The sequence below is a fragment of the Ochotona princeps genome, chromosome 29 (assembly GCF_030435755.1).
Source record: "Ochotona princeps isolate mOchPri1 chromosome 29, mOchPri1.hap1, whole genome shotgun sequence".
Taxonomy (NCBI): Eukaryota; Metazoa; Chordata; class Mammalia; order Lagomorpha; family Ochotonidae; genus Ochotona; species Ochotona princeps.
This window is the reverse complement of record NC_080860.1, coordinates 19,175,234-19,379,630: the sequence shown is the minus strand read 5'-3', so window position 1 is coordinate 19,379,630 and position 204,397 is coordinate 19,175,234. Positions and strand designations below refer to the sequence as shown.

Below are 204,397 nucleotides of genomic sequence, written 5' to 3'. Positions count from 1 at the left end.
GCTCGACCAGAAAGAGAGAGAGAGTGGGACTCGTGGAACTGAGGTGGTCCACCAGGGAGCTGAGTGGATGGCGCAGGCCCTGGCTATCCCGAAAGGCTGAGGAACTCTAGGTGGCCAAGTGACCGAATTGCTGGGAAGGCCGGATTGACCCAGAGGTCTAGGAAATCTGTAGTCTGGGCTTGCTAACCTGACTGACCCCGGGATCTGGGTTGCTCCAAGGAAAATGCCTTCCAGGGGTGGTCTGAAAGCTCCTCCGCTCCGGCCAGCTCCTCCAAATTCATCTCCCTCCCAATTCTCTTTAAAAAAAAAAAAAGTATTTATTTTAAAGATTTACTTTTGTTGGGAAGTCAGATTTACCGAAAATAGGAACGACGGAGGTCTCCCATCTACGGCCAAAGCTGACCCTATCCAAAACTGAGCCTGGAGCTTCTTGCCCTCTCCCACGGGGACTTGGGTCATCCTCTCCACTACTTTCCTAAGCTGGGAGCTGGACCCCAAGTGGAGTAGCTGGCACCCATATGGGAGACTGGCACTAGCAGGTGAAGGATTAACTTGTACCTCACCGTGCTGGCTTACCTAGCTCCGGCTGTGTCCTCCCAGCCTATCCCCAGTCCTACCACCCTCCACGAACTACAGTATGCATTTATAAAAAAAGATTTATTTATTTTTATTGCAAAGTCAGATATACAGAGAGGAGGAGAGACAGAAAGATCCTCCGTCTGATGGTTCACTCCCAAAGTGGCCACAAAGGCCAGAGCTGAGCTGATCCGAAGCCAGGAGCCAGGAGCCTCTTCTCGGTCTCCCACATGGGTGCAGGGTCCCAAGGCTTTGGGCCATCCTCCACCACTTTCCCAGGCCACAAGCAGGGAGCTGGATGGGAAGTGGAGCTGCTGGGATTAGAATCAACGCCCATATGGGATCCAGGCACGTGCAAGGTGAGGACTTTAGCCACTAGGCTACTGTGCCAGGCCTGAGAGCATACCTTGTCTGACTTGCCCAACATCTGGCCTTGAGGTGGCATGCAAATATTTGTTGAATGAATGACTGTAGAAAAAAAATCATCAGGCTACAGGTGCCTTTGGAATTGGACAGACGGAAAATGTCCGCTCAGAAAGGATGGTTCAAACTTTCTTCTGCTGATGAAATTTCAAGTCAATCACATTTAGATCCCTTTGTTGATGGGATTTTATTTGGGAGGTTACACACCTGCCATTCCCTCAAATGAACAATTTCTAGGTCGTGAAATTCACCCTAGGGCAAAATGAATGTCAGTGTCTGGTATTTTTCTGTGACTCAGCCTAAATAGGTTTTTATCTTCCCCAGGGATCATTTTGTGCTGTATGTGTGGCAGGTGCAGTTTGAGTAGGTGACAGCCTGGGTTTGAATCCCAGCTAAGTCAGTTGACTTACAGAGAGCGACCTTGGGTCAGTTACTTAATTCTGTGCCTGATCTGTAAAATGGGGGTGACAGGGGTAAGTGCTATGGCCCAGTGGGTTAGGCTGTTCCTGTCTTCCCAGCTACTAGGCACTTCCACTCCATCTTCCTGCTGATGTGTCTGTGAAAGTAGCAGTGAATGGGCCAGCATACCTGGGCTTATGCCACCCAGGTTGGGAGACCTGGATGAAGTTCTAGGATCCTGGCTTCGGTTGGTCCAGCCTGGGCTGGTGCAGACATTAGGCAGTGAGCAGAAGTCAATGAATTAAACTAGCTGACACGTGTACAGAGGTTAGTGTCTGGTGAGATGTTTAAAACTCTCATTAACCTTGATCTACCTGATCATGCATGTTTATATTGAAAAATTCTCTTGGAAACCTTTTTTTTAAATTCATGTGACACTAGTATTCTTTTCCTTCACATCTTCAAATATAGAACTTTAGTCTCTGTATAACCATCTTGTCTGCAGCCTCCAAGAATAAACTCAAGCTTTTGCCTCTGTAGCTTCCTCTCTGAAAGCAGTAATTATCATGAAGGCATTAGGGGTCACTTCACTGGTGACTGCAGGCATGGATATTCTAAGAAGCAGAACAGGAGGGCTGGCATTGTGGCATAGTGGCTCAGGTCACCACCTTTTGTGAGACTGGCATCCCATATGGGCATCGATTTGAGTCCTGGCTGCTCCACTTCCCATCTAGTTCCTTGCTAATGCACTTGGGGAAGCAGCAGAGGATGACTCAGGTGCTTGGGGGGGAGACCTAGAAGAAGTACAGGCTCCTGGTTTTAAGTTAACCCGGTCCCAATTATTGCGGTCGTTTGGGGGTGGACCAAACTGTACCCTTGGGTCTCTCTCACTTTCTCTGTTTCTCCCTTTCTGTATTTCTGCCTTTTAAGTAAACAAATAAATCTTTTTTTAAAAAGGTAAATAATATAATGAGTAGAACAAAAACTGATAACACTCTATGATTGCTATGTAAACATTGTGGTTACGGCCCAAGTTAATCCTTAACATGTTCTATTACAATAGGATAGAATATTCAGTTGGAATATGCTCTATTGCAATGGTCTTTCCCTTCTTAATCTGAATATTTTGGGGCTAACTATAGTATTTTTTTAAGTGCCTAGCATAATGTCTAGCACACAATACTTCATGAATCCATGGTTCCTGTTTTGCTGGTTCGCTTGCCAAATACCTGTAGTGGCTGGGACTGGTCAGGGTTGAAACCTGCACCTGGCAACTCCATTCAGATCTCCCAGAGGGATGGCAGGACCCCAGTTACCTGAACCATGACAATTGCCTCCGAGGGTCTATTTTAGCTAGAAGCTGCGGGCAGGTGAGACCCCAGAAATGGAACTCTGTTGGGATGTAGTATCTTAATTAACTACCTAAATGTTTGACCCAATGTGTGTTTTTGAATGTAGGCTTAAGGGGAAAAGAAGCTAGAAAAAAAGCCTGAACATTTATTTTAGCTTGTGTAATTGTTTTCAGTTATTAGCTAATAAATGATATTTAAAATATATTTTGGGGCCCAGTGCAATAGCCTAGCGGCTAAAGTCCTCACCTTGCATGCACTGGGATCTCTTATGGGCATTGGTTCTAATCCTGGCGGCCCCGCTTCTCATCCAGCTCCCTGCTTGTGGCCTGGGAAAGCAGCAGAGGACGGTCCAGGGCCTTGGAACCCTGCACCTGTGTGGGAGACCTGGAAGAAGCTTCTGGCTCCTGGCTTTGGATTGGCTCAGCTCTGGCCGTTGTGGGGAGTGAATCATTGGATGCAAGATCTTCCTCTCTGTCTCTCCTTCTCTCTGTATCTCTGCCTTTCCAATAAAAATAAATAAATACTTAAAAAAATATATAGAGATATAGATATATATTGGCGCTGAGATTTTTTAATATTTCATAAATTGGGAGGGAGGAATGTTCCATTATTTTGATTTTTTAAGCTATCTATTTACACTTTATTTGAAAAGCAAAGAGACCACTGGAACTTTCATCTGCTGGTTCACTCCCCAGATGCTCGCAACAGCCAGAGCTGGGCCAGACCAAAGCCAGGAGCCCTGAACTCAACCTGGCTCTCCCATATGGGTGGGAGGACTCTCAGTGCCTGAGCTGTGGTGTGAGTGGGAGGACTCTCAGTACTTGACAGTGGTGTGGGTGGGAGGACTCTCAGTACCTGATAAAGGTGTGGACGGGAGGACTCTCAGTACCTTACAGTGGTATAGGTGGGAGGACTCTCAGTATTGGCGCTGTGGTGTGGGTGGGAGGACTCTCAGTGTTGGAGCTGTGGTGTGGGTGGGAGGACTCTCAGTAACTGAGCTGTGGGCTGTGTTCCCCAGGGTGCTGCTTAGTAGGAAGTGAGCCAGGACTTAAACACAGGCAGTCTCATGTGGGACACAGCACTGCTTCACCAAGCATCTACCTCAAGCTCGATTGTTCCTTTGAAATCAGTCTCAGATTTCCCTATGACAAGGCTGTAGGATTTATTTTCTTTGACTTGCAGGAAGGGAACTAGCACCTTCTAAAATACATTCTAGTGTCAGAAAGGATCTAAACTGTGGAGTATGGTGGTTGTGTTTATCTCCCAATGTTGATTTCAGATGCTGGTGCCATTCAACTGCTAAAGAATCATGGTCCCCTCTTTCTTCCCTGTGTGTGTAAGATTTATGTATTCATTTGCAACAGAGTTGCAGAGAGAGAAGAGACAGAGGAAGATCCTCTGTGCATTGATTTCCCAGATGATCACAGTAGCCATGGCTGGGACTGAACCTGAATGACTGAAGCCAAGAACCTGGAACGCCATTCAGGTTTCCCGTGTGGGTGAGTAGGAACCCAAGTATTTGGATCATTTTATATTGCCTTTCCATGCACATTATCAGGAAGTTAGATTGAAAGTAGAGTAGCTGGACTTGGGACTTGAACCAGCTCTCATGTGGGATACTGACATTGTAGGTTGCAGCTTCACCTGTTGTCCACTATGTCAAAATGCCAGTTCTGAGATGGAAGGAGAGAGAGAGCGAGAGAGCGAGAGAGAGAGCGAGAGAGAGAGAGAGAGAGAGAGAGAGATCTTCTATTAGTTTGCTCCCAGAAAATGGCCAGAGCAGTTGAAGCTGAGCCAAGATGAAGCCAGGAGGCATGAATCCCATCCAGATCTCCCACCTTAGCGGCAGGCATTCAGGTCCTTGAGCCTCTAGACTCAATGAACAACCAAAAAAAGTTTTGAAGCAACTTGTCTAGAATCCTTATATCTTGTACCAATGTTGCAGCTTTGTGAGTTGCCATTGACTTTATTCTGTTCCACTTGGACAGGCCCAACCCGCTGGGAGATGGGTCAGGTTAGGCCGACTTTGTAGGCTGTTGCAGAAAAGAACTGGCAGTGATGTTTAGGGTCAACGAGGACTGTTTTTGGAGATGGGATTACCTAATGTTATGCTCAGTGGCTTGGTAAGATTTAGCAGCCTTTAGATGGTTGGTTAGGTCTCCTCTGTATTTACTAACTCCTCCTGTGTGGAAAGTTTTCTCAATCATACTGTTCCCCATGTGATTGACATGTATTTTGGAGCTCAACTTCCTAAAACAACAACAACAACAACAAAAAAGAGGCTCGTGCATGATTTTGGCTTTTTACACTTCTGTTATTTGGCTTCTAAGATTTTTAGAATATTCATATCTCCATTATATATTTCTGTGTCAAATTATTCAAAGTATCAACTTAATAATCATTGCTCTCATACAATGAAATCTCTTCTCTGACCTAGGTGTAACTGCTTCACGTAGAAGCACTATTGATAACTATGAAGTACTGGCCTCTTCTTGGTCATGTCTTTCAAGCGTGGTCATGTTCCCCTTAGCATTTCCTCCCTCCTTCCCTCCCTCCCTTCCTTCCTTCCATTTTATTTTTTTAAGGTTGATTTATTTTTATTGGAAAGTCAGATATACAAGAGGAGAAGTGACAGAGAGAAAGATCTTCATCCACTGATTCACGCGCTCTGAAGCCAGGAGCCAGGAGCTTCTTTTGGGTCTCCCATGTGCAGGTGCAGGGTCCCAAGGATTTGGGCTGTCCTTTACTGCTTTTCCAGGCCACAGGCAGGGAGCCGGATGGGAAGCAGGGTGACCGGGATAACAACTGGTGCCCTTATACGATCCTGGTGTGTGCCAGGCAAGGACTTTAGCCATTAGGCTGCTGCGCTGGGGCCCATTCCTTCCATTTTTTTCCAAAAGATCTATTTATTTTATTACAAAGTCAGATATACAGAGAGGAGGAGAGACAGAGAGGAAGATCTTCCGTCCGATGATTCACTCCCCAAGTGAGCCGCAACGGGCCAGTGCGTGCCAATCTGAGCAATCCGAAGCTGGGAACCAGGAACCTCTTCCAGGTCTCCCACGTGGGTGCAGGGTGCCAAATCTTTGGGCCGTCCTCGACTGCTTTCCCAGGGAGCTGGATGGGAAGTGGAGCTGCTGGGATTAGAACCGGCGCCCATATGGGATCCCGGGGCATTCAAGGCGAGGACTTTAGCTGCTAGGCCATGCTGCCGGGCCCCCCTTCCTTCCATTTTAAAAGGATACTTACAGAGAGCAAGAGAGAAAGATTCCATCTACTGGTTCACTTACCAGATTACCTCAATGATCAGAGTTGGTTCAGCCAGAAACTCCATCCAGGACTCACATTTAGGTGACAGGGACTCAAGCACTTGGACTTCCTGCTGTTGCCTTGCCAAGCATATCAGCAGAGCGTCCGAGACTCATACTGGAGCTCTGCTGTGCGATGCTGCTGGCATTTTAGGCGATGGGTTAGTCTATTGCACCACAACACACTGGTAGGACCGTTTGCTAGTCCCTTCACTGCAGCTGGTTGGAGAGGCACATTCTTTGGTCTCCCATGTATTGTGACACGTCATTAGTAGCTGTCTGTGGTGGATCCTTCCACTAGGGGACACTGATTTCTTTTTACACACTTATCACAACCAAGGAATGGGTCAGCTAACTTTTATGGTTAAGGACCAGGTAATAGATATTGTAAGCTTCCTGTTCCAAGAGGCAAATCCAGATTATTGTACAACAAGAGAAACGTTTTTGGGGGGATTGCTACCTGTGACCCCATGTAGGTACTGAACCTGGCTGCTTCAACTTCCAGCCTGGGAAAGGAAGTGGAAGATAGCCCACCCACCTGGGAAATCTGGATGAAATTCTTGGCTCCTGGCACAAGCCTGGTGGTTGTGGCCTTCTGGGGAGTGAACCAATGAACACAAGATTCTCTCTCACTCTCCTCCACTCCCACTCCTTGCTCTATGTAACTTTGACTTTCAAAATAAATAAATAGGCCCTTTTCTACTATTTTTTTAAAAATTTAACTCAAGATTTAATAGCAACTGAGTAAAATTCTTCATAATCCAGATATACTATCAAGAATGGAATTATTTTGTTTGGTTTTGAATGGAATCATTTTGTTTGAGATAATCTGCTTAGGTTCAAAGTTAGCATTCTCTATCAAGTACTGAATTATTAATGATGATCTGTAATGAGTTTTATAAATATTTCATCATTGAAAATGTCCTTGGGCCCGGCGGCATGGCCTAGCGGCTAAAGTCCTCGCCTTGAAAGCCCCGGGATCCCATATGGGCGCCGGTTCTGATCCCGGCAGCTCCACTTCCCATCCAGCTCCCTGCTTGTGGCCTGGGAAAGCAGTCGAGGACGACCCAAAGCATTGGGACCCTGCACCCGCGTGGGAGACCCGGAAGAGGTTCCAGGTTCCCGGCTTCGGATCGGCGCGCATCGGCCCATTGCGGCTCACTTGGGGAGTGAATCATCGGACGGAAGATCTTCCTCTCTGTCTCTTCTCCTCTGTGTATATCTGGCTGTAATAAAATGAATAAATCTTAAAAAAAAAAAGAAAATGTCCTTTTAAAAATATGTATATTTTTAAAGATTTATTTATTTATTTTTGCAAAGTCAGATATACAGAGAAGAGGAAGAGAGACAGAGAGGAAGATCTTCTGTCTGTTGATTCACGCCCCAAGTGACTGCAACGGACAGAACTGTGCCCCTGATGCCGGGACCAGGAGCCAGGAACTTCCTCCAGGTCTCCCACGCAGGTGGAGGGTCCCAAGGCTTTGGGCCGTCCTCGACTGCTTTCCCAGGCCACAAGCAGGGAGCTGGATGGGAAGCAGGGCAGCCAGGATATGAACCAGCGCTGATATAGGATCCTGGCATGTGCAAAGTGAGGACTTCAACTGCTAAGCCATCACGCCAGGCCCTCAAATAAATATTTTATAAAATGGTATTAGCAGGCCCGGTGCGGTAGCCTAGCGGTTAAAGTTCTCTCCTTGAATGTGCTGGTATCCCATGTGGGCACCGGTTCTAATCCTACCAGCTCCCTGCTTGTGGCCTGGGAAAGCAGTCAAGGACGGCCCAAAGTCTTGGGATCCTGTAGCCACGTGGGAGACCCACAAGAGGCTCATGGTTCCTGGCTTCTGATCGACTCAGCTCCAGCCGTTGCGGCTGCTTGGGGAGTGAACCAGTGAACCAAAGTTCTTCCTTTCTGTCTCTCCTCCTTTCTGTATATTCAACTTTCCAATGAAATAAAAAATAAATCTTAAAAAAACATGGTATTAGTCCATGAGTATATAATTTTAATGAAACATGTTGATTTGTGGACAGTATTTGTAAAACTTCATTGGATTCTTCCCCTGAAATTTACCTTTTGGTATATTATTACAGATAAATAATCTTTAATACAAGTTTAGGTGGAAGCTGCTCAATTGTACAATTAAAAGGGATTTTGAAATGGGAAATTTCCATTGCCCTTGGCATCAGGCTAAAAGGTACCTCTGCCACTGAAGTTTGAGGCAAGAAAATATCCGCTGCAAATGTGTGTGCAGATGGAGACCTTGACTGGTTTTTCTGTCAGCATAAAAATGCAAAACAATGTTGCCTGTCATTGAAGTGACTTTGCTGCAGTATACGTTTTTTTTTTTTATATAAATCTTGTTTTTGCTCTGTATCTTAGACTTGATTAAGAAACATGACCAAGTCTGTAGCAAAAGCTAATTTACAAAGTCATCCATTATTCAGCAATAATGGCCAGAACAGTTCTTCCCTGTCTTGAAAAATTCCAGTCTTGGCCCTGAGGTTAAAAAAATATGTATATATATCCTCACTAAAATATTTCCAATGCTAAGTCAGTCAAGAGTTGTCTGAGAGGGCAAGGCAGGATATTGAGTTTGTGCCTCTGATACCAATTGGGCCTGATAGGCAGGTGCCAGAGCAAATGTTGACACTAGCACTTTAGGCTAACACGTGATACATCAACATATTCTCTGCAGATGACTCTAAGGTGGAGAGTATAATGACTAACCTTGTACTCTGAAAGCCTTCTCTCTCTCTCTCTCTTTTTAGATTTATTTACTTATTTGTATTGAAAAATCAAATTTACAGAGAGAAGGAGACAGAGAGATCTTCCATCTGCTGGTTCACTCCCCAAGTGGCCACAATAATGGCCGGAGCTGAGCTGATCCGAAGCTAGGAGACGGCAGCCCGGAACTTCTTCCAGGTCTTCCATGTGGATGTAGGGTCCAAGGCTTTGGGCTATCCTTGACTGCTTTCCCAGGCCACAAGCGGGGAGCTGGATGGGAAGTGGAGCAACTGGGACACAAACCAGTGCCCGTAAGGGATCCCAGTTCATGCAAGGCAAGGATTTTAGCCACTAGGTTATCATGCTAGGCCCAGCCTTCTCTTTTCTAGAGCTTTCTAAATTTGTTCAGCTAAAAAGAATTTTTTTTTTTTTTGGTTATCTTTTCACACCTTTTTACTTCTGTCAGTGGTACCACCAAATCGGCCAAGGCAGATCCCATTTTAGGCTCTCCGTGTCTTTGATCATATTATTGCTTCCTACTCATTCCATACATACTTTTTCTATAGGCTTATTTCTTTTTATTCTTTTTAAATTTTATTTGAGAGCTGGAGAGACAGAGGGACAGACAGACAGCTGTCGTTTGCTGGCTCATTTCCCACATGCCCACAATGCCCAGGTTGAAGCCAAGTACTGAAACTCAATCTTGGTCTCCCACATGGCTGTAAAGCTTCACCGCTGCCTCCAAGCCACCAAGGTATTAACAGGAAGCTGGAATCTGGAGTGGGGACAGGCCTCTCTCTCTCTTAAGATTTATTTTTGGTGCTCATTGCAGTAGCGTAGTGGTTAAAGTCCTCACCTTGCATGTGCCAGGTTGCCAGTTCTAATCCCGGCGGCCCTGATTCCCATCCAGCTCCCTGCTTGTGGCCTGGGAAAGTAGTCGAGGACAGCCCAAGTCCTTGGGACCCTGCACTTGTGTGGGAGGTCCGGAAGAGCTCCTGGCTCCTGGCTTTGGATTGGCACAGCTCCAGCCGTTGTGGTCACTTGGGGAGTGAACCATGGGATGGAAGATCTTCCTCTGTGTCTCTGCTCCTCTCTGTATATCCGCCTTTCCAATAAAAATAAATACCTTTTAAAAAAACAGATTTATTTTTGTCTGAAAGGCAGAGTTAAAGAGAGAGAAGGAGACAGAGTAATCCTTCATTCACTGGTTAACCCCCCTGATGGCCGCGGTGGCTGGAACCAGAAGTGAGCTGATCAGAAGCCAGAAGCCAGGAGCTTCCTATAGGTCTTCTACACGGTGCAGCGACCCAAGGACTTAGACCGGCCTCTGCTGCTTTAACAGGCACATTATCAGGGAGATGGAGTGGAGCAGCTGGAACTCCAACTGGTGCCCATGTTCTGACTCAGAAAGATTGATAGTTTAAAACAAGTTTATGTCCTCCAGGCACTTTTACTCTTTTTTTTTTTTTTTTTTTTTTTGTCTTCTACAATTCAATGAACTTACCAGCAGTAAGCAAGTTTTTAAAAAAAAAAAAATTTTTTTATTTACTAAGCATGTTTCTTTGTTTCTAACAAATAGGCTGCTTGTAAAACAGCTTTGTTTTCATATAGAAATTTTGTTGCACTAATTCCATAAGGGTTTAATGTAAGTTGATAGATATATATATATTCATGTTTCTTAAGAAGCACGTTTTAAGAGAGATTTATCTATTTTTTATTGCAAAGTCAGATATACAGAGAAGAGGAGAGACAGGGAGGAAGATCTTCTGTCCAATGATTCACTCCCCAAGTGACCGCAAAGGGCGGTGCAGCACTGATCCACCAGGAGCCAGGCACTTCCTCCAGGTCTCCCACTTGGGTACAGGATCCCAAGGATTTGGGCCGTCCTTGACTGCTTTCCCAGGCCACAAGCAGGGAGCAGCTGGATGGGAAGTGGAGCTGCCAGGATTAGAAACGGTGCCCATATGGGATCCAGGTGTGTTCAAGGCGAGGACTTTAACAGCTAGGCCACTGCGCCGGGCCCTAAAATGAATCTTAAAAATAAAAAACACTTTGCCTGTTGTTCTATATCTTTCTCCACCTCTGTGTCTGGGCCAGGTCTCCCAGAATAGCCAGGTGCATGCTCCACTGTCAGGTCCCCAAGGAAGGTTAAACATCTGTCTCAGCTGGAGTGCCCCTCCAGCAGTATTCCAGCCATCTAAACCGACTGGAACCATCAGTCAGGCTTTGTGTTAGAGCACACGCCAGATACTACGTCTGCCCACAAACATCACGTCCAATTCTCCAATCCTTTGTTTCACTAGTTACTGATGGTCATTCTGGCTAGACATTTGATCAGTGGACATTTGATCATTTGGGGAGCTGAGAGAAAAAAAAAAAAAAAGCTTGAGTTTGGCCCTGTGGTGCAGTTGGGTTAGGCTTCCCTCCAAGATGTCTGACATTCCCATGTCAGAATTTGCTCCCTGCTAATGTGCGTGGGGAAGAAGCAGGTGATGACGCCCAAATGCTTGAGCTGCCACCCATGTGGACCGTGGGATGTGGGATGGAGCGCTAGGTCCCAGACTTTGGTCTGAAGCACCCGGGCCATTGTAGCCATTTGGGGAGTGAACCAGTGGATGGAGGATCTCTCTCTTTCTCTCTCTCTGTAAGTATATATGTAAAATTCTGCCTTTCCAATAAAATAAATGAATTTTAAAAATTCTCATTCTACTATTTCCATATCAGTATTGATTTGTATTTTTAAATATTTTCTCTGCTTTAAAGTTTTTTCAATTTTATTTGAAAGTCAGAGAGAGATAGAGAGATCTTCTATGTACTGTAACAGCTCAAGTACTTGTAACAGCCAGAGCTTTGCCAGGCCCAAGCCAAGCACCCACAGCTGCCATCTGGGTGGCATGGACCCGAGGACTTGGACCGTTATCTGCTGCTTCCCAGGCACGTTGGCAGGATATGGGATGTGGGTACCCCAAGCAGCAACTTGGCCACTGTGCCCGCCTTTCCATAACAGCATTTAGACAATTTCCTTGGTACGTGTTTGCGTGTTTTATGTTAGTCCATTGTGAAGATACATCAGAGTTTGTTTAACCAGCTTGATAGGCACACAGTTAAAAGATTCTAAAACACTTGTTATAAATGATGCCACAACATATGTCCATACGTATATATGCATATATGTATTTATATAACTGAAAATTATTTTTATTTGAAAGGAAGATTTTACAGGGAGAGAAGGAGAGATAGAGAGATCTACCATTCACTGGCTCACTCTCCAAATGACTACAAGGGCCAGAGCTGAGCTAAACTGATCTGAAGGCAAGAACCATGAGCTTTTTTCCCAATCAGATGCAGGGTCCCAAGGCCTTCTGCCATCTTATGCTACTTTCCCAGGTAATAAGTAAAGAGCTGGATCAGAAATGGAGCAGCCGGGATATGAACCAGCACCCGTGTGGGATGCTGACATTAGTAGGAGATTAGCCTGCTACACTAATGCACTAACATCTCTCTCTCTCTCTCTCTCTCTCTCTCTCTCTCTCTCTCTCTATATATATATATATATATATATATATATATATATATGAGTTATTTTCTTTTTGAGGATTTCAAACATTTTTTTAAGAAAGATTTTATTTATTGAAAAATCAGATTTACAGAGAAGAGAGAGAGAGGAAAGGTCTTGCATCTACTGATTCACTCCCCAAGTGGCCATAGTGGCTGGAGCTGAACTGATCTGAAGCCAGGAACCAGGAACTTCTTCCAGGTCTCCCACGTAAGTGCAGTCTCCTGAAGTGTTTGGCTGCCCTTGATTGCTTCCCCAGGCCACAAGCAGGGAGCTGGATGGGAAGCAGGGTGCCAGGATTAGAACCGGCACCCATATGGAATCCCTCATGTACAAGGTGAGGACTTGAGCCTCTAGGCTACCACACCAGGCCTGAATATTTTAAAGATTTATTTGCTTATTTGAAAGGGAGAGTTATGGATTGAAAGAGAAGTCTTTCATTCACTGGTTCACTTCCCAAACGGCCAAAATGTTCAGAGCCAGGCCAGGTCAAAGCCAGAAGCCAGAAGCTTCTTTCTGATCTCCCATATGGGTGTAGGGGCCCAAGCAGTCAGGCTGTGGTCTGTTGTTTTCCGAGGTACCTTAGCAGGAAGTTGAATTAGAAGAGGAGCAGCCAGGACCTGAGCCAGTCCCCATATGGGATGCTGGCACTGCAAGTGGTGGCTTAAGACACTGTGCCACAGCACTGGCCCTACGTGTATTTTTTTTTTTTTAACACACGTATCATTTCAGTTGTACATCAGTATCTCTGTATAGTGAATTTGTGGAAGTGAAACTGCAGAGTGTAAATTTGCATCTGTGTTTTGTTTGTTTTTGTTTTTGTTTTAATTTTTAATTTTTTTCTTTATTTTTCTGGTAAATGTGCATCTGTGAGCCAGCCACATTTCCCTCCATAAGGGATATACCGTGTTGTGTTGTCGCAGCCATAGAGGACAGTTATCTGGTTCCCTGTGCCTTATCAGAAGTGTACGTCAGTACAGACAGGGCTTATGCAACTGGAGCTTGAACACGACACTTCATTGCTGACGCACACGGGGCAGTGTGGCCCAGTGACCCGGGGCCAGGGATGCTTCAGCTTGTTGAGGTGACACCACGTACAGTATTTGCCCTTCTCCCTCCAGCAGCTCAGCGTGGGAACACAACTGTCTCATTGACTTCATAGCATCAGCTGTGAAATCCCCCCATCACAGGAAGCAGGTTCATGCTGCTCATACTCTATGGACATGAGTCGTTCACCGAGTCTAAACTGGGGGCGGGAAATGCAGGAAATTGTGTTCTGCGTATCCTCACAAGTAAAGGAAAGCCCGATAATTGGTAAAATTGTATGTCCTATGTTAGCATTAAAAAAAAATTTATTTATTTATTATTGGAAATTCAGATTTACAGAGAAACTAGAGGTAGACAGGAAGATCTTCCATCTACTGATGCACTCCCAAAGTGGACGCAATGGCCAGAGCTGAGTTGATCTGAAGCCAGGAGCCAGGAGCTTCTTCCAGGTCTTCCACACGGGTGCAGAGTCCCAAAGTGGCCCTGGGCCATCCTCGACTGCTTTCTCAGGCCACAAGCAGGGAGCTGGATGGGAAGTGGAGCAGCCAAGATATGAAGAGGCACCCAAATGGGATTCTGGCACGTTCAAGGGGAAGATTTTAGCCACTAGGCTACTGCACCAAGCCAATTGTTAGCATTTTTGCCAATTTGATAGTTGAAAACAGTCTTTTTTTTTAAGATACAGTTTTATATTTGACTCTGAGTTACACAAAGAGACGGGGAGACCTTTCATTCATCGAGAGAGAAACATCTTCCATCCATTGGTTTACTTCTCAAATGGCTGCAATGACCGGGGTTGTGCCATACTGAAGCCAAGAGCCTGGAACTCTGTCCAGGTCTCCCATGTGAGTAGCAGGGACCCAAGCACTCAGGCCATTGCCTGGTGCTTTCCCAGGCACATTAAGCAGGGAGCTGGATCAGAAGAGGAGCAACTGGGACTTGAACTGGTGCTCTAGTATGGAATGCCAATGTCACAGGCATAGTTGAGCCTGCTGTGCCATAAGGCCAGTGCCACTGCAAACAATAGAATAATTTGTTTCTTATTTCTTCTTTTAAACATATATTTATTTTTAATGGAAAGGAAGAGTTACAGAGAGGAGAGACAGAAAGATCTTTCATCCACTGATTCACTCCCCAAATCAGCTGGAGCTGAGCCAATCGGAAGCCAGGAGCCTCTTCCATGTCTCCCACACGGGTGATGGGTCCCAAGGCTTTGGGCCGTCCTTGACTGCTTTCCCAGGCCACATGCAGGGAGCTGGATGGGAAGTGGCACAACTGGGACACAAACTGGTGCCCATATCGGATCCCGGTGCTTGCAAAACAGAGACTTTAGCCACTAGGTTACTACACCAGGCCCTATTTTTTGATTACTTATTTAAAAGGCAGAGTTAGAGAGAGGAGAAACAAAATAAGGAGAGATCTTCCATCCATTGGTTCAATCTTCAAATAGCCACAGTGGCCAGAGATGGGTTAGTGCAAAGCCAGGAACCAGGAGCTTCCTTTGGGTTTTCCATGTAGGTGCCAGGGCCCAAGGACATGGGTTATCCACCGCTGCTTTCCCAGGTGCATTAGCACAGAGCTGGATCAGAAGTGGAGCAGCCAGGACTCAAGTTAGAACCCATGTAGGATGCTGCTGCCACAGGTGGCAGCTTTGCCCACTCCTTCACAATGCAGGCTCTGGGATAATGTTTTAATGATGAAGATGGCTGTTAGAAAACTGTTTCCCTAAACTCTTTTCCCAACATAAGACTAAAACCTCAAAAGTTAGTATGCAAGCTTAAATGTAGTTCTTCTTGCTCGGAGGTTCCTGTCTCCTCTCCTGTTCAACACAGCCGTTCCTCAGGATGCCTTCTGCAACCAGAATCTGTTCCTGCTTAATCCCCTACCCTTCCGGGATCCTTTCCTTCAATTCCTAGTGTCAAACCTATTCAAAAAGCACTCAGGCCTGAGGGCAAGGTCCAAGTGTCCAGAGTGAGGCAATCAGGTGAGCCTGGACCGCAGTATAAGAATGACTCAGGGTCTAACAGGGGTTCACTCACCATGGACTCATGACGCAGTCTGGATCAGTACTGTACTGATGAGCGCAGTACTCTACAGCCATGTACAGGGGCAGTGCCATATAGTGCTATGTGGCCATGTATAGGGGCAATGCTCTACAGCCATGTATGGGGGTAGTGCTGTGTGGCCGTATACCAGGTCAGTGCCATGCAGTTCTGTGTGGCTGAGGAGTACCTCAATTCAGTGGGGTTGGCATGGTGGCACAGTGGGTTTAATGATCACCTGTGATGCCAGCATTCCACAGGAGCCCTGGGTTGCACCCTGGCTGCTCCATTCCTGATCCTAGCTCCATGCTACTGTGGTTGGGAAGGCAGTGGAGGATTGGTTCCCTGCTGTCCATGTGGGAGATGTGGATGGAGTTCCTGGCTCCTGACCTTGGATTTGTCCAGCGCTGGCCACCATGGAGTGAATCAGCAGATGGAAGATCTCTCTCCCTCTCTCTGTAACTGCCTTCCTAGTCAATAAGAGAAACAGGGAGAGAGAGAGAGAAAGCCTAATTCAATAGTTTTCAGCAGTAAGGGGATTTATGTCCCATAGTCTGAAGTGTGTGAAGGGCTGTCCAAGATGCAGGGTGCCCAGGAAGTTCATGAAGGGCTGTCCAAGATGCAGGGTGCCCAGGAAGTTTGTGAAAGCCTGCCTAGGGATGTGGAGGGCCCAGGCTGTGAACTGCTTCTGCCTAGTTTTCTCAGTTCCAAATTTCTCCTAATTTTGGCCTCCTGCCAGGATGGATGCAATCATCCTGTGCTCACACCTGGTCGTGTGTATGAGAACACTGTGACCAGTGGGAGAAGGATGGCATTTTCCTGCGTTTCCTTTATAAGGCAGAGAGTAATTCCTGTAGAAACCTTCAGAGAGGTCTCCTTTGAGCTCTTGTCCCACGGGGACCCAAGGCCTTTGCTAAGTCAAGGGCCTGCAAGGGATGGGGCTGCCCGTGCTTGATTTTGAGTAAACACACGTGCCTGTGGCTTCACCACCACCACCAAGCGAGAAGTTACTTCTGAGCTAGGCATGCAGATGTGGACTAAGACTGTTCCTTGTTGGATTTCAGGAAGAGAAGCCGTTTCTAAGATCCTGAGGTGATAAACACTTGTGTGCTAGGTGGAGTGCTGTCTTCTTTATTTAAAAAAAATATTTTATTTGAAAGGCAGATTATTTAGTTAGTTATTTATATAGAGAGGAGAGCCAGATCTTCCATCTACTAGTTCATTCCTCCAAGGGCTACAATGGCTGAAATTTGAGTCATTCGGTTGCCAGGAGTCAGAAGCTTCTTCTGGGTCTCCCATGTGTGTGCAGGGTCCCAAGACTTTGGGCCGTCCTTGACTGCTTTCCCAGGCCACAAGCAGGGAGCTGGATGGGAAGTGGAGCTGCCGGGATTAGAACCGGTGCCCATATGGGGTGCTGGTGTCGCAGGGTGCAGCTTTACCCCAGTTCTGTAATCAAGAGCACCTGTGTGCTATGCCACGGTGCCAGCCTGAAGAATTTCACTTTCTGAAATGCTCCTCGCTTCCTTCCACAACCACATCCACCCACTCCTCTTCCATTTCTTACCATCATTCCACAAAAACAACACTGTCGGTCCCCTAATAGAGGTTTGAGAGTAGTGCAATGACATGATCAGCATTAGCCTGCCTCAAAGAGCAAATTTTAAGCAAAACAACTCTAAAAATAAAAGGGGGAAAGGCTGGTGTTGTGGGGACAGCAGATTAGGGCACCACATCCTGTATCAGAACCCTGCTTGGAGTCCTGTCTGCTCCCCTTCCCATCCAGCGTCTTGCTGATCCATCCTGGAAGGAAGCAGATGATGGCTTCAAAGCTTCGGCTCCTGCGGCCCACATGAAATACTAAAACTCTGGGCTCCCGGCTGTGGCCTAGTTCAGCTGTGTTCGTATTTTCCAGCATTTAGGGAGTTAACCAGCAGGTGCAGTATACCGTCCACACACTTGATTAATTCATTAAGAGGCCAAAAGAACTCATGATAGCACTTGGATTTAATTTTTTAAAAAGATTGAATTCTTTTGTTTTTAATTGCAAAGTCAGATATATAGAGAGGAGGAGAGACAGAGAAGATCTTCCGTCCGATGACTCACTCCCTAAGGGACCACAATGGCTGGTGCTATGCTGATCCAAAGCCAGGAGCCAGGAGCCTCTTCTAGGTCTCCCACACAGGTGCAGGGTCCCAAAGCCTTGAGCCGTCCTCGACTGCTTTCCCAGGCCACAGGCAGGGAGCTGGATGGGAAGTGGGGCTGCCGGGATTAGAACCAATGCCCATATGGGATCTCGGCACATGCAAGGTGAGGATTTTAGCTGCTGAGCTACCACACTGGGCCCTTGGCTTTAATTTTTTTATATAGACTTATTTATTTTTTTATTGGAAAGTCAGATATACAGAGAGAAGGAGAAAGAACGGCCTTCCATTCATTGGTTCACTCCCCAAGTGGCTGCAGTGGCCAAAGCTGAGCTAATCCAAAGGCAGGAGCCTGGAGCTTTCTCTGTGCCTTTCTTTCTTTTTTAAAGATTTACTAATTTTATTACAAGGTCAGATATACAGAGAGGAGGAGAGACAGAGAGGAAGATCTTCCGTCCGATGATTCACTCCCCAAGTGAGCTGCAACGGCCAGTGTGCGCCGATCCGAAGCTGGGAACCAGGAACCTCTTCCGGGTCTCCCACACGGGTGCAGGGTCCCAATGCATTGGGCCGTCCTCAACTGCTTTCCCAGGCCACAAGCAGGGAGCTGGATGGGAAGTGGAGCTGCCGGGATTAGAACCGGCGCCCATATGGGATCCCGGGGCTTTCAAGGCGAGGACTTTAGCCGCTAGGCCACGCCACTGGGCCCTCTCTATGCCTTTCACACAGGTGCAGGGTTCCAAGGCTTTGGGCCATCCTTGACTGCCTTCCCAGGCCACAAGCAGGGAGCTGGATGGGAAGCAGGGCTGTCGGTATCAGAACCAGCATCGTATGGGATCCCAGTGTGTGCAACGTGAAGTCTTTAGCCATTAGGCTACTGTGCTGTGGCCAGTTTCTATTACTTATAAATAATACCTCAATGTGTATTTATTTATTTATTTTTTAAAGATTTATTCATTTTATTACAGCCAAATATACACAGAGGAGGAGAGACAGAGAGGAAGATCTTCCATCCGATGATTCACTTCCCAAGTGAGCTGCAACGGCCAGTGCGCGCCGATCCGAAGCTGGGAACCTGGAAGCTCTTCCGGGTCTCCCACGAGGGTGCAGTGTCCCAAAGCATTGGGCCGTCCTCAACTGCTTTCCCAGGCCACAAGCAGGGAGCTGGATGGGAAGTGGAGCTGCCGGGATTAGAACCGGCGCCCATATGGGATCCCGGGGCTTTCAAGGCGAGGACTTTAGCCACTAGGCCATGCCGCTGGGCCCAACACTGGGATTTTTTAAACAAAGATTTACTTCACTTAATTGTAAGGCAGAGAGAAAGTTGTAAGGATCTTCCATTTGCTTGTATATTCCCCCAAATGGCCGCAACGAACAGGGTTGGGCTAAGCTATAGAAAAAAGCCTAGAATTCCATCAGGTCTCCTACTTGGGTGGCAGGGGCACATGGGCCATCTTCTGCCTTCCCAGGTGCATTAGCAGGGAGGTGGACCATAAGTAGAGCAGCTGGGACTCAAACTATTGCTAATATTGGATGTCAGTATTGCAGGCAATGGTTTAACCTTCTATAAGACAATGCCAGGCTCAATAGGGATATATATGATTTACTTATTGAAAGGTAGTGTTTGAGAGAGAAAGACCCCCCCCCCCCCCAAAAAAAAACCATCTTCCATTTCCACAATGGCCAGAGCTGAGCCAGGCTGAAGCCAGGAACCTGGGCCTGCTTCCAGGTCTCTCATCTGGCTGACAAGCATTTAGACACTTGGACTATCCTCTGTTGCTTTCCCAGGCCCATTAGCGAGGAGCTGGATTGGAACCAGCACTTACATGGGATGCTGGTATCTCAGGTGGCAGAGTAACCGGCTGCACAACTCCAGCCCCTCAGTAGATGACTGGTTGTACACACAACATAGTGGGCTTACACTAAGTTGGGTACAATTTCACCAGGCAATACAACCTAGTAGGATCACGTTTGTAAATGTGGCTTGCTATTGACTGAAATGTCACATAGAACCCATGACTGTGGACTCAGTAGAGACTGGCCTGTGATACTAACACAGGCACTGCTGGCTGCTACAGCAGTTGGTCAAGCCCTAGTACAGAAAATTGTTGGGGGGCGGGGGCAGGAGCATGAAGAAAGAATGGAAAGGTACTTTATGTTGATTAAGAGGCTTCTTGGGCCCGGCGCCATGGCCTAGTGGCTAAAGTCCTCGCCTTGAACGTGCCAGGATCCCATATGGACACCGGGCCGGGTGGTGGGGCCTAGTAGCTAAAGTCCTATATGGAGAGGTTTCTTTTCTTTCTCACACTTGGATGATCATCTGAGAGGTCCTGTTCTCTTGTTCACTGTGCAGATGCAAGCAGCAGTGAGGCCTGGGTAAGGCTGATACCAGAGCCCTGGACCCAATCCACATCTCCCACTGGCCAGGATCCATGTACCTGAGTCATCCCTGCTACCTTGCAGGGAGCCAGAAACGGGAGTACAACGGGGACTCGAACCTCAGCACCCCGACATGGAAGGTGGGTGTTGTAAGCAACTGAGGCCAACCAAATTCTTTGCCTCAAGAGAGTATCTTTTTTAAAAAAAAAACACATTTATTTATTTTTATTGGTAAGGTAGATTTACAGACAGGAGAGACATAAAGATCTTTCATCTGAGGGTACACTCCGCATGGGGCTGTAATTGAGCTGATCCAAAGCCAAGAGATTGTTCCGGTCTCCCATGTGGGGTGCAGGATCCCAAGGCTTTGGGTTTTTCCTGGCCACATGCAGGGAGCTGGATGGGAAGTGGACCTGCTGGGACAGGAACCTGTGCCCATATGGGATCCTGGTGTGTGCAAGGCAAGGATTTAGCCATTAAACCATCGCGCTGAGCCCCTGCTGCCTCTGAAGAGGGTATCTTAGTGTGATATCAACAAAGTAGACTCTCTCAGTAAGTAATCATGGAAGAAACTGAATTTGATTAAACAAAAACCGACCCAAACCGACTTCACATTTTATTTTATGGATTATGGTCACTGCTGAATGAAGAAGGCATGGCAGATACAGATCTAGGTTCTGAACCAAGAGTCCCTGCCCCACTCTGTCCCCACATCAGGAGTGCTTTGAGTGCCTGGCTGATCACTGTGTACAGAAGATGTCTTAGCAGGACTGATGAGGGTGCAGGATTAAAGTCAACCGGTGCAGTGTACACTTAAAACTCAATAATATTCACAAGAGGCAGTTAGATCAAAATGCATGTATTTTTTTTCCCCCTTTCAACCTGAGCTAAATTCAGGTCTCCCTGCCTGCAGAATGCACAAACAAAACAAAACAAACAAATAAACAAAAAACCCCACTGATGTTAGGTCACAGATTTCACATTAGAAAGCTTCCTTCCCAGGAGAATGCACTTGTAAATGTTAAAGTTAGTAATAGCACATTTTAACAGCTGCCAACTTCAAAGCTGGAGAAGCTGTTTTCTTTCTGCTGCTGGTGAAGGCACAATTTGTTTCCAGTGTGTCGGTGCAGATGGGGATTTGTCCCATGGATTCCATCTGCCAAGAAGGAGGAGTCCTCTGTGGTGCTAAGGCCCGTGGTGCCCTGGTGCCCAGGCTGGTGGCACCTGTGCGTGTCCATGCCATGTCTCAAGGGTGGAATTTATTCTTTCCCCCGAGTCATCAGGTCTTCCTTCATTCTTGGTGGAAGGGTGAGCTGCTTCACTCTCTGGAGTGAGCAACCAGTTCGCGGTGAGCATGGGTGCAGGGGAGGACCCCGCAGGCAGCGGCAGTGGGGCAGTTTAGGGAAGGACCCTCAGCACAGGACACTGAACCAGAGGGTCTGAGCAAGAATGGGATGAGATGCTGGAGGTCCTCTCGAACAGGACCCAGAGAGAGGTGCTTCTGGAGAAGTTGAGACCACGCTACAAAAGGAAACACAATAGGGCAGTGGGGGAGGATGACTGGCTTCACCAACCCAACAGGAGACAGGCAAGTTACATCAAAATAAGACATTTCACTTGGCTTCGAGTCCACGGACTCACCGGTTCCATCTGCAGATGGGAGGCCGACCGTCTGGTGTTAATGACAGTGGCTGCTAGATGCAATTATCTTAACAAAGAAGTTTTGGTTTTGAGGTTCAGTGACTAATTCTCACAGATCTAGGCCTGATGATGACAAAGTTATGATGATGTACATGGAAGAGGGTGTGAAGAGGAAAAAAAAAAAACAAACCGGAAAGTGGGGCAGGCGGAAATGCTTGCGTGGGCTGCTCTGCACTTCTGATTGAAAGGACCCGTGGATTGGTGCTGCCTGGACTGCGAGTTGTGTGGAACATTTCCCTTTCAGGCGTTGTCAAGGGGATAAGTGATGCTGAGCTTGTGTGATAAATACCAGCTGGATTTTGATCACCTTTAACTAACTCCTCCTCACACTCGGGTAATCGAGATGATGTGGGGGCCGAGTCCCCGAGGTTGGTGGGACATGAGTGCTGTGCACAGGAAGCTGCGTCTGCCACGGAGGCTCTCAGTGGTTTTGGGAAGGCTGGGTATCACAGGCTGTGGACTTCTGCCCGACTGGCACCCAGGGGTGGCCTTAGCTCTGTGGATGACTGTTTATAGGCCACAGACTCTGAAGGAAAGCAGCCCCAGATGGTACAGGTTTAAGGTGAAAGGCACTGCAGTTGAAAGTTTGCGACCTTCCAGGTTATTAAGATCAGTCCTTCTCACTATCTTTGAAATGCTCTATTTTTTTTTTTAAACAAAAAAGGTCTGTGGCGTCAATGATATCACTGAAGAGCTGGGCCACTTAACGTTAACAGCTGGGCTTTTCTTCCCTTAGCCAAATCCTTCTGTGTGAAGTCAGCATTATTTGTGGAGTCACTGTTTTAAAGCCGGGTGGCACAGAACCAGGTGCTGTTACGAGAAGTTATCTTGCAGGAAGTGCAGAAGGTCAGGAGGCTCCAGGTCCAGAATACATATTCCATCGCTTGAGCTTTGACCAGTGGAGTAGAAGGCTCGGAGGAGGAACACCAGTGTGCTTGGCCCTGTCTGTGGGACACTCCGTTCCTACAACCTATACTGTGCCCCTGCCCCCCTAGTGTCAGCCCCGTGGTTTTGAGCCAATGGAGAATCTGTTTCTGACTGAAGAGGAGAGAGGAGGGGAAGAAGGATTTGCCCAATTTTCTGCAAATTTTCAGGTGATCACAGTGAGCAGTGCTGATCTGAAGCCATAGGCACGCTGCTGTGTCAGCAATGACAGAGATAACAGTGACCCTTTCCCAGGGGGCTAAGAGAACCACAAATGACATGCTGTGTGTGTTTGTGTGTGTGTGAGAGAGAGTGGGCATGCAAATGGCATGATAACTCCTGCACAGCGCTGTGGGAAGGACCCTCCCCACACAAACCGACTCACAGGGTCCCAGAACATTCTGACTCATGTATGGCCTAGGAATGAGTAATACATCAAACAGGGAAAAAGCAGTTGGCGGGTACAACACTGAAGTTCTGCCCACACCTTTCCACATACTCGTGAAAGTGAGAAATACAACTTTTCTTCTCATTCCAACATGGTCATCAAAGGCCCTAGGTATTCATTTCACACTGGCTGAGAGAACTTAAGAGGAGTCGGCCCTAAGAAAACATGCGACACACAGTTCCTCAGGGCAACAAAAATCTCTTCAGACCCACTCTTTTAGAACATTTGTGCAAACACATATGAAATGACATACTAAAATAAGAAATGAGATTTCTTGGGAGTTTTTAAAGATCTGTTGAAGTCTCTTCCTCACCAAGGGGTGGAGGTCCTTTTCGGTTTTTTAGAGCTGTCGAACTTTCTTTTCTGTGCTTTTTATATTAAGGTCTAACTTGTCCACTTTGGTGGTCAGCCGGTCAAGAATGTCGTCTTGCTCCTCAATTTCTGTCTGCATCCCCAGGGCTATGTTCTTCAGCCGGCCCAGTCCCACGGACAGCTCGTCTGTGGAGGAAGCAAAAGGGACAGGGGGTCTGAGCGAAGACCGTCACTGCACCTGCAGACGCCTGTTCTTTCCCCCGGTCTCCTTCCAGCCTGGGTGCTCAGCAGTGGCTGCGTCACTGACTCACCTCCCTTCCTGAAAAGGTTCTGCTTAGGTTGTTCCCAGCTATGTGCATGTGACAAGAAAATCTGTTTGCTCAACAAACAGGAATATGTACCTAAGGGAGAGGCCTTCTCTCAAACCCCTGAGATGCTACTGTTTAGAGAATTTTTTTTAAATTTATAGTTTTATAGTTTGAGACAGAGATTGATCCTATCTGCTGGTTTACTCCTCAAACGCCCATGGTGGCTGAGTTTTGGCTTGGGCTGAGGCTGGGAGCCTGGAACTCAATCCAGGTCTCTCACATGGTTGGCAGGGACCCAATGACTGGGGTATGTTCACTGCTGCCTCTCTAAAACTGGATCCACACAGGATCTGGAAAGGCAAGTGGGATGGGGGTGGGGATTCCTTGTTTGGAGACCTGGGAGCCCTGTCCAACAGGAATCCCTGTACCAGGCAGCTCCAATCCCAAGCTCTCCTCAGGAAAGGCTGCACTCCCCAGTCACTCTGTAGGTGGCAGGGGAAGGGAGGGACTCTGTCCCTGCTCTATTATCTGAGGTGCTCTTCTAGAAAACACAGGAAGTACAGATGTTATCATGGGACCTGGATGCCTGGAAAGCTCTTATTCAATACTGTTCCATCAAGTGTCCCTACGTTTGTTCGTTCATTGACACCCCCTCCCGATCTAAGAACATGATGATGTGGCAGATAGGCTGGGTGTAACAGTCAGCTGTGTTCCTTGAACTGGACTGGTGTTACTGCCTTCACTTACAGGGAAAAGATGGCATCACAAGCCCAGCGTCTCTAGGGCATACAACCAAGTGCTAGGGATGGTGTGGTGGTTCAGTGTGTTAAGCCGCGGGCTGAAACATGGGCATCCCAGACTGGCTATTCTGCCTCCGACCCAGCGCTCTGGGACACGTGCCTGGAAAATGCAGCAGATAATGGTCCAAGCACTGGGGTCCCTGCCACCCACGTGAGAGATCCAGATAGAGTTTCAGGCTTCTGGTTTCAGTGTGGCCTAACCTGAGGGCCATCTGGGGTGTGACCCAGTGGACGGAAGATCTTTTTTCTGTATCTCCCTCGCTGCCACTGTCTTCCAAATAAAATAGATTAGGAAGAAAGAGAGAGAGAGAGAGAGAGAGAGAGAGAGAGAGAGAGAGGATCAAGTGCTGTGTTGGGCTCCTGGTGATGCTGCTGGGCTAAAACATGTATAAAATTGGAGCACCATTACTAGTGAAAATTCAGTGCACACGCTAACGAGTAAGAGTCTCACTTACACAGGGGAATGAACAGGATGCGGTGGGGAGGGGAGAGGCTGGGTCAACTCCATGGCTCTTGAGTTCAAGGCCCTAGCTTGCTCCTGAGGTATGTGCTGGTTCCCCAGGACAGTCAATGTTCATTTTTAAGAGGGATCATGTCTTCAGGGATGTGGCCACCTCAGGAGTGAAGTGAGGGGCGAGGTATGCCAAGAGACTGGTCCCCTGTGGGTTGGGGCTGCAGGGATAATCACCCGTCATTCTGCCCCGGGGGGAAGTCATGCTGCTTTTCTAGCTTTGTGATCGTTCGTGTCTGTGTGTGTGCGTGTGTGCACACGTGCCTGCTGGCATGCCCAGAGCTGCTTTCTGACCCTTTACTAAGAATGGTGTGCCAGGTAAGAGCCGGCAGAAGAGAGAAGGGGGTGGTGCCCTGCAAGCTTTCTTCCTTGTGCAATTAGAGATTAAACATGAAGTGAAGAATGGTCAGTCAGTGCACTGGCACAAGCCGAACTGCTTGTGAACAAACGTAGCCCTCAGCTCTGTGCTGCTTGAGGTTCCTGGAACCTGTGGCTCGTGTGTCCTGGACGGTAAAGCCTGTGAGGTTGTCCCAGGCGTCAGGAAGCTTTCAGCTTCTGGGCCAGCATGGGATGTATATGCAGCTGGGGGGGGGTCGGGAGTGTGACAAAGTAAGACCATCAGGGAAGGGAGGAGGAGTCACTTGGCCTGAGTCTCTGAGCTGTGGGGGAAGCTGTGGTGAGGGAAGAGTGTGAGCAGAGTACCCTCTGAGGGCAGCTAGCACAGCCTGGGTCGGCAGGGTAAGACTCTGCTGTGCGCTAGTCTACATGGGCACCTGCAGGAACAGGCTCAGATTGCAGATCCTCCGCAACACCTGGACACCCTCGCCTCTGGGGATGGCCGGCCACTCAGCCCTTTCTGCCCGCTCCTTGCATTCAGGATCCTTCCTTAATCTCCCTTCTTTCTGCCCCTGGCGGCAGGAACAGATGCTGAACTCCCCGGCGACTCTGGTGGCTGACAGGTATGGGGCCTCCAGGCTCCCTCAGGTTCCCGTTGCAGTGGTTGGATCTGGGCAGACACACCCTTGGCCTTGGAGAAGTTTCTGGCTCCAGAGGGCAGAGTCCAGAGGCCAGATGCAAGTAGCTTCTTTGGGCTGGGCTTTCCTGGGCGCTGAGGGTGGAGGGCACATATGGTCCGCAGTGGAGGCTGCTATGTGTGCAGTGTGGGGCTGGGCCCACTGCCTGCTCCTGACTGCCTCCCTGTGGAGGGCTAGTGGTAACATCAGTGGGGTAATGGTGAGAGCAATGGGTGGTGGTAGAAAAACATGGTTCTTTCCCTTATTTGTTCTTATTTATGTCTATTTTCTTCTATTACTTAAAAGCATTGCAAGTGGGGCCTGACATGGTAGCCTAGTGGCTAAAGTCCTTGTCTTGCAAGCGATGGGATCCCATATGGGTGTCCATTCATGTCCTGTCTGCTCCACTTCCCTTTCAGCTCCCTGCTTGTGGGCTGGGAAAGCAGTCGAGGACGGCCCAAAGCTTAGGGACCCTGCATCCGTATGGGAGACCAGGAAGAAGCTCCTGGATTTGGGTCCGTTCAGCTCTGGCTGTTGTGGCCTTTTGGGGAGTGAACCAGTGGCTGGAAGATCTTTTTCTCTTCAAATCTGCCTTTCTGATAAAGATAAATGTAAAAAAAAAAAAAAAAAAATTACACGTACATTCTCCAATTCTGGTTTTCATAATCAAGCTCCAAAGCACAAAGATTTCTGCATAGCAATGTCTGAAGGATTATTTATAGTAGGGAACAACAGAAATAACCCAGTGTTCAAAAATGGGATCGAATAGTTAAGAACTTTTCTTCTTAGAGAAATACGGCAGTTTAGAAACTGAAGATATAGTGAAAAAGCAAAGACCAAAGTTTATAAAAAAGGATATGCCAAAAAGTTCAGAGGGGCTGGTGTTGTGGTACAGCACGTTAAGCCATCTTCTGCAACCCTGACATCCCACATGGGTTCTGGTTTGAGTCCCAGCAGTTCCACTTCTGATCCACGTCCCTGCTTTCTTCCAGGGGAAGCAGTGAAAGATGGCCCATGTGCTTAGCTCCTGCACCCAATGTGGGAGATCCAGATGAAGCGCATGGTTTGTTTGTTTTGTTTTGAAGATTTATTTATTTTCATTGGAAAGCTGGATTTACAGAGAGAAGGAGAGACAGAGAGAAAGATATTCCATCTACTGATTCACTCCCCAAGTGGCCCCAATGGCCAGAGCTGAGCCGATCCGAAGCCAGGAGCCAGGAGCTTCTTCCGGGTCTCCCACATATGTGCCGTGTCCCAAGGCTTTGGGACACCCTCAACTGTTTTCTCAGGCCACAAGCAAGGAGCTGGATGGGAAGCAGAGCAGCTGGGACACGAACCAGGGCACATACGAGATCCCAGCAAGGCAAGGACTTTAGCCAGTAGGCTACCACGCCAGGTCCAAAGCGCTTGACTTTGATCAGACTGCCCTAGGTGTTGCAGTGATTTGGGGAGTGAACCAAGAGGTAGAATATGTCTATTTTTTAAAGATTTACTTATTTTTATTGCAAAGTCAGATATATATATAGAGAGAGAGGAGGAGGAGAGACAGAGAAATATCTTCCGTCCGATGAGTCACTCCCCAAGTGACCACAATAGCCGGTGCTGCGCCGATCCAAAGCCAGGAGCCAGGAACTTCCTCCAGGTCTCCCACATGGGTGCAGGGTCCAAGGCTTTGGGCCGTCCTCGACTGCTTTCTCAGGCCACAAGCAGGGAGCTGGATGGGAAGCAGGGCTGATGGGCCAGCCCTGGTTGTAGCACCTGCAGGCACACCCAAGAATTGGATCTGGGCCATAACACCCATTAGCACATTGCAGAGTCTGGGACTGGGAAGGGGAGGGGCTTTGCACTTACCGGCACACATAAGACCAAGGTCTGGGAGTGGGCCTGGTTGGGCAACTTGGAAATTCCCTTACTAGGTCACAGCTTCCACTGGTGAGCACAAGAGCTGTGGCTGGGGCTTGGCCGGGCAGGGATGCTCCATTTGTTGGCATGTGTATAAGTAGGCTCAGGGGGAAGGCTGGGCTGGGCTGGGCTGGGCTGGGCTGGGCCTTAGCAACACTGGCGTGTGTGGGAGCTAAGATGGGATGTGGGCAGTGCTGGCCTAGGTCAATTTACTCACTGGTTCACGAGAGCCAAGGATACGGGTAGGCTGGGTAGGGCTAGACTGCAGCACCCACCAACGAGAATTGGGACTGGGGGCAGGTCAGGCCAGGCCAGGCCAGGCTGCAGCATTTGTTGGCAAGTGCTGAGACAGGGGGTTGACCATGCTAGGCTGGGTTGGAAAACCACTAGTACATCCAAGAACTGGGTTGGGAGCAAGTTTGGTAGGGGAATTAAGAGGATTCCCTTGACAGGCTGCAGTTCCCACTGGTGAGAATGAGACTTGGGACTGGGGGCTGACTGATCTGAACATGGCTACAGGACCCTCAGCATGCATGCGGGCTGGGTCCAGGGGTGGGAGGGACTGGGTTAGGCCCCAGCATTTGTTGGTACTTGCAAGAACCAGAGTGGGTGTGGGACAAGCAGGGTTAGGTCGTGGCTGTAGCATCTGGTGGTGAGAGCTGGAATGGGTGTTGGCCGGTCAGGCAAGGTCTCAATATCTGCTGGTCAATGCCAGGACTGGAGGTGGGCCTTATCGGGCTGGGCTGAGCACCCACTGGAATGTATGAAATCTGGGCCTGGGAGCTAGTCTGATAAGGGAACTTGGAGAACTCCGCTAGTAGGCTGTTGAGAGCTGAGGCTGGGGTTAGTCAAGGCCAGGCCCCAGGTTACAGTACCCATCAGCATGCATGTAGACCAGGTCTGGGTGTGGGCTGGGCTGGGCAAGATGAGAGTACCCTCTGGCAAGTGTGAGAGCCAGGAAAGGGTGCAAGCTGGGCCAGGTTGGGCTGCAATACCTGTCAGTTCACTTGAGGGCTGGGAGTGGAGGTAGGCTGTGCTGTGCTAGGCTGTAGCACCCATCAGCATAAGCTAGGACTGGGAGAAGGCTGGGCAGAGCTAGGCTCTAATACTCACAGACAAATTTGGGGCAAAGTGGGTCATGCCAGATGGCTGCAGCACCAGTCAGCATACACATGATCTGGGGCTGGGATGAGCCTAGTAGGGAACTTCAGGGATTCCATTATTAGGCCACTGCTTTCACTGGCGAGCATGAGAGCTGGGACCAGGGGCACACCAGGCGGGGCAGGGCCGCAATACTAACCAGCTCACATGTGAGCTGAGTTTGGGGGAAGTACAGGCTGAGCTAGGCCACCATATCCACTAGCACATGCAGGAGTCAGAATAAGTGCAGGCCAACTGGGCTTTGCCGCAGCATCTGCTGGCAAGTGCTGTGATGGGAAGCAAATCCTGTTGGGCTGGATTGCAGTATCCCCTGGCAAGCACAAGGTCCAGGGTTGGGAGTGGGCATAGCAGGGGAACTGGGCACTTCTCTGCTGGGCTGCATGAGAATCAGGGCTATGGGCGGGTTAGGCTAGACAAGGTGACAGTACCAGTCAGCATATATGTGTGCTGAGTCTGGAGGTGGGTCAGCCTGAGCTAAGCCATAGTACCCCTGGGCATGTAGGAACCAGATGGGATGTGGGATGGGATGGACCAAACTGCTGCATATGCTGGCACGCGCTGGAACCAGGACTGGGGGTGGGCCTGTTGAAGGTTATTAGGGATTACCCCGACTAGGCTGCAGTTTCTGCTGGTGTGGTGGATGGAGTCAGGACTGGAACTGAGCAGATAACTGCATTCATGGGTATGTGTATAGACTGATGTGGGTGATGGACTGAACTGGACCTTGCACTAGCTGGCATACAAGATTCAGGTTTGGGGTCACTACAGGAGAGACTCAAACTCTGGCCATAAGGAAGACCACAGGATATGTGTCCTTGGAGTGCGAGTGTCAGGACTGGGCCGTCTTAGTTGCTGATGCCTGTTTAGTGGGCAGCATGCCCAGATGCACAAGGGAACAGGATGGCCAGCTCACCTAGGCCAGCAGAGACACTGAGTGCCTCAGGAGGATGGAACGAAGAGTCTGCACAACTCTCCTGGCCATAACTTTTGCAGCAAGTGTCTGGGTGTGAGGGCACTAAGGTAGACTTTGTCAGCCAACAGACCTTGGAAAGATTTTCTCCACCTTGGATCAATGAAACCAAGAACTTCTCAGGACTAAACCCACATTGGGGTGTCTAAGATGATAGCAAATGACCATCTTCCATCCTTGGTGCTAATGTAGTTTGGCAGTAAGGAGTGGTCCCCTCCCCCACACAGGAGAAAAAAAAAGTTGGAAACATTTGTACTACCCTCCTTCCTCCATATCTCAACCTTCCTCCATATCTCGACCTTCCTCATCTTAATCAGTGGCTGACATGCGCATACATCCTTGCCAACTATGTAAATAACATTTAATAAACAAATAAATGCAAAAATACATATAAAAGTTTGCTGGTATGCGTCTGTGACATGGAAGATTAAGCCACCGCTTTGGATGCCGAGTGCCTGGAAGACAGAAGATGACGGCTCCTGTCACCCACCTCCAAGGGACACCCAGATTGAGTTACTGACTTCATCCTGGTCCAACCCTGGCAGTTCTGGACATCTGGAGAATGAACTAATGGATGGAAGATCTCTCCATCTGCCCTTCAAGTAAATAAATAAGTAAATCTTAAAAGGAGCATGCACTTGAGCACCGTGTCACTCCTGCTCCTAGCTCAGGGCTGAGCGAACCACCCAGAGGTGACACCTCCTGGGAAGCCACAGCAAGCAGAAGGCCATGCAGGGACATCCACTGCGCCCACATGGGTTTCTTTCCTTTTTGTAAAGTTTTTTTTTTTTTTTCTTAATAGGAAAGGTATATTTACAAAGAGAAGGAGAGACACAGAGAAAGCTCTTCCATCTGCTGTTTCACTTCCCAAATGACCGTAAAGGCCAGAGCTGAGCAAATCCGAAGCCAGGAGCCAGGAGCTTCTTCCAGGTCTCCCATGCGGGTGCAGGGTCCCAAGGCTTTGAGCTGTCCTCGACTGCTTTCCCAGGCTACAAGCAGGTTGCTGGATGAGAAGTGGGACAGCCAGGACACAAACTGGTGCCCATATAGGAAACTGGTGTGTGCAAGACAAAGATTTAGCCGCTGAGGCATCAGGCCAGGCCCACCATAATGGGTTTCAACTTTGCACCAACATGGGGGGGGGGGGCAGCGCAATTTTGTTACTTTTCTCACTCACTTTGCTAGCTCCTTATAGGGGCTGTGAGACCTGACCATGTAGGAGAGGTGAGAGGAGGCAACAGGTCTGAGACACTGCCTAGGGTCAACTGAAACGCACATTCCTGGGCAACTCCCGTCCACATCCACTAACACAATCCCACTTGACCTTCAAATGACTAACTCTCCTCTTCATGTGACAAGTCATCACTGTGGGCAAGTGTCTGGCCTAGTGGCTAAGGGGCAGGTTAGGATGCCTGAGCTTCATAGTGCAGTTCCTGGGTTCGGTGTTCGTCACTGCTAACCACAGATGCTGGGAGTCAGCAGTGATGGGTTCCAGCCACAGATGAGAGAGACCTGCACTCCAGTGCCAGCTCTCGGCTTCAGTTCAGCACTATACACTCACACTTGGCCCGGGAAGGCATATGCAAAGTAAAACAGCACACGAGAACATTTCCTTCCAGATCAGTCAGACAGAACCCATTGAAGCAGTGCTTGCATACTGGGCTGGTCTGAAGCCATGACGGAGACATTCCCTCACTCTCCTGGAATTTACAGTCTGATCAGAAAGATGTGGTTACGGCTGGTTATGCAGAGAGCACCACGGAAACAACAGGGCTCTGGGGCTATAAGAGGAGGCCATATGGCAGCAAACTGTCAGTATTGGAGGCAGCCCAACACGCAGGGTTGGGAGGAAGGTTTCTTCTGGTAGCAGAGGTCCCAGGTGGGAAAGAACCTGAATCAGAAAGGTTGTAGGAATCCACTACGTGTGGGGCGGGGGCTGGGAGCCACAGGCTGTGGTGAGGAACCTGGACTGTGTGCTCCAAGCATGCAGGGCACTGAGTGTCTGGAAGCATTTGCCACCTGACTGAGGTTCTAAAGGCTCACGTGGTGAGGGAATTGTCACTGTGCCAGCAGCAGCACGAGCAGACTCTTCCCAGGCCAGCAGATACTACGACCATCTCCCAGTGTGGTCTTCTACACCCTGCCCACTGGTACTCAGAGACCCCTTCCATCAGGCCCTGAGTGGCTGCGTCCAGACTGTACACTGAGCCTCTTGGGGGGCCATGGGGTTCCCTGCTACTGCCTTGATTCCAGTGAGAGGTGGGGATGGTCTGTCTGAACCAGAAGCACCAACTGACAAGCTCCCAGAGACAGAGCAACTGGTCAAGAACTGGGGTGTTGTGTGGCATGTGGGGAGGGAGTGGCTGGGGGTGCTGGACGCGGGCTATGCTCAGTGAGGACCAAGGGAGAGGCGGCCGGGCCCCCAGGGCTTACCTAGGTTGCTGTCGATCTTCTGGTGATAAGCGCGCAGGTGTGCGTTCTTGGGGTAAGCGTCAGCGCTGCTCACAGAGCCGGCCCCTCCAGGGCTGGAGTCTGAGTTTTGAAAGAAACACCAAGAAGATGATGAACTAACGTCGCTTCAAACACTGCTTCCCCAAACCCGTCTTAATCTGGAGAGTGGGTAGAAGGAAGGAGGGGGCTGGTTTTTGAGGTCACCCAGGGATGAGGCTGGAAGGAACTACAGGCTGAGGGGGCACAGAGTAGGCCTGAGGGCCAGAGCGGGGAGGCAGTTTCTAAACGCAAAGGAAAGCCCTGTTATCTCAGTTCACCTCTTTGTTTTGAGGCAGGCGTAGAGGGATGTGTGTGTGTGCATACTCTTTTTCTAGATTTTGTACACTGCCTCCAGTGTGGACCTGCTAAAGCCATCCTATGGATGCAGAGCTGATTTCTTTTCCAGTCTTGCCAGTTCACGTGCATCACACGAGTGGGCACTGGATGCGGAGGTCAAGGCAGAGGACTGACCAGAGGACCGGTGACAGCAGCCTGTCATGGAAACAACCCGAATGTCTGAAGATAGGATGGAACCGCCAAGTGGTGCTCTTCAAGGAAATGTTGCAGTTTAGGAAAGTGTTCAAGATGTCAGAGGAACAAACGAAAGCAGGGGATGAAAACATATGAGGGCACCTCAAAAAGTTCATGGAAAATGGAACAAGAAGTTTATTGGAGTGTTGTGGTACAGTGGACTAAGCTGTTGCCCAGGACACCACATTCCCTATCAGAAGGCCTGAGACCGAGTTCTGCCTGTTTCTGACCCAGCTTTCTGCCAATGGGCCTAGGAGGCAGTAGATGAAGACCCAAGTCAAGGGGCTGCTGCCACCCATGTGGAAGATGTGAATTCGAAATAGGGGGTTCCTGGCTCCTGACTGTGGCCTGTCCCATCCCTGCCTGCTAGGAGCCATTCGGGGAGTCAACTAGTAGATGGGTTCTGTCTCTTCCAAATAAAACCAAATTTTAAGGGGATAAATGAAAATAACCTCAGAGGAAGACTTTAATAAAAACAACATATACCCCCAAATGAGAACTCGCTTTCATGCATTAAAATCAGTCATGTCTTTCAGCCACATTTCCTGGGACCTGCGTTTTCTCCCCCTCCTGTGGCTTTCATCTTTCCAAACTGAACCATGTGGGGCTCCTCTGCCCTGACCTCAGCACACCAGCTGTAACTGGGATTTTCTGGGGAGCATCCTGCCATCCTCCAAGGCAGCCTTGGGAGTACTTGGCTTCCAACATTGTTTCTTACTTTAAAAAAAAAAAAAAAGGATTTATTCAATATTATTTGAGAGACACATCTACATAGAGTCCTTTCATCCACTGGTTCACTCCCCAAATGGCTGCAAGGGTCAGGACGGAGCTGATCCGAAGCTGGGAGCCAGAAGCTTCTTCCGAGTGTCCCATGTGGGTGCAGAGTCTCAAGGACTTGAGCCATCCTTTACTGCTTTTCTAGGCCATAAGCAGGGAGTTAGATGAGAAGTGGAGCAGCTGGGACATGAACTGGTGCCCATATGGCATCCTGGCACTGCAGGTGAACTGTTAGCTGCTTAGCCACTGTGCTGATCTCTTATTTTTAATTTAGGAAGCCAGAGTTACAGAAGAGGGAGGGATAGAGAGAGAGATCTTTCATTCACTGGTTCACTTCCTAAGTGGCTAAAATAGCCAGTGCTGGGGCCGGGTTGAAGCCAGGAGTTAGGAGCTTCTCCTATACAGCAGGCAGGAACTCAAACTTGGGACATCTGCTGCTGCTTTTCCCAGGCCATTAGCAGAGAGCGGGATCAGAAATGGAGCAGCTGGGACTTGAACCAGCACCCACCGGGGATGCTGGCATCAGAGGCAGGGGCTCTACCTGCTACACCACAAAGTCCGCCTCAGCATGATATCTACATGCCTAGGTTTCTGGGGGCTTATGGAAGGTCCAAGAGGCCTGCATACCTTTGCTGACCAGGGCTGCTTCTGGGTCTGTCATTTGACATTACTGGGTTGATTTGAGCACATTTCTATCTTGTATATCTTGTTCAAACCACTGCTTCTCCTCCTGTTTGGGTCAGGGGCTACATGAGGGTCCTTCACAAGGCTCAGGGAAGCACGTGTAATGAATAGACTATACATGGATTTAGAATCATTTTGGACTAAAGTAAGCCTCCTTTACTTCCGCTTATGCGCGCGCGCGCACACACACACACACACACACACACACTTTTCAAAACAGCTATTTGAGAGGCACAGAGCGAGTGAGCGAGAGCGAGAGAGCAACTGAGGACTCACCCATCTACTGGCTCACTCCCACATCCCACAACAGTCCAAGGCTAGGCAGGAGCAGAAGCCAGGAATCAGAAACGCAATCTGGGCTTCTTCAGTGGGCGGCAAGAACCCCAAAACACCAGAGTCATCCCCAACTGCCTCCCAGGGCTTGCACAGCAGGAAGCTGCGGTCAGGAGCTGCAGGTGGGTGTCCCACGCAAGCTTTGCAAAATACTTACTTACTAGGTTGTTACGTCCTTTTCTTTGTTTAAAAAAAACTTTTTTTTTTTTATCATTTTACTTAAAAGAGTGACAGAGAAAGAGAGAGAGAGAGAATCAGAGAGATATCTTCCATTTGCTGGCTCACTCCCCAAGTGGCCACAATGGCCAGAGCTGAGCTGGTCTGAAGTTGGGAGCCAGCTGCTTCTTCCGGGCCTCACACGCGGGTCCAGGGGCCCAAGGACTTGAACTGTCCCACTGCTCCTCTCCCAGACCATAAGCAAGGAGCTGGATTGGAAGTGGAGCAGCTGGGACTTGAACCAGCACCCATATGATAAGCCAGTGCTGCAGGCTGAGAATTAGCTTGCTATGCCACCACACTGCCCTTTCATAGACCTTCACTCCCTTAACAGTAGAGGAAGAGCAGGGAGGAACCCCGCCGTAACACGCCTCCAGCTACCTAAAAGCACGCTGGGTCCCTAAAGCCTTCCACCCAGGATGAGTGATGCCAGAAGTTGGAGGCCCTGCCCATTGCCAATGACAGCGCGCTGGCACCTCCATGTTCCCCTGGGGACCGAAGTCAAACCTTCAATTTTCGCCCCCAATCCACTCACCGAGATCGTCCAGCTTCCTGAGGTTTGGGTGGCTGTCCTGGTACTTCGCCTCCTGTTCTTTACTCGTACTGATAGCTTCTTTCAATCTGCGGATGCAAGTTTGGGGGAATGGGAAGCTTTGAAAAAATGAACCAACAACTCTGCTGTGTTGACACTGCTGTCAGTCACTTCCACTGCCTCCAGGGTGACGAGCCCCTTGTCACCACAGCATGGCCTTCAACAGTCCCAGCCCGAGACCACTCAGGGCAGCCAGCTGAGGATGCCCTTGGAAGCATCCCAGGAAAAGAGGGGTCCTTAGGATCAGGAGGAAAGAAAGCAGATGAGGGCCCAGCATGTTGGCTCAATTGACTAATCCTCCTCTTGTAAGTGTCTATATGGTAATAGGTTCATCCTGGCTGGCTGTCCCACTTCCCATCCAGCTCCCTGAGGATGGCCTGGGAAAGCAGTGGAAGACAGCCCAAAGCCTTGGGACCCTGTACCCGCGTGGGAGACCCAGAAGAAGCTCCTGGCTCCTGGGTTCAGATTGGCTCAGCTTCAGCAGCTGTGGCCATTTAGGGGTGTGAACCAGAGAACGGAAGATCTTTCTCTGTGTGTGTGTAAATCTACCAATCTTTAAAAAAAAAAATCCTCCTTTGAACCCTCCTTCCCCACCTCCTCCCCACTGCCTGTCTCTAGTGATAACGAGCAGAGCAGGAATTTACTGGAAATCCAACTCGGGCACAATCTGCAGAACAGGTGCCAATCAAATACATGTAATCAAGGCGGGGGAGGTTTATAAGTTTTAAAACACTTAGACATGATTCCCGCTTGTACCAACAATGTTTAGGATCCCTCCAAGGCTCTGGTGAGGCCTCAGATTCTCCCATCCATATCCAGCTCCACTCCTGCTAAGCTCACCTGCTGCTGGGCTGGGGTGTGACGGTGCCGTTCTGTTCTGGGGGTGTCTCTGCTGGCTTGGATTTGAAGTAATTGACGAGGCCCCCAAACACACTCTTGATGCTGTTGATGTGCCGCTGGCTGGTCTTCAGATCTTGATCCATTTTGTCCACCATCTTCTCTGTGCGTTCTAAGACTCCTCGCTGACGTACAAGTTCCTGGAGAAGACAAGTGATAACCGCATGCGGCTTCTGGCAATTCTCTGACCGAGGAGACGTCCACACGTGGTGGCCACTTCAAAAACGGGAAGTGAGCACACCTGTGGGCAGACATCCTCATCTGTGAAGGGCATACTATCCTTCCTCCCCCCTCCCCTTTTTAAAAGATTTATGTATTTTTGTTGCAAAATCAGATATACAGAGAGGAGGAGGAGAGAGAGGAAGATCTTCCATCTGTTGATTTACTCCCTAGAGGCTGCAAACGGCTGGAGCTGAGCCAATCCAAAGCCAGGAGCCAGGAGCTCTTCCAGGTCTCCCACACGGGTGCAGGGTCCCAAGGCTCTAGGCCATCCTCGACTGCTTTCCCAGGCCACAAGCAGGGAGCTGGATGGGAAGTGGTGCTGCTGGGATTAGAACCGGCGCCCATATGGATCCTGGTGCATGCAAGTTGAGGACTTCAGCCACTAGGCTATCACATCTGGTCCCTTCCTCCCTTCCTTAATATTTTATTTCTTAATAAATATTTATTAATATTATTTCTTAATATTTATTTTATTTTTTATTTAAAGGCAGTTTGAGAGAGAGAGAGAGAGAGAGAGAGAGAGAGAGAGAGAGAGAGAGAGAGATTGCCCATCAGCTGGTTCACTCTCCAAATGGCCTCGACAGGTGAGTCTGGGCCAGAAGTCAGAAGTAACATCAGAGTCTTCCATGAGACGGGAAGGAGCCCAAAGTCCTTGGGACAATCTTTTGTTGCTTTCCCAGACACATCAGCAGGGAGCTGGACAGGAAGTGGGGCAGACAGACTTGAACCAGAACCTAAGCACCACTGTAGCACAACGCCAGCCCCATCGTTTCTGTAACACATTCCTTCGACTCTCGCATCCTACCCTGCGTCTCTACATTCACTATCAGGTCCCTTTTCCTGAGATGCTGGCTTCTGTCATCCTGCCGAGATAGACAGAAGGATGCCCGGGGGGGACTCTAGCCCCCAATCCCTGGGAACCCTGATATGCTTGAACCAAGAACTTGAACCTTGGACTCTGGTTCTTGCAGTCTCCTGGTTTACACAGGGGAATTCCTGTGGGGTCACTGGTGCCCCCCAATTCTGTTCAACTCTGCCAAGACTATGTCACAGTCTGATGACCTTTCTGATTCCCGGTAAGTGTCTGATTCTAGTTCACAAAGCTTCAGCTCTAACTGATCTCTGCTACAACGGGGATAACCTGTCACAGATGGAGGGCTCCCCACTGGGATACCTGTACGGCTGTGTGTGTCACTGATTGCTCCCCTCAAAAGGCCACTTCCTCAGAGAAGTCTTCTCTGAAGAACGCCTCTTGCTAAGAGCGCCACCTGCCGTCTCACTGTCTTTATGGCATGTCAACTCCACCGGGCTAGGACTTGCTTTACTGGCCGCTGAATCTCCAGTCTCACTCCCTGCACTTGGCCAGATGCCCTACAGCCGGGGCCTGGCCCTCAGAGCCCATGGTTCTGGACCAGTTTCCTGTATTTGGGAGGCACTTAACGCTCTCTGCTTCGGCCATGCTCCTTGCCTGTGGGCTGCCTTCCCAGCTAGCCGACTTCCAAGCTTTGCTGTTTTCTGCTTCACAGGATGCCCCTGCCCTTGATTATGTTGATTACTGTGTCTCCCGCTCCCTGTGCCTCAGCAGTTACACTAACTACACAAATAACGTGGTTTTTTTTTTTTTTTGTGCAGACAGAAAAGTTTATTTGCGAAGGGACCAGGTGATCAGGGAAGGGGAAAGCACCTCCTGAAAAGCCAGGAGGTGGGGTGTCTCTCAAAGGACGGAAGGAGGGAAAGACAGAGACAACACAACTCTTTTTTTTTTTTTTTTGTAAAGATTTATTTTTATGACAAAGTCAGATATACAGAGAGAAGGAGAGACAGAGAGGAAGATCTTCCGTCTGATGATTCACTCCCCAAGTGAGCCGCAACGGGCTGATGCGCGCCGATCTGATGCCAGGAACCAGGAACCTCTTCCAGGTCTCCCACGCGGGTGCAGGGTCCCAAGGATTTGGGCCGTCCTCAACTGCTTTCCCAGGCCACAAGCAGGGAGCTGGATGGGAAGTGGAGCTGCTGGGATTAGAACCAGTGCCCATATGGGATCCCGGGGCGTTCAAGGTGAGGACTTTAGCCGCTAGGCCACGCCGCCGGGCCCAACACAACTATTCTTTAAAAAGGTTCTCTTGGCGCTGTGTGGTGGCTCAACTGGTTAATCCTCCACCCCATAGCACTAGCATTCCCTTGGGTGTCGGTTCATGTCCCAACTGTTTTACCTCCTATCCAGCTCCCTGCTTGTGGCCTGGGAAAGCAGCAGAGGACAGCCCAAAGCCTTGGGACTCTACACCTGCGTGGCAGACCCGAAGAAGCTCCTGGCTTCGGGTCGGCTCAGCTCTGGCCATTGCGGCCATTCGGGGAGTGAAGAGTGGATGGAATACCCTTCTCTCTCTGTCCCTCCTTTTTTTCTGTAAAATCTGCCTTTCCAATGAAAATCTTATATAAAAATGAGATTCTCTCTTGATACCTAACAAAGTCATGAACAAGTTTCGAACATCCATCTTGCAAATCTGAAGGATTAAAGATGAAACTGTAAGGGTTTGTTGGAGCCCACTGAAGCTATAAAAGCCCTATGGAGCTGATATGTCACTTGAGATCTTAATGTTTAGTGAAACATAAAAATATGAGTACTTCAGAAAGTGCGTGCAGCACAGAGTTAAAAGATATGTTTAGAAGCTGGCAACGTGGCATAGTGAGCTAAGCCATTGCTTGCTTTGCCCATATCTCATATGAGCAACAGTCTGAGCCCAGGATGTTCTACTTTCAATTCAGCTTTTTGCTAAGGAACCTGGGGAAGCAATGGAAGACAGCTCAAATGCTTCAGCTCTTACCACCCACGGGATAAGTGTCCAAGGATCTGGACCATTTTTCGCTGCTTTTCCAGGCACGTTAGCAGGGATTTGGATTGGAAGTGGAACTGCTTCCACTTGTACCAGTGCCCATATGGAAAGCTGGCATCGCAGGCAGAGGTTAACCTACTTAGTACTTTTAAAAATAATCATTTATTTTTATTGGAAAGTCAGATATTCAGAGAGGAGGAAAGACAGAGAGAAAGATCTTCCATCTGTTGATTCACTTCCCAAGTGATGGCAACGGCCAGTGTTGCACTGATCCGAAGCCAGGATCCAGGAAATTCTTCTAGGTCTCTCACACAGATGCAGGGTCCCAAGGCTTTGGGCTGTCCTCGACTGTATTCCCAGGCCACAAGCAGGGATATGGATGGGAAGTGGAGTTGCCGGGATTAGAACCAGTGCCTACATGGGATCCTGATGCATGTAAAGCGAGGACTTTAGCCACTAGGCTATCGTGCCAGACCCATGCCTCTTTTTTAAAGCTGTGCTGTGCAGGGCCAGTGCTGTGTAGCAGCTGAACTATCACCTGTGATGCTGGCATCCTATTTGAGCGCTGCTGGAGTACTGACTGCTCCAAGTCTGCTGTCTCCCTACTGGCGCACCTTGGAAAAAGCAGCAGATGGTCTATGTCGGTGGGCTCCTGGCACATACGGGAGATCCAGAAGGAGTTCCAGGTTCCTGGCTTCTGCCCAGATCAGCTCCAGCTGAAGCCATCTGGGGAGTGACTCCACGGATGGAAGATTTTTCTGTCTTTCTCCCTCTCTAACTCTTGCCTTAACAACAACACAAAACAACAACAAAACGTGAGCCTGGTGCAATGGCTTGATTGGTTAATCCTCCCCCTTAAAGCACTGGCATCCCATATGGGCGTCGCTTCGTGTTTCAGCTGCTCCACTTCCCATCCAGCTCCCTGCCTGTGGCCTGGGAAAGCAGCAGAGGACGGCCCACATCTTAAAACCCACATCTTAAAACCCACATCTGTTCTGTGTTTCTCTCTGTAAATCTTACAAAAAAAAAAAAAAAAAAAAAAAAGTCACCCAAGAGAAAAAATTTTTAAAATAAAAAGTCACCCAAAGTGAGACTATCTGATTACCAAATTATTGTGTGAGTACATCCTATGTAATATATCTAAATTAAAGAATGGTACCAGGGGTCCGGCATGGTGGCCCAATGGCTAACTCCTCCCCTTGTAAGTGCTGGGGTCTCCTATGGACACTGGTTTGTGTCCAGCAGCTCAGCGTCCCTTCCAACTCCCTGCCTATGGCCTGGGACAGCTGTCGAGGACAGCCCAAAGCCTTGGGACCCTGCACCAGCATGGGAGACCCAGAAGTAACTCCTGGCTTCGGATCGGCTCGGTTCTGGCCGTTGATGCTACTTGAAGAGTGAACCAGTGGACAAAAAGATTTCTCTGCGTCTCTCCTTCTCTCTAAAAATATGCCTTTCCAATAAAGATAAATTTTAAAAAATGGTACCAGACAAAATTAAAGATGAAAATGAAGCTGTGCACCATCCGCTATCAGATGTAACAAATTCTTAAATTTTTTGTATCAAAATAAACTTACTGTAATTCCATCTTTCCATAAGTTAAAAAAACATTATTTATATACATTATTTATATACATATGTATATATTATTTTTATTGGAAAGTGGGCCCACCAGGATAGGAACTGGTGCCCATGTAGGATCCAGGTGCATGCAAAGTTGAGGACTTTAGCTGCTAGGCTAAGGCACCGGGCTCTCCATGAATTTTTTGCAGTATGCCTACACAATATATAGACAAAAGTTTAAATCTAACTGACAAATTCTGCTTAAGTCTTCTTGAAAACAAACTTCTCTGAACATGTGTGTTCTTCACCAGCTGGTAAGACAATTCTGAATTAAGAAAAAAAATCAGGCTTTTTAGGTTAAAAACTCTGAAGGCTGGCTTGTAACATCTGCACCCCAAACTGGAATACAGGTTCAAGTCCTGGCTACTCAGCTACCTGAACGCACACTGGGCAGGATGGTTTCAGGTACTTGGGCAGCTGATATTGATATGGGAGACCTGGGATGGAGTTCCTGGCTCCAGCCTGGTCATGGTGATAATCTGGGGAATGAAAACCAGAAAATGGAAGCTAATATCTCTTTCTCTCTGTTGCTCTTTGACGCAAATACACACATTCTAAAAATTTATTTATTTTTATTGGAAAGTCAGATTTACAGAGAGAAGGGGAGACAAAAATCTTCCATCCACTGGCTTACTCTCCAAGTGGCTGCAGTGGCTAGGGCTGAGCAGATGTGAAGCCAGGAGCCTGGAGCTTCTTCCAGGTCTCCCACGCAGGTGCAGAATCCCAAGGCGGCTTTGGGCCGTCCTCGACTGCTTTCCCAGGCCACAAGCAGGGAGCTGGATGGGAAGTGGAGCAGCTGGGATTAGAACCGGAGCTCCATATGGAATCCCAGTGTGTTCAGGGAAAGGACTTTAGCCGCTAGGCCATGCCGCCGGGCCCCCTCAACTGCTTTTCCAGGCAGGGTAATGGAGGATAGAGAGTGCCTCCTGGCAGTTTTCTTTCTTCTTAAAGTATTTATTTATTTATTTTTATTGAGAAGGCAGGTTTACAGAGAGGAGAAACAGAAAGATCTTCCATCTGCTAGTTCACTCCCTGAATGGCTGGAGCTGAGTAAATCTGAAGCCAGGAGCCAGGGACTTCTTTGAGGTCTCCAATGTGGTTGCAGGGGCCCAAGCACATGGGCCATCTTCTGCGGCTTTCCCGGGCCACAAGCAGGAATGGGAAGTGGAGCAGCTGGGACACCAATCACTGCCCAAATGGGATGATAACAATGCAGGTGGAAGCTTAGCCTACTATGGCACTTAGCAGAGTTTTCTTATCCTCCTGTCTGCCTCCCCTTCTTGATTTGCAGAGTTGCACAGGTACCAAGTGGCTTAGTAAACCTTCCTCACTTTGTAGTGAGATATCTTGTTTTCTTGTGGTTCACCAAGGGACACAGCCTCTGCGTCTCTCAGAGCATGTACATCACTGGTGCTGACAGGGTAAGGAAACTGCCCTCGGAATCAGATGTTAGGGTGAGAGTGCAGAGCATGGTGGCTTGCCCTGTGTGAGTATGCTACCCTCATTTCTGAAAGTTTCTATGTCCTGAAAGCTGGTGTTTGCTAGAAGTCATGAGGCCAGCAAAGGAAGAGGCACTGCTTGTTCTAAAATCCTCCCTCGGAGGCAGAGGAAATGCCAGGAGTCAGCATTCTGGTAACTGAGTTCCAGTTTATGAAGGGGAGGAGTTTGCCTGAGCCCATGCTACGAAAGCCAGTTAAGGGCATGGGTGGTCTACGAACAGCTGGGCAGGCCCCCGCACCCAGCCAATATAAAGGTTTTAAACACCCCGGGTCCCAAGGTGTGTTCCCTTGCCACAGAAGTGGAGGCAAGTCTCATCGCTTTCATTTGTCTCTATGATAACGAGATCCCTAGAGACCAGTGTGGCTGTTGGAAAAGGGTACTACCCAAAGTGCCCCTACTGTACAGGGCACCTGCCTGCTCCGAGGGCGTGGCTTGCTCAGGTGAACTCTCTCCCCATCCTCTGGATGCCCCAAAGGAGTTTTCTAAAGATAAAATGGATGGAGACAGTGAGGGCAAGGATCTGGTTGGCTGGTGGAACAACATCATGAGGGTATACCCACGGAAGGGTGAATGGGGGTGGGGTGTTTCTCAGTTCCTTTCTGGCTTGTGGCTTTTTGTCAAGCAGAGGGGCCCTTAAAGAGTAAAGAGAAGCACAAGAGAGTCCTAGAGCCTGTGGAGGCACACCCTGCCTCAAGGGAGGTGACACCGTGTAGGCACATGCTGTGTGAGAGCACAGGCAGGACCCGAAGGGATCAGCAGACTCTGCTACTGGCAGACACTGCTGAGCGCCCGCTCACTCTGCCCAGGAGGAAACCCCACAACCCCCAATCCCTGTCCTGATCCAGGTCACAGCTGAGGCGGGAACAGATGTGGGAAATCGAGTCAGACGCTTTTCCTTTCTTGACAACACTGCAGTGGTAGAGACCTGAGGAAGGCACACAGGTCCTTGCCTCACTGAGCTCGTGGTCTCATAGGGGAAGCAAAAAAAAAAAAAACAAACAAAAAAAAAACCCAAACAAGGAAGGCGTGACACACACACACACACACACAGAGGCATGGCTGCTGGGCAGCCAGGGCAAGCCTCTTGAAGGGACCCCTGGGTTAGTTCACGAGAAGAGGGGGAGAGGGTAGGGTCAGGGTGGCTTTCTGGCCGAGACAGGAGGAGAGAGTGAAAGCTGACAGGGAAGTCAAAGAGTGGGAGTGCTGAGCAGAGGAAGCAGCCTGTGTAGGGGCGTGGGGCAGCTGGAAGAACTGAGAGGGGAAGTGGAACAGGCAGTGAGCACAGGGCGTGCAGGGGCATGGCGCTGGGCAGGATGAAGAGCAAAGCCCGGACGATGCCAAGGCCATCCAAGGACAGCAGTGACCAACACATTCCAAACGCAATTCCCCGCCAAGACACCTCTCAACATCTGCTTGTTCCCCAGTCTGATCAAGCATCCTTCAGGTCTTGAGGGAACAGGCTCGGGACTTAAGTTTCTAGCACTAAGCTTGTAAGTTCAGATATGGGGGCCAGTGCTGTAGGGCACTGGGTTAAACTATCACCTGGAGTGCTACTGACATGGGCGTTTATTCAAGTCCTACCCGTTCCACTTCCAATCGAGCTCCCTGCTGATGTGCTTGGGATAAGCTGAGGAGGATGGTTCAAGCCCTTGGGCCCTTCCACCCAGGTGGGAGACCTGGAAGAAGCTCCCGGCTCCTGGCTTAGGCCTGGTCCAGCCAAGGTTGCAGAAGCCATCTGGGGAGTGAACCAGCTGATAAAAGACCTTTGTCTTTCTTCTAATCCTGCTTTTGAAATAAATAAATAAATAAATAAATAAAATCTTCGAAAAATAAACTTCAGGTTTGAGTCACAAATGGGGGGGAGGGAGAGGGAGGGGTCAATCAATGAGCTGGATCTAACAATTTGAAATTTCTGTCTTGGGTCACGCCTGTGTCTTCCCCTGGATGCGTACAGGTGCCCAGGCTGTCAGGGACACTGGCGTGCATAGAACACACTTGAACCTGGAGCTCTGTCTCACTGCAGCCATCAGGGCATGGAGTGGACACGGAAATGCAAAGTGGGTATTTGGCTGCATGGAGGAAAGCCACAGAGGGCAAAGGTGGGTGCTGCTCATTATGCGGGATGACCTGGAGATAAGAAAGGACTGACTCAATTGTTCAGTGCGTTCCAGAGAAAGCTCTGGCCTGGTTCCTTGCCCTTGTCAAATCATGTCTGATAAAGAGTGCCTTTGTTTCCTTGAGCTCTTGGGGCAGGCTGGAGTTTTTATGCAAAGGCTATGATGTAGCATGGGGCCCTGGGCTACATACACGTTCAGCTTAACCTCTGGAAGGGTTACACACATACACACACACACACACAAACACACACACGATGCAGTGCTAGGAAGTGCAGGGATGGATACGGATGATAGACCGCCTTTCTGCCATGGCTGTCATTTAGAAACGTACTAAAGAGCTACTTCTTCCGCTCTTCATCTTCTCCCCCCTCCCAACCAGGTTTTGCCCAGGATCATCACAGGGTGTCTGTTAGGGGTTTGGGTGGTGGAGCACCTCACCTGGAGTGGCTGTTCCAACACGAGCCTCCCCCAGAGGATGAGGGTACCACTCCGGGGCGACAAACCTGCCCAATGTTATGGAAACACCCTGCAAGGGCCATTTGCACAAGCCTCTGCTGCTGGACGCGGAGGAGTGCTCTTGGTCTCACCTCTCTGGTCTGAATGCCAAGTGTGGCTTCAAGTGCTAACGGTCAAGGGTTAGTAAGACATGGAGAAGAGCAGTGACCCTGGCCCCCCCTGAACAAGATGACTCGGAGATGCATATGCCGGTAGGGTTGAGCACTTTATATTTGAACTCCACCAGACCTCAAGGACAACACTGACGTTAGTTACTATGTCAGGCTCCGATGTGATAACTATACCTGGATCCCCACTGAATGAGTATCCTGGATAGGTCAGTGAAGGGTTTGCAAAAACCACATCCAACTAGGATGCAGAAAGGTTCCCACAATCCCAATGGCCACTCTTTGGGGACTGGCTACATCCAGACGTCATCAGGCCGTGAACGAAAGAGAAAGAAAGCAGTTCATTACTCACTACTAGGGAAAAACCTCCACCCCAGGATGTGAAAATGCTTCATTCAAGCTTAGAACAAAACCACCACCACCACCACAAAACCAAAAAACAAACACAAAACCACAATGCCTGTGTTGTGGTGCAACAGGTTAAGCCACCATCTGTGATGTTAGTACTCCATATGGGTGCCAGTTGGAGTCCTGGCTGCTCCATGTTGGATCAATTCCCTTCTAATGCACCAGGGAAGGCAGTGGATGGTCCAGGCGCTTGGGCCCCTGCATCCACAACGGAGGCATGGATGGAATTCCAGGCTTTTGGCTTTGGTATAGCTCAGCCCTGGATGTTGTGGCCATTTGGGGAGTGGACCAGCAGACAGACAATCTCTCTCTCTGTGTCTGTACCTCTGCCTTTCAAACAAACATAAATTTTAAAATAACACAAACACACACAAACACAAACATAAAATCCATTTTAAAATTCAGAATGTCTCCCTGAGGAGTATGAAGGAGTCGACTTGGAGGCAGAAAAGGCTAAGGTGGGGTGTGGGAGGGAGATCTCACACTCTTTCTAAGGATGAGCATTTTCACAAAAATGAAACTTAGGAAAAGCAATGAGGAAATTATATGCACCAAAGAGAGCAAGAGATAAATGGCCTACAAAACTCTCCCCAGTTTACCTGCCTTAACTACGACTTCTCCGCCCTTTGCTGGCCTTGGCCTGTGGCTAAAACCTTTGGCACAAACCAATCTTGCCAGGCTTCACCATGGGCATGCAGCTCTCCTTCACTGGGGGTCATTCGCATAAGGAATTATCCTACTTTGGCCAAGCTGGGACTGAAGAGGACCTTCCCATGCTCATTTTATCAAACCCTGTCCTGGTCTGTTTCACAGTGCTAGGTTCCCAGCAGTCACCTGTCAGAGATGGGAAAGCAACAAGGGAGACCCGGCCTGCCAGTCATCCATGCATCGAGTGGCACAAAGTGCTGTCCTTGTCCATCCCCATCCCAGCACTGAAGGAAAGAGGATCAGAGTGACTCAAAGCTGGCCTTGCAGCTTGCACGGGTGGGTGTGGGCAAGCTGGACAACCCTGACTCGCAGGGTCACTCATACTTGAGAACAGATTCAATCCTGGAAAAATTCAGTATGCCATTACACTATTGTGAGTCTAGCACTTGCTCAGTCATGGTCACAACTGTATCTCTCACAGCGACACCCAGGCCGAGACTCCCGTGCCAGAGGTGCCACTCTGCCTCAGCTCTGGCTGGCTCCACTGAGTAGACAGAAGGACCTTGAGGGCTATGGGGTACATGGCATCATAGTCTGGATAAGCAATTTACTTCTATTATATATACTTGTTAAAGATGTACTTATTTTACTTGGAAAGTCAGTTACAGAGAGAAAGAGGAGAGGTCTTTCATCTGCTGGTTCACTCCCCAAACGGCTGTAACAGCCAGAACTGGATAAAAAACGAAACAAAACACACACACACACACACACACAAACTGGAAGCCAGGAGCCTCCTCCAGGTCTTCCATATGGGTGTACGATCCCAAGGCCTTGGGTGACTCTGCTGGTTTCCCAGATCATCAGCAGGCAGCTGGATGGGAAATGGAACAACCAGGACTTGAACCAGCACCCATACAGGATGCTGGCACCAGCAGGCAGATTAGCCTGCTACATCACCACGCTGGCCCCTAACCTATCTTATTTTGCGTTCATGCATTCTCTACTCCCTGGGGACATTCTCACGGATTCGTTTATGCTCTGCCAACCGATACCCACCTCTGTATCATTCGCATTTCTTACTTTCTTTGTTCCGGCAGTTTCCAAAGATGTCTTTTCAAACAGTCCTTTCAGGGGCCAGTGCGATGGTTTAATTGGCTAATCATCTGCCTACAAGCACTGGGATCCCATGTGGACGCTGGTTTGTGTCCTTGCTGCTCCATTTCCCTTGCCTGTGGCCTGGGAAAGCAGTAGAGGACAGCACAAAACCTTGGGATCCTGCCCCTGTGTGGAAGACCCAGAAGAAGCTCCTGGCTCCAGGCTTCGGATCAGCTCAGCTCCAGCTGTTGCGGTCATTTGGGGAGTGAATCATCTGATGGAAGATCTTTCTTTCTTTCTGGTTTTCCTTCTCTCTATAAATCTATCTCCCAATAAAAATAAATAAATAAATCTTAAAAAAAGAACACTCCTTAGATGACTTCTTTGGGTTTGGGACCCTCTATCAAGAGTTTCCAAGATCTTAGGCAATCTTCCCAAACGTAGGTTTCCGATGCCTAGTTAGACCAGAACATAATAGCTATGCGGCGTAAGGGTGCCAAGCGCAGCTTCCTCACACAGGAGGTGGGTCAGTGGAGGATAACCTGAACAGTGGTGAAGGGGGAAGAAAAAAAAAAGGCAGCAGCGGGAACACGAGGGAGAAGGTTAAGCAGTGTACACTCAATCTGTCCAAGATGCTAAGCCAACAGCTCAGGAGCAACTTGACCAGAGGAAGGCGTTACCAAGAGACCCGGGGAAGAAGGCAATACTGCAGCTTCAAAATTTTGCATTCCAAAGCTACCAGATGCGGGCCATGATTCTGGGAATGACCCATCAGCGCTGTTCCATGTGGACAAACTTCTTCCTCAGCCCACACAGAACCGCGAGATGAGCGCGCTGCTCTCCTACAGCAGGTTCTGGGTTACTGTGAGCCAGAGGGACAGACGTCACAAGCCACACACGGTCTATTCATGGAGGATTTGGGAAGTCCAGAGAAGAGCAAGACTCTAACCTCAGGCTCGGGCTTCCCTGGCAACTGTCCAGGCGGAAGGAGGCACAGGCACCCCGGCTGGCCAGGAAGTGGTCAGTGACGCGGGAGGGACACGAGTGGGTCATTCCCCGACACCTGTAGGAACACAGTCACTCCTCACTTTGTTTTGTTTTGTTTTTTTTCTAGGTCATTCTGAGAGGGACGGGCAGGAAACACTCATGTCCCTCCCTCACCGACCCTGCTGCTGAGAATATTTTTACTCACTGCCAGACTGAAAAAAACAAAAACAAAAACAAAAACAAACCTGTAGCTTATTTTTGAACGAGAAGGGGAAACAAACAAAAAAACAAGAGCCAAAGCTGAGATTCACGAGGTAAAAAAAAAAAAAAAAAAAAAGCCTCTCTCAAGTACTCCCCACTTCTTTCCGCAGCTCTTCAATACAAGAATTCTGAGAAGATCCTGAGGTAAGTAAGTCTCCGTGCAGGGTGCAGCCCCGGCCCAGGCTTACCTCAGAGGAGGCGACCCCGACCTTTTCGGACTCGTACATGAGCGACAGCGACCTATTGGTGCTGGCGGCCATGGCCTCGGCCCTGTGAAGCACCTCCTGCCTCAGGTACTGCTGCCGATCCATGGGCCCGTCGGCGAGGTCACGGCTCTCCCGCCATGGGACCGGCCGGGCACCCTCGTCTTCCGCGTCATCGTCGTCGTCGAACGGGTTGCAGCTTTTCGGGTACGCCGACATGGTGCGGGCGTCGCTGGCACCGTGGGAACCAGAAGGAGGTGCGACGCCGCACCTCGCGCCGTCCCCACGACCCCACAGCCGCTTCCGAAGCTTCTTCCGCCCGACTTCCGCTGGTGGCCCCGCCCACGGAGCAGACCATCGAGAAGAGCGGCTGCCGGCGTGTGGGGGAGAAACCGCGCTGGGCGCGCGCAATCACAGTCAACTGCAAGCCTTTGCTCCCCCCGCTTGGCGTGATGGAATCGCCCCGTGGCCACGCCCCAGCCGCTGTAAGGCAACACAGAGGTCACGTGGCGGGGAAGCCGGATGCGGCTGCGCCTGCGCCGTCGGGCCCGGCCGCTCGCGGGCTGGCTGAGGGGAGGTGGCGGGCAGCGCCGCGGCGCGCGCGATGATGGCGGCGGCCGCGGCCCGGGGAGGCGGAGGTGGCGGCGGCCCCAGCTCCGGCTCCGGTGCCGGCTCCGGCTGCAGCTCGTCGCGGGGTTTCTATTTCAACACAGTGCTGTCACTGGCCCGCTCCCTGGCCGTGCAGAGACCGGCATCCTTGGAGAAGGTAACGTCGGCGGGCTCGGCCGCGGGCTGACAGGAGGAGGGGCCCGGGACGGCGAAGCCGGGAGGCGGGGCGCGGGGTCTTGGGCCGTCTGTGACAGGAGACAGGGAGCCGGGGAGGTGGAGGCGTCGTTAGGACTGCTGGAAGGGAAGGGACGAGCTAGAGGGGATGGCAGGGCGGGCGGGGACGCCACGGGAGGAACGTGAGCTCCGGGCAGACCGGGCATCTGGTGACATTGCAGAGGCGTCTGTGAGGAGCAGGAGGATGCCGAGGACCATGGGGGCCGAGCGGACCTGAGGTCCCTGGGCCTGATGCCCGCTGGCTTTTCACTCGGGGGAGGGGGAGATGCTTTCGTCTTAAAATGGGGGTTGCGTTGAGCTGCTTTGGCCGCCTCACCGGCTTGTGGGCGGTGGTGGGCAGATGGAAGGCTGCCGCTGCAGCTGCTTTCTGACCTGCATAGCGGCTGCGCAGCGTCTTTGCAGAGTGTGTGTGTGTGTGAGAGAGAGAGAGAGAAAGCTTCAGGCTTGGAAAAAAGATGACGTGTGGAGAGGGGACAGTGGCTGGATAAGCGGGGTGGGCAAAGAACTGAAGTGAGGATATGGTTCTGACGAGAAAGGAAAGCTCGTGCCCCGGGCACTGCTTATTTTGGGAGACAGGTAAATGTGCAGCTCAGAGGTGGAGGTGCCCCCTGGGTAGGTGGGTGAACGCGGGTTTGCGAGTCAGGCACCTGTCACTTTGCAGAATGTAGTCTGGGGTAAGTTACTTCAGCTCTCAGGGCCGCCTGCTTTCTTGCCTGTGACAATGAGGTAGTTCTTGAGGGTGGAATGTGTTCCCGCTAAGTGCCTGGCAGAGTGGGGGAGCAGTGGTAAGCCGCTGTTGGCATTCCTCACCCACCCCCGGGGGGTGTTGAGACCGGGGAGAATGAAATTGGACGTTTTTCTGAGTGGTTCCAGAAAGCAGTAGTGGTGTGCAGACCTGCCTTCCTGCAGCAGGGGGTGCTTTGGGGGCTGGGATCTATTTTAGGCACTGTGGCAGAATGACCTACTCCTTAGGGTTGTCTCTCCCGAACTTGACTTCATCTGCAGGCCAGCAGGGCCTGCGAGAGACAAATGCCAACCGAAGTACAATAGAGTGGAGAAACTAAGTTTGGAAGATGGCACATCTGGATTTAACTTGTCACCACCTGCTTTTATTAATGTGCGTCTAGGCTAGTCAGTTTTCTGCTTCTGTATCTTAAAAAAAAGGCAGGACTGTACTTGACATCAGTGTTGTGGAGATAATTTTTTGAGGGACCCTCGATTTTGCAAGGGTGGTCATCAGGAGCTTATGTTTCTGTAAGTGACTGATCTCACCAAATACATTACTTTCTTTGTTTCCATCTGAGATCTTGAGACTTGATTTTGCTAGGGATCTTTCATTTTTTTTTTAACCGTTTAGTTGTACTTCCCATGTGTCTGTTTGCTGCAGTCTCCTACTTTAGAATAAATTGCCAAGGACCTGTTAGCATTCCTAAGGGGAAATTTCTAGAAGTTCTTGAGAGAAATTTCTGAGAAGCAGCCAGGTTATAGAGATGGAGACTTAAAGTGGGAGGGTAAGTGTTGAAAAATCAGCCCCACCACCTGCAACTCGTTCCTGTTTTTCTTCCTTCTAGAGAGAGAGGTGGGGTTTGATCCAAACGAGATTGACCCAGAAAGGGCTCAGTTTGTAGAATGACCCGACATCTCAGCTCGTCACCATGCATGTAGTGGCACTCGGGGCACCCTAGTGACGTAGTGTTCCCTCCTTGTGTCTGTACCACAGTTGTGTTTACCTGCTCCAGTCACCCACTCCAATCGTATGCTTTGGTGTGTGCTCGGCCAGGTAAACAGAGCAGTTCTACTTGGGTTGCTCAGGTGACCAGCAACAAGTCGGACTGGCTTGCGAGTTTCTCCTTCACTCTGTGTCCCAGGCCTGGTGGCCAGACTGCTGCTGTGTTGACAGTCTTGGGTCTCTGTCCGATTTCTGTCTGGGCTTTGACCTTTTCCTATTAGGCTGTTCCCAAGACTGGGTTTCCCATTCCTGAGCTTCACCTGGGATCAGCACCCTCCCCAGAGGGTGCAGTCTGTGGCCCTCTGGACCATACGTCCTATTCAAGTCCCTAGCCCTCTCCCTCTCAGAGATGGAGAGAAGAAAAGTAGACAAAAAGAAAGAATTAGAGGCTTTTCCATGTTGATCTCCATGGGCAAGTCCCAGGCTCCAGGCTGTTTGATTTCGATCTGCATGCTCTGCTTGCTCTATGTTCTGGTTCTCTGCAGTGGTTAGGACGTTGCTGAGCTGTGCTTCCCAGCTTCTCTGCTGGCTCTGCCTGGTTGTCTAGCTCCCCAGTCTCCAGGGAATCCAGTGACCTGTTCCTTTCCCTGCAGCGTGTTGACGGAGGCCATGATCTAGAGCATCAGGGGTCTGGGGCCGAGCTGCAAGCAGGCAGTACTCCTTGTCCTTCCGTTCTCCTCACCCTCAGGCCATGCTGATCAGGGTCCTTTCCCCGTGTCCTAACTTGTCTTCCTTCTTCAGTTAGCATGCCGGCATCCCTAAGCATCCTATCTAACTGTTGGTCTGGTTTTTAAGTAGCCATGCTGCAGTAGGGATGGAATGAAAGCCCCGGGGCCTCTAGTGGGCACAGATGCTGCAGAGGGGTGAGCTTGTTGGCTTGACTGTAATTGGAAAGATCCGTGGCAGGTGCTTAGGACATTTGGCTCCCTGGAGTTGGTGGTTACTCCAGTGTGTCCTTCAGTGTGGTCTGCCCCAGAGTCAAGATCATAAAAGAGGTCAGCAGAAGGGTCTTTGATAGTAATATAGAGCCATTATTATTAAATCAAGCCTCATGTATTTTAAGAGAAATTGAAAGAAAAAATCTTTACCTATAATCTTGTCGTGTTAATTGTACCGGCATAAAGGAGATGGATTTTTCTTTTTTCTTTAAGATTTATTTATTTTTATTGGAAAGTCAGATTTACAGAGAGGAGGAGAGACAGAGAGAAAGATCTTCTGTCCAGTGATTCACTCCCCAAGTGGCCACAATGGCCAGATCTGCGCTGATCTGAAGGCAGGAACCTGGAGCCTCTTGTGGGTCTCCCATGCAGGTGCAGGTCCCAAGGCTTTGGGCCATCCTCCACAGCTGTCCCAGGCCACAAGCAGGGAGCTGGATGGGAAGCAGAGCCTCCGTGATTAGAACTGGTGCTCATATGGGATCCTGACGTGTTCAAGGCGAGAACTTTAACCGCTACGCTCTCACGCCGGGCCCCTCCTTATGGGTTTTGAGATCTACTTATTACTTTCTGCAAATTAGCAGTTTCTGCTGTATCTGTCAGTTTGGTGTATTGCTGTGTGAACAGTAGTAAATCTTCTGATTCATGTACATTTTAATTTTTCTATTTATATATTAATTTTATTTAGGATGTTTCATAGGTTTTAGGGTACAGGTGATGTATGCTTATTCTGAGAATTCAAAGTAAGGCATGCTTAACTGAGAAAGTCTATGCAAATAGTCCAAAATACAAAAGAACTCTAAACTCTGAAATACTCTAACATTTCAGGTAAGAGATGCCATATAAACTTTGCTTTTTTGGGGACCACTGTTGTGGTACAGTGGGTTAAGCCGCCACCTCCAATGCTGGCATCTCTTATGAGTGCCAATTCAAGTCCTGTCTGTCCAGCCTCCAATCCAGTTCCCTGCAGATGCAGCTGGGAAGGTGGCAAAAAGTGGTGGGCACCTGCCCCTCTGTGGGAGACCTGGATGGAGCTGTAGGCTCCTGGCTTTGGCATGACCCAGGCCCAGTCTGTTGTAGCCCTGTGGGGCGGGGATTAGTAAGTGGAAGAGCCATCTCTTCCTTTCTGTAACTCTGCCTTTCAAATAAGTAAGTGCTTAAAACAAAACAAAGGTTTCTTTTTTCTTTTAAGATTTATTTATTTTTATTGCAAAGTCAGATATACAGAGAGGAGAAGAGACAGAAAGTAAGATCCGTCCACCGGTTCAGTCCCCAAGTGGCCTCAACTACCAGAGCTGAGCCGGTCCAAAGCCAGGAGCCAGGATGGGAAGTGGAGCAGCCAGAATTAGAACCGGTGCCCATATGGGATCCTGGCAGCGCATGCAAGGCAAGGACTTTAGCCACTAGGCTACCACGCCAGGCCCAGTAAGGCAAAGCTTTACACTACTGTTTTGAGTTTATTTCTAAGTACTTTAAAAAAATGCTGTTGTAAATGTAATTGTTCTTGTTTTATATTGAGATGATATCTGCTTAAAATAGTTTAATTTTTTGTTTGCTCATCACTAATGTAGAGAAATAGATTTGATTTTTGTGTGTTGAGCTAGTAAGCTCTCCCCATGCTGTCCTTTTTTTGCTAGTTCTAATTTTTTAAAAATTATTTATTATTGGAGAGGAGAGGCAGATTTACAGAGAAAAGGAGAGGCATAGAGATCTTCCATTCATTGATTCACTCCCAAATGCTTATAACAGTCAGAGCTGAGTCGATCTGCAGCCAGGAACCTGGAGCTTCTTTGCAGCTCTCCCACGCGGGTGCAGGGGCCCAAGGATGTGGACCATCTGGTGCTGCTTTCCCAGGCCATAAGCAGGGAGCTGGATGGGAAGTGCCAGAGGCGGAGCTGTAGCTTGCTACACCACTGTGCTGGCCCATGTAAAGATCATTCTCTTTTCCAGCATAGGTGTCTTTGGTTTCATTTTGTTCCAAGTTGCCCTGGCCAGCACCCCCAGTGCAGTGCTGAGAAGTGGGGAGAGTGGACGTTCTAAGCGTGCTACTGGCTGTGGCTGCTTGATGGATGACCTTTATCTTGTTGAGAAAGTTTCCTGTGTTGAGAGCTTTTTTTTTTTTTAAATCATGATGAGGATGAGGCCTTATATTTCTTTTTTTAAAAATGTTTTTTTTTTCTCTCTCTATGTTGTGAAGCTTAATTTTGAACTTTGTCAGGGCAGTACGAAGGCGCGGCCTTTCAGGATGTTTTGAGACCTTTCTTCTGGCGGCACCACACCCCGCCTCCGCCTTGAGTTCTCTGATGGAGCTGTCACCTTTCACTGATGTGTCTTAGTCCTGGAGTGATGGGTCTTTGTGACGAAGATTCAGGGGAACTCTGTTGTTTATTTCTGGAACTTTTCCTGTGTGTTACTCTTTGCTGTTTGGTTTCCAGCTGCTTGAGACTTCCCATACCCCGATGTCTGTTTGTTCAGCTTGATGAGGCCGCCTTGATGTGCCTAGAATGTCCTTCCCCTTTTTGTGGCCCAGGATGTGTTCTCAGGCAGAAGGCTAGGGTGGTGAGAGGGCTCACTTTGTCCTTTGTCCAGGTTGTGCAGTCCTGTGCCGCTTGACCACAGGCCGTGAAACCATTGATTCCATACGTTTTGTTCATTTACTTCTGCCTTTGCACATACTCGATGGTTTGTTTGCATTTTACAGAAGAATGAAACATAAAGGCAGAGATGTTCGGATAGGATTTGTCACTCACCATGGTCACTTGGGAATAGAAGAGGTAAACCTGGGTGGAGCGCCAGCAGTTTCCCTAACTCCTGGAGTGTTGCCCTTGCAAATGGGGCATTAGGGATCAGATATGCATATCTGGGTGTGCTGCCTCCTGCCAGGCAGGCCAGCGGGGACCAAGAAGTGGGGGCCTCTGTTAAGGTTCTCCAGACTCTCTGTGTAGAACAGGAGTGATGCTGCGTGCAAGGAATGCCTTGATTGTCCAGGTTGTGCACTCACAGATGACAATGCAGCATCCTGTATCACCCAGGGCAGCCTGTAGGAGCAGGTGCTATGCCACCTGACTGCTGTAGCTCTGTGGGCGGCACATCGCAGTCACTGCATCGTGACAGCTATGAATCACTTGGGACATGATAACTCAGGTTCTGTGTTCCAAAGAGTCGGTCTTTTTCAGAAAGACAATTTTTAATGGTTTTAACAGAAAGCTTACTGCTGATCTCACACTTAAAGTTTAGTCTGTAGTTCTCAGGGAGTTTTGTTTTTCTGGCAGAGGTCTCAAATAACAGAAGTTGCCTTCTGTTCCAAATCCTGTCACTCGCCAGCTTGCATAGGACAGTTAAGCCTGCATGTGGACCTGGCAGCCTGACCTTCATTCTGCGCTGTGGCTGCTTTTCACCTGCAGTTCTCTGCCCATGCAACCAGATTCGTCACCCATCTTCCCTCCCCCTGCCCCGACAATCAAAATACATGTGGTGGTTGGTAGCTTTCAGGATCTTTATAAGTACAGTCAGGAGCTCTTACAGAAACCCGAGTTGCATCAGTCGCTTCCCTGCAAGCCAGTGGCTCATTGGCCTCCTCAAAGCAGGGAAAGAGCCTGCGTGGCTCCCTTGTGTAAATGGAATCAAGCTGGCTTTCTCGGTGGGATTTTGAGCTTGATAATTTTAGTAATCCATTTCCGCCATAAAGCCTGAAAAATAAGTAGCTTGCTAGTTAGCTATACTTCTGAATAATCACTTGATGTTATTTTTTTTTTGTTTTCATTTTTTAAAAGATTATAGTGCTAAAGCTTTGTTTTTGCATTAGAACCTTGTTCCACCCATCTGTAGGAGGAGCATGACTGACGGCTGCCTCACGAGCTGCTCTGATGTTTGCTGTGATACTACAGCCCAGCTTCTGGCACATGATAAATGATGAGTGTTAACTGTTGCCACTTGGAGAGTGATTGCTTCTGCCCCAGCTGATGTGTGATGACTGCTCGGGGACCCAGGTGCATATCTTCAGATGTTTTCCTTCTCAAAGGCTCAGTTTCTGGAGATATTTTGCATAAAAGTCATGTTGCACTTTTCTGTGGTTTTTTAAAAATCAGGTTACTTTGATAAATTTGATTTTTAAAAGAATTTATTTATTTTTATTGGAAAGGCAGATTTACAGAGAGAAGATACATAGAAAAAGATTTTCCATCCGTTGATTTACTCCCCAGATGACTACAATAGCCAGAGCTGAACCAATCCGAAGCCAGGAGCCAGGAGCTTCTTCCAGATCTCCCATGTGGGTGCAAGTTCCCAAGGCTTTGGATTTTCCTCTGCTGGTTTCCCAGGCCACAAACAGGGAGCTGGATGGGAAAGTGGAGCAGCTGGAACACAAACTGGCACCCATATAGGATGCCATACTTGGAAATGGAAGAGTAACCAGTTGAACCATTGTGCTGGCCTCCCAATAAGTTTTATTTTTATTAACACAGAACTGTAAAATACAAGGTTGTCAGGCCTGGCGCAATAGCGTATTGGCTAAAGTCCTCGCCTTGCACGTGCCGGGATCCCACATGGTCGCTGGTTCTAATCCCGGCAGCCCTGCTTCCCATCCAGCTCCCTGCTTGTGGCCTGGGAAAGCAGTCGAGGACAGCCCAAAGCCTTGGGATCCTGTACCCGCATGGGAGACCCAGAAGAGCTCCTGACTCCTAGCTTAGAATTGGCTCAACTCCAGCCATTGTGGTTACTTGGGGAGTGAACCATGGGATGGAAGATCTTCCTCTGTGTCTCTCCTCCTCTCTGTATATTCGCCTTTCCAATAAAAATAAATAAATCTTTTAAAAAAAAATACAAGGTTGTCTTCAAAAAGTTTGAGGGATATGGAGTTAAAAGGTGTTCATTTTGGCACTAAGGAAAGTTGAGATTGGGTTAAAGGTTTACACATTCATTTGAAAGGCAAAGTTATAGAGTGAGACAGAGAGGTCTTTCATCTGCTGATTCACTCCCCCAAAAGCTGAAATAACCAGGGTTGAGCCAGGCCACAGTTAGAAGCCAGTAGCTTCATCCCAATCTCCCATGTGACTGCAGAGGCCCAATCGCTTGAGTCATCTGCTGCTGCTTTTTCAGACTCATGAACAGGGAACTGAGTTGGAGATGCAACAACGTGACTCAACCAGTGCCCCTCTGGGATGCTGGTGTCGTTGTACCACAGGCACTGGTCCCAATGCGTAATTCCTTGTGATGTAAACTTTGAAGCCCCGTATGTTTTCAGGATGTTTTTGGGAGATTTAAGCCTTATGTAAGCTCAGGTCTCTGAAGTGCACCAGTCTCTGCTGTGTGTGTTGGTGCTGCCACTCTTGCCCCGTTGGAAAGTGAAACTTTTCCATGTATTCTGAGACCCCTGAGAAAAGTTACGTAAGTAAGAATTGTTTTATTGGTGATAACATGTAGGAAAAAGACCAGGTCAGCCACGAGGTTTTACAAAAATGTGTTTTATTTATTTGACTCACATATTCTTTTGGTTTTATGTTTACCTCTTTGTTCTTGGATTATCCGGATTCTGTTTTAATATATTATGTGCATTTCTCTGGTTTCCTGAGCTCTAACACTATACATGGTGTTTGTCTTTTTAAAAATAAGCTTTATGGACAAGTTTTGATGTAGCAGTTAAGATGCCATGTGCGCACCTGCTAATGCACACCCTGATGGTCCTAATGGTTGAGTCACTGCTGCTTACGTGGAATGTGTGGGTTGGCGTCCTGGCTCCTGGCTTCTGGCTGGCACAATCCTGGTAGTCTCAGGCATGTGGGGGAGTGAACTGGCTGATGCGAAACCCTTCTTTGTCTCTCAAAAAAAAAAGTTGGAAAAATATTTTGAAAACATAAAAGCAATAAGATTTACATTAATTCTTTAAAGATTTATTTAAAGATTTACAGAGACAAGGAGACAATGGTTCACTTTCCAAGTGGCCACAATGACCAGAGCTGAGCCAATCGGGAGCCAGGAACAAGGAGCCAGGAGCTTCTTCCGGGTCTCCCATATGAGTGCAGGGTCCCAAGGCTTTGGCCTATCCTCGATTGCTTACCCAGGTCACAAGCAGGGAGCTGAATGGGAAGTGGAGCAGCTGGGACACGAACTGGTGCCCAGATGGGATCCCAGTGCTTGTAAGTGGAAGGTTAGCCATCATGCTAGGCACTGAAGATTCTTTTTAAGAAGATTTTACTTATTTGTTTGAAAGGCAGAGTTACAGAGAGAGGGGGAGGAAAAAGAGAGCAAGATATCATTTATCTTCTGGTTCTTTCTCCAAACAGGCCGGGCAGAAGCCAGGAGCCAGGAGTTTTGTTGTTCTCTCCCATGTGGGTGCAGGGCCCACACTTGGCCCATCTGCTGCTGCCTTTCCCACCGCAGGATCTGCAGCTCATCTTTGTGATTGCACTGTTTCTCCACACCCATTCTCTCTGTGGCAGCAAGAGGGATTCCTCTGAGCCTCAGTTCTAAATCCAAGTCACACGGAGCTCTGTGTGCCGTGGAGGCTCTGGCTTCCCCTGGCTGCTAGAAGACTACCAGGCTCCCAGCCCTACTGGCAGGACCTGGATTTCTAGCCATCCCTGTGCCTTCTTCTGTGGTTTCCTGGCTGCTTCCCTCTTCCTTCTTAATCAAATCCTAATTTAATGCACACCTTAGAGAGGTCCTCTTACCCCTAAGAAGAAGCATTTCAGACACTATTGTTGGAGTAATAGGATTTAAAAACAAAAGCTCCCAACCCAAGTATACTATCGTCAAATCCCAAGGAGAAAGCAACACATTCCTTTCTGAGCAAGCGTTGCCATGGTGTGCATTTACAGGGCTCCACCAGCAGACAGCAGAGACAGACAGAAATCTCACTACTTTACGTAATGTTTAAGTCCTGTGAGAGGACTTGAGGGCTCATCCCAACTTGAGCTGATGATCTGGGTTAGCTGCTTCTGTCCAGAGAAACCACCAACTTCTCACACCTTTAAGACAGGAGGCGGGTTTGGACCTTGGGATGAGGCACCTCTGAGGCCTCTGGGTGCTTGCATTCCAAAGGGATGGCTCCCAGGTTCCTCAGAAAGAACGTGCCTTGGCTGAAGACCCTCTAGCCTTCAACAAACATACAGAAAACCACGCACAGGGGCTTAGATAAAACCCTTGTATGAAAGAATTTCATTCTTCCTTTTTTTTTGACACCAATAAATATAAGTCTGATTTCTACCAAGTTTAGAAAGATATATTTTTACAAGATTTATTTGACTTTTTATTTGAAAGTTAGATATACCGAGAGGATGAGAGAAAGATCTTTCATCTCTAGATTCACTCCCCAGCAGCCGCAATGGCTGGAGCTGAACCAATCTGAAGCCAGGAGCTTCTTCAGATTCTTCCAGAGGGTCCAGCGTCCCAGGGCTTTGGGCCATCCTCGACTGCTTTCCCAGGCCACAAGCAGGGAGCTGGATGGGGGGTAGAGTAGCCGGGATTAGAGCCAGTGTCCATATGGGATCCAGGTGCATGCAAGGCGAACACTAGGCTGCAGTGCTGGGCCCTAAACCTCTTCTTTCAGTTCATGTTTTTCCTCTAAACTGTCAGATCTCTGATATTTGACTTATCTTTAGAATCAGAACAGGGACACCCTTTTTTGTTTTAATTTAAATTTATCTATCTGTTTATTTTGGGAAGACAGATTTACAGAGAGAAGGAGAGACAGAAAGATCTTCCGTTCACAGGTTCACTCCCTAAATGGTTACAACAGCCTTACAACAGCCGGAGATGAGCTGATTCAAACCCTGGAGCTTCTTCCGGGTCTCCCAAGTGGGTTCAAGGCAACAAGGACTTAAGCCACCCCCCACTGCTTTCCCAGGCCACAAGTTAAGGAGCTGGATGGGAAGCGGGCTGCCGGGATTAGAAGATTAGAACATCCTGGTGTGTTCAAGGCGAGGACTTTAACCACTGCGCTATCGCACCAGGCCCAGGGAGCTGGATGTTAAGTGGAGCAGCCAGGACACAAACTGACACCCATATTGGAATCCCAGCACTTGAAGGGGGAGGATTAGACATTTGTGCCAGGCCCAAATTTATTTATTTTTAAATGTCTGTTCCCTCAGTATGGGTAACATGCAGGTCTCTGGGTGCGATATAAAGAGATAAAGGAGAGGTGAAAGAGAGAAAAGACCCTGCCCTGCCTCCCGTGGTCCTGGGGGAGGGTCAGGGAGAGGGAGTGTTGTACTGCTTCTTACTACCAGATCACATGAGTATCAGGGCACAGAGATGGTCCCCTGGTCTCATCCCAGGGCCCTGATGAGGGGAGGATGTCCTGAGGGTGTTCCTGCAGGAATCTCAGTTGTTCTGGGATAGTGTTGACTTCGCGTGCCTGGTGTGAGCTACCACTTCCCATACTAGCCAGCTGTCTAAGTCTGTTTTAGTATGCCCATAGCCTTAGATGCTTAGTGGAAAATATGACCTCTGATGTTCAGTGTGCTCTTCCTTCCGTCTTTTGGCAAGGTACTCCGTGTCCTCTGTTGAATCAGAGGCCGGCTGTCTTCTTGTGTACATCTCAGTCTATTGTCCTTCCTTAGATGGAGTCAGCAGTGGGGATGGCCCAGGCCCACAACACGTGCTGCAAGGCCAGAGCAGACATCCAAGCAGTGTTCCTTGATGTTGGGGATCAAGTGGAGAGGACCTGAGTTGGTGCTCAGACTGAGCTCTCGAGTGTGCCAGTGGGCACACACAAAATAGGGGTCCTCTTAGAAGTCCTTTTTCACTCTGTATTTCAGTACCTGGCATGGAATAGGTAAATAGTGGCCTGGTAAATAGTGAATGAAAGAAAGCCTTACTGACTCGATCAATTGTTGTGTAACTCATTTGACGGGCACTCCTGCTCCTGAAGAGCAGTAACTCAGAAACTGCTTGCTGCGTACTATTGAGTACTGACTAGTGGGAATGGGTGCGCCTTGTGACAGGCACTGTGTCTCCCTCAGCCCCACGTGGAGCTGGAGAGGCTGAGGGAGACACAGGTACTCCCTCTGGGCTGAGCCTGTGCAGGCGTGTGGCTCAGGGTCTAGCTGCAGAGTCAGCTGAAAGCTGCCACTATTTGGTCTGGTCGTACTTGCTATACAGCAGGAAAGCAAACCGTGGTCGTTACCCTGCCTTCCTAGGAACCTTAGGGACAGAGAAAAGCGCTGAGAGGGAAACATTGAAGTGTATGTGTGGCACGTGGGGCTCTCCGTAGATGATCTGTTCTATACAGTCTCACCCTTTCCGTGTGTAATGATGACGAGTTTCGGTCTCCATTCGGTTGTGTGCTGTGTGCATTCTCACCAATCAGGTGTGTGGCACAGCGTGTCTCCCGTGCCCTAGAGCACAAGCTAGGGCAAAGTTCACACCCCTCCCAGGGCCACGGACTCTTCCCTCTGGCTGGATGTTGAGTCATCCTTCACCAGCATTCTTTGAGTCTCACTAACTCACCCTTGTGATCCCACCTCCTTTCAGGTTCCTATTGACTAGGTTTGTTTGGAGAGGTTTTATTCTTTCCTGTCCAGATGTGAGTGTGCTTTACTGGTGAACACCTTCAAAGTTGCTGGGGTTCCTGATGTCACCTCTGTTGTGGTTGGTGTGCGGTTCATCCTGTCTGCTCTTCAGGGCTGCCCTTTGTTTCCCTCTCACTGTGAGGTTTCTTCCCCCGTTGGAGGAACGTGAGGAAAAGTAGAAATCTAGCACTTCTGTCCTTCCTCCTGTTGCTCTATTAGCTAAGTATCTGATTGGAAAAGTACAATGTTTCCATTCATGCATATTTTACATTTTAATTTGTTTGGATGTTTTTCCTGTTTGCCTAAGTAATATTTCCCATGAGGCATTTTGGAAACGATACAAAACTTTTTTAAAAAACTTTTATTTTTGGTGATGTTTACATAGTTGAGAAGGATGCATGTCCTTGTGGACCACTGATTAGGGTGGGAAGGGTCGAGGATAGGAGAAAGTGGATGAGACAGTATGTTTCCAATTTTCTTTTTCTTCTTCCTGTATCGGAAGGAAGTGGGGAGAGAAAGGGAGAAGCTGCGCCTTGCATCCTAACTGCATCAGTACCCAGGGATAGGGAACAGCCACCGAAGCCATCCCAGGGTTCCCAGTATGGAACATGCTCTGAGGGTTCTGCTCAAGTGGTTTTGATAGTTCTAAAATGCTTTTGATTTCATTGATCCAAAGATGAGAAAATCCTTCCAAGGTCCTTTGACTGACATAGTCCACTTTAGAATCTCCACTCGCCCAAATACTTGCTGTCAACGCTTAACTAAGAGAGTTGTCTGCTTTGTTCTGTCCTCCATCCTCTGCTACGGTGCTAGTGGTCCTCTGCAGGACCCAGTGGACTGCCATATCCCCATGTGCATCTGGGCATCCCACATTTTCATGTGCTGTCAGGTGCTGTAGCCTGGCCTAGCCTGGCCCAGCCTGGCCTTCTCCCAGCCCTGGCTCCTGGAAGTGTCAGCAAGTCTCACAGTCCAGGCTGGCACAATCCATCACCACCGCCAGCTCTCACACAAACTGACAGGTGCTACAGTTCTACACAGGTGAACCATAAGTCCCCAACAGAATCTGCCCCCCAGATTTTGTTCTCTTGTGTTCTGGTGGGTGCTGTGGCTCAGCCTGATGGAGCTCAGCCTGATGGAGCCCAGCCCCTGCACTCTGACACTTGTGAGTGGGTACTGTGGCCTAGCCCAGACAGGCATGCTCCCCTGCCCCAGCTTTTTTGGATGCCAGGGGGTAGTGAGAAATGCTACTTAGCCCATCCCAGGTCTCCCACGTGGGCAGGTGTCTTGGCCTGAGCCAGACATGCCTTACGATTTCCTCCCTGTAAACCACTGTTTTCATCTCCCTTGCCTACCTGCCCATGTAGTGGCCTAGTCCATGGAAGACCCCACAAAACATTCCTTCCAAACATGCCCTCAGCTGCCACCACTCCAACATACCCTCGACCCCTTCCTTGGGAAATTTGCAGCCCCCTTCCCACCTGGGGACCAGGGTGACATGTCTTGATCTATCATTCCACGCCCTCCCCACATATCTGTAAAAAAATAATAATAATAAAATAGGCTACTGTGCTGACGCACTGGTATAGTTAACACAGAATGCCTGCCAGCTATTGTCTGCTTTTCTCCTAGCAGCGTAACACTTACCTAGGTGCAAGGCAACCTAGGCAATTGCCTTCAGCTGGGGCTTTTTATTATCTTTTAATAAAAAAAATAACTTACCGATGATATACAGTCAGTGAACTTTTATGGTAGAGGTTTATTCTGAATATATCTTTATATATTTTGTAATCTGTGTTTTTGTTTGTTTTTGACTCATTTTCTAGGTCCAGAAGCTGCTTTGCATGTGCCCAGTGGACTTCCACGGGATCTTCCAGCTGGATGAGAGACGGAGGGATGCAGTGATAGCACTGGGCATTTTCCTCATTGAGTCTGACCTTCAGGTAGACCTTCTAATAAAGAGTTTCTCAAAAGTGAAAAGGTGGGAGTGTTCATTGGAATCTATATTTGTGTCTGATTCGGATCTTACTGAAGCAGTACTAAAAAGAATGCATTTGGCCCTAATCGAAGTGGTGGAGAGTGAGTGAAACAGGTGGAAATGGAAGCCTTCACCTTCACTAGCACCCTCCGTGGGTGCTGGTTTCTGTCCCGGCTGCTGTGCTTCTGATCTAGCTCCCTGCAGGGGCTGGTCCATATACTCAGGCCTCTTTACCCACATAGGAAACCCTAATAAAGCTCCTGCTCCTGGCTTTGGCTCGGCCTTGCTCCCCAGCCGCTGTGGTCATCTGGGGAGTGAGCCAGCAGGTGGAAGATTCATCTGTGCCTCTCCTCTCTCTGTAACTCTGCCTTTCCAATCAATCAATAAATATCATTAAAAATCCCCATGTATCTTACACTCATCAGTGTTTTGTGGCTCTCTGAACCTGTCTGAAGGCAGCTTTTTTGCATGTATACACAAGTGTTTTCTGGGGAGGCCCCCACAGTAGCCTGAGCAGCCAGGTAGCCGGACATGCACCTCCGAAGGGCAGGTGTGAGCCCCCCTCGTAGGTGCCTGTGTTGTTGCAGACTGACCTGGCAGCCTCTGAGCTGTACTCTGTGCAAGCAGGAAGGAGTGATACCATCTGAGCCTGCATGTGCCCAACGTTATCCTTGGAGAGTCTGTGAGGCGGTTTGTGTGTGAATGTGATTTGCATTTGAATTAATATATATTTTTTAAAAAAAAACCCACCACTACCAGTCACATGTTTTATTAAGTATAATCTTTTTTCTTTCCTTTTTTTATTAGCACAAAGATTGCGTGGTTCCTTACCTGCTTCGACTTCTCAAAGGTCTTCCAAAAGTGCACTGGGTAGAAGAAAGCACGGCTCGGAAAGGCAGAGGTAATTGGCATGTGATGTTTTCCCTCAATGCGAGATAAGTCTTGTCTGCTCAGCACCTGCAGGGCTCAGTTCCTTGATGCTGAGGCATCAGTTGAAATGCTGCTATGCCTTCCCACCGCTGGCCGTGGAACAAGCACCTGCCCGCCATGGCTTGGGCTGAGCTTCCTTGCTGTGGAGTGGAGCCCGAGGACCAGGGCAGCTGGGCAGGCTGGTTCCCACTGCACCCTTGTGGAGCAAATGAGAACTCTGGGTGAGACCCAAAGACATCTTTTACCTGTCTTCCTTTTTCAGACTCAGGCCACTTGCCCTTCCTCAAACCAGTCTTAGTTAGCCCTGGCTCATTCCTGGGGTACAGTCAGTCCTTCAGAGCAGTGATGCTGCTTAGAAACGCTGAGACCTCCTGCTGTGGGCCCAACCAGGATGTGCCTGGAAATCGAGGCATCGCCTGGTTCCCATTGCTGAGTCCCAGTTAAATGTTACACTTCTCATCCATGTGTTTTTCTTTATAATTTGGAAAATTACTCGGTTCTGCCCCTCCTCCCCTCCACTACCTGCCTTTTTCTACTTCTTTACCATCTTGCTTACCCCACTTCTGGAAAAGTGTGCTCCCTACAGACATGATGTTTTTTAAAAAATGTTCTTAAACCTCAGCTCAGGGATACAGAACCCACTCATGTGGAGGGCCAGCTGCATCCTGCAGCCTCGAGGCCTATGAATTAAATGGAGCACTGCTCACTGAACATCCGGTGTCTGTGTCTACCACTGTGTGACCTCACGGGGGCAGAAGAAGTGTATGTAGATGTTGCTTTTTTTTTTTCTTTTTTACAAATTTCAAAACAAAGAGCATTCCATCCTTCAAAGCTCAATGGATTCATATTACAATGAAAATTTCAATTTTACTTAAAGTATTATTAGGCGAGCCAGTGTCGCGTCCTAGTGAGTTAAGCCACTGATTGCAGTGCCAACATGCCTAGTCACAGGGTCTTATAGTACATCTGGGAAGCAGCAAGTCCTGGAGCCCCCACCACTGTACGGGAGACCAGGACACATGAGTTCCTTGCTTCCAGACTGAGAGTCTCACTGTTATTCTGGTGGGAATAAAGAGAGAATCTGTGACATTGAGATACTCAACAATCTCCAACTGTGCATTGGCTCAGAAAACATTTAAGTTTCTGGAACCAAAACACACTTAAGCAAAAAGGTACAAGTATTTCTTGGCAAGTCCTTGGGGCCCACATAGGTTCTTTGGGCTTGGTCTTTGTGAGGGAAGTCACTGGAAAGGCGTAAGAGGGCGCCTGTGACTTGGTGGCCTGGCATCTCCGTTCCTGACAGCCTGGCTCCTGTCGTCCCGTCTCCAGGTGCCCTCCCGGTCGCGGAGAGCTTCAGCTTCTGCCTCGTGACTCTGCTGTCTGATGTGGCCTACAGAGACCCTGCTCTGAGGGACGAGGTAAGTGTGGCTTTCACATTTCTGTTAGGGAGCAAAGCATCCCAAGATGATGAAAGCATTTTTTTTTTTTTTTTCCCAAACAAGAAAGCTGAGATGTGATTGGATTATTTACGTTAATTTGAAATAAAATCTTTTTAGAAGCAATGGATCTAAGAAGTGTTTATTTTTTTCTTGCAGTACTTTTTGGAATATCATGGATCTTTTCTCCTTCCACTTTGGAAGGCAGGGGAATTGAAGATATCAGAATTTCTTCTTTTTCTCTGTTGAGAAAAACTATATATATATATATATATAAAATTAACACATAGTACGTGCTCATTTTTATGAGTACAGTATAGTATTTCAACACAGATATATCATGCAAATTGATCAGATCAGGCAATTAGCATTTCCATTTCCTTTCCTAGAAGAGAATTTTGAGGTAGCTGAAGCTTTAACTTTCAGTAGCCAGACTGTTTTCATTTTAATTATTTTAAAATTTTTTATTTTCTTTTTGATGTTCTCCATACAGTTGAGAGGGATAGTATGCATGGGAGCCTCTCAGTCGGGTGGAGAGAGTCAGGGTTTAGAAGAAGGTGGGTGGCACACATTTGTTTTCTTTTTCCTCCTGTGTCCATAAGGAGGAAGGAGAAGGGACCACTCCTTGCTGTCAAACTACATTAGTACGTGGGGATGGGGATACTCATTTGGGCTAGGTGCAGCAACCTAGCCCAGCCTGGCTCACTCCCAGCATCAGCTCACATATGGATTGGTGAGTGTTGTGGTACAGCTGCACCTGGTTTGTACCTCAGCCTTGCTCTCATTCGTGCCAGTGTGCCAGTGTGCCAGCCTAACTTGCCCCTGGACTCAGCCCACTCATATACCAATGGGTGCTGCAGCCTGGTCTAGCATGCTCTCATCCTGAATATCACATTCACCAGTGGGACCTGCGGTCTAGCAGGGGTGTTTCCCAAAGTTCTCCTACCAGACCCATTCTCAGCAGTGAATCGTGCATGTGCCGGCAGGTACTGCTGCCCAGACTGATGTGACTGGCCCCACCAGTCCTGTCACTCGCTGGCAGATACCGAAGCCTAGCCCCACTGGCCTGCACCCATTCTGGTTCTCATTTGTAGGTGCTACAGCATAGCCCGGCCTGGCCCTTCCCCAGACTCAGCTCTCATATGACCCCACACATGCCATATCTGTGTGCCTAGTTTGGTCTGTTCCACACCTATTCTGGCTCTCGTGAACACCAGAAGGTACTAGAGCCTAGCCCAGTATGGCTTACCCTCAGACCCAACCCACTCATGTGTGCCATTGGGTGATACAGCCTTGCCCAGCCTGGTCCACCTACAGCCCTGGCTCTTCGCACACCTGTGGGAGCTGTAACTCAGCAGGGGAGTCCCTAGAGTTCTTTCACTGGACATGTTCCCAGCCCCAGGTCTTACACATGCTGGCAGATGCTTCCACCTAGCCTCACATGGCCCACCCACAGTCTCCCTGAAAACCCACAGCAGTCAGAACTAGGCCAGGCTTAAGCCAGGAGCCTGTAACTCCATCTAGGTATCCTGTATTGGTGGCAGGTACCCAAGTGACTTGAGCAATCTCCTGCTGCCTTCAAAGAGGTACATTAGTGGGAAGCTGGAATTTTAAGTGGAGCCAGGATTAGAACCCAGGTCCTCCAGTATTGGATGTGGACATCCCAAGTGAAGCCTTGCCCATTGTGCCATTCCCATGCCATTTTAGTTTAGATATGTTGTTGGAAATGTTACATATAGTTCACAATTTCTTCCTTTTTATTTTATCCTTAAATAAGATTTATTTACTGTTTTGAAAAGCAGGGTTACAGTAAGATAAAGAAACACACAGAAAGAGAGTTTTGGGAACTGCCTGAACTGCCAAAGGGTGATGGGTGAGGGGGCCTGTCTCCTGTTGGAACGAAGCAAGTTAGTGCTGCAAATGGAGAGCTAGAAGGCAGGGTGGCCTCATCTGTGGTAGACACAGAGATGGACATCGAAGACTCGTCCAGCGAGCTAAACTTCATGCCACAAGCTTTTGTGAGGGTAGAGTGAAAGTGAAAATACCAGCAACGTAAGTACAGGTGGCATAGCTTAGGAACAGCATGTGTGATGAGAACTTCAGGATTTTATGTATCTGTAAGCTGGTTGAAGCAACAGTGTGATGTGTTTACCAAAACAAACAAACAAAACAAACAAACACCTCCAGGTGGCAGCTGTGCAGCACTTTCTCTGGGTGAGGGTCAGCATTGCCGAGATTGTTTTTGTATCTTGGACACCACATTTCCAGGCAGATGCAGATGATCTGGTTTCTGTAGTAGAATCAGGAGCAAGCAGTCTGCATTGCAAAGGGGCTTAGGGTTAGTAAGTCTGAAAAGACCTAGGAGTGTTTAACCATGAAGAGAGTTGGGAACTTACTGCCAGGGGCTGATGGGACTAAGTCCCTGCAGGTCAGCTGGCCAGTATTAGGAGGACCCTGTGCCAGCCCCGAGAGGGAGGATTTCTGTCCCAGTGATTGAGTGGGTGACCACTTGGCACAGCTGTTGTGAAGCTGTGGACCCGCTATGAGATTGGTCAGAATAACTCCTGGTGTTCTTCTTGATTCTAAACTAGTTCTGTGATATTCATTAATTTTTGTGATATTGATCTTTTTTTTTTTTTCTGTGTTCTTGTTTGTTATAGATTTTGGAGGCACTTTTGCAGGTCTTACATGTTCTTTTGGGAATGTGCCAGGCATTGGAGATCCAAGAAAAAGGTATGATTCTAGATCCTTAAGGTTTAAAGATTTTGAAAATTGGATGTTTGAGAGGCAGAGAAAGATCCCATCCACTCTTCACTCCCCAAGTGTCTGCGTCAGTTGGGGCCAGCTTGAATATAGTCCACGTCTGTCATGGGATAGCAGGAACCCAGGTACTGAGCCGTCCACTGCTGTTTCCCAGAGCCTGCATTAGCAGGAAGCTGGAATCAGGCGTCTGAATTGAAGTTTTGCAGGGACTGATATGGGAGATGGCTGTCTTATTTTTTTTTTATTTTTTTAATTGTATTTTTGACAATCTTTACATAGTTAATTAGGGTAAAAAAGGTTCAAGGGCTATAGGAAAGTGGGTAAGACTATTATTTCCGTATTGTTTCCTTCATGTTTAAAGGGGGGTATTAAGGGAGAAGGACCACCCAATTTCCCACCCTCCCCAGGTCCCGGATGTAGGGCATGCTCCAAGGTTCTTGCTCAAGTGATTTTGATAGTTCACCAGTTATGAATCGCTGCCAATCTTGCCACTCCAAGCACGATGAGGTCTTTGAAGAATCCACTGATTGACATAGTCCATCATAGAGTCTCCGTTTGCCCATATTTTGCTGCCAACATATAGCTGAGATGGTTGATTGACCTGTTCTGTCTTCTGTCTTTTCTTGGTTAGGGTTCTGAGTCTGGCATTTCGATTGGGGAGATCTCCAAAGAAACTTTGTGTGAGGTGTTCTCAGACCAGATTCTTGTATGTACTAGCAAGTACAGGGCCCAGCACAGTCCATACCCTGATCAGCTGGTGGTTGCGATCGCTGGGTTGGTTGGTTTCAGCCCCGACTTCCACTGGAACCAATGGGTGTTGCAGTCTAGCCCAGCACATACTCGGCCCTCGCATAAACCAGTGGGAGCTGCAGCCTAGTCGGAGCGACCCACAATAACCCCCACCAGGCCCGCCCCCTACCCTGGTTTGCCAGTATGTGTAGCAGTAGTCCAGTCTGTCCCACACCCCATTCGGCTCTCATACATGTCAATGGGTATTAAAGCTTTGTTCCATCTAACCAGCTCCACTATGCAGCCCACACAGATGCTGTTGGCTGTCTGTCTAGCCACCCCAGGCCCCGTCATAGTTTTCGTGCCCTCCCGTGGAAGTGGTAACCCAAGAGGGAGGAGCCCACTCTTTCCCTCCCAGGCCTCTCCCACTCCCGGGTTATGCATTCTCCAGGTAGTTCTGTGGTTTGACTTGACAGAATTAGCCCCCAGTGCCAGCTTCTGCCAGCTGATGCTGTGGCTAAGCCCAAACAACCCTTACCCACTCTAATTTTGTTTGCACCAGTAGGAATAATCAGCCCAGCCTGGCTTTTCCCTGTTCTGGTCCACATGAGGCGCACAGGTGTTGTAGCCCTGCTTAGTCTGGTCTGCCCCCATCCCAGCTCATGCTCTCCAGTGGGAGTAGCTGTCCAGCAAGGGAACCGCCCCTTATTCCCCTGCTGGCTCTGCCAGATGGCTTTCTTAAACCGGGTCAAATGTATGTTACCTGTAGCTTTAAAAAATGACTTGTAGTTGCTCTTTCCCTTGGTCTCTCAAGTCTTTTCCTTTAAAAAAAAAAAGTGTGTGAAAGATCTTTCATCTGCTGATTGACTCCTCAAGTGCCTATAAAATTGCCAGGACTGGACCACGCTGAAGCCAGGATCCTAGAATTCAACGAAATGACTGCCTGGGACCCAGCTTCTTAAGTATCACCTGCCGCCTCCAGGGTGTGCAATAAGCAGGAAGTTGGAATTGGAAACCAACCCAAGACTAAAACCCAGTCACTCTGTCATGGGTTACTACACTATAACCACTGTGTGAGATGCCTTTCTACCCGTCTCCTGGTCCACTTGTCTGTTCTTCAGTACCCAATGTGTATCTGACGTTAGGGAACCTTTCTCAGGCCTGGTGTGATAGCCTGGTGTTTAATCCTTGCCTTGCAAACACAAGGATCCCATATGGGCACCAGTTCGTATCCCAGCTGCTCCACTTCCCATCCAGCTCCCTGCTTGTGGCCTGGGAAAGCAGTCAAGGATGGCCCAAAGCCTTGAGACCCTGTACCCGGATTGGCTTGCCTTTGGGCATGAGGCCTCTTATGGAGTGAGCTAGCAGATGGAAGATCTTTCTCTCTCTCTCCTCTCTGTACATCTGCCTTTCCAGTAAAAAATAATAAATAAACAAAAAAATAAATATTTCATAAATAATTAAGTCTTTAAAAAAAAGAAAAAGAAAACCTTTCTCTATTAGGTTGTCCTTGCTTTGTGTTTGTATAGTCAGAGCTCACACAGGGACATGAGTGAAGCTGTCTAGAAGCTGGGTGGGTCACTTCACCATTCTAGGCCCCAGTTTCTTCACTGACAGTGTGTGTGGGTCCCTCGTTGACTTCTGGAAGTCAGTTTTCCCGTCACATAGGCTGCTGACAGTGAGCCTAACTAGGTAACTGACCTGCCGCATGGCTTCGCTCTTATGCTTGGTTTGGACAGACCATGATCAAGACATTCCAAGGAGAATAGCCACGTGTGGTGGCGTGTCTGATGCTGCTATTAAGGACGGTTGGCGTTAAACCCCCCACTGTGGCTTCCTCAGAACCTTTGTGTTTTCAGTGAGTAAAACGTTAGCCCAGGAGGACTCTCTCCTGAGTGGCTCTCTCATGTTGTGTCCTTCTCACTTGGTCTTCTAGAGTACCTCTGCAAGTACGCGATCCCCTGCCTGATAGGAATCTCGCGGGCGTTTGGACGTTACAGCACCACGGATGAGTCTCTCCTCTCAAAGCTCTTTCCCAAAGTCCTTCCTCATTCCCTCCGCATCCCAGAAGAGCTTGAAGGTGTCCGGAGGCGTTCCTTCAATGACTTTCGCTCCATCCTCCCCAGCAATCTGCTGACTGTCTGTCAGGAGGGGACCCTGAAGAGGAAAACCAGCAGTGTGTCTAGCATTTCCCAGGTGGGGCTGCACTCCTGGAGGAAGTGAGCTTAGCCCACTCACTGTGTGCTGGGACCCAGGCATCCCATTTCTGCATAGACAGGAAAGCTAAGACACCTGAGAGGTTCTCATTAGAATTGACTTTAATGCAAAGGCTCGCTTTGAACTTCTTAAGATCTATATGAGATTTTGTAGCTATCGAGTATTAGTGACACAGCGTTTGGGGTGCTCAGGCATTCTATTCTGAGTGGGAAATCATTGGTGCCCTTGAGAAGTACATACTGGATTCATGGAGAAGAGAGAACAGTACAAAACCCTCAGAACAATTCAGCTCAGTAGTGAAGTATAAGATACGTGGTCAAGTGTTACTGATGGGTGCTGCAGCGATGGGCTTCATGGAAGAGGCGGGGTTTGCATGGAAGGTGGGCCTGACAGAGGCTCACTGGCCTCTTGTGATCCGGGACTGTGCTTGTGTTTCAGGTCAGCCCTGAACGAGGCATGCCCGCTCCCAGCTCCCCTGGAGGATCTGCCTTTCACTACTTTGAAGGTGAGTCTCGCCTCTCTGCCGAGAGTCTGCTCCCGGTCCTCACATAGCTGGTACACAGTGACCGCTTGTAGAGCTAGAAGACTTTGATCCCAGCTCTCTGCTCTCATGGATCCAGAGTGGTGAGCGTTTAGAAAGCACTTTCCTTCTGTTTTCATGTCAGCTTCTTAAAGCATATTTTTCGGGCCTGGTATGGTAGCCTAGCAGCAAGTCCTCACCTTGCACATGCCGGGATCCCATATGGCCGCTGGTTCATGTCCCGGCATGAACCTCTGTGTATTTGACTTTCCAAATAAAAATAAATCTTTAAAAAAAAAGAATTTTTGTCTATTTGGCTTCCAAGTTGATTGACTAATGCTGTGTACATTTTTAAAAATTATATTTTGTTTTTATTGAAAAGTCATATATACAGAAAAGAGGAGAGAACAGAGAGGAAGATCTTCTGTCCGATGATTCACTCCCTAAGTGGCCTAACGGCCGGAGCTGAGCCCATCTGAAATCAGGAGCCAAGAGTCTCTTCCAGGTCTCCCATGCAGGTGCAGGATCCCAAGGCTTTGGGCTGTCCTTGACTGCCTTCCCAGGCCACAAGGAGGAAGCCAGATGGGAAGCGGGGCCACTGGAATTAGGACCAGTGCCCATATGGGATCCCGGTTACTTTCTAGGTGAGGACCTTAACCATTAAGCTATCCCGCTGGTCCCAAAACTAAATCAATCTTTTTTTAAAAAAAATTTATTTATTATTTTTAATTCATTAATTACATTGTATTATGTGACACAGTTTCATAGGTACTTGGATTCTCCCCACCCCTCCCCAAACCCTCCCACCATGGTGGATTCCTCCACCTTGTTGCATAACCACAGCTCAAGTTCAGTTGAGATTCCCCCATTGCAAGCGTATACCAAACATAGAGTCCAGCATCTTATTGTCCAGTCAAGTTCAACGGCTTCTTAGGTGTACCCTCTCTGGTCTGAAGACAGAGCCAGCAGAGTATCATCCTGATCAATTAAAAGTTCCAGCATACCATCAGCAAAAATTTACATCATTATGGAATTAATTGACATAGTAATGAGTAACCAATATGTTAAAAGTAAATGTGAGTTCTTAACCACCTTCTGTGACCACCTCATTGACATTTCAATTTTAAAAACTAAATCAATCTTAAAAAAAAAAATTAGTATTTGGTTCTTTGTAGATTGATAGATCTCTCATGAAGCAATAGGAATATAGTAAAAACTTACTTTCTAATCATAGTTGACTTTTTATTTAAAGCCAAGCAGTGAATTGTATGCTAATCAACCACAGAATCTGCACATTCGTTGGTGTATTGAGGGATTCAGCCCGAGTTAGTGTCGTAGTAGCATGTGTCTCTGACAGACTTCATGATTTTCCTTCCCACTAGCCTCTTGCCTGCCCGATGGAACTGCCCTGGAGCCCGAGTACTACTTCTCCACCATCAGCTCCAGTTTCTCAGTCCCTCCCCTGTTCAACGGAATCACCTATAAAGAGTTCAATATCCCATTAGAAATGCTACGGGAGCTCTTGAACTTGGTAAGCAGAACAGTCCTGCATGAATTGACCATGGGGATGTATCCATCAGTGAAGAGCCCAGTGGGGAAAACATATAATCCTCCCCCTCCCCGCCACAAACATAGTTTATTTATTTGAAGGAGTGGCAAAGAGATAGAAAAATCTCTTGCAGCCCTTGAACCTGGGCTAGGCCCAGCTGAAGCAGGGAGCCTAGAATTCTATCCAGGTCTCCCACATGGGTGGCGTGGACTGAAGTACTTAGGTGATTGTCTACTGCCTCCCAGCCTGTGTATGAGCAGAAAGCTGCATGGGAAGTCCCCAGGATTCAGACCAGTCACTCGGATATGGAATGTGGGTATCCCAAATGGTGGCTTAACTTGCTGCTCCCCAATGTTTGCTCCAAGTATGTATTTTTTTTTCTTTTTTTAAAGATTTATTTATTTTGGTAGCCTAATGGCTAAAGGCCTTGCCTTGCATGTGTCAGAATCCCATATGGATGCTGGTTTATATCCTGGCTGCTCCACTTCCCATCCAGCTCCCTGCTTGTGGCCTGGGAAAGCAGTTGAGGACACAAAGCCTTGAGACTCTGCAACCCTGTGGGAAACCGAAAGACGCTTCTGGTTCCTGGCTTCAGATCAGCTCAAATCTGGCCATTGTGGCTTTTTTTTTTTTAAGATTTATTGGAAAGCCAGATTTACAGAGAGCAGAGACAAAGAGAAAGATCTTCCAAGTGACTCCCTAAGTGATTGCAACAGCAGGAGCTGAGCCGATATGAAGCCAGGAGCTCTTCTGGGTCTCCCATGCAGGTGCAGGGTCCCAAGGCTTTGGGCTGTCCTTAACTGCTTTCCCAGGCCACAAGCAGGGAGCTGGATGGGAAGTGGGGCCGCCGGGATTAGAACCAGTGCCCGTATGGGATCCTGGAGTGTGCAAGGTAAGGACTTTCATTGCTAGGCTATTGTGCTGGGCCCCATTGTAGCCTCTTAGGAAGTGAACCAGCGGATGGAAGATCTTTCAGTCTCTCCTTCTCTCTGTAAATTTGAGTTTCCATTAAAAATAAATAAATCTTTAAAAAAAAAAAAAAGGGCCCAGCGCTGTGGCCTAGTGGCTGGAGTCTGAACACTTTGAGTTCTCAGAAATAAAATTGTAACCTAGCACGTTTAAGGACTCCTTTCCTGTTTTTAGATCACATCTGTCCACGGTAAGGAAAGACATCCCATGTGATGGTGTGGTGGATGGTCATGACTTGTGTGGATTGGGTATTGCTGGCTTGTTGACTTTCGTCACATTCTTGTGCTGTGGTTTTTTTTTTTTTTTTTTTTCCTTCTCCCTGTTTCCCCAATCAACCTTATTTGTCCTTGGTAAACTAGCAGTTGCGTCATGAGGTTGTGTCTCCCTGACAGGTGAAGAAGATCGTCGAGGAACCTGTTCTCAAATCCCTGGATGCAGTTGTGACCAGTGTGATCGAGGTACGTGCCTTCTGAGGGCATTGTCCCAAGGCCATTTCTGGTGTGGACCGTGCAGCAGGGGTTCATGCGAGGAGCCAGGGTGAAAAGGGTTTTGCAGTGAGTTTTTTTTTTTTTTGTCAAGTTTATTTAAAATATTAGGAAATCACAAAAACACATCCAGAAAGGGGAAAGGCAGGAGAGAGAGAGAGGAGAGAGATGTTTCTCTTTTAATCTTGTGTTCGTGGGAAGAGGGAAGGTTTTGTCTCTGTTGCCAGACTTTTTATAGTCCTAGGGCGGAGAGAATTGCGTGATACCAATCCCCTAAGTCTCAGGTGAGGGAGAACACAGACTGGAGAAGGGCTCATTTGATTGACAAGTAGACAGACTGTCTTATATAGGGCGGAGGAGGTGTGGCTTCTAATTCATGAATCTAAGCCTTCTACTTGCCTGTCCCATTTCATTCCCTCTTGAGATTTCCAACCCCAGTTTTGAAGGGTTGCTGAAGGATGTAGTTTCATCTCATCTTCTGTAACTGCTTTCTGCTGATTAGGGGTGTAGGCCCTGCCTACCCCAGATTTGGATATCTCTTCCTGTCTCATCTAATGGATCCATCTCATGAGCTTTAGAAAGTGTAGCTGGTGTGAGAGCTGGAACTGGAGGCAGACCAGGCTGAGCAGGGCTGCAACACCTGTTGGCCTGCATGTTGGTTCTGTCTGGGGATGGGATGGGCTAGGACACTGCACCCACTGGCACAGCATGCACAAAAGCCAAAAGAGTATGGGCTGGCTAGGCTAGGCCATAGCACCCGCTGGCAAATATTAGGATTGGATATGAGTCATGTCAGGCTGGACTGCAGTATCTCCTGGCAAGTGCAAGCTAAAGGCTGGCCAGGTTGGATAAGTGGCATCACCTGGCAGCCTATATATTGACCGGATCTGGGGGCGGCATGGGCTGAGCTAAGACATAGTACTCATGACTATGCATGAGAGCAGGATGGAGTGCAGGCCAAGCTGGGTTAAACCACAGCATATGCAGGCATGTGCAAAAGCTGGGACTGGGAGTGGACCTGGTGGGGGTAATTGGGGGTTGCCCTGACTCGGTTGCAGCTCGCACCATGTGAAGGGCCAGACCTGTGTGTGGCAGGTTGGGCAGAGCTAGGCCACAGCATCTGTGGCGGGTACAAGTGGCAGACTAATTATGACCCTGCAGTAGCTAGCACATAGAATCAAGTCTGAGGTCACCCCAGGCGAGGAGGGGACTTCCCAACCAGACCACTAGACTCAAGTGCCAGCCACAGGGAAAATCACAAAATATGTTGCCTGACCTTGGAGTGCCTGTATCAGGACTGGGCCTCCTCGGCTGCTGATCCCTGTGCAGTGGACAGCATGCTCAGATGCATACAGGAGACACGATAACCAGCTGTTGAAGGCTGGAGTCTGCTGGGTACCTCATGAGAGGATGGAAAATAGAACAGGTTGGATAACTTTTGGGCAAGCTTCGTAGCAAGTGTGTGGGTTTGTGGATGCCCTAAGGTGGACTTGGTTTTAGCCAATAGAGCTTTGAAAGATTTTCTCAATCCTGGTGCAGCAATGCCAACAACGTCTTAGGGTTATCAAAACCACCCAAGTAATACCATCAGGTACCATTCTTCCCTACATCAGATCAGGGTCTCTAAGACATTATCAAATGACCATCCCTCTGTCCCTCACTGCTGATGTAGTTTCACAAGGAGCAACCCCCTCCAGTGCCAACCCCACAATGGACATGGAAAAAGAAAACAAAAAAAGAACTGAAACATTTACCCCACTCACCTCCATGCTTGACCCTCCACACCCTAAGCAGAGGTCCATATGGGCATACATCTCTCAACTATGTAAACAATAGTAAAAATAAAATTAAAAAGAGAAATTGTGACTGATGCCAAGCTATATCACTTTGTCATCAGTACTCTGAGAAGCTGCTAGTCTTTTCTGTCTTTGGAAGTGGCACCCTCGGACCTCAGCTGGTTCACAGGAGCAGGCCGACTTCATCCTTCAACCTGGGCATGATCCTCTCTCCTGCACAGGAATCAGCATAGGAGGTTGCCCGCAGGACTGAGTGTTCTGATGCCAGGACACACACCCTAGTCTTTGAGACTGAAGATCCTATTGCGTCTGGCCCATGGGACATAAGAGCTTGGATTTTTTGGTGACACCAAGATCTGCAGCAAAACTCCAGCCTCGGGCCCTGGCCTAGCTTGGTTACCACTGACTGGAACCTGTCTCGTTCCTGCCCTGCTTTGCCCAGACCAGGGCAGGGTCCTGCAGCAGGTGCAGCCTGCCCAAATCCCGTCAGATACCTGGCCAGCCAAAGGCTGTCACTGTCTCCTGCTCACAGGGCCCTGACTAGCCTATTTTTTTTTAAAGATTTATTTATTTTTATTGGAAAGCCAGATTTACAGAGAGAAGGAGAGACAGAAAGGAAGATCTTCCATCTTCTGATTCACTCCCCAAGTGGCCGCAATGGCCGGAACTGTGCTGATCCGAAGCCAGGATCCAGGAGCTTCTTCTGGGTCTCCCGCACTGGTGCAGGGTCCCAAAATTTGGGCCATCCTCGACTGCTTTTGCAGGGAGCTGTATGGAAAGCGGGGCCACTGGGATTAGAACTGGCGCCCATATGAAATTGCAATGTGTACAAGGTGAGGACCTTAGCTGCTGGGCTACTACTCTGGGCCCTGTGGTCAACCTTAATGGTGTACTGTGGGTGTGGTCTGCCTAGGGCTGCAGTGTCTGGCCTCCAGCCTGTCCATTCCCATATCATATCTTTAATGTGTTTGAAGCCAGGGCCCACAGCATTGTTTAAGAAATCATTGCATGCTTGGTGCTGGGAGATCTCAGGCTCAGGAAACATTTGGGGCAGTGCTCAAAGTGGAGGGCCCAAGGACACTGTTGTTTGCCAGGCTGATTCTTGCCACGGGTGTAACTTGATCCAGATTCCTTGGTGTTAATCATTGTACTTTCTCCTCCTGATCTTAAGACACCCAGAGCCTGGTACCACTGGACAAGGGCAGTTTCTGGTATATTTTTGTTTTTGTAGTTTGGACTTTATGTAAATGGATATGTTTTTAAAATGGGTATACAAATATCCGTTTGAAGAGATGGTGTTGGGGCTTAAAAAAACTTGGGAGTTACTACAATTTGCTGTCATATGCTTGTCGTGCGCAAGACATTTGGTAGTACTTTACTCATTCGCTCCTTGAATCCGACAATAACAAACCCAGTTAACAGCTAGGAAAACCAAGAGCAGGGACATTGAATGAAATGGCTGGTGACTGAGGGAGCTGGGCTGTTAGGCTGTTGGGATCCAGAAGCTGACCTCGTGCTGCTTTCACCTCTCCTGATCATGCTTCTTCACCCCTGCACCATAGGGATGTTGTGAGGACTGTGCCACAAAGCCCTGTCTGTGAAGCAGTTCCCGCGGTACCCACTCGCTGCTCTTCCTGTCAGTGCCCCCAGGGAACCAGTCCAGTGTGGCCCTCATTCACATCCCCCACACCACAGCCTGGCTCGCCTTCCAGCCAACTGCTGCACCTGTGTGCCTGTCAGAACTCGCAGTAAGCCATGCCTCTCTGTCCTGCTAAACTGGACATGGACAGAAGCAAAGGGCTGCATCTTACTTCACTCATTAGCCTGTATGAGATCTTTCCGCCAGGGGAAGAACACTGCTGCATTTCAGAGTTGATCACCAAAGGACAATCTAAAATAAGCATTAATGACAAAATGCGGGCTGCATTTGAAGGTGCCCTGCGTGTAGCATCTCTGTCTGGGGCGGTGAACGGAATGGGTAGATCCCTGGGTCTGGTGGCTCTTTGGTGGTCTTTCTCCTCTTCTTTTCGTGTCCCTGTGTGGGCTAGAGAAGGCCAGCGATGGCTCTCCATGACAGGCAGGCAGATGTCCGCTCCCCTGCGGGCCTCCCTGGACCAAGGGAGCCTCCTGTTTCCTTGGCCTGGTGCTTTCCTGCTGAGGAGAAAAATCGAAAGTGTCCACAGCCATGAGGAGTTGCCATGCGTGCTTTTTCCCTTCAGGACGCTAGGTCATGGATGTCACTGTTTGGCAGCAGTACACCTGGCCACGCAGGGACGAGGGTGTTTAGCAATGAGTCTCTGCTCTGTGTGATCACAGCCCCTGCCTCCCCCACAGGCCAACCCCAGTGCCGATCTCTACTACACCAGCTTCAGCGACCCCCTCTACCTGACCATGTTCAAGATGCTGCGTGACACTCTGTACTACATGAAGGGTGAGAACTGTTGGCACATGTCTGTGTGAGTGTGAGGAGACTGGCTCCCAGGCCACTTGCTGCCGAGGCTGCTTAAGGAACATAGAAGTGGGCTAAACTACTGCCAGCAGTGCTGCCACCCCACATTGACTCCAGTTCAAGTCCTAGTTGCTTCACTTTCCAAAATCCAGCTCCCTGCTTATGGCGTGGGAAAACAGCAGAAGACAGCCAAAAGCCTTGGACCCCTGCACCCATGTGAGAGACCCGGAACAAGCTCCTGGCTCCTGGCTTCAGATCAGCTCAGCTCAGCCCTGGCCACTGGGGAGTGAGCCAGCATATGAAAGACCTCTCTGTCTCTCCTTCACTCTCTGCAAAATGTTCCTTTTAATAAAAATTTAAAAATCTTAAAAAAAAAAAAAAAAGGAAAGAAAAGAGAATAGCAGAAAAGCTCTCCTCATGGTCCTCTGACTCTCATACCATCAGTAATGGCTTCTTTGATAGATTTATTGAAGGTGTTTTCCCAATGTGTACATGATATATTGTCACATATACTTGTAACATCCAGTTACATGTTCTATTAAATATTTTAGAAAATAGGGAAGTGAGATACTCAGTCTTATAAAAAACTAATTTGCTGAAGACTTAATTACTTTTTAAAAATTTATTTGAAAGGCAGAGTTACAGAGAGGGAAAGATACCTAATCTACTGGTTCACTCCCAAAATGGCTACAATGGCTGGATCAACGCCAGGCTTAACCTAAGAGACCATGTGGTCTCCCATGTGAGTGGCAGGTATCCAGCCACTTGGACCACTTCTTCTTTCCCAAGTGTGTTAGCAAGGGTCTGGAAAGGAAGTGGCAATCATATAGGGTGCTAGCATTGCAGGTGGAGATGTAGCTTGCTGTGCCATAAGACCAACCTCTGCTCTTGTATTAACCTCAGCAATAGGGGCTGTCTCTGTGGCACAGTGCGTTAAGCCGCCACTCACAACACTAGCATTCCATAACCAAGTGCCAGCTTAAGTCCTGGCTAATCCTGTATATTCAGCTCCCTGCTCATTCACCTAGGAAAGCAGCAGAAGATGGCCCGAGTGTGGACACTTGCCCCCCACTTGGGAGACCCGGATGGAGTTCCAGACTCCTAGCATCGTATCAGTCTGGCATAGTCCTAGCTGCTGGGGCCTTTTAGGAAGTGAACCAGAGAATGGATGCTCTCTCTTTATATACCTCTGCCTTTTCCTACCACTCTGCTTTTCAAATAAATAAAATAAGCCTTTTTAAGAAAATAAGAAATATTATCTTAATGGTTTAGCATTTCCTTCCATTCTCTTTCCTGTATACTTACTATTATTATTCAGAAGACAGAAAGGTTGTAAGAAATACAGAAACAGACAGAGCTCCCGTCTGCTGGTCCACTATCCAGCAACCAGGACTGGTCTATGCCTGAGCCAAGAGCCAGGAGCCTGATCCAGGTCCCCCATGGCTGGGAGAGACACAGTTGCCATCGTGCGTGCATCCGAGATCTGCCTTAGTAGGAATCTGGAATCAGGTCTGGAGCTGACAATGAAACCTAGACCCTCTGAGACTGAACACAGGTGATATAACCTTGGGGTCAAATCTCCACCCCTGTTCTGTGCATCTTTGTAACATTGCTCTCATGTGTTTACTTTACACTTGAATGTTCTTAGTGAATTTTTGATGACCTCATAGTGTTCTGGCATGTCTGTATTATACAGTTTTATATCCTAACCTGAGTATCAGGGCCATAGCACAGGTGCAGGTGCCCTCCTGACCCCCAGGAGGCTCTGTGTCCTCCCCCACCTGCCTGTGTTCTGTGTTACGGCTTCCCAGACTGGTCAGAGTAGCTCCCTGAATCTGCTGTGCCGCAAGGAGGAGAGTTATAGAATTCTTTGAACTCCCGAAATCAGAGAAGTCTCTCCTTGGGGTTGTAGCCAGTTTTTTTTTCCTCTGATAATGGACTGGCAACCTCTTTCATCACACTGTTTCCTGGTGCGAGGTGAACCAGTTCCAGAGTGACCTACCCCAGTTTATGTTTGTTTGTGTATTCAGGTCTTAGTGTTCTGGTTGCTTTTAGAAGCATGGCTCTGACTTCCTTGGCCAGGATCATTTACTTTGTCAGGAGGACCACTGTGCATGGCTGGCCCAAACTCCTCCTCGGGATGTCCTTCACCCACAGTAGCTGACAGATATCACTCTTCTGGGGCTTTTACTTTTGAAGGAAAGACAGTGGTGGTCGGCAAGTGCTGCCTGGCTGTAGTGCAGTTTTGCTGCCAGCTGGGACAACCATCCTCTCTTCCACAGACCTCCCGACTTCCTTTGTGAAAGAGATCCATGACTTCGTGCTGGAGCAGTTTAACACAAGCCAGGGAGAGCTCCAGAAGATCCTCCACGATGCAGACCGGATCCACAATGAACTGAGTCCCCTCAAGCTGCGCTGCCAGGCCAACGCCGCCTGCGTGGACCTCATGGTGTGGGCTGTCAAGGATGAGCAGGGTGAGCCCTGTGCTGCTCTTGCAGGCCTGTGAACATCCAGACCTGCCTTGCCTTGCCTTCCCTGGAAGCTTCACGCTAAGCCCTGGGTCTTTCTCCCACAGTTCTCCTCAAGCTCTTGGCTGTCTTAGCAGCATGGACTGTCACACTGGGAGAGCTTGCTTCCTGGGCATAGGCAGAGCTGACCCTGAATGCCTGCTGTCCTGTTTGACAGCAGAGGTCTCTGGCCCTGGGATAAGGGGAAAGGACAAGACCACAGGGCTTATGTGTTCTCTCTCCTGCTTCTGGGTAGTTCTTTAGGCCTTTCCTGAAGATGCAGGGGCTGGGTAGTAGCGTGGGATTGGTCTGTCTGGGGGGGGATGGAACGGGAAGCATGTGATCTTGCAGACTGGAGCACAGTGGGATCAGCAGAGAAGGGTGAGCAGCCACATGGCGTGGGGTGATGTCTTAGAGCAGCCGGAGGACGTCGGGGTGGGATGGGAGTACAAGGTGCATGCTTCCAGACAGTGTCTGGTGTGGCCTCCCCACAATTCTAAGCCTGCAAAAGGTGTGTCTCAGGGGCTTCATAGATTACAGGATGGAATGAGGGCTGAGTACTTTATGATTATCAGGACCTACTCATCCTTGATCGCCCGCTCTGATTTTGAATCAAGGTGCAGAAAACCTGTGCATCAAGCTGTCCGAAAAGCTGCAGTCCAAGACGTCCAGCAAAGTCATCATTGCACATCTGCCCTTGCTCATCTGCTGTCTGCAGGTCGGTCTCACTGGTCCTTACGAGGTTTGGATCCCATCCACAGGGCATGCCCCTGAGATGGGGTCTGGTGTAGCAGCAGGGACAGTGTTTTCTGAGCTACTGTCTTCAGTGGCGTTCAGGAGAGCCCGCCATGGGCACAGCGTATCGCTGAGAGAGGGCTACCCCTTGATGGGGATGGCAGGGATTCAGGCATGACTCATCCTTAGTGCTCCTGGTTGTAAGACTTCCTGCCCCACATATGCTGGGCTGTGGGCAGAGCCAGCAAGTGAAGGGCCATGCAGCTGAGCTGTAAGGATCAATGACATCTCCTGACAATTCTAGTAGTTAGCTGTTCTCTACTGAAAGGCCTGCCTTAATGCAGACCCTCAGGAACACATCTGCCAGTATTTAACAAGTGTGTTTTGTATGCTTTTCCCCTTAATTTGCTTCCAAAACAATTAATACAATTTTTAAAAAATTTTATTTAGGACTGACATTTGGGGGCAATGGATTATGTGCAACTCTGGCATCCCGTTTGAGTGCCAGCTTGAATCCCAGCTACTCCGTTTCTGATTCATGTCTCTGCTAATGCAACTGGGGAAACAGCAGAAGGTGACCCAAATGCTTGGCCCCTGTTGCCCACGTGGAAGAAGACATGGGAGGAATTCCAGACTTGGCTTAAGGCTTCAGTTTGGCCCTGCTTCATCTGCTGCGGCCATCTGGGGAATGAAACATCAGGTGGAAAATTCTCATTCTACCCTTCTGTCTAACTCAGCTTTTCAAATGAATTGGGGGAAAATGTTTATTTAAGAAATAGAAGAAAAGAGACATCTCCCATCTGCTGATTCAGTCCCCAGTTGCCTGCAACAACCTGGGAAGGGCCTGCCCAAGGTCAGGACCCATTAACTCCATTTGGGGCTCCCACTTGGGTGGCCAAGACCCAAGTACTTGGATCATCACCTGGTGCCTGCTGGTTGTGGTAGCAGGAAGCTTGACCAGAAGCAGACGTGGGACTGAATCTCAGGCCCTGCTGTATGGGATACAGGTCTCCGAAACGGCTACTCAGGCCTGCTGTGGCACAAGTCCTGCCCTACTCACTTTTTTTCTCACCAATAAATCCAGTTTATTTACATAACATATACTTTGTCATTCAAGTTTTTGAACTGCACTCAATCAAGATAAGCCAGCTTGATGTTCAAAAGTGGCTTTGACATGGACACATTTTCAACAATGTATGTGCCCCTGGGGGAGAGGAAAGTTCACACCTCCCGGCTTTGATTCATGGGCAGGTCACCTCTAGGAGCGTAGATCTTGGAAGTTTCCAGTAAAATTTGAGTATCTGAAGGCTGGAGCTCTCACTATCCAGACCTGCTCACACAGACCCTCTCCAGGCTGAGTGACAGGTCACGGTGTATTGCAGGGCTTGGGCCGTCTGTGTGAGAGATTCCCAGTGGTGGTACACTCGGTGACACCGTCCTTGCGAGACTTCCTGGTCATCCCATCCCCAGTGCTGGTGAAGCTGTATAAGTACCACAGTCAGTACCACACAGGTAATAGATGACCCTATGTCCGCCTCATATGGCCTTGTGAATGGGGCCACATGACTGTGTAAGTCCCATTAAGGGTTCTGTGAATGTCCTTGGGTCCATTCCCGCTGTACACCTTTGCTTTGCTTCTGTTTTTCCCTGTGTGCCTCCCTCCTGGCTGTAGGCCTTGCCTTTCGCTTCCTTTCCCATCCTGTACTCCTGCCACTGAAGGCCCCTTTGCTCTTTGGAATGTTCCCTCCCCGTGGTGTCTTAAAGTGTGAGTCTTCTGTCCCCCGAACGTTGGGCCAGGAGCTTCACAAGGACACCCACCCTTCAGCTGGTCCCCACTGTTCTCATGAGAGTATCACAGAACGACTGTGGGCTTGGAGGGTCTGGGCACATGGAATACCTGCTGTGTGCTGAAGGCTCTCGAGTAGCAGCACCTGCTTATCTGACCCACAGGTCAATGTGGGTGAGCATTTTCACCTCCCCATGGCCAATAAGGGGAGGGTCTCGCAGGTTCAAACACTCCTGCCCTCATGCTGGCCGCCTGCCCTGCCCTGCTCTGGGCCCACTGCTAGATCACCCTGTGGGCTAGACTGTGCCTCTCAGCATGAGAGCTTCATTCGTGTGAGTGCTCATCCATCCCCATGAACCATTTCTTAGAAATTGGCTAGCTGTTCAGTTCTGTCTCTTGGTGATCTAAATATGGTTTCTTTGGATTTAAATGTGTTCACTTCATCCTTCCTGTTGGTCTCAGAATCTTCTGTTTCCAAAGGGTCTGGTCAGATGTTTTCAGAATGATGGCTTTTGTAAACTAAAACGTGTTGAGCAGATGATCTTGGGCATCAAATGACAAATGTGGATGGGAAACAAAACTGAAGCAGATAAAGATGCAGATGTTTTACATTTAGTTGCTGGCAATGATATAAAAATCAGTGTCACCAACGAGCATTCCGAGCCGACCCTGAACGTCATGTCAGGCAAGAAGAACCAGCCCTCCATGTACGAGCAACTCCGGGACATCGCCATCGACAACATCTGCAGGTGGGAGGCCCGGGCTGCGTGGGGTGCAGCACAGGCTTGTCTCAGAATAAGAGGGGCTTGTAGTTGTTTCAAGTTCAGTTTTGATTATTCTAAATCTGTGCTTGATTTAGAAAGAGGAATTATCATCAGTTTTTTTAATAAAATAATAAAAATGCTTATTAGAAAAAAAGCCTGTAATATATAGAAAAGCAGAAAGAGAAGAATTATCCATTAACCCAGCAGCCCAAGTTAACAGTGTGTTACGTGTTCTATATAAAAGAGATTTTTTTGCTTTGTTTTTTTGGGTATGTCCAGACTTACTAGGTGAATCTTGCTGTCCTGGCTTGGTCACCAAACACTTTCTCTTCACCGCATTCTGGCTCTTTGCTCTCAGAAGCCAGATCGAGATCAAGACGCTAACTTGTCCGCTTATCAGACTATTGTCTGACGCTCTGAAAACCAAACAGGTGGAGAAAGCGCCCTTGTAGGATGTTATAATCTTAGGAGCTTTTAAAACTCACCCTTGTCTCCACTCACATCCCTTTTCTTACTGTCAAAACTTACATGGAACTGTAATATCCCCTGAGCGTTCCTAGGACCCTCTCCTTTTGACTCAGTCATGTAACTCACTAATGAATAGCACAAGAAAGGTAAATGGGAATTAAGGTGAGTTACCTTCCCACAGGAAACTATTCCAGGCAAAATAATTAAGGTCTTGTTTCTGGCTGAGATACTTATCACAGGGACACAGTCTGCAATAATTCTTCGAACTCATTCTGTGCAATGGCTTTCATCCAGAAATTTCAGTTCTTAAAGCTCTCGTGACCTGAGCAAGGAAAAATCAGAAATGAGCTGTCTTCGCATTGTTTTGCTGCCTAATGCTGCCTAATGCCGCCTTGGGTTTCTTTGCTGCTCAGGTGCCTAAAGTCGGGTCTGACTGTGGACCCTGTCATCGTGGAGGCCTTTCTGGCCAGCCTCTCCAACCGGCTCTACATCTCCCAAGAGAGTGACAAGTAAGTCCCCAGCCCTCAGGGGGGCCTTGTGTTTTCAGTAGGCTCATGAGGTAACTGGTGTTGTGAATGTCTGTACCTCTATCTGGGTCATAGAGTAAGGACATGTGTTGGATGTGTCACAAGATTTAAGGTGAACCCTATTTGGGAATGTCCATCTTATACTGATACGTGGGGGTAAAGGTCTTTGTTCTTGGCCTGGCACCTGGGATTTTGTGTTTTCATGTGGTAGGCAAAGCTCCCAGGCCATGGTCCTCAGGTTTCCTCTTCATCTAGACTGGTGAAGCCAATGCCTATATCATGGTCTCTGGGCTTTAGCTTGCTCCCATGTTCTGGAGTTCCTTGGATTCTCCTGTTCTCCCCGCTGCAGGGATGCTCACTTGATCCCCGACCACACCATCCGAGCCCTGGGACATATCGCTGTGGCCCTGCGGGACACCCCAAAGGTCATGGAGCCGATTCTGCAAATCTTGCAGCAGAAATTCTGCCAGCCGCCTTCACCCCTTGACGTACTCATCATCGACCAGCTGGGCTGCCTGGTCATCACCGGAAATGTAAGGAAGTCTCTGTCTTGCACCTGAGCCCTAAACCCCACTGAACCCTACAGAAGCCTCTTTAACCTCCTTTGACAAAAAGGGATGTTAGAAACATGGCAGATTAAATGCCCAAGGGCTCAGTGTTCACAACTGTTGGAGCACGGAATAGTGAGAGTAATACAGTGGTTCCCTGAGTGCTGGGGAAGAGAAATTTGCTTTCTTGTCCATGTGGGGGGTCAGAGTTGCAGCACAGTGGGGTCAAGCCACTGCCCCAAGTGCTTGGTCCTTCCACCTGCATGGGAGCCCTGAAGTTCCTGACTCCTGCCTTCCATTTGGCTCAGACTGGGCCCTTGGCTTCCATGTGAGGGGTAAACCAGTGAGTGAAAGTTTGATTCTCTCTCTCTCCAACTACATTTCAAATAATTAAGTAAATCTTTTTTTCTAATTCTTGTCCATATACATAGTATAAAACAGTATACATTACTTTAGTTTTGAGTTGTGCTTAAAGCTTCAGAAAATTATGTCCCTGAATTCTCTTTTTTTTTTTTTTTTTTTGCCATTGTGATCCAGATCCAAGATCCCAGAGCCTTCTGTTTGGATGTTAACCAGAAGGGGGTCGGGAGGGCTTGGTGAAGGAGGCGCAGCCTGGTGACCCCACCCCTTCCTATCTTCCAGCAATACATTTACCAGGAAGTGTGGAATCTCTTCCAGCAAATCAGTGTGAAGGCCAGCTCTGTAGTGTACTCAGCCACCAAAGACTACAAGGACCACGGCTACAGGTAACTACTTCAGGACCTCTGCCCTGCTTGCACCCTGAAAGTGCTGAATGTCCTGAGAGAATGAGAGGGAGCGTGTGGGCCTTTGTCTTTTTTTTTTTTAAAGATTTATTCATTTTATTACAAAGTCAGATATACAGAGAGGAGGAGAAACAGAGAGGAAGATCTTCCATCCGATGATTCACTCCCCAAGTGAGCCGCACGGCCGGTACGTGCTGATCCGAAGCCGGGAACCAGGAACCTCTTCCAGGTCTCCCACGCGGGTTCTGGGTCCCAAAGCATTGGGCCGTCCTCGACTGCTTTCCCAGGCCACAAGCAGGGAGCTGGATGGGAAGCGGAGCTGCCAGGATTAGAACAGGCGCCCATATGGGATCCCGGGGCTTTCAAGGTGAGGACTTTTAGCCGCTAGGCCACGCTGCCGGGCCCTGTCTTTTGATTGTTGCTCGTTTGAAAGGCAGAGTGACAAAGAGGGTGACCGTCCACTGGTTCACTCCCTCAAATCCCTGTGAAAGCTGGGGTTGGACCAGGCCAAAGCCAACCGGCAGGAGATCAATCCAGGTCTCCCACACAGTAACAGGAACCCGGGTAGCTGAGCCATCACTGCCAGCTCCCTCTCGGGGGCACTTGAGCAGAAAGCTGGAAGTGGAAGTGGAGCTGGGACTTGGAATTTGGGTACTTCCTGTGGGGCTGTTGTCCCTGGATTATCTTAACCTAGCTGCCTTAACCTGCTATATCAGATGCTTGTCTAGGGGCATTTGTTTGTTTATTTGAAGAGCAAAGTGACAGGGGTTTTTTATGTGCTGGTTCCTTCCCCACATGCCCACAATAGCTGGTACTGGGCAAAGCTGAAGCCAGGGAATCCATCCAGGTCTCCCATGTGGGTGACAGAGACTCACTCACGTTCAGCAAACATCATCTGCTGCCTCCCAGCATATTAGCAGGAAGCTGTATCGGAAGTGGAGTAACTTGGGAGTTGACACTGTGCTACAGCAAATTAAGCTGCTGACATCAGAGAGATGGCACTTAGTTTTATTTCAGGCCCTTGCCTTTTATTTAAAGTGAAGACATATATGGTGCACAAAGTGATAAAGTTTATTTAAAAGGTGAGGAAACACACAGATATAGTGGAAAACCAGAGTGGACCAGAGGGAAAGAAGATACAGAAAGGGAAGCAGAGAGAGATGGAGTGGCTTTTGGTCTCTGGCAGGTAGAAGATAGTACAAGAACAAGTATTCCTCCAGTACTGCCTATTATTACATGGAGCTTAACATACATGATTAAGTGGCTCCTTTTCCCCCCGGGTTCCTATGAAAGGGGGCGCTGTGACAGACAAGTAGGGTAGATGTGTAGAAGGGGTCTTATGGTCTGCGACTTCCGCCTGTACTAGCTACCTTACCCCATATCATTGCCACCCACAATGCCAGCTTCCTATATCGGAGTCTCAACTGCTCTGCTTCCCGTCCAGCTCCCTGCTAGTGCAACTGGGCAAGCAGCAGAAAATGGCCCGAGTCTCTGGACTCCTGCCACTCATGTATAAGACTGTGATGGAGTGCTAGGTTCCTCGCTTCTGCCTGGCCAGATCCTGGCCACCCGGAAGTGAAACAGCAGATGGAAGATCTCTGTGTTTCCCTTACTTTCACTCCAGCTTTCACACAGATGAAAACTTTTTTAAAAAGAAGAATGGGCCAGTGTTGTGATATATGCGATGAAGCCTCCGTCTGTGATGCTGGAACCCCACGTGGACCCCAGTTCATGTCCTGGCTCCCTGCCAGCAGAAGGTGGCCCAAGTGTGTGGGCCGCTACAACCCGTGCATGTGGGAGACCTGGAACAAGCTCCTGGATTTGGCCTGGCCACTGGGGCCATGTGGGGAGTGAACTGGTAGATGATTCTCTCTCCCTTTTCTCTCCATCTCTCCTCTCTCTCTTTCTTTTTCTCTCTCTCTCTCTTTCCTCTCTCCCTCTCTCTTTTTTCCCCTCTCTCTCTTTCTTTTGCTTCTGGCTCAAATGACCTGTCCACCCATCAAACTTTCATTTTTGCCACCACGAATGAGTTCTCTCTCCTTCACCACGGGCAGTGTCGGCTGCCCTTCAGTTGTCCACAATACCCATTTGCTCTGAGATTTCTGGGGGCCCAGACCCGCATTTAGTGCTTCCCAGGGTGTTTATATTCTGAAATTCTGTCAAGAAGGAATTATTACCATCTTTTTTTTTTTTTTTTAAGGGAGCAGTCTAAAGCTCAAAATTGGTCAGTGACCCCCCCTTAGGCTGGTCATCGTCAGATTCCACGGTCACTGGCAGAGGGGACATGTCGGTGTGCTAGGCCCTTGACTTGGAAAGAAAAGTGTCCTAAGACTTTCCCCTCAGCCCTCATGGAGTCTCAGAGGCCAGGCTACAGGTCATTTCCACAGCCGTTGACTTCCTTCTAGGGCTCCTTTATGTGAAGGTGACATGTTCCTTACCTGGCAAGCTCTTTTGTCTGCAGGCACTGAGACGAGAATGGGGGCACAGGCCAGGACCCCTGTGGTCCACTTGCCTCTACTCTGCATCAGGGAAAGCCTTGCAATGGCTCTCCTTTCACTTCTTCTCCTTCAGGCACTGCTCCCTGGCGGTGATTAACGCCCTGGCCAACATCGCTGCCAACATCCAGGAGGAGCACCTTGTGGACGAGCTGCTCATGAACCTGCTGGAATTGTTTGTGCAGCTGGGGCTGGAAGGGAAGCGAGCCAGCGAACGGGCGAGTGAGAAGGGGCCAGCTCTGAAGGTAGGCAGGAGGGGACTGCAGCCACATTCCTGTTGATGATATCTTTCCTCATTGGCCAGGGCTGACTCAGTCTCAGGGCACTGTCCTGGTGTGCCTTCTTGGTTATATGAATTAAAAACATTTGGTGGAACCCAAGGACAGGGAGCTGCCTGTTTCTTAAGGGTTCTGGTAGGGGCTGGAGAGAGGGTCGCTGTCTCCCCAGAGTGCATCTGACGTAGGGCAACAACCTGACAGCAGCCTAGCCTGGGTGACCTCCAGCTCCCGCCTTCTCCTTCACCATGAGCCCACAACCCTGGGGGACTTTAAGGACCCATCATAGAAACAGTGACAACATGGGAAGGGTAGATTAGATCTGACCTCAGACCATCCAAGAAGGTAGGTCTGCAGGGCCAGAGGAGACATCTTTTTTCGAGTGTTCACGCAGATGTGGGCAGGGGTTGAGCAGGGGAGGTCTCCTGCCTTCTTCCCTTTGGTGGGTTTGGAGCACAGGTACCTCCTCCAGCTCTCCACCTGTGTAATTTTCTCTGTCTCCTTCCCATTCCCCTGTGCCATCATCCTAAGTCAGGGCTCAGCTCACTTTTTCCAGAAAGGCCTAGAGGAAATACTTGAGGCTCTGTGGACCCTGCAGTTTCCTGGGGCTGCTGAGTTCTGTGGTGGTCTGATGACAGGCATTGCTGATGTTCCGCACCTGTAAAACCTCATTTGCAATAGTACATGGGGTTTGGTCCACAGTTTCCCAGCCCATGTTCTAAGGCAGGAGGTTGTGGAAATAAGTGACAGAGCCCAGGCCTTTATGTCTTAGCACCCAGTGGGAGAACAGGACAGCATGATGAGAGCCATGTTAGATTGGGTGCTTGGAAAGGCCTGTATGAGGCGGTCATGCAAGCAGGAGTCCTCTGTGGGAAGCCTTGGCATGATGGAGAAGCACTACACAAAGGGACCCTGCCACTTTTGCCGATAATTCAATACCCTCGCTTCCTGCTGGGCCCTCCAGCAGTGGTCTGGATGACTGCTTTCTCAAGTGTCTGGGGACAGTACGCAGCTGAGACCCTCCCAGCAGAGCAGGGCATCTCATGTCCATCAGGAGAGGGGGGAGGCGCTGCAGACACAGGGCAGCACAAATCCTACAGGAAGGCAGTGGTTGTCCCCTGTCCAAGGGGTCTCTCAGGAGTCTTCTCTGTCCCTGACAGATGGACTTCAGAGCCCTTCTCTGTCCCTGACAGTTGGACCTCAGAGCCCTACAGATGTTCTCCTGACCTGTTCTGACTTCCCCTTTGCAAAGTTTCAAGACGCTCAGAATCTACCACTACGTTTCCAGGCTGGGGATTGTGCCTTGGGTGACAATGTGGAAATCTCCTTTCTTCCGCCTGAATATGAACCTATAACTTCTGTGGTTTATGTGTATACACACACTCATGGCAGGAAATAAGCATATGCTTCCCCCAGTGAGTTAGACAAAGCCTTCCCAAATGGGGGAAGCCCTGAGGAGCAGTATAAGAATAGGCAGGCTGGCTCTTGCTTCCTCATCAAGTTTAAGAAGCTGTCATTATATATTCAGCTAAGACGGGGTTAGTGTGAATGGCCAGGGCTGTTGGTTTCTGCGAGTGGATTGGGCAGTGGGTCCCCGCCCAGGAGAATCAGCATGGCACTGTGTCCTTGCACTGAACAGTGCGTTGCCTTGGCAACCTACATACACTCCCTGGCGATCTTCCCCCAGAGGTGCACACAGTTGAAGCCTGGAGAAGGGCGCACTGGAGGTCACTGGTCCTGTAAATGTAGAACAGAAGGCAGGCGTACCCAAGTGCACCATGTACGTCTGTGCTTCCAGAACTCAGCCGACCACAGTGTACCTAGTCCAGTCACATCAGGTGTCTGTGTAGGGAACCTTCTTGTTATTTAGTCATTGCTCAGTAATCTCAGATTTTTCCCTGAGTTGGAATGGATATGCATGTACTGTAGGGGGAAAAAATACCTGTGAATAAAAAGTAAAAAGCACCCATAAGCCTTCTGCTGAGGTGTGCTTGTTAACAGTGGGGACAGGTTCCCTCCCGGATGCTTCCTGTGTGTATATGTGCTTACAGGATGGACACTGAGTCACAGCTTACTGTTAAGCCCTAATTGTTTGCTTTTTTGTTTTCATTTCTCATGTGCCATAGGCACTTTCTGAGGTAGCTCAATGTTCTTCACAAAGTAATCTTTTTAATAACTGTGTGGTTGTATTTAGTTCTGCAGGAGCCCCATGATTTATGTAATCATTGTTTATATCTGACACTTTCGGTTGTTTCTAATTTTTCTGTTGTCACAATCCCAGTGGATAAGACTCAGTATCCCTCTGTGTGTGTATGTCTTTGAGAGTAAAGAATTTCAGGTTGACCTAGCTCCGTGTTGCGTCTTCTGTCTTTCCTTTTAATGAAAGCCACACAGGCTTCTCGGTGACACTGTTCTGTTCTCTTGCAGGCTTCTAGCAGCGCAGGAAACTTGGGAGTGCTCATCCCTGTGATAGCCGTGGTGAGTGTTCGTTAACTAGTATTTAAACAGAGACTGTGTTCGTGTTTCCAGTGGATTCTATGTGTGGCTGTTTTCAGCTCCTCTGTGTTGACCCCACTGGTGTGTGTCAGCTGTTGCCACGCACAGCCCCTATCTACCTATGTGCCTAGCCAGACCTCAGCAGCTAGCTGACTGGGGAGTTCACCGTGATTCCCTTCCTGCGGGCTTCCCAGGTCCCGGGTGCGACTCCACATTCATCCTCTGTGTCTTAAATGCTATGTTGGGCTCTCTGACCTGTCTGGGGCCAGGCTTTGTTCCCATCCCTGCCTAGCTCCTTCTGAGATGACACCTGGAGGCCTCTTGTTAAGACCTTGGAGCTATGTCCCTTGACCTCCTCTAGGGGTTGTTGTTGGCATGGAACACATAGCCTCTGCCATAGAGATCACATTTCCATTACGTTCCTTCTCAGCCTGTGTCCACTTCTTCCCAGATAACCTTTGGAAAAGTTACTTCAACTGTTCTTAATCATCCACCACAGTTCTGAGGCCAAGGCTGCTGTGTTCTCATGTTCTCTTATTTCCTGCCTTCCAGTGAACCACTTTCTAATTCGTTGTTGTGTCTGCCTTCCAGTTCCTTCTCAGCTTGCCAGCCCGTAGGAGGTGCATCCTGAAAGGGATTCACCTGGTCCTAAGAGTCAGTGGGATAGCTGGGGGCCGGGAGGTAGAGTTTGCAGGTAGAATTGAGGATGCTCAGAAGCCTCGTTCTGCATCTCATCCCCTCCCCTCCTCCCATCGTGGTGTGAGTGCTCACTGCATAGTTCATGTGGAGTGATCAGCAGTGGTGTTTTAAATGGACTTTGTTTGGCCTGGAGGGAAAGATGAATGAGAGACATGAAGTTGGAGGCACTTAACCTGTTGGAAAGGAACTGGGGACTCCACGGAAGAAGCGGTTTCAGGCAGATGGGGAGGGACTTGGTGTGGTGCTTGATGAGTCCTGGTGTCTTGGAACACGAGACATCTAGAACATGTATTCCCGTGAGCTTTCAGGTGTGTTTTGTGGTGGTCACTGAGAAGAACTCTGTCGGGGGTACTTTGGGAGTGTGAGGTTGGTTTGTGAGTCACAGAGGCCCACGCTGGATCCTGTGCAAGGCCCCACGTGTTATCTGCACCTCTCCTCATTGGGGGACCAATGTTGGCATTACTGTTATCACTGAATGCTCAAAACTCAGTCGTGTAAATGCTCCCGGCTGATCTGTACATGGACAGAGTAACTATTGTATTTTTAACAAAAGTTAATGGTTAGATCATGAGGGAGAAGACAAATATTTGCCTTCCTTGCTCAATGGAGAGAGCCGAGGTCAAGGGTTCTGGCATTTGCCAGCAGGTTGCCCTTTGGACCTTCAGAGAGGCTGATTTCCAAAGGTATTTCATCTCTGTGGGTCTCATACTTTTTTTTTTCATTGTTTTGGACCTTTGATGACCTGGTATATGGATTTGCTTTGTTGAGTGGGTCAGGAAGCCTGGGTTCTGCTCACTTCTCAGTCACCTTGGGCAGCGGGGGAGAGTTGCCAGGGGAGCAGTCATGTGGTCTGGGAGACTCCTTCCAGCTGGGGTTTGGTGACCTTCGTCTTATGCCTTAATTAATAATCCTTCTTCAGAAATGTTATGGATTCAGTTGCTTCTCTTGTTGCCCAGAGCAGTTTGAGAGTTATCTAACACCTCAGAGATCCAATGACTCTCCTCTGTGGAAGTAATGATTTGATAAGACATGCCTCCTACCTAAAAAACATCCCAGACTCCCCTGATAGTTCGTGTGTTTGGGTAACCAGGTCAGTGGCAGCCCTAGTGGGCTTGTACAAGTTATTCCTTTGCTCCATGCCTGTAACATGTGGATTAACACCTTCCAGATCATAGACCCTTTTGACAGCTATGCGCTCCGTTTCCTTATCACCAGTGTACAGACAGGACCCCCAAAGTGGGAACTTGCAGCCAGAGTCTCAGAGCTGCTTGCTGACACAGCCAGGGTGCAGACACGGGCAGCCTGGCCTAGAGTCTGCCCTACTGCCTGAGAAGTGGGTGGGCTGCTGTCTGTAGGAGGGCACCCTCAGGGATTCTGAGTGGCTGTGTGTCAACAAAAGAATTGGGGAAGGAGGGTAGCAGGGGATGGTACTTTCGACCTGTGCAAAGTTGCAAGAACACAGTGAGGCCTGACTGACTATGGCAGAGGTCAGGCAGGTACCTGGAAATGAGATGATGCCTTTCTGAAGAGAGCACAGACTTGGTAAGGGGCTTAAAAATAACAGAGGGCTTTCGGAGACAACCATGTCTAGAGATGGGAGGAGCAAAAGAAAGCAGCAGCAAGAGGAAGTATACAAGACAAGGGCCCTTAAAGAATAGTTAGACGAATTGGAGGGAAAACAATGGAGGGAATGGATCATCAGTATGTCAGGTGTCACTGAGAGGCCAGGAGATGTGACAGGGAAACCTGGCCTCAACCCTGTGCCATCCTCTTCCAGGCCCAGGCTCTGGAAGTAAGAGCAGGAACAGGTGGAAAGGGCTAAGCAGGGTTCCAGGGCTCTCCTGGCTGATTTTGGATCCAAGCCTAGATCAAGTTTTATCCTGTCTGGGAGCTTTAGTTGCTTGCTCATATGGAAAAGGAGTTGCTGACTGCGTGAGGCGGCTCAAAGGCACACCCGTGCAGCAGCAGTGCCCCACGTGGGTTGGTCCCTGAGTGCTCTGTGCTTCCCTTTTTCTCTCTCCTGTTACTAGTGTGAGTCTCTGCTTAGAAACCTTCTGTGACAAAACTCTAGGCATGGCTCTGGAGTCAGGCCAACCCGCCTTTGAGCCCTGAACCTGCCAGCTTTCAGATCCATTCCTGCAAGGTGTGGAAGATGAGGCCTTTCTTGCAGGGCTCTGGGGGTTATAACAGGGCAATCTGCACTTCCTGGGGCTGTTACCTGTCACCCTGAAGGACAACAAACTGCCACACTTGCATCCTGAGCAGCTTCAGGGGATTCTGTTCCAATGATCTGACCCAGTTGTGAAGGACCCAGAAACCCGTTCCTCACATGCCACCTGTTTGACCAAGCTTGATCCTTAGGATTGCATCCCAGGGGTAAAAGCCCAAGGCATATGCCCCGTCACAAAGACCATGGAGGACCCGGGTTTGTGTGAGGCTGGTGCTGGTCCTGAGAAGGTACCCTGTGGTAACTAGTGCGCTAGTCACAGAGGATTACTCAGCTGACTTCCTATCTGTCTGAATCACTCCCAGGCCATCAGCTCTTTGGAATGCGGCTGTCATTCTTTGAGTTTCAAACTACAGGACTTGTGAGACACATGTGAAAAGTGCCTGCATTTATTCATTTTTAGAGCAGAAGACATGGCCATGCATGCTCTCTGTCATCTGGGTCCCAGCGAGGCAACAGCAGGAGAGACAGATGGCTTTACATAATTCTGGAAAGTCAGGCCTTGAGAGAATTTAACCCAAATGTTGGCCCAGCCCAGGGCACTCCCATCTGTCTCCAGGTTGCTTCTTCTCTGGGCCTCGGGAACTTTGTCACACACCTCACTTGTGTGTTCTGTGTTCAGAAAGCGCCCCTGTTGAGAAAGGCTCTGAGTGATAGAACCCATTGGGCCCAGCAGGCCACTGGGAAAGGAAGTGTCCAGGATGCACTGAGGTGTGCTCTGAGGAAAGTGGGCAGGAGGTTGTCTGTCTGTCGTTGAGACCCTCTGGGGGGCAGTGCTTGCTGTGGTTACAGAACTTCTGTAGGTTCTTAGCATGGTCTACTCTGCAACCTGCTTCTCTCATGTGACCTCAGGGTTAGATTGGAGGTATAAGACCATGCAAGCCAGGATGCCAGAGCATCTCAAAATGCCCTCATTTTGTTGATATGGACAACGAATCACAGCGTATCCCCAAAACCTATCAGCTGCCCAGACCTCCCCCATTAAGACCTGACAGGGTTGGCCACTCTCCCCATGAAGAGCAGGCAGCTGGTGCGGTGCTCGTAGACCAGGAACAGAAAAGGACGGTCGACAGTGAAGCGGACCTGGGTGGACAGTGGCATGAAGCCCACCGTGGTCACAGCTGCCGCCTGGGTTCCTTCTTCGTTCACTGTGATGGTGCCTTGGTGCTTGAACTGTTCAAATTAGAAAAACAAGTGTCAGATTCTATGTTTGGCACACAGGGATAGAGAATCTATTGTCCCACTTCGTTCTAGAAGGGTCCAAAGACCACATCAGTGGTGCAAAGTCACGGTTGGTCACAGTTATAGTTACAGTGCCTGCCATCACCTATCACAGGCAATGCTTAGAGGCTAACAAGTCCCTTTAAACTCTAGGACCACATTCCCTCCCACCCCTGCCCACATTCTGAGAGGCCTGAAGAGCAACAGAGATATCCTTGCTGGCTTTGGTCTCCCCGCTCCTTCTACCTGCAGTACCCTGGGGCACACCCAAGAAGGGTGCAGGGTACTGGATCTGCTGCAGTATTGAGACTGATATGCTTGCTGGGTCTTTTTTAGCTGAGCACCATTGTTGGTCTGTTGAAACTGAATGTCTTGTGGCACAATCTCAGGTTTTTCACAAGTCTTGCGATTGGTGGGAGTAGCTATGTCATAGACTGAAGCACACACCTCCCCCTCTTTGGTGTCAGCAGGAACGGGACTCCCTGTGGCAGCACCACCTGCTAATTGTCTGGCAAATGCAGTGCCCTGCCCCTCCTCCCTTGGCTGGCAGTTGTAGATCTGAGTGCTGTACATGCCACAGTCTAGCCAGGAGAGCTACCCCAGGATCCCTGGCCCTGCCAACTAAGACAGTTTTTGCGGGTGGAGGTGGGGGCTGTGCTGAGGGTGGATCCAGGGATAATTGGGAGAGGGGGATGGTTACCAGATCAATGGTGATACTTTGGTCTGAGATTCCTGACATGTTGCCATTTTTGTCGAACAGCTCTGTGATCCCCATTGACTTCAGGGCCTCCACCAAGTTGTAGTTCTTCTCCAGCTTGAATTTAGGCAGGAGCACCATTCGGGTTCTAGTTGGAAGAGAGGAAGAGGCTCGTTCCATTGGATTGCAAGTTACTATTACCTGTTCATGTGTCCACAACCTGCCCTCCTTGGTTGTTTGTTCCACAGAGCTGACACAACATTTGTTCAGATTTATATCCCAGGAGCACATGTTGGGCTACAGCCGATTAAGATGCCACATCCCATTATCAGAAGGCTCAGGATCAAATCCTAACTCCACTTCTAATCCGTGTTCCTGTTAATATGCCTGGGAGGCATTAGGTGATGGCTCAGTTGCTTGGATCATTGCCTTCCATAAGGGAGAGCTGGATTGAGTTTCTGGCTCTTGGCTTTGGCCTTGGTCCAGCTGTTGTGAGCATTTGAGGGGTGAGCCAGCAGATGGGAGATCTGTTTCCTGTATTTCTTCCTCTTTCCCACTGTGTTGCTAGCCCTTTCAAATAAACTTTTGAAAGAATGTTCTGTAAAATAAGGGTTTTGGAAAGACTAACCCTTCAGACCCAAAGATACACATCTTCATGTTCAACAAAAACACAGAAATGTTCAGAAAAAAAATTATATCTACTTGTCATTATCTCCTCCCTCCGCCCCCAAACGCAGTATAAGAACTGTTTACATAACAGTTATATTAGGTACTGTAAGTCAGCTGGAGATAACATAAAGTGTTGTATTTGCAAATACTGTATGATTTAGTAGAAGGGACTTGAGCATCCGTGGACTTTGGTATCCACAGCGGGTCCTGGAAGTGGCACCCCCCCGCCCATGGGTACCAAGGGACAGGGCTTGTTGACTGCTCTGTGGTCATTTCCCTGATGCTGCATGGTTTATTTACCGTCTCAAAGGTCAGCAGCAGGACTTTTGCTGGTATCCGGTTTGAGAAGGTAGATGAAACGTTTCACTTGTTTGGTTCCCTAACTTGAGACACTTAAAGAGAGTTGAGTATCCTGGCCAGGCATGTAGCAGCAAGGGCTAACATTCTCAGTGCTTGCTAAAGCCGCAGCCTAGTCTGGGGTTCTCTGTTAACAGGAGCCCGAGCAGGCTGATTGATAGGTGAGATCTTCACAAATTTCATGGATATGCATGCTATAAAAAGCAAACAAACTACCTGGATTTCAATTTTCTTTTTTTTTTTTTCACCAAAGTGAGCTTATCTTTGAATTCCATTTTCCCTGAGCTTTCTGAAGTATTTCAGACCTGCAGTTTTAACTGTTGAACGGTAAATGATAATAGGAAGAAATGGTGGGTGTTAGGGCCTCAGATTCCCGAGGGGCCCCAGGGGTTTCCTGGTGAGGGAAGGAGGCAGAAAATCATTGTTGGATATTACCTGGGTTCCAGCCGAGCTTGTTTCTCTTGGTGACCCTGGAAGTGAACGTAATTATTCCAATTGCATGGCTGAGCAACAAGTCAGGAACAGACAGCCTGTGTGGCAGGTTAGGGGTACTTAATACTGCATCTCCCCATCCTTGAGATGACTGGAGTCCTAGGAGTCCTGAACATTCTCAGCCTCTGGGAGAGCCAAAGAACAAACCCAAGGCCTGACGTACCTGTTTGTCATGCTTTTTTGCCATCTTTCCACCACCTGGGGTGTCAGCTGTGCTTCAAGGTTCTTCATGCCGGACAGCTTGTGTGGGACCACAATTAGCATGCTGATGCCCCCCACATACTCTAGCTGGAGGACTTCACAGTCCAGCTCCTGGTCACTTGCTGCAAGGAAGTTACCCTTAGTCTGCATCATGGAAACCTTGACCACTTCCCGCTCATTCAGCCGGAAGTTATGGTTGAATGTCATTTCCACTGGGAACTTATTCACCCAGGTTCCTGTAAGGGTAATAGGAAATGGGGCTGTTACTGGAATGTTGTTCTGGGAGCAGTGGTTCTCACCCTGCAGCACGAAATCAAGTCCTCACAAGGCTCTGTAGGACCCACCCCAGGGTCTTTGATTCCCTGGGTCTGGTTTGATCCAGGCATTTGCACTTGTAAGAAAAGAGGTGAAACAGTGGCTCTGAGCCACGTGAGGCCTCCAGCTTGCCTGGGCCTCTGCTTCCTCTGGAGGCTGAAAGGCTTGGCACTCCTCTCGGCTCCCACCCACTGGTTCTGCACTCACTGGCAGGACATGTGGATGAGGTAGTATTGCCTTCAGGACTTTCTTGTGGAGTTGGGTGCAGCCCTGTGTCTCCACGATCAAGTCAGGAGATGCTCTGAAATGCTTAAAACAGACCCAGATGGGGAACCAGCAGTTCAGAGCTGGTGCTGTCCCAGGCACCTCTTCTCCAAGTACCTCTCCTACACCTGATTCCTCAGTTCATGGGAAATGCAGATTGTAGGAAGCGTGCATGGAAACGAAAATGTTACTTTTCCCATGAACTTTGTGAATTACCCTTGTATCCTATCTTTCTTGCCTCCAGCAGTTCTTATGGAGTGGGGGGGGGGGGTGCCTCCTACTGTTACTGCATTTTACAGGTGAGGAGGTAGACACAAAGAACTGAAGTAACACGTCCAAAGTTTCCAGCTGGTGTAGAAAACTGGGGGTGCCTTAGGAAGAGTTCAACACCTGAGAGCTCTTGCCTGCCCGTGGCTGTGGCTCAGAACTGTGCAGCAGCACTGTTACTGATGCCTGGGCCAGGTGGTTCCCTGTGCTAGGCGACCGTCCTAGGCATCACAGGGTGCTCTGCAGTACCCCATTGGGAATCCTCGTGCTTCCTAGTTCTCATGGAGCTGCCACACACAGGTCTTCTGGAAGTCTTTACTCTTTTCGCTCCCTCCAGAGGCTCAACTCCTATTCTGTTTGTGCTTTTTAAAGCGGTAATAGCATTCAAAATGAGAATCAAATTAGTAACAGATTTGGGAACTAGAAATTAAAATTACCTTCTCCTCCCCTCTGAGAGGCATCCATACCTAGATGGGTTTCTACAGGCATTGGTCCTGTCTGAGTCCCAGAGTTCAGTTAACTGAACATTTCTTGATATGATGAGGAATGGAAGCCTGAAGAGCTGTGAGTGACAGCTCGATTGGCTAATCTTCCCCTTGCAAGCACTGGAATCCCATATGGGCGCCCGTTTGTGTCCCGACTGCTCCACTTCCCGGCCAGCTCCCTAAGCAGTCAAAAACGGCCCAAAGCCTTGGGACCTGCACCCATGTGGGAGACCCGGAAGAAGCTCCTAGCTTCAGATCAGCTCAGCTCTGCCTGTTGCAGCCACTTAGGGAGTGAACCAATGGATGGAAGATCTTTCTGTTTGTCTCTCCTTCTCGCTATAAATCTGTCCTTCCAATAAAAATAGATCTTAAGAAAAATGGAAGCCTGTCCATGAGAGATCCTCAGGAAGCACATTGGATGGGTGCTTGGCACAGTAGTTCACACGTGGGATGCCTGTATCACATATCCAGGTACCTGGACTGACTCCAGCTCCCTGCTGATGTAGACCCTGGGAGGTAGAGAGAATGGCTCAAGTAACTGAGATCCTGCGGCTTACATGGCAGAGCTGAGTACAACTCCTGTCTGCCACCTCCAGCCCAGCTCATCCCAGCCAAGCAGGACTGTAGACATCTGGGGAGTGAGCCGGCAGATGAAAGCTATGTTTTGTTTTTTTTTTTGCCCTTTAATTATTTATTATTTAACTTCATTAATTACATTGTATTATGTGACACAGTTACATAGATACTTGGGTTCTCCCCACCCCTCCCCAAACCCTCCCACCATGGTGGATTCCTCCACCTTGTTGCATAACCACAGCTCAAGTTCAGTTGAGATTCCCCCATTGCAAGCGTATACCAAACATAGAGTCCAGCGAAAGCTATGTCTTTAAAAACAAAAACAAATTTAAAGCACTGTCTATGAGTTTTAAAAATGTTTTCCAGGAAAACAAAGTGACTTTTTTTTCCCCTCAGATTCTTCGACAGCCCCTCACATTTGACATTTCTGTAGTCTTGGTGCACAGTTGGCTGTGTTTGACAGCTTATTTGTTTCCCCACCCCCAGGCCAGCAAAGGTACTTGCTGTCCGAGTGTCCCCCTGTGCCTAATGCTGGCCAAGCCTGAAGCAGAGGCTCGCAGCTGTGGGCCCCACGATGCCCCAGACTGCTGGGACCAAGGGCATTGCCAGAATGCTTCCCACTGGCCTGCCCTGAAGTCGTCTCTGAGCACAGGTTAATTGCTCATGGAAATGGATGTCACTGCACGCTTGGTGTCGTGTTGACACAAGCAGCGTCTTCTGCAGCTTCGCCAGAGCTCTCAGCATCTGCCAGGGACTGCAGCGAGGCGTGTGTCCCTATCCCCACCCACCTGTCAGAGTGGAAGTTCCCACATCTGTGGTGAAGGTGAGAAAACTGAGTCACAGAGACCCTGAATGACTCACCCCGGGTCTCACCAGTGAGGAGTAGTGAAGCTGGGAGGAGTCCTGTTTGGCCAGTTCCACAATGCACACTTACTGTTGGTAATGGAGTGCTTACTGCTTGTGTGTGTGTGTGTGTGTGTGTGTGTGTGTGTGTGTGTATGCATGCACGTGTGCATCTGTGTTTCCCACAAGGCTGTTACTCTCAGCCTTTGATTTTACCCACAGCTGGGTTTGCCTTTGGGGCAGAAGCCCAGGGATCAGATCTCAGTACTCCTTACCATCTGCAATTCTGTCCTCTTCATCCCTGCTGGCCCCACCTAGCCAGGATGCCTGCCTTTCAGAGCTGGGGGGCACAGAGTGGGCGCAGATCAGGAGGGACTATGGCCCACCTTCCCCAGATGGAAGCCAGGAGACAGCCTCCATCCTTCACATCCCAGGGCTACCCTACCATACATCTGTTGAGAGGCTTAACTAGAACTAGTACACTAGTCCCCAGACCTCGGGGACTGTCCCTTGCTGGTGTCTAGTAGTAACTGGTAGTTCTGATAAACTGTGATCATGTGTCATGGTGATGAGTTCTGACACCACACCAACGCATCCTTTGAGCACTCTGGATTTAGAGTGAAGTAGAGGTTTCTTCTCATCACATCCCAGTGAGGAATTCTGAAAGGTGAAGTCTGGATTTTCTAAATCCATGCCCATTTTTTTGCCCGCTAGGATACCAGCAGAGAATGTAGAGGAAAGATCTATGGTTGGAGTAGGGAAGTGAGAGGGGGGCAAAGCACTCTTGAAAAGCACTCTCGTGCTTGGTCCAAAGCAATCCCTTGAAAAGCACTTTCTTTTCCCACCCTCACCTGCCTGTCAGTGAGAGAGTATCCTGAAGAGGGATTAGAGCAGGGATTCAGCAGTTCTTCAAGCTGAACCCTTCACACACAGATACATTGCTTCAGCTTTTATGTCTATTTCTGTTTATTGATAATTGGTAAAGAAAACTAGAAAAAAAAAAACTCAGCTGCAGGCTGACCAAACACTAAAGGAGTTATTGTATTATTCTGATTGAATCACCAGAGGTGACTTGACTGGGCCCCTTACTACCAAGAGCACCCTTAGGAGCCCCCCTTTGTCTCACTGTACCTCGTTGGCTCTGTGTGTTAAATAGGGACACTGGTACCAATGATGACCTCACAAGGCTATTCTACAGATCCAGTGACCATGAAGCGAAAAGTTGGGGCTCAATATGCCCCCTTACAATTGTCCCCATCCCTGAATCTCAGCTGACCTTGGCCTTCCGTCTCCCTACACACCTAGAAAGGATGTGGCGAAATGCTTGGAAAATCACGAAGTCGTTCTTACCTTTGAAGTAGATGCAGTTCAGGATCATCATCTGAGTAGCAGGGTGTATGTTGTCCAGCGCTCCTTTGATGAGGCCCTTGGTGACCTTCTGGATGTGGTTGTTGGCTTTCGCTATGAAGGCGGGGTCGGAGAAGTCAGCCGCCTGGGCCTCAGCAAAATAGTACTCTCTTACTTTAGCCTGAAAGTCCTCCCGGATGGGAAACTGCCTCTGGACATAGAGGTCATTGACTGACCGCAGCGTGTACCCAAAGTTCCTTCTGAAGAGGCGATGGGTCAGCTTATGAAAGAGATTATGAATGGTCAGGACCTCATACTTGCTGCTGGCATTCACGAAGTCTCGAAAGTGCAAAGCTGAATGCACCTGTTCATGGGTCTCCCCTCTGAGACCTAAGGAAATCATCCCCATGGCTGTAGAGATGCCCACAGGTGCTAGGAGGATGTTTTCAGAGGCATGGGCCTGCTCATTGAGCGTTCGGTACAGCTGGAAGGCAAACTTGGCGTTGAGGATGTTGAGACGCTGGATTCTACTCTTGCCTTGGAACAGCTGCAGGATGTTGCCTTCGCTGGCTTCCACATCTGTCGGGGAAACCACGTCGATGATGTCTATGTAGCTATCATCCTCCCCGAGTATCTTCTCCAGGTCCAGGTAGTCGTCGTCCTCCTCCCCCTCTGGAATCCAGTCATTGGTGACTGTGTTTTCCTTGTGGAAGTCAGCTGGCAGCAGGGGCACGCTCTGGTTTTGACTGTTCTGATCCACGGGGCCTCTGCTCCCGCCACACACAGATGTTATCGTGAGAGAAACAAGAAGCAGGAGGGGCTGGTGTTTCATTTTTGCTGAGCTGAAGCTAATCAAAAAAAAAAAAAAAAAAAAAACCCAGAGGATAGGGTGAGCCACGGCCAGGTTGGCCCCTCTTCCCCAGCCTCCCCAGCCTCCTCGCTGCAGTGCTCTGAGATGAGCCTTGCTGCAGAGCTGGCCGAGGAAGAGGTCCTGGGCACAGCGCCAACTCGAGGCCATTTTCAGATTAGAGACTTTAAAAGGATCTGATGGAGATGAACATACACATAACATTTTCTGTGGGCTTCATAAACCTGCCCCATGATCCATGAATCACCTCTTCAAAGATCTGCAGAACAGCCCCCTAGAATCCCCGGGGACTCCAAGCTTCCAGAAGTTTTCTTTCTCATTCATTCACCTGCCATTTATCTTCCATCTCCAAATAGCTTATTTGACATAAGAGACATACAGAAACACCCCTCACTACCACCACACACACACACACAGGCACACTGTGAAGAGCAGATGAGCCAGTTTGGACATGGTTGTATGATAAAGCAAGGGATCCCAGAGTCACAGCATCACAGCCTGTGGGTGCTCTCTGCCTAGTCTAGTAGACAGTGGGAGCCCAGGCAGGGAAGTATTTGAGATTTGTGCAGTTACTTTGGGTTGTCTAATTTGCAAAGATTTGTACCTTGTCCGTAGTGGTGAGTGCCCACCCCACTCCTACCCTACTTCAGGGCCTGGTGCGATGTGGCTGGTGGCCTGTCGGTTCCCTGGCAGCTCCAGAGGCTGTTGGTACCAAAATGTATTTTTCCACTCTTGTTGACCCTTCTGAAGTACCTTCCTGACTTGGTACTGGTGCGCCTTTTTTTTTTTTCTTGTGTCTTTAGACATTTGGTTCCCAAAGATATCAGGAGATAAATCTGTGGTACTTTTCTGCTTCTCCTGTAAACAACCTTTGAAGGGGGTGGAGTGAGGGGATATCAATAAAACTAAAGGGCTGCAGGGATGCTTTATTTAGATAAACAAGATATGTGTGTCTCATATAAACTTTGTGGCTAGTCTGTCTTAAAAAAAAAAGATTTGTTTATTTTTATTAGAAAGGCAGGTCAGATTTTATGGGGAAGGAGAGACAGAAAGATCTTTCATCCATTGGTTCACTCCCCAAATGTCCACAGTGGCCAGAGCTGAGTCAGTCTGAAGCCAGATAGAGTTACTAATAGCTTTGGCCTGGCCCAGCCTTGACTGGACATCTGGGAAGTGTCCTGGAAGCTGAAAGATCTGCTTCTCTCTGCCTTTCAAATAAAATGAAAATAAACAAACTAAAAAAGCCTAACAAATCCAAATCAGAATACTGTGGTTTGAGTCCAGTCTCCAGCTTCCTGATGCTGTAGACCATGGCGGGCGGCAGTGACGGCTGAGGTAGTTCAATTCCTACCAGCTGTGTGGGAATCCTAGCTTCAGCCTGGCCCCATCCTAGCTGGTGCAGGCATTTGGGGAGCACTGACAGGTGGAGCATCTCTCTCAGCCTCTTGCTCTCACTCTCCCTGCCCCTCAAATATATACATAATTTTAAAATACAGATAAAGCTGAAAAGTAGTACAAGTTCTGGTCATCCTAGAAAGCACCGTGTTTTGTTAAATTTCCTGTGTGTCTGTGACCACCATATCTTAGTAGGTAAATATTTGAGAACCAGCTAGTTGCCGCCATCTTAAGCCTGTGAAGAATTACTGCCTCCCGTTAAGCATGCGTTTGGGCCTGTAAAGCCCAAAGAGAGGGCTGACTCTACAAGATACCCCCACTTGGTTTTTTTGACTGTTGATCGTGACAATAGCTGCTGCTGGTGGCTCTGTTAGACGCCAGGCATCGCACCAGCCTCTTTGTGGAACTTGATGCCCTCCTCCCTGCATGTCACATCAGGAGACCGAGCTGTTGTCACCATCACCAATAAGTGGCAATGACTCGGTTTCCTCCTGCTGGTTCATTCCCCTTCCAGGCCAGCTGTGTCAAGAGCTTCGGGATGTTCCCGGGGAATGCTGTCCCACCTGGTTTTCTCCTCTGCCAGCCTAACCCAATGGTATCGTCCAAATCATCAGCTTGGACACTGTTTTCATCACAGCTGGAAGACTTTGGAATTGCACCTTTTGGAAGGGAAAAGTCATGTAGTTTCTGACTTTTCTGTCTTCATTGGCCTCACTCAACACCCTGCTGATGCTGCAGCTCATGCACGCACTCTGTATGTGTGAGACAGTGTCTGATGTGTTTGGCTGTGACTAGAACCTGGCCATTTCCCAACCAAATCAGACACGGCTGTCGGTGGCAGCGCATTTTTTTTTTAACAAAAAAAAGAGAGAAGAAATAACGACAGTAGAATTCTCCTTCTTTGACTACACTTAATGATGTCTACTCAGATTAAAAAATAATAATAAAGTTAAAAGAAAAATTACAAAAACAAAAGGCTAGACAACCAGCTTGAACAAATAAAGGTTTAGTTCCAGAGGCCAGATATTCAGGGGAGGCAAAGTAGAGACATTCACGTTTTAGTCATGGATTCGAGAGCTTATACATGCAAACTTCTTACATGCCATCCTACACCGTATGATCAAAAGCCAGAAACCCTCATAGCAGAGGAAGAAAAAAATATCACTAAAAGGTACATCTTCCTCTTTACTGATCAATTTAAATCCAAATTACTGTATTTGACAAGAACCAATGTTATTTTGGAAGTAAATTATTCCAAATCTTTGTTTTTGTGTGCAGTTCACCTGGCGCTTTCCCACTCACTGCAGAGAGTGAGGCTAGGTTGTTTCTGTCATCATCACTGTGAGTCAGAGCAGAATACTCACACACACACACACACACACACACACACACACCCCTCACCACCTCCCACCTCCTTGCCTTGAAGCAGGCTTAACAGAAAGAAACAGTTTCCTGGCATTTGTAGAATTCTTTTGAGAGAACCTCAGACTTAGGAAAAGTTGAAAGAATAATTGCGTGACAAGACATCCCCTGGATCCCCTTGCCTTGGATGCAACAGGTTTTTATGCTTATTGGACACTCTTGCTCCTGCCGGGTGTGTGTGTGTGTGTGTGTGAGTGCACGCATAGGCATGCTGCCACACGTTTGTTAATTCTTGGAACCATCTAAGAGTAGATTGCCTACACCACATCTCACGAACACTTCAAGGATAACCTCTGAGAACAAAGACAGTCCCACCCAGACTCCAGTACAGCTACCCAGTTCATGAGCGCAGCCTCGGTGCAGCGCTTTCCCTCGGCCCACGGCTCTTGCTCCCATGTTGCCGGTGTCCTGACAGTATAGCTAGCAGCAGTTGATAGGTTATAACATAAAAACGGGTTTCTTTCTACTTGTAAGATGGTATAGAAAGCTTTAGAATCCATGTCCTGTAGAGAAGCAAACCGGTTGCCTATGTCTGAGTGCCCCAAATAAAAATGTAGGAATATTATTGATAAAACCATTAAAAACCAGACTTACCTCTGTGCTTCTGAGAAGTAGCGTTTCCCCAGACAATGTTCTGCTAGGATGGGCAGGCAGGGTTTCAGGGTGAACTTTGATTGCTGGGCTGCTGTTGTGTGTATTTCCCAAAGTAAATATGTGCTAATTCAAACACCACTCAAGTAGCTTTGTCAGCACAAACCCCCCTCTCCCACGTCTTTGATGGCTCCTGAGTGGAGATTCCCAGGCTCCGGGTCCTTATGAGGCTGATGTTGTGATGCGTGCCTGGGCACAGACGGCATCCGTGCAGGGAGCAGCCCTTGCTGCATCACCATGCTGAGCTAACCCAGCAGCAGCCATAACCTGCCCTCCAGTCATGGAAGGTCACACACATCATCTGACCTCACCCTTCTCCCCACTGCCCCGGGCTCCTGTAACCCGTTTCACCATCCTTCTGTGAGATGGTGCCTCAGTGAGAAGCAGAGCACAGAGAATGAGGTGAATGACTTAACGAGCAAGGAGGCCATGACACAAACCTTCCTCCAGTCAGGGATCACTGTGTCATTGCCAGTCTGCAGCCCCACTATGCTGGCATCCTAGACAACAGGCAGGCACCTTCCCTTGTGTGTGTGCATGTGCGCAGATATGCTGGTATGGCAGAGCCGTGTGTCCCCCAAAAGCATTCTCGAGGATCTGGGGTGTGTGTGTGTGTGTTCACAGGCATGCTGGTGTAGGGGAACCGTGTGTCCCCAAAAGCATTCTTGAGGATCTGGGGTATGTGTGTGTGTGTGTGAATTCAGATGCTCTAAAATGTCGTAAGCGTACTCTGGGAGACCAGTTTGTCCCAGAGCACTGTTCCCTGGATTTAGGTGGTCCCACAAGTGTGTGTGTGAGAGCATTGCAGTAACCATCCCCCACCCCCTCTAGGGCCCCTCATAAAGGAAAAGCAGGATCTCATGTTGTGCCACAGGCCTGGGGGGGTTCAGCATGGGAAACGCTGGTGCGCACTGGGCCACTGTGTTCAGGATGTAGGACGCATGGTTGGGTTGGACTGCATGAATTCAGCAGAACCGTGTTCTCAGAGCCTCCCTCGCACCTTCTCAGGACTGCTTTTCCAGTGTGGCCACCATCGTGCCGGTTTATCGAGGCTCTCCCCTATGCCCAGCCTCCCATCGCCGGCTCCCCTGTTCTATTGTTCTCACACTTCCTAGCCCAGCCTTAGCCTAGCTTTGCATGCGGCTGCTGCTCTCTCCCAATGCGCCCACTCAGTTCGGGGAACTGCAACAGCCACTCTGATGGGAGTCAGAACTCCTACCACCCGCCGTCAACACCCTCCCCTGGAAAAAGGAGGCCAGGGTAGGTGTTTGGCCTAACAGTTAAAACGTTGCTGCAAATGTCTGCAGACAACTTGAGTTCAGCTCCTGGCTCTGGATCCTAGTCCCAGCTTTCTGCTGATATATACCCTGAAAGGCAGTGGAGGTGGCTTAATTACCTGGGCCCCTGCCACCCATGTAGGAGGCCCAGACAGTTCCCGAATCCTGGCCAAACCCTAGTCATTGCACGCATTTTGGGAGTGAATCAGTCCATTAAAACTCTCCCTATCTCTGTTTCTGTCTTTCTCTCTCTCTCTGCTTCTCAAGTAACTAGATAATTTTTAAAAATGACAGGTGAAACTGTCTCTTGCAGCCCTGGCAATCCATGGGAGAGCACTGGTTTCAGTCCTGACTGCTCTGCTTCCTATGCCGTGTGCTCCCCTGCCAACGTGACTGGGAAAACCAGAGGTTGGTCCGTGTGCCTGGGGCCCTGCCGCAGCCACATGGGAGACCCAGATGGAGTTCCAGCCCCTAGCCTCACCCCGACCCAAACCTGGCTGTTACGGGCATTTGGGGATAAACAGACAGTTGAAAGATTCTCTCTCTCTCTGTGTCTCTCTCTCTCTCTCTCTCTCTGTGTCTCTCTCTCTCTCTCACTGTGTATGTGTGTGTGTGTGTGTCCCTTTTGTTCACCCTGCCTTCCAACGAGATGCTTTGGAAAAAAAATTAAAACTAGATGAGTACTATCCTTGCTACATTTTAGCTGGGATAATGGATGTGTGGAAAGCAGAGTAGTGCCCGATGCCCCGACTGCTTGGTTTGCTGCACACCTCTCAACAGCGTGTGATGTGTCACAGGGTGCGCCTTTTTTGCTCTGAGTACTCTTGATGGGAACTTCTTGCCTGTCATCACGTAGTAATGTAATCTTTTGTTGTTCTTCAGACCAGTTGCCACTGGTGTTTCCTATAAATCCAGCATTACCGCTTAAAAAAAAAAAAGGTACCTCTTTTCTTGGGATCCTGATTCCCACACATCAGGAAGTCAGCGAAGCAGCAAGTGAACGAGGGCTGGATTGGCAGCGTTATGGATCAGCCCCTGTCACTGCTAAGTGTGCCTTTTCCAGCCCAGCCTGGCAGAACATGCCCCTGGCAATGCTCTCGGGGCATGAGTCTAGCTGCATCTACACCTAGAGCTGTCGAGGGGCATGAGCTACTAACCACCTTTCTCCCTCTCTCCTCCGGGACTCAGCTCACCCGACGGCTGCCACCCATCAAAGAAGCCAAGCCTCGGCTACAGAAGCTCTTCCGCGACTTCTGGCTCTACTCTGTGCTGATGGGGTTCGCCGTGGAAGGGTCAGGTAAGAGTGGACAGTCTCTCCCAGGGCCGAAGGAAGGAGAGGAGAGACAAGGTAGGGCTTTTCAGTCCTACACATGAGCAGTGAGGTGAGACCAAATGCAGCTGCCTCTGCTTCCCAAAAGATTTTGCGAACATTGTATCTCCCAGATAGAACTTAGGGTACTGAGAATACCACACACCTAAGGGAAAACCTATCTGGGTTAAGTAAACTTAAAAGGTTTTTTTGAAGATTTGTTTTATTTTTATTAGAAAGTCAGATATACAGAGAGGAGAGACAGAGAGAAAGATCTTCCATCTGATGATTCACTCCCCAAGTGGACGCAATGGCCAAAGCCAATCCAATCCGAAACCAGAAGCCAGGAGCCTCTTCTGGGTCTCCCATGCTGGTGTAGGGTCCCAAGGCTTTGGGCTGTGTTGTACTGGTTTCCCAGGTCACAAACAGGGAGCTGGATGGAAAGCAGAGCCGACAGGATACGAACTGACACCCATATGGGATTCCAGTGCTTGCAGGGCAAGGACTTTAGCTGCTAGGCTACCACACTGGGCGGGTTAAGCTTACCGCTTGCAACAGTAGCACCCCTATCTCAGCACTAGTTCAAGTTTGGCTGCCCTGCTTCCAGGCCAGCTGCTGCCACTGTGCCTGGGAAGACAAGAAAAGATGGCCCCAGTGATTGGATCCCCGCTACCCTCCACCTGGAGAAGACCAGGATGGAGTTGCTAGCTCAGACCACGCTGTTGCAGCCATTGGAGGAGTGAGCCAGCAGATGAAAGATACCCCCTTCCTTGTTCTTTTCTCGCTCACTCTCTCTTGCTCTGCTTTTCTAGTAAGTAAATGCATCTTCAATTAAAAAATAAATTTTTTAAAAAAAGTGTATTTGAGGGCCTAGCATGGTAACCTAGTGCCTACATCCTCGGCTTGCATGCACCGGGATCCCATCTGGGCATCAGTTCTAATCCCAGCAGCCCCACTTCCCATCCTGCTCCCTGCTTGTGGCCTGGGAAAGCAGTTGAAGAAGCCAAAAGCTCCTGGCTCCTGGCTTTGGATCAGTGCAGCTCCAGCCATTGCGGCCACTTGGGGAGTGAATCATTGGATGGAAAATCTTCCTTTCTGTACCTCCTTTTCTCTGTATATCTGACTTAGTGATAAAAATAAAAGAAATAATTTTTTTTTAAAAAAAGTGTATTTGAAAAGCAAAGTAAGAGAAACAGCAAGAATTCTTTTCTTCTGGTGTACTTCCCAAGTGCCCACAGTGGCCAGGACCAAGCCTGGAGCCAGGAGCTCCAACTGGGCTACCCCATGTGGGGGAAGAGAGCTTGAATACCTGAACCTCCATTGGCCCTTTCCCTGAGTCCCTGTTGGCAGAAAGCTGAAGCTGGGAATTAACCCAGGTCTTCCAGCATGGGATAGGTGTACCCAGCTGCTGGGTGGAAGTGCCTGCTCCCAACTCATTTCCTGACCCTGCTTGGGGATGACCATCACAGAGGAGCCACACCCTTCAGAGACGGTCAGGGTCCACACCACTGCAGTGCTTCCCAGCTCCATCGCTCACAGAACTCTGGTTTGCTCTCTCACAGGACTCTGGCCAGAAGAGTGGTACGAGGGGGTCTGCGAAATAGCCACCAAGTCCCCGCTGCTCACCTTCCCCAGCAAGGAGCCACTGCGGTCCGTGCTGCAGTACAACTCGGCCATGAAGAACGACACAGTCACTCCTGTACGGATTCTCCTCTTGTCTGTGCAGAGCGCCCAGGTTCTGGGGTACGACTCGGGCAGATCTGGTGACAGTCCTGTCTCTTCCCCCAACCCGCCCTGCAGGCTGAGCTGAGTGAACTGCGCAGCACCATCATCAACCTGCTGGACCCCGCTCCTGAAGTGTCTGCCCTTATCAGCAAGCTGGACTTTGCCATGTCCACCTATCTCCTGTCCGTGTACCGGCTGGAGTACATGAGGTACAAGAGCCTGCAGCTCCCTGCCCATCCACAGCAAAGCAGCTCTTCTGTTTTCCATGACTTTCTAGCCATGGAACGTTTTTCTTCTTCTTCAAACTTCTCCAAGCCCTGCAAACTTTCCATACCAGCCAGACACCCCTCCTTCATGAGTGTCTAAACTTTATCATCCCCTCTTCTGTAGACAGTAGGCTGCTGGGCAGTCACAGTTAATGTGCAGACTTGATCTGTTGATGGGACAAGGATCCCTAGAGCCAGCCCAGGACTATGGCTGAGTACACACAGAAGTCCAGTACGGGAGGGCACTGGCTCCCTAACTGTCCTGCAGGTGGCCTGATGCTCAGGGTGTACCCGTAAACACAGTAGTCTTAGCAACTCTAATTATCATCACGGTATCAGTAGCAGGCATGGATCCAGTGCTCAGGCTATGCCCAGCGCTGTGCCAAGCTGCCATGTTGAGGCACTGCCTTTCTGGCAAGCCTGTAGGGTGTGGGCACTGTCACATGCTCATGTTACAGATGAAGGAATGGAGTTGTTAAGCAGCTCATTGCTCAAGGTATCATTCCTGATGTGGTTTGAACCCAGACAGTTCCCTAAGCTCTGTGCCCTGCACCCTCTCATAAATGAAGAAGCAGCAATATGCACAGAGCCAGCTGCCTGGAGCTGCCCAAAGTGAAGCCCACAGACCCACCATGGGAAGGTCTGAGGTACCAAGGGCTGCAGGCAAATGCAGTAGCTTACCAAAGCGCTGCTTTTTCCGTCATCCCAGGAAGATCACATTACACTTAACTTGTTTGTCACAAATTGAAGGATAATGTCTTCTCCAAGTGAGAAAAAAAAATATGTCTTGAAAGGAGATATTTTTGGATAACATTATTTTAGCCTTCTGTGGTGCCATGAAACACTCTGGTAAGAGAAAGCTTGCTTAAATGTGAAATAGATGAAACATACTTTGGTTAAGTAGGAGTGTACCCTCCCTCTGCCTAGACGCCTCTGCTCATCTTGGCAGCCTGATGACAGAGTGGAGTTTGAAAACTAACCACTCTTACTTCCCCCTGGAGTCCCACAGAACCTACAGAGTTTTGACTGTATTTTCTTTTCATCATAAATGTCTTTTTAAAATTCTGTTATAAAGGTAATTTTGGGAATATGGGATAAAATTTCCAACATTATCAGAGGGGAAAAGAAGCCACTGAGGACACCACATACTAGTGTAGTGCCGTCTTATTTTGTTTGCTTGCAAATAACACATTTCTGAAGAAGAATGATCCAGAACAAAGCAGCCTGGCCATGGTCTTAAACCTAGTGTGGGTGGCGGAAGAGATGTCTGTGGATGCTCTCAGCCCCGTGGGTTCCGAGCTGGCCTCGCTCCAGCCCCTCCGCTGAGCCAGCCTCCTGTGCTGCTCTCATGTCCTCCACACAGGTTCTGAGTTAACTGGCGGAGGGGAGTGCCAAGAGGCTAACACCCAGGCAGCTGCATGAGCACTCCCCACCCCAAGCCTGGGATGCCCACCAAATTCCTGAGAGCCCTCTCCCAGGGCTGGAAGACATCACCAAAGCCTCTTGTGACAACCCGGCTTAGGTCCCTAGCTACCCCTCCCACTTGCCCACACCACCCACCCCCCAGTCACTGGAAGAGCTTTAACACCACCAGTTGCAAAATGTGAGAAGTCAGGTTATAGCTGGGTGTGTTCGGGCTGCATACCGCCCGCTTCCCTGAGGCTTACCTTGGGGAAAGCTGCTCAGACAGCTGTGGTCATGGAGTCCTGTAATCCTTCACACTTGTTTATTTAAGTGCACTTGTTTCTCTATTTTTTATTTTTCTTTTAGTTTCCTCCCTGAGGTCAAAGATTTTTTTTTTTCCTTTAATGGTAAAAACATCAGATGCCAGTATTGTGGTGCAGTGGCCGTAAGGTGTGGCTTGTGACTCCAGCATCCCACGGCAGAGTGTCTGTTTGATTCCCAGCTGATCTACTTCTCACCCAGTTTTTCTTCCTAATGCACTTGGGAAGCCAACACATGATGGCCCAAGTGGTTGTGCCCCTGCCACCTTCACGAAAGATGAGGATGGAGTTCCTGGCTCCTGGCCCAGACTTGACTTTTACAGCCATTTTAGGAGTAAATCAGTGGACAGAAAATGTCTCCCCAGCCCTGTCTGTCTCTCTGTCTCCCTCTTACTCTTTCAAATAAATATTTTTTTTTAACTTTTTTTTTTGTAAAGTAAAGAGTTGGCATTGTGGCATAGCAAGTTGAGCTGTCAGTAATGATGCTGGCACGCCATTTTGGAGCACTAGGTGGATTCCAGCTCTTGTGTTTCTGATTTAACTCCCTGCTGACGCACCTGGGAAGACAGTGAATGATGCCTCCAGTGCTTGAGACCCTAGTGGGGCTCCTGGCTGGTCTTTTGCCCTGATTTTGCTCTGGCTGTTAACAGCCATTTGAGAAGGAAACCAGCAGATGGAAGCTCTCTCTCTTTTTCTCCTCCTTTCCCCCTCTCTCCTCTGCTGCGCTGCCTCTCAAATAAACAAATCTTTAAAATTGAGCAAAATAAAAATGTCTATGGTACATGAAAGAAAGAGAATCCAAAAATGAGAATAGTATAGAAGATATCAAATGTGAACAAATAACAAATCTTATTTCTCTACTCCAGACCCCTCATCCTACCACCCCTAGTCCTGTCCCCTCATCTTTACCATCCCCAAGAGGTCAGTAGTCTCTAATTCTGCCCCGTGGGAGTTTTCTCTACCCAGGCAAGTACACACTTCCCACACATGGATACTCAGGCATACAGGGGACTTGGCAGTGTCACACTGGACGCACTTCCCCAATAATTCTCTTTCTCCAGTTAGAGCCATATCCAGTGTTCTGTAACAGCACATAGAGAGCTGCCTGTCATTTTGGTGGCTCCACGATGGGCTTCCTCTGTCTGATCCGACCAGCTTCCCAGTGAAAGGCTACCAGATTGGTTACAGTTGGACCAGTGCAGTCAGCACTGGAAGGAGGATCCTTGTGCATACAACCCTTAGGGTGTGTGTGTGTGTGTACACATATATCCTTAAGGTTGCGTTACCGGTTGAAAATAAGGAAGTCTGATCAGTGTTGGATATCACCCTGACTCTCACGAGCATCCACAAGTGTGAACCCCAGTAAAGGGCAGATACCCGTGACACTGTCCTGCAGCCCCACCAGCTCCGGGCAGTATCAAGTCTGCCACAGGAAGGGCCTGGAGTTTTCAAAATGTTTTAAAACTGTTTTCTTTGTTAGGGTACTGCGTTCAACAGATCCTGACCGCTTCCAGGTAATGTTCTGCTACTTTGAAGATAAAGCTATTCAGAAAGACAAATCGGGTAAGCTTACTAAGATGGTACTCGCATGATCAATTTGAGCTTTTGTGGGGGTAAAAAGGAGTAATACTTCTTGTTTTTTTTTCCTGCTCAGAGAAAATAGTCTTACGAGTTACCTACATTTAGGCAGTTGTATGTATTGAAAAGATCAGTAGAGAAGGACTCCCAATGAGACTATTGGATATATCTTGACAATAGGATGCTGGACTGTCTGCCATTGTCTACCAACAGTGTCAGGACACACTTAAATAGCATAATGATGGACTTATGGCTGCTTATGAAGGACTATGTTATTGTAATAATATGGGGGAAATAAGTAGGGGAAGGGAATTTGGGAAGGGGGCATAGGAAATCCCAAGGCCTATGCAATTGTACCATAAAATTTAAAATAAAGTCGAAGGGAAAAGAAAAAAAAGAGCTAAACTCTTTAACTTGGCCTGGCACATATTTGAGCTTTATAAGCGTTAGTTCAGTATGTGATCATAATAAAAATTATATACATATGTATGTGTGTAGATTTATATATACATATATATGTCTTTTGTTAGTTAATCATCCTGTTAAATCCTGAAAACCTGTTCTCTCTTTTTTTAAGATTTATTTATTATTTTTATTAGATAGGCAGATATACAGAGAGAAGGAGATACACAGAAAGATTTTCCGTCCACTGGTTCACTCCCCAAGCGGCCTCAATGGCTGGAGATAAGCTGATCGAAAGCAAGCTGGATGGGAAGTAGAGCAGCTGGGACACAAACCAGCACCCATATAGGATCCTGGTGTGAGCAAAGCGAGGACTTTAGCCAAAAGGGTACGACGCTGGGCCCAATGTGTTATCTCTGTTTCTCTTTTTTAAAAAGATTTATTTTTTTTTCTTACAAAGTCATATATACAGAGAGGAGAAGAGACAGAAAGGAAGATCTTCTATATCTTCTATATGGGCACCAGTTCTAATCCTGGTAGTCCCTCTTCCCATCCAGCTCCCTGCTTGTGGCCTGGGAAAGCAGTTGAGGATGCCCCAAAGCCTTGGGACCCTGCACCCCCATGGGAGACTCAGAAGAGGCTCCAGGCTCCTGGCTTTGGATCAGCTCAGCTTTGGCCATTGCAGGCACGTGGGGAGTGATTCCTGTCCCTCCTTCTCTGTGTATATCTGACTTCCCAATGAGAACAAAATAAATCTTTAAAAAAATGGATAATGACCAAAACAAGTCTCTGTCTGTTCAGTAGGCATATTTTTCTTCCCCAGATGTTTCTGGCCTGCCGTTGGTTGCTCCCAAGCATGCAGAGAGCTCACTATAAATGTGTGATGCTTGTTTCTAAGTTGACACTTGAAGAAATGTGGGTTTTTTTGGTTTTTGTTTTTGTTTTTTTGGTTTTTGGTTTGTTTGTTTGTTTAATCTCTCTGGGGACTCTGAGGCGCTGCTGCACATCAGACTTTGATCCACGCCTTATGCCTCACGTAAGACTCTGATCCACCAGCTGGGAGACCAGGTGCTTGGATTATTTTTGCAGCTGCTCACCAGAGGGGTTGGCCAGGACAAAGGACATGAGGGTTCTGGAATGCTGCCTTTACTGGCAGGGTTGGCATGAGCAGGAGTAGGAGTAGGAGCTGCCATTTCTATAGGAGGGACGTGAGGGTTCTGGAACGTTCCCTCTACTGGCAGGGTTGGAGTGAGCAGGAGTAGGAGCTTTGAGCAGGCCATTCCTTTAGGAGGAAGCCTGTGCAGGGAGGACACAGGAGACCCCACAAGAAGTATGGCATTCCCAGGCTCCCTCCTAGACCCACCCCAGGACCACCTGGGGCTAGAGGGGAGGGGAGGTGCTGTCAGTCACTGGCTGAGCTATCCAGTGATTCATTGCCCTCATCCATCCATCCCTACCTTCTACCTCCCCCGCCCCCTTTGTAAACAGCTACTTAGTGTTAGGCTCATCCTGAGATTCTTTGGCTCTAGCAGGGAAAACAAGACCAACAAAAACAAACTGTCAATCCCTAAGAAACCTAAATGCCTAACACGCTTTGCCAGCCTCCAAGGGTGTATGATAGTAGTTAGCATCCGGCCACTGTTTCATTATGGAGACAGAGTTTTGGTTTCTTAAGAACTATGCGGGAAAATATTACAATAAGTATGCACGCCAGGATCCCATATGAGCGCCAGCTCTAATCCCAGCAGCCCTTCCCATCCAGTTCCCTGCTTGTGGCCTGGGAAAGCAGTCAAGGATGGGCCAAAGCCTTGGCACCCTGCACCCACATGGGAGACCTGGAAGAAGCTCCTGGCTCTTGACTTCGAATCAGCTCAGCTCCGGCTGTTGCAGCCATTTGGGAAGTGAATCAGCAGATGGGACATCTTCCTCTCTGTCTCTCCTCCTCTCTGTATATCTGACTTTGCAATAAAAATAAATATTTTTTTTAAGTTGAGTTTGAAAAGGGAAAATTGTCACTAAGAACAGCTGATCAAGGTTAGCCCCAGCAGTGCCAGGAGATGCTGATGGCACGTACCTTTGATATGATGTGATGAGCAGGATGCATCCATCTCCTTTATGCTCTGCCACTAGCTGCTAGAGCCCTTGGTTAATTGTTAGTGAGCACCAAATGGCTATATGAGGGTATTCTAAACAGACTTACATTAAAAGTATCAAGGTGGTGACGGACAAGGACAAACAAGGAAGTGACACAGGCCAGAAGAGGCCAGGAACCATCATGGGTGCAAGTTTCCCTTGCGGGTTCCTGGGGAGAAGATGCGACCTGAAGAAGTGGGGGACAGAGCTCTCTTTTGGCAACTGACAAAGTTTATTTCCAGGGTCTCAGTTTTTATACATTTGATGAAACAATGGTTCAGACATAACTCAGAATTATATCATGTCTAAGAACACAGAGACAACAAAGAAGCTAACAAGGCGACCTAGTCAAAAGGTCATTGTAACAGGGAATGGATAATACTGTCCATCCTTGATTGACTAGACAGAGCACAGATATCCGCCTATTTTCAGGGAGAGCACAAAAACGCATCCAAGGACTCAGTGGGGGCAAGAGCACACTGTGGTTGAGAGGCCTTCCGCCTTCTCAACAGGGTCCCACAGGCCTCCGCTGTCCCAGCTTTCCTACGGGCTGTATTCCAACAATGGGTCAGTGCCTGTGGCGTCCTGTGGACCAGTTCCTGGCACAGCAAAGGGACGTGGTTGGCAGAACTGCGAAAATCCAGAGGGAACCTGAACTCTTGGCAAACACAGCCTTGGTCGCTATGTTAATTCTAGGAAGGCAGACAAGGTTCTCTAGGACCCCGGCTATCTGTGCAACTCTCTCAGTTCTAAAATCGTGCAGAAGACATTTGCAAATACACCATGACCAGACCCCTTCCCCTGCCATGCCTGACCCACGGGAACCTCCTTCTCGTTCCAGGGATGATGCAGTGTGTGATTGCCGTGGCGGACAAAGTGTTCGACGCTTTCTTGAACATGATGGCAGACAAAGTAAGCCCCTCCCCCAACAGAGTACTGCGCACATGCGTGCCTGCCAGAGGCCCTCGAAGGGACACAGTCACACCTGTCTCATCTGACTCTCTAGGCGAAGACCAAGGAAAACGAGGAGGAGCTAGAGCGGCATGCTCAGTTTCTGCTGGTAAACTTCAACCACATTCACAAGAGGATCAGGAGAGTGGCCGACAAGTACCTGTCTGGCCTGGTGGATAAGTAAGTTCACATTCCTGCTGATGCTGCGTACTTGTGTGTGCACGTCTATAAACAGCTGTGATTAGCGCTGGAGAGCAGTCGAGTCACAGTGAATAAGTTCAGGCATTGTCCTGGCATGATATTGATGAGTTTTGCCATAGAGCCTGGATTTGTGTCCTGAAACCATTCACTCTGAACTGTCGATGTGAGCATGCACGTCTCAACTGTCCAGGGTGTCTCTCAACCTGTGTGTCTTGAATCCCACCTGCCCTGGTGACACCCAGGGCCCAGGCAGAGGTCTGGTGTCATCAGGACTGCTTAGAAACAAAAACCCAAGTTTGTTTGGGTTCTGCTTCCTGTTGTCTGTGCTGGGAGCTGAAGCCAAACTCACTTGGGATACGTTCCCCAGCTAGTCAGAGGTGGACTGGGCTGGCCTCTCTGAGGTACAGTGGGCATAGGCAGGAACGCCTACACAAAGGCTGCCACAGATGCTGCGCATCTGCTCCAGGATACAGCGCCAGCTGCGGGTGCATCAGGAGCCAGTTGGGGACCATGAGAGCGGTCCAGCACACACACACACAGCGTGATCAGAGCTGGGACTTTTGCACTGTGGGCTGTCATGAGTTAGTTGTAGCCACACAGAGCCACTGTTCCTCCAGCTGTGGGGCTGCCACAGCCTGTCATCCTCATCTTCTCTTAAAAAAAAAAAAAGCCAACTAATTTATTTTTGTTTATCTGAGCAGCAGAAAGTGGGGAGAGAGGGGATGGCAGGGAGCTCTTAATTCACTGGTTGACCTACAAGATGCCCCCAACAACTGGAACTGGACCACAGCTAGTGAGCTGGGAACTCAACCCGAGGCTCCCTCCGGGTGGCCACCACTTGCTAGACCCCAGGAATAAGACCAGGAATCCAACCCAGGCCCTCCGACATGCAACACAGGTGTTTCAACCAGCCAAACTCCTGCCCTACTTTTTCTTTAGCCTGGGCTGTCATGCAGATAGAGATGTTTTCTGTTTGAGAGAAGGCTGCAGCTTGGTTAGTATAAAACCAGGACAACTGGTGTGGGCTGCCCAGGGTTGTTAAGTGTCTGTGAGTTAACACTGTCTACTTCACTGCAGAGGATCTTGGGGTGGGGCTGCCCTACCTGGGGGCCTCCTGACTGCCTTCCTCCCTTCCAGCAGTTAGTGCAAGGGAAGGTGGAAGAGGTAGGACCCCTACTGAGACAGCACAGGCTCCTGGGACACGTGACCCCTGGGCCCTAAGAGCTGGCTCTTGCTGCAGGTTTCCCCACTTGCTGTGGAGTGGGACCGTCCTGAAGACCATGCTGGACATCTTGCAGACCCTGTCGCTGTCACTGAGTGCTGTGAGTGCCAGCCTGCCACTAGATGCCTGAGCCCCATGCATGCTGCCAAGTGGTGAATTGGGAGTGGGGTCCAAATCCCACTGTGGTGTGTGTGTGTCCCTCTCAGCCGGTTGGGGAGTCTGTCACAGATGGACACATGGTGGGAAGTAGGGGCACGTGTGTCAGGGACCTGGTGGTAACAGCCTCGGGAAGACAGTTTGGGAGAGGGAGTCTCTGTGCTTGCAGGACATTCACAAGGACCAGCCTTACTATGACATCCCTGATGCTCCCTATCGGATCACGGTGCCCGACACGTACGAAGCCCGAGAGGTAGGTGCAATGTGGTCCCTGTGGGGAGGGGCCATTCTCACTACAGTTCCTTCCGTGTGTGAGGGCAGGTGCCTCATGTACGTTATATACTTCTCCATCCCTATCAGTTCATAGGAGTGGCCCTATCCCACAGGGAGGCCATGAGCAATGCTTAGGTGTCCCCCCCACATACACTGCAAGAGGGAGCCGACCTGTCCCAGACTGGTCTGTCCTCCAGGACCGTGCTCAAATCCTGGGCCTCACCTACTCTTGCCAACTACAGTATCCTTGTTTTCACTACCAAAGAGGCTTTCAGCTATTACTCAGTTTATGTCCTCTCAAATTGACCTTAAGCAAGGATGAGGTTTTAGACCCATTCCACTTATTTTGCTTGCTCAAAGTATAGTAGCTTTGGGCCCAGCGCAATAGCCTGGTGGCTAGGGTCCTCGCCTTACACATGCGGGGATCCCATATGGGCACCGGTTCTAATCCCAGCGGCTCCACTTCCCATCCAGCTCCCTGCTTGTGGCCTGGGAGGCAGTTGAGGGCGGCCCAAAGCCTTGGGACCTTGAATCCTTGTGGGAGACCTGGATGAGGCTCTGTGCTCCTGGCTTCGGATCAGCCCAGCTCTGGCCATTGAGGCTGCTTGCGGAGTGCATCAGTGGATAGAGTGTCTTCCTCTCTGTGTATCTGACTGTCCAATAAAAATAAATCTAAGAAAAAAGTATAGTAGCTTTGTTATTCTGGTGATGGAATCACAAGGCTTTGGCTTTAACCTGAGTAGTAGGGGAAATGCAAAGGAATTATGGTCATCCCCCTTAATCCACACTTTGTCTTTGCCGTGATGTCACCCATATTCTACGCAGCCCAAAAACAGCAACAGAAACATCCCAGAAATAAGCAGTCTGTACTTCAGATTGCTGTTCTGAGCTGTATCATGCAATGCTCACGCTACCCCCTCCCAGAGCATACATCATCCCTTTGGCTAAAGCATCCTTGCTCTTTATGCAACTCACTCAATGGCAGAAAGAAATCTCACTGATGTAGTTGCTACGCTAGTATTTTTTTTAATCTATTAATTTTAAGATAATAATTTTTTCATTTTTTATTGGAAAGTCAGATATACAGAGAGAAAGATCTTCCTCACTCCGCAAGTGGCCTCAATGGCCGGAGCTGTGCCCATCCGAAACCACGAGCCAGGAGTTTCTTCTGGGTCTCCCATGTGGATGCAGAATCCCAAAGCATTGGACCGTCCTCTGCTGCTTTCCCAGGCCACAAGCAGGTGGATGGGAAGGGAGGCCACCAGGATTAGAACGGCACCCATATGGGATCCCAGCGCATACAATATGAGGACTTTAGCCACTAGGTTATAGTGCTGGACCCTAAAATAAATTTTGACACCAAAGTAAACATACTTAAAAAAAAAAAGATTTATTATTTTTTGAAAGACAGATTGACAGAGAACTCTTCTTCCACTGGTTCACTTCCAGAATAGCTGCAACAGCCAGGACTGAGCCAGAGCAAAGTCGGAAGTCTGGATTACATTCTGGTTGCCCATCTGGGTGATGGACTCCTAGGTCCTTGAGCCAGCATCTGTTTCTTGCCAAAGTGCGTCTGTAGGAGCTTAGAACAGAAGCAGAATAGCCAACATGGGATGTGGACGTTCAGCTCACTGCACCACAGTCCCTACTCCTCAACTCAGTACTTGATACTGCATTTCCCGTGTACTGCTGGGAAAATGTACGTATCACTTCTCCAGATTCAGCATCCCCTGAGGAACCGGGAACATTTCTTGTATATCTCCACATGCAGAGCTCACGCTAGATGTCAGTGTATCTAGGATCCTGCTATGGACTCAGCTTGGCTTGGGTCTCCATTACCCTGGGGCAGGGTTGCAGCCTGCCCGCAGCCTCACAGACAGACCAAGGAGGACTTTGCCTTCCCAGTGAGGTGACACCGTGTCCCAGATCCACCACCTGTCACCACCTGCAGTTGTGACAGGAGGGTTGTTGCCCAGCGGCTGTATGTTCTATTGGTCCTATACATCCTGTCACCCAGCCCGATAAGAATCCCAGACCTCGGCGTGTGCCCAGGAACTGTGGGGTCAAGAACTTGGTTTTAAGGGCCCGGCGGCGTAGCCTAGCGGCTAAAGGCCTCGCCTTGAACGCCCTGGGATCCCATATGGGCGCCGGTTCTAATCCCGGCAGCTCCACTTCCCATCCAGCTCCCCGCTTGTGGCCTGGGAAAGCAGTGGAGGATGGCCCAAAGCCTTGGGACCCTGCACCCGTGTGGGAGACCCGGAAGAGGTTCCTGGTTCCTGGCATCGGATCAGCGCGCCCCGGCCCGTTGCGGCTCACTTGGGGAGTGAGACATCGGATGGAAGATCTTCCTCTCTGTCTCTCCTCCTCTCTGTATATCCGGCTTTCCAATAATAATAATAAAATCTAAAAAAAAAAAAAAAAAGCCTAGAAAAGAACTTGGTTAAATTGGATTAGGGCCTACCCATATGACCTTTTCATTCAGTCACCTCTTTAAAGGCCTGTCTCCCAATGTAGCCCCAAGCTCAGGCACTTGGGGGGCCAGAGCTTCATGCAGGACTTGGAAGAGACATGGTTGAACCCTTGTCTGTCACCACAAGCAGCCTGCATAACTGATTTCAGGCTTCTACAAAGCGTCCCACTCCCTTCTAGAGTATCGTGAAGGACTTCGCTGCGCGATGCGGGATGATCCTGCAAGAGGCCATGAAGTGGGCACCCACGGTCACCAAGTCGCACCTGCAGGTACCTCCTGTGCCACAGCACACTGCACTTTACTTGCCTGAGAGCAAACCTGGGATCAAAACCGGGGCTTTCCTCCTCTGCTTCACACCTTCAGGAAGGAAATTTCTGTTGTTCCCTTTAAATGAAATAGTCCCATTTTTCTCCTTTTCTAGGAATATCTGAACAAACATCAGAACTGGGTGTCAGGACTGTCCCAGCACACGGGACTGGCCATGGCCACCGAGAGCATCCTGCACTTTGCCGGCTACAACAAACAGAACACGACTCTTGGGGTATGTGCAAGCCTGCTTGCAGAACAGGAACCCCCTAAGCCAGGGGAGGAGTCAAGCTCACATGTGCCGTTTCACAAAAGGCCCCTTGACTCCCATAGGCCCCATGTATGTATAGATAAGCAGCCCTCAGATCCAAAGAAGAGGTAGCACCAATCAGGCATTTCCTGAGTGTTCATATTCTGAGCATCGGGATTCATGGAGACCAAAACTTGACTCACTTGATGAGACTGGATTTTGATTTGAGTTTCCACATTCAAAAGAAAAGAGACTTACCCCTCTTAGACCCAGGGGATTGGTGGGGAGATAAATTCCATGGTGGCATTTGTCTGAAAGATTTGCTGGAATTCCTAGTGGTTTGTTTATTGTCCGTGTGTGTCTTCAACTTCACAGTTGGTTAGCTTTTCCTACTGAAGATTATTTTTTTAAAGACATAGTTATGGAACTGATGTGATAGCCTAGTGGCTGAAGTCCTCACCTTGCACGTGCCAGGAGCCCATATGGATACCAGTCCTAATCCCTGCGGCCCTGTTTCCCATCCAGCTCCCTGCTTGTGGCCTGGGAAAGCACATGGGAGACCTGGAAGAGGCTCCTGGCTCCTGGCATCTGATCAGTGCAGCTCTGGCTGTTGTGGCCACTTGGGGAGTGAATCAGTAAATGGAAGATCTTCTTTATCTCTCCTCCTCTCTGTATATCTGGCTTTCCAATAAAATCAGTCTTTTTTAAAAAGACATTTATTTTTATTGGAAAGACAGATTTATAGAGAAGGAGAAGCACAGAAAGCTCTTCCATCCACTGGTTTACTCCCCAAATAGCCATAGCACCTGGAACTGAGCTGATCCCAAGCCAGGAGCTTCTTCCGGGTCTCCTGTGTGGGTGCAGGATCCCAAGGCTTTGGGCCGTCTTCTACTGCTTTCCCAGGCCACAAGCAGGGAGCTGGATGGGAAACAGGGCCGCAGGGATTCTGCTGTGTTCCCAGGCCACAAGCAGGGAGCTAGATGGGAAGTAGAGCAACGGGGACATGAACTGGGCCAGATGGGATGCTGGTGCTTGGAGGTGGAGGATTAGCCATCATGCCAGCCCCCCAAGACTAATTTTGAAGTCAACAGGTTCCTAATGTTTTATAGTTAGATCTGTGGTAGAGCCGGCAGTGACACCTGGTGGTTCAACAGTGCTGCAGCGTTGCTTTGTTGTCACACAGTCCTGGGACACAGCCCAGCCCCAGAGCTCAGTTAATATGAACCCTCTCTGTTGCTAAGCAGGAAAGGATACCTAAAGAAAGAAGAAAGAAGATTTATTTACTTACTTATTTAAAAGGTTGAGTGGCAGAATCCAGGCTAAAGCCAGGAGGTTGGAACTCCATCCAAGTCTCCCACATGGCTGGCAGGGACCCCACTCCTCAGGCCGTCTTCTGCCACTTTCCCCGACGTAGTAACAGGAAACTAACCTGGAAGTGGAATGGCCAGGCTTGAACCAGTGCTGTGGTTATAGTGTCACGTAGAGCAGCTTAGCCCACTGTGCCACAATGCCAGCCCAGTGGGAACTTTTCTATTATTTTACCCATATTGCTGGTTGTGCATGAGACTCTGACTGAGGTTCCCTGGCCTGGTGGAAAGCACGGGAAGACTGCAACCCTTCCCTCAACCCCAGATGCGTGACCTCCCAGCAGATAACATGCAGACCTCCCAGAGCCAGAACAGACTGGAGGGGCAGGTTTCTGAAGCACTGCTTGAGGCTGGCAGAGCTGGAGAACTGAGCCAGGAGACCTCCCGTGGCACCCCTTGGCACGCTGCCTGTTGCCAGCTCACCAGATGCATTGGGCGTAAGTGCACTGTTGGAAGCCACTGGGGGCAGGAGGGAGCCCACCAGGCACTGTTCGCTGCTCAAGGGTCTTTGTGTACATGAAGAGCACATGGAACCACATCGCAGCTCTGTGAACTCTTGCCCCACTTTGCAGGTGAGCATGTTGAAGCACAGGCATTAAGCGACTTCCCCAAGGTCTTCCTGGCAGGTCAGCTTTAGAACATGATGCAGACACAGGCCTGCTTGATGCTAAAGGCCAGGCTATCTCTAAAGAAAATGTAAAGCACTTCCTCCTCCATGCACGGTTTTATCTCGCGTCTGTACTTTTAGAACTTCCTGTCGCTGAGCCTCTGCTTTGCTGGTAGGCTGCTTTAACTTCACCTCATGATAATGTACCAGACTGGTGTTATATGAAGATGTTTTAAAAGTGTTTTTTTCTGGAAACATGCTAAAGTTGCATCTCTACTATATGGAGATGGGAGCAGTCACTTCAAACCTGTTTTGAATCTTTAAAACCATGTGTCCCCTGTTTGAAAGTCTAATCATAATTCAGAAGAGTAAAGCAGTAAGTTTCTTGGTTTTTTTAAGATTTATTGAAATTTTTTAAAGGTTTATTTATTTATTATTATTTTTTTTTTTTTTTTTTTTTGGAAAGTCAGAAATACAGAGAGGAGAGACAGAAAGATCTTCCATTTGCTGGTTCACTCCCCAAGTGAACACCACGGCCAGAGCTGAGCCAATCCAAAGCCAGGAGCCAGAAGCCTCTTCTGGGTCTCCCATGTGGATGCAGGGTCCCAAAGCTTTGGCCCAACTTCTATTGCTTTCCCAGGCCACAAGCAGGGAGCTGGATAGAAGTGGAGCAGCTGGGATTAGAACCGGTGCCCATATGGGATCCCGGTGCGTTCAAGGTGCGGACTTTAGTCGCTAGGCCACCACACCAGGCCTAGCACTGAGCATTTTTATTAACCCTCAGGTCTGTACTTCTTAACTTAGATTTAGCCATGGTAAACCGAAGAAAAATACCGTGCTGCGACAACCTGTTTTTAAAAAAAAAATGTTCTTGTCTGCAGGCAACTCAGCTTACAGAGCGCCCGGCCTGTGTGAAGAAAGATTACTCCAACTTCATGGCATCCCTGAATCTGCGCAACCGCTATGCAGGCGAGGTAATTCCCCTGCCCCTGTGTTCGAGGCCCCTTGAAGGGTCTTCTTGTTTGGGTGTCACCTGATGGCGGGGTCTGTGTCATATCAGCTGGAGCCTTTCAGACAGTCTGCCACCTGCCCGATAGGTGACTGTGTGGACCCATACTCTGGCTACCCTGCGGATTCCGTTCTTGGATCTGCTCTTTGCAGTGGTAGCAAACATTTGTGGAAGGCGTGTTTTATCCTGGACACCTAATGAGACACACACCTTTGTCCCAGTTTCTCAGGGAAAGAAGCCAAGACTCCTGCGATTAAGTGAGCAAAGGCACAGGCAGAGCAGGTCAGCGGTCACATCCTCTGGCTCCACCAGTCAGCTCACCTCTCTGGGCTTCACGGTCCTCCTCCGTGACTCTCAGGAGCTAGTTGCCACACTCCCAAGGTCCATCAGTGGCCCTGCACCAAGAGACACACCTCCATTGCGAAGGACAGTGGCCTCTCCCTCAGGAGCCATGAGCTCCTCTCAGTAGGTGCTGACAGCACTTCTCTGTCTCAGGAAACTGCCCTAACAGCCTACTCCATGTTGTTCTGAAGACCCTGGAGTCCTTGGGGAGTTAGGTTCCTCTTTTTGGGAAAGGAGTCATAGCTCTTATCATGTTACGGTTAAGGAAGCCAGGCTGCCTGGTTGTTGGGGGAACAGATTATATCCCACTTTAAAACTAGGCTAATCTTGTTGAGTCACCACTTGGGCCTGGAGGAAATTTCTTCACCCAGCTCACATTTAGGCAGGCCCACCATGACTCAGAGCCTGGGCCTACCACCAAGGACCAAGATGGTCCAACATGGCGTTTCTAGAAGAGAAATTCTTATACAAGCTAGTAGGTCAGTGACATGAGCTTATCCTCTGCGTGTGTGGGCTATACGTTGGGAACAGCAAGGTGCTCTCCAGGACTACCGAGTGTATAGTCAGGTGACTGCCCAGGCATCACCCACCCACGTGCCTCTGGATTTAGGGGAGGCCGCTGACGGGCATGCTTCCTGCAGGTGTATGGAATGATCCGCTTCTCGGGTGCCACCGGCCAGAGGTCCGACCTGAACAAGATGATGGTCCAGGATCTAAACTCAGCTCTGGACCAGAACAATCCTCAGCACTACACACAGGCCATGTTCAAGCTCACTGCCATGCTCATCAGCAGCAAAGGTAACGCATAGCCATACACACCATGAAGGGCTGGATCCTTCCTCGATGCATGTGCGTCTTAGCATCGAATCCTGGGGAAGGAACTGGCTGCAGGCTGGAGACCTCTGAACAACACGTGTCTGTTTTTGGTTCCAGATTGTGACCCACAGCTCCTCCATCATCTGTGTTGGGGCCCCCTGCGCATGTTCAATGAGCACGGCATGGAGACCGCCCTGGCCTGCTGGGAGTGGCTTTTGGCTGGCAAGAATGGAGTAGAAGTGCCGGTAGGACACTGACCCGGGGTTGGAGATGAAAAAAGGACTGTCCTTACTCCACCGCCCCTTCTAGACTGTATTGGGAATTCAGGGACACGCAGTCTGTTCAGGGTATCCCACCGGTGGATGTTTTTCAAGAACCCAGTAGGGGGCACCGTTTCTATGCTAAAATCTGAGGACGCTGCCTGGTTACCACACTGTGAATTTCAGAGGTCATTGTTGTCAAGGAAGTCTTCCTTGGCCTACTGCCCTTGGAGTGCGTCTCTGTTGGTGTGGCTTCTGGGTGGGGAGAAGGGGGGAAGGTGTGCTGGGCACCACAGTTGTTTCCCATGGGAGAGCTTTGAGGGATCTTGGAATATTTGTATCTGCATAAAGCTGTCTGCATCTGCTGGTTTACTTCCCCAGATGGTCACACAAAAGCTTCTTCCAGGTCTCCCACTTAGATATTAGGGGCCCAAGAGCTTGGGTCATGTTCCAATGCTTTTTCTAAGCCATTGGCATCCAGTGCTCAAACTGGCACCATTATGAGATGCCAGCATTGTAGGCAACAGCTTCACCCATAACGTCACAATGCCAGCCCCTCTCACTTTCATTTCTGGTACTTTACTGTCAAGCCAACTGTCAATACTGGACATTAAACCTGTTATACAATAGAAATCTAGCTAGAAATTTCATTTGAAACGTGCTTTTGCCCACTCAGAGTTCCTCTGAAGTCAGTGCTGACAGGAATTTATCTTAAAGAAGTCAACATCATGACCTTATGTGACATAGATAAGATGAAGCTCAGTTACAAATCACAGAGGGTTTTATAAGCAGCTGTTTGTCCCTGATTCCATACGTGTGGTTACTAAACCAGTGCCTTGGTAAAAGAATAGTGACTCTACCATGCATGGTTGTAGACTACTCCTTGCCATAAGAAGCCTCTTCGGAAGATAGACATTCAACAAAGATTCAGCAAACAGGCAAATTGTGGCAAGTTTTTGTTTTTGTTTTTTTTGTGTGTTTTTTTACACACAAATAACTTGTTATTTTGTCACCTGAATAATAGAACATACTATATTTTAATTTGCAGTGGAGTAAATGCACAAAAAATGCAACCCTCTCACCTCCATTCCTTACTTGAACAGTCAAATTAACCGAACCTTAAATTTCCACATCAGTGACCCAGAGAATGGCTTGATTAAGTAATCCTGCCCCTTCAAGTGCTGGGATCCCATATAGGCTCCGGTTCATGTCCCTGCTGCCCCACTTCCCATCCAGCTCCCTGCTTGTGGCCTGGGAAAGCAACAGAAGTTGGTGCAAAACTTTGGGATCCTGCACCTGTGTGGGAGACCCAGAAGAAAGTCCTGGCTCTCGGCTTTGGATTGGCTCAGCTCTGGCTGTTATGGCCACTTGGACAGTTCTCCAGTGAATGGAAGATCTTTGTCTCTCCTTTTCTCTATATATGTGCCTTTCCAATAAAAATGAAAAAAATCTATATTAAATACATATTAGTAAGATAATTTCCCCAATTTTTAAAATATTTATTTATTTTATTGAAATGTCAGATATACAGAGAGGAGGAGAGACAGAGAGGAAGATCTTCCGTCCGCTGATTCACTTCCCAAGTGACCCCAACGGCTAGAACTGCGCTGATCAGGAGCCAGGAGCTTCTTCCAGGTCTCCCATTCGGGTGCAGGGTCCCAAGGCTTTGGGTCGTCCTAGACTGCTTTCCCAGGGCACAAGCAGGGAGCTGGATGGGAAGTGGAGTGTCTGGGATACAAACCAGCACCCATATGGGATCCCGGGCGTTCAAGGCAAGGACTTTAACTGCTACACTATCGCGCCGGGCCCAAGCATGAGCTACAACTTTACTTCATTTATTGTGTCTTTATGATTTGAGATTTTTTTTATAGCACAACAGCACTAGAGTGGGTGGTTACTGCCTAGAGAAAACATCACCAACAAACACGTGACATGGGGACGTAGACATAATTTTAAAAACTCTTAAGACCATATTTATTAGAGGAGTGAAGCAGAAAAGCTTATGTCTGGGATGCACTGTCTTAAACAGGAACTGTATCACATATACCGAGATCAGATGCTCTTACTAAAGCAGGTTAGAAGGATCTGTATGTACCATAAAGACAGCACAGTGTTTCTTATGTACAGGAACCTACATACCACAAGTTTAGGGTGCTGGTGAAGACAGTCCCTAATTAAATCCTTCAAGGCTGGTCTCCTGTGGATGTTGAAGAGTTCAGACAGCCAGGAGCTTCTTTGGGGTCTAGGTCCTGGTGGGTTTTGGTTTTTGTTTTTGGGCTTTGTTGTTGTTCTCTCAGGGAAATTATACTTCCAAAGGTGGAATTAGAAAGTTCAGGGCACCAGGTACTGGTCTGGTTGGTGGTAGTCATTTTAATACCTCACATTTGCCTGGAATTTTATACCTGTTCTGGGGTTTGTGTCAGCCACTCCGTTCTGAGTTTGGGGGCAGCATTTGGGCCTAATGGATCTCAGCGGGGGAGTCAGAGAGGAGCAGTCGGCAGAAGCCGACAAGGACATGGGCTCCACTAGTGGTTCCTGGACCCTCACTGTATGGCCAGTGTGGGTTCCCAGCACCGTTGGGTCCCCTGACAAGCAGGCAGAAGGACCCGGAATCTGCAGGGCGGCGGCTCAGAATCCACACAGAATGGCAACGTGTGTGATGAGAACCACAGCAAAGTCACCTGTGCCCTGGTCAGCTGTTAGTGAGCGCTGCCCGCGGTGTCTAGGACAGCTGGTGGCGCTGCCCGCGGTGTCTAGGACAGCTGGTGGTACTGCCAGAGAAGACTCTGCAGATGGTTCTGGGCCACTGGACTCGGCCGGCATGGCTCCTCCCCTGCTGCTGCGGTCCATCTTAGAATGCCTTTTTCTTCCCTCCCCCCCCCCAAAAAAAAAAAAACCAAGGTCCAGGAAATGAAGAAGATGTTTTTAAAGTTTATCCAAATATTTGCTGCTTTTCACACTCTTTAAGTTTTCTTCTTTTTAATTGTACAGAGTTTTCTTATTTTGTTTTTAGCATTTCCCCTACATGTAGACCTGCTGGAAATAAACTCTCCCTTAATCTTTGATGCAGACAAGTATTTTTTCCTAGATCTAGCTGACAGTTTCTTGTACTACATTGCTTTTGGCGTGTCATGGTTCCTCTGGTCTACGGAAAAGTCAGCAAGCAGTCCTCGTTGTTTTTCCTCCAGCTGCTTTGAGGACGATTCTGCTTCTCTCTGGCTTTGAGTAATTTGAGTGTACTGTGCCCAGATGTGGTTTCCTGTGTCAATCCTGGTGTGGGACTCACTGAGCCTAAGTTCAGAGGTTGAGGTTCTTCATCAGACTTGGAAAATGTGTAAGTCAGTATGTTGTGAAGTAGACTTTTACCCCATTCTCTTCTCCTCCTGTGATTCCGGACACACGTGTTAGTTGTTTGATGTTGTCTGTGTTTTTAGGTCATGGACTTTGTGTGTTGAGTCTTCTCATCTCTCACCCACACCTGCGTTTTCCTTTACGTTACTTTTTTGGCCTACGTATCCGTTCTCTTCTGTCTTACTCGTTCTGCTATAAAATCATCTTACATGTTTTTAGTTTCAAATATACTTCTGAGATACAGAATTTTATTTGATCTTTTTTACAGTTTGTATTTTTCTATTCAGATCCTTAATATCTTCACCCATCTTTTCATTTTTTTATGAATCTTTGCACATATTTGTAACAGTCATTACCTATGTTTTTAGATTTACTTATTTTTATGGGAAAGGCAAATACACAGAGAGGAGATAGAGATTTTTCTACCCACTAATTCACTCCTCAAGTGGTCACAATGGCCAGAACTGAGTCGATCTGAAGCCAATAACTTCTTCCGGGTCTCCCACACAGATGCAGGGTCCCAAAGCTTTGGGCCGTCCTCTACTGCTTTTCCAGACCACAAGCAGGGAGCTGGATGGGGAGTGGGGCAGCTGGGTTACAAACTGGCACCCATATGGGATCTCGGTGTATGCAAGGCAAGGACTTTAGCCCCTAGGTTACCACACCCGGCCCTGTTTTGGGTTTTAATGTTCCAAGAACATCGCTGTTTCAGGTGGAATCTTTTGACTCCAGTCTGTGCTGCCTACCTCTGCCATCACCAATAGCTTGACTGAGGTTGTCTGGTCTCAACCTTGCCTGGCCTTGTATACCACCCATCTCTGCTTCTACCCTGGCAGTGCTCTCAAGAGGACTTGTAACTTTGTTTCTTTGATTTTGTATTGTATTCTGTTGTGGTTTTCTTGGTGGTGTTTTGTTGTTTTTACGGGTGGTGGTGTTGTTTTAGCAATATAAGCTCCTGATGCAGAAAAATACAGAAGTCATCCATAGACCAGTCTTGGGACACACCAGGTTAAGCTGTCACATCCTGACTGCTCCACTTCAGATCTAGCTTTAGGTCCTTAAACCATTAACATGATGTGTTAAAACATTAACTGAAGGGCCCGGCGGCGTGGCCTAGCGGCTGAGGTCCTCGCCTTGAACGCCCCAGGATCCCATGTGGGCGCCGGTTCTAGTCCCGCAGCTCCACTTCCCATCCAGCTCCCTGCTTGTGGCCTGGGAAAGCAGTTGAGGACGGCCCAATGCGTTGGGACACTGCACCCGCGTGGGAGACCTGAAAGAGGTTCCTGGTCCCGGCATCGGATCAGCGCGCACCGGCCCGTTGTGGCTCACTTGGGGAGTGAAACATTGGACGGAGGATCTTCCGCTCTGTTGCTCCTCCTCTCTGTATGTCTGACTTTGTAATAAAAATAAATAAATCTTTAAAAAAAAAAAAAAAACATTAACTGAAGACTTTAGGGACCAAGCTCTCATACATGTGCCTTTGAGGGCACGCAAACTATCATCGAAGCATCATTGGTTTCCTGTGTCCCTAGTTTAGTTTTTTTAAGATTTATTTCTGTAAAGATTGTAAACAACAATACAATAAAATATATTATAAAAAATTTTTATTTATTTTTGTCGAAAAGTCAGATATATAGAAAGTAGGAGAGACAAAGAGAAAGATCTTCCATCCCCAAATGGGCACAATGGCCAGAGCTGCGCTGATCAGAAGCCAGGAGCTTCTTTCAGTCTCCACACAGGTGCCATGTCCCAAGGCTTTGGGCCGCCCTTGACTGCTTTCCCAGACCACAAGCAGGGAGCTGATGGGAAGCAGGGCTGCCGAGATACCACGCCGGGCCCCATAGCTTATTTCTTGATGTCCGTGGCTCCACTTCTATTCCCAGTTCCCAGAAGGTTTGGCATGGAGACAGTCATCAGGACACAGCTGTCAGACGAATGAGCAGGAATATGGCCTTTGCTTGGGGGTTCCTCGCCCGCAACTTCCTTGCTCCCTTTGCCTTACATGTGGCTGTGGAAAACCAGAAGGAGTTTGTCTTGTTTGTGTGACAGGCTGCTCTCAGGGATGTATGGACTGAGCAGCCCCGGGGTATCCTGAGCTCTGCACACAACTCTGTTGTTTATGGGTTGCATGCTCTTTGTCCTCATCCTGGTGGCCTCCAGAAGATTCCCGAGCCTCCAGGCAGAATAGAAACAGAGGCAGGATAGAAACAGGGCTGCCTGCTCTGACCTTCCTGGGGGCCACCCTCTGACTTCCAGCTTGCTCTTCGGCGCTGCTGAGCCTCCGTTGCCACCCTACCCAGCAGCGCCCTGGGAGACAGGGCTCAATACTGGCCACTTAGCTACCCTCAGCCCCATCGGGAGGGGAAGATAGGCTGAGCGCTTGAGGGAGCCAGTGTGTATGCCCTCTCCTGGCCTCATTGCATGCTCCGCGTGTTTTGGAACCCCAAGCAGCTGACTGGCATTGCTGCCAACCCATGGTGGGAAACTTGCTGGCCCAGGCCCCAGATGCTGCCTCCTGGTCTCCTGTGGGGAGCACCTGTAACTCAGATTCCCGACAGGAAGCCAAGCACACTCCCTCCCGCACCTGCTTGCCTTCTGCTCCACCACTTGGCTGTGCTTGGGCTCCTCTAGCCCTTTACCCAGAGGAATGCCAGGCTGAGCGTGGCTGGGTCCTGGGAGCAGCCCAGCCAAGGTGACTGCAGGTACCCCCTGCCTGACCTCACTGCCCATCCCCAGGTCTGACTAGTGGGATGTGTAAAAGGGTGGGGAGAAGAACTGACCTCTGGGGCTGGATCCTGATCCTGCCCTCATTTACTCAGAGGCCCTAGGCAGGCAACCTTACCTTGCAAAGTGCCCTTCAGGATTATTGGAAAGATTTTATAGGGTCAGGGACCAGCCAACCGAAAGGCTCAGGAAGGCCCAGGAAACATTTGGTCTGGCCCTGCCAGGGCAGCCACAAGTAGGACCCAAACTTCAGGGCTAAATTTGAACCTGATAATTTGTATGGCCTGTGAATTATGTTGCACACATCCAAATGACCCTTAACAGAGACCCCTGGTTGTGCAATTGAGGACCCACATGGTATCTGGGATGTCACCAGGTGTGGCACCACTCCCCGCCCAGGCCCTCCAGGCACCACAGACTGGGACACAGGATGTGGCCTGGGAAACAGACTGGAATGACTGCCCCAGACACTGATGAGGAAGACCGTGGGAAGGGAGTCATGGTAGTCTTTATTTTTCCTTCCTACTTTCCTGTTTCTGAGTTTGGCTACAGGAGCACACACTGCTCCTATAATTAAGGACAAACCAGTGGCCCCCATTTTGTTCAGCTTTTCAAAAGCACTAACATTTCCCCTTTGCTTGCAGTTCATGCGGGAGATGGCCGGAGCCTGGCATATGACCGTGGAGCAGAAATTTGGCCTGTTCTCTGCAGAGACCAAAGAGGCAGACCCTCTAGCAGCCTCAGAAGCCAGCCAGCCCAGACCTTGTCCCCCAGAAGTGACCCCCCACTACATCTGGATTGATGTACGTAGCCAGCTTCACCCCTTCTCTGTGGGACTGTGGGGGCCTTGGCATGCTGGCATGGCTGGCATGCCCTGTGAGGGTGGGTGGCACCTTGACCTGAAGGAGGAGGGTAACCATTTCTAGCCCTCTACCCAGCCCTGTCCCATCCACCCCACTGGTCAGCTCAGAACCCCAGACCCTTGGGCTAGCCCAGCCCCATCACCAGTGTATTTTCCTTCTCTCTCAGTTCCTGGTGCAACGGTTTGAGATCGCCAAGTACTGCAGCTCTGACCAGGTGGAAATCTTCTCTAGCCTGCTGCAGCGCTCCCTGTCCCTGAACATCGGCGGGGCCAAGGGCAGCCTGAACCGGCACGTGGCGGCCATTGGACCCCGCTTCAAGTGAGGGCCCTCTTCTGGGGGTTGCTGGGGTCCCTGGCTTGGGTGGGTGGGAGGGCTAATGCGATGTGGTTCATTATGCTTCCGTAAAGAGCAGAGCAGCCGTTGGCACCTGTTAAGGAGCTGTTGAAAGCATCTTCAATCACACATGGCCGTGAACTTGCTCTGACTGTCCAAGATGCCCCACCTCCACTCCTCTGGTTCAGTTCTGCCTCACTGTTGCCCCTGCTCCATCTGCCCCTCCCCTGAGCTCCCAGTCCACATGCCCACAGAACACTGACTGCCCACTGGGGCTTTGCTTCTTTATTTTATTTCTGCTTATTTACCTTTTTAAAGATTTATTTATTCATTTCAAAGTCAGACTTAGAGAGAGAGGAGACAGAGATCTTTCATCAAATGGTTGCCATAGCCTCCAGGGCCAGACCAGACTGAAGCCAGGAGCTTCCTCTAGGTCTCCCATGGGAGTGTAGGGGCCCACACACTTGGGCTATCCTGTGCTGCTTTCCCAGGCAGCTAGATTGGAAGTAAAGCAGCTGGGACTCAAACCAGTGCCCATATGGGATGCTGGCACTGCGGACACTCCTCAGTGAACCATCAAAGCAGTGGGCACTTGCCAAAGAGACAACAGGCATTCCCTCTGGTTCCCTGTGCCCACCCAGCACGGTGGGTGATCCTGACCCAGAGGGCTGCCGCCCCACCCACAGCCAGCCCTGCAGCTCACCCTGTACCTCGTGCAACGTAGCTCTCTGTCCCCGTCTTCGGGTGTGTCCCAGCGTGGACACTTGGTTCTTCCTGTGGTATGTGTGACCACTCGCTTCCTTTCCTGCCTGCAGCCTCAGCTGCTCCTCACCACTCCCCTTGGACTAAGCCAGCTGCCCAGCCATGACCCCCGCTGCCTGCCCCAGGCAGACCCCTGTGGCTCGGGTACAGGAGTACAGCTGCTGCTCTGGCTGGCTGAGGTGGCCTGGTCACACTGTCTCCCTCCCCGTGAGTGTCCAAAATACCCCAGCTCCTGCCACACCTGAGCCTCAGCTCCTGTAGCCACCTGCCTCTGGACCTGGGCACCCTGTTTCTTCCCAGCAAGACACTTACTCCAGGGCCCATCTTGCCGCCAGCTCCCACACGGTGACTGGAATCTGGTCCCGTGGGAGAGCCCCTCTATAGGTTTGGTGCTGCTTTTGCTTTGTGGAAATCAGTCAAGCAGACTCCCGTCCTCACCCAACCCCAGATTATAAACCCACTGCACGCAGGAACAGTACCTCCCCCGGCTGTCCCCTCATACCACCTGGCTCAGCACAAACCAGGTACTTGAAATTTTGTTTTGCTTTTATCTTGGATAAGATAGTCTACCCTTTTCACCGCCCGCAGATAATTTATGAGACCGAAGTCTGGCCCAGGCACATGACACACTTACCTCCTAACAAAATGAAGGTTTAGTTAAAAAAAATACTATGACTAGTCAGCACTCGGCTGGTGTCCCAGTCCATGCCCTCCCATCCAAAGGGAAGCTGTGCGGTCTGCGTGGGAGCCTAGCCCCGGGCCAGGGTCCCCACTCTGACATGGCACTGCCCGGACCCTCTCCCAGGCTGCTGACCCTAGGACTGTCCCTTCTGCATGCTGATGTGCTTCCCAACGCAACCATCCGCAATGTGCTCCGTGAGAAGATCTACTCCACTGCCTTTGACTACTTCAGGTACTCCTCCCTGCGACGTGCGTGCTGTGCGCAGGGCCTGGGGCCAGCCAGAGAGTCACCCACAGCAAACCGCCATCTGCCTAGTGTGTGGTCACCCACCTCCATGCTCATCAGCCTTGATGCCACCAATTAAATAGCTTCATCCAGCCTTTGCTCTGTACGCACAGAGAACAGTACACACAGTGCACTCTGGGCACATACGAGTGTGTGTGCATGCGCTTAGAGCTAAGCTCCTAAGTTGTTCTCTGTTCACTGAGTGAAGAGTTGAAGTGCATGCTGTTTGTGTTTCCTGTTAATGTGAATGGTTACTAGGTGAGAAATTGAAAATACGCAGTGCCCGGGGCTATGCAAAATGCAGCTCTATTTTCTGTAGACAATTTGGCTGTCATAGTCTGCCTCAGGCACTCCCTGTGCAGAAAGCTCCTGAAGTCTCTGTGAGCAGTGCTGGGAGGGGCGGGGGCAAGGGAAGAGCCCAAACCCTTCCCGTGGGAGTCAGTGACATCATGGGTGCTTGTTGTCAAGCTCCCCTCAGCTTATTGGGACTGGTTTCCCACCCTGACCCCAGACACTCAGCTATTGTCCTCTTGTGGTTGTTTTAAGTTGCCCCCCAAAGTTCCCCACTCAAGGAGAAAAGCGGCTGCGAGAAGACATTAGCATAATGATTAAGTTTTGGACTGCCATGTTCTCGGATAAGAAGTACTTGACTGCCAGCCAGCTTGTGCCCCCAGGTAACCATTGCTCATGGGGGTGGGGACAGGGGTGTGCTGTGCGTAGCCATGAAGGAGCCAGGGCCCAAGCCAAGGAGTATGAAAAGAACAGCAGGCCTCAGAGGCCCTTCTCGATGCATCGTCTCTTCTCCACTGCCAGCCTGGCTCACAGCGCCCACTGAGCCAGTGCTGGGCTCAGGCCAGTGTGCCCCATGACTAAGACGTGGGCCTTGCCATCTGGTGGGAGGGAGACAGGTAATTGTGATACGAGAGGACCCCTCCAGGACAGGCACTTGGTCCTGCCAGAGACAGGGAACCTGCGATGGTTTTCTGGAAGTGATGACAGCCAAGCTGAGTCTGGAAGGGTGGTTGGGAGCTGGCAAGGGGACACAGGGCCAAAGGACACGCCTCCTGAGAAGCACCAAAGCGCCCACCAGCAGCCAGTCTCCACAGAAGACCTCATCCTCAGGCCTATGGCTGCTGGCAGACCACAGTTTGCAAGAGGAGCTGGTTTCTCTAGCCAGCTCCACAGCTGACCCCCCTGGCTGCAAGAAAGGAAGGAAAGTGCCAACACAGTGACTGACTTTTTTTTTTTTTTTTTTTTATTGGAAAGGCAAAGACAGGCAGATCTTCCATCCGCTGGCTTGCTCCTCAAGTGACTCCATTCAGCCAGGGCTGAGCAGAGTGAAAGCTGGGAGCCGAGAACTTAAGCCAGGACTCCTGTGGGTAGCAGGGACCCACATCCTTGAACCATCCATCACCTGCAGCTTCCCTGGGTGTTCATTAGCAGGAAGCTGGAATCAGAAGCAGAGCCAAGACTCAAACCCAGGCACTCTGGGGTATGGGATGCCTGTGTCCGAAGCAGCTCCTGAACCACCACACAAAGTGCCTGCCTTTATTCTACTTTAAAAGCAAGCTTGAGCCTAAGATAAATGAGAAAGCTTCCCACCTAGAATGGTTACGATGGAAAACTTGTCGCCATCCAGAAGGCTTTGTTCTGCAAAGCCCACCTCACCAGTTCCCATGCTGCAAAGCAACTGTGGGCTGACACCGAAGGCCTCTTGTCTGGGCAGAGTTGGCGTTCTCTGTGTACTGCCTTTGCTTGAGCTGACTCATCCCAGAGCGGACACTGTGTTTGCCCACAGATAACCAAGACACCCGGAGCAACTTGGACATAACCGTGGGTTCCCGGCAACAAGCCACGCAAGGTTGGATCAACACCTACCCCCTGTCCAGCGGCATGTCAACCATCTCCAAGAAGTCAGGTCGGTGGGAGGTTCACTGCTGCGCCCACCACGTCCTGGTGGCCTGATGAACGCGCACTGCCATGGCCAGACCGAGCACTGCAAGACGGGATCACAGGCTGCGCAGGCAACCTCTGGGATCATACCTGTGCTTGTGTTTACTCCCTAGGCATGTCCAAGAAAACCAACCGGGGTTCCCAGCTGCACAAGTACTACATGAAGCGCAGGACGCTGCTGCTGTCCCTGCTGGTAAGGCCCTCAGGGTTGCCCCTGCCAGCACAGGCAGATGCCACACTACTTGGCAGGAAGGGTGTGTGCACGCCTGTCAGAGGCGCTCAGGGCATTGGGTCCAATCTCCCCAGGCCACTGAGATCGAGCGTCTCATCACGTGGTACAACCCGCTGTCGGCCCCGGAGCTGGAGCTGGACCAGGCTGGAGAGAGCAGTGTGGCCAACTGGAGGTCCAAGTACATCAGCCTGAGTGAGAAGCAGTGGAAGGACAATGTTAACCTCGCCTGGAGCATTTCTCCTTACCTAGCCGTGCAGCTGCCAGCCAGGTGGGCACCCCTCCCTCTGGGGTGAGGGTCCAGTTGGGTCCTGAGTGGAGAAGTGATGTAACCCTCTCTCCCACCCAGGGCAGCCAGGAAGCTGTAGAATGGGCCAGGTCTTGGCCCAGGACCCCCAGGCTGTCTGTACGTTCCAAGGCTGCCCACACACAGCAGTCTCTCCACCTCATTAGAGTCTTAATCTGGGGCCATGGCATTTTGGGGCTCAGGAAGAAGCCGGGGCCACACCCTATTTCCAGGAAGAAGGCAGTAGCCAGAAGCTGCCATTCCTGGGGTGTAGGGATATAGGCTACAGGGACGTGCTTGCGAGGAGTGGTTGAGTGTCCTTTGAACTCTCCTGTGGCAGCTCTTAGAAGGACCCAACTTAAGTGGAAAGGGAACGGGGCTACAGAGACTCACGTGTGGCCATCCTGCCAGGCAGGTCCAGCCTCCCTGCAGACAGATACCTCTTCACATTGAGCCCAGAGTTGCCCCTTACTGCTTGCTGCCCGCATCCTCAGAGCAGGCCCAGACTGGTCATCCCACATTGTTTCAAGGGAAAGGCTCCCTCGCGTTAGCCTGGGGCAGGAACAGCAGAAAACATGCCTGCCCTGCCCCCGGGGAGATGACGTGTGCCCCCTACGGCACATTAAGATACATCTCCCATGGATGGGCTGCCGTGGGGGGCATGTGGTGTGGAAAAGGAGTGGGATGCTCTAATGGCAAGGACTGTACAGTGATAATTCCTCTTCAAGAAGGTTCTGCATTCCCCCATAGCTCATCCTTCTAGCCTTGAGACTCATCAGTAGATTCATAGTATAGACATCTGTGTGTCACTCGGCATCAGCCAAAATCCCTCCAGGTCAGTGTCACTCTCCAGTCTCCCCCCCCCGCCACGGTGGCCAGGAGGCTGACCCACCCACACCCCCTGTGTGTCCTAGGTTTAAGAACACGGAAGCCATCGGGAATGAAGTGACGCGTCTGGTTCGGCTGGACCCAGGAGCTGTTAGTGATGTCCCCGAAGCCATCAAGGTAACATGAGCCCATGCCCCCACGGCCTTGGTTCAGATTGCACACACGGGAACAAGAAAATAAACAGTGACCTCACTGGTGTGAATGATTTGATGACGTGTGTTTCCCCATCTCAGTATGTGGCACCTAGGTTTCCAATGACAAATGCTTTATAGGTGTCACTGTTGGGGGTCATCCTTCTGAGCTGCCCTGTTCTGCTCTCCCCAGTTCCTCGTCACCTGGCATACCATTGATGCCGATGCCCCGGAGCTCAGCCACGTGCTGTGCTGGGCGCCCACAGACCCTCCGACAGGCCTCTCGTACTTCTCCAGCATGTATCCACCACACCCTCTCACAGCGCAGTACGGCGTGAAAGTCCTGCGGTCCTTCCCCCCGGTGAGCCCAGAGCTCTGCACGAGCCAGCCTGGGGTGGGCCCCTCCAGGAATGCTTGAGTGGACAGAAAGGGGACCAAGCTGGTCCTTGGGCTAGGGACCACAGAGCTCGCCATCATTCCCCACCCAGCATGGTTCAAGCAGATGCAGAGGGTAGGTTTCCAATCTAGGTCAGATGTGTTGGGTTTCGCAGCTGCAGTTAGGCGTTGAAAACATAGTTGAGTTTGGTTCCAGAGGTGTTGCCCTGGCCAGTCTTGGGTTAGTTATGAGCAGACTGCCCGCGATAACCACCTGTGCCTTTAAACCCTGCAGTGAAGGCTCACGGCAACCCCATGAGACAGCCCTGATGATGGGTCGGGGAGGTCAGTAGAATGTTCTGGAGCCTGGCCCACTGCAGGCCCAGCCCCATGGAGTGCCATCACCTTGGCTCCATTTCCCAGAGACAGACTTCTCCTTTAGGCACAGGAGCCTTCCTTCTTTGGTTTCGTTCTCCAAGCGTCTCAAGCCACTGGTCGTTGCCTTGCCGCCCCTGGGCCTCCTCTGGTCTCAGCCTTGCTTGAGGGCAGAACCAGAGCCGGGCAGGGGCAGGGCCTGCCTGACACTCAGAGGTCACAGTTCCTCTTCCTCTGCAGGACGCCATCTTGTTCTACATCCCTCAGATCGTCCAGGCCCTCAGGTATGACAAGGTAGGCTGCACGGATACTCTCCTCTGCACCCCGGGTCTGTGGGGGGCCCCACCCTCTACGTCCCACCTGTCGCCACCCTTTCAGGCTCTGCAGGGTCTCCCCACATCCCTGGGTGCCACACCTGCTGCCTGTCCCTCAGTCACCAGTGCCCCTGGTAGGGAAGTCCCACTCTCCACTGCCTGCTTCTGAGGCCCATTCATGCTCTATGATTGTTGGCAGCCTCTTCCTCTGTGTGGGCAGCCTGGGTCCCTTTGCGTGGGGGTTCTAGTCACTGCAGATCACCTGAGCTCCCAAGTCTGGCTCCCTCACTGCTTCGGCGGGAAGTGGAGAAGAGAAGCCCATGGGATGATGTGTGTGCTAGTCCGCTGTGGGGAAGAGTTGGCAAGCAGCACAAGCAACAGACCTCCCTCCCTCCTTCCCACCCTATTCCACTCATTCCTATATTTAAGATTTATTCATTTGAAAGGCAGAGTTCCAGAAAGAGAGGAAGAGCCAGAGCAAGGGAGATCTTTCTGCTGGTTTACTCCTCAGATGGCTACACAGGCAAGGATTGAGCAAGGCTTAAGTCAGGAGTCAGAAGCTTCTTTCAGGCCTCCTTAAGCACTTGAACCATCCTCTGCTGCTTTCCCAAGTGCATGAACAGGGAACTAGATCAGAAGTGGAGCAGCCCAGACTCGCGGCAGTGCCCCTGAAGAATACTGGGTCCTCACACCAGCCACACCACAACCGCAGCTCTTTGTTATTTTCATTTATACTGGGACACTGAAGTCCAAGCCCTGTGTGGGCAGGGCTGTGTGGTTTCCCCGGAGCCTGCCTCTCCTGAGCTCGTCCTGGCTGCCTTCTGTGTCCTTACCTGTCTTCTGGAGAACACTAGTCAGACTCGATTAGCCCCCATCCCCCACCTACTGACCTCAGCGTGAATTTGGGGAATGCTGATATTGGGTTCCTAGCAGTGTCCCCATCCAGCGAGCGTCCAGCACAGGCATGTCACAGAAAACACCCACCGAGGGGCCGACCCAGGCCTTGTGGCCATGCTACAACTAACCCACCCACTGGGGCCCATCTAAGTATAAATTTGCCTTTTTTTTTTTTTTTTTAAGATTTACTTATTTTTACTAGAAGGGCAGATTCACAGAGAGAAGGAGGGAGAAAGATCCTCTATCTGCTGCTTCACTCCCCAAGTAGCTGCAATGGCCAGACCTGAGCCAATCTGAAGCCAGGAGCCAGGAGATTCCCTTGGGTCTCCCACGCGGGTGCAGGGTCCCAAAGCTTTGGGCCATCCTCGACTACTTTGCCAGGCCACAAGCAGGGAGCTGGATGGGAAATGGAGCAGCAGGGACACGAACCAGTTTCCATATGGGATCCCAGGACTCACAGGGGGAGGATTAGCCAATTGAGCCATCACATGGGGCCCCATAAATTTGCTTCTTTTTTTTTTTTTTTAATCTTAGGAGGTTTATTCCAATGGGGCAGGAACAGGGTAGAGGTGGTGAAGATCAGGAAAGAAGGGGAGAGAAGAGAGAGAGAGAGCCGCACCTGGGGGCCCTTTTTATAAATTTGCTTCTTAACGTAAAGTTGCCAAGTTAGAATCACTGAGTAGGATGTGTAATCTGCCGCTTCCAGCCGATCCTCTCCCTGGCCGTTTCTGTAAGCCTTATGGCTCACACTGCCTGAGGCAAATGATCGTGGATGAAAAACACTGAAGACTGAACATCTGTGGTTTCTCTTGAGGTCCATTTGTGGGTTAGAATTAGGAAACCCGTAGCAGCAAGATACCTGAAGTCTTACCAGTCTGTGGTAACCTGCCTGCCCACTCCCCAGGAGAGGACATGGAGCCAAGGGATCTATCAAATGAGTGGCAGCATGTGCAGGGACGGGTGTGGCCTCTCCTACAGGCATTGTGCCCTTAAACTGGAGTTACTCCAGTGAGTGCCAGAGAAGGACCAAAAAGGAACGAGCAAGAAGATGTCTGGGATGGTGCCTGTAGGTGTGTCTTGTGAAGAACCACCTCTGTATTAGCTTTCTGGAACTTCCCTATCATTTTGCTTCATTATTCTAAAACCTTACAAAGGAGCCTTTAATTGATATCTCTGATCCAACAGTCTCAAAACTTGGTTTGCAACTTGTGGTTCTGAACTCTAGGTGTCCAGCCTGTGGACTTGCAGGCCCCACGGGCTCCCAGCCCACACAGGCTGCAAGGCCTCACTGCCCTAGCTTTGGCGAATGCCTCTGCAACTGGTGGGGGCCCCAGCCTTGGGCTTACAGCATCCTCGCCCTTCTACAGATGGGCTATGTGCGTGAGTACATCCTGTGGGCAGCATCCAAATCCCAGCTGCTGGCACACCAGTTCATCTGGAACATGAAAACCAACATCTACCTAGACGAGGAGGGACACCAGAAAGACCGTGAGTATTCAGTCCCTTTCCCTCCCCGTCCCCACCCCACCATCGGCTGCCCAGAGCTTTCCATGGGTGCAGTGTTTGCTGTCTCAGCCTGTACTTCCCACACTTGGGGGAGATGCTTTACACATAGGGGGAGCAGCCCCCCTCTTCCCCAAGGCCTCTGCTGCCCATTCTGCAGTCCCCAAAGTGTGTGTGAGAGCTTCCTGCCAGGAGCTGCAACTTCCTGTGACAATGGGTCACAGCCCAGGGCAGGGGGTCTCGGGCCTGCCTCAGCTAAGCTGTTGAGATCCTTCAAGCTGTCAGTTGCTGCTCAGAATTAGCAATTAAAATAAGAGTTTAAAAAATAACCAGCCATCTTGTCAAGAATCACCCTAAGAAGGGACAGGAAGCTGCTGAGCTCCTGGGAGAGAAAAAAACAGGTTGGCTCCCTTTTTTGTCACCTTCAAGACAACATCTGCCAGAGATTAGTTCGGTTCAAAAGGCAGACAGATGGCCGGAAGCTGCTCAGAACAGCATGTGCTTCACGCACCACAGGGGCACGGGGTGCCCATCCTGCTTCCTCCCACAGAGCCTGAAAAAAGACACGGTTCACGACACTGACTGGTTACACTGCTGCACCAGCCTCCCCTTCGCTGTGATGCAGAGCTCTGCTCGACCAGCATGGGCAGCCTCACGCCAGGCCCAAAGAGCACAGGGCAGGGGCCAGGGTTCTCCTGAGGAGCCACCCACAGCCCCCACAGCAGGGCTCAGCTCCCCCCTTTCCTGGGCAGCGGACATCGGGGACCTCCTGGAGCAGCTAGTGGAGGAGATTACAGGCTCCTTGTCCGGGCCAGCCAAGGACTTCTATCAGCGGGAGTTCGATTTCTTTAACAAGATCACCAACGTGTCAGCCATCATCAAGTGAGTAGCAGCACCTGAGAAGCCGTCTCTGGGCTCTCCCCTCACAACCCCTCGTGGGCATCACCCTGGGGTGGGGGTTGGGAACACTTCACAAATATTCAGGTGCAGGCCCAGGCCAGCCCTGCTAGATAAAGGCAGTTGGCCAGTAATGCCTCAGGCACGGCCTGGGAGGAGGCCCCCAGACCTGGAGGATTCCCAGCACTTGGAAAACACATCTTAGTCACTTTCCAGATAGTGCACCCTGCTTGAGGCCGCTCTGCTCTCCCAGCTCTAAAGGGTGCTAGCAGTGTCTGGAAAGCCAGACCAACCATGCAGCTCTGTCACGCCTTCCCTGGGAACCAAGCCCGTCCTTCTCCAGATGTTGGCAGCACTGTCCATGCTGGCTGCAAGCCCAGGCAGGAGTTGTTGGTCCCACCCCTAGCCACCTCCTTCCCTGGGCTGTCCCCAGTGCCTAGATGGGCCTCCCCCTCTCACTGTGCTGCCTGCCCGTATGTCCTAAGACCTGGTCCGCAGCTGGGCGCTGAGCAGGGTAGCACTGCTGACTGCTGCTAGCCCACATACATAAAGGACTGGGGAAGAATGACACTTCCTGGGCTGCTTCGGGCCCTTGGCCAGGTTACAGTCTCACACTTGTCCTCATCATCCAAAGGCGGAGAGCCTGAGGGGCCTGCCTAGGATCAGCTAATATCTGCCCAGAGCCGCCTGGCCCAATAGCAACCCACTCTCCATACAGCAGGACCAGAGACAGCCGCAAATCAGCTTCACTTGCTCCAGTCAGGAATACGGGGCAGGGAACAGAGCACCTGACCAGGGCAGGATTGCTACCCAGGGGCCTCCTGGGGGTGGCAGGGACCTGGCAGGGCCTCCCATAGTTGCTGGGGGCAGATGTTGTTGGCACAGTGGTTAACATCTTTTGGGACACCCATACCTCATGTCAGAGGGCCTGATTCTGATCCAAGCGTCCTGCTAATGTGCCCTCTGGGAGATGGCAGGTGATGACTCAACTACTCAAGGCCCTGCCTTCCTTCTGGGGGACCCAGGCTGAGTTCCCAGCTCTCGCTTCAGCCTGGCCCAAGCTGCCTGTGGCAGGCACTCCGAATGAACCAGTGAATGGAAGATCTGTCTCCCTATCCCTCGCTTCTTTCCTTCTCCTGCTCCTTCACTGTCTACCCCCTGCATCTCCCATAAAACGAAGGGAAATAGATTGAAGAAAAAAAAAAAAAAGACAGTAGCAGGGACAGGCCCAGGGCCATGCCATTTCTTGTAGGGGTCAAAGCAAAACATCTGTCTTGTCCCTCAGGCCCTACCCTAAGGGTGACGAGAGGAAGAAGGCTTGTCTGTCGGCTCTGTCTGAGGTGAAGGTGCAGCCAGGTAAGCAGAAGCCTGGGGAGGCCCACCCTGAGGTGTGCACTTGGACCCCAGTCGCTCTCCTGAGCCCGCCCCTGCTGGGCTGGAGCTGCCCCCTGTGTCCTAAAGGCCCCCACACGGTCATCCCTGGTGTGCCAGGAGAAGCCTGACATGCACCCATACAGACCTGTCTCCTCATCAAGACTGCCATGGCGGCTGGGGAGGGTGCAGCGCAGGCACACGGGCCCTGGAGGAGCGGCCAGGACTGCCTTCGGGCAGAGGGGGTGGCTCCTCCATTCCCTGCTAGAGGGATCTGTGATGAGGCAGAACGTCAGAGAAGGTGGGTGAAGCCCTAGCGGTCATTGGGTCCAAGCCAGCAGGGAGCTGGGAGAAGGACCAGAGGCCCCTGCAGGACAGAAGGGACTACACCCAGAGCCTAAGGTGGAAACTGGCCCCCACCAGGATCATGTGTGGACTCCCTGTGACCCCATGTCCCCACACAGGCTGCTACCTGCCCAGCAACCCTGAGGCTATCGTGCTGGACATCGACTACAAGTCGGGGACGCCGATGCAGAGGTGAGCACCTGCCTTGTCTCGCATCCGGCAGGAGCCATTGGCCGGGCCACCTGCCGCAGTCCTCTGTATTGCTGTTTTTAGTGCTGCGAAAGCCCCGTACCTGGCTAAGTTCAAGGTGAAGCGGTGTGGAGTCAGTGAGCTGGAGAAGGAAGGTCAGTGATCAGCCCTGGCGATCTGCTGGCCCTCTCCAGGTCAGCTGGCACATCCAGCAGCCCTGTCTGCAGGCTTTGTGGGGCGTTGTCTCCTGGGGTTGCTATTCAAGGGACCATGTCTACAGAGACCCTATTCCCAGATCTGGTCACAGCCTCAGGTTGGGGTGAGTGTGAATTTTGGGGGGACATTGTTCAACTTAGAGAAGGAGCATGATCAGCTGCACAGAGGAGCTGCTGGCCAGGATGGTTGCAACTTCTGTGACCCTGCCTACATCCTGGCCCCCCAAAGCTCCCAGTGTGCAGACGCACCCCCTTGCCCTCAGCTCACAGTGCCTAGCATCCCTGGGACCTCCCTCAGAAGGAAACAGGACATGTCTGGTCCACAGAAGCCTCAACATTCTTAGGGAAAGATCTCTTGGTCCCGCGACTCTATCCACTGACCCTGACATTGCCACGCCTTGCTGGGGCTTAATGGAGGTGATGCCCACCCTCACAGGGTCCCATCAGGCCACACAGGCAGGGTGGGCCACCTTGCCTGGACTCAGGGACTGTTCACTGCCCTCAGGCCTGCGCTGCCGCTCAGACTCCGAGGATGAGAGCTGCAAGCAAGAGGCAGACGGCCAGAAGATCTGCTGGCAGGCGGCCATCTTCAAAGTGGGAGATGACTGCCGGCAGGTGAGGGGCAGCCGCCCCGGGCCCCGCCCCTGGCCTTGGCCCAAGCAGAAACAAGTCTGCTTGGGTGCACCAGGGAGAAGTAGAGTGACTGCCCCACCAAGAGAAAAGTTTTTTGCAGGCCAGGCACACCCCAAAGCCATGAGGCCTGGCCATATGCACTACTGCTCTGCCATGACTCCTGCGTGCCCACCCTGGCCACCTGGCTTCTCACCTTAGCTGAGTCACAGGGGCCACCCCAAGGGGACTGACCTGGTCCTGTGCCCACCCCACCCACTCTCAGGACATGCTGGCGCTGCAGATCATCGACCTCTTCAAGAACATCTTCCAGCTCGTGGGCCTAGACCTCTTTGTTTTCCCCTACCGGGTGGTGGCCACCGCCCCTGGGGTAAGTTCCCTAAGCATGCGCCTGGGAGGCAGCCCCCTCTGCCCTGCCCAGCGCGGCCTCTGGACTTGGCCTTCTCCTAGTGCGGTGTGATCGAGTGCATTCCTGACTGCACCTCCCGGGACCAGCTGGGTCGCCAGACGGATTTCGGCATGTACGACTACTTCACGCGCCAGTACGGGGACGAGTCCACCCTAGCCTTCCAGCAGGTAGCGGTCGGGTAGCCTGGACACCAGCCCTCGCCACCTGCTTCCACCCTCACCCTGCTCTTCTGAGTCCTCCATCAAGCCAGGTCACTTATGGGGCAGGTGCTGTGGCGCAGAGGGGCGAGCTGCTGGCTGGCATACCCATACCTGCTATCAGAGTGCCTGGCTTCTGACCATTGCACCCTGTGGAGCCACAGATGAGGGTTTAGATATTTGGACCCTCCCCCCATGGGGAAGACCTAGCTTGTATCCCAAGTTCCTGGCTCTAGCCTGGCTCCAGCTGTTGCAGCCATTTAGGAAGTAAACCAGTGGATGGAATCTCTCTCCCTCCCATTGCTTTGCTTTTCTAATAAATATTTTATGGGGTTTGGGGGAGACCATATCTCCTGTAGCCTTGCTTAGTGGTCTGAGGCACCTAGAGCTGCAGCCCAGAGGAAAGCTGGTGGTCGTGCTTCGGGCTCTGTCTCCCGGGGTGTAGGACCAAGGCAACCGTGACCACCCCTCCCCTCCTTGCAGGCACGCTACAACTTTATCCGCAGCATGGCCGCCTACAGCCTGCTGCTGTTCCTGCTGCAGATCAAGGACAGGCACAATGGCAACATCATGCTGGACAAGAAGGGCCACATCATCCACATCGGTCAGCTGCCCCCTGCTGCCTGGGGGAGGGGGCGGCGCGGCAGGGCGGACACTAGAGAGCAGCTGCCCGGGCAGCCGGACCCTACAGTCACACACACACCCTGGAAATTCGCAGACTTTGGCTTCATGTTCGAAAGCTCACCGGGCGGCAACCTGGGCTGGGAGCCAGACATCAAGCTCACAGATGAGATGGTGATGATCATGGGGGGCAAGATGGAGGCCACGCCCTTCAAGTGGTTCATGGAGATGTGTGTCCGGGGCTACCTGGCCGTGCGGTGAGCTCTGGGGGTCCCATAGTGGGGAGGGGGTGTCCCGAGGCCCCCCTGACGTTGGAGGAATTCAAAGAGCACATGGGAAGTGCTCGGGCACCTGGTTGCCCAGGGCTTGCGCCCAGTGCCCCATCTGCTCAGGTGTCCTGCCAGCACCCCTCCACCTTGAGCAGCTCTGGGCACCTGCTCTCACTTACCCCCCAGTGCTATGCAGACTCCGCTGCCACAGAGGCCCCAGAGCCTGGATCCACCCTACATAGCAGCCAAAGGCTGCTCCAGGTGTCTGCGTTTGCCCGGTGGGGGCAGATGCCTGGCTGGAGACCCCAGAAAGGGGTGGAGCATGTGGGGCTGGGTGGCAGTGGGCCGCAGGGCTTGGGGGACAGGGCCAGTGCCCAGGCTGGCCTCTCTCTACCGCCCCCATCTCCCACAGGCCCTACATGGACGCAGTTGTCTCCCTGGTCACACTCATGTTGGACACAGGCCTGCCCTGTTTCCGCGGCCAGACAATCAAGCTCTTGAAGTAGGTTCCTTGACAAAGGCACGTGGCCCTTGGGGGACACTTGGACTAGCTCCAGCGTGTCCATGGAGCCCGAGCCCCAGGCCCCTGCCATATGCTTGGCCCTCTCCAAACTGGATGACTCCCTCACAGCCTCTCCCGGGCTCTGAAACATGGGCTCAGGGTGGGAGGACCCCATGGGCACCGAAGTCCAACCACAGGTGGGGGAGCCGCTTCAAGCACAGGCCGAGCCAGTCTCAGCCAGCAGCCGTCTCTCCCCAGGCACAGATTTAGCCCCAACATGACGGAGCGCGAGGCAGCGAACTTCATCATGAAGGTCATCCAGAGCTGCTTCCTCAGCAACAGGTGAGTAGCCTCTCCTGCTCAGGGAGCAGCTCAGGGAGCAGTGGGCTGGCAGCAGCTGTATTCCAGGAACTGTGCCCACCTGGCACAGGGCACCTGGAGATGGACGTTCAGGTCCACCCCAGGCTGACAGGAACGTCTCTGGGAAGGCACTGCCTCTCCCCCAGTGCCCTGCGCAGGGTGGAAGTGCTGGTGGAAGTGCTCAGGGCTGGCTGGGTGTGACTCTGAGAATCTGGGAGCTGCTCACTCCATCACCAGGCCAGGAGGCAGCCTGGAGCATTGCAACCTGCTGGGAATATACATGGGAGGGGTGTGCAGGGAGGAGGCCTGAACACAGCAGCCGAGAGATGGCAGGGGGCCAGGGGGAGAATGCACAACTCTGGGCTGTGGGAGGGCCTGAGGAAGGGCGCTCCTGAGAGTGTGGACAGGTGTCTGGCCTCCTGGAAGTTGGGCCAGGCTGCGGAGGAGTGCGCCCCCCAGGGCCCGGGAAACCCCTCACCACCTATCTCTGCTCTCCCTTCGGCCTTGCAGGAGCCGAACCTATGACATGATCCAGTACTATCAGAATGACATCCCCTACTGACGGCACCCCACACTGCCCCTCTGGGAGATTGCCCCACAGACAATGCTGGAACCTGGCACCCGCCACATGGCCCCCTGCCATACCCCCCATCGTGGTCCAAGCAGGAGACCTGCCGGGAGCCCCAGCACCTCGGCCAGCCGGCAGAGTGGACTTCACAGGGCGCCGCAGCCTGGCGCTCAGGGCCTCAGAGCCCTGTGACAATCAGGACGGTGCGTCCACGCAGGTGTGGACTCTGCCTCTGCACTGGACACATTCCCTCTATTTCATAGGTACCCCAAGTATTTTCTTGTGTATAAAAGAGAAATCTTTCCCAACGTGGACAAAATAAAATGTCAAAATGTTCAGAAGTGGAATTTGACTGACATGGGGGCGGGGCTGGCCAGATTCGGGCGGCTGGGGAACCAGTCACAGAACCACCATGGACACAGAAAGTGAAGGAACAATGGATGGGGGTCATGTGCAACACCGTCAGCAAAGACACTGCTGGACACACCTGCATCCCCACCCAGGGGCTAGGCTTAGGGCCCAGCTCCCTGTCAGGGAGGCAGCTGGTGGTGACTGGGGCCCCCACAGGGCAGGGGGGACCCTGATGGTGCTCTGGCCTCGTGGCTTCAGCATGGGCCAGTCCTGGCAAGCTAGCAAACGGAAGGCTACCATAGGAAGTATCTCTCACTGCCACTCAAGCAGAGGAGAGACATTTCTGAAAAACTGAAAAACCTAACCAGCCTAACAGTTTTCATGAAAAACCCACCTCCATAGCTCCACCAGCCCAGCATGAATCTTAACACTATAAAAAGAAAAAATAGTATCATAGGTTTAAGGAAGCTCCTGCCACGTGCTTGGCCCTCTCCAGGCTGGATGGCACGCCCTCACAGCCTCTCCCCGGCTCTGAAACATAGGCTCAGGGTGGGAGGGCCCCATGGACACAGAAGTCCAACCACAGGTGGGGGAGCCACTTCAAGCACAGGCCGAGCCATAAATCCAAATGCAGGCAATAGAGGAGGAACAGGACCCGGTGCAGTGGCCTAGCAGCTGGAGTCCTTGCCTTGAAAGCGCCGGGATCCCATGTGGGCACCGGGTCTAATCCCATCAGCCCTGCTTCCCTCCAGCTCCCTGCCTGTGGCCTGGGAAGGTAATGGGGGCAACCCAAAGCCTTGGGACCCTGCCAGAATAAGCTCCTAGCTCCCGGCTCCTGGCTTCAGATCAGTGCAGCTACAGCTGTTGCAGCCACTTGGGGAGTGAATCATCAGAGCTTCCTCTCTATTTCTCCTCCTCTCTGTATATCTGACTTTGTAATAAAAATAAATACATCTTTAAAAAAAAAAGAGGAACAGAAAAACAGTAGTCAAGTCAGAGAAACCACAGTTCTGTATCTTGATCCAACTGTATCAATAGTCATGCTAAAACATGGACAGTCCTGTCCAATTAAAGTAGGAACTGGGGGCCATTGCCATAGCATAGGAAGCTAAGCCTCCAACTGCAGTGCCAGCTTCCCATATGGGTGCCAGTACAAGTCCTAGCTGCTCTACTTCCCACCCAACTCCCTGATAATATGCCTAGAAAAATAGTGAAAAATGGCACAAATCCATGGGCCCCTGTACCCACCTGGGAGACCCAGAGGAAGCTTCTGGCTCCTGACTTTGCACCAGTCTAACTCCAGCCATTGCAGCCATTTGAGGGAGTGAATCAGCGAATGGAAGGTCTCCATGTCTCCTCTTCTCCCTGTAAATTTGCCTTTCCAATAAAAACAATTATTTTTTATTTTTTTTTTAATTTTATTTTTTAAATAATGATTACATGATTGAAAAATAAAAAGACAAAAACATGGTTGATCAGGATGGGAAAGATAAAGGTTTAGGGAAAATGGAGTGAATTCTCTGCTTCCAAATTTGCTATTCTTGTTGGTGTTTCTGGGAGAAGGGGAGTATTGGAGCAGGAGGTTCTTAGCCCCCAGCTGTGCATGGTCGCACTCTACTTTAGGGCTCCATCGCAACAAAGCACTCTGCAAGCCTTTCTTAGATAAGCCATAAAATGCTTATTGAGCAGGGAGAATAAAATAAGTAAAGATAAAAGAATTCAAGGTAAGAGGAGAAAGAGGAGACCAGGTAAAGGAGGAGAATTCATCCACTTTAGTGTTTACTGCCTTAGGGCCCTTCTCCACAGCACGACCCTCGGACCAACTGGGAACAGCACATCACCGGGCATCACGGGCAACTCAATAAGGTGTGTTTCTTCTTCCCTGCCTACTGGCTGTATATATAATCCTTTACACCAGAGTGGCACTGGGCCAGCTATTCTGACCCGGTACCTTCTCTCTAACCCATACACACATTCTTTTTTTTTTTTTTTTAAAGATTTATTATTATTGGAAAGCCGGATATACAGAGAGGAGGAGAGACAGAGAGGAAGATCTTCCATCCGATGTTTCACTCCCCAAGTGAACTGCAACGGGCCGGTGCGCACCGATCCGATGCCGGGAACCAGGAACCTCTTCCGGGTCTCCCACGCGGGTGCAGCGTCCCAAAGCTTTGGGCCGTCCTCGACTGCCTTCCCAGGCCACAAGCAGGGAGCTGGATGGGAAGTGGAGCTGCCGGGATTAGAACCGGCGCCCATATGGGATCCCGGGGCATTCAAGGTGAGGACTTTAGCCGCTAGGCCACACCACTGGGCCCCCATACACACATTCTTTCCCAGACCCGGCCGAGGGCGCAGACAGAACATGTGTAGGCAGGGGAACCCTATCTTGCGTAAACAATCTTGCAAACCTGCACTGCCTTCGGCCCTGGCCAGAAGCCTAAAGGGAGTGTGTGCAGCAGATGTCCGCATCTCCAAACAACCTTCCTCATTGCGGTTCTTCCCAGGGTTGGCCTACTCCGGACCTGAACTTGGAGAGGAAGTTCTTAACTATTTAAGAGCCAAGCCTCATGCAGCACTAATTTTCCTCACAGGAAGAGACAAAGGGGGAACCACTCATGACTTTCCACACGACCCAGTACCCACCTCATATTAACCCAGAGTCTCAATGTGTACATATTCCGAGGGTTCTGTCCACATGGTTTGGATAGTTCTGAACTGCTGCCGATTTCACTGATCCAAGGATGATGTCACCTTCCCAGCGTCCATTGGCTTCATTCACTGAGATTGTTTGCTGTCATTGTTCGTCTGGTGGTTGTGCGGTTAGTTCTGTTCTGCTATAGCACCAAATGTGCTGCCATATTCTCCTTTTACATCAGGGCCTGTGTCCACTGCTCCACCTTTTTCATTAAGCAGGACATGTTCTTGCAGGCGAGTCCAAGTATCTGGGCTGCATGTCCCAAGCAATGCCAGATCCCCCACTCCTAGGGCTCACGAACCCAGCATCCTTCTAGTAGGTGGGTCCTGGGACCCAGGCCAGGAAACCAAAGTCCCACCGAATCCCCCATCCCCGGCGTTCACAAAACCAACACCCACCTAGAAGGTGGGCTCCTGGATCTAGGTCAAGCGACCCATACCCTACTAGTTCCCCCATCCCCGGGGCTCAGGAACCCATGCCCCACCACACAGGTAGGCCCCATGACCTCAGCCAAGCTACCCGAGTCCTGTCAGATCCCCTGCCCCATGTACCCGGCCCTTACTGGGCCCAGGCTGGCATGATTCGCCTCACTCAGCGTCCACAGTCTTATTGTGCTGCCTAGCCTAGTCTAGTCTGCCCCCTGTTCCAACTTCTGCTGGTGGGTGCTGCAGCCTACCCAGCCCAGCCTGATTGCTGTCCTGGTCCTAATGTGAACTGACTGGTGCTGCGGCCCAATCTGGCTCCTCCTGCCCCCTGCCCTGGTTCTCAGATCTGCCAGTGGGTGTTATGTGCTGGCTCAGGCTCTTTCCCCAGACCGGACCCACATGCATACCAGTGGGTACTGTAGCCTGGCATGGTCTGGGCTGCTGCTGGCCTGGCTTCTTGCGCTCTCCTGCAGGACCTACATCCCAATGAAGGAGTTTCCCAAGCTCCTCCATTAAGTCTGTTCCCAGTGGCAATTCTTGCACACACCAGTGGGTCGTTGTCCACCTCCTTTCCTGACAACAGTGGCCTTGCTCAACCAGCCACACCCATTCTGGTTCTTGTTGGGTGTTGCAGCCCAGTGATACCTGGTCTGCGCCCAGACACAGCTTTCATGTAGTTCAGAAGTCAAGACCTAGTGTGGGGGCCCTAGAGCGGTTGCCTATAGAAGACCTATCTCACCAACAAAGATCAGTGGATCTCATGGATTTAGATTTCTTAAATTTAGTTTCATCTCTTCAAAACACTTCCTCATTAAAATCTTCACTGACTCATAGATCATACCAAAACATCATTTTTTTCAAGAAGGTTCTTGATTTTCTTTTTCATTTCTTCAGTGACACATTAGTCAATCAGCAGCATGTTATTTAACTTCATGGCATTTTTATTTTCTCTTTTTCTTCCTGTTGTTGACTTTGTATTGTGGCTTTTCATTTAAGGGGATGTATAGTAACTCTGTAATGGAGACTATCATATCCAGATGTGAGGATACAATGCTGTATGCATCTCTACTTCCAGATCAAAGATGGACTCCCAATGAAACTGTTTACTGTATCTTGACAATAGGATGCTGGACTCTGCCATTTTCCATGTCCGCAATGATGGACATATGACTGTTTATGAAAAACTATACTATAGTAATGATATAGGGGAACTTGGTGGTGGAGGGGAGGGAGAGAACTTGGGAAGGGGATAAAGGAAATCCCAGGGCCTACAGAAATGTATCATAAAATGATAATAATAAAAGTAAAAAAAAAAAATCAGACTTTCCAATAAAAATAAGTAAAATCTTTTAAGAAAGGAATGGGTGTGAGCCAGAATCCAGAAATGGGGACAGCAGACAGATCACAGTTTCCAGAACAACCCAGCAAGATGGGTGGGGGAAAGGCAGGCTTGGAAAAGTCAGAAAACTCACGGTAATGCAGCAGAGATCAATTCAAATAGAATGGAAATCGGCACTTTCCAAAAAAGCCATGTGTCAAACTGACCAAAATGTGCACGTTACATACCAGATTCTGGCATTTGTGTGGGAGGGGGCAGAGAGGGGAACCAGGGGTCTGAAGCCACAGGCTGAAGAGAAAACAAGCAGAGACCAAAAGCAGGTGAACGGAGACAATTAAGACCAATCCATCTACCCGGAAAATGTGGAAGACACGAGAGGAAACTCTGAGCCGACCCCTTTGAGGAGTCTATCAGGGAATCGAAGCCAGGCGGGAGGGGCCCGCACGCTCCAGGGCCATGGACCACAGCTGTGCAGTGTGGACAGCCTGCCGGGGCCACTGGGGCACCAGGGGATTTAAAAAAAAAAATCAGCTTGGGAGCTACAAACACAAGAATGAAAATTCACTTAGGCTTTCGTAGACAGAAAATCCAAATTTGGGACCAGTAGTCAGGGTTAGAATATATGAAATAGATGAAAATCAATGGAGTATGTGTATGGTATGGATGCCTGCATCCAAAAGCATAGACACTGAGCCCAATCTAAATGAAAGCCTCCTTAAGAACAGCAAATGCTTCCTTCCCCAGCAACTGTCTAGGCTCATTGCAACCAGGCAAGTGTTACACTGCTGAGAGAAAAGCAGCTCAGAAGCTGGTGAGCATCCTAGGTCTGATTAATGCCAAATTTGTGTTAACCAGTGTGCCAGCATAGTTCTGTTTTTGGTTTGCTTGTTTGTTTTTAAGATATGTATGGGACAGATGCCTGCACACCAGCAGACGGGGTCTGGGGACCTGCACATAAGTGTGGACTGGCCCTGGGTAGGCTGGCGAGGCCCTGGGCAAGCATGACACACTGGTGGAAGACCAGGTTTGGTGATTTGCATGCACAGACATGGAAGGCTGTGGACTGCTCAGGGAAGCAGGTCTGGATATATGTGGAAGGGAGAATTGCTGAGGGAGAATATGACTTCTGGGGGACTTCTGCTGATAAGGCCATGGCACTTGCAGGTAAATGAGGGGGCTGAGACCAGGTGGCTTAGAGGAGGGAAACCAGAGGACCTTTTTGGCTAGTTAGTATTGAACACTGCCTACAGGAGCACACAAATGCCATGGCTTGGGAGGCCTGCCCGGCAGGGCTCAATCATAGTACCCACCAGTGAGTGTCAGGGCAGGGGGTGGACCACGTCAGGATGGGCCATGACACAAACCAGTATGCGAGAGAACCGGACCTGGGAGCAGATTCTTTGGTGGATTTGTGGGCTCACCTTTGTGGGACTGCCATACCAACTGGTTTGCCCAAGGGCTGGGATTGGTGACAGGCCAAGTTAGGCATAACCGTGAAAATCACCAACACTGGGACAAGCCAGGCTGGTCCAGGCTGCAGGACCTACAGGCGCACCCAAGAATACGCTGTGAGGTGGGCTGGGCCACAACATCCCCCACACACAAAGGCCAAGACAGATGGGGGAGACTGCCAGGTAGGGTCCTAACACCCGCTGGCACATGTGAGATCTGGGTCTGGGAATGGGCATGGTAGAATAATCTGGGGAATTCCCCTGGTGGGCCATTGCTCCTGCTGGTGAGCACATGAGTCGCCAGGGTGTTGGCCAGGCCTAGGGCTGTTTTACTTGTCAGCAGGTATGTGGGTTGCCTCTGGGGTGGCAGACTGGAAATGGCTACGCTAAAGCATAGCACACTGGCATGTAAGGAAGCCAGGATGGGGTGCAGGCCATGCTGGACTAGGCTAGGCTATCACACCTACTGGTTTGCATGAAAGCCAGGGATGGGGACAGACTGGGTAGGGCTAGGCTGCAGCACCCACCAGTGAAATATGGGCCTGGGGATGGGCTGGGCCAGGCCAGCCCAGGCTGCAGCATCTGATGGCAAATACCAAGCTGGGTGAAGGGTTATGCCAGCCTGGGTTGGAGCAACCACCAGCATGTACAAGATCTGTGGCCGGGAGCAGGCCTGGTTGGGGAGCTAAAGGGACACAGCAGCTGGGTTGTGGTTCCTACTGGTGAGCCCAAAAGCTGGAATGGGGAGGCAAAGTGAGCTGGACATGCCTGCAGAATACCTCAGTATGGGTGTCGGTTCGGTCTGGGTTGTGCCAGACGGAGCTAGGCTCCAGTGCCCACTAGTACTTGTAAGAGCCAGAGTAGGTGTAGGACAGGCTAGGCTAGGTCTCGGACCAGCTGAAACATGTGAGAGCTGGGACTGGGGATGGCCAGCCAGGGCTTGTTTGTAACATCCAACAGTAACAGCCAGAATGAGTGTGGGCTGGTTGGGCAAAGCCACTGTAGTTGCCAAGACAGGAGGTGGGCCAAGTCAGGTTAGGCCAATGACTCACCAGTGTGTTAGATTTGCAACTGGGAGGTAACCTGATAGAGGAGCTTGGGGAACTCCTCTGTCAGGATACAGTCTCTGCAGTTGAGTGCAAAAACCAAGTCTGGGAGCAGCCCAGACCAGGCCAGATTACAGTACCCACAGATATATGTGTGGGTCAGGTCTGGGGGCAGACAAACAAGGGCCAGTTCATAACATCCCTGGCAGACATGAGAACCAGGACTGGGTATAAGACAAGCCAAGTTGGGCCACAACATCAGTAAGTGATCCTTATCCATTGATGCACGCATGAGCCTGAGTAACAGCAGGCTGGTTGGGCTTTGCCGCAGCATCAGCTGGCAGGTGCTGGGAGTGTGGGCAAGTCCTGTCTAGCTAAAATGCTGAACCACCTGAAAAGTGTAAGATTTGGGGCTGGGAATGGACCTAGCAGGGAAACTGTGGCCACTTCTAGTTGCAGCTCCTAGAATCAGGGCTAGGGTAAGCCTGGCTAGACAGACAGTGGCACCTGCCAGCAGCAGTGTAGGCTGGATAGTGGGGTTGGTCAGGTTGAGGCAGACTGCAGCACCCACAGGTGTGTATGAGAGCCAAATGGGATGTTCAATGCACTGGACCAGTCTGCTGCACACACCAGCATGCTCAGGAACTGGGACTGGGGTGGGGGTTGTTGGGGGTTTGCTCTGACTAGGCTGCAGTTCCCACTGGTGTGCGTGAGGGCCAAGTGTGCAGTGGACTGGGTTGGGCTGGGCTGCAGCATCCATTGGTTTGTGTATGAGATGGAGATGGGGTTGGGGACAGAACCGACGCAGCAACGGAAACCAGCAGTCTGTGTATAGGCTGCTACCAGTGATGGACTAAGCCAGACCCCGCAATGGCTGGCACACACAAGCACTCAAGAGTCAGGTCACCTCAGATGAGGTTTCTTTGTGGACCCTTCAAACTGGACCACTGGAATCAGAACTCCAACCACAGGGAAAATCACAGGATCTGTGGTCTGTCTGTGGAGTGCATGTGTCAGAACTGGATCTCCTCAGTTACTGAAGCCTGTGCGGTGAACGGCACACCCAGACACACATGGTGCATGACAACCAGTTCACTGAGGCCTGCAGAGGACGTCTGGTACCATGGAGGGCAGAATAAACTGGACAGCTTTCCCAGCCAAGCTTTGACAGTATCTGGGCAAGTAGAGACTCTAAGGTGGACCATCAGCCAACGAACCTTGGGAGGATTTCCTCAACCTTGGAGCAAGAAAATCAACAGCACTAAGAACTATCAAAACCACATAAGCAGTGCCCTAGGAACATGCTCCACATCGGGGACCCTGGGATGACACTGGGTGGCCGTTCCCCATCCCTAGGTGCTGACGTGGTTGGGCTGCTGGGAGCGGCCCTCTGTCCTCTGTTTTCCTCAGATACCCGAAGGAAAAAGGAGACTGGAGGCAGTTGTCACATCCGCTTTCCCCTATTCAGTGGTCCACATGGGCACGCGTCCTTCTCAACAACGTAAACATCATCAAAAATAAAATTCGTTATAAAAAAAAAAGAGTAGGAAACACAGCAAACTACAAATGTCACAAGAACACCTAAATAAACACTAACAGAAGTCGGACTCAAGGATGGAAGAATGAGCATTCTATGTGTTGTGCTCGTGAGGTTGAGCGATGCAAGTTTGCTCCCCATGCTAGCCTAAGTCATGGACAGGTTTGTGGCCAGCACTGTGCAGTAGCCGAAGCCAAGCTTTCCACGCTGCTCAACATCTGACTACCTGTCCCAGTCCCGGCTGCTCCACTTCCGACCCTGCTCCCCACTAATGTGCAGCAGAGGATGGCCCAAGTGCTTGGGCCTCCGCACCCATGTGGGAAGACCTGGAGGAAGCTCCTGGCCTGGGAAAGCAGTGGAGGGTGGCCCAAAGCCTTGGGACCCTGCACCCGCGTGGGAAACACGGAAGAGGCTCCTGGCTTTGGATCGGCTCAGCTCTGGCCATTGTGGTCACTTGCACAGTGAATCAGCGGATGGAAGACCTTCCTCTGTATGTCTGACTTTCCAATAAAAATTTTAAAAGATGGGCCTGGCAAGGTAGCCTAACAGCTAAAGTTTTTGCCTTGCACATGCCATGATCTCATATGGGCGCCAGTTCTAATCCTGGCAGCTCCACTTCCCATCCAGCTTCCTGCTTGTGGCCTGGGAAAGCAACTGAGAACGGCCCAAAGCCTTGGAACCCTGAACCTGCATGGAGACCAAGAATAGGCTCCTGGCTTTAGACTGGCTCAGCTCCAGCCATTGCAGTCACTTGGGGAGTGAACCATCGGATGGAAGATCTTTCTGTCTCTCCTCCTCTCTATATATGTTGACTTTCCAATAAAAATAAATCTTTTTTAAAAATACACCTATAGAACTCACATTCAAAGGTCATACTAATATCTTTTAAAATAAACGCACAGAAAAAAAATAACACATGTTCACCTGATACTTGTCAAGCAATTTCATTACTTAGAACAAGCAGAACGCAGTGCGCATGAGACCAGTGCAGCTCCCCTCCACACAGAGCGGAGGCAGCAAGGCACGCTGCCGCCCGGGCTGCAGCACCCACCCAACTACCCTCAGGTGAACCACGGACGCTGTGGGGACCCTCGGGGTGAGCAGTGGGCATGGCCCACTCCTTCAGCAAGGCCCAGCGCTGCCCTACAACCACACCCCCCACCCCCGGACGTCTCCTTCCCCACCCCCTGCTCCTCGGCGCCCCAGAAAGCACACACGCGAGACGGCGGATTCCAGGTGGCCGTGGCCAGCGTGATGTGCGCTAGGAGGGCAGTAGTCCGCGCGCACGCAGCTCGAGCAGCGGGGACAGAGTATAGCGCAGACGGCGCCGGGCGGCGTCCCAGCCCAGGTGCGGGAGGCCCTGGCGGAGGCCGTCGGGGTTCAGTAGCGTCTTGTACAGCAGCGGCAGCGTCAGGAAGCCAAGCGGCAGCAGCAGCATCGTCTGCAGCGCGCCAAGGGCCCACAGCCTGCGGAGACGCGCGGCGAAGTGGTTAGGGACACCGGAGGCGGCCCGGGGAAACACCAACCCTGAGCCCCAGCCGCCCGTCTCGCTCACCCGACGCCACCTGCGCCCGCACAGCCGAGCAGCCGCTTCTCCTGTGGGGGTGCACGAGGAGAAGAAAGGAAGCGACGTCCAGCTCCGCGCACAACTCCGGGGCAAAGCGCACGATTCCCGTGTCGCCTCCCACGTGGGGCGCGAGGGAGAGGGGCGGGTCCCTGTGGGAGGTGGACCCCGGCTGCGGCCCGCCCCGACGCGCGCGCTCACACAGTCCGCCTTGGCCACCTCCTCCATGAGCGAGCCCGCGCAGTCTTGCTCAGGACGAGACTTCGCGTCCCACCTGCGGGGGCGGGCATCCACTTGGGGCGAATCTGTCTCCCAGGGCCCCCGCAGTCACCCCGCCACTCTCAAGCCGTTCCCAACTCCCTTACGGCTCCGGGTTGCCCCGCGAGGCGTCCAGCGCTGCTGCAGCCTCCATCACTTTTCCCTGCAGTTCCTGCAAGGGGTTTAAGTTCGGGGCCTCAGAGCAGGGGCGGCGGGGGTGCAGAATACCGCGCCTGAGGGGAAGGGGCCCTCCCGGGAAGGTATGCGCGCCGCACCTGCAGGACGCCGCTCTGCTCCTGGAAGCTGGCCCAGGCCTCCTCCGTCCGCTGTGCGCCCTGGGGTGCGGGGATACGAGGAGAGGGGTGGAGAGGGCGGAAAGAGGTTCAGGTTAGGGCCCGGAGAGGACACGCCCCTCCTCCGTCCGGCTGCACCTGCCCAGCTCCACCCACACGCCAATCCGAAGCCTTCCCTCTCCTCCCCTCCCCTCCCGGCTACAAGACCCCAGCTCGGCGCGCACCTGCCGCAAATTCTCCGCCTGCACAGCGTACTTGGCCTCTAGCACCTCCAGCTGTTTCTTTTGGAAAGATCGCGTAGCAGGGGATGTCAAGAACGGGGGAGAAGCCCTGGACCGGGCTCCGGCCTCCACCCCCGACCCTCCACGCCCCGCCCCAGCACCTGCAACGCTACCAGTTGGGTCCCGAGTTGCTGCTCCGCGCGTTGCTGACTCGGCTGCTCTCCTCCGTAGTAGAAGAGCTAAGAGAAGGGCTCGTGAGCAAGCGGGTGGGGACGGGACGACCGAGCAGAGCGGAGGACGAGTGGGAGACCCGGGGAGCCCTGCCGCCCCCGCACGTACCTGACTGGACAGTTCCTCCCACTGCTCCTGCAGCCGCACGTTCAGCTGCTCCTGCCGGCGAGGAGGCACACAAGGGGTGGGGCTCGGAGGCAGCCAGCCCCGCCCCCTCCGCAGGCCCCGCCCACCCACCAGCTCCCGCTTGTGGCGCTCCGCCGCTTCCAGCAGTGCGCGCGCCCGCTCCGCGCGCTCCCGCGCCGCCTCCCGCACCTCCCCGCGGAGGGCCCGCGCCGCCTGACTTCGCCTCCGCTGCAGGCTGCGGAGAAAAGGGAGGTGGGGGCCACGGCCGGAGCGGGAGGACAGACGGAGGAGGACCCGGTTCCTCCCCCACGCGCACCCCATCCCCAGCAGCCGCGCCTGGAGGGCTGGCTCTGGGGAGAAGCCCGATGCTAGGTCACCCGCCGCCCTCCGCTTTCCAGACCACCGGATGCGTCACCCCCACTCCCACCACCGCTCGGGCCCCAAAATGTCCTGGCACTTGAGGGGGTGCGGGCCCCCGAGGAAGGGCGGTGGGCTTGCCCGCCCCGTCGAGGCGCGCACCCGCGCTCGAGCCCGCGCAGGTCCTGCAGGCGCCCGGTGAGGCTCTCGCTCTCCGCCTCGAGCCCTCGCACCAGCTCCTCTAGCTCCTGCTTGCGCTGGCGGCCGTCGCGGTTGTCCTTCTGCAGCTGCAGCAGCTGCTCCTGAGTCTCAGCCATGGCTGCGGGGCTTCTGCCCGCACCGCGGCCTCCCGGGGGCCTCCCGGCTGTTCCTAGCTGGCGTCACAAAGGACGGCAGGCGCCGCCTCCCAACCCCATGGCACCGAGCGCGGACCCCACCCGACACACACACACCTCCAGCCAACACTGCCCCCTCCCCGGCTGAGGAGCCGTCCAGTAAGGCCCGCGTCTGTATCCATGGTTTATAAAAACGTTAATTGCCACCATCCAATCCAGCCAAGGCCAGCATGGTGCTAATAACGCCCAGGCCGGGTGCCAGGCATGGCTGACGACATAAAAAAAAAAATAAAATCAAGTTACTGAAGAGCTGTTCTTCAAGCAAACACTTAATAACTTTAAAAAGGTGGGGGGAAGGTTTAGGCGATTTAGAGAAAGAAAAACCAGCAGGGAGCTGGAAGGAAAGAGGAGCCGCTGGGACAAACACCAGCGCCTGTGTGGGATGCTGGAGCCATAGGTGAGGCTTAGACCACTACATCCTAGCATCGGCTTCTTATTTAGATAAGATTTATTTTTTCAGTAAGGGAACAGAGTTCTTTCACCGGTAGGTTCACTCCTCAAATGGTTGGAATATCTGGGGCTGGGCCAGGTTGATGCCAGGAGCTCCGTGTGCAACTCCCCTGGGAGTCCCAGGGACCAAGTACTATTGCCATCACCGGCTGGCTCCCAGAGATGTGTCAGCGGCAGCTGCTAAGCAGGACGGCCATGGGGCTCTTCTAAGACAATGTTCTTTTTTTTTTTTTTTTTAAGATTTTATTATTATTATTGGAAAGCCGGATATACAGAGAGGAGGAGAGACAGAGAGGAAGATCTTCCATCCGATGTTTCACTCCCCAAGTGAGCCGCAACAGGCCGGTGCGTACCAATCCGATGCCGGGAACTTTTTTTTTTTAAAGATTTATTTATTTTTTATTACAAAGTCAGATATACAGAGAGGAGGAGAGACAGAGAGGAAGATCTTCCGTCCGATGATTCACTCCCCAAGTGAGCCGATGCGCGCTGATCCAAAGCTGGGAACCTGGTACCTCTTCCAGGTCTCCCACACGGGTACAGGGTCCCAAGGCCTTGGGCCGTCCTCGACTGCTTTCCCAGGCCACAAGCAGGGAGCTGGATGGGAAGTGCAGCTGCCAGGATTAGAACCGGCGCCCATATGGGATCCCGGGGCGTTCAAGGCGAGGACTTTAACAGCTAGGCCACGGTGCCGGGCCCAAGACAATGTTCTGTAACTCACTGCAATGGGTGAGGAAGGCAGTGGCTGCGCCAGCTGACGGCAAGCCTGGTGTTGCCACCTGACCTGCCTGTGGCTATGGCCAAGCTGGCTCTATCTGCTGGAGGCAGCCATTCAGCCTGCAGGCTGGGACTGCAGTACACACTGGGTCACTGGGTCACTGGGTCACTTTCCTGGCCCACCCTGTCCCAGGACTTCAGGGGAGGAGGGAAAGAAAGGAAGCCAGGGTCACACTCCACCCCACTCCGCCCCAAGCTCTCCCTCACCACCGCCACCACCCCTGCCCCCTGGTGGCAGTCCCAGCCGATGACCCTCCCTGCTGCAGCCCCTCTGTCCCTCAGTGGGACAATCCTTGGGCAGAGCTGCCTTGGCACTGTGCCAGCCTCTCCCTCTCCCACAGTACCCCTCCCCACTGGGCTCGACTCCCCTGGCCAGCAATGATCCTGCCCTACTCCCTGCCAGATGGGACGGTGATGGAGGCTCTAAGGAGCTGACGTGGTGATAGATCTAGACCACAGAAGGTCAGGGTCAAGGGCATGGAAGCTCTAACTGGAGGCTGCACAGGAACCTCAGTGTGACCTCTTCTTAGCATCCCTAACACTGCCGCTCTGGGCTGGGCCATTCCACAAACTCCTAAAAAGTTGGTATACTCCCTGGCAGTGTAACGCAGTAGGCTAAGCCTTTGTCTGGGAAGCCACCGTCCCATAGGACTAGCTGCTGCATTTCCCATCCAGCTCCCTGTTAATGCAGCAGAGGATGGCCAAATCCTTGGGTTCCTGCACCCACGCAGGAGACCCAGAAGAAACTCCTGTCTCCAAGCTTTGGATTGGCTCAGTTTTAGCTGTTCACTTAGGAAGTTTACCAACAGACAGAAGATCTTCCTCTTCCTCTTTCCCTCTATAAGTCTACCTTTCAAATAAGTGATGACTCAGTGGCTAAATCCTCGCCTTACAAAAGCCGGGATCCCATATGGGTGCTGGTTCGCATCGCAGCTGCTCCAATTCCCATCCGGCTCCCTGCTTGTGACCTGGGAAAGCAGAATAGGATAATGCAAAGCCTTGGGACCCTGCACCCACGTCGGAGACCCAGAGGAAGCTTTGGTTCCTGGCTTCAGATTGGCTTAGCACCAGCTGTTTCGGTTGCTTGGGGAGTTAACCAGTGGACAGAAGATCTTTGTCTCTTCTCTTTGCAAATTTGCCTTTCCAATCAAAATAAATGAATTTTTATGAAAACAAGATGCCAAAGCTGGGATTGTGCTGCAGTTGGAAAACTCACCTCTTGTAACACCAGCACCCCATGTGGACCGGCTATTACATATTCTGATCCAGCTCCCTGCCCTGTCTGGCGTCCCCAGCACAGGACTGGCTCTCATGGGGTAGACCAGCAGCCCCACCAAACTTCCCCATTTTATCTCATGCAACACTTTCTCCCAGTGTTACGACTAAGTGTGGGTTCTGCTTTCTTGGCGTCATTAATCTAAGGCTTTGGGGACTAAACTCCTGAGTTCTCGGGGACGCAAGCAAAACCACAGTGCTCTTTCTGCGTCCTTTCGCTGGGGACGGGGTGGGGGTGAGGAGCGCCAGGGCAGGGTCACAGGAAGCACAGCTTTCTCCTGCCCGTGCTTCCTGGGTGTCCCACACTGCACTGACTGGCAACGAGGCACTGGTAAGGTAACTGATCATTCTCATTTACTTAGAAAGGCAGAGTTTGAGAGAGATGCGCGCGCACCACAGAGATCTTCCATTTACTGATTCACTCCTCAAATGCCCACAAAAGTCAGAGGCCAGTAATTCAGTCCAGATCTCCTAAGCAGGCGGCAGGGAATCTAGGACTGCCTCTCCGGTGAGTGTTAGCAAGAAGTTGGAAGCAGAGCCAGGAGCTGACCTCATGGACAGTGATACAGAAATGCAACATAAATAAACCACACAGGGGCGTGTTGCCATCCAAACACATCACTGAGGCATGGGCGTTCGGGCTGGCAGTTAAAATGGCTTCATCCTGGGAGTCTTCAGGTGTGCCCCAACTCTGCTTCTGATCCTACTCCCTGCTAATTAATGTTCACCCTGAGCAACAGGGAACAGGTGTTGGCTCGAGATTGGGTCCTTCCACCCCTGGGGGAGACCCAGATCGTATTCTGGCTCCTGACTTCCACCCGGGCACAGTCCTGGTTCTTGTGGTCATTTAGAAGAATGAACCAGTAGATGGGGTGTGGAAGAGTTGTATGTCTCACAACATTTGAATATTTTCATTTAAAGACATACACACAAGGCTGCCACCATGCTCAGTTGGTTAATCCTCCACCCTGTAGTGCCAGTACTCTGAATGCCGACTTGTGTCCCAGCTGCTCCACTTCTAATTCACCACCCTGCTAATGGGCTAAGAAAGCACTGGAGAATGGCCCAATCCCGTGGGCTCTTCTATCCACATGGGACATCAGAAGGAAGCTACTGGCTTTAGATTGGCTTAGCTCTGGCCATTGCAGCCATTTGGAAAGTGAACCAGTGGATGGAAGGTCGTTTCTGTCTCCCTCCCTGTTAACTCTTTCAAGTAAAAAATAATTGTTTAAAAAATTGAGACTAAAGTCCTCGCCTTGAACGGACTGGGATCCCATATGGGCACCAGTTCTAATCCCAGGACCTCCGCTTCCCATCCAGCTCCCTGCTTGTGGCCTGGGAATGCAGTCGAGGACAGCCCAGGGCTTTGGGATCCTGCACCCATGTCAGAGACCCGGAAGAAGCTCCTGGCTCCTGGCTTCGGATCGGCACAGCTCCAGCCATTGCGGTCACTTGGGGAGTGAATCATTGGACAGAAGAACTTCCTCTCTGTCTCTCCTCCTCTCTGTATATCTGCCTTTCCAATAAAAATTTTTTTTTAAATCTTAAAAAATACATATTGATAAAAAAATTTTCAGTGCCCACTTCACCTGCCTCCCAGGTGACTGCTGTTCCACAAGACAGTGCTGGGGCAGGATGTGAGTCACCAAAACAATGAGTTGGAAGGTAGGGGACACACAGGGCAGAAGCAGGGTTGGCTCCCACCTGCATGGGAGACCAGCAGCTTCCAGCAAGGCTACCCCTGATAAAATGCCAAAAAGACTTTAACAGTGTCTGACACTGTGGGAAAGTTCACTGGGGAAGGGCAGGAGGAGGAGGAGGGTTAAAGAATAGAAGACAATGAGGACTGCAGTGCAGCTGGGCCAAGAAGTGAACCATTAACACAAGAGGAGATAAAACACGCACTTCACTCTGGGCAGGAAGTCAGCACCCTCCTGGCACAGCATACAGGGTGACTCATCCTGCCCCACACGGGCTTGAATTTCCCTGCAGTTATCTGATAATCTTGGTGTACTTTTTATGGGAGACTATCGTAGCCATTAGCGTTGCCCTTATCTTTGTGTTGGGGGCCACCCTACCCTCTATAGAATGCCACATCTGGCTGTGCTCTGCCAAGTTGAATGTCTTCTGCCTGGGCTTTGGTGCCCCATTGTCCAACCTCCCTCCACTCCGCTCCTGCTCCTATTCCTAGTTGCCAGTAATCATAAATTCAGTATCACGGGCCCAGCGGCGTGGCCTAGCGGCTAAGGTCCTCGCCTTGAAAGCCCCGGGATCCCATATGGGCGCCAGTTCTAATCCAGCTCCCTGCTTGTGGCCTGGGAAAGCAGTTGAGGACGGCCCAAGGCATTGGGACCCTGCACCCGCGTGGGAGACCTGGAAGAGGTTCCTGGTTCCTGGCTTCGGATCGGCGCGCATCGGCCCGTTGCGGCTCACTTGGGGAGTGAATCATCGGACGGAAGATCTTCCTCTCTTTCTCTCCTCCTCTGTGTATCTGACTTTGTAATAAAAATAAATCTTTAAAATAAATAAATAAATAAATAAATAAATTCAGTATCACTTTTTGAAGCTATTTAGAGGGGTACCTGGCAGTCTGAAGCAGGTGGCAGAAGGTCCAAGGACTTGAGCCATCTCCCAATACATTCCCAGGCATCTTAACAGGGAGCTGGATGTAATATGGAGCGGCAGGGACTAGAACTGGTGCCATATGGAATGCCAGTACCCAGTACTGTTCCCAAAGACTGGCCCACAAAGGGATTAAATATACTTGAGGGCCTGGCGCTGTGGCCTAATGGCTCAAGTCCTCTCCTTGAATGCACCGGGATCCCATTTGGGAACCGGTTCTATTTTTTAAAAAATATTTATTTTTATTACAAAGTCAGATATACAGAGAGGATAGATAGAGAGGAAGATATTCCGTCCGATGAATCACTCCCCAAGTGAGCGCAACGGCTGGTGCTGTGCCGATCCACAGCCAGGAACCAGGAGCCAGGAACTTCCTCCAGGTCTCCCACATGGGTGCAGGGTCCCAAGGCTTTGGGCCGTCCTTGACTGCTTCCCCAGGCCATAAGCAGGGAGCTGGATGGGAAGTGGAGCTGCCGGGATTAGAACCGGCACCCATATGGGATATTGGTGCGTTCAAGGCGAGGACTTTAACAGCTAGGCCACGGTGCCGGGCCCAACTCCACTTTTCTGACCCAGCACCCTGCTCATGTACCTGGGAAGGCAGCAAAGGATGACACAAATGTTTGAGCCCCTAAACCCACGTGGAAGACCCTAGAGACTTTTTTTTCACTTTAAAAAATGTTTTATTTTAAAGTCATATATACAGAGAGGAAGATCTTCTGTTCACTGATTCAGTCGCCCAAGCAGCTGCAAAGGCCAGAGCTGCATCATTCAGAAACCAGGAGGCTGGAGCCTCTTTCGGGTCTCCCATGCAGGTACAGGGTCCCAAAGCTTTGGGTCATCCTCAACTACTGCCCAGGCCACAAGCAGGGAGCTGCGTGGTAAGCAGCATTGCTGGGATTGGAACAGGCACCCATATGGGATCCTGGCGCATGCAAGGTGAGGACTTTAGCCACTAGGCTACCGTGCTGGGCCCTATTTCACACATTTTACGGAAAAGAGACACTCAGAGGTCTTCCACCTGTTGGTTTGCTCTCCAAATGACCACAACAGCCAGAGCTGAGCTGATCCGAAGCCAGAAGCCAGAATCCTCCAGGTCTGGCCCGTGGTTGCACAGATCACTGTGCTTGGCGCATCCTTTGCCGCTTTCCCAGGTCATAAACTGGTGGACAGGAAGTACAGCAGCTGAGACAGGAACTGGTGCACAAACGGGATACCAGCACCAAAGGCAGGATTAGCCTGTTAAGAAAACCCTTGCTGCCTGCCCCAGTTCCTTCTTGCAGGGAGCCTGGTGCTAACATGGACAAGTTCACAGGATCAGGGGCCCAATCCCAGCTCCTCCTCCTCCAGGGTCTTCCCACACTCAGGGTGGGTGGGTGGAGGCACACCCAGAAATCAACATCACATCCGGTTTTTTGCTTCTCTAGCCACAGGCCAAGAAGTAGGAAGCAGCTGATGGGCAGGGGACCACCCCAGTGCCTGCTGCCCATGGGAGGTAGCAGCCAGCCCCCTACCCAAGTCCCAACCCCCTGGGTCGCAGAGAGCTCCTAGAGCAGGACACAACGGAAGCCCAACGCTTTTTTTTCAGTCAAGCTTTTAATGAAAAGATCATAAAATAACAGTTTTTCGTCGCTGTACATTAAGACTGCCCGTTTCTGCACGGACAGAGATGGGAGGTGGGATGGGGAGTGGTCATTCGGCTAGGACACTGGATGGCTGGCTGCCCGCCGCAGTTGGTACCTGACTGTATCCGAACGCTCAAAGGGACGGCCGACGCGGGAGCACCAATGTGATGGGGAACGGCGGTGTGGCGGGCCCAGGAGTGCGATCCGGGACCCCGGCCCCCTGCCCTGCCTGCCGGCCAAGGGCCAGGAGCGGGACACGTGTGGATCCCTGTTAGTTTTCCAGTTGCAATGAAAACGAAGAGTGGGCCTCAGCCCAGGACTCTTCCCCTCCCCCTCGAGGTATTTGTGAATGGGCCCCCAGCGGCAGGGGTTGGGGGCAGGAGGACTCCCCTCAGCACCTGGCCCCACGGGAGCCCCGCCACGTGAAGTGGAGGGGGAGATGTGGAGCCCTGGGGACCCTCCGTGCCCCCCGAGTGAGGTCTGTTCTGCAGCATTTACTTGAGGTCAATAAATTACAGCAATAAATAGCAAGGTGAGGTAGAGGGAGGGGGAATCCTGTAGACAGTGAAGGTGGGTGGCTGAGGGTGGGGACGCACCCTGGTGAAGGGCGGGGGGAGGAGGAGGGCCAGGGCAGCCTAAACCCCCATGACTCACCCTCCCAACCCCCCTGGTTTGGAATGTCAGATTGAGGCTCTCACGCCCATTCCTGGCATCCGAATCACAGGTTCAGTACCTCAGCCCCCAGTATTGCGTCTGAGGCCCCGAAATGGATGACCTTGGTCCCTTGGGGTGCAGGGAGAAGGGTGCCTCCCCCAGTCCCCCATCTCAGCTCTGGCACCTGGGTCTTTTGGTCCCCCAAGCCTGAGGGTGAGGGAAAGGGGCAGACAGATGCCACCATTGCCTGGTCTCCCTGAGCCCTGCCCCTCCTGGGTTCCCAGGTCTCTCCCCCTGACCAACGTCGCCGTCCAGATCGCACTCCTGAGGGGGCCTGAGGGTCAGTGAATACTGATGGGTTGGGGGAACAGACCATCGTCGCCCCCTAGGGCAGGATATGCACACAGCGCCCCCGGCGGCAAGGACGCGCAGGCAGTTTGGGTCCGGGTTGTTTGCTTCACAGGTTGTGTATGGCTATGCTGCGAGTCTGAGGTTTTTGTTTGCTTAAAGGTTCATTTTTCTTTGCAATCCTGGAGGAGCCCCTTGCTTGTGGCTCTGTCCAGCAGCAGTGGGCGGTAGTGCAGCCTGGCCTGATACCCAGGCTGCTCGCCCCAAGTCTGAGAAATAAATACATTCATCACTGCACAAACATATTGATACAAAAACAACACTGGTCAGAGTGTCTGCACCGTCTGTGGTCAAGGACCAGCCTGGATGGCCCCTCCTACTGCTCGAGTTGTTGAGGGACAGGGTGGCGCAGGGGACAGGTTGAACGGTGGGGGGGCGGTTCATCCTTACTCCTCCCCCTTGGCGAGGTCCACACTATTTGGCCTGAGACCCTTGCCAGGAGCCCACCTGAGGGGCACTGGCAGGGTAGCCATTTCACCCTGAGGACTTGTGGGTTGTGGCCACTGCCCAGGACCCTTCCCTCCCCCTACCAGAATGGTGCCGAGGGGCGGTCAGCTCAGGGCCAAGGTCTTTGGTACCAGCTGGGCTTGCAGAGGCCCGGGAATGGGGACCAGGGCTCAACAACCACAGGATGGGGTTGCAGGTCCCACCCCCCCATCCAGCAGAGGGAGGACACCCTGGACTGGTCTTACAGCTGCTGAGGTCTGAAACTGTAGAAGTTTATGTAAACAATGAGATAAATATATTAGTATCTTTTCTTTCTTTCTGAGCCCACTGAGGTTCCATATTCATTCAAAAATGTGCTTTGGTTTAAAAAATAGGTTTTGTGAATTTGGATATGAGCTTTTTTTTTGCCTTTTTTTTTTTTTTTGCCTTTTTTTTTTCCCCTCGCTTATCCTCCTTCTGCTAATTTTGTTGACTGCTTCTCCAACACATTCAGGAATTCAGTGGCTACAGCAGGGGAGCTCTGAGCCCGCCACGGCCTCTTACGGCCTGACTTCCTTGGGAGGCTCGGACAAACTAAAATGCACACACTCCCACAGGCAAGCACGCACTCGTACGCGACACAGAATCCAAGGGGAAAAAAAGAGAAAGAAAGCAAAAACCAAATGTTGTGGTCACCCGGCCCCGCCCCCACAAATTCTTAAAATCTTAAATAGGAAACTAGTGTTCTGTTTTCTCATTACAATACAGAAAAGGCTCCATACAATACTAAGGTGGGTACAATACTGTGTCGCAAGGCTGGCTGGGCCGGCCAGGGCCTCTGCTCCCTGTCCCTCAAGGGGACCCACCTGCACTCCTGGGGCAGGGACTCCCCTGCAAGTGCAGGGGCCCTGGCCAGGACCATCCTCCTGCGGTACAGACTTTGTGTCGAGTGGCTTCTGCGCAGGGCGGGCTCCCCCCAAACACGTGGTTAACCACTTGGGTCCCTGAAATCAGGCTCTCTTCAGCAGGAGGACTGGGGAGGGGGCGGGGAACCTGGCCATATATATATATATATATATATATAAAATATATTTTTTTTGGTCTGAACTAAAAACTGAGGCAAGAAAAAAAAAAAAAAAACACCTGTAAAGTAAAAAGGATAATTAAGATCCTGCTGACCATGTCCTACCCGGCGGCTCCCAGGAAGCTAAGACCAGTGAGGCCAGGGGCCATGACCTTGGTCTGCCCTTGGCTCCGAGCCTATGGCGGTGGTCTCCGAGGTGAGGGGAGGATGGACCCAGCCAGAGCCTGTGGGTGGTCACTAGCCCCAGGGGAGCTCACTGGATTTTGGTTGGCTCCCTCCCACTTGTAATGCTGGCTACTGCCGGCCCTCCCAAGCTTGGGGGTCTCACAGGCATTGGGGAGTGGAGTGGGGACGAGGAGGCGGGATGGGGGGGGCTCACTTCCGCCTCATCCTGGCCCTGACAGGCCTGCCTCCTCTCGGTGGGCCTCCCTCCCTCTCTGGTGGTGCAGCTGAAGGGAAGCCAACTGCGCTCACACAGCTGAGAGCAGCAGGTGGTGCAGCAGGCGTGGGGTGGGGGGCGGCAGGATGTCCCAGCCACCAGCCTACTGTCATCGTGAATCCAAGAGGTAGTAGCAAAAGTCAGAAGCCTCCCCAACGTGTTCAGTGGGGAAGGCAGAGGGGAGCATCTGCCCACGCGCACAGCACGGCACTCGCCACGTCCACACGGGAAACGCCAGCAGCCCCACCCCCACCCCCCAGGACCCAGGCCTCCCAGTTCCAACAGTCACATAAACGTTACACTGGTTTCCCTCTTAATAATAACAATAATAATAATTAAAAAAAAAAGTACCTCTACAAGACGGATATTTCCTTGGAATATAGGAAAAAGCACTTTCCTCTCTCCTGAGGTGGCCGAGGCCAGGCTGGGGAACCTGGCAGCCTTTGGGCGAGAAGCACCAGGGCTCCCAGGGCCTGGGGCGGGGCTGGCGGACGGCGGGCAGGGCAGCTGCCCCATTACATTCAGTCTGCAGACCCTGGCTCAGCCCCAGAGGGGCCTGGACGAAAATTAGCTATGGTTGCTTTTGGTTTAAAAAAAAAAAAAAGGCAGGGAAAATATTTTTAAACAGGAGGAACAGATCAGTAGGAACAACACAGCCCCCGGAGAAGGGCTCTAGCTGTCGAGGTAGGCAGTGGGCTAACCCTGAGCGCCCTGTGCCGGCCCCGCCCCGCCCTCCCAGCACCTGCCCTGCGCGGATACACTCGCACACGCGCACTCACACAGCACCTGCCCGGGGCTGGCGCGGGGGACGGGGTCGGACGCACAGTGCCCTTCTCCAATCCGGCCAGCAGGACACAGGAGCCACTCGCACCGGCCAAGCGGAGGGGAGCTGGGAGCCCAAGGGGAGGCGGGGGAGGTAGACTGGCCCACCAGCTCCATGCCCAGGGGGCCGGGCCGCCGGCTGGCTTCCCTTGGTATAGACTGCTGATTAAAGCTCTGTGGATATGGGGGACGCTGGGCCCGGAGGGGCAGGGGTGCGACACCCGCCCCTCCACTGCACCTCCTCCGAGGGCCTGCTGGCTTCTCCTCCATTCTTTCCTTCGCTGGGTGTGGAGCCTGCAGGGGGCGCCCGCGGGTCTTTGGCTTCTAGGAGGGGGAGGTGTGCATGCGCAGGTGGCTGATGAGGTTGCGTTGCTGCGTGAACTTGCCCCCGCACAGCTGGCACTCGTAGGGCTTCTCGCCCGAGTGCACGCGCATGTGCTCGGTGAGGCGGTACTGCCGGGTGAAGCGCATGCCGCACTCGTCGCACGCGAAGGGCTTCAGGCCCAGGTGGCTGCGCATGTGGCGTGTCATGGTGCCACGTTGCGTGAACATCTTGCCGCAGATGTTGCAGGGAAAGGGCCGCGTGAGCCAGTGCGTCTTCTCGTGCTGCCGCAGGGTGGCCGGGTCCTTGTAGGTCTTCTCACACACTGAGCACTTGAAGGGCCGCGCCTCGGCTGCGTAGGAGGCGCTGGGTGCCGACAGGTCCTCAGCCTCCTCTTCGGCGCCCCCGCTGCCTGTCTCATAGGCCCCCTCCTCCTTGATGAACAGCTCCTCCTCCGTGTGCGTCTCTACGTGCGCGTTGAGCTGCTCCGAGCTGGGGAAGCCCTTGGCACAGGGGATGCACACGTACAGGTTGTCACCATACGGCACGCTGTCGTAGCCCTCCGGCCGGTACAAGTAGTGCCCACTGCTGGAGTGGCCCCCGCCGCCCTCACTCCCGCTCTGCCCGCTGTCATCACTCCCATCCTTGCCGTTCTCCTCCTCCTCCTTGCAGGGGTATGGGGGTTCCCCGTAGGGCCCACTCTGGCTGCCTCCCCCTGCGCTTCCTGCCACAATGCCGTTGGGAACCCTGTCGCCCTCCTCCCCAGCGCAGGCGCCCGTGGGCCCCGCCTCTCTCAGCTCAAACGGGGAGCCGGCTGCGGGCTCCTTCTTGCTCCACTCCTTCTTGCGGGCCGAATGCCGCAGGCTCTTGCGGGGCTGCCCGCTGGGCCCCTCCAGCAGGCTCAGGTGGTTGCCCTCAGTCCCCTCCAAATCCATGGGCTCCTCAGGGGTGCCCCCCACCTCGGCATAAGAGGCACTGTTGGCACCAGGCAGAGGGGCGGGACCCGCAGTGGGCGAGCCTTGCTGGCTGTCACTCATCTGGGCAGGGTCTTCCGGAGTGAGGTGGGGGCCGGGTGTGGCTGGGGGCAGGGGTGGGCTCTTCTTGGACAGGTCCAGGCCCAGCTCCTGCTCGCAACCCCCGCTGCTTCCGTTGGTGCTGCTGCTGCAGCCCCCCAGGCCCACCTCACTGCCCACAGGACAGGCGGTGTGGCCCACACCATGAGAGCCCTCCTGGGCAGCCGCCCCCAGGAAGAGCTCGTCTTCATCTGAGCCTTTAGCCTGGGGGAATTCCTGGGAGGTGTGGGCTTCCTTGTGCCCATCCATTAGCCCTGGGTACCGAGCCTGGATGACAGAGGCCGTGGACAGCCGCTGGCTACGCGGGTGCCGCCCCATTCCGGAGGTGCCCGCCCGGCCTGAGCCAAAGGCCTTGCCTGCTCGCTTGAGCTTGCGGCGGCACAGGGCTGCCAGCTCAGGAAGCTGGAGGTAGCTGGCAGCTGTGAGGAGCGTGCTGAAGTTGGGCTCGGCTGGCTGGTCGCTGGGCAGCAGCTTGCCGGTGTAGATGAAGTCCAGGATCTGCTGGAACACCGTGGAGCTGACCATGTCTGTGTCCAGGTTGATGAGGTTGTCGTGCAGGACCAGGGACTTGAAATAGATGCTGCTGGCAGCAAGCACATTCTTGTGGGCCCGGAAGATGGAGTTCTCCACCATGATGATGACATCACACAGGAAGCCCTTGGTCCTCTGCTGGTTTAGCTGTAGCAGGAGTTGCTTCGAGTGGCTGGGCAGCTCCATGTCTGGCCCCATGTCCCCGCGCCCTGCCCACGCGCACCACCTGCAGGCAAGGACAGGCACGCAGCGTTAGCTCACAGGGGAACACTCCAGCCAGGCCCTTGGAGGGGAGCCCATGATGCCTGCCTCCCTGAGGACTCAGCTCTCCGAGAGGGGACACAGGCTGCCACCCCACCTGCATTGGTAAGAAAACAGAAGTTGGGCCTGGCACTTTGGCCTAGCTGTTAAAGTCCTTGCCTTGAACATGTTGGGATCTCATATGGGTACCGGTTCTAATCCCGGCTGCTCCACTTCCCTTCCAGCTCCCTGCTTGTGGCCTGGGAAAGCAGTCAAGGACGACCCAAAGCCTTGGGATCCTGCACCTGTATGGGAGACCCGGAAGAGGCTCCTGGCTACGAAGAGGCTCCTGGCTCCGGACAGGCTCAGCACCGGCCACTTGGGGAGTGAATCACCGGACGGACGGTCTTCCTCTCTGTCTCTCCTCTCTCTCTCTATATATATATATGACTTTGCAATAAAAATAAATAAATCTTTAAAAAAAATCGAAGTCATGGGCCACAAAGGTGCCAAAAAGAAAACCCAAAATTTGAATTTGGATTCACAACAAGCTGCTGTCTCCACTGGCTGGGGCTGGCATTGTGCCACAAAGGCTCTGCTGCAGGCCAGCTTGCTCATGTCAGAGCTCCAGTACCAAGTCTTTTAATCGAGCTTCCTGCTGATGCACCCAGCAAGCACTTGGGTCGTGGCCAGCCACACAGGAGAATGAAAAGAGCTCCAGCCCCAGGCTTCAGCTCTGCTCCGCCATGGCCATTGCCACCATTTGGGGAGTCAACAAGCAGATAGATTACCGAGAGAAACAGAAAGAAATAAAGTAGTTGGTCACAGGCCCATGGAGATGAACAGAAAAACCCCAAAATGACCAGCAGGTGGCTATGGCACGTAGCAAGCAGGAGCCTCCAGGTGAGCTGGATGGTCCTGCCCAGGAATGCAGGTCCTCAGGGCAGGTCTTCCCAGCTTTTGAAACCAGCTGGAAATCCGGATTTTCCTGTGTCAGCTCCCAGTGCTGAGCCAAAGTTGTTTTTTAAACCGGGTGGGACAAACAAATGCATCTGCCCTGGTGGCCTTGGGTGTTGAAAGTCCTGCTCAGCCCCAGCCTCTGGAACCACCAGCGAGGACGCCCATGCCGCGGGCTCACCAGGCACTCTCCTCCTGCTCCTACAGTGTCCCCATGGCCACTGGTCCTCGCCGATGCCCACCTTCCCAGCTATCACCTGCTCCAGAGCCTGGCCCTCAGACTCCTGCCAACACAGACTCCTGCCAGACAGGCTGGCACAGACAATGAGGTCATGCAGTAATGAACACACAAGCACCTCTGCTTTGCCCACTGGCACACCAGTGCGTACAGCCCGATCATGCTCTCCTGTCCCACTGAGCAGCCCCCTTTTGCCAAGGCCAGCAGGATGTGAGTGTGTATGAGTCCCTAGCCCAGTCCCTGCCCTGCACAGCCAGTTCTGGGCTTCACCAGCACCCAGCCCTGCCACATCCCCTCCTCTGCTTGCTGACAAAGTAAGGAACTCCCTGTGAACTCAGGGCGCAGAGTGGGACACACCTGTTAGAGGGCTTTACCTTCTCTCCACTCCAGGAACTGCCCTGGCTCAGCAAGCCTGGCTTGAAGCAGACTGGGAGGTGGCCTGAGGAAGCTGGAGCCATCCTTTTCCACCTATTCCTCCCCCAACCCAACCAGGGAAGAACAAAGCCCATGGTGTGGCTTCTGCAACCAGGGTCCCAGGGAAATGGCAGCCCAGCAAGGGGTCAGGCCGAGGGAGGGGAGCCCCACAGCGGCCCCAGGACCCTTCCCCACGGCCCAGTGCTGCACACACACAAAGGACTGCAGGCAGAGGTTGTCTGGAGAGTCCCAGAGGAAGAGAAAAAAAAGGAGCAGCAAGCCACCACCCCCTGCCCCATGCCTTCCCCGCAGCCCACCAGCCTACCGGAGTGCCAGCGGCCCAGAAACCATGTGAGCAGCAGCCAGCGGGGGGCGGCCTCCTTGAGCGCGTGGGCTTCCTGGGGTGCATCAATGCCTGGTCACCTGGGAATAAGAAACAAGCGGTCACCCAGATAGGTGGCATCCAGCTTGGGCGGGGTAGCTGGCTGCCAGGCCTGGAGCCCTCATCCAGGAAGGCATGCCCCATCATCAGGGACAGCAGTCACAGCAGCCAGGGACCTCGAGTTGGCCCTGATGGCAGGGAAGATGAAGTCTGTACGGCACACACACAGATCTGGGACATCCTGGGGGTGTGGGTGGCAGGCACACAATCCCTATGCCTGTGGTCAGGCCTGGGCAAGGCCCTTCTCAGGCTGGCCACATTTACATAACAAAAGGTCAAAATTGGAGCCACTTGTGCAAGGGCTATTTATAAGAACCAGTCTCAACCGCTTCTGGCTCCCTGGCCTCCTCCCCTCCTCCCTGCCCAGGGGCCCGGCCCCCTCCTCTCCTCTCCTGCCCTGCCCAGCCCAGCCCAGCCACATGGTCTCTCCCCCTTCCCAGCTGTGGCCTAGGCCTTTCAGTAGGAGCCCACCAGAGCCCTGTGGCAGCTGCTGCTGTGGGAGGGCGGGCTCCCTCTCCTTCCAGCAGGGGACCCTGAGACTTGAGACACTCTCTCTCTCTCTCTCTCTCTCTCTCTCTCTCTCACAAACACACACACACCAGCCGGGGCTCCCTTGGAATGAAGCCAGGGAGGCAGGAGGGGGCAGGGAGCCTGTGGCAGTGAGCCTGCAGCAGCCAGAGCCCATTCCAGCCTGCCCTTCCCCTCCCCATCCTCTGGGCCAGGGAGGCTAAGCAGGTCCCTCAGGAATGTGACCAGACCCAGGGTGCCCGCCTGTGACTGGGAGGCCTCCAGGCTGCAAGCTGCCAACTCTCACTGCCAAGGGGAGGGTATCTGTGCTCTCCCCTCCCCCATCCAATCAAAAACAGCAGAACCAAACTTCACACGTCAGGGCACAGCCACAGTCACCATGCCCCATCACCCAGGAGGGCTGAACACAGGCAAAGGCCAGGGATGGTGGTGCATGAAACAGAGCGCAGCCCACAGAAACACTAGCGTGAACAGCAACGCATACAGTGTCAGATAATGCATTAGAACCCATGGGCACAGCCCACCACGCGGCCCACCCCGGCAGAGCACCCCCCACATCCACTCAGTAACCTGTGCCTGCCTGGACCCTGTACCTAGGGCTCAGCTGGTCTCAGAGGTCAGGCTGGTTGCAGGATGCTGTAGGAAGTGGGTGGTAGCAGAGTGGGCTGCAGTCAGTCTGGAGTAGGCGGAAAAACTGACCAAGGTCTGTCAGAGACAGGGAAGGGCAGGTGGGAATCCCAGGCTGTGCCAGGACAACACAGGGCATGGGAACCGCCTCCGCAGCAGGCAGCGGCAGATGACACAATGCAGCCTGGCCTCGACACACACCCTGAGCAGGGAGCACCCCCCCCACACACACACACCCGCCCGCCCGCCAGCAGGCACAGGAGGGAGTAGCCAGCAGCACCTATCTTGGAGAAACTAGAGGCTGGGGCAGTGCCAGGCGACTGCAGCCATGGCTGTGGGCCAGCCAGCAGCCACCGCCCACAGGCTGGGATGAAGACCTGGCCTGGCACCCCGCCCTCAGCTGTTCAGGCACCCAGTCCAACACTGTACCTTGGGGGCCCAGGGACAGTGGGGGGAAGGGGTGACAGACAAGCCATCTGGCTGGCTCAATCGCCTCGGTAGGGGGCAGCCCCCCCCCAACACCTTGTGTGCACACTGGGCTCCCTCCTCAGGTGTCCCTCCCATGAGATCCAACACCCTTCCCCGCCAGCGGCCTCTCCCCGCTCCCCTCCACTCCCCATCTCAGTACAGAAAAAGCCAGAGGCAGTGTCTCTCAAGTACAGGGCAGCTCAGGGCCCAGCTGAGCACATCAAGTGGTCCCAGTCAGCACCCACACCTAGGGCCATCTCCCTGCCCTGCAGGCAATTCACATGGCCCCCAGGGCTCAGGGGGAGCCTCTCCCAGCACCCCAGAGGGGAGGAAGATATAAAGATGACTAGGGGGAGGAGAGATTGTGCTACTGAACAAGGCAGGTTAAGCCACTTGCAAGCCCAGCATCCCAAGTGGGCGCCAGCTGGAGATTCAACAGCTCCACTTCCAATCCAGCCCCCTACCAACACACCTGGGAAAGCAGCGAGAAAGGTCCCAGTGCTTGGGCCCCTACACCAACCTGGGAGACCCAGATGAAGCTCCAGGTTCCTGGCTTCAGTTTAGACCAGCTCCAGCTGTTGTGGCCATTTGGGGAAGGAATCAGAAGATGGAAGATTTCTGTGTTCTTCTCTGTAACTCTTTGAAATCAATAAATAAATCTTAAAGCAAAACAAACAAAAAAGAAGGGAGGAAGCAGATCCTTCCTCAGGCAGAAAGCTGAGAATGGACTCCAGCTGCTCCTCCCCCAGCCAGCAGGGTGAGAACCCAGCTTGGTCTGGACACCACCTGCCCAGCACCAGGGCTTCCAGGACTGCTCTGGCTATGGGCCCCAGGCACACTTAACCTCTCCAGGCCGGCTGGCAGGAGGGGAAGGCCAAACGCTGGGTGTGGTCTCAGGCCACAGGATACCCCGCCCCCTTCCTCCTCCAGGCCTGGCCCTTGGCCCCAGGGCTAGACCTCCTGGCCAGGTCTGGCTGTCCTGCAAGGAGGCCTGGAGGGCAGGGTGGAGGCAGGGGAAATGGAGCCTCTTGGAAACCTCTGCTCCGTCTCTCCCTACCTGGGGGCGAGGAAGAGTGAGTGCCCATTCACTCTAAGGTGCTAAACAGGCTATGGCTTCTCTACCCTCAACCACCTACCTCCCAGCCCACCCAGCCAGCAGCAACAGGGAAATGGAGCCCACTGCCAGCAGGGCCGTCTGCACCACCCACCCAAAGCACCAGAGCTACCAGGTAGCATCCCACATCCCAAAGGTTTAAGCATATCTGACAGAAGGCAGGGCATGACAGACTTGCTAGCAAGGCCCCCCAAATGCAGGTCTGTCCCGGCCAGACCCCACCACTAAGGGTTGGCAGCAAGCTATCCCTGCCTCTGCTGGCAAGGGTTCCCCTTCAGTGCCCCCAGGTTGCAGCAGCACCCCAAACCTGGTAGTCAGCCAGTGCTATGAAGCCACAAGCCAGGCTCCATGAAGCCTGACCCATCTTCATTTCTGTCACAACCCATGCCCAGGTCCCCTCTGCCCCAAGCAGTGGAAGGGGGGACATTATCTCTTAGACTACCCCCATTTAAGGAGGAAGGTTCCTGGGGGCTGAGAAATTTGCCCAAGGTCACAGACCGAGCTGGTAGCAGAATAAGGTGGCAACACCGGACTTTGGAACTGCAGCCAACACTTGCAGGTGGCAGGGAGGCCCCTCACCAATGGGGCTGCACCCCCACTGCCAACAGCTGCTGTGCCCCAAGCCCCTTGGGTCCCCCAACCACCGCAGCAGTGGGCCACTTACACTATACTTTCCTGGTCCACCAGAGGCAATCGGGGCTGAGCCTGGGGTCATCACAAAGCCCCTGCTGCACCCATAAGCCTCTGGGAACACCCTGTCCTCATGACCGCCTGCCCTGTCCCTCCAGGCATGGGCTGGTGGGGCATGGGGCTCCGTGCTCTGGGCAAGCCCAGCTATGTCATCGGGCCAAGACCTGGACGCGGGCCAGCAGCTCCTGGCTCCTCTCCCAGCCTGTCCTCCTGGAAAGCAGCAGGCTGTGTGAGTGCCAGGAGCCCGCCCTGCGGCCTACGGCTCCCTGTGTGGGAGCTTCGGTGATAGGGATGCAGGCTGGCCTCCTTCCTCTCCCCTTCTATTCACGGTTAGAGGGTGGCACCCTCCCTTATCCTCAACAACTCCACTCCATTCCTGATGCCTGAGCCTACCTGGGGGCAAGGAAGTCCTGGGGCTAGGGACCCAGGTGCTGCAGTCAACCTCAATGTGCCACTTCCTCCTGCGAAGCAAGCAAGCATCGAGAACAGGCACTACACCCCCAAACCTAGCTTGCCCACAAGGGAGGTCTTGGTCCCACTGTCTTCCCTCCTTTACCGTGGCTTTAGAGTCAGCGCAAAGCAGGGACTGTTGGCTCCTGGGAGCCAACAGTGGGAATCTCCTTCATGGGGGCACAGCACACGTGTGGGCACCAGCAACATAAGAGGATGATGCTGTTTACAAAAACACGATGCTCCCTTCAAATGTGCCCCCACACAGCCTTGGAGCAGGGATGCTGCCGCCTCTGCCGGGTGAGGGCAAAGAGGACGAGGATGCCCCACTGTCTGGTTCACCCTAGAGTGCTGAAGGTCGTACTCCAGTGTCAATAACCATATGGGGCTGCACTTGAACCTCCGGGGGCACTCAAGCACACGCACATCCAAGTTTCAGCTGCAAGCTTGCTGGAGCCAGGAAGCCCAGGGTTCGGCAAGCAGCAAGTGTTCAGAGGAGGAAACAGGTCCCAGGAGGAAGGGCCATTTCGCCAGGGGAGCAGGGACCGAGGTGACACCACAGGGCCAAGGGAGTGGCCCAGGTGGAGGGGTTTCTGAGCGGAGGAGGGGGTTGTGGGAGAAAGGGCAGAAGCCCAGCAGTAAACAGGTAGACATTCCCAGGGGCCCTGGGCAGCAGGGCACACTCAGCTTTCGGGAAGGCACTATCGGACCATCTCACTGGCCCCAGGATACCCTCGCAGGGAGATAACTGTGCCTCCGAGGGAAGGGCTGGGCACAGCTGAGTCACCACAGCAGCTTCATCATTCCCCAGCACGTCCTGGGAGCGGATCCTTCTCAGGCCTGCTAGGGACTCCAGCAGAACAAACACAAATCTCACCTCGCCCAGCCACTGCCAGTACAAGGGACTGTGTCAGGGATGGGAAAAAGCAGGACAGGGCGCTTGTGCAGGCAGAGCAGGCCCTCCCACCTGCTCTGGCTGGGACAGAAGTGAGGCAGATTGTTGGAGGGAAACATGGACACACGCACACACACACAGTAACCTTAAGGCCGCAAAGGACTGAGGAACCCAAAGAAGTTTACAAGCACACCTTCCAGGGAAACAATGAAAAAGGGGACTGTGTGAAAGTAAAACCAGGACTGACTGTTCCCATCAAGAATCAGAACTTAAAATCCAATGAAAAGGTAGGTGAGACCAGGCAATGGGCAACAGGAAGGCTCATGCACTTTAGAAAAACCTTCAGGGGCCATTGCTGTGGCCCAACAGGTTAATCCTATGCCTGTAAGCACTGTCATCCCATATGGGCGCCGGTTCTAATCCCGGCAGCTCCACTTCCCATCCAGCTCCCTTCTTGTGGCCGGGGAAAGCAGTCAAGGACGGCCCAAAGCCTTGGGACCCTGCACCCACGTGGGAGACCCGGAATAGGCTCTGGGCTCCTGGCTTTGGAGCAGCACAGCTCCAGACATTGCAGCCACTTGGGGAGTCAATCAGTGGATGGAAGATCTGTCTCTCCTCTCTGTAAATCTGGCTTTTTAATAAAAACAAATAAATCCTTAAAAAAAAAAAACTGCAGGAAGGGGGCAATGAGGGCTAAGCACTGATGAACTAGGGCACCTTGCTCACAGGTGACCTCCACTGGCCCCTCAGCTAATATAGGAAGTGGAACACAGGACAGCTGGACAAGTGGCCCACGTCCAGGACAGAGTGTACTACAAGAGGAAACTTTGAGAAGGCAGGGAACCCACAACATGTAACAGCTCTTATTAGGGGCGGACTCCGCCATCTGTAGATACAAGTAACCTAGGAGGTATGTCTCGGTCATCCTGACATCCGACAATCTCCAAAGACCACACAGGCCACCACCTAAACTCAAGAAGCAGCCAAGGTGCTCCCACCAGGACAGCCAGCCCCACCTCTCCCACAACCACCAATTACCATCCCCAGTAAACAGCACAGGAGACAAGAACCTGGTAGCTACATGCCAAATAGAGGGGGAAGGAAATCAAATTAAAAGCATCATCGGGGATCCAACACCATATCCTAGAGGTTAAAGTCCCCAACTTGAACGTGCGGAGATCCCATATGGGCACGGGTTCATATCCCAGCAGCCCCACTTCTCATCCAGCTCCCTGCTCGTGGCCTGGGAAAGCAGTTGAGGATGGTCCAAAACCTTGGGACCCTGCACCTGCATGGGAGATCTGAAAAGAGGCTCCAGGATCCTGGCTTCAGATTGGCTCAGCTTCAACCGTTGCGGCCACTTGGGCAGTGAATCTTTCTGTCTCTCCTCCTCTCTTAATAAAAAAGAAAAGCAGCAGCATTGGGCATCCACTGGGAGTGTCAGGATTTTGAAGGATAATGTCATTCTGATAGAACCTACAAGCCTGTGGCCCAAACCAGAAAACTGTCCAGCAAGTGTCAACGAGTGACTGACACGCACCATGGCGTCTCGGTGGTGCTGGGATGCAGAGACAAGATCGAGAAAGGCCCCCGCTGCCTGAGGAAGCCCCCCGCCTGGAGTGAGCAGTGGGCTACTCAGGAAAGGACAAAAATCCACCAATACACCTGCCAGCGTTCGCTGGGGGGGGGGGCAAGGAAATAAATGTGGAGGCAGAGCCTGCTGCGTGCCCCGAGTGGGCACAGAGCACAATAAGGCCCAAAGAAGCTGCTGCCTTCTTTCAGCTTCCAGACAAAGGAGAAGTTGACAGGAAAGCTAGGGCAAGGTTAATTCACAGGACAGAGGAGCAGTGACTGCCAGACGGGCTGGGGCGGAGGATGGGAAGGCACACCCTTTACCTGGTGAGGGGGACACAGGTATCCAAGGTGGTTGGGTGCCCACTGTGAACAAAATACCTGGCATCCTGCCACCTCTCCTCATATTTAAGATGGGTATACATGTATATATACAGGTGAGTTAGTTACACCCTCTGGCTAAGACCTTTGCGAGTAAAAATCACTTCATACAGTTCAGTCTCCAACTCAACCAAGGAAGCTGGGCTGGCCACGAGCACAAGCCCCACAGGAAAGAGCGGGGTGGAGAGGTCAGCGGACCCCCACAGGGCCGGCCACAAGGGCATTAAGGCTGTCTGGAGCAGAGCAAAGCCTTGGCAGGTGACAAAACAGACATCATCCGCCCATCCCCACTTACCAAGCAGCCCAGGCCAGGCACTCCATGCCCAGAGCAGCCAGGTGGCCCAGGAAATCTTGGGAGGGAGGGGGAAGCAAGGGGTAGTTTGAGCCATTGCAAATGCCAGGTGGGTTCTGGTGTGGGCGAGGGGAATGGGGGATATCCCTGTGACTATGTAACGTGTATCATGAAATAAATTTTTTTTTAAGTGAAATTGCCAACGTCTAGACCATGATTCCCCTTGTCCAGCCCCTCAGCCAAGACTTCGCTGGTTGGCAGTTCGTCCAATCCCCGCCCACTTTCTCCTCAACCAAGTTAGGCCGCATGAGCACCAGCTGTGCTGTGGGCACTCCCAGGCACGGTAGCTGAACAAATGCCAGGTAGGCAGAAGCAACACTGGGAGATAAGGAGGAATAACATGAGGTGGCACAGTTGCCCTTCCTTGTCAACAGGCCAAACCTCACCCGTTACACCTTTCCTGAGGCGCAGCGTGTCAGCAGAGTGGAGCTCCCCACTACCCTGGTTTGGTAGGGTCTGGCCTGACACAGAGGAGGAACATCTTATACCCTCTTCAGATAGCAGTGTCATTTTTGCAGGAATCCTAAACGAAAGCTCAACCATAGGTAGTTTTGCAAAAAGTAGCAATGCAGAGGGCCCGGTGCAGTAGCCTAGTCAGTGGTTAAAGTCCTCCCCTTGCATGCACTGGGATCCCACATGGGTACCGGTTCTATAATCTCAGCAGCCCCACTTCCCATTCAGCTCCCTGCTTGTGGCCTGGGAAAAAGCAGTCAAAGACAGCCCAAAACCTTGGGACTCTGCACCCACGTCGGAGACCCAGAAGAGGCTCCGGGCTCCAGGCTTTTTTCGCCACCATTTGGGAAGTGAGTCACTGGATGGAAGATCTTCCTCTCTGTCTCTCCTCCTTTGCGTATATCTGACTTTCCAATATTTTTTTTTTAAGTAGCAATGCAGAATCATCTGAAGTCACACAGGCGTCTTGCACCATGTTCAGTCCTGTCTCCCCTGCCCTCCTGATGCAGAGCTTGGGAAATCTTGGTTCAGGACACTGGTGGGATCTCCCAATGTTGTCACATCTCATGGTACAACACATCTCATGTACAACACGTTGTACATTGTTGTACTGCCGGAGAGGGCTAAAGGCTCAGAGTCTGCCAGGCTCACAGTCAAGGATACGAGTTTCTCCAAATCCTCAGGTTTCCCTGGAAAGCTTGGCAAGGATCCCTCACGGGCAGGTGCACTTGCCTCATTTTTCACAAGGGTATCTCACAAAATCTCTGAGTCTGTCAATCTGTTTTGTTTTTTGTTTTTTTCTCCCCCAAGTGAAAATTGCACGCCTTCAGAAGGAGCAGCTAGGGTTCCTCTGAGCCAGTGTGCTGGTGCATAGGGCGTGTTGGCTTCCAGGGAACACTACCCCACCCTCCCCACTGCAAACACCCAGACCAAGGACCACCCAGACGAGAGACTCAGGGGTCCACATTTCATCCTCTTCCCTTCACTGGCATCCATACTGGGCTTCCCATCTTACACATGAGGAAGATGAGGAGGTTTGGGGAGGCAGACTGGCATACAGAATAGACCCAGGGAATGACCTGGGGATCATCTGCCAAGGCGGCCACAGGAGGAACTCAAAATTCAATAATGTATAGCAGGCCATTTTTTTTTTCAGCTGATAATTTTGCATGGCCCATGGATGACGGAAGTATCCCAATGGCTCTGGGCAGGGAAGAAAGGTTCCCCACTGCTGAGAACGGGGGAAGAGGTTCCCCACCGCTGAGAACGGGGGAAGAGGTTCCCCAGCAGAGTCCTGAAATCCTGGGCACGGAGCTGCCTGCCACATCTCAGAGCCACAAATGGTCAACAAGTGCACACTCAGGCAGGGTGGCAGGAGCTAGCCCAGGAACTCACAGGGCTGCCCTGGTGCCACAAGCCATGTGCACCTTGGGGGGGTTGCAGGGGCAGAGGCAGCAGGGGGAGGGGTGCTACCAGGAAGCAGGAGGAGCCAGCTGCCTGCTGGGGGCATGAAGTCAAAGTCCCCTGCTTGCCAGAGCGGGCCTGACCAGCCCCACTGCCCTTATCAGCTTCAACACATGCACGGAATGTGGGACTTTGGAAACAACCCTCTCCCCTCGGCCTGCACAGGGCTCAGCTTCACCTGCTACGGTGAGGACAAGCCAAGGCCAGTGCCTGACCACCCGGTGGATGCTCAGCAGGTCATGGCCTGCTCTCTGCCCCTCCCTACTAGGATGGCTGGACCCCCTCCCCACATATCTTTCCGGAGGTGGTCTGCAAAAGCCTATATTGCCATGAGGCAGGCGGGAAGGAAGGAGCCGGGCATTTAAGGTGGGAGGGTCCCGCTCCAATAGCCAAGCTCACAGCCTCATCCTGGGCAGTGAGAAGCCTTGGCCATCACAGTCAGCCTTCCCCACCCTGTTCCCAGGTGCCTGTCTCTGCAGTCTGTGCCCAGTGTGGAGGAGGCAGCCTCAAGAGCACCACGCGGTACAGTGGGGGCAGAGGGGCTCCTGGGAATGTGGGGTAAGGCGGGCGTGCAGGCAGAAGAGCCAAGGCAGGAATTCACCCACCAACACCAAACACCCCAAAAATGCCCAGAGGAAGGCCAGCTACACCTCCAACTCAGCTGCTCTCGCTTCTAGAAACAACCACACTTCCTCCCCAGGCCCAGGCCAGTCAGTTCCCCTGCACTCAGGGCTCCTGCCCCTCCAGGGAACAACCCATGCTGGGCCCCCAGCCAAAGGAGAACACGTTCCGCCTCCCTGCCCCCCTCAGGGGTGACCTCACCTTGCCCAGACAATAGGGCCTAGGGAACCCACTTCCGGGTCCACCTCCTCTCCCCCAGGGCTGCAGAGGTCAAGGAGAGGCACCCACCCAAACTTCACAGCCAGGGCCAGCCAGGCTGCACGTGGACGAGGAGAGCCCAGGAACACAGCTCAGAAATCAAGTCAGCCAACTGGAGATGCCCAAGCTTTGGGGCCCAACAAGACTGCCAGGGTCACAGAGGTGGCTCCCTGAAGGACCCCCTCCTCTGGGGGTCCACTCTTGCACCAGGAGAGCTGATGAAGGCACTGGTGCTTGAGGACTCAGCCTCGCCTCACCACCTGCTCGATTCTACAAGCCACAGAAGATCCTTTGCCAGCCAGATCAGTGGCTCTCAGCCCTGGGTGCCCACCAGGTTCACTTTAGGAATCGCAGTGGCCTGGGCGCGGATGGACCAGCGGGCTGCACATGTCAGTGTGTGGCCCAGCCTACTGGCCCAGACCACCAGACAGGCCCCACTCTCCCTGTTCACCAGAGTTCAGTAGGGTGCACAGGGAAGCTGTGAAGGTCACAGGATGCTCAACAGCCCAGAATGGATTAGCCCGGGACTGTCTCGGGCTAGCCCCCACCGTGGCCTGCAAGCAGTCCTTCCACAGGCCTGCTCCCCTGAGATTCCACACATCCTCAGGCCCACAAGCCCCCAGAAGCAGGAACAGGAACGGACCTCGAAGCCCAAGACCCCAGCCTCCTCCCCTCTACTCACAACCTATAAATGCCACAGCCAGAAAACCACTGCCCCCAACCCGCCAAGTCCCAAGAAGTCTCCCACCCAGTCCAGCCCAGTCCCCCTCTCCAGAACTGCAGCAGGGCCTGGGCCCTGCTCCAGGCCTTCCTCTTCCTTATCAGGCTCCCTAGGGGCCCAAAAGCAACCCCAAACCCCACCTGCTTTTCCTGCCTGGCCACTCCCAGTGAAAACTAGGCTCAAGGGGAACCTGTAACCCCTCCTCCCAGGCCTCCCTCACCCACCAAGGACCGCCCCCCCCCAGCCAGGTCCCTAACCCTGAGGGCAAGGCCCCTCCCAGCAGGAAGCAAAGGCAGGCTGGCTGGGCCAGGTAGAGTCAAACTGGAAGGGCTTGTTTGGAAGCCCCTAATCGGGAGCCAGGACTTGTCTTGGGGAGGGGGCTATGGGCCCCACCCTCCTTGGGAACAGAATGGGGGTCCTGGCCTCCGCAGCTCAGCGGGGGCACCACTGTGGTGGTAAGGAGCCCCCAAGGTTGCTGGAGACAAACACCTCAGGCCCAGGGGCTGGTGGAACCACCCAGCTCAGAATTGATTCTGAGAAAACCAGCTGCTATTACCCCCTCCCCAGGGCAGAGCCCGCGCCCTAGCCACAGGGACTGACTCTGAAGATGAGAAAGATTTAAGGGGAAAAAAGGTCTCTCCCAGGCCGCGTGGAGGCAGATGAGCTGGCTGGTCCCAGCAATGAACCCTTCCATAGCCTCCACTACGCCCTGGTTACCAAACTCACCTGCAGCCAGGACAGCCTCTCTCCCTCCCACTGCTGTGGGTGATAGCCCTTATCAGCCCATCATTTGTCCCTCTTCCCCAGGCTGGGCTGGGACAGGGGGTCTCATTCCCATTGTACAGAAAACAGCCGAGCACTCTACAGTATAGCTCAGGCAGAAGGCAGGGCACTCCAGGCTTCTAGACCCTCGTGCCCCCCACTGAGATGTCTCCTCTGCCAGGCTCCAAGAGTCCCAAGTGGAGAGGAACCTGATTTCTCATTTCCTACCATGGATCAGCCACCCCCCCAACACACACACCAATCTGCCTCAGGGGAGGGGGGCAAGACAAGCTCCAGGGTGGGGCTGAGTGCTCAAGGCCAGCGGGCCAAGCAAAAAGGGCAGACCCGCACGTCCCCTGGGTAAACTGAACTTTATTCCTTCCACACTCCACAACTGCCCAGCCAGCCCTTCTCCAGGGGCTAGCTGCTGATTAAAAGGCACTGACCCCCCCCCACCCCCACGCTCTGACTCCGGCAGACAATGAGGACTCTAGGCAGGCAGCAGGCCTGGCAGCTCAATAATGCAAAACCCTGTTGCTCTCCCAGTCCTCTGCAACAGCTGACTTCAAGTGGATCGGAGGCTGTGCTTATTAACAAAATGAGAAACCCGATCTATGGAAAGAAAACACTACGTGAGGATTAATCCGGGACTGCAGCTTGCGCGGAAGCCTGGGCTGCCAGCCAAGGCTGGGGAGCGAGGAGGAGCCCGTGCCTACCTACCTGTGCCCGGGAGCAGGACAGGACACCTCCTAGCTCCACCTGCGCCTCCTCTCATTCTGCCAGCAATTGCAGCAATCATTTCGGTTTGGCTTTAATTAAAGGCTGGGCTCCCTCGGGCTGCTTCTTCCTCTAAGCAGAGCCAGCAACCAGAGGGAGATTTCTTTTCAGGAATCACTCGTGTAAAAAAAAAAAAAAAAAAAACCTCACTGACTAATCTACAAGTCCCAACAACTGGCGCAGAGAAAAACACTGGAGGAGAAATCTTCTGGGCGCACGTGTGCTCGGCTAAGCCACAGAAGCTGGGGCACCGAGCGGGGCTCTCCCACGCCACCTCCAGACTGGCCTGCAGGAAACTCCCAGCTGAAAGAAAGCAAGACCACCTGGGAGCTCTGACTCTCCCCTTCCCCCAGATGGGCACAGGTGGGCACTTCACCACCACAGCACCCCCAGTCTGCCCTAACTCAGCCGTACAGCATGGATGTTTCACTGGCAGGCAGAGAGACTCAACTCCTTGAAGTGGCCAGGGAGAGTGGAGCAAGAAGGGTAGCCCCAAGGACCAGCCTTCCACCCACAAAACCAGCAATGCCACCAACGCAGCTTGGTCGCCGGAGGCTGGCCTCTGCAGTCCTTGTCCCAGTGTCAGGGATGTATACCCAGCCACAAGCCCCACGCTCACCCCAGACAGAGACGCAGTCAGGAAGCTATCAACATTAAACCCAGAAAGCTCTCGGGACTCACTGACCCAGCTGCACCTCTCCTTCCTTCCGGGGTCTCCCAGAGATACCGCCCAAGTTCAGCCAGGAAGCTCAGGTCCCTCCAGTAACCTGCCAACTCTCCCCCTCCTCCCCCCAAGGCCAAGAGGCACACCAATATCTCCCCTCCACACCAGATTCCAATGGGCAAGGCGCCGCCCCTCCCCCCATATGTCAGAGGGGTGGCCTGGCAGGGTTACACCCCTCCTGCTGCTGGGGGCCGGGAACGTAGCTCTCCAGATGTGCTTGGCAACTCCAACTAGGAAAGACACAGCGGCGTGGAGGGAAGCAGGGAGGCAGAAGCCCTGAGAAAGGACTTCAACCACTCCAGCCCAGGAGGACCTTGCAAAGGGCTCCTTCCCCGAACCGTCCCAAGCGGTCCTGGGCGGGGCCGCTGGGACCATTATCTGGCCTCATTCTCTCTCCTGTCCCTAAGTCACTGCCCCTCCTTCCCTAACCAGAGAGAGGCATTTCTGTCTGCCCCCACCCCACCCCCAACACACACATGCATCCAAGCCCATGTGAATATGAACCCATATAGGAAGATAAACAGAGAGTGACAAGCTGGGGCCCCTTCAGCCGGCCGACCCCCTCCCCCAAGCCCATCTCTCTTCCTGCCAAGCGTCTGCCTTCCACAAGAGGTCTGGGGGCAGGGCAGCGAGCCCACCAGTCGTCGCAGGGCTTGGCTGCCCGGGAGCGGGGCCCCTCCAGGCGTGCCCCTGCCCTTATCCCTGCCCCAGCCCGAGCCGGTTCTGCTGGGAAGGAGGAGGGGGATCGCGCAAGGGCGGCGGGGCCGCAGTGCTAGAAATCGCAGAATCCTCCAGCGAGGGGCGACCGCGGGCGCGGGGGTCCGTTTGCATAAAGGGATCCCGCCTGCCCTCCTGCCTGCCTGTCAGGCTGCGCCGCTCGCCCGACGCCGTTCGGATTAGATCGCTCATGAAAAGGCACAAAGAACCAGCGCCCGCTCGCCGGCGGACCCCCCGCTCCGCAGACCCCGCGCCCCCGGGGGCCTGGCCCGCTTTGTGCCCGGGGGTCCCCCTGGCCAACGCCGTCCGCGTCCCTCACCGGGCACCGGCGGGGGGCCACAAAGCCCGATCCGCCCAGCTCAGGCTTGCCCGGCCGCGGGGGTCCCGCGTGCGCCCCCCCACACCACCCAGACCCGGCGGACGCGGCAGGGCGCGCGCACGTAGCCCCCCACGTCGTCCGGACGCGCGTGCGCGCGCGCCCACGCCCCTCTCCCCGGGGGGGGCGCGCCCCGGCCCCCCGCACCAGCCGTCCCGGCCGCCCTCCTTACCTCGTGTGCGTCGGCGGCGGCGCTCCGCCCGCCGGCCGGCCGGGCCTTCCTCTCGCGACCTCCCTCGTCTCGGGCGCTCGGCTCGCCCGCGCCCGTGCCCGCCCCGTCCGCCCGCCGCCGGCCCGGCTCGGCTCGGCTCCCCGCCCAGCGCGCCCCGAGCGCCGCTTCACAGCCGCCCGCCCGGCGCCATCTTGGAAGCTTGTGACGTCGGCGCCGCCCGCTCACCCCTGACCCATATCTGAATGGGCGAGCGGAGGGGCGGGGCTCGTGCAGAGGGGCGGGGTCTGAGGGCGGGGCCTGCGAGCGGTCCGAGCGCTAGGCTGGGTGAGCGGCCCCGCGCGTGGGGGGAGGGGCGCGCCGGAGGTGCCAGGGACCCCCCCATCACCCCCCGAACCACCTCACACCCACACACAGCCCCGACCCTGGAAGCCCCCACGGGACGGCGAACTGGCTCTTAAAGCTCCGGGACTGCGCATTCCCCAGAGACAGCCGGCACCCCCCTCTGCAACCCAGCCCCCAAACTCCACACGGATGACCCCTTTGGAGCCTAAGCTTGACCGCTCTTAATCCCCCACGTAGGGCCCCATCCAGCAGTCTGCACCCCACCTTTTGGACTCCTTCGCTCCCTGTCCCCACCGCAGTGGTCCCTGGTGCAGCCGCCGGGGGCTGCAGCTCAGTGTCCAGGGCTCCGCGGGAGCACCCAGCCCGGATCATCGGGGTCTGCAGAGGACACACACGCCCCGTCTTCGGCCCTGACCCCAGCGCCTCCGGGGGTCCCCCGCGGCCCTACCTGCTGCGAGGGCGAGCAGGGCAGGCGCGCGGCTCAGCCAGCCCCTTCCGGTGGCCGCAGGCCCTCCAGGCGCCCAGGCTGGGGACTTGGTGGACACCTCGGGAAAGAAATCGGCGCAAAGCCCACACACCCCATTATCGAGGTGGTTCCCGAAGGACCCCAGACCCGCCTTGGGAGCGGGGAGACTGGTGCCCACCCGGGCTGACGACACCCTAAAACCCACGCATGGGTCTGCTAGAATCAGACTCCACAAAACCCCAGAGCTCACCTGAAAACGCTAACAGTCGAATAAGACGGCTGTCATCTCCATCTTCCCCCCGCAAACCTTGAGAGAGAAAAAAAAAAGCCAAACGCATCCAAAGTCATTAAAGTATGTGCTGTGGTTGCTGAGGTAAGAAGACAACAGATGTGACAAGGAAAAAAGAAGGAAAATAAAAATGTCAACTTGCCTGCCTTAAGAACTGAAGATGCGGGAGTTTACAGCTCCAAGAGACATTTTCGTAATGGCCCGACGAATTAAACGTCAGTTTCAGGTGCTAAGCTCCCAGCACGGGCCAGAGTTTAGGTGGATAAGTAACTATCCTCCTACGCTGCTATAGACGATTTTTAAAAAAGATTTATTATTTTTATTGAAAAGGCAGACATGCACAGAGCTAGTGCTGAGCCGATCCAAAGCCAGGAGCCAGGAGCTTCTTCCGGGTCTCCCACACGGGTGTAGGGTTCCAAGGCTTTGGGCTGTCCTCGACTGCTTTCCCAGGCCACAAGCAGGAAGCAGAATGGGAAGCGGGGCTGCCATGACACAAACTGGCACCCATTTGGGATCCTGGCGCGTGCAAGGTAAGGACTTCTGCACTAGGCTACTGTGCTGGGCCCCTGAAGTATATTTTTAAGAAGGTAGCTGCTCCCCAGCAAACCCCCCCCCCCCCCCGCTGCAAAAGAGGAAAAATTTTTTCATTCTCCTGGCCGTTGCGGTTACTTGGGGGAGTAAATCAGCGGACGGAAAATCTTCCTGTCTCTCCTCCGCTCTGACTTTACAATCAAAATAAAATCAATCTTTGAAAAAAATCTCAATCTCTTGCCTCCCCTAACCTGTGTCTGTCCTCTGTGTGATGTGTTCACTTCCTTCTCTGATGCAAATAGAAATCGGTTGACTTGTTACAAAAAAAAAAAACCTTAGCGTTTTGAGACCGTGAATTATGCCACTGTATAAGTACAGAGTTACCATGAAGCTTAACAGTAATATACTAGAAGACTTAGAGAACACTTGCTTTTTCTGTCCTCTGAGAATATATTACACACATCTTTGCATTAGATTTCCATAATTCACTTTTTTAAATTGGCGGGGCTGGGGGGAGTTTTAATAGAGAGGCAGAGAGTGAGTTCCCGCCACTGGTTCATCCCCTAGATGCTTTTAGCAGCCCTCCAGGCTCAGGACTCAGTCCAGTCCTCCTCAAGGATAGCAGGTACACAATTACTTATGCCCACCGGGCTCCCTCCCCAGGCTCTGTGTCAAGGAAATTGGAGTCAGAAGACAGTGCCTTGTATGGAATTAGCTATTCTCATAAAGGATCCACTGTGCTAGAAGCCCACTCCAGTCTGGCTCTCATGACTGACCAGTAGTCCTGGGCAAAGGGCTCCTGTGACCTAGTCAGTACTTGCTTTCCTTCACCCTAGCTTGTCAGGTGACCTACAAGCACAAGGCTTTCAAAATCACAGTGAGCAGTGCTTTCCCCGTCTTGGTCCATCTCGGTCCCAGTTACCCATCTTTGCATCTGCAGGGCTGAGCTCACAGAAGCTCTTCCTCTGCTTAAAAAATTGGGGATGAACAGGGTGGGAATAGTCTTGCTTGACAACAGCAGATATCAAAGCGTTCTCCCGTGACAGTCATCCTGAACAATTACGCCTGGGGAGCAGGTGACATGGAAGTCTAAAAGCCAGTCAGTGGTAAGACGGAGCCAACCAGAAGCCGACTTGTGTTTGCATCCGCACCTCCACCTTCTCTGTGTGTCTCTAATTGGCTATGGAACTCCAGGGGAACTGAGGGTGGGGGAGCTTGAACCCCCAGTTAGATAGCCGTGATTGTCATGTGAAGCATGGAGTGGGTTTGTTACTCTGATCATCATCTGTCTTCAATGACAGCTCCCTGCTTGTGGCCTGGGAAAGCAGTTGAGGACAGCCCAGAGCACTGGCCCCTGCACCCACGTGGGAGACCCGGAAGAGGTTCCAGGTTCCCGGCTTCGGATCGGCGCGCATCGACCCGTTGTGGCTCACTTGGGGAGTGAATCATCGGACGGAAGAGCTTCCTCTCTGTCTCTCCTCCTCTCTGTATATCTGGCTGTAATAAAATGAATAAATCTTAAAAAAAAAAAAAAGATATCCTTAACGGAAAAACTATCCCATATACTTGCTTCTTTTTTAAGATCTATTTTAATTATGTGAAAGGTGAAGTTACAGAGGGGAAAAGAGAGAAACAGAGAAGTCTTTCATCTGCTGGTTCACTTGCAAAACAGCCAAAGCTGGGAGCCTGCAAACTTCAGCCCCTGCCTTCCACCCCAATGTCAGGGACTCGGGCACCTGGACCCTCACTAACTGCTTCCCAGGTTACTCACTAGCAGGAAGCTGAAATCCCAAGTGAACCCAGGCACCCCGACACATGCTGTCAATGTCCTAAGTGGCATCTAAATCATAACATCAACCACCTGCCTCCACTTCCCCTACCCCACCCCCTGCTCAGAGAGGTAAAGCCACCTGGCCAGGGACCACAGCCTAGCTCAAACCTCAGTTCCCTTTGACTGCCATCAGCTCAGCTCAGCCCCTCATCAGAAGTTCCTCATCTACAGATTCCCCACAGCAAAAGCCCTGCCTATTCCACACCGATGGAACCCCTCTGTCTCTATCCACCTCCCTGTCATTTAAACACCCCACAGTGTACCCCAGGCAAAGCCAGGCACTATGAGCCCAAGGGAAGCCACATCTTTGGCCGTCGTTGTATTTGGCCACATTGCCATTCCTCCACCCAAAGATGCTAACCACATGACAAAATGAGTGTACGGCATAGCAAACAGCATAGGTGGGAAATGATGGAACACTTGCCAAAGGGTGGGGACAGGCTGGGGAAAAGACGCAGGCTGCTTTGTAGAGCGGTAGGATCACAAACTGGGAACTGACTGCTGGTCCAGGGGCCAAGGGGAAGGGCTTGCCTCTCCCGTGCCCTGTGCCTGGCATGCTGCCCGTCAATATCAGCTCCTGGCACTGTCTCCCGCAGCTGCTGCTGCTGAAGCAATAGCCTTTCACTTTCATCCTGGCTTCCTGCCCCAGCCCCGGCATGATTGTTCATGATCTTATGGCTGAATGCAGAGCTTTAGACAGCTTAAGGAAAATGGGATTTAAAATTTTTTAAAAACCGCAGGCCTAACACAAAGGTTCAGTTGGCTATTCCTCCCCCTGCAGCAGTTGGGATCCCATATGGATACTAGTCCATGTCCCAGGTGTTCCATTTCTCACCCAGGTCCCTGCTTGTGATCTGGGAAAGCAGTGCAGAATAGCACGGGTTCTTAGGATCCTGCACCCAAGTGGAAGACCCAGAAGAAGCTCCTGGCTCCTGAATTCAGATCAGCTCAGCTCTAGCTTTTACAGCCATCTGGGGAATGAACCAACAGATTAAAGATCTTTCTGTTCCTCCTTCTCTCTGTAAATCTGCCTTTCCATAAACATAAATCAATCTTTAAAAACACACACACAGTAGGTTGGGGTTGGCACAGGTGTTGTGCTGGAGGTGAAGTTCCCTGTGCAACACTGGCATCCCATGTCAGAGCACTGTTTCAAGTCAGTCCTACTCCGCTTAGGATGCAGCTCTCTGTTAAAGTCTTTTTTTTTTTTTTTAAGATTTATTTATTTTATTACAAAGTCAGATATACAGAGAGGAGGAGAGACAGAGAGGAAGATCTTCCGTCTGATGATTCACTCTCCAAGTGAGCCGCAACGGGCCGGTGCGCGCCGATCCGAAGCCGGGAACCTGGAACCTCTTCCAGGTCTCCCACGTGGGTGCAGGGGCCAGTGCTCTGGGCTGTCCTCAACTGCTTTCCCAGGCCACAAGCAGGGAGCTGGGTGGGAAGTGGAGCTGCCTGGATTAGAATCAGCGCCCATATGGGATCCCGGGGCGTTCAAGGCGAGGACTTTTAGCCGCTAGGCCACGCCGCCGGGCCCTCTGTTAAAGTCTTGATCACAATGAGGGAGAAGGAGAGACAGAGACATCTTCATTCACTGGCTCATCCCCCAGGTGGCTGCTTAGGCATGGAAGACCTGGAAGACCGTCCACTGATTCACTCCCCAAATGGCCGCAATGGCCAGAGCTGATCTGATTCAGAGCCAGGAACCAAGAGCTTCTTCTAGGACTCTCATATGTATGCAGGGTCTCAAGTCTTTGGGCCATCCTCGACTGCTTTCCCAGGCCACAAGCAGGGAGCTGGATGGGAAGTGGGGCTGCCGGGATTAGAACTGCACAAGACCCACAGGCTGCTCTGCATTTGAGCCAGCTCCCTGCTAATGTACCAGGAAGAGTATCCAAAGACGATTCAGGTGCTTGGGTTCCTGTACCCACATGGGCGAGCAGGATGGAATTTCAGGCTCCTGGTTCCAGCCTGGCCTCCCATAGCTCTGACCACTATTGTAATCTGGAGAATGAACCAGTAGATGGAAGAATTCTATCTCTTTACTTAAAATAATAATAAGAAGAATTTGTTCTTATTTGAAAATCAGAATTACAGACAGAGAAGAAAAGAGATCTTCCATTCATTATTTCATTCCCCAAAGTTGTGCTATACACCCCTGAAGCCAGAGGTCAGGATTCTCTTCCAGTTCTCTCACATGGGTGTAGCAGCCAAAGGACTTGAGCCCAACCTGTACTGTACTGCTTTCCCAGGCCATAAACAAAGAGCTGGATCACAAAATGCAATGTCATCCCCTTCCTTCACTTTCTGTCGCTCTGATTTGAAATAAGCGACTGTTTGGAACTGAGGCCTACTGGCGTCAGTCTTCCTACCTGTGAAATGGAACACCTAACCGTGTCTACCTCGTTGGTTCCTATAGATTTGAGGCAATTATGCCGGGGAAGGGTGGGAAATGAAGGTGAAGGAGACCCAGCACTCTACAGTCCAGACTGGGGAGCAAGGCTTGCTTGTGGTGGGCAGGAATCGCAGGGGAGAACCCAAAATCGCTCAGGGAGACCCTGTCTGGGCTCTTGCTGCCAGAAGAATGACCATGGACCAAACCCACGTGAAAGGAAGGCTTGGCATTCCAGTGTTCTTTGGGGATCTCCACTGTGGCCTCCTGTGTGCCAGTGGGGGGAAGGGGACCGAGCAAGCCCCTGGGGCAGGGAGAGCAGCCTCTGGTCACAGTCATGAGGGAGACTGGTCACAGAAAGCCCTTATCTGGCCTGACCTTGTGGAGGCTGACCACTCCCTCCTTCTGGAAAACATGCACCCCCACAACCCCGCCCTTCCTGCAGCCGATTTCTCCTTAAATGTCTTGGGGTTCTGAGAGAAGGCCTTGGCGCCCCTTTTTGACCCTTGACCCACCACCCTAGGAGGCCTTCCCTGGCTCCAGCATCCCTCTCTCCACATACACCCCGCAGCTTCCCCCTCCACCAGCCACTACCAGTCACCTCCCAGATGCCTCCCCAGGTGGCCCTGGGGCACATCTGACTCAGCAGGCATGTGCTGGCCCCCGCTGACCCCCTGAGCACCCTGTTGCCCAAGTCCTGGCTCCTTGGGCCACTCCCTCCACCCCCACACCCAACTAGCCCCACCAATTTGAATTCCCTGACTATCAGGCCTCCTCCTTAGACCCCAGCCCTGCCCCTAAGGCGGAGGTGGGTAGGGGGCATGAATGCTCTGGATAAGGGCAAAGAGGTTAAGGGAACCAACACCTGCATTCAGCTCCCAGGCTCTGCCACCCACCAGCCAAGCAACCTTCACGCGACCTGTCTGAACCTGAGTTTCCCTACCTTCAAACACTGATGGGGGGTGGACAATAAGACCCTGAGATTGCTCTGAGCAGTTTGAGGAAAGGCTGAGACAAGCTGGGTAGAGTTTGGGGGGGTTTGCAAAAGCCAGAGTGGTGGCTTTCTTGGGGAAGAACCCACAGCTGGTGGGTGCGTTTCTTGAACCAAACAAGAACAGCCAGTGGTTGCACAATCCCTTATGCTGGCTTGCTCCACATGGGGGCCCAGATCACCTGCATGGGAGAGTGCCTGGTGGAGAAGACACAGTCCAGTGGGGGAGGTGGCAGAGTAAATGAGTAATTCCAGGGTCCAGGGTTTGTGCCTGCGGGGTGGTGGGCGGGAGAAGGGCTTTCAGAGCACCTGGGAGGGGCAGCTAAGTACGGGAAAGGAGGGACAGAATTCGAACATCTGCCCAGAAGACCTGATAAGAGGGCATATTTGAAGGGCACCTTAGCTGCCTGCTCCAGGCCCCAGGGGACAAAGTCTGGCTTTTAGGGAAGGTGGAGAAACCAAGACAAAGCTACAAAGGAAACTGCCAAGGCCTCCCAGCCCCACAGCAAGAGAGCTGGGATTTACCTCCAGGCCAATCTCAGGCTCCTTAGGAAGCTCCTGGCTACTTGGCAGGCACCTCCCACCCACCAAGCTCCCTGAGCAGGGTGGGTGCAATGTGCCCAACAGTGCTCCCTTAGGCAAAGAGACCTGTCTTGGAGGAGCCAGGTGATCACAGACTTCCGGGAGTTCCTGGGCAGCCAGGAGACACTGGAGAAATGGGTACACCCAAATAAAGGCAGATATCATCAGATGAGAATTCGACTGGGAGCTGGGGTGGGGAAAAAATCCAAGGCAGACCCCATGCCAGACAGATGCAAGACAGACTCTATGCCACGTGTCAGACAGGGTTAGGTTGGGGGGAACCTGGAGGTCCGGCTAGACCCGCTGGGGATGCCTGAATTGTGGCACCATGGCCTGCAGGACCTTCCATGTCCAGGTGTCTGGGAGCAGCTCTACCTGGCTTTATCCTTGGTTTCACATGCCTGGAATTGGCCCAGTGTGTTCTATTTTTGTAGGAGCACGAGACTGCCACAAAGACCCATCCAAGCCTCTGATTCTACCTCTTCTTTATTCTTTTTTTAAAGATTGATTTATTTGATTTGAAAGGCAGAGTTACAAAGAAAGTGTAGTGAGGTAGGCAGCTAGTTCAGGGTCAGCTTGGAAGCCACTCCCCCCATCACCACCCTCCTGCCACCTGTGATGCTCATCTACCATCACAGGGAACCTCAGAAGGGGCGGCATTGTGTTGTGTAACTCCCCTCACAAACCCCTACAAAGGCCCATGATAAGGAAGGGCTCGCTCTCTTGGTCCCGTGCTTGCTTTGCTCTGGCACTCTGAGTCTTGGCCTCCCCAGTGCCTGCTCGCTGTCTGGCTTCCCATGGATGGACTCTGAGGACAAATAGCCCCTGAGCATGGCCCCTGTGTGTCTGCATTCCTCACTCTGTTCACTGCTCCGGCGGGACAGTGAAGATGGCAATGCTAAGATGCTTTGTATTTCTAGTGTGTGTACTTTGTTTTTTTTTAAAGATTTATTTATTTTTATTACAAAGTCAGATATACAGAGAGGAGAGACAGACAGAAAGGTCTGTCCCAGGATTCACTCCCCAAGTGAGCTGCAACGGCCAGTGCTGAGCTGATCTGAAGCCAGGAGCCAGGAACCTCTTTCCGGGTCTCCCACGCGGGTGCAGGGTCCCAGTACTCTGGTCCGTCCTCGAACGCCTTCCCAGGCCACAAGCGGGGAGCTGAATGGGAAGCAGGGCTGCCAGGATTAGAACCGGCACCTATTTGGGATCCCAGCGTGTGCAAGGCAAGGACTTTAGCCAGGCCCAAGTGTGTGTACTTTCAAGAGTTCCAGGAGAGGTGAGGCTTAGCAGTAGTGGAATATGGGCAGATAAACCAGGGAAAGATGAATGTCTGCAGCTTTGTAAGTGTGCCCAGGTTATTCACTGTATGTCTCTTAGGATAACTTACATTGTTGGGGAAGCTGGGACATAGGTCTTCAGCTTAACGGATGAACTTCAGGGTAATGACCATTTGTTCCTCTTGAGGTTACAATTAACTGGATTGTTATATGGATTCATGATTTGGTTATTTCTAGTAGGCCCTGTTATCACCAAGCTTGATTGGTAAAGACTCCTTAATAACCCTCAGACATGTCTGGTGTGATCTCACTTGTACCCTGCAACAAAAAGAAGAGAGCAAAGATTTTTCCATCTGCTTCTTCATTCCCCAGTTGACCACAAAAGCTGGAGCTTGCACGATTCCAAAGCCAGGAGGCAAGAGCTTCCACGTGGGTGCAGGGTCCCATGGCCTTGTGCCATCCTCCACTGCTTTCCCAGACACATAGGCCGGGTTGGAAGCAGAGCATCTGGGACTCGAACTGGCACCCATAGGGGATGCAGACAGAGGTGTAGCCTTTGCCACCAGGCTGCCAGCAACTAATCCTACCTCTGGTAGGGAGTGGAGGTAGTGGGGTACAGTGAGATGGAGAGAGGGTGTGTTATCTAAAGGTTGAAATGAGCCTTAATTGTGCCATGGGTGCCTCTCAAAGCGTGTAACTGCTGTGTGGCGTTGGGAGATCGTTTCCAGATTTAGTGCAGTGAGACAGATGAGTCAGTCATGTGTTGGAAAGGTGCAACCACAGAAGGCAAAGAAAGGCAAGGCAGGGACAAGTAGGGGGCCTCCCTGGGTGGAAGGGACGGGATTCTGTCAGACACTGCCCCTACCTCTCCACCTTCCTTGGACAGGTTCCCACTGGGCAGACTCTGACCTTCAGGTTGTGTGGTTGGTTAGTCAGGGAGGGTTTGACCAGGTGGCTGAGTTGTGGCCTTCCAGTGGTGAAGTCAGTCTCTGAAAGGCCTCAGCCTTGTGGCTAGGTGGCTTCCACCGCCACCTGTAAGGTCACCATGCCATATGGATGTTGGTTTGGGTCTGACTGCTCCACGTTGTGGTCCAGCTCCCTGCTAACGCGCCTGGGAAAGCAATGAAGGATGGTTCAAATCCTTGGACCCCTGTACCCACAGAGCAGTCTCGTAGGAAGCTCCCAGCCCTAGTTATTGAGGCAATTTGAAGAAAGACGCCATTGGATAGAAGATCTCTCTCTTACTCTGTTTTTCAAATAAATTAATAATAATAAAAAAAAAAAAACTAAGAAATCCAGGAAGGAGCTTGGGGCAGGCCTTAGCTGGGTACCGCCTAGTTCTTTGCCTGTGCCAGTCACCAGTAGCCTGCCCACCTGGCTGGACTGGGGCGGGCCTTCCTTCCCCTCCAGTGTAAAGTCTTCTGGTTTCTGGGCCCAGGGAATCCAAGAAGGACCCAGGATTGTGTCCCATCCCCATCTCCGTGGTCTTCCTTGGGGTTCTTTGTTGCACATCAGATCTATTAAAAGTCAACCCAGGGTCCGGTGAAGTAGTCTAGTGGCTAAAGTCATTGCATTGCACACGCTGGGATCCCATATGGACACCAGTTCGTTTCCTGGCTGTTCCATTTCCCTTCCAGCTCCTTGCTTGTGGCTTGTAGCTAATGGTATGGAGGGGAGAAGGTGGTAATTGAGGACAGCCCAAGATCATGGGAAACCCAGAGGAGGCTTCTGGTTTCAGACTGGCTCAGCTTTGGCCACTTGCGCTATGAACCAGCAGATGGAATATCTTTCTGTATCTCCTTCTCTTTGTATATCTGTCCTTCCAAAAAATATAAGTAAATCATTCTAAAAAAAAAAAAAACAAAAAAAGTCAACCCTGCCAGGCCTACTGCTGGTGAGGACCCCCAGGCTTGGAGAGGCCCCTGCCTGTTCATTGGCAGGCAGCATTCAGAGCTTAGCTGCCTCAGTAGTCCTGCCTCTTCCCCACCCTCCTCCTCCTCTTAGCTGTTCTCTTTTCCCTTCCCCTCTTCCTGTAAAAGATTTAATTCTACATGACAGGAAAGGAGACATGTCTTCTATTTGCTGATTCACTCCTCAAATGGCAGCAGTGACTGGAGCTGAGCTGATCTAAAGCCAGGAGCCAGGAGTTTCTTCCGAGTCTCTGTACACGGGTACAGGGCCTTAAGGACTTGAGTCACTTTCCCAGGCACATAGCAGGGAGCTGGATCAGAAATAGTCCTAAACCAGGAGCCAGAAACTGTAGCCAGTTCTCCCACATAGGTGGTGCAGTAAACTAAGAAGCCATCACCCCCTGCATCCCAGAGGAAGCTGGATTAGGAGATCAAAACAGCTCTGCACGCACATAAGGGATAGAAAGGGATTGGGGCATTCCTGGTGCCAGTTCCACCCACCTTGGCCCAGACCCACACAGTCTTCTGCTACTGTTCAGGAGGGTTCCAGTGATCTAAGGATTGAGGGAGGGTGACTGGGACTTCTTCTCTGGATCGGCACTGGGTTGGCCAGGTCTGTGGGGATTTTGAGCAATCCCTGGGGGGGGGGGGGAACAGGGCTGGCAGGGTGGGGCCTGAATTCCAGGCCTGCAGGCTCAGAAAGACATTTCCTGCTCAACCTGCTGCACCATGGGAGCAGGCCAGGGTGACCCAACTGCACTGCTCAGGTTGGGTCCTGGCAATGCAGAAAACAGGCAACATGAAGCTGCTTCTATTAAGAACCACACCTGGGTGGCAGGTGTGGGGGAGCGAAAAAGGAGAAACTGACCAGAGTAGAGGCTGCAGGAGAGGGAGTTTCAGTTATCTGTAGCTACCTTTCTCTTTACTTACTTACTTTCTTTCTTTTAAAAAAAAGATTTTATTTATTTTTATTGCAAAGTCAGATATACAGAGTGAGGAGGAGAGACAGACAGGAAGATCTTCCATCCGATGATTCACTCCCCAAGTGACCGCAACAGCCAGAGCAGCATCGATTCAAAGCCAGGAGCCAGGAAATTATTCCAGGTCTCCCACGTGGATGCAGGGTCCCAAAGCTTTGGGCCGTCGTCAACTACTTTTCCAGGCCACAAGCAGGGAG

General features: G+C 51.4%; 5 protein-coding genes across 6 annotated transcripts; 1 reads left to right on the top strand and 4 right to left on the bottom strand.

The window, feature by feature from the left end:
• Nucleotides 1–22,965: 22,965 nt before the first annotated feature.
• On the bottom strand, nt 22,966–49,417 carry SNAP29 (synaptosome associated protein 29). The gene is made up of 5 exons (XM_058656878.1): nt 49,019–49,417; nt 36,459–36,655; nt 35,562–35,647; nt 32,429–32,527; nt 22,966–23,516 (listed from the first exon to the last, which is right to left on the bottom strand). The coding sequence occupies exons 1-5, from the start codon at nt 49,250–49,252 to the stop codon at nt 23,359–23,361; spliced, it is 774 nt and encodes a 257-aa protein (XP_058512861.1). The 5' UTR covers nt 49,253–49,417; the 3' UTR covers nt 22,966–23,358.
• A 140-nt stretch (nt 49,418–49,557) lies between these two features.
• PI4KA (phosphatidylinositol 4-kinase alpha) lies at nt 49,558–151,737 on the top strand. The gene is made up of 55 exons (XM_004592047.3): nt 49,558–49,799; nt 63,873–63,989; nt 64,832–64,925; nt 66,284–66,372; nt 69,051–69,123; nt 71,819–72,078; nt 72,538–72,604; nt 74,002–74,150; nt 75,530–75,595; nt 79,753–79,849; nt 82,150–82,341; nt 82,992–83,092; nt 84,492–84,621; nt 85,512–85,644; nt 86,541–86,636; nt 87,004–87,187; nt 87,845–87,948; nt 90,538–90,706; nt 93,164–93,214; nt 110,694–110,802; nt 112,377–112,513; nt 112,615–112,748; nt 116,010–116,092; nt 119,484–119,554; nt 119,649–119,773; nt 121,035–121,116; nt 121,342–121,425; nt 124,095–124,184; nt 124,337–124,456; nt 127,327–127,419; nt 128,438–128,594; nt 128,730–128,857; nt 135,592–135,750; nt 135,977–136,128; nt 137,711–137,818; nt 138,419–138,546; nt 139,671–139,790; nt 139,939–140,018; nt 140,132–140,325; nt 141,255–141,345; nt 141,553–141,720; nt 142,350–142,403; nt 144,688–144,808; nt 145,576–145,705; nt 147,006–147,076; nt 147,556–147,628; nt 147,710–147,780; nt 148,346–148,455; nt 148,736–148,840; nt 148,921–149,046; nt 149,560–149,680; nt 149,795–149,954; nt 150,379–150,468; nt 150,727–150,810; nt 151,339–151,737. The coding sequence occupies exons 1-55, from the start codon at nt 49,638–49,640 to the stop codon at nt 151,388–151,390; spliced, it is 6,315 nt and encodes a 2,104-aa protein (XP_004592104.2). The 5' UTR covers nt 49,558–49,637; the 3' UTR covers nt 151,391–151,737.
• On the bottom strand, nt 97,140–104,756 carry SERPIND1 (serpin family D member 1). The gene is made up of 4 exons (XM_004592046.3): nt 103,896–104,756; nt 99,758–100,031; nt 98,080–98,224; nt 97,140–97,331 (listed from the first exon to the last, which is right to left on the bottom strand). The coding sequence occupies exons 1-4, from the start codon at nt 104,722–104,724 to the stop codon at nt 97,140–97,142; spliced, it is 1,440 nt and encodes a 479-aa protein (XP_004592103.2). The 5' UTR covers nt 104,725–104,756.
• Nucleotides 151,738–161,473: 9,736 nt separating the features above from the next.
• On the bottom strand, nt 161,474–163,690 carry TMEM191C (transmembrane protein 191C). Of its 2 annotated transcripts, none has more exons than XM_058656714.1 (10): nt 163,453–163,690; nt 163,123–163,168; nt 162,916–162,966; nt 162,738–162,815; nt 162,580–162,636; nt 162,338–162,397; nt 162,170–162,234; nt 162,006–162,078; nt 161,796–161,836; nt 161,474–161,706 (listed from the first exon to the last, which is right to left on the bottom strand). In XM_058656714.1, exons 1-10 carry the CDS (start codon nt 163,605–163,607, stop codon nt 161,502–161,504), a joined length of 831 nt encoding a protein of 276 aa, XP_058512697.1. In that variant the 5' UTR covers nt 163,608–163,690; the 3' UTR covers nt 161,474–161,501. The 2 variants fall into 2 exon arrangements, with proteins under 2 accessions (XP_058512697.1, XP_004592102.2); XM_004592045.2 differs by having other exon boundaries at nt 163,045–163,168; nt 163,453–163,684.
• Nucleotides 163,691–174,525: 10,835 nt separating this feature from the next.
• On the bottom strand, nt 174,526–192,786 carry HIC2 (HIC ZBTB transcriptional repressor 2). Its single transcript, XM_058656739.1, has 3 exons — nt 192,607–192,786; nt 178,368–178,465; nt 174,526–176,419 (listed from the first exon to the last, which is right to left on the bottom strand). Exons 2-3 carry the CDS (start codon nt 178,391–178,393, stop codon nt 174,592–174,594), a joined length of 1,854 nt encoding a protein of 617 aa, XP_058512722.1. The 5' UTR covers nt 178,394–178,465; nt 192,607–192,786; the 3' UTR covers nt 174,526–174,591.
• Between the last annotated feature and the right edge of the window lie 11,611 nt (nt 192,787–204,397).

Coding starts and splice junctions, on each gene's coding strand:
- HIC2 (XM_058656739.1), bottom strand. CDS start 178,393: ATGGTTTCTGGGCCGCTGGCACTCCG. Junction 176,420..178,367: donor TCTGGGCCGCTGGCACTCCG/GTAGGCTGGTGG, acceptor CCTTGCCTGCAG/GTGGTGCGCGTGGGCAGGGC.
- SNAP29 (XM_058656878.1), bottom strand. CDS start 49,252: ATGTCGGCGTACCCGAAAAGCTGCAACCCGTTCGACGACGACGATGAC. Junction 32,528..35,561: donor CAGGAAGCTGGACGATCTCG/GTGAGTGGATTG, acceptor TTCAAAACTCAG/ACTCCAGCCCTGGAGGGGCC. Junction 23,517..32,428: donor GAAGATCGACAGCAACCTAG/GTAAGCCCTGGG, acceptor CTTCCTCCACAG/ACGAGCTGTCCGTGGGACTG.
- SERPIND1 (XM_004592046.3), bottom strand. CDS start 104,724: ATGAAACACCAGCCCCTCCTGCTTCTTGTTTCTCTCACGATAACATCT. Junction 98,225..99,757: donor CAAAAAAGCATGACAAACAG/GTACGTCAGGCC, acceptor TCTTCCAACTAG/AACCCGAATGGTGCTCCTGC. Junction 97,332..98,079: donor AAAGTATCACCATTGATCTG/GTAACCATCCCC, acceptor TAATTTGAACAG/TTCAAGCACCAAGGCACCAT.
- TMEM191C (XM_004592045.2), bottom strand. CDS start 163,607: ATGGCTGAGACTCAGGAGCAGCTGCTGCAGCTGCAGAAGGACAACCGC. Junction 163,169..163,452: donor CTGCGCGGGCTCGAGCGCGG/GTGCGCGCCTCG, acceptor TTTTCTCCGCAG/CCTGCAGCGGAGGCGAAGTC. Junction 162,816..162,915: donor GGGAGGAACTGTCCAGTCAG/GTACGTGCGGGG, acceptor CCCTTCTCTTAG/CTCTTCTACTACGGAGGAGA.
- PI4KA (XM_004592047.3), top strand. CDS start 49,638: ATGATGGCGGCGGCCGCGGCCCGGGGAGGCGGAGGTGGCGGCGGCCCC. Junction 74,151..75,529: donor TACGGGAGCTCTTGAACTTG/GTAAGCAGAACA, acceptor TCTCCCTGACAG/GTGAAGAAGATCGTCGAGGA. Junction 75,596..79,752: donor TTGTGACCAGTGTGATCGAG/GTACGTGCCTTC, acceptor CCTCCCCCACAG/GCCAACCCCAGTGCCGATCT.